At 41.8% G+C, this 288358-nt stretch overlaps 1 protein-coding gene, 1 non-coding gene and 1 pseudogene across 2 annotated transcripts; 1 reads left to right on the forward strand and 2 right to left on the reverse strand.

The window, feature by feature from the left end:
• Window positions 1–32898: 32898 nt before the first annotated feature.
• Window positions 32899–216369, reverse strand: EFHC2 (EF-hand domain containing 2). Its single transcript, XM_008272519.4, has 15 exons — window positions 216128–216369; window positions 191673–191861; window positions 142667–142817; window positions 129793–130016; window positions 127098–127349; window positions 125489–125620; window positions 124640–124778; window positions 117808–117973; window positions 109495–109637; window positions 105716–105912; window positions 102590–102720; window positions 66882–67079; window positions 64808–64900; window positions 49931–50036; window positions 32899–33395 (listed from the first exon to the last, which is right to left on the reverse strand). Exons 1-15 carry the CDS (start codon window positions 216167–216169, stop codon window positions 33294–33296), a joined length of 2265 nt encoding a protein of 754 aa, XP_008270741.1. The 5' UTR covers window positions 216170–216369; the 3' UTR covers window positions 32899–33293.
• LOC127485007 (U6 spliceosomal RNA) lies at window positions 76414–76517 on the reverse strand. The gene has a single exon (XR_007912216.1). It is a non-coding gene; the product is annotated as a U6 spliceosomal RNA (small nuclear RNA).
• On the forward strand, window positions 160081–167140 carry LOC138847740 (putative deoxyribonuclease TATDN2 pseudogene; annotated as a pseudogene).
• Window positions 216370–288358: the final 71989 nt, after the last annotated feature.

A 288358-nucleotide genomic window follows, 5' to 3' on the forward strand; every position in this document is an offset into this window, starting at 1 on the left:
TCAGTTTTCACTGTTAAGAATGACCACTGTTAATTTGAAATAAATCCTCTTTATCTTGCTAAGAAACTGTTCATATGTTTCTAACCTTTGAAGTACTTTCATAAGAAATGAGTAGAGTTTATCTAATGTATTGTTGACTTCTAATGTGAAGATCACATACCTAAGGATGCAATATAAGGGTACGTCAAAAAAACTTCATGGAAAATGGATTTAAAAGGTGCATTCACGGGTCGGCGCCGTGGCTCAATAGGCTAATCCTCCGCCTTGTGGCGTCGGCACACCGGGTTCTAGTCCCGGTCGGGGTGCCGGATTTTGTCTCGGTTGCCCCTCTTCCAGGCCAGCTCTCTGCTGTGGCCCGGGAGTGCAGTGGAGGATGGCCCAAGTGTTTGGGCCCTGCACCCCATGGGAGACCAGGAGAAGCACCTGGCTCCTGCCTTTGGATCAGCGCGGTGCGCTGGCTGCACCAGCCGTGGCGGCCATTGGAGGGTGAAGCAATGGCAAAGGAAGACCTTTCTCTCTGTCTCTCTCTCTCTCACTGTCCACTCTGCCTGTCAAAAAAAAAAAAAAAAGGTGCGTTCATTTTGGTGTAAAAATTTTTGAAATCTATGCATATGAGGGGTCCTCAAAAAGTACATGAAATGCATATTATGAAAACACTGTGCTTGAACTTCAAAGTTTTTTGTACCAAAATAAACTTATCTTTTAATTCTATTTCCACAAACTTGTAAAAGTACCCTGGCATCTTAATTGATTCTAAATATTTAACTATTTTTATTGCTGTGATGTAACCTATTGGGTTACAGCAAGTTCTCTTTTAATAGACTGTTGAATTTAAATTAATTATATCTTAAGATATTTACATGCATATTTATAAGTGGTATTGAATATCATTCTACTTTTCACATAATTTCTATCAACTCTAAAATGAATGTTATGTGACTTTTACAAAAATAACTAAAGCAGCTTTCCATTTTTGGTGTGGTGGTTAGGGGGAAAGGCTATAGAGCCAGATTGCCTGTGTTTGAATCCAAGATTCACCACTTTATAAGCTGGGTGATGCCAGGCAAGTTATTCAATCTTCCCAGGCCTTAGTTGTCTCAACTGTAATACATTTCATACATGAAAAGGGTTTTTGAAGATTGAATGAGTGAATATATGCAAAAGTTTAGAATGATGCTTGTCTGATGCAGAGTACCTAGAAGATTATGTTTTTGCTTAGGTTTTTTTTTTTAAATCTATTGTGTTCTGAAACTTTAAAAAATGATATAAAATTATCTCTCTTGAAAGTTTGCATGGGGGCAGGCCTTATGAAACAATGGGTTAAGCTACCATTCAGGACACTCACATTCCATACTGGAATGCCAGTTTGAGTTCCAGCTGCTCTGCTTCTCATCTATCTCCCTGCTAATTCACCTGGGAAGGCAGTGGAAGATGGCCCCAGTGCTTATGCCCCTGTCACCCATGTGAGAGGCCTGATGGAGCCCCTGGCATCTGGCTTCAACCTGGCCCAGATTTGGCTGTTGCAGGTATTTGGGGAATAAACCAGTGGATGGAAGACTCTCTCTCTCTCTCTCTCTCTCTCTCTCTCTCTCTCTCTCTCTGCCTTTCAAAGAAACAAATCTTTAAAAAGGATTCTTGTCTGTAGATGCCTATATTATTTAATATTTTAATAACTTTTACATTTTCCTCCTTAAATATGACCCACTGAATTTCTTCATTAAAAAAAAGAAGATTTTTCTGACAGCAGGCATTTAGCCTAGTAGTTAAGATGCCCACACCCCACACTGGCGTACCCTGGGTTCAACTCTTGGCAGTGGCTCCTGACTCCAACTTCCTGTTAATACAGAGCCTGGGATGCGGTGGTGATGGCTCAAGTAGTTAGGTTCTTGCCACCCATGTGGGAGATTTGGATAGAGTTCCTAGCTCTTGGCTTCTCAAGGCTCTGCCTTGGCCCTTGTGGGCATTTGGTGATTGACCCAATGGATGGGAGATCTCTCTCTGTCTCTCTCTTACTCTCTTTTTGTCAAATAAGTAAAAATGTAAAGAAAAATTTGTCCAATGTTTTACCATACACTTGACCTAATATTCTCTAATAATTTAATAGAGTTCCTGCTTCTATCTTCTATTACAACAATGAGTCTCCATTTTATTATGTGTAATGATGCTCACATATAATAATATTTTTAGAATTGATTCATGAATTTTATTACAAAGTTCTACTGATTGCTATTTCTGATTTATTTTTTATTTTAGATCATGTTTTAATTTCTCCAGCTTTTGACAGGTTTTGGTCTCTCTTTTTTTAAAGATTTATTTATTTATTACTTGAAAGTCAGAGTTACACAGAGAGAGAAGGAGAGGCAGAGAGAGAGAGAGAGAGGTCTTCCATCCACTAGTTCACTCCCCAAATGGCCCCAATGGCAGAAGCTGGACTGATCTGAAGCCAAGAGCCAGGAGCTTCTTCTGGGTCTCCCATGCAGGTGCAGGGGCCCAAGGAATTGGGCCATCTTCCATTGCTTTCCCACACTGAAGCAGAGAGCTGGATCGGAAGTGGAGCAGCTGGGTCTCAAACCGGCGCCCATATGAGAAGCTGGCACTGCAGGCAGCAGCTTTACCCGCTACACCACAGCGCTGGCACCCTTTGGTCTGTTTCAAAACAAATGCTTTATACTCTTCTAAGAATATGAATTTATTTCTCAATACACCTTTATTCATATTCCATAAATTTTATAAGGATTTTTACAGCTTTATTGAAGTCTCATTGATACACAATAAACAACACTACTTATAATCTACTTTCTGCCAGTATAAAATGTTAGCATTCTTCGGAAATTTGTGGAAATGGAATCATGTGGTATATAGGCTTTTATTTCTGTTTTTTTTTTTATTCAGTATATCTATGTATTCATTTAATTTTTTTTTTATTTGAGAGGGAAAGAGAGCTCCCAATCACTGGCTCACTCTCCAAATATCTGCACAGTTGGGGTAGGGCCAGGGTGTCCCACATAGGCAGTAGGAATATAGTTACTTGAGCAATCACTGCTGCAACCCAGGGTTTGCATTAGCAGGTAGTTGGGGTCAGGAGCCAGAGCTGGGAATTGAACCTCGGTACTCAGTTATGGGAGGTGGGTATCTTTTTTTTTTTTTTTTATCTTTTATTTAATGAATATAAATTTCCAAAGTACGACTCATGTGTTACAATGGCTTCCCCCCCCATACCGTCCCTCCCACCCACAACCCCCCCTTCCCACTCCCTCTCCCCCTCCATTCACGTCAAGATTCATTTTCGATTATCTTAATATACAGAAGATCAGCCTAGCATACCTTAAGTAAGTATTTCAACAGTTTGCTCCCACACAGAAACATAAAGTGAAAAATAATAGATGATTTTTTTTAAATGATGATGAAATCAGATCAGACCTATTGTCATGTTTAATCCCAGTGAGAGTCAAGTTGGGAATTGATAATTTTTTTTTTTTTACAGAAGATCAGTTTAGTGTACATTAAGTAAAGATTTCAATCGTTTGCACCCCCATAGAAACACAAAGTGAAATATACTGTTTGAGTACTCGTTATAGCATTAAGCCTCAGTGTACAGCACGTTAAGGACAGAGATCCTACATGAGGAGTAAGTGCACAGTGACTCCTGCCGTTGACTTCACAAATTGACACTCCTGTTTATGGCATCAGTAATCTCCCTATGCACCAGTTATGAGTTTCCAAGGCTATGGAAGCCCCCTGAGTTCTCCGACTCTTATCTTGTTTAGACACGGTCATAGTCAAAGTGGAGGTTCTCTCCTCCCTTCAGAGAAAGGCACCTCCCTCTTTGAAGACCTGTTCTTTCCACTGGGATCTCACTCACAGAGATCTTTTTGCCAGAGTGTCTTGGCTTTCCATGCCTGAAATACTCTCATGGGCTTTTCAGCCAGATCCGAGTGCCTTCAGGGCTGATTCTGAGGCCAGAGTGCTATTTAGGACATCCGCCATTCTATGAGTCTGCTGAGCATCTCACTTCCCATGCTGGACCACTCTCCCCTTTATCCATTCTATCGGTTGGTGTCAGCAGATACTAGACTTGCCCATGTGCTCCCCTTGACTCTCAGTCCTTTCATTATGATCAATTGTGAACTGAAATTGATCAGGGAGGTGGGTATCTTAACCAACAGGCTAAACACCTGCTCTGAAGATCACACTTTTATGTCAAGTAAAATGCTGGTTCGTGTTCTAGCTTCTCCTCTTCCAGTTCAGCTCTCTGCTATGGCCCGGGAAAGCAGCAGAGGATGGCTCAAGTTCTTGGGCCCCTGCACCTACATGGGAGACCCGGAAGAAGCTCCCAGCTCCTGGCTTCAGATCAGCTCAGCTCTGGCCATTGTGACCATTTGGGAAGTGAACCAATGGATGGGAGACCTCTCTCTATGTCTGTCTCTCCCTCTCTCCGTCTGTACCTCTACCTCTCAAATAAATAAATGAAATCTTTCACAAAAACAAATCTTTTTTAAAAAGTCAAAGAATTTTTTACCTACCCTTTTTTTAAAAAAGATTTATTTGAAAGTCAGAGTTAGACACACACTCACACACACAGAGAGAAAAAGAGAGAGAGAGAGAGAGAGAGAGAGAGAGGAGAGAGGTCTTCCATCTGCTGGTTCACTCCCCAGAAGCCCACAACGGCCGGAGCTGCACCATTCCGAAGCCAGGAGCTTCTTCCTGGTCTCCCACGTGGGTGCAGGGGCCCAAGGACTTGGGCCATCTTCTACTGCTTTCCCAGGCCATAGCAGAGAGCTGAATCAGAAGTGGAGCAGCCGGGTCTTGAACTGGCGCCCATACGGGATGCCGGCGCTTCAGGCCAGGGCATTAACCTGCTGCGCCACAGCGCCGGCCTCTACCTACCCTTTATCCTGATATTTTCTAGAAGTTTTATGATCCATTTAGAGGTTATATTTGGACAAGTAGGAAGCTTAAGTCAAAGCTTCAGTGCCATATGTTGAAAGGCTATTCTTCCTCCACTGATTTGCTTTAGTGATTCATCAAGAGTCAGTTGGTCATATTTGTGTAGGTCTATTTCTGGGGTCTCTATGTGCTTCCACTTATCTGTTACTATTCTCCCACCATGCCATCTTGATGACTGGAGCTGAATAATAAATCTTTAAATCACATAGACTGACTCCTCTCACTTTCTGCTTTTTCAAGAAAAATTTTAGCTATTCCAGTTCCATTCCTTTTGCATAAAATTTTAGAATAATGTTGTCTATATCTACAAAAATCTTGCTGAAATTTTGGCAGAGATTGCCTTAAATCTGTTATCAATTTGGAGGAATTCACATCTTCATTATATTGAGTCTTCCAGTCCACAGACAATGATATAATGATATTTTTGAGGTGAAATTCACATCACATAAAACCAGTCATTTAGGGGCTGGCATTGTAGTGTAGCAGGTAAAACCACCTCCTGCAATGCCAGCATCCCATATGGGCACTGGTTCAAGTCCTGGCTGCTCCACTTCCTATCTGGCTCCCTGCTAATGCACCTGGGAAAGCGGGGGAGAATTGTTTAAGTGCTTGGACCCCTGCACCCGTGTGGGAGATCCAGATGAAGCTCCTGGCTCCTGGCTTTGGCCTGGCCCAGCCCTGGCCATTGTGGCCATCTGGAGAATGAACCAGCAAATGGACGATCTCTGTCTCTCCTCCTCTCTCTTTCAAATGAATAAATAAATCTTTAACAAAAAATCTGCGCTGGGGCCGGCGCTGTGGCATAGTGGGTTAACACCCTGGCCTGAAGTGCCGGCATCCCATATGGGCGCTGCTTCGAGTCACGGCTGCTCCACTTCCAATCCAGCTCTCTGCTACAGCCTGGGAAAGCAGAAGATGGCCCAAGTCCTTGGGCCCCTGCACCCATGTGGGAGACCCAGAGGAAGCTCCTGGCTCCTGGCTTCGGATCGGTGTGGCCATTGTGGCAAATTGGGCCATTGTGGCTAATCACATGAAGACATCTCTCCCCCCCCCCCCCCCCACTCTGTGTAACTCTGACTTGCAAATAAATAAATAAATCTTTACAAAAAAAATCAGGGCTGGTGCTGTGGTGTAGCGTGTTAAGCCGCCATCTGCAGCACTGTCATCCCATATGGGTGCCAGTTCATTACCCAGCTGCTCCACTTCCAATCCAGCTCCCCATTATCGGCCTGGGAAAGCAGTAGAAGATGGCCCAAGTCCTTGGGCCTCTGCACCCTCGTAAGAGACCCGGAGGAGGCTTCTGGCTCCTGGCTTCAGATTAGCTCAGCCCTGGCCTTTGTAGCCACTTCAAGAATGAACTAGCAGATAGATGGAAGACCTCTCTCTGTTTCTCCCTCTCTCTCTCTCTCTGTAACTCTGTCTTTCAAATACGTAAATGAATCTTTTAAAAGTCATTTTAAAGTGTAAAATTCAGAGGCATTTAGTACACTCACATTGAATTGTGGCTCATAGCCTTCATTCAGTTTCCAAACATTTTCTTTGTTCCCTGTCTCCATTAAGTAATTACACTCAATTCTTTCCTCCTTTTTCTTTCTTTCTTGATGAACTTCCCTATTTTAAAGATTTATTTGAAACTCAGAGTTACACAGAGATAGAAGGAGAGGTAGAGAAAGAGAGAGAGAGAGAGAGAGAGAGAGAGAGAGGTCTTCCATGCACTGGTTCACTCCCCAATTGGCCACAATGGCCAGAGCTGTGCCAATCTGAAGCCAGGAGCCAGGAGCTTCTTCCGGGTCTCCCACGCGGGTTCAGGGGCCCAAGGAGTTGGGCCATCTTCCACTGCTTTCCCAGGCCATAGCAGAGAGCTGGATTAGAAGTGGAGTAGCCGGGACTCAAATTGGCGCCCATATGGGATGTCGGCACTGCAGGCAGCGGCTTTACTCACCACGCCACAGTACCGGCCCAAATGTCCTATTTTAGATATTTCATAGACATATCTAAATCAAACAATAAGTGATCTTTTGAATCTAGCTTCTTTCACTTAGCATGTTTTCAGAATTCATGCACATTGTAGCAGCCATGTTAATGTCAGAATAATATTCCACTGACTATGTATACTATAATTTGGTTATCAACTCACCTGTTTATGGACATTAGGTTATTTTTGTTAGTTACTGTGAATAGTTCTGCTATGAGTATTTGTATATAAATATTTGTTTGGATGCCTGTTTTGCCCGCACTTTTGATAAATATTTTCACTGAATTCTACATTTCAGTTTTGCGTTTTCAGTATTTTAGAGATGGTGGTCCATTTACTTGCATTGTTTCTGAGTAAAAATCAGAAGCAATCCTTATTTTTGTTTCTCTATGCATAACATCATTTTTTCTGTGGCTGTTTTGAAGAGGTTCATTCAGTATCTAATTTTTTAATGTTTATTTATTTTCATGTACTTGAAAGGCAGAGTAACAGCAAGAGAGGAGAGAGAGAGAGAGAGAGAGAGAGAGAGAGAGAGAGAGAGACTCCCAGCCACTGAATTACTCCCCAAATGTCTATAACAGCCAGGGCTGGGCCAGGCTGAAGCCAAAAACCAGAGACTCTATCTGGGTTTTCCATGTGGGTGGCAGGGCCCTAAACACTTGAGCCATCATCTACTGCCTCCCAGGATGCATCAGTACAAAGCTGGATTGGAAGCAGAGGCACCAGAATTCCAACTGACATTCTGATACAGGATATGAGCAGCCCAAGTGGCAGCCTAACCACCGTGCCACGAAGCCCACCCCTAATCTGAGCATTTATGATGCTCCCTCTCTAATATTCTTCATGCTTCCTGTTCTTGAGGTTTTTCTTTTCTATATTCTCAGACTCATGTGTTACTAGCTTTAATGAAAACCAGACAATTTTAGGCCAGAATTTCCCTGTGTTTCTTTTCCCTTTGCTACTATAATTACACTATTAAAATGCTTTAATTTATGCCACAGTTCATTGGGAAGTCTTTATTTAATTTCCAATCTTTGAACTCTCTGTGCTTCATTTTGATTAATTTTCATTTCTATGTTTTTAAGTTCACCGATCTTTTCTTCTGCAAAGTCTAATCTTTCAATAATATTAGTTGTTCTATTTTTCATCTAACCTCATACATTGCAGTTTTTAACAATAGATGCTTGAGGCAAGGCTTTTTAAATCTTTCGTGTCTCAACTTTTTGATCATTGCAACAGTATTATAATTCCTATTTGCCCTTTTTATTTGTTTAATTATTTTTAAGGAATACAAATTTCATAAGTACAACTTTAGGAATATAGTTATTCTTCCACCATACCCCCCTCCCACCCACACTCCTATCCTTCCTCCTCTTCTCTCTCCCCTTCTCAGTCCCATTCTCCATTAAGATTCACTTTCAATTAACCTTGTACAAAATAGACCAACTCTATAGTAAGTAAAGATTTCAACAATTTGCACACATATGCACACACACACACAAAACTGTTTGAAAACTAGTTTTACAGTCAACTCTCATAATACAACTCACTGAGGACAGAGGTCCTGCATGGGGAGTTAGTGCATAGTGACTCCTGTTGTTAATTTAACAATTAACACTCTTATGTATGACGTCAGTGACCACCCAAGGCTCTTGACATGAGCTGCCTAGGCTATGGAAGCCTTTTGAATCCACAAACTCCGTCAGTACTTAGACAAGGCCATAAGCAAAGTGGAAGTCCTCTCCTCCCTTCAGAGAAAGGTACACCCTTCTTTGATGACTACTTCCTTCTGCTGGGGTCTCTCTCACAGAGATCTTTCATTTAGAGCATTTTTTTTTTTTTTTTTGCCACAAAGTCTTGGCTTTCCATGCCTGAAATGCTCTCATGGGCCCTATTTGTCCTTAAACACTAATTTTAACATCTATGTCAGTTCTTGGTCAGTTCCTATGGATTCCTTTTTTTTTTTTCTCATTGTGAGTTGAAGTTTTCTTTGCATGCCTGTTACATTTTTGCTGGATGCCAATTTTACCTTTTGGAGTGATGGATACTTAAATATTCCTATGAATACTTGGAACATTGAGAAATAATTTGATCGTTTTAGGTCTTGCTTTTCAAATTTGTTAGGTGAGATAATAATCATGTTTAATCTAGGGTTGATTACTGCTCATTCCTGAGTAAAAAACCTTCTGGGTACAATACTTCAGGTTGTTGAGAACAAGCATTCTTAGTTCCTTTGTGTGAGTACCAGGTCCAATCCTTCTAATCCTTTCAGGTGGCGCTTATCCCAGTCTTGGGTAGTTTCCACATATACATGCATTGCTAAATACTCAGCCATAGACTTAAATGGCCCTCTGTAGATCTTTGAAGTTCTATCTGTATTCAGTTCTCTCCTCTCAATGGATCTGACCTGGGCACTCCATTTCCCTTTGTATTCTTGGATTCTTGGCTCCATTTTCTCTGGTCAAATTGTTCTTCAACTTCTACTGGGTTTCCCTCTCTCTGAACCATAGGCCACAAACTTTGTCAAGGCAGTAACCTGGGGCAATAGTGAAGTTCACCACATTTGTTTCTGATCTTTCATGGGTCACTCTCCTTTACTGCCTGAAAGCCAATGTCTTGAAAATAATTGTTTCATGTATTTCTGTCCAGTTTTTTAGTTATTTCAGGTGTGGGGGGGATAAATTTGGACCTTGTTACTGCAGAACTCTAAAAGCAATACTTTTAAAAATCATTATTCCAAGAATATTATTGCTTATATGGGTGTCTTTGCCTTTACTGGCATCTTTTAATCACTTCCCAAGATTTCTTCATTTTCTACAGCTTGCAGCTACTCAAAATTGTGTGGACAGTAGGTCAAAAGACTGTTAGAAACTAGCAAGAGATGATATTGTTAAATAATTTGTAGAATTTTATGTATACTGAACAAGCCCTGTGCGTCATTGCAAACTGCTCTGGGCTTCTCCTCTTACTCCAGACATTGCTGTAGTGCTCGGTTCCATTCAGAACTTGGCTGGCTTCACACAGGCACAAGTGGACAGTGTCGTACCTTGGCATGTGCTGTACAATTCTCGCTTCCTTCCCTGGGGCTCCTCTGACTCAGTCAGTAGGAACCCTCTTTGTATTCACTCATAGACAACCAGAATTGCAAGGGGGTTTAACACACATATGGGGCCACTCTTGACCAACGGGGAAAAGAGGCCAATAGATAAATGATTTCCCCAGCTCTGAGATTCATTTCTTTAAACTTGACATAGGATCCCAGTGGGACTGTACACCAGTCTTCCACAGTGGCAGCCAACTCTGTTTGTGCTTAGAGTGGCTCTCTTTCTCCTGCCCTGTTCCACTTTGCTTCTTGTGTACACCTGCATACTGTGAGCACACCTCAAAATAAACTACCTGCCCACAAACCTTAATCTCAGGATCTGTTCGCAGGGGAAGTCAGGCTAAGACAGCAGAGCTTATATTTATATTTACAGTTATATATGCATATATTATAATAATTTAGTTTGGGTGTAGTTATGCAACAATTTGTTTTGAAAACTAATGTGCAATCAGGTAATATAGTATTTCTGAAATTTGGCTGCAAATAAACAGTGTGTTTAAAAATCACATAAAAATTCAAAGTCAAGCATTTATTGAGTGTTTGTTATGTGTAAGGCAGTGTACTAAATACTGTGGAAACCAATAAGTACAGAAATACTTCGAAAAGTTCATTGGAGGGGCCAATACTTTAACACAATGGATTAAGTCATGGCCACACTGGTTTGCGTCCTGGATGCTTCTCTTCCAGTCCAGCTCCCTGCTTAATAAAACTGGGAAAGCAGCAGAAGATGGCCCAAATACTTAGGCCCCTGCACTCAAGTGGGAGACCCCGATAAAGCTCCTGGCTCCTGGCTTCAGTCTAGCCCAGGCTCAGCCATTGCAGCCATTTGGGAAGTGAACCAGCAGATGAAAGATCTCTCTTTCTGCCTCTACCTCTCTCTCTAACTCTGCCTTTCAAATAAAATGATTAAATCTTCTTTTAAAAAAAAGTTAATAGGAAATGGAATGATAAGTTTATTTTGGTGCAAAAAGTAACGATACTCATTAGGAGCTCATAATTCTTTTTTGTAAAGATTTATTTATTTATTTGAAAGGCAGAGTTATAGAGAGGCAGAGGCAGAGGCAGAGAGAGAGAGAGAGAGAGAGAGAGAGAGAGGTCTTCCATCCACTGGTTCATTCCCCCAAATGGCTGCAACGGCCCGAACTGGGCAGATCCAAAGCCAGGAGCCAGGAGCTTCTTCTGGGTCTCCCACACTGGTGCAGGGGCCCAAGGACTTGGGTCATCTTCACACTGCATTTCCCAGGCCACAGCAGAGAGCTGGATCGGAAGTGGAGCAGCCAAGACTCGAACTGGTGCCCATATGGGATGCTGGCACTGCAGGCGGCGGCTTTACCCACTATACCACAGCGTCGGCCCCAGAGCCCACTTCTTTTAAAGGGCTCATCTGATTAGATCAGATCCTCCCAGAGTAACCAGCCTTTCTTAACATCAGTTGTGCCATATAACTTGATCATGGTTCCTAACCACACTCAAAGGGAGAGGAATTACATAAAGGTCATTGGGGAGTATTTTAGAATTTTGCCTAGCACAGGCTTGTTCTCATCAGTCAGAGTCAAACTTCATTAATGGTGAGGAATTGGACAGAATAAAATGAAAGGTTTGCCTCAGTGTTGAGGAAAAACTAGCCCCAAACCAAAGGCTGTTCTTGTCTTGCCTAACAGAGCTTAAAAGCATGACCTGAAAGAAGGAAGCTGTTTCTAAGCAACTTTAACCACACCCAGGACAAAGCTCAAAATTGTTTAGAAGAAAAGAAGTATATCCAGTCCCTCACAAACTACCAGTCCAAATGTCTGGCATCTAATAACAAATTAGCAAGCACGCAAAGAAACAGCAAGCTATTCCTAACTGGGATAGCAATAAATCAATCACAACAGACTCAGAAATTGCACAGGTGCTAGAATGAGCAGACCAGGACATTAAAGCCTTTTATTGTAACTTTATTACGCATATACAAGCAGCTAGAAGAAAAATTGAGCATGTTGAGTAGAGACAGGAAAGATATAAAAACATCCAAATCTAACATCATGGACAACAGAAGAGATGAAAAGCATGATAGGATTAATGTTCAATTAGATGCCACAGAAACAATTACTAGTTAACTTCAAGACCTAGCATAAAACAGTTTCCAAAATGAACCACACAGAACGAAAAGCAAGAAGATTGGAAACAGGATGAACACTTGTATACATAACAAGGGTCACTAAAAGGGAACATAGAAGAGTGGAAAGCAAAAATCATCTGAAGAAAACACGACCAACATTTTTTCCAAATTTTATGAAAACCATGCATTGAAAGATCCAAGCAGTTCAATGAACCTCAAGCAAAAGAAAACTAGCCCAAGGCTCATCATGTTTAAAAACAGTGATAAATAGAAAATGTTGAATTTAATAAAAGAAAAAGCACACATTACAGAGAGAGGAACAAAAACAAGGGTGACAGATTTTTCGCATGAAATAATGGAAGCCAGAGTGAGGGATATAATATTCTTAAAATATAGAAAGAAAAAACTTTCAACATAGGCAAAACTTGAAAGTTATGAAAATATCTTTCAAAACTGCAAGCAAAATAAAGACATTCTGAGACACTTAAAAAGAAAGCAAAATAATTCATCACCAGCTGACCCAAACTTTACGAAATGTTAAAGGAAGTCTTTAAGGCAGAAGAAAAATGATACCAGATGGAACTATGGATCTGTACAAAGGAATGAAAAGCAAAGAAAATGGAAATTATATGGGTAACTATATTGTGTTTTTTTTTGTTGTTGCTATTTATCTCATTATAAAGAAAATTGAATAGTGGCCTGCACTGTGGCATAGCTGGTAAAGCCACCACCTGCAGTGCCGGCATCACATATAGGCACCACTTTCGAGTCCTGGTTGCTCCACTTCGGATCCAGCTCTCTGCTTCAGTCTGGGAAAGCAGTAGAAGATGGGCCAAGTCCTTGGGCCCCTGCCCCTGCATGGGAGACCCGGAAGAAGCTCCTGGCTCCTGGCTTCAGATCAGCCCAGCTCCAGCCATTGCGGCCATTTGGGGAATGAATCAGCAGATGTAAGATCTCTCTCTCTCTCTCTCTCTCTCTCTCTCTCTCTCTCTCTGCCTCTCCTTCTCTCTGTGTGTAACTCTGCCTTTCAAATAAATAAATAAATATTTTAAAACAAGATAATTGCCTATAAAATAAAAATAGCAACATAGTGTGGTAGTTACAATATATGTAAAAGTAAGTACTATAACAATCACACAAAATTTAAAAGGGGAGAGATGGATAAATTCTGTTTTAAGATTACTTTACTAAAACATGCCACCTTATCACTGGGAAGTAGAGTGTTAAGTAGATTGTTAACGTATACACCAACATAATAACAATTTTTTAACTATTTATTTTAAAGACAGAGTGACAGGGAGGGAGAGAGAGAGAGAGAGAGAGAGAGAGATCTCTTCCATCTGTTGGTCACTCCCCAAATGGCTGCAACTGCTGGGGCTGGGCCAGGCTGAAGCCAGGAGCCAGGAGCTTCATCCAGGCCCCCAGATGAGTGCAGTGGTCCAAGCACTTGGGCCATCTTCTGTTGCTTTCCCAGACACATTAGCAGGGAGCTGGATTGGAAGTGGAGCAGCCAGGACACAAACCAACGCCCACCTGAGATGCCAGCATTATAGGCAGAGGCTTAACTCTTTTACAACTCATGCTACAGCGCCTGGCCCCCTAATAACAAGTTGAAGAGTTATAGTGAAGGGGTCCATAATCCACTGTGTGTGGCATAAAAACTATTTTTGAGTGGTGGGCATAGTGGCTCAGCGAGTTTAACAGCTGCTTGGAGCACTGCAGTCCCAGCTGTTCCACTTACAATCCAGCTCTCTGCTAATGCACCTTGGGAGGCAGTGGAAGATGGTCCAAGTGCTTGGGCCCCTACCATCCATGTGGGAGACCAAGTCTGGGTTCCTGGCTCCTGGCTTCAAACTGGTCAAGTCCCAGCTGTTGCAGCTATTTGGGAATTGAACCTGTCTCTCCTTCTTTGAGACTCTGCCGTTTAAATAAATAACAAATAAATACAAAATCTTAAAAAACAAAAGATAGCAACTGTCAAATTGTAATAAAAAGCAAGACCTAACTAAATGCTGCCTATAAGAAAGGTATTGCAATATAAAAATACATGTAGGGGGGTCGGCGCTGTGGCGCAGCAGATTAAAGCCCTGCCCTGAAGTGCCGGCATCCCATATGGGCGCTCGTTCTAGTCCTGGCTCCTCCTCTTCCGATTCGGCTCTCTGCTATGGCCTGGGATAACAGTGGAGGATGGCCCAAGTCTTTGGGCCCCTGTACCCGTGTGGGAGACCCAGAAGAAGCTCCTGGCTCCTGGCTTCAGATGAGCTCAGCTCCGGCCATTGCAGCCATCTGGGAAGTAAACCAGCAGATGGAAGACCTCTTTCTCTGTCTCTACCTCTTTCTGTAACTTTGTCGTTCAAATAAATAAAATCTTAAAAATTTAAATTAAGTTAAAATAAAAATACATGTAGGTTAAAAGAAAACATTATATACCATGGTAATATCAATGAAAAAAAAAGCCAGAGCAGCTTTATTATCAAACAATGTAGATTTCAGAGAAAAGACAATAGTCTTTACCAGGGATAAGGAAATTCATTACATAATAGTAAAGGTGTCAATTAATCAAGATGATATAACAGCCCTAAATGTTGATGCAGTTATTAACAGATTTTCAAAATACATGAAACAAAAACTGATAGTACTTCAAGGAGAAATCGACAAAATCACAATTGTAGCCAGAAATTTCAACACCCTCCTCTTAATAATTGTGGGAATGAGTAGATAGAAAATCAGTAAAGATATAGAATTTGACCTGACATTTACAGAACACTCCACAAAAGAAATGCAGAATTCGCATTCTTTTCAAGTGCCCTTGGTACATTTTCCAAGACAGATCATATTCTGGGTCATAAAAGTAGTCTCAATGAATTTAAAAGTGTATAAGTCATACAAATGTGTTCTCTTGCCATAGAGAATTAGATTAGAAATCATCAGAAAGATCTTTGGAAAATTCCCAAATATTTGAAACCAAATAACACATATCTAAATAACTTGTAGATCAAAGATGAAATCACAGAGAAATAAGAAAGTAACCAAATGAGTAATTGAGTGAAAATGAAAACACAACATATCAAAATTTGTGGGATGCCATTAAAGCAGCATTTAGGAGGATTTTACAGGACTAAAAGGCCTCAGATCAATGACCCCAGCTTCTACTGCTCTAACAAACTAGAAAAAGAAGAGCAAATTGAACCCAAAGTAAGTGGAAGAAAGGAAATAACAATCAGAACAGAAATCAATGAAAAGGGAAACAGAAAGCCATTACAGTACATTAATGAAAGCATGAACCATTGCTTTGAGAAGATCAATAACACTGATGAGTTTCTAGCCAGTCTGATCAGGGTACAAACAAGAATAGAGAAGTTATCGATATCAGGAAAGGGAGAGATGTTATCACTAAAGATTTTTCAGATAGTAAAAGGATACAAATTGAGTATCATGAAAAATGTTGAGCTATTAAATTCAACAACCAAGATGAAATGGACAACTTCCCTCCAAGACATAAACTACAAAGTTCATTGCAGAAAAAATGTATAAACTGAATAGCCCTATGTCTTCTAGAGACATTGAGGTTGTAGGTTAAAAAACCTTCCCACAAAGCAAACTGCAGGACCAGATGGATTCACTGTTAATACTACCAAACACTGAAGGAACCAACGATACCGATCCTACATCAACTCTTCCATAAAACTGAAAAGGAAGGAATATTTCCTAGCTCAGTGTATGAGGCCAACATTATGAAGCAACTATACCAGATAAAGATAGAACAAGAGATAAAGATAGAACTACAAAACAGTATCTTTCACTAACACAGGAGAAACATCTTAAAATTTTAGCAAATTGAATTTAACAATTTATAAGAAGGATAACACATTATGACCTAGTGGGGTTTAGGCCAGTAATGCACAGTTGATTTAACATTCAAAAATCAATGTTGGAGCAGGTGTTTTGCCTAGCAGTTCATATTCTAGTTAAAAGGCTAGGTATTCGACCTCAGAGTACTTAGGTTCAAGTTCTTGCTCTGCTCCTGATTCAATGGGTCCTGAGAAGTAGCGATGATGGTTCAAGTAGTTGGGTACTTGCCACCCAGTGGGAGACCTGGATTGAGTTCCTGGCCCCTGGCTTTGACTTGGTACAGCCTTGCCATTGAGGATATTTGGGAAATGAACCAGCAGATAGGAGTTCTTTCTGTCTGTCCCTTCCCTTACACCCATCTAACTGTCTTTTGAATAAATAGAAAATTGACGGGGACCACGCAGCATGTGACCTCTTAGTTGAGAGACAGGGCTGGACAAGCCAGACCTGATAGTACTGATAATGCAACCTTGTGTGACCTTGTGCCTTAAGGCCTTGTAACCTTTCCCCTACTTGCACTAGCATTGCAGCTACAAGATAAGCCCCCCCCCTCCTTCCCCCGCCCGATACCCTGCCTCGATGATATATAAGTGTGTGGTTGAAAAATAAAGTCGCAGCTTGATCGGCACCTGTCTTGCTGCCATCTTTGTGTCTCCTGTCCCTTTCATTTCTCCTTCTAGGTGCTCGGCCCCAGTTGCTGTCCCGCGGGACGGGACAACTGGCGCCCAACGTGGGGCTCGAGTGCGGCCCTTGGGGTTCGAGTGCCTGTAAGATTGGAGGAACGCCGCCTTCCAGGAGGAAAACTTGGATCCAAGTGATTGTGCGACCGGCTCGGAACTGCCCACCCGAGATCATCAGCATCGGTCGACGCTGTGGAGTGAAGACGGCGCAAGGTAAGTGACAGCCATGGGACAGGCATTATCGTCACGGGAAATGTTCATTTCAGGTCTCAGGGAGGCCCTCAAGACACGAGGAGTTCGGGTTAAAAATAAGGATCTAAAGGCATTTTTTGAGTATGTAGAAAGATTGTGTCCCTGGTTCCCCAAGGAAGGAACAATTGACGAGATCAAGTGGGAAAGAGTTGGAAGTTGTTTAAAGGATTTTCATGAGATCTTTGGCCCTGCAAAAGTGCCTATTACGATTTTTTCATATTGGAACCTGATTAATGACATTCTAAAAACCCGTCACCTAGATAAGACTATTGATGCCCTAGTAAGGGATGGTGAGGAGACGTTACAGCAATCCTCCCGACCTGCATCTAAATGCCCATCTGTCATTCTAGATATACCCTCCACTGATGATGACCCCAACAATAAAATTAAAGAGCCCACTTTAGCCCCTACCAATGAAGCGAGCCGACTATATCCTGCCATCCGAGACAAATTAGATTCAGATGAGGAAGCTGCCCCAGAGGAAGAGGTCGTGCACTATCATAATTCCAATTGGCCCCAAAATGTTAAAAATCCCCCGCCATACAATACTCACCCGCACCTTCCCATTTGTGCCCCCGCTCTCTATGACTTTAACCCTCCTGTGCCTGACTTGTCGGCCTTGCGACAGTCACTTCAACAGAGATGAGAGCACATCCAGCTCCTTAAGGAAATAAAATCCCTTGACGAGGAGCTCCGCCACCTTGCCTTAGAGCAGCCCCTTCCAAAACCTAAACAAGGTAAAGTCAGGTCCAAAACCCAACCCCTTCTAGCTTTCCCTGTAACCAGGAGGCAAGCCGGAGGTCATTCTGAGCCTGCCGCTGATGGGGAAAATGAGGCTGAGGAGAATTCGCCCCACCACTCTGAGGAAGATAGTGAGGAACCTGGGTCGGAGGAGGAAGATCAGGTCCCCAATCAAGGACCTGGTAATGGACAGCCGCCACCCTATAAAAAACTTAGTCTCAGATTTATTGAAAAACTTAAAACTGCTTGCACCCAGTATGGTCCCACTGCCCCGTATACTCAGGCCTTATTGGAAAGCCAGAGTGCCCGGTGGCTTACACCTAATGATTGGGACTTCCTCGCCAGAGCTGCTCTCAGCGGAGGTGACTATGTCCTGTGGAGGGCTGATTATGTTCAAATTTGTAAAGAAATAGCCCAACAAAATTTTGCTAAAGCTTCATCTAAAAATTGGACCCTCAAAAAACTTTTGGGAGATGCCCCGTATAATTCCAACAATTCACAAGCCCAGTTCCCTGATGGACTTCTGGCGCAAATTAAAACTGCCGGACTAGGGGCTTGGAGAAAGCTCCCTCAAAGGGGAGCAGTCACTACCTCTTTGGCTAAGATTCAGCAGGGGCCCGACGAGCCTTATAGTGATTTTGTCTCGCGCCTTAGTGTTGCAGCTGAGAGACTAGTTGGCCCAGGAGAAAATGGAAGTGCATTTGTTACGCACCTCGCCTTTGAAAATGCCAACCCAGCTTGTAAAGATATTCTTCGGCCTCATAAACATAAGGGTGATCTTTCAGACTATGTGAGGCTCTGCGCTGGTGTGGGATCGGCCCATGCCATGGGCTTGGCAATTGGGGCCGCACTCAAACTGACGCAAAATCCCTCCAAGGGGACCTCCACTTGCTACGCCTGTAAACAGCCTGGACATTTTGCCCGCGAATGTCCAACTGCCTTATCAAACAGGCCCATGGCCCAAGGCGCGGCTCCATCTCCTCCAGGTAGGCCGCTCCCCTCCACCCCATGCCCCCGATGTCATAGGGGTTATCACTGGGCAAATGAATGCAGGTCAAAGACTAATTCTTCAGGCCAACCCCTCCCTCCTAGTGTGCCGGGAAACTCCCAGAGGGGCCAGCCCCTGGCCCCAGTTTCTCAAAGGACAAACCCTGGGGCAGTACGGTTTGTCCCTTCCCAGCCTCAGGCTCAGCAAATACCTCAACAATTGCTTCTCTCCAACGAGCAACCCCAGGTAGCGCAGGACTGGACCTCTGTGCCGCCTCCGATACAATATTAGATTCCACCCAGGGCCCACAAATTATCCCTACAGGGGTGTGGGGCCCCTTGCCTTCGGGTACCTGTGCTTTTATTCTTGGCCGAGCATCAGCCACCCTTAAAGGCATTCAAGTTTTTCCCGGTATTATTGACGGTGACTTTACCGGGGAAATAAAAATCCTAGCAGCCGCTATCAATGGAGTAGCTGCCGTTCCACAGGGCACCCGTCTAGCACAAGTGGTTCTTCTGCCTTTAATTACTGGAAGTACATCCTCAATTTCTTCCAGGCCCCGAGGCATTACCCCTTTGGGCTCCTCGGATGCTTATTGGGTCCAGCCAATTACAAAAAATAGGCCTGTGTTAACCCTTACTATTGAAGGAAAGGATTTCAAGGGCATTTTGGATACAGGGGCAGATGCCACGGTCATATCTCAAGATCATTGGCCCGCCCATTGGCCGCTGACCGCATCTCTCACCGATTTGCGAGGTATAGGCCAGTCCAATAACCCCCAAGTCAGCTCAAGGGTATTACGCTGGAAAGATAAGGAAGGCAATCAGGGCACTGTGACTCCTTTTGTATTACCAGGCCTTCCTGTTAACCTGTGGGGACGTGACATTCTCTCCCAAATGGAAGTTATCCTGTGCAGCCCTAATGCTGTGGTCACACAACAAATGCTGCGCATGGATTATGTGCCTGGCACAGGACTTGGAAAAATGAGACAGGGCATAACTCAACCTATTACAGCCCCCTCTAAAACAGATAGACATGGGCTCGGATATTCGGATTTTTAGTAACGGCCACTGGCCTTCCTGTACCCCATGCAGATAAAATCACATGGAATACTCAAACTCCTGTTTGGGTGGATCAGTGGCCGCTTACTCAAGAAAAGCTAAATGCCGCTACAGCGCTTGTACAGGAGCAGCTCGCGGCTGGACACCTAGAGCCTTCCAATTCTCCCTGGAATATGCCCATTTTTGTCATAAAGAAAAAATCTGGTAAATGGCGCCTTTTACAGGATTTGCGCGCCGTTAATAAGGTCATGGCACCCATGGGTGCCCTCCAACCTGGCATCTCAACCCCCGTGGCCATCCCAAATGGTTATTACAAAATAATTATAGATCTCAAAGACTGTTTTTTCACTATTCCTCTACACCCTGATGATCGTCCTTATTTTGCCTTTAGCCTCCCCCGTGTTAATTTCCAGGGACCGATGCAAAGATTTCATTGGAAAGTCTTGCCCCAGGGAATGGCCAATAGCCCCACCCTTTGTCAAAAGTTTGTAGCACAGGCAGTGGACCCGGTTCGTTTACACTGGCCGCACATTTATATTCTACATTATATGGATGACATTTTACTGGCGGCTCAAAACAAGTCAGACCTACAAGATTGCTTTACAGCACTTTCTAAAGCCTTTCTTGCCCTTGGTTTACAAATTGCTCCTGATAAGGTCCAGTTACAAGACCCTTTTACCTATTTAGGTTTAAAATTACAACAGGATTTGGTTTTTGTGCCCCGCATCCAGTTCCGCTTGGATTGCCTCCATACCCTTAATGATTTTCAAAAACTTTTAGGAGATATTCAATGGCTCAGGCCCTATTTAAAAATATCTAATAATGTCCTTTTGCCCCTCAATGACATTCTGCGAGGAGACCCAGATCCCTCTTCCCCCCGCGAGCTCACCCCTGCTGCGGGAGACGCATTAAACCAAGTAGCGCAAGCCATCAGCCAACAGTTTGTTTCACAGATTTCTTATACTCTCCCCCTGCTTTTTGTAGTTTGAGCCACACCACATACGCCCACTGGAGTTTTTTGGCAAAAATCCCTCATGCCCAATAAAAAGGGTCAACCTCTTTTCTGGGTTCATCTTCCCATTTCCTCATCTAAGGTAATTGCAGTATATTTGTCTCAGGTTGCTTCAATAATCATCAAGGCTCGTTTCCTTTCCCGCCAATATTTTGGAAAAGACCCCGATGTTGTAGTAGTGCCATATACCCGAGAACAGACCCAGTTCCTTCTTCAAACTTCTGATGACTGGGGAATAGCCATGTCAGGATTTATGGGAGTCATTGACAATCACCTCCCTGATGACCCCGTGTTACAGTTTGCCCAATCCTATTCCTTTATTTTCCCAAAAAATACAAAAAGTAACCCCATTCCAAAGGCTGTTACGGTGTTTACAGATGGGTCCTCCAATGGAATGGCTGCCTTCGTGGCAGATAACCGTTCTCACGTATTTAAAACATCTTATCAGTCGGCTCAGTTGGTTGAGCTGTATGCCATACTTCAAGTCTTTACACAGTTTTCCAGTCAGGCTGTAAATATTTATACCGATAGTGCATATGTAGCTCACTCCATTCCGTTGCTTGAGACTTCTCCTTTTCTTAAAACAACTTCCAACGCTATGCCCTTGTTTATACAAATTCAAAAGCTAATACGAGAAAGACAACAGCCCTTCTATTTGGGACATATTAGGGCACACACAAGCCTACCAGGGTCACTCTCAGAAGGTAATGCCCAGGCAGATGCTGCTACAAGGCTTACCTTCCCCACAACTGTGGGATCAGTGCAGAAAGCTCAGAACTCAGAAGGTAATGCCCAGACAGATGCTGCTACAAGGCTTACCTTCCCCATAATTGTGGGATCAGTACAGGAAGCTCAAAACTTGCATAGGTTACATCACTTAAATGCTCAATCTCTCCGTTTGTTTTGTAAAATTTCACGAGAACAGGCTCGTGAAATAGTCAAAAAATGCCCCTCATGTGTTACAAGCCAACCTGTACCGCATTTGGGAGTCAATCCGCGTGGTCTTCTCCCTAATCAACTGTGGCAAATGGATGTCACACACTTCCCAAAATTTGGCAAACTAAAGTATCTCCATGTCTCTATAGACACCTATAGTGGCTTTGTCTTTGCCTCCCCCCACACAGGAGAAGCTGCTAAGGATGTTATCTCGCACCTTATCACAGCTCTTTCTGTACTGGGAAAACCTGTTAAGATTAAGACAGACAATGGTCCTGCTTATGTCAGCACTAAGTTTAAACAATTTTGTGAGGCGCTCCATATTAACCACATTACAGGAATTCCCTACAATCCACAGGGACAGGGAATTGTTGAAAGAGCCCATCAAACACTAAAAACTTGGCTCACTCGGCTTGAAGCCACTTCCTTGTCTTTTGCCTCTCCCCGCGACCGATTGAATCATGCGCTCTTTGTGCTAAACTTCCTGACCTTGGATAATAATAATCATTCAGCTGCGGACCGTCATTGGCACCCTTCCCCTGATACGGCTCCGCCTATGGTAATGTGGCGAGACCCCCTCACCAGTAGCTGGCACGGCCCAGATCCAGTACTCATTTGGGGACGTGGCTCAGCCTGCATCCTGGACCAAAAACAATCGGCACCAAGATGGCTACCTGAAAGATTAATTAAACAAGTTAATCCACCAATTCCTACAAATAATGATGTTGTTCCAGAGCCTGTACTTGGCCCTGAGAACGCCTTTTCTTTATACCCACAGGAATGAAACGACCCGGCTGGACGCTACTGGGACTCATTACAGGACTCCTTATTATTGCTGGAATTGTTGCCATTGTTGCTATTTGAGTATCTTATCTTCTCTCTATTCTCTCCTCCCCTGCTACATTTCCTGAGGGCTCACTGATTAACCCCTCCAAAGGGCCCTAATACAATGGCCCTCAGCCTTGCTCTCCTGATGATGGCAATCTACACCATCCATTGGGCTCCACCAGTCTTTGCAGGGCTTGACAACCCTCAGGGCATTCAAAAATACCTTCAACAGCATCACCCTTGTACCTGCTCAGGGGGCATAATAGTATCCTTCCCACGAACCCGTGGCCGTGGCCGTGCTCAAAAGCCGCATTTTACACAAGACTGCGGAGATAAAACTGCTTATCTGACCGTCCCGGGTTCCTGATGGTTCTGTGTTCCCAAACCTAAGCTAGACTCTTACCGCACTGGGGATCAGTGCCCATCAGAGTGCAATAAAACTATCCATTACTCCGTGCACTCCTCCTGTTATACACAGTATCAAACCTGTAATAAGGGAAATCAGCGTTTACTGTTTGCTGTTATATCAGGAGATTATGAGGGAACGTTCGGAGGAGAGTTGTCCTCTTCACGCTTCAGCTCCCCCTCCTGCCCCACTAAGGGACAAGTAGCCTGCTGGTACCCTATAGCCCCTGTGGGAGTGTCTGACGGTGGAGGCCCTCAGGATACCCTTACTAAATTAAAAACACAAAAGGTACTCGAAACTGTATTTGAAAGCCTTTACCCTTCCCTCCAATACCACCCCCTGGCTAAAGTTCATTCCAGAGGAAATAAAGACTTGGATGTCAATACCATCGATATCCTTACCAACACCCATAAACTGCTTAATCTCTCTGCCCCAAACCTTGCAAGAGACTGCTGGCTCTGCTTACGCCAGGGACCCCCCCTTCCTCTTGCCATTTTTCTACCGCTTAATAATACCCTTGAGTTCAATAGTTTCTTGGGCCACCCCCCTATGCAGCCCTTTCCTGTTCTTCCTGTCCCAACGGAAAATATCACTTGCCTTTATAAACCTCCCAACAACAATCCCTTCGATATCGATGTAGGCCTTGCTCCTTTCTGTACAAATAATGTAACAGTAAACTACCCTCTTTATGCCCCTAATTCCACCGTTTTTGTATGTAGGGATAATTTAGCTTATACCATTTTACCAACAAATTGGACTGGTAATTGCATGCATGCTATACTTTTTCCTGATATAGAGATTATCAATGGAGATACCCCTGTTCCTATCCCCTCCCTTGATTATATTGCAGGGAGACAAAAACGAGCTATTCAATTTATTCCTTTATTAGCCACATTGGGAATTTCCTCAGCTATGGTTACAGGATCCACAGGACTAGGAATCGCGGTCCACAAATATAGAGAGTTGTCCCAACAACTTATTAATGATGTGCAGACCCTATCCACCACCATTCAGGACCTTCAAGATCAAATTGATTCCCTAGCGGAAGTGGTTCTACAAAATCGTAGAGGCTTAGACTTGCTTACTGCTGAACGGGGAGGTATTTGCTTGGCTTTACAGGAAAAATGCTGTTTTTATGCTAACAAGTCCGGCATTGTTCGTGATAAAATCAAGACACTTCAAGAAGATCTGGAGCGTCGTCGACGTGCCATGGCTGAAAATCCCTTTTGGACTGGATGGAATGGACTGCTTCCCTATTTGCTACCGCTTTTAGGCCCCATTGTTGGGTTGCTTGTTGTGCTATCTATAGGTCCTTGTCTCCTCAATAGGCTGATGACCTTTATCAGACAACAAGTAGATAATTTAGCAGCCAGACCAATTCAAATACATTACCAAAGTCTGGCCATGGAAGATCCCATGGAAAACGTTATCTCTCTCTCCGGCCGGTGAAGTCTGGCCAGTGAGGTCACGGTCCCTCCAACAACTGACTCTCCCCTTCGGTCTGCCACTGCCCCAGTCGGGAGCCCAGGAAGGGCCCCAGGCCTATCAATAAAATGAGCAGTAAGCCAATGACGGGCACCTTCCCGGAACCTCACCCACCTAAGACAGGAGTCCTTGGGGACTGGCAAGGATATCCAATGACGGGTAAGAGGTGCTGGAGCTCCGGGTCGATTCCTAAGACAGGCACTGCTCGCTCATCATGCTTGGCCTAACCGGTAGCCATTTCTGTTTAATTGATAAGAAAGGGGGATATGACGGGGACCACGCAGCATGTGACCTCTTAGTTGAGAGACAGGGCTGGACAAGCCAGACCTGATAGTACTGATAATGCAACCTTGTGTGACCTTGTGCCTTAAGGCCTTGTAACCTTTCCCCTACTTGCACTAGCATTGCAGCTACAAGATAAGCCCCCCCTCCTTCCCCCGCCCGATACCCTGCCTCGATGATATATAAGTGTGTGGTTGAAAAATAAAGTCGCAGCTTGATCGGCACCTGTCTTGCTGCCATCTTTGTGTCTCCTGTCCCTTTCATTTCTCCTTCTAGGTGCTCGGCCCCAGTTGCTGTCCCGCGGGACGGGACAGAAAATAAATTTTTAAAAAGTGAGCAAAAGATTTGAATAGATATTTCTCCATAATGGCCAATAGGAAAATATGCCCAATATCAGTAATTATTAGGGAAATGCAAATGAAATTCACAATAAGCTACCAGTTCACACCTATCAGATTACCTTACCCATAACAACAACCAAATGGAAAAGAGAGTGTTGGCAACCCTTGTACATTAGAACGATCACACATTGGTAGTGAGAATGTGAAATGGTTCAGCAACAATGGACAACAGTTTGGCAGTGCCTTAAAAAGGTACATACAGAATAACCTTATGACTCCAGCTGTAGGGAGAGAAAAGGAAATGATCCCCCTCCTGCCTATCATAAAGGGTAATGGCTGACACCACTACACCAAAAGACAGGGTAACAAGGGAAAAGCATGACAAATTTATTTGATCACAGGTTTATGTGACACAGGAGCCTTTAGACTGAAGACTAAAGATACAGGGTGAATGATTTGTTTTTACAGTTAGGTTCAATGAAATGTGGACAGACACGTAGAACTGTGACCTATTAAAAGGAGGATAAGCTAATGGCAATGGATTGAGTGGGTAAACTCAGCAAAACCTATCTGTTCAGATTCTTCCTGGTCTCTCTGTGTAGGGTTCCTTCCTTGCCAATATGGGGCAGGACCCTTTCTGGATCTACAATCAAACAAGGTAGGCCAGAGAATTTCTTTATGCCAGCTTATACAGAAAGGCAGGGAGAAAGAGTAAAATTTTTAGGCTTTATGGCTTGCTTTAGCAAAAGGGGGTTCTAGTTTCTATGACCCATCGTGGGAGAAATTCTTGTTTCCATGACTTGCCTTGGAAGGGAGAGGGATAGAAAGGAGAGTAGGGGACGGGACAGAAGGTCAGAGAGGAACTTGGTTTCTGAGGCCTCCACTTTGGGGTATTCTTTTCTAGGCTCCCTCCCACACTTCTGGAGATATATGCAAAAGTAGTGAAAACTACTCAGCCAAATACATGTATATGTATGTTCACAGGAGCACTATTCACAAGAGCCAAAAGGTGGAAAGAGCCCAAATGTTCATCAATGGATGTAATGGTTAACTTTAGGTGTCGACTTGATTGGAAGAAGGAATACCAAGAAACCTGGATAAACATTATCTGGGGGTAGGTTTGGGAGGGCGTTTCCAAATGAAATCAGCATGCGAGTCTGAGTGGACTAGGTGGGAAGACCCAGACTTAGTGTGGGCAGCACCATTAGCTGGTTGGGCTTCTGGAGAGAACAAATGCAGAAGGTGAATTGGTCTGTCACTCTGAGACCCCAGACACACTTGACACACACACACACACACACACACACACACACACCCCAGCCAACATCAGAACTCCAGCCTTGCTGGCCTTTGGATTCCAGGACTTACAGCAATGGCCTCCTTGCCGGAACTCAGGCTTTTGGCCTCAAACTGAGAGTTATACCCTCGGTTTCACCTGGTTCTGATGACTTCAGACTTGGACTAAGCTATACTACTGGCATGCCAGGGGCTGCCATGGACTTCTCAGCTGCCACAAGTGTGTGATCGAATTTCCTTAATAAATTCTTATATCTTATATCTATATACATATGCTATCGACTCTCTCTAGAATCCTGGCTAATACAGAGGATGAATGGATAAATGAATTGTGGCATAGCCATAAAATGGAATATTATTCAGCCACAAAAAGAAACAAAGTACCAATACTTAGCTGTAGCCACAGAAAGCAGCTCAGTGCTTGCCTAGCTATGATGTGGTGTAGGGGAGGAGGAAATGTAGAAATGTAGAAAGGAAGGATTACAAAGGAGCAGGAGGAATTTGGGAATGAGGAATGTAAGTTTGTTCATTATCTTGACTGGGGTGACGTATCATGGATATACACACACACACATATATATGCATATATATTATGTATGTTAACTTATCAAATTGAACTCTCAATATGCTTATTTCATTGTGTGTCAATAAAAACAATACTGTTAGCAACCTCGCCAACATGTGATCTTTTCATTTTCCAAGTTAAAATCTTTTAGTAACTTCTCAGTCCCTTAGGATGAAGTTCAAACCCTTTAACATAAATTATACACACAAGTTGTTCCCCACTCTCACCCCAGTTCCCCTCTGCAATTGTCATCTCTTGCCACTTCCCTTCCTACTCTCCCCACTCTGGTCACAGTTAAAATTGGGGGATATTCGCAGCAGTCTGAAATGCCTTTTCAGCTCCCGTTCTGTATTCAATGGGTGGCCTCACAGCAATAATGAAGAGCAGTGGTAGCGAGGGAGAAAAAAGCAGACAAAAATAATTTTATTAAGTTCCTATTTCAGTCAGATGTTCTTATATCGGCAAACGAGGGAAAAGGAGACACAAAGATGACTTTGGAGGAACTATTTCTAAAGGAGAATGCATTTTTGTGTTTTCTCCAAGCCCTCAGCCCCTCTGGATTTGAATATTATAGTGGGGTCATAACAAGCATTTCCTCTTTTGTTGGCTTTACACAGATGCAAAGCGGTGCTCAGGAAGCTGGGAGATGGATGAATAGCTGGTTTGATGTATTTGAACCATTCAGCACTTTGAGTTAAATGTGCATATTCTGTTCAAAATAGACAATGGGGAGGGGTGGTCCCCCCTTCCCTCTCCAACTTGCTGAACATCAGGCCTCAGTGCTTTAACTAATGAGTATTTAGAAGTAAAGGCTCCCACTGATTGCAGCGAGGCATTAATTCTCTGCTTGCAGAGCCACTGCGGAGTTTTTCATCGGCCACATTTTTTAGCCATTACCAGTTGCTTCCGAGCAGCAGTGCTGTCCCCTGGATTCCTGTGTATGCCACACACCAGCCAGACAATGGGTCTCAAAGTCCCCTTGGAAGGAATTTTACCAGGGACCAGGAACGGATGCAAGGAAGATGCACATTCCGGCCACTCCGTAGTATCTCAGAGCTCTTGGTTTTAGGGAACTTAATTGACCTTGAACGAAAATGTATATTTAAATCCAATACATAAGCTGGTCAAAGATGACCACAGGAGGTGAGCTGCAAAAATCTCTTAAACTAATTGCACAGTCAGCACTACCTTTGATAATGATGTTTGCTCCATTATCGCTCAGGGTTTATTATTTGCTAAATAGCCTCCCTGATCTTGCCACAGTGGGCTTTCCAATTTCACACATTACAATCTCTCAAGAACTGAAAAGCACTGTGTTTTTGAAGATGCTCAGTCAGCTTGAAAAGACACATTTTCCAAAAGGTCTTAACCTGCTTTCAACTTGAAGCGATTCAGAGTTTGTCCAAGCAAACATTAGGGCAGAGGTACAACACTGGGATGTATATTTCCACCATCATTTGGAAGGTATTTCTCAGAAAGGTCATTTACAGACCAATTTTGAAGAGTATTCAAAATTCATGGATCTATATTCATATAAACAGAATATACATATGATTGGGAACACGATCATTATTTACTATCATATTGTGTGGAAAGCTCTGTTATTTTTTTTTTCTAAAGATTTGAAAGGCAGAATGAGAGAGAGAGAGAGAGAGAGAGAGAGAGAGAAAGGTCTTCCATCCATTGGTTCACTCTTCAATTGGCTGCAATGGTTGGAGCTGTGTCGATCTGAAGCCAAGGAGCCTCCTCCAGGTCTCCCATGTGGGTGCAGGGGCCCAAGGACTTGGGCCATCTTCTACTGCTTTCCCAGGCCATAGCAGAGAGCTGGATCGGAAGTGGAACAGCCAGGTCTTGAACCAGCGCCCATATGGGATGCAGGCAGTGGCTTTTACCCGCTACGCCACAGCACTGGTCCCTGAAGGAAGTTTCTTACACATTTGACCTGGGGAAATGGCTTCCCTGGAATTGTTCACTTTGTGATAATTCACTGCAATTAGAATTTGAGTTTCTCAAGTTTACTGTATTTACAGTATAATTAAAAAAAAAAACCCTGTGGATTTCAAAATTTTTTTGCACCAAAATGCATGTAACTTCTTAAAAGCTTATCTTTTAATTCCATTTTCTAAAAACTTTAAAAAATTGCTTATTATGTTATATACTTGACAGGCAGAGTGATAGAACAAGAAAATCTTCCATCCACTGGTTCACTCCTCAAATACTCACAACAGCTGAAGCTGGGCCAGGCTGAAACTAGGAGCCGGGAAAACCACCAAGGACTCTCACAGGGGTGGTAGGTACTCAAGAACTTGGGCCATCATCTTCTATTTCCCAAGCGGTATTAGCAGGAAGCTGGACTGGAAGCAGAAAAGCTGACTTGACTCTGCCCTCCAACATGGCATGAGGGCACCCTAAGCAATGCTTAACTTGCTGTACTACAACACCTGTCTTCAACTTATCTTTTGATTCCATATTCCCACAAACCACACCCCTGGAATGTAAAAGCAGGACCCAGCCTCTTGTCTGTCCTTTATCCTTCCCTGTCCTTTACCAAAAGGAATTCACTGACGATACAACTGGCCTTACAAGGTTCTAATCAGCGAACTCACAGAAGTCAATTTTTTTCTCCGACAGATAATAACACTGATGGCCAGTATTGTCCCGAAGGGTTTGTGTAGGGGAATGCCAGGTCTGGACAGAATGTAACTGCCACCTTCGTGTAAACCCCAGACCAACTGGCCATCATAAATTCCCTAAAGAGCACAGCATCAGGGCCAACGCTGTGGTGTAGCTGCCACCTGCGGTGCTGGCATCCCATATGGGCGCCGGTTTGAGTCCCGGCTGCTCCTCTTCTGATCCAGCTCTCTGCTGTGGCCTGGGAAAGCAGTAGAAGATGGCCCAAGTCCTTGGGCTCCTGCACCAGCGTGGGAAGACCTGGAGGAGGCTCCTGGCTCCTGGCTTCGGATTGGCGCAGCTCCAGCCATTGTGGCCAATTCGGGAGTGAACCAGCAGATGGAAGACCTCTCTTTCTCTCTCTCTGTGACTCTTTCAAATAAATAAATACATCTTTAAAAATAAAAGAGCGCAGCATCACTGACCAATCAAAGGAAGGTCATGAGCTCCACCGACCAACCAGGAACTTGGACAAGGACTGATCATGCACTTCCCAGCCCCAATTTCAATCTACAAGAACCTTCACCCCGAACGTCTCAGGGAGTCCAGGAATTAAGCAAAAACTGCCCAGTTCCTTGTTTTGCACTTTGCAATAAACACCTCCTTTCTTCCACTACCCCTGTGTCAGTGATTAGCATGCTGCACATCAGGCAAGCAGACACAGTTTAGGGGTTTCTACAGCAACACCTCCAGCTAGCTTGGGGTGTTGTTTGGCAACAGAGGGAGAGACAGAGGGATCTTCCATTCACTTGTTCACTCCCTAAATGGCCACAACAGGAGGCAAGAACTCCATCCAGGTCTTCCATGTGGGTGGCAGGGGCCCAAGCACTTGGGTCATCCTCCAATGCTTTCCCAGGTGCATTAGCAGGGAAGTGGATAGGAACCAGAGAATCAGAGACTCGAACCAATGTTCCGATATGGATAAGGGCTTTGTAGGCAGCGGCTTCACCACAACATCCTCCACCCCAAAACTTTTTGAAGTGCCCTCATGCATAGAATGCAGTAGGCAAAATGTTTGAACTATTATAATGCTTGAGAGCTGCAGTGCTGTGCATCTCCCTTCTGCTGTCTAAAATTTCAACCATTTTAGTAAGCTCTGAAGTCAACCAACAGACTGATCCACATGGCTTTTTAAATGGTTAGGTAAAAAAGAGAATAAAAAGGGAAATAAACACTGCCAATTAGTCTTCTGGTGACAACATCCATACTTCACAAAGATGACTCAGCAAACCACTTCCTGTGGATTTCTACACCTTTTAATCAGTTTTGTATGAAAAGACATGATTTGATTTGGGCTTTCAAATGACTATATCAATCATTCCCCTGGGTTCTAAGAATACTGAAAAACAATTAATTCTTACAACAAAAGAGTTGCCTATATTAACCTTCAACTCACCCAGACAGCCAAAGGCAGCACTTGCTTTTCCATCAGAATGAGAAAATGTTAGCAGCTAAAAATATAAGTATGTGCAAAGGTTGTGAAACTTCTTTCAAAATTACTACCCTGGAACAATGACAATAGTTGGGATTTTTTTTTTTTCTTCAGAGTGAAAAGAAGAGGCAGAAACTCTAGCCCTTCTCTTCCCTCAAACATTTGAGTCACAAGGTTTATTTGAGCTGAAAACCAGAGTTATCTGTTGCTTGAAACCTAAGCAGAATGCATCAGCATTTTGGGACCACCTGGGACCAAGGGGGGCTGGGAGACCCCCAGATGGATGCGAAGACAATTCATTGATATTTACATAACGAGAATAAATGTTTTCCCTAAGATAGCATTTCCCTCCAGTGTCTTGAGACCACCAGCAAAAGAGGGAGGCACAGAAATTCTATTACGTTAATAGTCTTTGTTTTTATGGCTTTGGCATTTATTAACTAGTGGGAGCTGTTTATTGGGTCATAAACTTTACTAATGGGGATATTATCTCTAAATTATAAATCTCCTGCAGTATATAGCTTCATTGCAAAAAGAATAATTATTTAAAGGGTCTGTATGGCTGCAATGTATCATGTTTATCGGCATGATTCCTATAATGGCCATTTCATTGCTAATTGTGGGCTTGAGTGAACAGTCAGGATAGCCACACACATCTACACAACAGAATGAGCAGTTGTCACCCCACAAACTTGGGAGCACTTTCACTGGGCTGCTTCCTGTCCTTCTCCCCTCCCACTTTGCAAATGAACTACATTACAAGCCTATACAAGGGCTGAATTATCTACATATTTAAGCTCTTGAGGGAAAGATGACTGAAGAGTTGAATAGGTAAGTGATGAATGTGTCAGCTTGAGAAGTTCCAGGAAAGTGTCATCCTTCTAAAAGCTTGCTCTCAGGGGAATGGAAAATCCAAAAGTGACAAAATGGCTTGGCACTGTCAGTTCTCTTAAAAGAAAGAAAGAAAAAAAAACCTAGGACAAAAATTGAGTAGTCAAAATTAGGTTTTATGAGAAGATTCTAGTATATAAATTAAGTATACTGGTTTATTGGAAAGCCCTATGGGGTCTATTTTAACAATGGCACATATGGAATTAGCCTAATTTACATATAGAAATAGTCTATAGATTAACTTCAATTTAAAAAGAAAAAAAGAAAGAGCTATTGTTGTGGAGCAAATTGCTACATCTGAGAGCCAAGAAGCCGGCTCATTTCTAGGCAAGACGCTGCTGTAAATGTGAGTGAAAGAATAATGAGGCCAAAGGGGCCCTTCAGATGTCATCAGCTCCTTTTCCTCTCCTTAGAGCAGTCCCTGAAATGCAACCCGGCTAAGTCCCTTTCTGATAGGTTTCCATTGTCTCTGAGAATGTCTGGCAAATGGACTTAGGATACACAGCCCTTACCACTGAAGAATAGGGTGAGAGGAGGGATTGGGATAGACTTTTTACAGTGAATGCCTGGAGGTCCGTGGCTATGCGTCTTAATCGAATGTACACTCCATGAAAAGAGTGCTGCTGAAAAAAAAAAATAGAACTGGAGAGATGCAGGGGGGAAATGTTATAGCTTTAGGATATTTCTACCTCTAGGGTGGTGCGTGGGGTGTGTATAAAATGGACCAGAAAAAAAATCTCTCAAATTCGTCAGCATTCATATCCCTAAATATTTTAGGCATAATACATTTTTGGTCATACTATAATTATATTCACATGCATATATTCCTAAGCTAAAAGGCTGACTTTGAACATAAAAAGAACATTAAAAATATAAACACTGCATATTTCATTTTCTTTTCCCAATTTGTGTGTGTGTGTGTCTGTGTGTGCATTAGGGGATTCCTTTTATTTCTATAAATTTAATTTCAGAAAATAAATACATTTACTCTAAAGAAATCTAACGATTACTTTGAGGTAGGTTGCTATAAATTATATAATAAACACATGTCAAAAAGATTTCAAAAATATTTAATAGAATCACAATTTACTGCTCTGATATAATTTGGTTTTACATTGTTGAGTATAGCCATTAAAAGTCATTTTCTTTTTGTACCATAATGAATCAAATTATGCTAGATGGAAAATTATCATAAGATTCATTGTTATTAATAAATCATACCTATAATAAAAATATTCGACATTGAATGGCATTTTTAATAGTGCTGGTACATCAGCAATAGAATAGGGTGTTCTGAAAAACTAAAGTGACAAAAGATTAATTGTGGTTTATGGATTTCCATTCAGTATGAACCTTGTTCCTTTTTTGTTTTTAATGAAATTATATCTACTAAAATAAACTCAGCGAAATTAGAGCAGTAAATCAGAGAGGTGGCCAAAACTGCCATGGTTATTCCTCCTCTAAGCCATACAAATCCTTCAAAAGGTTTAAGTACTGAATGCATTTTGCAGGAATAGGTGATGGCATCCCGAGCCAAACATCTTCACATACCTAGGAAAAAAAAAAGATGGATATAATTAGAAACACATTTCAAAGCACAGTTTAAAAAATTCAACAATAAATTGTTCCTTGACTTTATATAAGCTTTTGGCAAACACTATTTTCAAAGCAGAAATTTCTACTGTATGCTTCAGGATCGTAAAGACTTTGTGGTAGATTGGCTTCTTGTTCTCTATTCTTTGCTCATTCTCCATATTAGAATTATACGTCCATGCTCTCGCTGTAGACCTTGTAAAATCTCCCACGGAGTAGGACAGTGTTGTTTCCTGTCCTTTTGATCTGGGCTTGGCCACATGCCTCACTTGGGCCTATGCACTGTTAGCACATACATCACAGATGGAGGCTCTAATGTACCGGCATGATTTGGCCTGGCCGTCTGTGCCTCTGCCATCACTAGGGGAAGAACATGGCCCAGGATGCAGATGGTCCTAGAATGACAGAGATGGAACAGACCAGGCCCAACTTGCAGCCTGGAGCCCAATCTCGCTGCAGCCAGCCAAGCTCGGCAACCTACAGGCCCGTGAACAAGAAAAATAAATGTGTCTTATTGTGAAACCAGTGGCATTTTCAGAGTTGTCTGTTAGGTAGCATTACTGCAGTGATAGCTCCTCCTATACTTTATTAAAAGTTTATTATGAATTGTTTATTTTTATTTATGAGGCAAAGGGGGTAAAAGAGAAGAGAGAGCTCAAATTGAGTGGGCTGAGCTTACAACAGCTGGGGTTGGACTGAGCAGAAGCCGGGAGCTAGGAACTCAATCTCAATCTCTCACATTGAGGGCAGCAGGGACCCAACTATTTGAGTCATCACCTATTGCCTTCCAAGGTGCATATCAGTAGGAAGCTGGAAGGAGGAGTGGAGCCAGGACCTGAACCTATGCACTCCAATATGGGTTGTAGGGATCCTAACTGGTAGCTTAATCACCAGTCCCAAAGCCTGCTGCAAAAACTCAATTTTTAAAATTCAAACTGGTAGCTATACTGGCAGCTTGGCTACATTCTTCAATTAAACATGAACACAGAGCATGGGATGACTCACAGCATTCTCCTGGTGGTAAATTACTTTATATATATATATTCATATGTATATGTGTGTATGTATAAATATATATATATATGAGAAATACTTCAAGAAGTTTGCAGAAAAATGGAATTAAAACACGATGAACATTTCTTGTAAACATTTTGAAGTACCTTCACATGTGTGCATGAAGGAGTCTTCAAAAAGGCTATGGAAAATGCATATTATGAACATCTGTGCATGGATTTCAAAAATTTTGCTTCCAAACCTATTTTCCACAAATTTTTGGAATTACTTTCATATGTATATGTATGCACACTTTGTGTAGTATACTCATATGTATACATACACATTCATGCACACACAAACTCTTTGTATATATTGCCATGGTCAATTAATATCAACAGAATCCATAACCGTGATTGCTTATATGTCTACTCCCAAAGTTAATTCTTTTAGATAAGTGGTTCTATATCTTTATTAATGCTACATTAGTAGCCAGAGTCACAAGGTCACAGAAGTAGAGGAAAAGGCTCAATAATTCTCTGGTAGAATTTTTGAAGCAAGTTGAATAAGGGATGTTTTAGTTGGGCCTTATGGAATGAGGAGCAGCAGGGGATTTAAGTGGTGAAGACTGTCTCAGGTGTAGGGAATACCTGAAGCAAAGATCTGGAGACCTTAGAACCTACTAAAGGGGAGAGAAGGGGAGGATGAGTATTTGGCCTAGCAGTTAAGACACTTGTGTCATATTCTGGAGTATCTGGTTTCAAATCCTGGTTCTGGTTCCTGACTGCAGCTTCCTACTAATGCAGACCCTGGGAGGCAGTGGTATTGGCTCAAGTAGTTGGGTTCCTGTCACCCACACAGGATACTTGGATTGTGTTCTGGCTCTTGGCTTTGGCTCAGCCTGGCCATTGTGGGCATTTGAGTATTGAATCAGAAGATAGAGCTTTCTCTTTCTCTCTCTCTCTCTGTCTCTCAAATAGATTTTTTTTAAAAAAATCTATTAAAAGATAAGTAGTTTGGAGCATATGATCCAAAGTGGCAAGAAAGGCAATGGAAGAGAAGCTGGGGCTAAAATTTGGGCCTTCTGTGCTAGTTCATACTTCAGGTTGTGGTTAGAAGAAGTCACTTGTCCAGAAGAATGACAGAAATCTGATTGGAAATTGAGTAGGTAACTTATAGAATGTAGTATGGAGAAGGAAACAGAAGAGGTAAATCAATTCGGAAGTGACTGCAATAATCCTGGGGAGGGATGACTGGTGCCATCATCAAGACCACTGAAGGTGGGGCTGGAGAGCAAGAGATACATCTGAAAGTGTTTGCTGCAGGACAGCATAGAGTACCTAGACAGTGACTGATCTGAAACGGTGCTAAAAGACCGGGGCATAAGGTTACGGTTTGGATTGTGCCCTACCTTGAAAACAATATGTTGAAGTCTGAAGCCCCAGTACTTCAGGATATGATCTTATTTGGAAATAAGGTTGCTGCAGATGTAATTAGGAGAGTATAGGAGAGGGAGACGAGGGTACACTGGGGTAATGTGGCCCCTCATCCAACGTGACCAGTGTCCTTAGAAGAAGATGGCCATGTGAAGACAGATGCAGGGAGGACGCCACATGATGACAAAGGCAGAGATGGGAGGGATGGGGCTGCAAGCCGAGGAACAGCAAAGATTACTGGCAAAGACCCGAGGCCAGGAAGGGCAAGGAAGGGTTCCCACACAGGCTCTGCAGGGAGTGTGGCCCGACTGACACTGAGTTTGGACTGCTGGCTTCCAGAACTGTGGCACAATCAGCTTCTTCTATTTTCAGCCACCCAGTTTGTTGCACTTCATTAGGGCAACCTCAGTCAACTACTACAGGAAAGAGTATTCTAGTAATTCTAAATTCAGTAATAGTTGACAGCATCTGTATTTGTATCTTAGGGCTATCATGACAATTACCACAATCTGAGGTTGCTTAAAACAACAGAAATCTATTTTCCCCCCAAATTTAGGAGGCCAAAAGTCCAAAACCAAAGTACTGATGAAGTTGGTTCCTTCTAGAGGCCATAAGAGAATTTGTTCAATGCCTTTCTCCTAGCTTCTACTGGTTGTTGGCAACCTTTGGAATCCCTTTTCGTGATGTTCTCTGTGTTTCTGGGTCTTTCCATGGCCTTCTTATAAGGATACCAATCAATGGATTTAGAGTTCACCCTAATCTAGTATGACCTCATTTTAATTAATTAAATTTGCAAAGTCCTTATTTCCAAATAAGCTCCCATTCTGTGGTCCTGGACATCACAGAAAACCCATAAAAGGTAGTTCATGATACCTACACACAGAAAATAAAAATAAGGCATTGCAGTCCCAAAGGGAGAAATAGTATATGTTCTCCCTGATTTGTGAGAACTAATAGCACACCTAAAATGAAAGCTGTAAAAGTGAAATTGATACTATGAGAAATAATGACTTGAACAGCCCTCCTCTTGACTGTTGAGGTACAGTTTTTTGTTTTTATTTATTTTTTTATTTTCTCTTCATACTATATGTTGAACTCTTTGCTTAACACAGAGAGTTAATAATATGTATATAAAGTTAATTGAAAATAGATCTCAGTAAAAAATAAGAGGGGAATCAGAGAAGGGAGGAGGAAGTTTGTAACTTCAAAGCTGTATAGTTCTGCACACAGTCCTCAGACTTACTTCTAAGGGTACCCATTAAAATTGGTGGTAAAAATGCCATCTTATTTGTTAAAGTGATCATGTCAAGTGTTAAAGTGAGCATATAAATAGGATTAAGTGTTAAAGAGATCATGTAAATAGTATCAAGTCCTGGTAATAATAATAGAATTAAAAAGGAGGGAATGTCCAACATGGAAAGCAGTCCACACAGAAGATTCATAGAATGACAATTGCTTTAAGTAACACTCTGACTTCAGAATCAGCCCTTAAGGCATTCAGATGTGGCTGAAAAGCCTATGAGAGCATTTCAGGCACAGGAAGCCAAGACACAAAAATATCCTACATGAAGGATCTCCGTGAGATCCCAGTGGAAAGAAGGGGCCATCAAAGAAGGATGTAGTTTTCTCTGAAGACAGGAGAGAATTTCCACTTTGCTAATGGGCTTGTCTAAATACTGACGAAGTTTGTGGTCAAAGACTTCCATAGCCTTGAAAGCTAATGGCAAAAGCCTTGGGTGATCACTGACATCATAAATAAGAGTGCTAATTGTTAAATTAACAACAGAAGTCAATGTGCACTTATTCTCCATGTAGGACCTCTGTCCTTAATGAATTGTACTATGAGAATTAACTGCAAAACTTGTTCCCAAACAGTACTTTATATGTTGTGTGTGTGTGTGGGTGCAAACTGTTGAAATCTTTACTTAATATAGAGTTGGTCTTCTGTATATAAAGTTAATTAAAAATGAATCTTAGTGAAGAATGAGATGGGAGAGGGAGTAGGAGGTGGGATGAGAGTGGGGGTGGGAGGGTGGAAATGGGGGGGAAGAATAACTATATTCCTAAAGCTTTATCTATAGAATTTGCATCCATTAAATAAAAGCTTTAAAAATTAAAAAAAGACATAGAAGGGCTATGGGTTAAGCAGCTTGTCTAAAGTCAAACCGCCAGCCAGTGGAGGAGCCTGGATGGTAACTCTAGCAGTGTGGCTCCAGAGCTGAGCTTCCCTGCTGTTCCACTCTCTAAGACCAAGCAAGGGGGTAGGTCTATTCCAAAGTAGATGGCTCTCATCTTACATAGCTACATTTAGTCCTATCATTTTCAACAAGTAGAAAAAAATGTGCTTCTTGAATGACATCCTCTCAACGCTACCTGGGGCCAGCATTGTGGTGCAGCAGGTTAAGCTGCTAGTAGTGCTGCTGTATCAAGTCCCAACTGTTCTGCTTCTGATCCAGCTTCCTGTTAATGCACTGGGAAGGCAGTGGATCATGGTCCAGGTGTACTTAGTGCCCTGCCATCCATGTGAGAGACCCAGACAGTGCTCCTTGCTCTTGGCTTTGGCCTGGCCCAACCTGGTTGTTGCAGCTACTTGAGGAGTGAATCAGCTGATGGAAGAGCTCTTTCTCTGTCTTTCCCTGTCTCTCTGCCATTGCCTTTTAATTAATTAATTAATTAATTAATTAAATCTTTAAAAAAAGAATGTTGTCTGTGAGAGGTTGAACAAAAACCACTAATCACCATTGTGAATAAGAAAATGAATATTCAGATGGCTGACAGCTGAACTGACTCTAGAAGGGTGTTCTGTGCCACTCATATCACATGGAATTACTGACGTGTCTTTCTGCACACCAACATGCAGTAAACCATTATTTATAAATCAAATAACACATCTTAATCAATGGAGGTTAAGATTGATGGTCATTGAACTCCACTTTTTAACACATCCTCAAAAATCTCACTATAAGAGCAGGTTGTTGTGGTACAGTGGGTTAAGCCGCCACTGAGATGCTTGCACCCCATACTGGAGTATCAGTTCAACTCTTGGCTACTCTACTTCTTATCCAGCTTCCTGCTAATGTGCACCCTGGTAATGTGCAGTCTAAGAGCTTGGGCCCCTGCCACCCATGTGGGAGATCTACATGGAGTTCTGGGCTCCTGGCTTCAGCCTAGCCCAGCCACAGCTGTTGCAGGCATTTGGGGAGTGAACTAGTAGATAGAAGATCAATCTCTCTCTCTCTGTCATTTTATGCCTTTCAAGTAGATGAAAAATACATTGAAAAATAAACATTCAAAAAATCTCATTCTAAGACATTAAGCAACTTTTGCTCTTAAATGGAATTTTAAATTCAATCTTGTTATAGAGGAATAGTACAAATATATGCATTCAAAACCACTGTTCCCTGGTAAGTATTTTTAAATAAAAGTTTCCAATACAAAAAGAATAAAACATCATGCAACTCATCTAATTATGATGGAATTATTTGAACAATACATTTTCTTATGAAACTGGTCGATACTAGTTTAAGATTCAGCCTCTTAGCTTATTAGATGGCAAAAGTAGTTTTGATTTTGTTTGTGGGTTTGTATGTGTGCAGGCAAGGAATTATGATTTAATTACAAATGACAAAAGAGAAAAAAAAACAGAAGAACTTACACTGGAATAATGACAACTCGAGAATTTGGAGATGAGAATAAAATTTATCAGCAAGAAACCAGATTTGGGCAAAATGAAACTCAAATAAATATGCATATGATTTGAAAACAAGGTTAACTTAAGATGAAAAGATAATTGCCCATTTCCTTAAATCCTGACCGCTCTAAACCCCAGGACTCTACAAAGCTTTTCTGACTATGACAGCCTCATTTGTGTTTTTCTTCCAAATCAGTGCCACCTCCCTTTGTCACTGTGCTCTAGGTTCCAGGTGGAAGTGACTTTTCTGCCCAAATTTTTGAGAAATGCCACAGACACATTTACAGAACCCAGGAACCATCCATTGCCAATGCTGTCTTAGGGAGATTTTTGTGGGCACTAGATGAAAATACACTAAGGAATACAAGTAGGGACCCAAAGGAGGGTAGGATACAGGGAAGGTTTCAGAGGCTCAGGTAACAGGGTTGGGGGGAGGGCATCGATAAAGTAGAGGGAAAGGCACCTTCTTCATAATATTGCCTATAATTGGATGTACCTAAAGAAATCACATAGCTAGACCCTTTGAAAAATGATGAGGGTTTTGGTAATGTACGAAATCCCCATACCACCACTGCCTAATTATTTTTTCTACTAAGTCTGTAAGTGTTCCGTACGTGATAGAATGAAAATCTGGGAAGTGAGTGAAAACATTCTGTCTTCATTGACTTTTTTTTTTTTAATCCTACACTATCAAATGCCAAGCAAACTCCAGATCATATGGTTTTCCAATAGTGCATGTGAGAGTTTTGAGTGAGAATAACTGTATGGTAATTCTGAAACAGGACAGCTCATCCACAGAAGTCAATCCCTTCTATTCCAGACGAAGACAAGCCTGCTTGTATCTCTGTAAAACAGGCTCCTGGAAGTGCATGTTTAGAATCTTAACTATCTATGTGTTGTGGGCTCTGCCAGCAACTTTCTATCTTCTCACCTTTTCCACTTCGGTACACACCAGCCTGACTTTCAGCTGCCAGTCCCTGAACTCCTTTGCCCTCCAGCTTCTTTCTTGTTAGCCTCTGAGGCCACTTTGGCTGCCCCTGTGGCAAAGCCACAAGCAACAGGGAATTATTTTCTTTCCTCTACGACAAGAGCAGTCCTCAAATAATGATTAATGGGAGTGCATATGAAATATTGCAACTCCCTTGTACCTTGGGTGGGCTAATTCTGACGTACACTTTGACCACTGGGCCCCAGAGCTTCCCAGCTGCATTAAGCTCCAGCCATCCACATTTGCAACCAGCTTGATAATAACATGCTTCAGTAGCTCCTTCCCTTCCCTTCCGTTCTTCACTCTCTATTCTTTTACTAGTACTCCTTTTACTCTCTACCCATCCTCCAAACGATTTACACGCAAATATTGGCTCAAACTCTGCTTCTAGAGGAAGTCAGAGAAAGCATGCAATCTTGCATTTATCAAAATTAAGAACGTACCTAAGAAAGTCACAGTATAGCTTGGAATCAAGCAATTTCCTGGCAAATCATGGATGGATCTGGAATCTCCAATGTGAATTCCAGATAACTCAAGAGACATCATCCAAATCTCAGAACAAAATTCAACATAACCTGAAGTACAAACACTATGTGCCTCACAGCATTTTCTGGAAGAAGGAAGGACTAGCAAGTGTGCAGTGAAATTTAATACTACAAAATCATGATTCTAAAATGCTGGGAATCATTGTCTCCATGAGGGTCCGGCCCTATGACATCTCCAAGCTGGCTGTCACTAGAGGCACTTAAGATGTCAAAGAAGTTGGCAATAATTTACTCGTTCATCAATGGTGGAAAAAAAAATATAGCTGCCAATCTGTAAAATCACACACCCTTGAAATGGAAAGCAAAGATGGCACTGGATAAAACTCCAGTAAACAGCAGCTGCCCAGTGAGAATAGCAAAGCTGCGTGTGAGCTAATGCACCCTGGATTTATTTGCTTTGACATTTTTAAAAGGAAATTTAATTGGATTATGTCTCCTTCTAGTTTAAAATTTTCTACTGTAGTACTGGCCACCAGATGCATGAGGGGAAAAGATTGGGAGCCAATTAAATTCCATGCTTCACTGAAACAAGGTTATTTTTATTCCTCCCAAATGCAAGGCTGATAGAGTCATGTTAGTGATTTCATCGTGGTACTCCCCTTCACTTGTTCTGTAAAGGATGTTTCTATGGGAAATATCTACAAGCTTGTAGAAAAGTTCAGTAGTGCATACAGAATTGAAATTGTGGTTTTCTTGGATTTTCTTCCTTTTAATAAGGCTGACATGACCTTAGAAATAATCAAATTAGGCTGACAAAATCATAAAAGCAATTAAATTTTAGCAAATCAAATTGAAATTATTTTTTGGAAAGAGGATTTTATAAATGCTTTTTGAGATAATCAGAGCATTCTGATAACATATGGAAAAGCTCATGTATAAAAGCAAGAGAATTGCATATATTCCTATCCATTTCTATCTTGATGGACTTGCCAATATTACACAATTGCTTCCCTTTGCCCTAGATGACGTTTCAACAGAATTGTCATCTGTGTGTGAGAACAGCTAAAAAGATGGGTACTGCTTCAAAACCTTTTCTTGGAACTGCATATAGGGCAAGCAATGTTTTCAAAGAGACATGGATTTTTTTTGAGCTTTAGTGATAGCTTATGTGTACAATCCAAGCAGATCCCACCTAATGTTGTGGGTCAAAATGGATTCAGGAAGTATCATTTCCTGCTAGTTTATCGCTCTGTGTTAGACAACTGGCATGCATTTACCAGTTATAGTTTAGATCTAATGAGAATGGTTAATCATCTTTTATTTCAACTGTTAAGTTCAACCACAAATATTAGAAATAACTTGCTTATTTGAAAAGTTGGCACTAGCCTTTGAGTACATAATCTTCATGTTTAGGAAGGCTTCTATCTCAGCTGCCCATCTTCAAATTGGCAATGATACTTATTCTTGTAAGACTGTCGGGACAATAAAATGTCACAGGATGATCCAGATGCTAACTACCCAAAGGAGATCTTCAGCAAGTGGGGTGTACCAAGATGCATCCCAAGGTGTACCCAACTGCCCGCTCCTTCCCACTGCCAAAGTTTATATCATTCTGTTGTGAAAGAGAACTTTAGTGCCAATTGCTAATGCTTCTGCAGTTATAGTGCTCATAAAACAAAGCCACATCCAATTTTTCTCAGAAACGTCAAAAGATAAGACGCCAGTCACACAGTTCAAGTTATAAAGTTTATATGAGAACCGATTTAATGTTATTTTTAAAAACGTGACTTGTGAGATTAACCAGACAGGCTCTAAACAGTGGGCCCTACTCTGCCAGTTTTACAGCTGCCATCTGTGAGCAAGCATAACAGAATGGAAATGGAGTCTCCAGGCCATGACAGTGCCAGGGTGACATGCTGAGACCGTAGATAGTCAGATAATGGAGTGAGAGTTACATTGCAGCCCCAAGGGCTTGCCAAAGGGCCAGTGAGAGGGATGACCAAGGGAGCCCTCTGGAGAATGAAGGCCATGAGATACAGGCCACAGCCAACAGTCATGACGGGTGACAGTCAGCTCATATCCATCCATGTCGAAAGGGAAGCAGGATTAATCAAAGCTAGACTAGTTATCCCATAGTCCTCTTTAAAATTTTTCTTGTTTGTTGTTGGACTCTACTCTTATTAGCTGTGACCACTATAGTTTCACCCATGGAGGGGCCATATCTGAGTCTGAGGGATGGAACCTGACATCTAGCAATCCAGCAGAGTGAGTCCCAGGAGCTGTCAGTTTGGACCCAAGCCTTAAAAAAAAGATATATTTATTTATTTGAAAGGCAGAGTTACAGAGAGAGATAGAGACAGAGATCTTCCATTCACCAGTTCACACCCCAAATGGTCACAAGAGTTGGGGCTGGGCAAGGCCATACTAGAACTCCATCTGGGTATCCCACATGGGTGGCAGGAACACAAGCACCTGGGCCATTTTCCATTGCTCTCCCAGGTGCATTAACAGGGAGATACATCAGAAGTAGAATAACTGGGACTCAAAGCAGCACTCATGTGGGATATTAGTGTCACAGGCAGTGTTTTAATCCACCCTGGTTATAGGGCTTGTTCCCCTGAGTTCAAACCTTTGTTCTTGTCACAGGCTGGGCTGGGTCAGTCTCCATTTGCCCCACAAGACCCATTCTCTGCCCTTTTCACCCTGCTCTCTCTATCCTGGGAGGCTGGCCTCTTTGGTTGGCATCACTCCCTGAACTTCCTTGCTCTCTGGCCTTTGGGCAGGTTCAGCCAATGGAAACAGTGTTAGGAGATGGGAAAATAGGAACAAGAGGTCAGAGTTGTACTTTCACTCCCCCTTGCCCTGGGGCTCCTTCCCTGCTGGGCCATGGTTTGGGGACAGGGATACCTCAGCTCCTCTGCTGGCTCCAATAACACCAGTGCCTCCCTACTTCTCCAGTCTCTGCATGGTAAAGGCTCCCCACCCTTGCTAGTCTGTGAGTGCTCGGTTCTCCTGCTAGGTTCCCAAGACCCTACCCAGACCTCTGTCAACAGGCCCTTCTTCAACTCCATCTTTCTGACCCCTTTAAGCATGCTGTGTACAAGTGTACTTCAAAAAGCCTGTGGAAAAATGGAATTAAAAGTTAAGTTTATTTTGGTGAAAAATTTTGAGATCCATGCATGTTTTCATGATACACATTCCAAGGAGCTGTTTGAAGACCCCTTGTATTTCCTTCTGTGATCTCACTGGGACAGGAATTCAGCCTACTCTGTCTCTTTAGCCAAGACTAAAAGCTTGGGACTCTGGTGAGCGGCTCCCTCTGCTGAATGATAACTTCTAGATTCCCCATCACTGTGTTCCCATCTTACAGAGATGCCTTGCTAAGGAACTCCCTGATACAAATTCCATGTCCTGTGTATCAAACCATCCTCCTACTCAGCCAATGGTTGGCTGAAGTCTGTGGTACTGTTCTTTTTTTTTTTTAAGATTTATTTTTATTTATTTGAAAGACAGAGTTACAGAGAGGTAGAGACAGAGAGAGAGGTCTTCCATCCACTGGTTCACTCCACAGATGGCCGCAATGGCCAGAGCTGTGCCAATCCAAAGCCAGGAGCCAGGAGCTTCTTCTGGGTCTCCCATGCAGGTGCAGGGGCCCAAGGACTTGGGTCATCTTCTACTGCCTTTCCAGGCCACAGCGCTGGCCCCCATGGAACTGTTCTTGATTTTGGGTCCCTCCCTGCCCATCCCATGCACTGCAGCTAATCAGGCTAGATTGGGAAGGTATCCCAGATCTCCACTCAAAACATTCATCCTACTCATTAACAATGATAATTATAGTTGAATGTAATAATGAGGACTTCAGATTTCCTCAGCCAAGAGGCCCTTCAAGAAGGAGACCCTGCTGAGGATGACATTCAGCCAAGAAGCAAAGATATGTGGGTTCTGAGTGGTCACAGGTGCCAGTAACTTTTAAAGAGCTCTCTATGGCATCTATGTAGCTTTAGCCACAGCCTGTCTGTCCAGCTCACATCCTGGAGGAAGTGTGGAGCTTCCTAATCCTGTGTATCCGACTGGCCCATGCTTCTACATAGGAGCTCAGCCTGCCATTCCTGTTCTCAAAAGACTTTAATTTTACTACTTCACGCTCAGTGGTAAGGCACTTTCACAATCTGGTAGATCTTGCCCTGAAGTCCAAGATGTGGCTTTTGGCTATGGCAGATACCTCAGATGTTGGCTATCCCCCCCAAACTATAAGTGAGAAGTTTTCTCTGCCCAATTGGGCTCCAGGGACCTACACATCTTGTGTGATTCCTTCACAGCCTTTTCTGACATAACACCTCTTATCAGTTCCCATCATGGGTAGAAGATCAGACAATAATGGAGAAGCAAGGGTGAGGAGGAGGCTATTCCACATTGCCAGGCTCCCAGTTGACACTTAGAACAATCAACAGGGGCTTCTAGAGTGACTGCTTGCTCGGCTGTGATGTGCCATCCACAATCCCCTCGAAGAAGGACTTGGTGGCCCAGCTACTAGGAGTCCCCCTTCATGGATTGCCTTAGCTACAGAGATGTATGAACTTGCAACACTGTGTTCAACTCATTCATACTCAGTGTTTTCACATGAGATTATAGGCTCACCGCTAACATTCCCAAGCCATCTTACATCCTCTTTATGAACCAGTGACAAGCTTAGCCACACCAGAGTGCTGTGGACTCTAGAATCTGGTTATGTTTTCATTATTGATCAGGCACCATTTTATACCAATTTTTAAAAATTGCTTAAAAACGAATGGCCCCTCAGGCATTTGGTACACCATTACAGAATACCTGGGATTTGTTCTGGCTTCATTTCCTATTCTAGCAAACTGTTAATGTGCACCCTGGGAGGCAGTAGGAGGTGATTCAGGTACTAGGATATCTGCTACCCATGTGAGAGACCTGGCTCGGATTCTTGGCTCATGGTTGCAGTCTGACTCGGTCCCGGTTATTGAGAGTGTCTGGGGAGTAACCACTGGGTGGAAGATCTCTGTATCTGTTTCTCTCTCTCTGTTGAATGAATGAATGAATGAATAAATAAATAAATATGTTCTTATAAGTAAAAAAAAAAAAAAAAGGAATGGCCCCTGACAAATGTCTCCTGCAGATTGAAACCGTTCTAGACTTGGTCAGAACTGATGACACCCTATGAGTGAAGTTCTTCTCACCAGAAATCAGTCACAACTGGAAGAGTCTATACTGCTGAAGTACAGGTTCTTTCTGATGTGACCTTCCTGATCCAAAACTTGCCTAATGCTTACCACTAAGGAAAGCATCACCCATCTCAGCCTTAGCAGGGACTGCTCAGGGCCCAGCCTCCTGACTCGAGGGAGGGAGGGAAGGCACCTCTATGTTAGAAACAATAAGAGTAGCTAACATGTAAGCCCTTCCTACAGGACAGGTACTGTAATGCACATATATAGACTCATTCAATACTTAGAAAACCCCGATGGGAGGGAGAACTGTTCTTACCTCCATTTTTAAAACGAGGAAACCTGAAAGATTGAGTAACTCCTACAAAGCCACCCTGCTAAGAGCCAAGGGTTTGAGCATAAGTCCTGCTCGAAGTTGCCCCTCTAACGTCCCAGGGTTCAGTAACTATCCCAGGTGACAAGGCTGGAGTTGAGGAAATGCACAGGGGTGACTACAGTGGATCTTTGGCCCTTCCTTTTAGGAACTTCTCTTCCAATGGGTGCTGACCATTTTGTAGGTCATGAAATCTTACAATCTGACAGCTTACAAACAACATTCAGAAAGAGGTAGGGTTGGGGGAGGAACACAAAAGGAAGAGAAAGGGAAAATAATTGATCATACTGTACCACATAGTGTTAGAAGTGCTATTTCAGGAAGCCTTTGTTTCATTATATGAGGGAGCTTCAAGATGTTCACAAAAATAGAATTAAAAGATAATGTGCATTTCCACAAACTTTTAAAAATCCCCTCATATGTTCATGCTGGGTTGTCAGGAGAAAAATGTCTTTTTAACTAAGAATTATAGGGAACAAATGATTAAATGTCAGTCAAACTCAATAGTCATCAGGAAAATAAAAAAGCAGTAAGATAACACATGTTTTCAGAGGCAAAAAATGTTGCAACAACTTGAATGCCCAGCAAAATGGATGAATAAATTACTGTATATCCACATTACAGCTAATAGAGAATAGTTTAGCTGTACACATATTAAACTGGAAAATTTCCCATGAATAAGTTAGAAAAGCAGACTGCAGATAAATCTATATGATGCGACTTTTTTTTTTTGTAATAAATGATGAAACCTCCAACACGAAGCTAAACATTTGAGTTGTGGATTGGATGGAATAAAAGAGGACAGAGAGGAATAAAAAGTATAGAAGATAACAAAAGAGGCTGTTGCTAAATAGTAAAAACAAGTATGTGTATCATTCAGAGTCTGGTAGGGAATACAGGACATATGCAAACTATCAGATTAAATGAAAAGGTAGGCTATAAACCAAATCTATAATTTTTCTTTTCATATATAAAAATCCATATGGACAAGAAATTAAAAGACTACTGGGTGGGAATTTGGCACAGTGATTAAAATACTTGTGACGGCCACGTCTCATCCTGGCAGAGTGCCTAGGTTTGAGCCCCAGCTCTACTCCCAGTTCCAGCTTCTGGGAGGCAGTGGTGGTGTCTCAGGTAGCTAGGTCCCTGCCACCAGCGTGGAAGACCCAAACTGAGTTCTTGGATCCCGGCCTTGGCCTGGCCCAGTCCCAGCTGTTGCACATATTTGGGGAGTGAACCAGCAGATGAAATATCTCTGTCTCTCTGCATTTCAAATAAATGAGATAAATTTTAAAACATAAATTGAAAAAAAGTTACCAGGGTGAATGATAACACTGAATGGTTTTTGTGATGGAATTTTAGAATTTAGTTAACTGAATCTAGTATCTTTAATGATAATCAACATAAAAAGATGCCTTTCATTTTTATTCTTTCCAATAAAACAGACATGAGTTAAAATTCTGACTTCCTCATCTCTAAAGTGGGAGCACTAAAAGAATCAACCTCACAGGGTTGCTGTGAAGATTCAAAGAGCTAAGAGATTCTGGGGTCTCAGAAGGGTAGTTGGCATGCTTGCTGTTCTCATTGTGACGATGGGACACCAAGAGCCTCCTAGTGGGCCTCCTTATCCTGATTCCCTCTCTCCATGTCACTCGCCATTCAGCCAGGCAAACTCCAATATCGTCAGTGACCTTTGGATCTTCCAGGCCAATATTGAAATCTCACCCTTGCAGGTATCTCCAGCTGCCATCCTCCTCCACACCTTCACTTCAGCCACATCCATCCCTCTTTGTTCTATACGAGCGCCATGCCTGTCCCACATTCCAGACAGCTCTGTTGGGAATGCTTTTTCCATACCTTGTCACTTTCCTACCTTGCTAAGTCTTACTACTCATCTTTGAAATGTCAAGTGTCACCTCCCCTGACAATATTTCCTATCCCCTAAGCTTCCTCCTTATCCCATAGCAAGCCATGCAGGCTGTACCATGTCCATACTCCAAATCATGAGTGTACTGATTCTGCATCTGCACAAACCCTGATTTGTTGGAGGATTAAATTTATAAATGAATGAGGTAAGTGACTGACCCAAAGTCACCCAGCTAAATAAGGGGCAGAGGCAGAATTCAACCCCAGTTCTGTTTGACTGCAAAGGCCACCACTGTTCCCCACCCATCTGGAAGTTCCAAGGCTGCCCTTGACACTCCAGAGTATATGCATGCCTAGAGGAACTCTCAAGGGCACTAGACCAGCTCAGGCCAGAATGAGCTGGTTAGCAGAGACCGGGAGGAATAAATGCCTCTTTTTTTGAGACTATCAACCAGATGACATTTGCTTTATCAAGGGACTTTCCCAAGAAAATCAATTTCTGGAGCATATTAAAATACAAACAAACCGCCACCCACCCACTCACTCCTTGAAGACAATTGGTCCAAAGAGATCGTAGAGAATGCAGACAATTCCACAATGTTGAGAGCATCATCTGATCACATGAACTTTGTTTTCCATAACCAAGCATTTTTCTACTGACTTTTTATTTTAAATTTGGCTCCACTGTGAAATGTGCATCCCCATACTCTCTTGTTTCACCCACGACAAACCTGTGTGCAAAGCCACAGATACGCTGGGGATTCCTGACACAGAACCATTTGAGAATTGCTTTTGTGGCTTATGATGATATTACCAGAATCCCTTGATAATAGTGTTTATGTCTATTTATAACTATAACCTATTATCCTATTTTCCATATAATTGGATGCGACTGAGATTAAAAAAAAATTCAGCTGCATAAGAAAAGTCATGCTCTTACAGAGCAGATGTTTGCACAGCATGGAAAGTGAATTAGCCTCTAACACAAACACCCAGAAACACATAAGTGCTCTTTCAAAAAGAACTGAGGTTAGTATTTTATACTGAAGAATAATTTAAAGATAAAGGATGGTAAAAAAATGCAACAGAGAAGCTAGCGCTGTGGCAGGGCAGGTAAAGCCGCTGCCTGTGATGCTGGAATTTCATATGCGCGCGGGTTTGTTCGTGTCCCAGCTGCTTCACTTCTGATCCAGCTCCCTGCTATGGCCTGGGAAAAGCAGCAGAAGATGGCCCAAGTGCTTGGGTCCCTGCACCCACGTGGGAGACCTGGAAGAAGATCCTGGCTCCTGGCTTTAGCCTGGCCCAGCCCCAGCCATTGGAGCCATCTAGGGGAGTAAATTAGCAGATGGAAGATTTCTCTCCTCTCTCTCTCTCTCTCTCTCTGTAGCTCTTTCAAATAAATAAATAAATCTTTTTTAAAACCTGTAAGAGAGGTAGCCACAGCTAGTTTTAAGAATAGATAAAAACTTTACCTCTTTAAGATATGGCTGTGCTCCCAATACAGGCATCGGATTCAATCTCCAGTTCAGGGCAGAGAAAAATGACTCATAATCTATTTGTTTGTCACTGTTTTCAAACCTGAAAATAAAATTATAATATATGAAATTACTCAACGTTCAGAATTCCAGACCAAAAAGTCATTTAAATTTGACTGTAAAATATACTATTACAGCTGGTTTAATATATGATAGTTTTTAAATTTCTTAGTAGTTTATTATTTGCTTCTGATTCTTCAGAATGTAAATTCGTTGAGAGCAGGGATACTACCTATATAACTCACCAAAATATCCCCAGGGGGTACATCAGTGCTGGCACTTAGTAGGTATTCAATAAATTATTTGTTTGAATTCTCAAAAAACCCATTTGCATTTTTGTTTCATTACTTTTTTGATAAGAATGCTTGGCGTCCTTTTAGTTTAATGGTTGATGTTATATGTCAGCAAAATAAAATATCTCGTATTTCTTAAATCGCAGGCCTTTCAAATTTTTAAGGCAAATCTAGATTCATTTTGTCTACTAGTATATTTTTAGAAAGAATAAAAGACATCTTTATCATTTATAATATAGCCATTAAAAGGGGTTATTTAGATCCACATCTGCTGTCATGGAAATACGTTCTTGATATACTGTTGAGTGGAAAGAGGGTTGTAAAATAGTACAAAGAGTTATGATCCCACTTAAGGTTTGTGTTTTTATAAAAAGGCATAGAAAAAAAATCTGGTAACAATACACTTATATATTAAGAAGAGCTACCCCTGGAGAAAGAGATTACAATTTTTTTCATTTTATTGAGACTTTTATCATCTGAATTATTTTAAACTTATAACCAGAAAATAAAACTCATTTTCATGTTTAAAAAAAAAACAAATATTATCTTGCACCATAAAGATGTAGGTCAAAAATAATGAATCTTTGACTGCAATTCCTTAATTATGGACATTGCCTTAAACTAATTCTTAACCATAACAGAGTTTTGGACATTATGAAACAATAACTTCAATATGATTGCTATAATGACTAAACACAAAGTACTTCCTAGTGGAATGCCTCTATCCTAAATTGACCACATTCTGCCAATTTTTAAGGCTAATTATCTATGGTGATGTCACACCATTTTTTTTTAAAGGAAATTACAAAGGTAGCTAACTAAGGTGTTGTTTCAAGCACAATGCTCCAGGATCTGACCTTTAAAACAATATATTCATAATCAATCAAAATATTTTCCCCTTTTCTTCTTCAAGTATTAAGAAAATAATAGTAGTAGTGAATTAAATGTTACAAGTTGAAGTCACACAGAGTTATCCATCTAAACAAAGTGGAATACACTGAATGACCAGAAGAGGGGAAGAATTATTCTATAATTCTTTTGTGTACATTTCCTTTGGCCAAGGATTCTGGGATTCAACTCCAGTATGGTGCCCCTTTCCACTATTTATCATTGGAATTTTGGCTCACTTGCCAATTCAACTCCTTTAAAGGACATACTCTGTTTATGGAAATATTTGTAGCCAAAATGCAGGCCATTATTTCTTTTATTTGTATATGTGTTAGGGGAAAAGTTAAAACACAATCAATTAAAGAAGTCTGGTAAGAAACTTTCCTTTAGCATGGAGACTTGAAGAAACTATTTCCTAATACTCTGAGTAAGAGCTAAAGTCAGAGAATGAGATCATGCAGGGCCTTTGACTTTTATTCTGAGCCACTGAAGCGCACTGTATAGAAAAGTTTCCACTGTATAGAAAAGTTATAAGGCTTTCAATGTTCTGAATGGTTGCATGTCCCCAAAATTCTATTCACATGTTGAAACCTAATCACCAACAGGATGAAATTCCGAAGTGGGGGGCTTTGGGTGATTAGAGCATGAAGGCTGTGCCCTGGTGAACAGATTACTGTCCTTATAAAAGAGACCCCAGAGATCTCCCTTGCCCCTTCTGTTATGTGAGGATACAGCAAGAAGGTGCTATCTATGAACCGGGAAGCAGAGAGGCCTCGTCAGACACTGAATCTGTTGGCATCTTGATACTGGACTTACCAACTTCCAGAACAGCGAGAAATTTCTGTTGCTTATGAGCTACCAGTTTATGGTATTCCACTGCAGCAGAAAGGACCTTATGTATTTTTTTAAAGATGACCCTAATAGGGGCCGGTGCTGTGGTGAAGCAGGTAAAGCCGCAGCCTGAAGTGCCAGCATTCCATAAGGGCTCCAGTTCGAGTCCCGATTGCTCCACTTCTAATCCAGCTCTCTGCTATGGCCTGGGAAAGCAGTGGAAGACAACGCAACTCCATGGGCCCCGGCACTTGCATGTGAGAGCCGTTGTGGCCATTTGGGGAGTGAGCCAGCAGATGGAAGACTTCTTTCTCTCTGCTTCCACCTCTGTAACTCCACCTTTCAAATAAATAAATAAATCTTTTTTAAACAAAAGATCACCCTAATAGATTGAGAGTAGAACATACAGGCAAGGCAGAAGAAGAAAGGGGAATTAGCAGTCTCTTGTAGTAATCCAGCAGATGGACAGTGGTGGCTTAGATGAGTATGGTGGCAGCAGAGAGCAGTGAAGAGTGGCAAATTTTGAATATACAGATTTTTAAAATTTTTATTATTTTTATTTTATCTGAAAGGTAGAGAGATAAAAAGAAAGGGTACGGGGAGGGAGAGAGACAAAGACAAAGAGGAGACACACAGAGAGGGAGACCTTCCATTTGCTGGTTCATTCCTCAAATGCTTCCAACAGCCAGGGCTGGGCTAGGCTAAAGCCAGGAACCCAGAACTCAATCCAGTTCTGCACGTGGGCAGCAGAGACCCAAGTACCTGAGCCACCATCTACTGCTTCTCAGGGTGTACAACAGCAGGAAGTTAGAGTAAGAAGTGGAGTTGGGACCTGAACCCAGGCATTCTGACATGGGATGCAGATGTCCTGAGTGGCATCCCAATTGCTGTATCAAGCATCTGCTCCAATTTTGAATATATTTTGAATGTAGTATCCCTGAAGGATTGCACACAGTGTGTTATCAGAAAGAGAAAGGGGGATGGGGAAAGGAGGGAGGGAGGGAGAGATTTCAGGATAACTCCAAGGCTTTACTTGAGCCACTTGAAAGACGGAGCTGCCCTGAGACAAGAAAGGTCTCAAGGGCTCCAAGTCAGGAGGCAAGATTCCAAGCTCAAGGTTATAGATGCTACATTTTGATGAGAAGTAAGCAATTGGAACTAGGAATCTGTGGTTCAGGGAAGAAGTCCATTTGAAGATACAAATGTAGGAGTCATTATCTATATAGATTGTATTTAAAATCATAAGACTGGGAGGCTTGATGATATTACCAATGAAATAAATTGCTCTATTCTTACAGTACAGAATTTGTCAGTAAATTCCCACACAGATCTAGGAACACATCAGACTTTGCGTTTCATATTCAATCCACTAAGCAATTTTGTGGGTTCTACCACCACACCATATTATATATTCATCTATTTCTCTCCATCTCTTTTTACTATTTATACTCTGATTCCAAGCCACTATCATCTGTCATCTGGATTATAGCAATAGCATCTTAATCTCGGGCTTGCTACTTCTATATACTTTTGCTTTTTTTAAAAAAAAAGTTTATTTATTTGAAGTCATGGTTACAGAGAGAGAGGGAGAAACAGAGACAGAGATCTCCATTTGCTGGTTCACTCCCCAAATGCTCTCAATGACTAGGGCTGGGCCAGGCCAAAGCCAGAAGCCTGGAACTCCACCTGGGTCTCCCACGTGGGTGCCAGGGGCAGGGACTCAAGTACCTGGGCCATCTTATACTGCTTTCCCAGGCACATTATCAGGGAGTTAGATCAGAACTGGAGCAGCTGGGACTCAAATTGGAGCACGTATGGGATGCTGGCATCCTAGGCAGTGGCTTAACCTGCTGGGCCACAATACTGGCCCCTGTCTACTCTTTCTTACCTTGTTGCAGACCGTCCTCTACTCAAGTGATCTTTCTAAAACATAGGTCAGATTAATCACTTCCTTGCTTGTAATACTCCAATGGTTTCCCAATCTACTTAGAACAGAATGTAAATTCCTTATCAGAGTATATAAAACTCAGTTTACTCTGGCCCCTACTGATCTCTGTATCTTCTGAAAACTTTCTCCTTGCTCACAATGTTTCAGGTATCCTGGCCTTCTTTTGGTGCCATGATGACACCAAGACAGTTCCCAGAAATGCAAGGCCCTTACATCTTCTGGTCTGCTATGGTTTGGAGGTAGTTTGACCCCAAAAGGTCCAAGTGTTGAGAACTTGGTCCCCAGTGTGGTGATGGTGGGACCTTTTAGAGTTGGCTCACTGGGGGTACTACTCTTAGAAGGGATCAATGTAGTTCTCATGGGACCCTGAATTCTCACAAGAGTGAGTTATTGTAAGAGTGAGCCTAGAGGCCAGCACTGTGGTGTAGTGGGTGAGGCCACAGCTTATGATGCCAGCATCCCATATGGATGCCGGTTTGTGTCCCAGCTGCTCTGCTTCTGATCCAGCTCCCTGCTAATGGCCTGAGAAAAGCAGTGGAAGATGACCCAAATGTTTGAGTCTCTGCCACCCATGTGGGAGACCTGGATAAAGCTCTTGGCCCCTAGCTTTGGTATGGCCCACTCCTGGCCATTGCGGCCATGTGGGGGATTTGAACCAGTGCATAGAAGCGCTCGCTCTCTCTCTCTCTCTTTCAAATAAATAAATAAATCCTAAAAAAGGGGTGGCCTCTTTTTGACCTCTGACTTGCTTTCTAGCTTCCTGTCATGCAATATGACCTCTGCCTCCACGTGTGCTCCTGACACTGTAGTGCCATCTGTCACAAGAGCCCCAGAGGGTCTCAGAGAGCTGACTGATGCCAGTCCATGCCTGTGAAACTCCAAAACTATGAGCTACATAAACTTCCTTTCCTTATAAAGTTACCCAGCCTCAGGCACTGTGTTATGATAAGGAAAAACAGACCAACACATAGTCCCTTTGTCTACAAAGTCTCAATTCAAATGTCATTTCTATACAAAGACCTTCCTGAAGTTCCTCTCATGTGAGGCCTTATGCCTGAATTGCCATTTGTCCCAGATGATGGCACTGAGGACTTACAGGAAAATTTCTCAATGTCACACAGGAAGTTCCATTACTGAACTTTGTTACCACCAGCTCTGATACTTACTCATGCTTACCTGTTACCTCCTAACGCCCAGCCTTATTCCCTGCCCAGCTCACAATGTGTCAGACTCAACACATCTAACCATTTACCTGTGTAAAAGGATATTTGGGAAGGATATTTCTGAATCAAATGATGTCAGGAAGGATCAAAAGCTATAAATGAAAGAATGAAAGTGTACAGAGCTCAGAAATGATAACAAATTTTTGTGGGAAAAATGCAAGATTTATCTTCCACAAATTCTAGAGCCAGGCTTAAAGGAAGAGTTGAGCTAATGTGGTACAGTTTTTCTTTCTAGCTTTCTCTTAGAGGATCTCAGTAGGAATCCCTCCTGCCTCACCACCAAAGTGGTGTGCAAGGAGGAAAAGAATAAAGAGTCTTTTAATTAAAAGTTATAAAACTAGCTGATGCTTCTAGGAAGATATTCTTTGCTTTTGAGATGTGAACAGAGTTGCAGTAAATCATGATGGATCGATCACAAATATTTCTCTCCCTTTCTCCTCAAATCCTATCAAAATGACTACAAAGAAATAAAAATAGGTTATAACCCACAATGAGAAAGCTGAAAAAAAAAAAGACAACAGTGGAAAAGAGATTTCAAAATTTTCTTCAAGATGAAAAGAAGACTGAGGATTGGTAGGTGATTCATCAGAACTGTAGAAGGGAAGCTGTGCCCTAAGTGTCCATGTTGGGGTCGGGGGTACACTTAGAGACCAGTCGATGTGGCCCACAAAACTCCAAAGACTTAGTGACTACAGGACTCCAAGAGCCAATAAAGGCATGGATAACGGATGGCACCAAAAACAAGCACTGCTCAAAAACCTGGATAACACAAGAGCAACTGGATCCACAGGTATCTCTTCACACTGCGCTCCTCTCTCGTTCTCCAGACACATTCAACTAAAGAAGCTCTAGTCTCGGGGAAATGAAGTACAATGGGGTGCAGAGGAGAATGTCACACCCTGATTCTGAGTGCTGTATGCTCCCTTCCTTCTCCTTTCTTGTTTCATGTTTAAACTCTCCTCCCTTCTCCCATTTCACCCTTCCTTGTACCCTAGCAGGAGAATGTAGGATTCTTCTCTAAATACTCTGAATGGTTTTAGAGAATCTACACATTTCCAGCGAAAAGTGAAGCCTCAGAAACTAAAACCCACCAATCAGTAAGATATGACTCCCACTCCACCCCAAAGAGTAGAACATTAAAGACAGAAGCAAAGGGGCTGGTGCTGTGGCTTAGTGGATAAAGCCACTGCAGTGCTGCCATCCCATATGGACGCTGGTTTGGGACTTGGCTGCTCCACTTCCGATCCAGCTCTCTGCTGTGGCCTGGGAAAGCAGTACAAGATGGCCCAAGTCCTTGGGCCCCTGCACTCGCGTGGGAGACCCAGAGGAAGTTCCTGGCTCCTGTCTTTGGCCTGGCCCAGCCCCAGCCATTGCCATTACTGCCATTTGGGGAGTGAAGCAGTGGATGGAAGACCTCTCTCTCTCTCTCTGCCTCTCTGTACCTCTGCCTTTCAAAAAAATAAATAAATCTTAAAAAAATACAGAAGCAAAACAGCAACAATTTTTTAAAAAAGGAACCAGAGAAACAAAGGCAATTCAAGGAGCAGAGTTTTGGAAAGACATGAGACAAGAGGATATATTATGCCCTTGAAAAGAGAACAGAAGACTGGCCGGCGCTGCAGCTTACTTGGCTAATCCTCTGCCTGCGGCGCCAGCACCCCGGATTCTAGTCCTGGTTGGGGCGCCAGGTATTAGTCCCAGTTGCTCCTCTTTCAGTCCAGCTCTCTACTGTGGCCCAGGAGGGCAAAGGAGGATGGCCCAAGTGCTTGGGTCCCTGCACCCACATGGGAGACCAGGAGGAAGCACCTGGCTCCTGGCTTCGGATCAGCGCAGTGCACTGGCGGTAGTGCGCTGGCCTGGCCACAGCGACCATTGGAGGGTGAACCAATGGAAGAGGAAGACCTTTCTCTCTGTCTCTCTCTCTTTGTCTAACTCTGCTGTCAAAAAAAAAAAAAAAAAAGAGAGAGAGAGAGAACAGAAGACAACAAAAACAACCATCTGGACTAAAAACATGCAAACCGATAATAAAAAAAATGATAGTAGGAAAAAGATACAGTAGATGGGGTACAATGCAAAGCTGAAAAAATCCATTTGTAAATATATCATAATGAAAATGGGAAATTTGATGAGAGGAAATATTCAAGTTTTAGATACCTAAAATATTTTTTAAATCTTTTTAAGATTAATTTTTTTTATTTGAAAGACAGAGGTACACAGAGGCAAAGGCAGAGAGAGAGAGAGGTCTTCCATCCACTGATTCACTACCCAGATGGCTGCAATGGCTGGAGCTGAGCTGATCTGAAGCCAGGAGCCAGGAGCTTCTTCTGGGTCTCCCACACATGTGCAGGGGCCCAAGGACTTGGATCATCTTCTACTGCTTTCCCAGGCCATAGCAGAGAGCTGGATCAGAAGTGGAGCAGCTGGGACTTGAACCGGCACCCATATAGAATGCTAGCACTGCAGGAGGCAGCTTTAACTGCTACGCCACAGTGCTGGCCCCATAAACATCTAAAATTTTAGTGATAGGGGTTCTCAAAAGAGAAAAGCAAAAAATGGAAGGGAGTTATTACACAATTAATAGAAGACTCAGAACCAAAAAACAGAGGCTCCAAACTAAAAGAGTCCATAAAATGTTAGGCACAATGAATCTAAAGATAGCCCCCCACAACACACACCACACACATACACACACACACACACACACACACACGGCCCCATCATGAACTTCTAGAACATCAGGGATAAAGAGTAGATCCTAAGAACATCCAGAATGAACAAGTAATAATGGGAAGCAGCATCGTGTAAAATTCTCAATCATTTTAACACAAAGCACCGTATCTAAAAATATGATAAATCAAAAAAGAGCCGTATATGTGTAATTTAAATGCCTATAGAAGCTGGCAGAAGAATTCAAAGTAGCTGTTTCTTGTGAAAGGGTATGAAAAGTGAGGAGGGGATGTGGCCAGAGACTGCAGTGCTTAGAAGAAGCTTTTTAGAAGGATTTGATCATTTTTGATGACAAACACGGATCAGCCTGATACAAATAAAAATTTAAAGGGTCTCACAAGCAGATGAGGAACCCTGAAACATGCTTTTCCAGGCGGTAGAAAAGGAGTGTCACACATAAGGAGCACATTCATGAGTTGGTCTCCCAGCCTTCCTTCCTGCTCCAAAATTCTACACATAGCCTCCTCCTCGGGGCCGGCTAGAGTGACGTTTTTCATGGCATCATTTGCTATTGTATATATTCTATGTAGTATCCACTATGCTTGCTAGATGAGGTTGTAAGATAGAGGACTGGAATACAAAGGAGAACTCCAGTTCTAAAAACAGTTCAGGTTGGAGGATAAGGAGGGAGGGGGAAGCACTTGAGAGCTGGAGAAAGGTTTGGATACTGGGGGGGCGAGGACAAGAAAACAAATCAGTGCCTCAGTTACCCCTGAGGGTCATCTCCCCAGTCATCCAACACCAAGGTAACCCTCTGTCTTGTATGGGCATCATACAAGACATGGGCATCATTTCCCAAATCTAGCCATGCTTTCCAAATATTTTTTAAAAGCCTCTGAATCAGATGGCCCAAGTCCTTGGGCCTGTGCACCTATGTGGGAGACCTAGAAGAACCTCCTGGCTCCTGGTTTCAGATCGGTTCAGCTTTGGCTGTTGCGACCATCTGGGGAGTGAACCAGCAGATGGAGGACCTTTTTCTCTCTGTCTCTACCTCTCTCTGTAACTCTGGCTTTCAAATAAATAAAAATAAATCTTTTTAAAAAATGTCCCTGAATCATATGGAAGACAGATACCCTTATTTCATAGTCACGCTGTGTTCTTGATCAAAAAGTGTGATCGTGATTTGCCACCTGAGTCCCCTAGCGCACTCCTCTCCAAATGACATTTGGTCCTCCCTAAAGCTCTGATCCATGGTCAAAGGATGAAAATTTGCCAGTCTGGAGGAAATTTTTTAAAAAGGCTTTGAAGGCAATTCCAAAGAAGAACTTTCTATGGCAACATTGTTGGAGTCAGTGCACAGTCTTCCAGGGTGACTGCCCTAAAGGGCAACACTAATTCTGGCTTTTAAGCGTTTCTATGCTTGTTAAAAAGTCAGCCTCCTTGCTTTCAAGTCCCAGCTCGCAGTGCTAAAGTGTTTCCCTAAAGCCCCCATAAATTCTTCTTTCCCTTTGATACTTGGGCAATCCACCATTTCCTTCACTACACAAACTTAAGAGACATGTTTATGGAAGAAGGGGGAGGGAAGGTGATTTCTCTGGTTCCTCTTGAGATAATACTGACCCCCAAACATGCCTCCCAATGCCTCGCTAGGTGGGAGTTCTTAGAAGTGAGTCTAATGTGACATTTGACTGATGTCCGTGCTCCCCCTCCCGAATATGATGAATGGTTTGAAAACTGCAGAAGCCATCCATCTCCTTGCCACGGGGAATAATGCCGAGCTGCTTTATTGCCACCCTCTGCAGATGGAAAAGGCTTAGTGGCAGCTGTGTTTTGCTGAAGAGGAACCTGCTTGCCCTCTGTTGCACAGGCCACCACATTACTTAGGAGAATGGGCTGGAAGGGAGGGAGGGAAGCAAAGAGCCACTTGGGACTCACGTAGTCGTGTTTGCTGTTAGTTCATTACCCAGCCAACCTAGAGGTGTATCCTGAAAGACCTGGTGAAAGTCTTCAAGGCCAGATGCTTGGGGGGAAAAGTAGAGCTCTGGGTCACGATGTCAGTTGGTCACAAAAACTTAGGGTTGGTGAGATGGCACTGCCTTAGTTGCCCATGGACAACCTTGGTTATCTCAAAATAGCCAGACCTGGTAATGCACACCGTGATTTCAGCACGGATGTCCCTTGATGAGGTGGCTCATGGCTGCAGAGCACAGACCGTACAGACGATCAGTGCTGTATTGGCCCACGTGGTTTGGGACTGGCTTAAAAATTTATTCAGCTACAAATCACCTTCTTCTGCCTGAGAAGGAAGAAAGTATATAGATGGGTGGCTATGTGTATGCCATGCAGGGAGGAGGAACAGGGGAAGGGAGAGGGAAACACAGACAGAGAGACACAGACACAGAGAAAGAGCATCTGAAAACTTCACCAGGGAACCAAGTTCTCTGTAACAGTAGCAGCCACACGGCTCAAGCCCTGCCTTTGAGCCTTACTGCCAGGTATTGTCGGGTGAACTCCCATGAGCCTCAGTCCTGCCTCGGGGAGTGGGACAAGGAGCACGGCTGGGTAAAGCATAATGAGATGATTTTAAAGCCCTATTAATTTTTTCCATTTTAACCAATCTTTCTGGATGAGGTACCAGCTCTCTTGGGAGGCCAGTTCTAAGGAATTCCATGGAACCCAAAACCAACTATAAAAGCCTAGCTTTGAGGTATGGCTGCTGGGGAAAAGAGCTGCAGTTGAGTTTCCAGTTATGCCAAGTCTATGTTCAGAAGGCCACACGCTTAGGGGAGGAGGCTACCTCTTTATTCCCCAGATGCCCAAGGGACATTTCAGAATGGATTGAGCCTAGAATTCTCTCCATCTCTCACGGTTTGAGAATCAGGATTTTTTGGCTTATCAGTACTGAGGAACATTCATATCCACATGAAGGCTCAGAGGGAACGAATAAATGTACAAGGATCACACAGCCAGGAAGCTGCAGAGCTAGACGCCAGGGCTGAGTCTGGTGGATACCAAGTACAGTGTGCTAGCTCAACACAAGTCTCTGAGGCTGCAGAGACGAATGACACACAGTCTCTACCCCTAGGAGTTCAGATGGAAGCCAAGGCTTAAGGTATCTTAGAGACTTGTAGCTGTAATTCCATTAGAGACTCACCTTGGCCTGGAGCATGCCCTTTTCAGTGAGAGACTCTCCTTACACCTCGACGTTTGCACTTAACAAGATGAGGAATGATGTCTACCATCAATTAAAATGTACCTTTTAATATGCTCAAGAATTTACCAAATATTCCAACACCCTTAGCACTATGTCAATACAAAGTGTCATTCCTATTATTAATGGGTAATAGCTACTACTACATAGAACATGTAAGTCTGGTGCTCTGTGCATTAGTGAAATGAATTTGTTTGGTAAGTAAGATGACCTCATACCAGCTCCCACAGCACAAACAGACAGAGGCTAGGGTAATGGGAAGTGAAAAGATTTTGAAGTCCTGATTCTAGCTTTGGTCTAGCTACTTAAAGACCTAGTTGAACTTCAAGAACAATGGGAAGGGAGAAGGGAAATGTCAAGAACAAAACATGAGGCCAGGAGGAATGCATGGGTGACAATCACTAGGTGAGAGAAAGCACCCAATCCTCTAGCCATCTTGTTTTTCATTTCCCGATCTGAATTCACACAGCTCAACAGCTGCCCAGTTCTAGCCCAAGGCAGGTAAAGCTACTCCTGGGCAGAGCGTGCAGTGAACAAAATCAACAAACGCCATGCCTGCCTCCCATGGGAGACTGCAGACGTCAGAGGGGGCTCTGGCTTGGCATGCCATGAAGAGGACTGTGCAGAGAGCGACTCTGGTCGAGGCTCTGTAAAGCCCCGTGGAGTCTGTGGGGAACAATAAGAATGCAGCATATAAATGTGAGCTGCAGGCTGATGGGCCCATTAGGAATTAGGGCAGTCTTTGAAAGGAATCTGCGGAGATGATGCAAAACACCAAGCATGTGACCCAAATCGTGGCAGGGCATATTGGAGGGAGAGGGGAATGGGAATGAGACATTTTCTAATCTGATTAGTCTGAAGTTTCCCCTGAGTGTGGAGAAGGGTCACTGCACAATTAGAGGCAAAGTTAGGCTGAACATGGTCTGCGGAGCAGTGGGGAGGGATGACCTCCTCAAAGCTAAAACTGGGCTTGGAGGCGGATGTGTCCAGAGATTGAGACAACTTCGAAGCCAGTTGCAGAATGATCCTTTTGCATTTAATGTCAAATCGTAAAGGCGAAAACAAAACAGTCTGCTGAGAGAATGAGAGGCTGATGACTTGGTGGCCTCAGAACTGGATCAGAAACATCTCGGTCCTCCGGAGGCCAGGCTCCCACATTACTGGACTTTCCAGGACAACTTGTCCTCGAGCCCATCGAGAGATAATCTAATAAACATCTACAGCTTCCTGACTCGAAGACAGCTTAATGTGTGAAAGACATTCTGCTCCAGCTGTCGAAAAACAAGGCTTCTGCTAATATAGACAGACCCAGGTTTCCTCCAGGCCTTTTCTAAGACAGAATATGTGGTCTATGGTCCCTGACTTCAACTTTTCTCCTAGTCTCCAATCAATACTTAGCAGCCTAAGTGTCCATTAAAGAAAAAATATAACAAAAAATGCTATTTAATAAAAACTAGAAAAATAAACCAAAGGGTGAATGTTGGAATAAAAAAAAAAAGACTTGGGGCCAGCACTGTGGTGTAGCGGGTAAAGCCACTGCCTGCAGTGCCAGCATCCCATATGGGCACCGGTTCGAGTCCCAGCTGCTCCACTTCCAATCCAGCTCTCTGCTAATGCACCTGGGAAAGCAGTAGACGATGGCCCAAGTCGTTCAGCCCCTGCACCCACGTGGGAGACCCGGAAGAAGCTCCTGGCTTTGGATTGGCTTCGGACTGTTGCAGCCAACTGGGGAGTGAACCATCTGGTGGAAGACCTCTCTCTCTCTCTCTCTCTCTCTCTGTACCTCTCCTTCTCTCTCTGTGTAACTTTGACATTCAAATAAATCTTTAAAAAAAAAAGAGAGAGAGAGAGAGACTTAGCATCAGGTACTGTGCTGCATACTTTATATACATTATCTCAGTTAATCCTCACAAACACTAGGAAGTAAGCCCCGTTACCTCATTCCAGAGGTAAGGAACTAAACGTTTAGGTAAGTCCAACTAATGCACAAGATCACACAGCTAGTAAGAGGATCAAAGAATATAAGAGACTAAGTGGGGGTGTGTGGTAAACCATCAAGTTGTGACAGTACATTGTTACAGGTGGTAAATCAAACAGAAGCATGTGTCTGCATCTGAATAGACCACAGGTTGAGGCACAGCTCCTCCTTACAAGGTAAAGGACAAAGGGAGAAACATAATGCAATGAGAAGCCTTAGGACGTGATGATCACTCCAATTATCAGGCAAGCAAATGAAAGAGGGCTCCCTGGATGTGGTACCAATTGAAATGGGTCTTGAAAGAAGAGCAAGCTTTAAGCAGGGAAAGAAAATTGGAAGCTATTACTGGCTGAACAGCAAGAGAAAATGCAAGAACATGGGAAGGTAGGAGCTGCTTGTGGGAAATGCTGAAATGGCCCCTGTGGTTGGACTAGGAGCAACAGGAAGGAGAGTTTTGGGGATGTGATCCCTGTGGAGAAATCTGACACCTGGACCTGCCTACTTCACCTCAGGTTCTCTATACCAGGATAACCTGCTTCTCTCTCACACAGCTGCTGCTAAACAGAAGCAAATCTAGCTAAGACAAAATCTAAATCAAAACGAAACCAACAGAACTGACAGTCTAGAAGATCACTCTAGGACAATCTAATGCACCCACACATCCAGCTGCATTTGCCCTCTTCTGGACTGCCCTCCTCACCACCTTGGCCCCTTGTTCTCCCACATGGGATTTGGTTTCACCTTTTCCTTTGGTTTCTTCTGTCTCTGAAGAGAACTCCTCATTACAGTCCCTACTTGAGAACAATGCTCCAAGTGACAACCCTAAGCACCATGATGGAGAAGCAGTTTCAAAGTCAAGGGGTTCTGTGCTTCCTCAGGTTGTAAACTGACACCATAGAAGCTCTGTCACAATTACGTGGTGATTTTTTTCTTAGAATGTACTTAGTTGCTGTATAGAAAAATAGATTTAAAATGTAGAGATTGGTGGGGAGAAAGACGAACACAGAGGCCCTGCAGCAGTCAAGAAGAAATATGGATCAGATGACGATAGTGGGACTGGAATGGGGAGAGTAGATGCAAGCAGGTGGAAGGAGGGAGGATTGTCAAGACATCCTAGTCTACTGGCTATTTGCAGACAACAATTCAAAATTATTAGAAGCAAACGATGTACATATGAAAGGTTCAGGGATCGAGTCACAGCTCTTCTTCTATGCTATCTGATTTGAGGAAAGCTACCTCCTCTCTCTAAACCTCAGCACTCTCCTGTGTATGATAGGAATGATGATAGTCTGAACTCTTCAATTTGTCTCCAGAAAGTAAATGGGATAACATATCCAATGCAAAGATTGCAATGTCTAGCACATGGCCAAACATGTCAGAATGACCAAGATATGGAAGCCAGGGAAGGAGCTGGAGTAAAGCCACAGAAATCATAGAAGGTGACTAAAGTCTCGGTTGCTGGGAGCGTGGTGCCAGGAAGTCAAAACTCAGGTTCAGCAGAAGTGATGTTTTAGAAAGAATTCACTGTAGTCTCCTTTTATGACACCATCATTTCTAATAATAATTATTATCTAATAATAATTCCTAATAAGCTCTCTAACATTCAAAATCATGACTAATTTTTCCTTTGTAACACTTATAAATGGAGGTTGATCAGCAATGTTATAATGAAATGGGAACATCAAGGATAATTAAAGGTAAATGTAAAACCAGTAATAGTCCTCAAAACAAAAATACACAAGACAATCCCCATCAAGGATGGAGCGCTCACTTACTCGGACAGTAAGGATTCTAGAAGGTCTTCATTCAACGGTAGCCTGGAAGACTTGCACAGCCTCTTGATGTCTTTGGTAGGCAATACATGCTTTCTACATTAAAACAAAATACAAAATAAATGGCCCTTTATATACCTTGTGCCCTTTAGTAACAATTACATGCTAGCTACTGCAAAGAAAAATACACATATGATGGGCCCTAAAAATGTGCTATTGGAATTCATAGTAAAGAAAAACAGTCATATTGCATTTCACCAACATTTTCCATTTCAGAGGTCACCAGATTCTGTCTTCACAAAGGGCTTTCCATCAAGATTCAGATTCTTGGTTGGTGATAATACAGCCCGTTAAGGCTGCAGCCACGAGCGTTGCTCTAAGTAATTGATCTGCATTCTTGACCACTGGTCAAAAATGGTTTTGATATTTAAAAACATCTCTTAATTTGACAGGCATCTAGAGCTTCCACCACAAGTATGATATGACTTGAGGGTGTTTTTCTGGTCTTTTCCTTGGACCTAAACCTTATAACTTGGAAGCTCCAGCCTTAAGATTCACTTTGATTTTGTCGGATGCAAGTGGTTTTCTCTAAAGCAGTCCAACAGTCATTTTTCTCCAGCCTGCTGGGGGTACAGAAACAATTGTCTAGTGTTGTTGCTCAGCCAATGTTCTTCCAGGCACCCCACAAGATTAGTATTAATAAAAAAGGAAGTAAGTAGGATCTTTGCTTTGCAATGAGAACATCTGTATCTAGAATCAAAGCTTGTTGGATCTGGATGAACCCCAGGCTGTCTGATTAAGCTGTTCCATTGATCCCAGGAAGTGTTCCTTTAGTGAAATAGTGTCATTCCCTAGGGAAGGGCACCACCAGGGAGGAGGGCAGGTCCAGGGTCATGCGAAGCTCAGGTCATATATCTTTTAGGAGGCTCAAGAAAGCTTAAAGTTTGAAGTTGGGGCAGGCATTTGGTAGGTGCAGTAATTAATGTGTCATTTGGGATACTTGCATCCCATATCAGAATTCTTGGGTTCCAGTCCTGGCTAATCTGCTTCTGTATTTGCTCCCTACCAGTGCACATCCTGGGAGGCAGTAGATGATGGCTCAAGTAATTGGGTCACTTCCACCCATGTGAGAGACCAGGGTTGAGTTCTAGGCTCCTGGCTTTAGTCTGGCCTTATCCCAGCTTTTGCAAGCATTTGAGGAGTAAACTGGTGGATGGAAGAACTCTGTCTCTGTCACTGTCTTTCCAAAAACAAAAACAAAAAAAGACTAAAGGGAAATACCTTTATAAAAACACAATGAAGTTGCATTATGGATTAGGAAAACAATCACATTCATTTTTAAGATAAATTAAATGACTTTCAAAGATATGTAGGGTATGTTGCTGGCCACTTGGGTATAGGCTTCATGTCTGGGGATGAAGAAAGGGATCACCAAGAAGAGAGATGGCTAGCGGTGGTGTGTAATAACAAGGATAAAAGCTAGAGGGAGAACTACAGTTTTCTAACTCTCCATTATATCAGATCTGTAAGATGAATTCCAAGACATTAAAATGGTTGTATGCAGCAGTTTTAACAATGACTTAATGAAGTTCAACACACACAGGCTCAATGAGTTAGAAACAGATTATCCTGGCTTCATTACTTTCAAGAATGTCAAAGAAATTTTATAGCAAATTTACTTAAAAATCCCCTGTTCTATTATAAAGGTCACATTGATAAATCTCAGATAACACTAAAATAATGTAAGATGACATCTCAGAGTTAAACCTTCTAATACCTTGATTTACTGTATTTCAATCAAAGGCTTCTAGAAACAAGTGAAAAAAATGCAATGGGGTAGCCTATTCTTTTGAGGATACTGGGCCTCCTCTAGCCAATTAACAAAGCTCACCATCATTATGAAACATTGGTAATCAGATACTCTGCAAAATGCTTCAAAGAGACTTTGCTAAATAGTGGAGCACTATGGGACAGGACAATTTTCTTTTTGTCCTTTTTGATAAAATTTAAATTCCTTCATTACTTACGGTCCTAGATACTTAATTGATTCATTAGAATCAGAAAAACAAAAGCTTACTGTTCTCGATCGTCGTACACACAGCGTAAAACGAGTATGTCGAAATTCTCATAGTTGTTTTTCTTAAGTTGCTCATGGGCGTTTGCCATTAAGACACTCACATCTGGACATGGGTCGTCAGGTACACGGTAGTGACGTGAAATGGTTATAATCTCTTGTTCTGAGATTTTTTTGACAGTCATATCCAACAGCAATTCTCTATAAAGAAAATGGAAAACCACAATAAAATATGTAAGAATATTTTACTACTTCTATTTAAAAAGACCCAAATCACATTTTCTAAACATTTACCAACTGTGTAGAGGACAAGTGATTACTGTTCTTTAATTTAATTTCTGTACTTAATTTAGGAGCAGCAGGAAGATACCAATGCTAGAGTGGAAAATCATTAGTATTATAGCTTATAAATAAAGTGGCATTTTGCCTGGAGTTAAACTTCTACCACCTAAAATCTGCAATCAGGAAGTAAAATTTTAAATTCCTTGAATGGTCAATGTATCTGTCATTAAGCACATGCCTTTATTCAATGTCTGTTAATCTTCCTTATACAACATAGTAATAGACTTGTGTTTCTGGTTTCCCAAGGTACAAAATTTATAAATTAATAAATTAGAAAGGTGTTCTGAGGCTGGGGAAAACAATCATGCACATGTCTGTAGGAAAAAGTAAACACTGATGTACACTGGCAGTGGGAGAAAAAAATGAAAATTAAAAGAGCTATGTCAGGGAATAGTGTCTGAGTCCTTACAAAGCAAATGGCACTGAGATTATTTGGCAGAGCTGAAAAACCAAACAACGTTTTAACAGTGAGGTCCCAAAGCCTACCACATTAGCTGTACTGCTTTCAATATATCCTCTATGCAGCATGCACTAGAAAGAATTACACCAAAATGGTTAAAACACAAAATGTTACGGTGGTTACATGAGTAAGCTTCTATTGTTTGGAAAATCTACTTACTGGAAATAATTCAGTTCCCAAGAATCCTGAATAAATAAGGGAACACGAGATTTTATTTGCTCTTTTCCTATAGATTGGTTTTTCACAAAAATGGTTTTTAGGTTTTTTTTTTTTTTAAGATAATTCTGGTCATTATTATTATCGCTTTAAAATTCTAGGTTGTTCTGTTCCAGAATTTCCTTAGAGTTTAGATGTTGATCCACCTAAAGTAACTGCATTTCCCCTATCTCCACTTCTCAGGTTTCCCGGGGGTCTTTTTTAAGGGGGGAGGGGGTTGAGTTTTCTTTTGTATTTTCAATGGAAAGTGAAGGCCAAATTCAATCGAGAGGACCCCACCATTTCAGCAAGTCAGGTCAGACATCAATCAGTAACACTGGCAGGGGACTTAGTGGGTGAAGAACACAGTAAAAAGCACTCTGAGGCCGGCGCCGCGGCTCACTAGGCTAATCCTCTGCCTTGCGGCGCTGGCACACCAGGTTCTAGTCCCTGTCGGGGCGCTGGATTCTGTCCCGGTTGCCCCTCTTCCAGGCCAGCTCTCTGCTGTGGCCCAGGAGTGCAGTGGAGGATGGCCCAAGTACTTGAGCCCTGCACCCCATGGGAGACCAGGAGAAGCACCTGGCTCCTGCCACTGGATCAGCGGGGTGTGCTGGCTGTGGCGGCCTTTGGAGGGTGAACCAACGGCAAAGGAAGACCTTTCTCTCTGTCTCTCTCTCTCACTGTCCACTCTGCCTGTCAAAAAAATAAAATAAAAAATAAAAAAAAGAGAGCATTCTGGCATCTGAACTTTTCAGAGTCCATGATCTACTGGGACTGCCCACACATGCAGACTAGCTCTCAAAGCCACAGGCGGGAGTGCTACCTGAATGAACTGATTAATAGCAATGACAAGCTCTGCCATTTGCCAGGTCAGGTGCAGCCAGGTACTTTCGGCATGAATCATCTCATCTGGCCTAGGAGTTAGGTACTATTATTATTCCCATTTACAGATAACAACATTGACACATAGAAATGTTAAATAATCTGTCCAGTATTGCAAACACCAGAATGCAAACCCATACAGTTTGGCTCCAAAGTCCATGCTCCTGCATCTTATTCTAACTCTCTCTTGTTGGGATGGAAAGTGGAGTGTTCCAGATAGAGTGGGGCTCAATCAGGAAACTGTCGTAAAGGCAGTGGGTTTTGGGCACCAGCACTTTAGCACAGCAAGTTAAGTCACTACTTGAGATGCTGGCTAGTCTTGGCTGCTCCACTTTCTGATTCAGCTCCTAATTAATGAGCTTCAGAAAGCAGTGAAAGACGTGCAAGTACTTGGGCCCCTGTAACCATTAGGGAGACCTGGATGGAGTTCCAAGCTACTGGTTCTGGCCTGGCTCAACTGTGACCACTGTGGTCATCTGGGAATGAACCAGCAGATGGCCGATCTCTTTCTCTCTTCCCCTTCCCTTCTCCCTCCCATATAGGCACTGTTTGAGTCCTGGTGGCTACACTTCCAATCCAGCTCCCTGTTAATGCACCTGGGAAAGCAGTGGAAGATGGCCCAAGAACTTCCACATCTTCCACTGCTTTCCCATGCATATTAGCAGGGAGCGGATTAGAAGTGGAGCTTTTGGGACACGAACCAGTGTCCATATGGGATGCTGGCATTGCAGCCAGCAGCTTAACCCACAAGGCCACAGTGCCTGCCCCTTGAGCTGAATTTTTAAGGCTTTATTCTCCCTTTATTGCCAATGCTATGGTTTGAATATGTTCCCCCAAAAGTTCATGTGTTAGAAATTTAATTCCCAACGTCACTGTTGATCATAGCAGAGGGTAGGGCCTTTGAGAGGTCATTAGGATTACATGAGGTCATGAGAGTGAGGCCCTCATTAGAGCATTAGTGACTAAGAAGAGGAAGACAGATCCAAGATGGTACACACTGTGTCTCACCATGCAATGGCCTCTACCATGTGATGATGCAGCAAGAAAGCCCACATCAACACTGCTGCCACACTCTCGGACTTCCTCGTCTCCAGAATCATGAGCCAAAAAAAACCTCAATTCAAAAATCACCCAGTCTCAGGGGTTTTGTTACAGCAACAGAAAACAGACTAGGACAGCCCATTACCTCTGCTTTGAGGGCTATCACTACCAGCGTAAAAGTCAGAGCGAAGGATTTCAGAAATCATGAGTCACCATCTCTGACAGATGGCTAAGTGACCACAGAGGAGTCACTGTAAGGAAAGCCCCTGGCTCACTTACAGCACTGATCATGGAATAGTCAGTCATAACAATGCACAAAATGGAACACTATGCCGCCATTGCCAGTATGATGGGAAGTGGTATTTACTGGTATGAAAGATGTCCAGGCTATGTTGAAATCTAACACAATCCTAGTAAAACTCAAGACTGGAACAAGCTGTGCCAAAACATCAACGGCATTACCCTGATTGCTGACATTTCTGTCTTTTGTTTTGAATGCACTTTTCTGAATTTTTGTGCTAATCAAATATTACCTTCACTATCAGAAACACACACACACACACACACACAAACACACGAAAGCTTTTTCCATCTGAGAGCAGACCACGTTGTGAAGAGGAACAAGCGGCACATTCCCGAGGACAAGGAAAAAGAACGTGTGCAGCCGTAACCAGAAACTTTCCACGTACGTTTAAGTTATTATAGCACCACCAGATCATAAAAGTTTATTTTCCTTTTCATTGGATAAACTGACATCATCCTGGTCTCACTGCAGTTCAAATTTCTATCTGCTGGGTATCTTTATGCTTGAGTTTTAGACAGCCCAGTATTCCACAGCTTTACCTGGCTTTATGTGTGAGTTTCAAACAAGCTGTTTCACACCTACAACTGCCATCTGTCCTTCAGGGCACCAGGGACCCCCGGGGAATGGGTGTGCTGTGGTTGCTGCACCCACTCGAGGGCAGGTCTCTGCACCGGGAATCTCAACCACAGGGGCTGAGCATCACCTTGCAGACATCAAACAGCTACCACTATTTTGTCCTGCCTTTGCCACATGTGCCTCCTCTAGGACCCAATCATTCTGTCAAAGTTTAATGGGCTTCATCAAAAATTAGGAATATTTTGAAAAGTAGCACAATTTATTTTTTTTAAAAATGTGATAAAATACACATAGCGTAAATTTTACTACTCATGACACTGAATACTCAGAAGGTTGTGCAGCCACTACCTCCATCTAGTTTCAAAACATTTTCATCACCCCAAAGAAACCTCGTATCTATTAAGTAGTTACTTCCCTTTCCTGCCTTGCCCCCAGCCCTCTCTTCTGCCTGACAACCACTAAACTGTTTTTCACTTCCATGAATCTGCCCATTCCAGGTATCTGACATAAATGGAATCATTCTGGATATGGTATATTTGTGACTCAGCAATATATTTTTAAGATTAGCCCATGTTGTATCATGTTATCAGTACTTCATTTGTTTTTGTGACTGAATAATATTCCACCGTATGGACATACCACGTTTTGCTTACCCATTTGTGCACTGACAGACATTCAGGTCGTTTCCACCTTTTGACTACTGTGAATAGTGCCACTATGAACAGTCAAGTACAAGCTATTGTTTGAGCACTTGTTTTCAATTCTTTTGAGTATATATGAAGGGTCTTCAAAAACTTCACAGAAAAATTAGCATTATGAAAAACTACTATCTATGATATGAACATTTTTTTGCACCAAAATTAACTTTCTCTTTTAAAGATTTTATTTATTTATTTGAGAGGTAGAGTTACAGACAATGAGAGGGAGAGACAGACACAAAGGTTCACTCCCCAAATGGCAACAACAGCCTGCAGCTGTGCCGATCCGAAGCCAGGAGCCAGGTACTTCTTCCTGGTCTCCCACGTGGGGGCAGGGGCCCAAGGACTTGAGCCATCTTCCTGCTTCCCCAGGCCATAGCAGAGAGCTGGACTGGAAGAGGAGCAGCTGGGACTAGAACCGGCGCCCATACGGGATGCTAGCACTGCAGGCAGAGGATTAACCTACTGTGCCACAGTGCCAGCCCCCAAAGTTAACTTTCAATTCCATTGCTGCACGAATTTTTGGAAGTCCCCTCATCTATGTACAAGTGGAAGGGCTGAGGCATACGGCAATTCTACATTTGCACTACTGAGGAACCACTAAACTGTTTTCTGCATACTCTATGTTTGCTCCACAGCAGCCACAAGAACAAACGTCCAGCCACCATCAAGCACAGCGCTTCCTCAGCCAAATCCTCACCTAAAACTTCCGAGTGGGCCTGACGTAAGATCTCATACCAAAATCTGATCTCAGTACTCTGACTCAATCAATTTAAGGGAAATAAAAACTTCAGATGTGGCTATAAGTGTATTGATTTTGTGTTTGATGATTACCATCACTAACCTTAAAGACTCAAATGGCAAGTTAAACTTTGTATTCACCCAACCTCGCATTACATTCCTAGCACTAATATTTTATTCAGTAAAATACTGTATTATCACAGTATTAGCTCATTTAAAAAAAAGATTTATTTATTTGAAAGGCAGAGTTACAGAGAGGCAGAGGCAGAGAGAGATCGATCCTCCACCTGCTGGTTCACTCCCTAGATGGCTGCATTGGCTGGAGCTGAGCCAACCCAAAGCCAGGAGCCAGAAGCCTCCTCCGGGTCCCCATGCAAGTGCAGGGGCCCAAGCACTTGGGCCATCTTCCACTGCTTTCCTAGGCCGTAACAGAGAGCTGGATCGGAAGTAGAGCAGCCAGGCATTGAACTGGCCCTCATATGGCATGCCAGCACCTCAGGCAGCGGCTTCATGCACTATGCCACATAGACGGATCCTGTATTACCTAATCTTAAAAGGGATGCTGTCATGATTTTTCATTGCTTTTGTAACTAAAGTCATAAAATTGAAAAAAAGAAAAAAAAAAGATGCCAAACTGCTCTATGGTATTGGGTTAACTATGCAGAATTCTGAAACATGAAATGCTAAAGAGCTTTGCAGACACACCTCCATTAAAGTCATCCAATCAAGTAATGGCGAATCAAAACTTCCCTTTTAAAGCTGAATCTCAGAGTACTTTCCTATGTATCAAGTCTTGAAAGTCTAAACAACGTCTTTCAAATGAACCACCAAATTTAGTTTCGGCATAAACAAGGGTTCAAGGGCCTAAAACTTAGGCCTTAAGGCACACAAGAAAATCGAGTTGAGCTTAAATTAAACCTAGCAGCAATTTTGATGACAATTACATGGCACCTTTTCTCATTCCTTCAATTTGATATTCATCAAGTAAAACGTACTTTCCTTCCTCTAATTAGAAGGCATGCACACCTGCTCACATCCTACAGTCCCTCAGGCTTTCTCTTACAATTGTGGGCCTATGTTGCCCATAGAGAAACCCCTGCCTACTGTCCCTTACATCCCAGCATGCCACATTGCTGGACTAGCATGTTGCTAGATAGTGGAAAGAGATGGCTGGCAAAAGACATTATCAGAGGAAGAAAAGACAGGAAGATACACTGAAGTGGGGCCAATACAAATTCTGACCAAACAGATGTTGCTACAGGCTTAAGCAGAGTTCAAAGCCAGTTCAATCTCACTGGAGACCAAGGCCATCACATGTGGCTACTTGGGCTGTACACTTGCCACTTTAGAGAGTGCATTTATAGGCTTATGGTATAAGTAGTTGCTTCTGGAATTGTGCAACATAGTGGTCTTGCCAGAGATGTCAAGAACTCCAGAAAAGAGGGGAAAAGATGGGTCACTGCAGACCACAAGAAAGCCATCTACTCCAGCCAAGGTCGCAAGCTTGTCAACTGGGAGGCAGTGTGTTTTAGTGGGCAAAGTGTGAGCTTCTGAATTACACAGTCCTGGACTAAAATTCCAGTCCCACTAATTCACTAGTAAATGGGAACTGTGGTAAATTACTTAACTTCTCTGGGCCTCAGCTCCTTATCTGTGAAACCGGACAAGACCACTTGCGTCATAGCATTTTATTTTGCTGCAGGAGCCAGGATGATCCTGTTACACCATTAGTCAGACTATGTCATTTCTCTGTTCAAAATCCTCTGAGGGCTTGCCATCTCTCAAAATAGACCTCAAATGCCTTGTGATGGCTGACAAGGCCCAACAAGGCCTTTCTTCTGCTATGTCTCGGAACTCGTCCCCTATGATTCTCCGCATCTTTCCCTCTGTCCTCACCTACTGTACTCCTTGCTTTCCTCAAACAAGTCTGGCATGTTCCCAATTTCAGGGTCCCCACTCTTGCTAATCCCCTAGCTGGGATGGTCAGCTGTGGGAGCCAGCTACTCTGTGAAGCCTTCCATGACCATTAATTTTTGTTTTTTTGTTTTTTAAAGATTTTATTTATTTATTTCAGAGGCAGAATTATAGACAGAGAGAGGGAGAGACAGAGAGGTCTTCTATCCACTGGTTCACTCCCCAAATGGCCACAATGGCTGGAGCTGGGCCAATCTGAAGGCGGGAGCCAGGAGCTTCTTCGGGGTCTCCCACACAGGTGCAGAGGCCCAAGGACTTGGGCCATCCTCCACTGCTTATAGCAGAGAGCTGGATCGGAAGAGGAGCAGACGGGACTAGAACCAGTACCCATGTGCGATGCTGGTGCCACAGGTGGAGGCTTAGCCCACTATGCCACAACAACGGCCCCTGACCATTCTTTTATAAAGTGAGACTCTTCCCTCTCCCAACTCTGGCTTTCCTCACTCCTATTCCTCAGTGTCATTCATCACATTCCAACTAGTATATTATTTATTTATTTTGTATTTTTTGTCTTTCTTGCCCTTCCACCCACACTAGCATGAAAGTTCCACAGAGGGCAGGATTATTTGCCTGTATTCTTCACTGATGAACCTGCAACACCTTAAATGGTCCTTAGCACAACATTAAGCGCCCTCTACAGTAAATGGTTCACTAAATAAATGAAAAGTGAGGATTCAGTTAGCATGATATGAAAAGCATTTAGCATAGTGCTGGGAATTCTCAATGCTCAGTAAGTGACAGCAATTTTTCTTACAGTCATCATTTCACAAAGGAGATAATTGCAAGTTGTAATAGGATGGAAGAGTGACTTCTCTTAAGCAAGTTTACCTTGGAGAACTGTGAAATGTTTTTGATAACTCTGAAATCTTTGAATTCATCTGCAGAATGTGAAAGGAAAACTGTATGCTTGTTCCAAATAGTCATATTCAGAAAGACACTGGAAATGATAAAGTAATAAGCTCCAGGTGTGCCTCCCTTCATCTACTAGGTAGATCTGAAAAGCTCTACAACTACTTAATTTTTTAGAAATCAAATTAGATGCCCTTTTTCAATTTTACATATAAAGATATGTTACCTTCATTTTGGTCATATTTAATTGCTAGTGGCATCAAACATCCAAGCATTAAATTCTCTCATTTCTGTCAAGTTCATAATGACAAGCACACTGACCCCTGAAATAGACCCTTCTGAAACTAAAGAATCTTTCGACAATATAAATAATTACTAGCAAATTCATCTGCTTTGCAAATTCAATTTTTAATATATTCTCCTAAAGAGAAGTGCATCTGCACTGAAAATCATTGACCCGGTTTTCTTACTCCAAACAAATGTAAGCAGCTTCTTGTTTTCCTTTTATTATTGCTCTAATCTTCATTTCACATCAAATACTATGGCTTTTCCTGTTTTGACATGTAGTGGAATGTACATGGTAATTTTAAGTTATTTAGTCTGAAATTCAGTATGTCTTGGTGTACTCCACTTTGGGACTTTTTAATTATAGCCAAACAAAATGAGATATTCTTACCCAGTTAAGGGCAATTGTTAAGGGACAGTGCTATGGTGCAGTAGGCTAAGCCTCCACCTGTGGCACCAGCATCCCATATGGGCACCAGTTCATGTCCTGGCTGCTCCTCTTCCAATCCAGATCTCTGCTATGGCCTGGGAAAGCAGCAGATGGCCCAAGTGCCTAGGTCCCTGCGCCTGCATGGGAGACCCAGAAGAAGCTCCTGGCTTCAGATCAGCCCAGTTCCAGCCACTGTGGCCAACTGGGGAGTGAACCAATGGATAGAAGACCTCTCTCTCCGTCTCTTCCTCTCTGTGCCTACAACTCTACCTCTCAAATAAATAATTAAAATCTTAAAAAAGAGCAATTGTTGTACACTATATTAACAGTCTATCTGTCATAGAAGCTTAACGTTAGAAATCCTTTAAAAAGTTCATCTTTAATTCTTCCATGATTTGGTACATTATGCCTTTAAATAAAATAAAGCAACAGTGATTTAAAAAATTTGTTTTATTTATTTGAAAGGCAGAGTTACAGAGAAAACGGGAAAGACAGAGGTCTTCCATCAGCTGATTTATTATCCAAATGGCCACATGGCTGGGGGTGGACCAGGCCAAAGCCACGAGCTTGGAACTCCATCTAGGTCTCCCTTGTGGGTGCAGGGTCCAAGACTTGGGCCATTTTCTGCTGCTTTCCCAGGTATATTAGCAGAGAGCTGGATTGGAAGTGGAGCAGCTGGGTCTCGAACCAGCACCCATATAGGATGCCAGTGTCACAGGTGGCAGCTTAACCTGTTGCATCACAATGCCAGCCCTGTGATTTGTGTTTTTAAAATCACATCATTTGCGTGTCATCCTTGCGCAGGGGCCATGCTAATCTTCTCTGTATCATTCCAATTTTAGTATATGTGCTGCCGAAGTGAGTGGGTGAGGGGAGGGCCACGGGAGGGAGGGAGGGAGGTCGGGGGGGGGAGGAAGCCACAACAATACAAAAGATGCATTTTATATTCTACTTAAAACTATTGGTTGAACTCTGTAATTAATACACAATTACTCTTAGGTGTTTAATTAATGCTATAACTAGTACTCAAATAGTATTTTACACTTTGTGTTTCTGTGTGGGAGCAAAATGTGGAAATCTTTACTTAACATACGCTAAATTGATCTTCTGTATATAAAGATAATTGAAAATTAATCATGATGTGAAGGGGAAGGGGAGAGGGAGTGGGAGAGAGGAGCGTTGTGGGTGGGAGGGAAGATACGGGGGGGGGGGGGGAGGCTATTGTGGTCCATAAGCTGTACTTTGGAAATTTATGCTCATTAAATAAAAAAAAATTTTTAAAAATCACATCAACATTTTTTGCAATAGCAAATAGAAGTCTGGATGACGGTGGTTAACTTGCAATGTAGGCAGAAAAGGGTGAATAGTCATTTAATTTACAAGCAAAATTCTTCATTTTCTAGAACCTTCCTTTTCATTAACACCTACTCTCTATCAGGGATCTTCTGCCTCCAAACAATCCCCCCAAGGCCCACTTGTTTCCTGTTTCACTTTTTGTTTTCAATGGATTCTGAGTGAGCTGCCAGATGTTTCAGAGGCCTACAAGGCCATGCTGAGTTCTCTGACAACCAAGGGGCCTTATGTGGAAGACGACACCATGTAAATCCACAGGTACTTACTGATCACACAACAGCCGAATACAGGATAGAGGGCAGCAGTCTGTGCCCTCCAGGTGCTTACAATCAATTTAGTAATTTGAGATGTGCTCATATCAAATAATTGTGAATACTATAAACAGATGCTTCATTTTGTTTGAGCCTATACTTTAAAATATAAATTATAATTATTTTAAAATATAATTATTGGCTTCACTCCATTGTAAAATAACTATATAGAGAATTGGGATGCTATATAAAAGAAAAAAGAAAAATCATGCACACTCTCACCACCCAAATATAACCAAGTAAACATCCAAGTACACTTCTTCACAGTGCCCTTCCTGTAAATGGGTTCTTGGGGTATTTTTTTCCTTAATAATTGTGAACATATTTCACAGTCTGCTTTTTTCACTTACTTCAACATTTCCATATTGCCACATATGCTGAAACCAAATGCGAAACCATTCTTGTGTTATTGACTATTTCATGGATTTTTCAAATTTTTATATGAATAATGCATAATGAATATTTACATACATAAACTTGTCTATATTTATGATGACTCCCTTCAGTAGTGTACCAGAGGTACAATTAGTGAAGTAAAAGAAAAGACAGCTTTTTTTTTTTATTTTTAAAGATTTATTTACCTGAAAGGCAGGGTGACAGAGGGAAAGAGCAAAGGAACCAAATCACTTGGGCCATTATTTGCTGCCTCCTAGGCACGTTAGCAGGAAGCTGGATCCAAAGCACTTGAACCAGGCACTCCAATATGGGATGTGGTTATCTAAAGTGGTGGCTTAGGCTGCTACACCACAAGTGTCCCAGAAAAAGGCTTTTTAAAGGATTTTGATATGTGGTGCTAAGCTGCTTTTACCCTCCCACCAGCAACAAGAGAGAGTCTACAAAATCGGATATTATTCTTTTGTAAAGCTTCCTGGGGCAGGTGTGTAGCTTAGCAGTTAAAATGCCCATGGTCCCTTGTCAAATTACCTGGGTTTGGTACTGGGCTCCAACTCCTGATTCCGGCTCTCTGCTAATGCAGACCCTGGGAGGTAGCAGTGATGGCTCAAATAACTGGGTTCCTCTTACCCTTGTGGGAGACCTGGACTGAGTTCCCAGCTCCTGGCTTCAGTCAGGCTGCTGCAGGTATTTGAGGAGTGGATCAGCTAGTGGGAGCTGGCTCTCTCTCCTTATCTACCTCAGTCTCAGTCCTTCTCAAATAAACAGTTTCCCAATTCAATGAGTAAAAATGATGTCTCATTTTAATCAATAGTGATTTGATAGGCAGGCATTGTGTCATACCAGGTTAAGCTGCCACTTGCAATACCCTCATCCCATCCCATATCAGAGTGCCAGTTTAAGTTCCGGCTACTCTGCTTCCCATCCAGCTTCCTGTTAATGTATCCTGTGAGATACATTAATGTATACTGTGAGCACTTAAGTTCCTGCCACCCATGTGGAAGACCCAGATGGAGTTCAAGCTCTTGGCTTTGGCCTGGCCCAGCCATGACTGTTGCAAGCATTCCATCCATTGGTTCACTCCCCAGATGGCTGCAATGGCCAGGCCTTGGCCAAGTGGAAGCCATGAGCCAGGAACTTCATTCGCGTCTTCCATGTGGGTGGCAGAGGCCTAAGTAACTAGACCATCTTCTGCTTTCCCAGGCGCATTATCGGGGAGCTGGAGCTCTTCTCCTTATTTGTTAAAAAATTATATTTCTTCTGTTTTCTGTCTGTACATGTTCATTCACTCATTTGTTCAACAAACACTAATTACTAACTCTAGCCAACTGATATATAATAAGAGAAGAAAAGACTAGATTTGACCTTTAGTCTTTGATATCTGCACCTTAGAGTTAATTACAGACCAAAAGGAAAGCCAAGTCAACAAAATAGAAAAATGGCTTCAATAAAGATATGTCTAGAGACATACTCAGATAAAGTACTCCTCACCTACTCTAGCATGTAGATGCACGTAGGGGGGAATTCAGGAAGGCTTCACAGTGAAGGCAGTAGCTGAGCAAAGATGAGAAGCAATTTGCCACCCAGAGAAATGGTGGTGGTGGGGAAAGGTTCGAAGGAATGGGAGAAAGGACTATATTCTTCTTCTTCTTCTTCTTTTTTTTTTTTTTTTTTTTTTTTGACAGGCAGAGTGGACAGTGAGAGAGAGACAGAGAAAGGTCTTCCTTTTTCCATTGGTTCACCCCGCAATGGCTGCTGTGGCCGGCGCGCTGCGCTGATCCATAGCCAGGAGCCAGGTGTTTCTCCTGGTCTCCCATGGGGTGCAGGGCCCAAGCACTTGGGCCATCCTCCACTGCACTCCCTGGCCACAGCAGAGAGCTGGCCTGGAAGAGGGGCAACCGGGACAGAATCCGGCGCCCCAACCGGGACCAGAACACGGGGTGCCGGCGCCGCAGGCGGAGGATTAGCCTATTGAGCCACGGTGCCAGCCCAACTATATTCTTTAAAGACTAAAAGAGAACAAGAAGATGGTGTATGTGGGGAGCTATACAAGTATGAATAACAGGAGTAATATCACATGCTCAGTGTATGCCAGACATTGATCTCACCGCTCCACATTCATGAACTCATTTAATCCTCATAACAAATCTTTCAGCAGGAACTTCAATTATACTCATTTTATTGATGAAAAATTAAAGCCCAGAGAGCTTTAGTAAATTGCCCAAAGCCACATGACTATTAAGCAGCGCAGCCAAGATTTCAACCGAGATAATCAGAGCTCTTAGGATGAACTGAACATAACAGAAACAAAGCCAAGAGATAAGAGAGCTGGCAAGTGGGGCCCAATCACAAAAGGCACACACGCGGGCCATTCTAGGATACCCAGGTTTTCTTCCGCTGCTGAAGGGACTCCAGAGGAAGGGTACTGGGCAAGAGAGCAGTATGAACAGAGTCCTGTCAGAGTATTCAGGAAACACAGAGGTAGGCCTGCCAGTGAGGGTTCTGGGGTGAAGGGGAACATGGTAAGAGATTGGAGCTGAGAAGCATCAATTAGGATTGAACGTTTTTGGCTTAGAATGGACCTCAGGACTCTTGTTGAGTGTCTAGAAGACAGGACCATCATGGAAGTTAGCTTTGGCCAACAGGAGGGATTATCTTTTCTACTGAGATGGAAAAGGAGGACTGCAAAGCTGTGGGTGTAGGGGTTATGGGGGAAGTTTGTATCTGAGAATTTCTGTATTATCTGTTAACCTGGAGATGAGATTTTTCTGCTATGAATGGGAGGAAAATGTTAAGGTTAGAAGCTTAATAATGAGAAAGAGGGAAACATCCATTATGGAGGATGGAAAAAAAGGATAACTAGGTCTCAACTCTATTCTAAACTGCTTCTTCATGCTTAACTACTCACTGATACTTAAATTGTCCAGCCTATTACCCGTGCCTTTGACCTCTTGGTCCCTACAGGTACTTTCCTCTCAGCATACAGACATGCCCATGCCTCTCCAATTTAAAAACACCAGCAAAACCCAACCCTTGACCATCTGCCCAGCAGAGTCAACCCAGCACTGTCCATCAGCCTGAGAGGATCTGTCTCCCACAGCAGCCTCGTGGCAGCAAGGAGCCACGACAGCGACATTTAGCAGCAGTCTGACCCTTTCTACTCAAATAAGTATCTCTGGGATTCCTGAACAATTAAGGGGGAAGAGGAAGATAAATCAAGAATAAATGAATGATCCCCCAAGAGGAATGCCTGGTAATATGGTAAACAGGTGCTCAAGGAATTAAATGGGAAAAGTAAAAGAGGAGTGATCACAACCCAATGCAGAGCAAGTAGAATGTGTCATAATGGTTCCAAGTGCAGTCAGAGACTTCGCATTTATGGTCACAACTTCTCCTGCGACCTTCTTCCCCCTCCTGTCATCTTATTTCACATTTTCAGTTGTTCACATGTTGTCATTGCTTATCTACTTTTGCTATTTGTCTTTTGCAACAAAGACTACCTGGTTTGATCTCAGATTCTGCAAAAAAAAAAAAAATCTATTTGGAGTTTTATATTAACTTGAAATTGTCCTAAAACATTTTAAGCCTGTATTTACCTAAGTACCAAAGACAAGATTAAAACATTTAAAACATTATTTTCCTCTCAGATGGAACACGAGGAACTCAGCCTTTGCTTTCCCCACTCTCTCCTTCTGAATCTGCAGTCAAATGCTCTACCCCTGAGCTATACCCTCTTTCTGAATCTTTGTTACTTTATCTGTGGTATAAACCATGTCACTGGCTTTTAAAATTTTCTCAATGATAGCATTCAGCTCTTTGAAATAATGCTTGAGCTCTGAATTCACATGTGTAAGAGCGTGTGTGTGTGTGTGTGTGTGTGTGTAAAAGAGAGAGAGAGAGAGAGAGAGAGAGAGAGAGAGAGAGAGAGAGAGAGAGAATGAATATCTTCCTTCTAGTTCACTCCCAAATGGCTGCAACTGCTGGGACTAGGCTGGGCCAAGCCAAAGCCAGGAACCACAAACTCCATTTGGGTCTCCCATGTGGGTGGCAGGGATTCAAGTACTTGAGCCATCATCTTCTGCTTCCCAGGCATAATGGCAGGAACCTGGATTGAAGGAATAGTTGGGACTCGAACAGGCGCTCACGCTGATATGGGATGAAGGCATCCTAGTGACAGCTTAACCCGTTGTTCCATAACACCCACTCCAACTGCTCTAATTTTTTAGGACGCCCCCTATTTTTTAAAAAATATTTATTTATTTGGAAGGCAGAGTTACAGAGAGGCAGAGGCAGAGGCAGAGGCAGAGAGATATCTTCCATCTGCTGGTTCACACCCCAAATGGCTGCAATGGCCAGAGCTGGGCCAATCTGAAGCCAGGAGCCAGGAGCCAGGGGCATCTTCCAGGTCTCCTACACAGGTGGAGGGGCCCAAGGACTTCAGCCATCTTCTACTGCTTTTTTAGGCCATAGCAGAGAGCGGGATCGGAAGTGGAGCAGCCAGGTCTTGAACCGCGGCCCACATGGGATGCCGGCACTGTGGGCAGTGGCTTTACCCGCTATGTCACCATGCTGGCCTCATCATGCCCTCCCTCAACTCTTTTTTTCTTAAAGATTTAATTATTTATTTATTTGAAAGTCAGAGTTACACAGAGAGAGAGGAAGAAGCAGAGAGAGAGAAAGAGAGAGAGAGGGAGGGAGAGAGAGAGAGGTATCTTCCATCTGCTGGTTCACTCCCCAACTGGCTGCAATGGCCAGAGCTGTACCGATCTGAAGCCAGGAGCCAGGAGCTTCTTCTGGGTCCTCCCACGCAGGTGCAGGGGCCCAAACACCTGGGCCATCTTCTATTGCTTTCCCAGGCCATAGCAGAGAGCTAGATTGGAAGTGGAGCAGCTGGGGCTTGAACTGGTGCCTATATGGGATGCTGGCACTACAGGAGGTGGGTTTACCCAATATGCCACAGTGCTGGCCTCTTTCAATTCTTAATTTAAATTTTTCTTCATGTTCTGGATTAATTTATTAAAGTAATACATTACTTTGAACAATTTACTAAATTATATTGTCAGTTTTCTTAAAAGATTTAAAAACATTTCTTTTGTCCAATGTACAAAAACAATTTGTCCTCAATTTGTGTACCCTTGAAGCACTGAACATATAATCTATGGCCTCCCTATACTACTTGAGGTCATAGTTTTTGGCTTTTATGTCACTGGTTCTACCATTGGTGATGGTATTTTTAAGCTTTGTTTTGTGTAAGTTTTGCTTTGATACTTACTAGAGTCTTTTATATGACAATTTAAATTTTTACTAAGGTCTATTTAGTGCTCTCTTTTCCATATTTTGGTTGGAAAAGAATGAATTCTTTTGATTTTCAGATTTTTTAAGCTAAGAAAATAAATTTAAAAAATTGTCTTTAATGATTACTTTAGTTCAATTTGTTTAGTTCCCTCTCTACCTGTTTCTGCTCTCTTCTTTCTCACTGTTTCAATATCTCTGTTTTTATATTAAAAAAAGATTACTTACTTGAAAAGCAAAGTGAGAGACAGACAGGCAGGCAGAGAGGGGAGAGAGGAGGTTTTTCCATTCACTGGTTCACTTCTGAAATGCCCACAACTGCTGGGGCTGGGCCAAGCTGAAGCCAGGAGCCAGGAACTCTCCTACATGGGTGCCAGGGACCTAAGTTTTGGGCTATCTCCTGCTGCCTTGTTAGATGTGTTTCAGAAGCAGAGGAGGTGGCACTTGAACTGGCACTCCCATACGGGATGTCAGCATCACATGGCAGCTGAATCCGCTGCACTACTCTGCCAGCCCCCATTCCCTTTTTTATTTTGCTCTATTTGGGGATGTTGCTAAAGATAGTTCTCCAGTTTACTACCAAGTTTTCTGCAGTATCCAGTGTCTGTTAGTGCCTCTTGTTTAATTCTTAATTCAGAAAATATGTGTTTTCTACGTTTCCATGTAAGTCCTTCCCTATTTTGGTCTGTTTACTTCCCAAAATGGCCTGCAACTGCTGAGACTATGGTACATCTTTTTGACCATAACATAGTTTCTAAGGATAAACAAACAGAAACCAATTTTTCATCCAATAAATCACTTCGAGAGTCTACATGGATTCTCCTGTTCTACATAGTTTAGTTTTTCTCTTTTCATGCAACTTTACAAAGAGGTCTTTAGAGCAGTCTGGACGTTGGTGTCTGGCTGTGGTTCACAAATTCCACAGGTTCTGTCACAGATGGGGTATGTGTGTGTGCACATGTGCACATGCACCCGCATGCATGTATGTGTGTGGGGAGAGTGGTTAAGGAAAGGAGATATAATCATATCCACCACAAATAAATGTTCCAAGTCAATATGAAAAGAGGCCACAACTATTTAAGGGTAGAGCAGGGAAGACAAGTTTTTTATTCAAAGAGCAAGAAGCCACATTTGGGGTGTGGTTTTTGTAGGGAAAAAAGAGGAGAAGTAGCAGAGTAAACCCTGGGAGGCTTATCCCAACACCTCGCCACTGAGAAGAGGGATTCCAAAAGAGGCTTTCCATGCATGGTGGTCCCAGAGTTACATAGTTCACAATTGGCACAACCTTTGGCAGTGGCCCTTTTTAGGGACCGCTTAATCACACAGAAGTCCCAGGGTAGATTCTTGGTCTTATGTTCAAATTGACAAATTGTCATTAAGGTAACTGAGTCTCCTGTCAATAAATCAAAAAATGAAGAAATAGAACTTCCTTTCCATAACGTGAAGTAGGAAGACTGCTTCCACTTTCACCGTGGCCTACTTTTGGATTGGTTTGAGGTCTTCTAGGAAGAATTCTGAGCTTGCAAGAAGGCAGCACTGGGCTGAGGATTAAATTACTTATCTGAATCAGAAGTTGCAGATACAACCTAGGCAAATTACCTAAGTACATTTGGACAGTGGCTGAAACTTTTAAACTTTGCAATGTCAGTAAGAAATCATTTTCAGGCCAGATAACATAATGAGAACTTGGTCCTGGCTCCCAGTTTTAAACACTGTGCTTAAATTCTAGGTAATGAATCCTAGTGTGTAACCACAAAGCGTCAGTCCTAAAATAGAAGTTTTAAAAGTAATAGAAGAAATCCATATGCTGATAGCTTCATCTGTAAAGCCTACATGGCTCTAAATCAAAAAGTAAATATGCTCATCTATTACGTGTTTCACATTTCTCCTAGTAAAATATAAATGAGAAATGAATGTAAATCAATTAAGACAAATACAAATGGAAAAGCTGGTTGTCAGTCACAGCCCTGACTTCCCCAACATTTCAACGGCCAGCAGTATTCCTCGTCCAGGAGAAGACACTGGTACAAAGTTCCTTCTAGGCCACAGAATGGACACTCATAGGGCACAGTTTGCCCAGAGCTGATTTGCTGGAATGACAACTAGCCACAGCCACCTGACGTCTAAGCCTGCATGGTGGCAGCAGGCACCCACCAGGGCAGCAGCCTCTGTGCTGTAGGGGCTGTGAGCTTTGGCCACAGTCATTTCCATCCCTACCATAGGATATCACATACCGCCCTCGACACCTCACTCTCCCCATATCTGTGCCCTTTCATGGGTGAATCTGCTATTCTATACTCTAAAGGAGCACAACTTCCTTCTTGCTTACTGACAATGGGCTCAGCCATAGGACTTGATTGGCCGAAGAATAGCATGAAAGTCAAAGTGTGCCAGTTCTGAGCCTACACATCAAGAGGTCTTCAGAAGGGCTGATGTGGTGGTATGGTTTGATAAGGTGTGGCTTGCGATCCCAGTATCTCCTATCAGAGTACTGCTTCAAGTCCCAGCTGCCCCGCTTCTCATACAGCTCCCTGCTAATGCATGCTGGGGGCAGATGATGCCCAAGTTACTTAGGTTCTTTTTCACCCATGTAGGAGACCAGAATGGAATTCTTGGTTCCATGGCTTCAGCCAGGCCCAGCCTAACCTATTGTGGCCATTTGGGAAGTGAACCACCTCTCTTTCTGTTGCTTTGCCTTTCAACTAAATATTTTTTTTTTTCAAAAAGAGGTATTCCATGTTTCTCATTCTCTGATTACACCTTTGCTATCACCACGAGAATGCGCTCAGGAAAGCCCACAGTTCCTTGGAGAATGATAGACATGTGCAACAGAGCTGCCTCAGGTAGGTTCAGGCCAGATCAACTAACCCATGGCCAACCCACAGACCTGTGAACTAAATACTTATTCTGCATGACACTAAGATTTTTGAAGTCATTTGTTATATATCAAAATTGTAACAATCAATGACGGATTCACCCTCCCAAGTCAGGCCTTCTTGCACTCCCCTCTCTTTCATTCAGAGGTCAGAAAGAGGCACCTTTGCATCCCAGCTAAAGCTAGACCTCAGGAAGTTGTGTACTTGGCTCATGGTGCAGCCTCTAGGAGAAATGTTTTGACTGAACCATATTCCAGTGGAATGCTCTTGTTTTCTTCTAAGGAATACTGCGAGAAATAGCCACCAGGAGCTCACTGCGGGGTATCTTTGGGGCACGCTACTGAGACCATCACCCACCTGCCAGAGCATCGTCTCTGTAAGTGGCCAGATGATAATGTCTTTCTTGGGTTCTGCATCGGATTCCTTCTCTCAAGCAATGAGCTTATTACTGCTTTATGAACACCGTGCATCCTATTAACTGATCACAGCCTCCTGTTTTGCGTTGACCTCTAAGAGACTCACAGGTAGGTCTGTGGCTGATGCCAGTAAATGCCCATGACTATACAGTCTATAAATACACTGTGTGTCAGCCCCACTGCAGGCCCACTGCTCTTTTCTACGTTTTCTTTCATCTTTATTATTTGTATATCCATTTAATGTTGTAGAATAGTCTGCATTTTTGTAACTCACTTTAAATTCATTTCTGAGACAAGGCAAAATTGAAACAAATATAAAAATACACACAATAGTGAGAAGAAAAATTGAATGGGTATATACACAGGAAGTTTTCTTTTAACCCTATCCTAACTTCCCCCAATTCCAGAAAAAAGCAGAATCAAGAAGAGCAAAGATCTCAAGGTTGGTGTAGCTGGCTCTAGTGTGCCGTTCAGGAATGCACACATGCTTTCTAGACTGAGGGGTGTAAATTTCATGTGGTCAGTGGTGAAGGCAAGTGAAAGAACTAATGTCATGAGTGTTTAATGGCTTAGTATTTAACACATGTTAATCTTACCAATCATTCTCTTTTCACAGATGAAAAGCATGAGACATTAGAGAAACAGAATGAACTGTCAACCGTAACTAGTTTGATTCTAAAACTTCACTCATGGTGAAACTGCTAGACTGCCAGATGTCCATTACAGCGCTGAAACTTCCTATGTGATCCTGAGTAGGTTCCTTAACCTCTCTATTCCTCAGTTTCCTCATGTGCAAAATAGGAGTAACACTAGTACCTACTTTGTAGGACTGCTGTGAGGAGTAAATTAGTTAACATGTAGAAAGCACATGGTGTAGCATGATCACACGGTACACAGCATGTGTCAGCTATATATTATTAATAAATGATCAAATGAATTGCCCTTTAAGAAAGAACAAAATACTCATAAGTCTAGGAATACCCTATCAATAGGATTTTAACCATTAAGTTGAATCCAAACAAAAGGTACCACATTTGTTCATTCATTCATTCATTCATTCTTCAACTAACATGCATATTGGAATAAAAAAGATATACTGGGCAGTACAGCCAAAAATGCAATGCGTTCAAAGAAGCAAGGATTACTGCGAGCTGGGGTGGTCAATAACATGTTAAGGGAAGAAATGCAATCTGGACCACAACATAGAGGCAGATAGGAGAAAACTAGACAACATAGAGAGATTCCCTCCTAAACGGTGTGGGAAGAGAATGATCTAGACTAGGCAGTCCAGAACCAGCAGTGCAAGGCCAATGAGGCTAGCATCCCCGAGGGCTGCTCCTTCATCTTTGAACCTCTATCTCCCACTATATGGGGCCTGACACACAGTAGGTGCCCAATATACAAATATGCTTACTGAACAAACACATGCATGATAAACTTACATGGTTCAACATTGCTCTGAGAGGCAAGCCTTCCACACTCAATACCTTGGGCTGCAAAATTTGTTTGAATGAAAAGCAGCCAGGGAGGGCCTGCCCTATGGTGGCTCAAGTGTCTATCTTCATGCCCTCCAGTATCCTCTCATTTTATATCCTAACTTTTACATGCTAATTCTCCTTATGAGGAACTACAAATTAGCATTTACTTACTGTTTGCACTTTAAAAAACAAAATTTGGAATCTAATTAAAGAAGAAAGCATGGGTGGCATGCACCAGGTCATTTGTTAGCAACTAGTCTGCCACATAGCTGCCTTGCTTTTATTCATAGAAATTTCAATTAGAAAACAGATCATTAAAACCCAGTATTTTAGATGAAATAGTTTCACTGTTAATAATTTATCCACTCCCACAAGAATATAATCATGGAAAAAGAAATAAAATAAACACAATATAAATATAAATGTATATTAAAAACTCAAAAAGACACGGTCTTTTTTCCACTCTTTAGAAACATAAGAAATACTCTATCTGTTTTGGCACAATGTTATATGGTTTATTTACTCCACAATGCCAAGAATTTTTTCTAGCATCCCATAAAACTCAAGGTTATAAGAATGGATATGCTTCAAAAATAGAAAGAGAAAGCCTGAGAGTGATTAAGGTTTTTAAATAGTGGAGCTGAATTTAACTAGGCCTATATGATCACAGCCAAATCCATTTCAGCGTATGTGTTAATAATAATGTGACATTCGCTAATAATAATGTGTCTAGTCAGTATTTCCCTCAATGTAATTTTAGAGACTCTTATGGCATGGTAGAGGGACTGTGTGTGGCAAAATGGTAGACTGGGTAGCAATTAAGACTCAAATTCCTGGCTGAGCTTCCAAAAAATCAGAGTCGTCTCCCCAGGTACCAAGCAAAAAGGTAGCTGATAGCCATAGAGGAAGTTATACAAACTAATAGGAAGCAGCTGGGGAATGTGGAGATCAAAGAGGTAAAAGCTTAGATTTCAATGCTCACTTAGGCACATGAGAGAAGGCCTCTGGCCAAGGAGGAAAGCAATGTAGGAACTCCTACATATGAAATATGGGCATAAACCTAGAACTTTAAAAGGTTGCAATTGAATTGAAAGAAGGATTAATAAATTCTATCCATTGGCCAAGATAAATAGCAATTAAACTCCTGCATCAAAAAAAAAGCTATCTGATAGAACTCAGTCAATATTTTGCCCAATAATTGACAGTACAAATTTATTTTAGCTACCTGTTATGTAAAGCCCCAAGACAATAAATTAACATCAAAATTAAAATGAAATTACAGCAGTTTAGAGGGCAAATCTACTCTGAAAGTTCTAGGCTGGATGATTAAACTAGTGGGTGAAAGTTTGATGAGAAGCATTCTGGATAGGATGCTGGAACAGAAAAAGACATTAGTAGAAAAATTGGTGAAATTCAAACAAAGTTTTTAGTTTGCAGTATTGCCCTAAGTTTAATTTCCTGGTTTTGATGATTACACTACGATAAGATGATACGATAAGATGATTATACTATGAAAAGCTGAGTGAAGGGTATATGGGAACTTTTTTGTACTATTTTGGAAATTTTTCTGTAAGTGTATAATTAGTTCAAAATAAACTTTTTTTTTTTTAAACACTACTTGAGGGGCTGGCATTGTAGTAAAGTGAATTAAGCCACCATCTGTAATGCTGGCATCTCATATGAGCACTGGTTGCAGTCTTGGCTGCTCCACTTCCAATCCAGCTCCCTACTAATACACCTGGGAAAGCAGCGGATGATTGCCAAAGTGCTTGGGCCCCTGAATCCACATGGGAGACCTGGATGGAGTTCCAGGTTCCTGTCTTTGGCCTGGTCCAACTCCAGCTGTTGCAGCTACTTGGGGAGTGAACCAGTGGAGGGAAGATCCATCTGTGTGTGTGTGTGTGTGTGTGTGTGTGTGTCCCCTTCTCTGTGACTCTGCCTTTTAAATAAATAAATCTTTAACAAAAACAACTCAGGAAAGCCAATAACGGAATTAGTGAAGTGGGAGAAGAGAGTCTAATTTTAGATGCACTCATAAAAGAAAAGGAAAACAATTCACTATGAGCGGATTGATAGACAAATGGATTTACATTCCACGAACGTGGGACAACAGAACAAAAATCAATAATGGACCAACAAATTATTATGTTTACAATTATTAAAGAGGTAAAACATAGAGAAGCCAGTATAGAAATGTAAAAAGCCACAACAACTAAATAGCACTTAGGAAATTAGAAGATACTGTCATTCAATCGATGAATGAGATGAGTTTTAAGGAAAAACTTAAGAAAGCATTACAGAATGCAAAGTAAATTAAAAAAAAAGAACGAGAAATTAAAAGACATGGAAAGGAAGTTAAGACACATAAAGAATAGATTGAGAGTTTCATAAGGAAAACAGAAAAAAAAAGGATAAGAAAAGCTATTTGAAGAGATAAGGACTCATTTTCAAGTTGAAGAATTGCAAATAATCCCAAAATATACAATAATGAAATGACAGAAAACCATAAACAGAGATAGGCAACCAGAGAAAAATAGGCATATGATTACAAAGGAATACTTACACTAACAATAGATTTTCCAACAACCACAACGGAGGGCAGAAGTCAATAATCTTTTCAAAAAGTCAAAGAAAAACAACTGTAACTCTAAAATCCTTTACCCGTTTAAACTTCAAATGGAAGCGGAAAATAAATGCATTTCAGAAAGTAAGAGTTTTATTTCCTAGAGTTACAAAGTAAATCTAAATAAATATTAAAGAATCAGTGTCTTGCAAAACCATGTTCTCTAAATATAAAAAGAGAAATCAAGAACTAAAGGAAAGCTAGCACCACACACGTGGAAAGCTTAAAACACACTTTTTATTTATTTACTTTATTTATTTGAGAGGCAAAGAGAAAGAGGGAGAAAAAAACAGAGAGAAGCTTCCATTTGCTCATTCACTCCCCAAATACCTACAATAAATGGAGCCGGGCAAGGTCAAAGCTGTGAGCTAGGAACTCCAGGTCTCCCATGTAGGTTGTAGGGACCCAACTACTTGAGCCATCGTAAGTTGCACATAAGCAGGAAGCTGGGATCAGGGGATGTGGGTGTCCAAAGGGGTGGCTTAACCACTAGGATAAACAGCTACCCCTTTTAATTAATTAGCAAAAACAAACTTTTAAATAATGAAATAGTAAAAAAAATAAGTATTAGAAAATATTTACATATGAAAGATAATAAACACTTTACTCATTAAAATTAAGGTAGTACTCGGAGAGCAAATTCAAACTGCAAGTGCATTTTTAAGAAAAGACAGACCAAAACCAAGTGAAACAAATGTCCAACTCCAGAAATTAAAAAGTAAATAGCCAGGGCTGGTACTGTGGTGCAGTGGGCTAAGCCACCACAGGCAACGCTGGCATCCCGAATGGGCACTGGCTGAGTCCCTGTTGCTCCACTTCTGCTCCAGCTCCCTGCTGATATATCTGGGAAAGCAGAGATGGCCCAGGTGCTTGGCCCCCAGCACCCATGTGGGAGACCCAGATGAAACTCCTGGCTCCCGCCTGCTGCCTGGCCCAGCCTCAGCTGTCGCAGCCATTTGGGGAGTGAACTAGCAGATGGAGAGTCCTCTCTCTGTATTTCCCTCTCTCTCGCTGTAACTCTGCCTTTCAAATAAATTTTTAAAAATTAAAAAAAGTAAACAGGGAAGTATAAAGGAGTATATAATAAAAATAAGAATAGGAATTAATGAAATGGAAAATGAAGTTTAAGAAGTTTAACAAATTGAAATCTGGTTCCTTTAAAAAACTAGTAGAATAAACTGATTTTTATAAAAGGCCAAATCAACATTAATAAGGCTAAAAGGTGATAAAATTGTAAAATCAGATGAAATGGGAACATTTCTAGAAACTATATAATCTTCAAAGCCAACTCAGAACAGAAAGCTGAAATAAGATGTAATACCGTTAGAGAAAGTAAGTCATTAAGGCAAAAATCTATCTACTGAAAAAAGAAAGGCCATATGGTTGCTATAGGCAACTCATATAAAATTGTCAAAGACCTGATAATACCTACCTTTAACAAATTAAGAAACAGAGAGTGAATATTCTAAAACTCATTTTAAGAGGCTATCATAAAACACTGATAATTGAAGTGGCCAAAGAAAGAAAAAGTATAGGGTTAGCTCCTTTATGAACAAAGATGTGAAAATCCTAAGTAAAATATCTGCATCTACCAAAAACCTACAGCATGCAAAGTTGTAAACATGTAAAAGTGAAATATTAGAAATATCCCTTTTGGCCGGCAGCGCGGCTCACTTGGCTAAGCCTCCGCCTGCGGCGCCGGGTTCTAGTCCCGGTTGGGGCGCCGGATTCTGTCCCGGTTGCCCCTCTTCCAGGCCAGCTCTCTGCTGTGGCCCAAGTACTTGGGCCCTGCACCCCATGGGAGACCAGGAGAAGCACCTGGCTCCTGGCTTCGGATCAGCGCAGCGCGCCGGCCGTGGCAGCCATTTGGGGGGTGAACCAACGGAGGGAAGACCTTTCTCTCTCTCTCTCACTGTCTAACTCTGCCTGTCAAAAAAAAAAGTATCCCTTTTTTTTTAAAAATTTATTTTTTATTTACTTATTTGACAGAGTTACAGACAGTGAGAGAGAGAGACAGAGCACTGGGTGGAAGATTCTGTTGCAGCCATCTTTGGAAAGTATAATCCAACATATGTGTAGAGCATAATACTGTTTCCTTCAACTAACAAGATCACTGGTCTCTAGCTTTCCTCAGTTAACTAGGATGATACTTCAATTCTCAAGAATGGGAGTATATTATAAAAGAAATTATTGAAACTACAAGATATGAGAAAATAGGAAAGATCAGCAAATCAAATTCCCTTGAAAAGGAGAATTAGTCAAAATTATACCACAGAATAAGAAAAATGGAATGGGTAAGATATTATGTCTAACTTAATATGAATTTGAAAATTATATAAACTAAATTTTTTTTCAAAACTTTAACAAAAGTTCATTTCAAAATTAAATTTTAAAACTCTTGAGTTAGTTTTCCTTTAATATAAAATTCCTAGCCTATAAGAATTTCAAATAAGTATCTTAAGAATGTAAGGTAGGCCGGCGCCGTGGCTCACTAGGCTAATCCTCCACTTAGCGGCGCCGGCACACCGGGTTCTAGTCCCGGTTGGGGCGCCGGGTTCTGTTCCGGTTGCCCCTCTTCCAGGCCAGCTCTCTGCTGTGGCCAGGGAGTGCAGTGGAGGATGGCTCAAGTGCTTGGGCCCTGCACCCCATGGGAGACCAGGAGAAGCACCTGGCTCCTGCCTTCGGATCAGTGCGGTGCGCCGGCCGAAGAGTGCCAGCCGTGGCGGCCATTCGAGGGTGAACCAACGGCAAAAGGAAGACCTTTCTGTCTGTCTCTCTCTCACTATCCACTCTGCCTGTCAAAAAAAAAAAAAAAAAAAAAAAAAAAAAAAAAAAGAATGTAAGGTAAACCTTGATCCTTACCTCACACTATACACAAAACTAAATTTGAGATAACCCATAGACTTAAAAGCTAAAATCATAAAGGTATTAGAGGAAGGCATAGAAGAATATCTTGGTGACTCTGAGGTAGCCAAAGGCTTTGTAAACAAATTACAGAAAGCAATAACCATATAACCATAGAAGAAAAGCTTGATAGTTTGGACTTGGGAATACAAACTAGTACAACCATTTTGGTAAAAGATCAGGCAGTTTATTAAAAAACTAAACATATACCTACTCTATGATCCAGCAATTCCATGCCTAGGTATGTAACTAGGAGAAAGGAAAATATTTGTACAAGAATGTTCAAAGCACGTTTATTCATTATTAGCTAAAAACTGGAAACAACCCAAGTATCCATCCGTAGAGGAATGAATTAATAAATGGTGGTATATTCATACAATGGAATGCTACTTGGTAATATAAAGGAATGAATTACTGATACATTCAGTGACATAAATGAATCTCAAAATCTCAGTGAAAGAAGCCACAAAAGAATAAATACTGTATTGTTCTAGTTATATGAAATTCTAAAGTAGGAAAAAAATAGCTACAATGAAAATAATCAGAATAGTATAGTAGTTATCTCCTGAATGCAGGATATGGGCGGGGGCCTGACAGGGATGATGGTAATGCTCAATGGCTTCACAGGGCTATGGGTTGCACAGGTGTCAAAATTCAGCAAATGTATACTTAAGGTTTGTGCATTTCATTGAACATAAATTTTAAATGAAAAGAAAAATCTAGGTAAATGATAAGCATGCTGAAAAATTCTGAGGAAAGTAACTGATACATATAATTTTCTTTGAAATGCACCCAAATTAAAAGATGAATACAGGGATGTATAAATGGAGAGATATATGATAAAACAAATAAATGTTAATGGTACAATGGTGGATATATGGATGTCACATAGCCTCTCAAATTTTCTGGATATTTTAAAATTTTCATAAAGTGTTGGGGGAAAATGAGTAAGATTTCACTGTTAATTTGGTAAGAATTTGAAAATTAGAGAAACTATTCTATCTCAAAATTCACTTTAAAAGCACCAAAATTTTGCAATTACATAGCCTGGCCTATAATGAAACTATTTTCAATAAAATTACCTGACTCTAATCAACAGAGTAGAGCATCAAATATAAGAACTCATGCCCTGTTTTATGATTTTGATCCTCTTGATTTTGCTCAAAACATCTGTCAACATCTGTCATTAGCCCTTCCTGGAAACCAAACTGAAAGATAAGAAATGTCGTTTATGAAAAAATATTCAAGAAGCCCTTTTTCCGGGCTTTCTGGTTTTATCTGTCTGGGTTTAATTTTATTTATATATTCATATATTTATGAATGTATGTATGTATTTATTTTTACAATTGCTTATTTAAAAAAGAATCAGGGGCCAGCGATGAGGAACAGTGGGTTAAGCCACTATCTGCTGTGCTGGCATCCCATATGGCCACAGGTTCAAGTCCCAGCTGCTCCACTTCCAATCCAGTTTCCTGGTAATGTGCCTAGGAAAGCAACAGAAAATGACCCAAGAGCTTAGGCTCCTGCACCCACATGGGAGACCTGGAAGAAGCTCCTGCCTCCTGGCTTTAGTCTGGCCCAGCCCTGACTGTTTCGGCCATTTGGGGAGTGAACCAGTGGATGGAATATCTGTCTCCTCTCCTCTTTCTCTTTGTTTAACTCTGCCTTTCAAATAACGAAATAAATCTTAAAAAAAAAAAAAAGTAATGAGGCATACTCTATTATCAGCTTTATGTGTAACCTGCTAGGATTTCTTCAAAGGATTTAAATTCCTTGAAATATTTATATAAATAGGGGCTGGTGCCGTGGCGCAGTAGGTTAATCCTCTACCTGCAGCTCCGGCATCCCATATGGGCACCGGTTCTAGTCCCAGCTGCTCCTCTTATGATCTAGCTCTCTGCTATGGCCTGGGAGAGCAGTAGAAGATGGCCCAAGCCCTTGGCTCCTGGCTCCTGGCTTCAGATGGGCACAGCTCCGGCCATTGCAGCCATCTGGGGAGTGAACCAGAGGACGGAAGACCTTTCTCTCTGTCTCTTCCTCTCACTGTCTGTAACTCTACCTCTCAAATAAATAAATAAAATATTTTTTAAAAAAGGGAAATATTTATATAAATATACACATACACGCAACATTTAAGTTTTTGACATAAATAAGATCATATTATACATACTTCTGAATTTTGCTTTATCCTCAAAACAGCATGACATACATATGGTAGCCATCAGTCCTACTCAACAAAATTCCCTTTCTTCTGAGCACAGGCATGGGTGTTGTGATTGGTACTAGCAAGAGTTTAAATGATACATATTTCTTCCACGTTGAGAATTTGTTGTGTCTGATCCCAACCCCCATCCTCACTCCCACCCCAAAGTTCTCTTTCTCTCTGGCAAAGTAACTGACAACATTGAACTCCCTGAACAACCACAATAGATACATACAGTGAGCAATAGATAAATAACTTTTATTTATTTTTTTCCCTGAGAATTTGGGGTAGCTTATTACTACAGCATTATCTAGCCAATCCTGATACACTGACCATTTCTTAAGGTATGCATATCTGGTCTGCTTTATTCTTTCTAATGGATAAAGAGTACTGTCTCAAATTAATGCAACAGAATGTTACATTACATTCCTCTATTCTTGTGCATCTGATTTTTCCAACTGCTTTCTATTACAAAGTTTGTTGCAATATTGTGCAGGTACACGGATGTATGTACATGTACTTCCTATACCAGTCCATTTGTCAAAATTTTCCTGAGTAAAAAAATTTACAGAAGCGTAATTGCTAGGTAAAAGGAAACAAATATTAGACAAATACAACCAATTGCCTTCTAAAGTGCTGAACAAATTTAAACTCCTATCAATGGAAAAAATCAGAGGACTTGTTGACCCCACAGGCTCATCTGGAGTCAGTTATTCTTTTTAGATGCTGCCAATATAATGGTTAGAAATAATATTCCACTGCACCTTATTGGGTATCTTTTTGTAGGTTTAAAGACTACTTGTGTTTCTTCTTTGAAATGCCTATTCTTGCTTTTGAACCATTTTTATCTGTTGATTTTATGAGTTCTTATGTCCTAATGTTAATCCCCTCGTTATTATACTGGTTGCAAATATTTTCTCTCAGTTTGTTCCATGTCTTTTGTTGATGATACATTTTGTGACAGAGAAATAAAACTGTCTTGTAGTCAATACAGTAAATTTTCCTTTTACAGTTTTTGGAAACTATGTCCTACTACAAAATAAAATAAAATAAATATAAATGTATATAAAATAAATATAAATTTGTATAAATTTATGCAAAATAAAAATGTATAGAAATGTTTCTAATAAATTGAAATAAAAACTTATTAATAACCCACTGTCTCTCCCCTAACTTGAAATGTCCACACTACATACTAAAATCCACATTAATAGATCTTTTATGGACTCTGTACTCTATTTCACTGATGGTTTGGGTTTACTCCTCTGCTAGAAAATGTTTTCAAATATCTGTAAATTAATTAAATTTCTAGAATCTAGACTTTATTATTCTCTTTTCAACATTTTCTTGGCTGTTCTCAATCCCTTATTTTTCTTGATAAATCTTAATAATCAATGAGCCAATTTATCTCCCCTAGCCTTGGAAAACAAAACCAAATCTGACAATAGCAACAACAAAAACCTACTTTGTAACTGTGATTGGAATTCAAGTCTATAACTTTGGACAGATGAGAATTTTTATCATATTGTCTTCCCATTTTGAGATATCATAAAGTTTTAAAATTGTATTCATCTTAGTCTTACACATTTCTTGTCCAATTTATTCCCAAGTATTTAATAATTTCTTGCTACAGTGAGCAGTATCCCCCTTTGCAGAATATCTTCTAGCTGGTTGTTGCTGATATAAAATAAAGCTATTATTTTGTACATGGTTCTCTTTTATTTAGCCACTTTCCTGAATACCCCTAATGGTTCTAATCATTTTAAAACAGATTCTTCTGGATTTTCTAGGTACACAAACATAATTGGTTTCTAATTTAAAAATAGGTCTTCAGTTCTATGTCTCATGTTATTTATACAGTGATTTATAAATGGTTACTACCACAACAACTAAGATAACAAAATAAAGGAATTTCACGGCTGGAAGGAACATTTTAATGATGTAACCCAAGGGTTACCTAGAGAAGAACTTATTGGAATAGGCAGGTAAGATAAATGGTGTAAGACAATAAGGAACAGTGAAGACTGGAAAGAAATACAGAGAACAGGCTGGATCTAAAGAAGACAGGTGCCACTCACCCCCAAATGAGTATTGCCATGGGGGAAATATAGGCTTAGTTTCTATTTTCTAAGAGGTACAAAGTAAACAATTCAATTGTCAGCTTTCAATCTGTAAATTTGCATCTAACCCAATACTTCACTGAAGGGAATTAAAACTTGGAAAGGTTTGTCAAAGATTGCAAAAGTAGCCAAGTATATAGTAAAGGGCTTTGTACCAAATTGTTTAGCTGCTTGGTGGGTCAAAACAGTACTTAAAACTAGGTAGGTGTTTTGCTTGGGTTGGTTACAAACAAGGAATTTAGTGCCTCATGTCCCTCATTTGTGCTCTCTGGCTCATAATGGTCTGGGTTTGCTAGCTCTGCAATATTCATTGCAAATGAAAATGGTTCCTTTTATTTAGTTTATTCCCCCCATAGTGTTACTAAAATGTAACTGACAAAAATTATACATATTTATGGTATACAACACGATGTTTTGATATATGTATGATTAAATTCAGCTAATTAAGATATTCATCATCTTGCATGCTTATCATTCTTTATATTCAGATCATTTAACATCTGTCTTAGCAATTTTCAAGTATATAACACATTATCATTAACTAAGTTAGCATGCTGCACAAAAGATCTCCAGAATGTATTCATCCTAACTGAAACTTTGTCAAAAGGGTACCTTTTAAATCATCCTTTTGTATTTGGGGAAACGCCTACATTATATTCTCTGCAACTACAACATGGAAGTCAGAACTCAATTTCCCAGCCTTCCTTGCAGTTAGAAACATACAGATGACTCAGGCTCCAGCAATCATGGCAGCTCATATCGGACCTCGATTGAGAAGGGACTGACAAGAGAAAACCAGGTTGCTGTGGGTCATGCTTGGTGTCAGAGGCATCCATCTTTCATGAGGCAAAGGATACAAAATCGCCCAAATCGATGGTAGTGATGGCTAGGGTAAAACTGAGTTCTTGGCAGCAATGCATGTGTAGCAATGGGTCGTGGGTGACAGTAGTTGTAACAGAGGTTATTTTCTCATCAGATAAGTTCTACAGCCCAGTTCTGGGCACTGTTCCTAAAGTTCAGCCTCAAGCTTGTTTCTCCAGTCCTACCAAAGATCCTGTGAACCACTCAGGATCCTTCTAATAAATTCCTTTTCTGTTTAACTAGCAAGGAAGGATTTTGCTTTTTAAAACCAAGCCCAACCAATACAAACACCACCACCAGGCAGTGACAGAATCAAATCAAAGATCTCTATCTTTTGAATTCCCAGACCAGCATTCTTTCTACAATACCACATTATTTATATTTAATGCTTTTAGGGAGATTCACATGCTGTTTTCCAAAGTACATGGTGAGATTTCCATCTTGAAGATACACTATACAATGAACACTGTCAAAGTATCTAGTTAATTGATAATAAGGGCTTATGTTTGAAAACTTTTGTAATCTGTTTGCTTGTTTGTTTTTGCTTGTACTCCTAGTCAGAGACTGGTGGCTTCCTTAAAAGATGTTAGGTGGCTTATAATAAAACACCAATTACAACATACACAGAGTAATCCAAATAAAGATAGAGCAAAATCATATGAAGGGAGAGATAAGTGCCCTAGATAAACCAGGATGAGGCTGCTCCATTAGTAATCACTAAGTTTACAATCTGCTTTCTTAAATAAGAGGACAGTAACAGGGTAGATGACATTGTTTCCTAACTTAGATCCTCCAACAAACATGTTTGTTTTCCATCTTCATGATCTACCAAGTTTTTAAAGAGTTTCTCTTTCAATCTCATTTATTAAAGAATATTTTGAATGGCCACATCACAGATAAATATATACCTTACTGAAATACCACAAACAAGGTACAGATTCCTACTACTATGGTCAGTTACTTCAGGTTGTAACTACTGGGAGAAGTGTTCCATTTTCTAGGTATCCACCATGTTCTAGTCAGGATACTAAAAGAAGCACTTTCAATATGGTAGAAATGTATTCATCATAACATCCTATGCAGCAGGTACCATATTATCCCTGTTTAACAGAGGAAAAAACTGTTTAGCAACTTACCCAAGGCCACCAAAGTTGGTAAGTGAGAGGGCTAAGATTTGGAACTGGGTCTGCCAACTCCAAAACAAGTGATCTGATATATTTATATTACACTGCTTCCCTCAGGGGGAATTATGGTTTTCAAGTGAGAACAGTTTCTCTAGGTTCTAAATCTTAGAAGGAATTTATCACATGATGTTCACAGGAAAGCTACTGACCCTGCAGTTGGTGATGGGAGGTCTAAGAAAAAAACATGCAGTAGTAATTCACTATGTTCGTTGAAGATTGATCTACTGGGTTCTGGAGGGATCTGGGAAAGACACAAAGGTGAGCCAGGCTTGGGCCCTCTGAGAGCTTTGCCTAGGTAGGGAGAAAAGATAAGTCCAGGTGTCATCTCTGATGGTAGCACTATGCCCTCAGGCTTCCAAAACTCTAAGCTACATAAACCTCTTTTCTTTACACATTCCCCAGGCTCAGGTATTTCATTAGAGCAATGGACAACACACTAATACAGAGACTACACCACCACCTCCAAACTAGCACCTCGAAGAATAACTCCAGTGGCTCATTATTTCATTCAGTAGCTAGGTGCCAGGGATACAGCAGTGAGCAAGATTGTCAAGGTCTTTGCCCTCAGAAAGCTCATATTCTCATCAGATAAGACACAGAAGCACACATGCGTTTACACAGACACACACACACACACACACACACAAAGTAAACAGGTATCTAAATCAAATGTGTACAAATTGTGCTAGGTACTGTGAAAAATATCAATGAGGGACTGAAAGAATAACAGTGGGTGATCTGCTTTAGACAGGATAGTCAGAGAAAGTAAGACCCTCTGAGAGGACATTTGAGATGAGTTCCAGAGTGTGCCCTCAACAGAAATAGCAATGAGGGCATTCCAGGTAGAGGCAACTTCATGCACATAGGCTTGGCGGTAGGTGAGAGCTTGATATGTTTGAGAAACAAGAACAGCCAGTGATGCCAAAGAACAGGCTGAAGTGACACCACTGGAAATATAAACAGAGTTGTATCACTGTAGTCAGATGTTTAGATCTTATTGTAAGGACCATGGCAAGCCAACTGAAGGATTTTCATCTTTTTTGTTTTTTAAAGATTTTATTTATTTATTTGAGAGGCAGAGTTACAGAGAGAGGGCAAGACAGAGAGAAAGGTCTTGCATCCACTGGTTCACTCCCAAATGGCTGCAATGGCCAGAGCTGGGCCGATCCAAAGCCAGGAGCTTCTTCCAGGTCCCCCACATGGGTACAGGGGCCCAAGGACTTGGGTCATCTTCTACTGCTTTCCCACACCATAGACAGAGAACTGGATCAGAAGAGGAGCAGCCGGGATACAAACCAGCACCCATATGGGATGCCGGCGCCACATGCAGAGGCTTAGCCTACTACGCCACAGCGCCAGCCTGATTTTCATCCTAAGGAATTCCTGGAATAGGGAATTTTGCTCTAGTGTGGTTGCCCTTTATCCCAACCATACAAGAAGGGTCTTAGATCTCCCACCTGGCCTAAGTGCTTCCCAAAAAGTCCCATAAACTCACTGAGGTATTTCCAGTAGACTTTGCAAGAGTGTTGGGAGAACAGATGCTTTTATAAGAGGACAGAAGATAACAAAACAAAACCACTCCCACACTTCTGATGGAAATTTCTTGTTTTTCCCTCCACTGTTTTCCATTGGCCCACATCTAATATTTCTTTGCTCTTTACTCTGTCTCCATTTATTTTCTAAAACACCATGAATATGTGAATATGACTATGAACAATAACCAAGAACTATAAATCCTTACTGATCCCAGAAGGTTGGGGATTCTAAACAATAAAAATATGTCCTCTGCCTGCTTTTCTGAAAAGAATATTTTAGAGACACAAAAGGGCGTTGTTAACAACAAACAAGCTCTGAGGACATTCCTGGCTTGATGGTGGGCCCTAAGCCATCAGGTAGTGATGCAACAAAACTGTAGACACCAAGCAAAAAAGAGCTCCCTGCAGCCCTTGCCTGGGCTCCCTTCCTCATTTCTCAGCCCACATCCTGACTGCATCAACCCGTTTGCTATACAGCTTCTAGCCACTATTGTTTTCAGCAGCCAGAATTCTCAGTCTAAAGAGAAAGTCCCCTTTGTCCTCCCCATCCATGATTTAATTTACATTCTCCTGAACGCCCCATTCACTACGTTTTTAGGCTAAGAAGTCTCACAATTGTACTAGATCCTGAATTTGAATTTCCCTGTGTTTCCACTTTTTGGAAATTTGCCCAGGTCAGCCACTGGATAGTCCCAGAATTCAGCTTTACCTTAGAGAAAATCCTTACTGTTGATGATTTCTTATAGCATTTCTAACTACTGTGATATATTTTCCCTTGGATTCCTGTATTTTTTCTTGCTGAGAATACACACGTGTCCATAAATATGTAGGGGCATATTATGAAAAAATTATTCATGTACTTAAAAAATTTTTGTACCAAATGAAACATCTTTTAATTCCATTTCCCATGAACTTTCTGAACTCCCTTTGTACATGCGCACAGATGCACACATATGCCCTTTGCTCTGAGTCAGTAAAGTTTCTACTATTTTTTTCCAACTTGACAGCATTCCTAGAGAGATGTCTCTCAAGTTTTCAGAGGGTTGCTCTAAGTTGCATTTTCTTCTTTCTCACTTAGATGTACCATTGCTGGCATTCCCCGATCCTTCAACACCACGATTCACAAAACAAAGTCACTAACTGACTTTCTACATTTCTGTCTCCCTGTTCCCACATATAAACATTCTTACATGTGAATGCATAAAACTTATTAGGATATTAATGGCCAAAATTTGACCACAAAGTAATATGAATGCAAAGAAATGCCAATTGCTAATAGAAAGCATGTAGTTCATTAATTAGGAAGCACTAGAAAAGAAACTTCCTTGTGCTCATTAGACAATCTTGATGGGAAGACAGAATATTGCTAGCAGACTATGGCTTACCTAAATGTACTAAAATCCAGTATCTTCGTGTGTTCAGAGTCAGCAGCTGCAAATATCTGCTTGATCTCTTTGGATCTCGGTTCTAGTTCTTTCAGCTTTTGTAGGGCAAATTCAAGGTTGCTAAATGGAAACTAGAAGAGAGAAATGAAAGACAATTTTAAATATGCCTGAGATTTCAGGGGGCCAAATCTTTCTCGTGGCCAGCAAGGAGACATCGCCCTGTGAACCTGAAGTTAGCTGGACATGTCTTTCCATACAGCCCAACAGCGAGAAGACATGATGAGCTTTGTATCACCTCAGTTAAGGCTTTAGGACAATGGATGACATTAGCATAGGTCTCAGATCGGAGAGAAATGAGCTTGAGGGACAGCAAGTCATAGAGATCAGAAATCAAGCCCTGCTTCCACTTCAGCGTCCTCCTTGTAACCCTTGGCCATCGGCCTAGTATGTTCAGAGACCCTAATGGAGAGAACGGGGATTCAAAGTCGGATCTATGAATCTCTCTTTTCTATAGACCTTCACAATGGGCCTCCCTGGAATTGCTGGCCACCAGGTGACGCACTGATCGGAGCAAGGCTAGGTGTCAAAGATCTACACAGGCACTGTAATCCCTGTTCAGCTGTCTCCTACCTTGTGATTAGCTTTTTGACTAAGAATACTCCTTATTAAATCCAGGAAAGCATAAGGTTGTAAATAATTATAGCTAAGAGACCAAAAATGGGGAGATGAAATTTTAAACTAAAAACATTGGTGGTGATTTAGTATAAAGCTGCCTCTCTTCCACAGAAAATGATCCAGGTGGTTTGGCGCCTAGTGCAGCCCCCACTCCCTCTGCTTTTTTCGCATTTCCTTTCATCTATTTCCATGATAGGATCTATTAGCTCTTTTGAAAAGACTCTTCAAACTGATATTAAAGGGTATATTAATCTTTCTCTGCTTAGAATAACCTTGTTAAAAGTAGTTTTAAAATAATACAATTTTCACTTGGGGTGCTGATAACAGATAATGTCCTACCATGCTTTTATCATTCTGAAAGGAGAAAAGTCCTTAATATCTTAAAAGATATATATGTGTGTGTGTGTGCATATACACACACACACACACACAAAACTACATACAGATGCTACACAACTTCTAATGGGAACTTGGAAATGCATTTAATATACCCAATCTAGCAAACATCTTAGATTAGCAACCACGAGGCTGACTGGGAGCTGTGCTCGCTGCCACTGCCCAGCATAACAAGCAAAGATCTAATCACAGCGCACTAGCCCAGGACAAGATCCAAATTCAATACTCAAAGTCCAGCTTCTACTGAATGCATACTGCTTTAGCACTATGACAAGTCAACACATTTAAGCCCAGGCATCCCGAGGGTCCTCAGGATGTATTAAAGTATAGGTTCACCTTCTGTTTGAAAACAGAACCCAAATTTATAATGGCTACACTGACTGAGCTTGCTGTGGGCCACATAATCATATCTAATCTTCACAGCAGCTCTATGAAATAGGCATTCTTGTCATTCCTATTTCAAGGATGAGGAAATTGAAGCCCAAAGAAGATACTGCCTAACGTCCCAGCTATTAAGTGTGGTATCAGGCAGGGTTCCAAGCCAGGCCTGCTGGTCTCCAGACTCTAACAGCTGGAGCACTAAACTTCTTGCCTCATTTCAGTGTTTTCAAACAGCCACTGGTTCATGGCTTTATGATAACCTGAATCCCTAACACCACACGTGGAGAGATGGTGTGGCAGCCACGAAGGGTACTGCTCAGGCCTCCTGTCAAGAGCCCCTGCAATGAAGAGCATTGTTAGTTGGCAGCCTCCAGCTGCCTTACCTTCCAGACGGACACACACAGGATTCACACACAGTGCCGGGTTGTTCTTACTCACTGACTGAGCACAAGGGCCAGGGTGATGTGGGGGAGGGGTGCCAACACTAGAGCTGGCCCTCTCCTGCTTGATGTGGGACCTCTCTGATGGGCACTCTTTGCTCTGGGGCTCCCTATTGACCTAGCTGGGACTTTCTCAGAGCTAGGTTGCCAGCTGAGGTTTTCCCTACCCCCGCTCCTTCCCTCCCCTCTCTTTTCACAGGGGTCAGATCTGCACCCCAGTCTAAAGGCTCTTCAGCCTCCACATCTGTGGGCCTCCTCCTCTATTCTTCTGAGGCATTTCACCCAATACATCTCTTACACACCTAGTTCTATCTTGGCATCTGCTTCTCAGGGGATCCAAACTAACAGAGGTGATGGGATCTACAGCAAGAGACTAATCCTAGCAACTTAGCAATCTTAGCAACCTGAGAATTTTTTATACATAAATGAGGCAATATTGGTATCATGTGTATATATAAAAATGTACCTAAGTATCATGACTTACAGGTAGAGTTTTAAGATAAATTTTTTTCCAGGTAGATTTTTCAATATTAGACAATGATTGCCAAATACATGTTTGCACACTGAATGAGTCTACACTTAACATAAAGATTTTTATCAATATGTTTTTTCCTGATCAGCATTGACATAATAGCATATTTAGTAATAGTGCCCATCTGCTCTCTTATTTCCTTTTTTAACTTTTTTCATCTTATTTCAAATAAAAAAATCTTTGAGTTCACTATTGGCAATCTCTCCTTAACCTCTGACTTAGGCCTTTAGATGGTCACTGTTAGAGGAAGTTGCAACGCCAGCAACTATCAGATTCCCTTGGGGTTTCTGTTTGTTTAGGTCTCAGCCTTTTCTGTTGGCCTTTGCCAATTAACTGGATGGCACAGTGTGTGGCATCAGCTTTTCTTGCTTTCCTATAGTTATTTAACTTCATTCTGAAAACACTGTTAGTGTCAGCAGAAAACCCAGGAAACTTGATTCAGCCCGGGCCTGCCTCCTGCCTGTGCCTGGAATCCGTGATGCTGAGCAGTAGAGAGCCCAGCATATAAACAGAGTACACAAGGACCTGGCCTCTGTGATGAGACCTGTGGCCAAGTTGCATGGATCCATTATTCATGCCCACATGTGTGAATGCACAATGTAAAACTAGTGGCAAGACCAACAAAAAAAGACCATAGAGAAAGAAAAACACACATTGAAGAAGGCTGGGAGGCAAGTCAAGAATTATACAAAGTAAATTCACCCTATCTGAATGCTTCTCCATGTATGTTAAGGTGTACTCATCAGCACTGAGCAACATGAACAGGTAGCCATTCACGTTCACTGTGGTTCCAATGTATAACTCCTCGGACTTGATATATTTTGATGGTTCACTTTTAAAGACTTCCTGTCCAGGCTTCTTTACACGACTTCTTTTCAAGAACAGCCCGCCAGTAAACCCTATAGAAAATAAGAAAAGTTCTCTATTCTTAAAAGAACCTATATGCCTTACCTTTGCAGTTATTTTATCCTCAAATACAGATTAGACAACTTGTCTGTGAACTTACCACACTTAAGGGAAGAATGAGATGGTGGATGAAGACATTACATTTCCTAGGTAAGTATGTTAAAGCAAAGAGTGTTATGGCATTCCATCCTTTTATTTCCTTTCTCCTCCCTTCCCAATCCACTTGGCAAGAATCTGTTACATATGCCCAGCAGCATCCTGGGCATGTGGGACATCAAGAGGACACTCACAGGGCATGTTTGAACAGTCCCAGTTACAAAATCCCTCGCTTGTGCTCATTTCCATTGATTTGTCCAAGATGATCTGTTATGCCTAATCTGACATACAGATTCTGTGCAAGATGTTCCCTTATATAAAGGAGATTACTTAAGTGTTTGAAGATAACTGAGTTCCCTCGACTCTTTTTTTTTAATAGATAAAGTATCTGCTTCTTTTAGTAATCCCTCGTATTTCCTACTTTCCAGAATTCTCACCATCTTAGCTGCTCTCTACTAGACATTCTTTTTTTGGCCTCTTGGGAAACAATGAGCAAAGCTGGATAAGGGAGTCTAGTACCTTCTGATACTGGACTGAAATCTACAGACCTGTGAATACGAACTGAGACCAGGATGGGCTTCTGTTGTCAGTTTTGTCACTCTCCTTCTACCACAGGGAGAAACCACAGGTGGTGCAAAGACATAAGCTTTGAAGCCAAATAGAGCTGCACTCTATCATGGCTCTGTCACTTACTTGCTGCTTAATCCTGAGGAGTTCTTTGATTTCTCAGAATCTTTGTAAATTCTCAATGGTGAAATGTGAATAAATTGGGGAGTGCGGCAGGTGTCCAAGTGGTTAGGATGCTGCTTGGGATGCCCACATCCTGTATCAGAGTGCCAGGTTCAAATCCTGGGTCAAATTTCCTGCTGTTGTTTACTCTGAGAAACGGCAGATGATGGCTTTAGTAGTTGGCTCCCTTGCCACCCATGTGGGACACCCAGATTGAGTTCCCAGCTCCTAACTTTTGCCTGGTACAATCCCAGCCATTGTGGGCATTTAGGGAGTGAACCAGTGGATAAGAGCTCTCCATCTCTCTTTCTCTTACTCTCTCTCTCTCTCCCTCCCCCGTCCCCCCTCTCTCTCTGTGTCTCTCCCTGTGTCTCTCTGCCTCTTAAATAAAAAAAAAAAACTGTATGGGTGACATGCAAATGTACCACTCAGATCGCTTACTGTGAGGAATATAACTGATGGAAGGCCCCAGCTGCTATGTGCCGAAATCCATCCCTGGGCGTGTGCCGAGGTCACGCTTCCCACAGGCTGCTGCCAACAAATGACTGAGCAAGGCAGAAATACTAAGGCCCATTCCCATAAGACAAGGGCTCCTCCAACAAGCAACTTTAGCTCAAAGACTCGCCATTGGCCTTGTCAAAATTTTTGTATAATTCCCTTGCAGTCTAAGACCTCTTCCTTTCGTCCTTCCCTCTGTCCTGCCCAGGAATCAGACACACTCTGCAGTCTGATGGCTCTCCTGCCTTCCTCTGGCTCCTTCCACATTTCTTCTTTCTAGCATTTATCCTAATGAATCTCTTGTACATTTAATTATTTCTTGGATTTGCTTCATGGAGGACCTGTACTAACAGAAATCTGACCTCGTCACATTCTTAGAAGGATAATATTAGGTACTCAACCATGGCTGCTATTATTACTTGTAAATTTGTAATTGTTCGCCATCACACCTTTCTGTTTTACACATGCTGCAATTTGCCTGGCCATGTCTTCCTCATTCAGGATGGTACAGAGTTGATTTTTTTGACCATTACAAGCATGGCTTATATTCATTCATATTCAATTTTATATTTTAAGATTTGATCTATTATTCAAAACACTGCAGAATCTGACTTAGTTGTACAAATTATTCATTACTTATTGGCATGCTAAGTGGCTCATAGTAGCTCACAGGAGTTGACTGTTACATTTTCAGAGATTCTGCAAACCAGTTTTTAAACTGTTGGCTTCTGGAAATTGGTCATGATTGGCGTATTCACACCATGGAAACTGGCAAACAGTATTTATACAGGACCTTTAAATTTTTTTCAAAGAGCCAGTTAACCAGCACATGATTGATAATTCTTCCCAAATGTGCGTCTTCCACACATATACAAGTTTTAAATATGTTGAGACAAAGAATAGAAACTGACAGTTCCATAATTTGATTAGTCAATTGCTTTCCTTAGCAATGGCCATAGTATCAGCACACTGCAGAGAGGCATTCCATAGACCTGAGTGCTGGAACCTTAATAAAAAACCTTGACAGAAGGGCCAGAGAAAGATACATCCTAAAGATTAAATCTGTATAACTGGAATTCTTGTCTTACAGTCAAAGATTTTGTAAGCAGGACTATCAAGAATATAGACTTCCTCTGGGCTTCCTGGGTATGAGTGGGAGTGGTGGTAGCCAAACCGTGATTTTGATATCCTTGGATTCCACAGAGGTGCCTCAGAGGGCAGATAACAAGAGGGAGTAATGGCAAAAAGGAATGGGCATTGTGTTGTAGCAGATTAAGCTGCCATTTGGGACATTTGTATCCCATACTAGAGTGCTGGTTTGAGTACCAGTACCTCTACTTTCTTTTATTTATTTATTTATTTTTTATTTTTTATTTTTTGACAGGCAGAGTTAGACAGTGAGAGAGAGAGAGAGAGAGAGAGAGAGAGAGAGAGAGAGAGAGAGAGAGAAAGGTCTTCCTTTTTCCACTGGTTCACCCCCAAAGTGGCCGCCATGGCTGGCGCGTTGCAGCCGGTGTGCTGCGCTGATCCAAAGCCAGGAGCCAGGTGCTTCCTCCTTGTCTCCCATGTGGGTGCAGGACCCAAGCACCTGGGCCATCCTCCACTGCCTTCCTGGGCCACAGCAGAGAGCTGGACTGGAAGAGGAGCAACTGGGACAGAATCCAGCGCTCCAACCAGGATTAGAACCCGGGGTGCTGGCGCCGCAGGCAGAGGATTAGCCTAGAGAGCTGTGGTGCCAGCCATTACCTCTACTTTCAATCCAGCTTCCTGCTACTGCATCCTGGGAGACAGCACAAGATGGCCGTGGTGCTCAGGCTCCCATTACCCACCGGGGAGACCTGGATGGAGTTACAAGCTTCTGGATTCAACTTGGCCCAGCCCTGGCTGTTGTGGGCATTTGAGGAGTGAACCGGTGGATGGAAATAAACCATTTCTCTCTCTCTCTTTTTCTGGCTCTTTCAAGTAGATGAAAATAAATAATAAAACTAAATAAGAACATAGAGATTTTTCTGGGTCCCCATCCATGAACCAACCACAGCTGTTCTTCCTTTATCATTTTATATTTTGAGGTTCTCATTTAAGAAACCAATGTAAAAAGATCTCTATGGGTTTAAAACAGAACAAAAACAAACAAAAAGAAAGTCACTATTGTACATCATTGAGGCTACAAAATCAGATCATATTCCCAATTTTAAAAATGAAGAGACAGTTCAATGTTCTGAGGAAAATGCTATGAGAGATATGTCTCTTACCTGAATTTCTCCCTACAGGTTCAAACACTGAAATGGTGTCATCATCGAGAAAATATGTAATAACAAATGTCCTGTCCTTTTCAAGACTTTTTTCTGTGACTAGTTTTGCAAAAAAACGGAGTTTATTGCTTATGTTGCCATAGCTAAATGGAAGGAAAATGAAGGTTACAGAATTAGACAAGTAGACTTCCACATAATATGTAAGTAAAAAAAAAAAGCTTGTAAAAGCTTTTCTAGCATTTTAATATCGTAGCATAAACTTTCCAAAGTGAAAGAGCTCTACCATCTTCTTTTCAACTTTCTAAATCTACATGTAGAGAGATTTTCTCAATATATGAAAATAACCCTTATTCTTTGTAGGTCCTGGATAACACATTGGGAAATTTTACCCAAAACAAATGTCCTTAGCACACTGCTCAAAGCAGCAGCATTAACTGGTTGGTGTCTAATCATGTGGCTGGTCAACAGGCATCATAATCCTGTCAGAGAGAAACACAAGCACCTAGTCCTGTGGTTGAAGCAATCCAGAGGCCATGCTCTGCCTATGCCTGGGGGCACCTCCCTGTTTCACCACCTGCTGTCTCCTGCCCATCTGATTCCCTACTCCAGATTCCCAGCATCCCCTTCAGGGCAAAAATTAACTTTTCTCTTTTAAATGCTATAATAAGTATTACAGACCTGTCTTTTTTTTTTTTTTTTTTTTGACAGGCAGAGTGGACAGTGAGGGAGAGAGACAGAGAGAAAGGTCTTCCTTTGCCGTTGGTTCACCCTCCAATGGCCGCCGCGGCTGGCACGCTGTGGCCAGCGCACCGTGCTGATCCGATGGCAGGAGCCAGGCACTTCTCCTGGTATCCCATGGGGTACAGGGCCCAAGTACTTGGGCCATCCTCCACTGCACTCCCTGGCCACAGCAGAGAGCTGGCCTGGAAGAGGGGCAACCAGGACAGAATCCGGCTCCCTGACCGGGACTAGAACCCGGTGTGCCGGTGCCGCAAGGCGGAGGATTAGCCTATTGAGCCGCGGCGCCGGCCTGACCTCTTTTTTATATAGCACTTATTATCTATTATCTAATATAACACGTTTTATGTTGTAAGTACTCAATAAATGTTTGTAGAAAGTTGTTACCAGATCCATATAAACTGGAATTTATACTTAGCATTCTATGCATGAATAGTCCAGAGGGTTGAAATGCATCAAATTTTAGAATGAAATGTTCCCAAAGTTGATTGCCTAGTCTCTGAAGAAATTAACTTCTGATCTGTCAGCAGAGGCATGTCTGCAGACATCAGCTAGTGAAAGGTAGACCTCCTAACATAACAAACAGTAAATCCTCGTGTCTGTCTATGATGATCAAAACCATTACCCCAGGAACCGGCTTTGCGGCACAGCAGGTTAAGCCATGGCTTGCGACTTCAGCATCCTATCTGAGCTCTGCTTGGAGTCCCAGCCGCTCCACTTCTGATCCAGTTCCCTACTAATGCACCTGGGAAGTAGCTGAATATGGACCAAGTACTTGGGACCCCGTCAACCACATGGGAGACCCAGAGGAAGCTCCTGGCTTTGGTCTGGCCCTGCCTCAGTCATTGCAGCCATTTGGAGAATGAACCAATGGATGGAAGATCACTCTGCCTTTCCCTCTCTCTCTGTAACTCAGCCTTTCAAATAAATAAATTAATCTTTAAAAATTTAAAACCATTACCCCAATAAACCATGCCCTGTCATAACTCTAAGCAGAGAAGTCCTCACTTGTAGACTCTCTTATCTGAAATTCATCCTTTCCTTGTGTTCAGACAATAAAAAACAAAGTATTTCTGACTTGCAGAGACATAAAGTACCTTTCTCTGTGCCCATTTCTCTGACTGCATGGCACCAAGATTCCCAGCTTGTGGGTGCATATGAGATGGAGCACAAAGGTTTGGAAGGCTAGTCTCAGGGCAATTTGGGCAAAAGAGCCAGATGGCCACAGGTTTAGTTTAGTTTCTTAGTACCTAGGTTTTTAGTATGTAGCTTCAGGCTTCAAGTGAACCTCATGTAGCATGCCAACTTACTTCTCTGGTGCATGACTGGATTTAGAAGTAACAAATAGATTCAGTAACCCCTCTCATGAAAGAACTATTCTGATTTCTGAAATATCACTTAAACAATAAATGAGGTCTAACTTCAGGGCAAATGAATACTATAGTAAGGGTAACTGCCTAGAATTTACATATATTTATAAGTGGGCTAGTGTTATGGCACAGCTGGTTAAGCGGCCCCTTAGAATGTCTGCAACCCATACTGGAGTGCCAGTTCAAGTTCTGGCTACTCTACTTCTGATTCAGCTTCCCACTAACACATTCTGGGAGGCAGAAGATGATGGCGCGAGTACTCGGGTGCCCCAGAGTACTTGATATAGCCCAATCCTGGCTATTGTGGATACTTGAGAAATGAACCAGTGGGTGGGAAGATCTCGTTCTCTCTCCCTGTCACTCTGCCTTTCAAACAAATAAATCTTTAAAAGTAAATAAATAAATAAATTCATAGGGCTGACACCATGGCACAGCAGGTTACGCCACTGTTTGGAATGCCTGCATCCCATATTGGAGTGCCAGTTTGAGCCCTGGCTTCTCTGCTTCTGATACAGTTTCCTGCTTAGGAGCTTATAAAGGCAGCAGAAGATGTCCCAAGTACTGGGGCCCCTTTCACCCATGTGGGAGGTTACAATGGAGTTCTTGGTTTCAGCCTAGCTCAGCCCTGGCTGTTGCAGCATTTGGGGAATGAACCAGCCATTCTTTCAAATAAATAAATTTTTCAAAATTCATAATCATGTACACTGTGTTGATTTTTCACATGTCCAATATGCTATTTTTTCCCACCTAATTCTACTCAATAAAATCTTAGGGGCCAGCATTGTGCCTGCAATGCAGGCATCCCATATGGATGCTGGTTCATGTCCTGGCTGCTCCACTTCTGATCTAGCTCCCTGCTAATGGCCTGGTAAAAGATGCAGAAGATGGGCCAGCGCCACGGCTCACTTGGCTAATCCTCTGCCTGTGGCGCTGGCACTCCGGGTTCTAGTCCCGGTTGGGGTGCCAGGTACTAGTCCTGGTTGCTCCTCTTCCAGTTCAGCTCTCTGCTGTGGCCCTGGAGGGCAGCAGGGGATGGTCCAACATAGTGGCCATTAGGGGAGTGAACCAATGGAAGGAAGACCTTTCTCTCTGTCTCTATCTATAACTCTACCTGTCAAAAAAAAAAAAAGATGCAGAAGATGACCCAAGTACTTGGACCCCTGCCACACAAGTAGGAGACTTGGATGAAGATCCTGGCTCATGGCTACAATCAGGCCCAGAGCTGGCTGTTGTAGTTATCTGGGGAGTAAATCAGCAGATGGAAGATCCCTCTGTTTGTGTCTCTCCCTCTCTCTAACTCCGAATTTTAAGAAAAATGAATCTTAAAGTCTTTAGATCAGAAGTTCACAAATTTTACTATGTATAAAAGTCCCCTGGGGAGCTTGTTAACTATATAGAATCCAGAGTCCTACTCCCATCCAGACATACACACTCAGTAGTTAGCTTGCATTCCCAGAAACCTGCATTGTTAATAAGCACCCCCAGGAGATTCTGATGAGGTTATCCCCAGGGCACACCTTGAGAAATATTGAGTCTTCATCTATTTCCCTGACTACTAAGCTAATTATTAGACTTCTCTGAACACTCTTTGTATCCCAACCCTCTGCCCTGCCAGCTGGCCACCTACACATACCTTCTGAACCAGCCATAATGTTGCACCTATGTTAGCACTACATAGATTTATTCTTTTAGCTATTCTCTTGAACTATCACAGTAGCCTCTTAACTGGTCTCTACTTTCATTATTGCCCTTCTACAGCTTATTCTCAACACCACATTGGAGTGATTCTTTTAACATGTAAATGGGATCAAGTCACTTCTGTACTTAAATCTCCCACTGGCTCCCCTTATCAGTCTTAAGAGTCTTCATAATGATCTACAAGGTCCCCTGTGATTGCCTCCATTACCTCTTGCTATGGTTTGGAGGTGGTGTGTCCCTCAAAGGCTTATGTGTTAGAAGCTTGGGCCTAAGTGTGGCAATGGAAAAGGTGCTAGAACCTTTAAGAGGCTGGGCCTAGTGGCAGGTAATTAGATCACTGTAGGAACTGTCCCTTGGAAAGCATTAATATAGCACCCAGCTAGTGCTTACGAGAGTGGTTGCAAAGGTGAGACTGACCTTTCCTGACTCTCTGGCTTCTGAGCTCACCATGATGCCCTCCACTGTGACGTGATACAGTCAGAGGGCCCTCGACAGAGGCCAAAAGAATGAAGCTACCGAATTTTAGACTTGGCAGACTTCAAAACTGTGAGCTAAATAAACCACTTTTCTTTATACGTTATCCAGCCTCAGGTACTTTGTTAAAACAACAGAAAATGGACCAACACACCTCTCTTACCTCGCCTCTGTGTACTCCGCCCTTTACTCATCTACTCTATTCAGTGTTGGCCTCCTGGATCATTCTGGCACATCCTGAGCATGCTTCTTGCTAGGGCCTTTACACCAACTGTTCCTTCTGCCTAGAATGCAGTTCTTCTCCTCAGTAAGGTATACCCAAACCACACTATTTAAAACCACAACCACGAATATTTCTTGGCCCTATACTCCCTTTATTCTTGTCACAGCAACTTAATACCTTCTTTATTTTCCCCACGGTGCTTTACACCTTCTATATACTACACAATACACAGGCATTATCTTTCTCATTTATTGTCTCCCTCCTGCAACTAGAACCTAAGTTATATTAGGGAGGACTTTGGTCTGTCTTATTCACTGATGTATCCCAAGCACACAGCAGGTAATCAGGAAATATTTGTCGACTAAGAAAATGAATGGCTAACTCAGGGCTACACACCTACTAAAAAAAACTCTCAAAAATAGCTAGAGCTGTAGAGTCTTGTGGTTAGAAGACACGTGAAGGCTTATGTTTATTGACGGGAAGAAGTTTAAAAGAGGGAACAAATGGCTGAGAGAGAGCAGATGGACAATACCTGAAACAAGCAGTACATTAAGATAAAATCATGAATATATGACTGCTATATGGTTCTGAATAGCATGTGTCTGGGATAACTTTCCTAGTGGGAAGTCATCTGTCTCTTCTATCCATCAGTATGAACTGGATGAGTGAATTCTTATTCTATTTATTGTACTCATTTATTCAGCCATTGTTTCTCTTATTAAACAAAAATTTTGTTGGGTCACAAGTATGTAGACAGTACTGAACAAACTTTAAGGGAAGCAATAAATTCCTCAGGGAGCGCTTGGTCTAGGGGAGCCCACAAATCACATAAATAAGTAATCACCATGAACTGTGATAAGGACAGAATCTGTAGCAAGAAAGGTGAATTCCAGGAGTCAGATTTACCTGGATTCAACTCCTATTTTCATAGAAACTAGTTATGTGAACTTGGGCAAGTTGTACAGTCTGACTCTCAGTTTCCTCATATAAAGAATAGATGCAATAATATTATTTTCTTTCCAAGGTTGCTTTGAGAATTAAATGATATCAAGTGTTACAAAGCAGTTAACACACTGTAACCGATAATTACTTATTATTCATAGTAATATTATTGTTAGAGGTATGGTCAGCAGAATATCATGAGTATACAGAGAATGAAGTAATTAATTCAGCCTGATAAAGTGAGGTTCTTGTAAGTCAGACTACACAATCTGCCTACCAGATCACCACAGTGATGTTTACCCAGACAATAAAGATCTGCAGGTCCACTGGGAAAAAAACCAAAATAAAACAAAACAACAGGGGCTGGTGCTGTGGTGCAGTAAGTTAATCCTCCACCTGAGGTGCCTGGCATCCCATATGGGCTCCGATTCTAGTCCTGGGTGCTCCTCTTCCAATCCAGCTTCCTGCTATGGCCTGGGAAAGCAGTGGAAGATGGCCCAAATGCTTGGGCTCCTGTGCCCACGTGGGAGACGTGGAGGAGGCTCCTGGCTCCTGGCTTCGGATCAGTCCAGCTCTGGCTGTTGCAGCCATTTGGGGAGTGAACCAGTGGATGGAAGACCTCTCTCTCTCTCCTTTTCACTGTCTGTAACACTACCTCTCAAATAAATAAATAAAAATCTTAAAAAAAAAAAACCTCACGTGCTTTAATTTGAAACTATTATCTACAACAGCTCATAGCAGATCAGTATTAACTTCATAAGAACAGTAGCACCTGGTAAATTTTTGAAAAGCAATATACAGAATCAACTGTCATGGACAATTTTATGTCTCAATTCACCTTTTTCTTGTTTGTATTAGCAAACTATTCTTTGTGTGCTTTGTGAGGTCATCTTCCTTAGACTCACACAGTTTTAAAACCTTGGGTTAGTCAAACTTGTGTATAAGTCTCCAGCGGAATGCACCAGTTACTATGGAAACAAGGTCACTATGTAGGAGGAGCTTGAGAGAAGTGTATTCCTGGCACAGAATGATCAGTGGACAGAAAGAAATGTATTGAGACATTTGTGCCTATACCACTATCCTTCAGCCATGATAGCATAACAAGAATATAGAACACTATGTACAATATAGAACACTATCTACAGTCAAGGTTCTTTGGGCAAGTTTACATAGTGTAGACAGGGAGATTAAGTCAACTGTCCACAAAGAACTGCTCTCCCCTGGGTTCCAGAAGCAACACCCTGGATAATATTTCATCTTGTTTACTTGTAAGAAAACTTTCCTTTCCTTTTACAATAGGGGCATTCTTTCTGCACACCTCCTTCTGGTGGCTGCCCTTAAAAACAGCAGTAAGTGAAAAGTGTCTATCCAAAGCCCTACCCTGGGAACTGCACGGTAAACACTGTTAACGATAAGAGAGGATGGAGTATAAGTTGGTGTACCTCTTACATGATCAAAATCAGTGCTTCTCAAACACCAATACACCTCAGAATCCCCTGCAGGGGCTGTGAGAAAACAGAATTCTGGGCCCTACCCCTTGAGCTTCTGTCTCAGTGGGTCTGGGAGGGGAGGCACAAGAATTAGCATTTATACTAAGTCTGGGTACCACATGTAGAGTAGCATCAGTCCTAAAACTTAAAAACTCTAAAGTCTTTAAAAACAAAAGATATTTCTCGAAGGAGAGAGGACATCATGTCATGGCAAAGACAGACCATGAGATATCCCGTAAAATTCTTAAGAGATTTTCATCATTTTTTCATAGGCAGCACAAATATTATTCTTTTTCCTTCAAATGTTCTACAACAGCTTCTGACTTCATTCAATTTGATATTCAGGATGCTGTCTTTTTCGTCTCCTACTTCTAGTTTTACTATACATTCACTTTATGCTGTTTCTCCCCAGGATCTCCTAACCTGTTATTTCCTTCTTATAGGATTGCAATTTTTAGCCCACATCCTATTCAAGCATCTGTGACAATTCTCTACTACTTTTCCCTCAACTTCTTTCTCCAGGGCCTGTTCTCCCTGCAAAGGTAAAAAAAAATCTATGGGCAGTCCCCACATCCTAGAATCAGGAGCAGATTCTTTTCCTCACATATATTGGAATATTTTTGAAAGTCCATCTTCTAAGATCATACTCACCCGTGTAGGCAATCTATGGATAATGAACTCAACTGAACCACTCAAATGAAAAATACAACATTAAATGCCAAATAACATTTTGAAAAAACACTTATAAATCATTGAAATTTCTATGGTAGAGGTTGGTAAACCACAGCCCATGGGGTCAAATCCAGCTAGCCACCTGTATTTGTATAGTCTTTGAGCTAAGAGTGGTTTTTACATTTTTAAGTGAAAAAAATAAAAAGGATAATATCTTGTGATATGTTAAAAGTATATGAAATTCAAATGTCAGTATCCCTAAAAAAGGTTTTATTGGGACACAGTCACACATGTGTTTACATTCCATCTATGGCTGCTTTCACGCTACAACAGCAGATCTGGGTGATGGTGACAGGGCCCGTATGGCCCACAAAGCCAAAAATATTTACAATCTGACCCTTTAAGGGAAGTCTGCTGACCCCTACTCTACATCATTTCTGGGGACCACCTTCAGGAGACAAATAGATACAGAGAGGCAACATTGACTGAGGATAATATGGATCCTTCAGGTAACACATGAAAAGAAGCACTCAAGTAAGAACCTGTTAGAAGATTTGCATGCTAATCAACTCTAATAAAAACTCTAACATGTTCCTGGACTGGAAATTAGATGAGCTGTGTGACATCTGTTTCATCACAAGAACTACGTTAGAAACCCCACAACATCAGTGAAAGATCAGACTAGAATCATGGTTCCCTCAAGCACCTGTCTTGTTCCAATGACTTCTTCAAGTTTTTCTGATGAGGTGTGGACATGAGGCCTATGCAAGAACGGAGAGAATCCTCTTCAGAACCAAAGCCAGTATAAGGTGGATATTTCCTTTCTATTTTTGGAACAGGAGGAGGCTCACAGGAAATAGAGGTAATGTTCTCTATAACAAAACAAATGCAAACAAAACATCAATATTTTTTTGCTCTGATTAGGGCTGTTTTGAAAGGTTTGTTATGATTTTGAGATGAACATGGAGATCTTTGTAGACTATTTTAAACTCTTTCAAACAAAACACAGCAAGATCCTGTGAGAATAGGTTTCAATCATGTTTACAAAAACCACAAAAATCATTTAATAATCACCATTGGTTCAAAAGAAAAAAAAGAATCTATGTCAAATAAGTAAACATCTATCTTTTGTCATCACATCCTTATTTCTGAATATTTTTTGTTCTCTGATTTTTCCAATGATATGAAAATTCAAACTTGAAACTTTATGCCACCCATTCCATATTTTAACCTGTAATTTAGCCCTCTCCTATCTTCAGTCAACACTCACTAATAAAATTCTTTTCCAAACAAGACTGGCTCCTGACTATTTCACCTTTCCCCTTCTCCATATGCCACCTCCTCTTCCTTACCCATATTTTTAGCCCCCTCCTTTGCCTCTCTTTTTAGTCTAGGCCATGGCACTTCACCACCTAATTCAAAAATAAACACAAAACCAAAACTTCTTTCTTCTCACCAGCCACTGTTACAGTTCACTCTTGTTACTACCACCCAAGAAAAGATAGCAATTGTATGCAAATGTGATAAAGCATAAAACAAACTAAACAAAAAACCCAAGAAAACAAAATAAACTTTCAAAACAGCCAACTGCCCACTCTCTCAAAGAGAATGCTAAATGGTCAATACTGATTTACTTACTTGCTTCTTACCAGTGAGGAAGGAGAAGTGGAGAGAAAGCCGTGGACATATTTATAATACTCAGGAGCTTTCACATACTCATTTGTGAGGCTGTGCGATCTCTGGGAAGCAGCTATGCATTCCAGAGCAGATAACATATTCACCTGATCTATCAAAGTCCCTGTATCTGCCCCTTCCAAAATAAGAAGGTGCCAAGATCTTTCCTAAAAGAAACAAAACCAATCCCAAAGAATTCACTGTCTACTTCTTCTCCAAGTTTAAGTTTGTCTTGGGTGTTTGCATTTGTGAATGAAAGGAGTTCCACATAAATAAAGATTTCCTTTCCTACTGTCAATGTAGAAGGAAGAGTACAAACTGTAGAGCATACCTTTGTAGGAGAAGATATGTACCAGTTTGCTATCTAAGATAACCTCTTAAAATGGAAAGGTTTGTTTGCTTTTTTATTGACTGATCAAAAGGCTAAGGGTTTGAGTCCACTCCCAATTCTGATTTGAAAGCATTTTCAGCTTTCCTTAGACTCCCTAGCACCCTTTATGTGAATTTTTCTCAAGCATAATTCCCCAAAGAGTTTTATTCCATCTTCACTAACACTGCTCATGACAGACATGTTGAAAAAGAAAATATCACCAAATATTTCTCATTGAGAGTGGGTGTTTAACTAGCAGCTAAGATGTTGATTAGGGCCACATGTCCCACACCAGGGTATCTGAGTTTGATACCTAGCTCTGGTTCCTGACTCCAGCTTTCTGTAAATGTGGATTCTGGAAGGCATCAACGATGGCTCCAGTAATTGGGTTCCTGTGACCCAAATGGTTGACCTGCATTGAGTTCCTAGCTCCTGGCTTCGGACTTGGCTGTCGCAGGAATATGGGGAGTGAACCAGCAAATGAGAACTCTGTGTGTGTGTGTGTGTGTGTGTGTGTGTGTATGCACGTGCATGTGCACTTTTCACATAAATAAATAAAATGTTTTTAAAAAGCATTTCTCATTGGCTCAGTGAAAGGAGCAGACAGTCTGTTAGTACAGAAGTAACTTATGAGTCTCTCCTACTGCTATTTTTGTAGTGATTAAAGAGGAGTCTTGGTGATAAAGAGGAAAGTTCAAATTTTGGAATTAGGAAGAATTGCAGTAGACTCCATCACAGTTAACTACTACATCAAACGTACCACTGTTTGGTACCTTCTTTTCAAATGGAATACCATAGAGATGGCTGAGCCATGGAGAGCTATTTGATTATTAGAAAATTGGAGCATGAGCAGTTTCCTACACCAGGGAACATATACATACAACTCAACATACTAATCTAAGCAGTCTAACCCACAGAGGGCACATATTGAATCCCAAAGTAATTAAGAATGCATTCTATACCTCCTCCCCAAATTACAGGTTTTGTTACACAGTGTTTACAACAGATTTAAGTAACAAAAGAACTAATTTAGAGCTTTCCTCTGCACCCACAGTGCCATCTAGTGTATAAAAGCTAAGAACTGTTCCACTCCATCACAACTGACTTTCATAACACCACAAATATTTTTTTTGGAAACCCTGGATCAAGATCCAACTTTAAATCACATTTTTTCTGAATAATTCCCATGCATTCACAAAGCTTTGGACTCATACCTGAATGACAAGTTTCCTATCATCCCATCATCCTGCATGTTTCAGGTGTTCAGAATATTTGGTGAATACGTGAAAAATCAGACATTATTGTACAAAGCATTTTCTAAATGTCTTCTTAAACTGGTGCTATGCTAGATCTTGAGACTTATCTTTCAAAAGGTCTGATTCCTCTAATTCCAAGTGACTTGTAAAAATATATACTGAATGCCTATTCATGATTGACTAGATTCCGAAAAACTTGCAGTGAGATGATTAATCTTAAAAAGGAGACTTAATGCTCCTTCATGGTGATTTTCTATTCACCGTCTCAGCTGGAAGCATTACTGAGAAAAGCCTTCAATTACTTCAAAGTTCATCTCTTATGTGCTAGTAATCCAGAAATGCATCCAGATAGGTTTTAGAAAGCCCAAAACTTATGTAATTTGGAAGAAGCTCTTCAAGACAAATAATGCCAAATTATTAAGACAAAATTGGGCCAGGATCTTGGATTGGGATTCCTGCAAAGGAAGAACCCCAAAGGTTAAGAGATTCATTAGCTTCAAGGTAAATCTACCTCTGCTTGTACTCAAGGCCCATTTGGTGAAATGCTCATTTTAGGGTCAAATAATTAGTGAATCATATATTAGAACTATAAAATCCTTAGGAATCCTCCGCATCAAATAATGAGGGAGTCACATGCCATGGTCCAGTAGACAAGCCAGGGCCATAGCTGCCTCATGGAAGAACGGTCACACTGGACTATAATGTAGAAAAATCTATGGGATTGCTTTCTCCTTAGAATCTTTTTTTTTTTTTTTTTTTTTTTTTTTTTTTTTTTTTTTGACAGGCAGAGTGGACAGTGAGAGAGAGAGACAGAGAGAAAGGTCTTCCTTTTTGCCGTTGGTTCACCCTCCAATGGCCGCCGCTGCAGCCGGCGCACCGCGCTGATCCTGGCAGGAGCCAGGATCCAGGTGCTTTTCCTGGTCTCCCATGGGGTGCAGGGCCCAAGCACCTGGGCCATCCTCCACTGCACTCCCTGGCCATAGCAGAGAGCTGGCCTGGAAGAGGGGCAACCGGGACAGAATCCGGCTCCCCAACCGGGACTAGAACCCGGTGTGCCGGCGCCGCAAGGTGGAGGATTAGCCTATTGAGCCACGGCGCCGGCTGTCCTTAGAATCTTTAAATGCACAAAAGAATCTCATTCTTTTAAACAGTCAGGCCAAGTTTTGTACAGGAACTCAAATGTCTCATGGAATTCTATCAAACCCTCTTCATCCATATAAAGGAAAGGTAACCCATGCACCTTCCTTGGGACTATGGCTTACTCCTTCTCTGTCTGCCATTTTTCCCCACTACAAATGTGTTGAGGTATCATTTGGTAGGAGAAGGCATTAAAGCACCAGAGATGCATTCTGCATTAGAAATCTTCCTGCTATGGAAGGCTCTACTGTGTTGCTGGCACTTTGCTCCATCCTGGAAGCTGCACAATGGAGATACCCAGGTATTCTACTGACCACAAATACTGACAAGGGAGGAAATGTGACCACAATTACTGACAAGACCGCAGTCACTGATGAGACCTTGTCCTGGTGTGGGCTACAAGGATACCAAAACATAATGCATAAAATTTGGTCACTCTTACAAATTTCTAGGATCAGATGAATTATAAACAAAATAAAAATGCCCAAGATAACTGTAGCTAACAAATATTAACTTAACCTTATCTAGAAACAGAAAAAGTAAATGTAAAGATTACCTGAGAATACTGATTCATTCCCCTCACCCCATCACAAGTTCTACTCATTAATTACATTAAGAACACTGTTGTAACTCAAGAAATGTTGTGTAATAATAGTGTCTGCTAAATGAGATATTTTAACACATGTTATGGGAAATATAAAAAGTCAATGTGACTATGAAATGCATCATAATTTTGCATTTGCCTAATTTTCTGTTTAAATGCATAATGTTCATGTTATATTAGCTATAAAGGCACAAAACTACATTTTTATGTAATACAATAAATCTGCAGCATGAATAAAAGAAGAAAATAGAAAAAACAGCACTAGAACTAAGTAGAAATGAACCACAGGGCATTTGAAGTGGACACATTTACCCAGGACAGCTAGATTTGGAGTGAGCTAAGGGAATTATTCCACTGCCTCAGAAAATTCCCTACAGAAGCCCTAAGACACTAACAATGACAGTCGTTTTCTCAAATGCTAACTTTAGATTCTCAAAATCAAGTTGAGAAAGATCAACCAAATGTTGAACTTATATGTTTTGGAACCTCAACCATATTCTTCATATTAAGGTAATCTGTCAATCTTTCACCACATCCTTTATTATTAAGGTAATCTTCAGATCCAAGATGTGGTTTTCAATCTACACTGAAGCCTTACTGATTCTAAATAGGCATCTGCATTTATTAAAGGCAAATTCTTCTGCCCAACGATCTAAGGGCCACTAGCAGCTTCTTTACAGCAGCTGCCACCTGCACATTCCTGGCTTCTCTAGTCCACAGTCTCCAAAGCAAATATACCCAACTGTCCACTATAGGGGACCAAGTTGGCCCCTGTAGGACCCACACATTGTGACTAATCTGGCATGCAAATCGAGGGGAACAAATTTCCCTAATGAATCTAAGAGTGAAAATCAAAGTCTTTTTCATTCCAATTCTTTTGTATGCCTTCTCTCACAATCCGGATTCCCAGAAGGCCAGGAAGGCTACACAATGGTGACACCAAGATATATGAGGTAGGCTTCCTTTCATTCTACAGACACAGCACTTCGTCTTTCACGAAGGCATTTTCTAGCTTCCATCTCACCCCTCCAGGAAATGTGTTCTGAATATTCTAAGGTTCCCAGAGAAGAACAACTGTCCCCCTGCATACATGGGATCCACATCCATGAATGAAAATATTTCAACAAAAAAGAGGCCTATGATGGTTGTCTCTGTACTAAACACGTACAGACATTTTTTTTCTTGTAATTATTCTTTAAACAATACAGTATAATAACTATTTCTATATCATTCAAATTATATTAGGTACTATAAGTAATATAAAGATGATTTAAAGTATAGTGGAAGAGGCTGGCACTGAGGTGTAGTGGGTAAAACTGCTGCCTGCGACACTGGGTTCGAGTTGCAGCTGCTCCACTTCCAATCCAGCTCCCTGCTAATGTGCCTGGAAAAGCAGCTGAAGATGGTCCATGTCCTTGGGTCTCTGTACCCACATGGAAAACCTGGAAAAAGCTCCTAGCTCCTGGCTTTGGATTGGCCCAGCTCTGGCTGTTGCGGTCATTTGGGAAGTGGACCAGTGGGTAGAAGATCTTTCTACATCTCCTCTCTTTCTGTAACTCTGTCTTTCAAATAAATAAATAAATCTTTTTTAAAAATAAAGTATAGGGGAAGAATCACTTCCCCAATGGCCACAACGACCTGGCTGGGCCAGGCCAAAGCCAGGAGCTTCTTCTGGGTCTGCCATGTGGGTCCAGAGGCCATCTTATGATGCTTTCTCAGGTGCATCAGCAAGGAGCTGGAATGGAAGTGGAGCGGCAGGAATGGAACTGGTGCTTATACAGCACGCAGGTGCTGTAGGCTGTGGCTTTACCCACTATGCCACAGCGTCAATCCCACTTCTAAGACTCCTACATAATAGTACAGCAGGTCTCAGCTCACCTTCCAGCCTAGAAACCTCTCATGCAACATTATCTCCTAAATCTACTTACAGTGACCTATTTATTATATTAAGTGCTTAATAAACAGCTGGTTTTTATGCTGACCTTAAGTAACCTGATTAGAATGGAACTAACACCTAAGAAATGAGAAGCTGGAAACCTGGCTGAACCTCACCAGGAAAAGTAGAGCAAACTGGTACAAAATAATTTCCTAGAGAAAATGAGTAAGTATGTTCATCATGGTAAGCAAGAATTAAGCAAAGAGCAGAGCATTTGGATTTCCATTTCAATTGTTTAACCAATGCATCTATCATAGCGAGGCAGTGGGCACAAAGGGAAAACAGAAGTCCCTGGCGTCAAAGCACACAAATTCAAATCTTAACTTATCCTTTGCTCACCATATGATTGGACAAATGAGCCCTAAAATGGGTATAATGAGCCTACCTATAAAGGCTTGTTGTTAGGAATATATAAGACAACAAATGCCTGGAAGATAGCAAATATACAATAAACGGTAACTATCATCAGCTTGGAAACTGAAAATCAAAAGTAAAATCTTAACTAGGGAACAAAAATTGTGGATTTTAAAGTGTTTTCCAACAGCCATACGCATCACTTACCAATTCCATATTTAGTTTTATAATAAAGCTTCGTAAATTCATCACAGTCACAAAGCAGCACTTTCCTTCCCCACACATTGATGGAAGCTCCTACAGACAGGTCAGAATCTTTGTAAAACTCTTGGTCTGATTTTCCCATCTAATAAAAACAAAGGAATACAGCATTGGCACCATGGATCTCCAAAGAACTATATACAAAGAAAACTTCGTAAAAATTCAATGATGTCATTTATAACTAAATTTTTGAAATCGAGTGAATATTAATATTTTAAAGCATTATTTTAGCACCACAGTGCCTGCAAAAACCAACACAATGCACATATTTACATATAAACTAAAGCCTGGCTATTGTTGATAAATGGCAGTGCAATGCATCTTTTTTTTTTTTTTTTTTTTTTTTTTTGGACAGGCAGAGTGGACAGTGAGAGAGAGAGACAGAGAGAAAGGTCTTCCTTTGCTGTTGGTTCACCCTCCAATGGCCACTGCGGTTGGCGCACCGCGCTGATCCGATGGCAGGAGCCAGGTACTTATCCTGGTCTCCCATGGGGTGCAGGGCCCAAGCACTTGGGCCATCCTCCACTGCACTCCCTGGCCACAGCAGAGAGCTGGCCTGGAAGAGGGGCAACCGGGACAGAATCTGGTGCCCCGCCCAGGACTAGAACCTGGTGTGCCGGCGCCGCAAGGTGGAGGATTAGCCTAGTGAGACGCGGCGCCGGCCGCAATGCATCTATTGGTACAGCCATTCATTTCATTTACAATATCACAAGGGAAGAATATGTAACTTGCCCCCATGGTTCAGGGTCCAGGGAAGTCCCATGGGAAACACTAATCAAACATAAGGTTCCTCACCTGGTACTTATCCAACATGTAGCTAGCACCTCGGTTGTCCAACACGCTACCTATCTCTGACAATCTATCATACACGTTGAGAACTGTTCGATCTGTGATCTGGCCTGGTTGATAGACTCCAGGTGGGCCATACTGGAAGACAAAATCGAAACAAAGTATGGGCCACAGCCTCGAAATACAAAGCTGATACCATCCAGGGGCACATGCAGGAGACATGCAATGTGTGGTTCTTCTCTCCCATCCAGGGGAAGACACACAGTCCTCTTCCCACAGCATCACAACCCTCGTGGGCTGGCCTACACTCCAAGCATCCTTCAAGTCCTTAATGAGGCCCCATCTTCCCCATCTTCCCCACCTCCCCAACCCCTCCCATACTACAGGTAGCCAGCCACTCAGTTCTCTGCCAAGTCACCACACATATTGAAAACTGTTCAATTTGTCCCCAGTCCCAACCTCAGAAGCATCTACTGAAGGGTTCAATCGCTTTCTGTGGTCCTCAGCAGTCATCTTTTCTTATCATTAAACTACAGATTTTGCTGAGAAGGAAGTCATACCCCCTGACATCTTTTCTTTATTCTGCTCAGCACCCGGTCTGATCCTGAGCACAGTAAATACTTGCTGGCTGACAGAGACAATGTGGTAAGGTGAAAAGGGCAACAGACTAGGGTCAGCGTCTAACAGAAATTGTAGTTGGGGGCAAGCCAGGGCCCTGCTCAGCCCTGTGAAAGTGGTCCAAGAAGTTGTGTGAACTATAGGAAATACTTTAACAAATCTATATAAACTGACAATGATCCATTTGTCACATGCAGATGAGAAATCTAAACATCCCTGATATGTGTGATATACAGAGGAAGTTTAAATATATAAGTTTATGATGTGTGTGCTGTAGGTAAGCCATAGAACATAGAACAGTACATTTGGACTCAAATGTTCTCTTTACAACTTAGCTACAGGACTCGGGGCCAACTATCTTCCCAGCACTTTGATTTCTTTATCTGCTTAAATGCAGCAGTCCTTACTCTTCACTTCTTCCAAGGATGTCGTGTGAAGGGAACACCTACCTCCATTATATTTCTCCCTAAAAGAATCGAAGCTCCATGCAGTAGGGCTTAGTCCATTTTCCTTCTCACTGTAACCTCAGAGCTGGCACACAGTTGGCATTCAACAATTATTTGTTGAATGAATAAAAATGAAACAATTGATGTCAAGGTACACAGCAAATGCCAGGTGTGTCATTATTATTTTATATTTAGCCTATTATCAAAGTCATTCTGAAAACAGGTTTCCCTGGCACCTTCTGGCCTCCTGCTGTGCATATCCCAGAAGTCTCAGACAAATTCTGCTTCCCCTGCCTCCAAGAGATACAGCAGGGCTTCTGGTACTGGCCTCAGAGAACTTGAGCTTCCATGAGGATCCAAAGGTCAGCTGTTATTTACATCAGAAGTTAATGTTTCCACAATCTTTTCAGGAATACTAAGAATTAAATTAAAAATATGTATCCAAACGAGGAATAAAGTATAGCAACAGAATCATACAACATTCCAAAGAGTGACTTGAGTCTCTCGGTCCATATGTGAACTCAGAAAGCAGTTCCGGGTCCAGTGCTCACCTTGGGTAGCTTACCCCTTCGGAGGAACAAGGACATGGCATCCCGGCCTGAATTGTGGGGCAGCACCTCTTTGATTTCAATAGTATCATCAGACAAGAAGTAATGCAGGACAAGTTCTCTGCGGTCCCCAAACAACGATCCTGAGTCATCCCACAGGCAGAAGAAACGCAGAACTTTCTTATCATTCAGGAGGAACTGTCTCAGAGTGTCAAAGGACTCATAGGGACGCAAGGGCTCCATGCACTCTACCGTCTGCAAATGGAAAACACGTCAATAATAGTTGCAGGTTTTTCATCTTCACCTGTGGGATGCAAGCAATCAACTGACATAAAGATATATTCTCTATAAACTATTCTGTGACTTTTAAAAATTTTCAAGTATGAAATATATACACTTATAATCAGTTTTAATCTTAAAAATACAGACAAGGAAATATTAGGAAGCTTTTCATATTACATATTAGGTTAATATACTGAATCGTATTTCTATAATATTTTGAAAATAGACTTTTCTCAAAATTCATGTTTCAGAACAGACAAAATTAATCTATGGAGACATAAGTTAGGACAGTAATTGCTTCTGGGTAGAAAATCTGAACACAGGGACAAAAGAGCTTTCTAGAGTGATGGAAATATTTTATACTTCAATTGTACACATTTGCCAAAACTTGATCTTCATATTTAAGATTTGTGTACTTGACTACATTAATTATATCTCAACCAAAAAACTCACGTCTATCTATTAGAAATGCATCTGTATATGCTGCTTATTCAAAGATTTTTGCAAAAGTAAAAAAGAAGAAATAGGGGGGCTGGCACATTGGCACAGTGGGTAAAGCTGCAGCCTACAGTGCTGGCATCCCATATGGAAGCCGGTTCGAGTCCCGGCTGCTCCACTTTTGATCCAGCTTTCTGCTATGGCCTGGGAAAGCAGTAAAAGATGGCCCAAATTCTTGGACCCCTGCACCTATGTGAGACACCCAGAAAGAAGCTCCTGGCTCCTGGCTTTGGATTAGTGCAGCCTCCAGTCATTGCAGCCATCTGGGGAGTGAACCAGCAGATGGAAGACCTCTTTCTCTCTCCATGTTTCTACCTGTCTCTGTAACTCTGTCTTTCAAATAAATAAAATAAATCTTTTATAAAAAAAGTCAATATGAAAGTCTCTTAAACTCCTAATTTCCCAAAGATTTCTATATTTATTGAAGAGTTTTCTCCCTGAGGGAATAAATGCTAAAATGATTCTCCCAATCTGAAAAGAAATTATTTAAAACATTTCTTGGCTATGCTTGGTATTTATTCTTGATTCCTGGCACAAAAGATTTTTTTTATAAACCTAAGAAATCTTACAGTGCTCTATGCAATTTCATATAATGCATCATCATTCACAAAGACTATCACATAACACCAACTGTTAGTGAATGACTTCAGCCATATGCAAAGGGTGGTAATTCATATGCACTCATTTCCTTCAGGTTTTCTCTGCTGGTTCTAAAGACTGTATTTATCCAGACTCTTTTACCCAGGGCATTCAGAAAAAATTAAAATCAAGCTAACAAAAAAAATCTCTTTGTATACTGATTTACAAGCATTTCACCTTAGATACTCCAGAATCAACAATACATATGTTTCTCAGGAGGGTTGTAGACCTACAACATTAAAGAATAATTCTGAGGCTAGGAGGCAGGTGTAGATGAGTGATCCTACATGCAGCTTTTAACAAGAGATCAAAGCAGAAATCAAAGAAGAATTTTATTCTAAATGGTATGCTATCTTTCTACCAGAAAATGAATTACAACTTTTAAAAATGACAAAAGTACTCTATGGGCATCCAAATAAGAATAGTGACTTACCCCTCAGTACATGAGAGGACTTCTGGAAGAATGGAAATGGACTACAGTCTTGATTTGGGTGTAGTTTATAAGGGTATATGTATTTGTGAAGACTCATCCAACTGTATACTTATTGAAGTATAAGGAAACAAACGAAAATAACAAAAATCAGGCTAAGAATCAAGAGATCTGCATTCCCATCCCAGCAAAGAGATTGGCTGGGTCTCTGATTCTTCTGGAAAACAAAGTTTTGGTCAAAGGATAGTTTTTAAAAAACTTCAGAAAGACAATAATAATAATAATAATAATAATGTCTATTCCCTACACTAACTGGGGTCAGACTTTGAAGATAAGCATTCTTAGAATCATGGCCCTCCTCAATCTTCCAGAATATCTCAGCATCCAATGGCACCAAAAGAAGAGTTGGGAATCCTGGGGAGGAAGGAAGAAGATGTACCCAAGGTTCGGTTCACAAAATCATTAGCACAGAAACAAAGGTCTTCCCAGAGTTAGGCAACTAAAACAGGACAAGATAAGTCAAGGAAGAATGGGCCTAACTCATATGTCAGTGACCACAAAGCCAACTGTAGTCTCATAAAAATTATCCCACCTGAACTGCTCACCAAAGACTCCTACTACCTAGAAGGAAGACTCTATGGAAAGAACTGGAAAGCAGGAGCAGGGAGGGCAGCAACAAAGTCTTTCCTGCTGTGAGGCCAACACCACTGGGCCTTCCCTCCCGTCCAAGAGACAGGACAACCTGAATAATTGTGGTACCAACAGCATCAGGAGTAACAAAACGCTTTACTGATTCTCCAGAGATTCTCATTATGAAAACAAGAACTCACAAACCCATTAACTTCTTACCTTTTTCCGTGTCTGTATATAAGGATCTTCTGGACACTGTCCTGGAGGATTTAATTTGATTCCTATTTTCTTCAAAAAGTTTCCAGTGAATGCATCACAGTCATAAATCTTGAATTTCCAGCCATAGAAGACAATATCTATGTTTATATTGAAATGGTACACAGTATAAAACTGTTCATCATCAGGAGGTGGGAGAGGAATCCGATGACGCCGGATGAAGACCCCTGTGGCATGAAACAAAATAAAAACTGTTTCATTGTTCTGCTAACAAGTGGGAAGCTAAGCACACCTAACAACCCTGAATGCTCTCCTGCAATAGGAAGGTGGGCAAAGGGCTTGCTCTTGGAGGCAGCATTAGCACATTCAAACTCTCTGAGGGAGCGAAGAGAGCTCTGAGATCCCGAGTTCTGTGACCTATCTGGTAATGCTGTTATTAGCATTACATAAGTGGTGTTAGGAAAGTATTATTCCCTAACAATTATTAACTATTATACTTTCTTAATAATTATTACTAAACTTTATTACTTCTTATTCACATTCTCAACATAATTATAATTACCACTAATTATTAATTATTTTACTAATAATTTAATAAATATCAATTATTTTATGCCCTAATCATTATTAGTAAAGCTTAAAGACTGGGAGAGCTGAGGGATGAAGGAGGTGGGACATAAGCAGAATGACGACAAATGCTAGACATTGCCATCAAGTCTTTTCCTAGAACAAGTATGTTCACTTTTAGCCACTAGTACCCAATGTGTGCACAGTAAACAAAGGCCCCCAAAACAGAGTTCTCACAAAAATGCATCCTTTGGGTTCAAAACAAAAAGGCTAATGAGCTTTATCACGGTGGGTGCTAATACTGTGATTCACAGCTTTGAGAAGCATGATTCATTTTAGGCTGCTTTGAAATTGCAGGGAATCTCGTTTTCTCTACTAACCTATTTTCCTTCCTTCTTCCTCTATAGCCTCTGTCCACCTCCAGTCAAACAACTTCATCAAGTCACAGTTATCAGAGCCTTCTTAGTTCTAGCCAGTGCTCTGGGTCAAAGGTTCTAGATCTCATTCCATCTTCTACTTCAACCCTATGATATACATTTGTTACTTCTCTTGGGAATATGGCCTCAGGTCCCCACGTAAACCCAAAGGGGTAGGGTAGTCAGCCATTGAAGGCAAAGGATTTCCTTGCCTAAATGATTATATCAAATATATCACACCATATCACCCAAGTTACCCAAATGTCGCTGAAACCTACTGTCAAGAACTGTTTAGGGTTTATGGTTTTATTTGCAAGCTAATAAGGTATCTTCTCACAGTTTCATGGATGCTGGTATAAGACATGGGAAGCTTTGGTTAGGGAGAAAAGGCTGGTTATTATGCAAGAGCAGTAACATCAGTATTTTTTGCACCAGTTTCCTTAGTCCCAATTCCCATAAGGTGATACAACAAAGTTCAGGTAACACCTGCAGGGCACATGTAGTAGGTGACATTACAGGAGAAGTACCCTGAGCATAAGGAACTGAAATTTTCTGTAATGAGTAATTAGCACTCCTGCCTTTCATCACAGAGGGAGATATTATCTTTATTGGACTGGACACTAAGCATTTCTGCTGTTGTTCTGGTGAAAGAAACAATCTGCATCTTTCAGGGCCATAAGCAAACCCACACTTTGTTCCATAGGGACAGGCTATCTTTACCTTCCAAAGCTGTTTGCTATATAAACATCCTTAAAGAGACAGTCTAGAACAAAGAACAGTCAGTGCTTCTGCTTACAAGTTGTACAGACGTGCAAGATACCCATGGAGAATTGTCTCTCAACATCTGTGAAAGATTTAGGCCTGAGAATCTATTCTAAGAGCAAAGAGAAAAGGGTAGCAGAGCAAACAGGATCTAATGATTCAATAAAAATTGGCTTATGTGAATTCTGTCTGGAGGTATTTTAATATAAAGATGTCAATTTATCTTCTTCGTATTTTATAAAGCACTAAAGAAGAGTAACTTTTCCCAAAGCCTAAAAATGCTTAGAAATTATTCATTCCTTATTCATTAAGGAGCATTTAATGAATATCTTTATGTGCCAGGAATTGTGTTGGGCTCTTTTCCATTATTCTACTTAACATCTTTTCACTCTGTTGAGAAGAACTTAACTTAAATCATTTTCATCTTCTTTTCTTTGCAGCAATTTTAATTGGTACATTAAATTAAAATAATAAAACTATAAAATTAGAATTGGCCTAGAATATTTTTAAATGTACTACATAAAAGATGATATAATTTTACTGCAAAAATTATACTTCAATTAGCCTTTAATTCATGCCACTGAAAACAGTATGCAAATTATTTAATCATTTAAGATTAGACATTTAGAACAAATTGCATACTTAAACATCTACAAAAGGATGGGCATTTCAGGTGTTTTCAAGAGCCATTATATACCTGTTTAAAAATACTTACATTGTGACAGCTTTTGAAATCTATAAGATTCCTTCAACAGTCAGGAGCTTCTTTGAAAATCCCATCTATTTTGTATTTGTACTTCATTATAAAATTCAAATAAGCAAGTGAGAGCTGATTTTGGTTCAGTCAGGCTTTGAATAGGCTTCCTATATTTTTCTAGGTGTGAGAACTGGCCCACCCACTGGGTTTTTCAATAATAATAATCATAATCATCATCATAGCCCTAGGATAGACTTTCATTTACATTTTCTCATTTAATCTTCAACAATCCCAAGACACAGATAATGCATGAAATATGAATATTCCATTTATGGATGAGGAAAACAAAGCTCAGAGTGGTTAAGTGCCATGCTCAAGGTCATGCCCTAAGAAATGACAGGAAAAAGATCATGAACTTGGGTTTTCAGTTTCTAACTAAATACCGTTACTTTCTATAGTTTGCACTGAACCAAGTGAAAGAGGAAAAGAATCGACACAGACAAAACATGATAGAAATGGGTAGAAGAGCTGCCAGCCACCCAGAAAATGGGAAAGAGAGAGAGAGAAACAGAAAGAAAAGAGATGCTCTTCCAAAACAAAAGCTTTTCTTGGCTCTAAAGGCACATTTTTTCAGGGAGGGCCCACCTGCAGCAGCACAGCATTACCAGATTCTCCCAGGAGCCTGTGTCTCTCAGGCCCTCACACTCCTTATCTGAGCCCCTGTACTTCTCCCACTAGATGCTTCTCAGAAAGGTCCAGTGAACTTCTTTGTGAAAACAGAAAAAAAAAAAAAAAGCCCTGACCATTCATAGATTAGAAAGAAAGGAAAAGTTTAACCCTAAACAAGAAAATGTTGCTAACAAAAACTCCAATGTTAATCAGAAAACCAATATAGGCCATTTAAATGCACAGTTGCACATGGCAGCTTTCAATAATATATTTGTGGGATCTCTCAAGTGTGTCCTTTAGGGATTAAAATTTGTATTTATTTGGGATTTGTATGTTATAGTCTTCCTTGATAAATGGCAGAAATTCTCCCAGCAGGAGTTTATTTTGAAATATCAAAGACATGGGCAGGATGCCATGTCTTTGGCACACACTGGAGAGCAACTGAGGTCATCAAGGTAGATAAATAAAAATAATGTTACAAAATGGAAAAACAACACAAGCACCGTATCTGTCCTTTAAACTGCCAGATGTTACCTTCTTTACTGTCCCAGAAAGACAACTAGGACACATGTCCAGGCATCAGGTTCCTATTTTCAAGGTCTTCTTCATCTTCACATTCCCCAGCTCTCTTCTTTTTCAAAAGCCCTGCTAGCTGAAACACTCTGCAAGCTTTAACTTTCTAACAGTTCCCTGTGGTTTAGATCTAAGTGACCACATATCCATTTATGTTTAATGTTTTTTCATGTTATTCAGTTGGGATTTGCCTTGGCTCTTTGTTTATACCATTAAATTTAGTTTTGGGGGGAATTCACCTTCCAGAATTAAGACTCTAACCTCTTAACCACATCTAATTATACATATACTGATTTCAGTGTAGCAATGCTACAGATCTAGGGTACAAATCAAAGTCCAGAGGCAGGTATTTCTGAGGTGAGTTAATATACTAGAATTACCCCTTGTCATTGTGTCTACTAGATTTGTATCATAAAAATACTAAGAGCTTTAATCATGGTTAGACATGATAGAGCCATCTTTTTCTTCTGTTCACTGTATTTCTCCATGGAAATGACTACTCTAGTTTCACTTTTATTTTTATGAAATGTCACCTGTGGTACTTTGGTTTCACAAGAATATTTTTATATCGATAACCTGACATCTCCCTTGTGGGAAAAAAAATTAAAAATCTGAAACTCTGCATCTTAGTCCCTAACAATAATGATAACCCTATACATCTCCCCCTTGGTCATTAAATAAGCACCAAAATCAGAGCCAGGTAGATACTCTAATTTCCTCTTTTTTTAAAAAAAAAAAGATTTATTTATTTATTTGAAAGGCAAAAATACAAAGAAAGAGATCTTCCATCCACTGGTTCACTTCCAAATGGCTACAACGACCAGGGCCAGGCCAGGCCAAAGCAAAGAGCTTCTTCTGGGTCTCCCATGTGGGTGGCAGGGGCCCAAGCACTGGGCTATCTTCTGGTGCTTTCCCAGGTGCATTAGCATGGAGCTGGATTGGAAGTGGAGCAGCGGGAACTTGAACTGGCACCCATACGGGATGCTGGTGCTGCAGGCTGTGGCTTTAACCTGCTGTGTCACAGCACCGGCCCCTCGAATTTCCTCTTGCACTGCAACCTTCTTGCCTAGTTTCCCTTATACACTCTATAACCTGCTCCCAAATACCTGCTATGATTTGGATACAGTTCGAGAATCCCCCAAAGCTTCACATGTAGATATTTAACCCCTACTGTTGGGCATTAATAGGGTGCAAACTTAATCCAACTCTGATGCTTAGGGGTGAAACATACAGGAAGTGATTAGGATTAAGTAAGGTCATTGGAGTAGAACCCCATGACTGAATCCTGGTGGCTTTATAAGAGGCAGAGGTCAGACCAACACACAAGGTCCCTTCTCTTGTCATGTAATGTTCTACAGTGTCTGGGAATTCTGCAAGCAATAAGGCCATCACCAGATGAGACCCTCAGACTTGTACCTCTAGAACCATGAGTTAAAATAAACCTCTTTTTTAGTTAAAAAAATTTATCTGACAGAAAGACAAACATAGCTCTCATCTGCTGCTTCACTTCCTAAATGCCCAGAAGCTAGGGTATCAATCCATGTGGCTGGCAGGGACCTGACTACTTAAACCACCACCTGCTACATCCCAGGTTACATTAGCAGGAAGTTGGAATCAGGAATAAAGTCAGGACTCAGACTCATGCATTCCAATATGGTATGCAAGCATCCCAGCTGACATCTTGACCACCATACCAAATGCCTACCCCCAAGTCTCTTTTCTTTATAAAGTAGCCTGCCTCCGGTATTTTATTACAGTAATGAAAAACTGACTGATCCACCTCCTGACTCCTTGCCCAACCACCTTCCCACATTTTTATCTTACGATGTTCCTTTTGACTGTCTACCTTTCCCTTCCATCTTCACTGGGGGAATCCTGAGCTACAACTCAAATGCCGTCTTCTCTGATGGATACTGACTTTTCTTCCTCTGGTCCCTTAAGTTCCTGGCACCATTTAGGATGCATGCACTGTCTCACAGGCACTATCTAGCACTTTCCCTTTTCTTTTTCTTTTTTAAGATTTATTTATTTATTTGAAAGGCAGAGTTACAGAGCGAGAGGGAGAGATCTTTCATCTGCTGGTTCATGCCTCAAATGGCTGCAACAAGGCTGAAGCCAGGAGTCTGGAATTCTATCCAGGTCTCCCATGTGGGTGGCAGGAACCCAAACACTTGGGCCATCTTCAGCTGTTTTCCCAGGCACATTAGCAGGGAGCTGGATGGGAAGTGCAGCAGCTGGGACTATTAAGCTGGGACCTTACTTAATCCTAATCACTTCCCATAGGTTTCACCCCTAAGCATCAGAGTTGGATTAAGTTTCCACCCTATTAATGCCCAACAGTAGGGTTTAAATTTCTACATGTGATGCTTTGGGGGATTCTCAAACTGTATCCAAACCATAGCAGGTATTTGGGAGCAGGTTATAGAGTGTATTAATAGCTGGGACTATAAAATGTGCAGCAGCATTTCAATATTAGATGCCAGTGTTGCAGGCAGCAGCTTAAACTACTCCACCAATGCTGGTCCCTCTTTCCTTTTTTTCATTCTTTCTACCCCTCCCTCCCTTCCTTCCTTCCTTCTTTTTATACTCCTTTCCTCTGTCTCTTCCACAAATATTTATTCAGTAGCTACCATGTACCAAGTATCTACCTTCACAGACTAGTGAGTCATCTTCACTCTTAAATTTTACACTGTTCCAATCAGTGATAGTTCTCTCCCAAATGTTCACCCCCTAGGGGTGCCAGATTTAACAAACTGAAATACGGAATGCCCAGTTAAAATTGAAATTCAGATAAATGACAAATTTGTTCTAGTATAAGTATTTCCTATGCAATATTTGGGGCATAGTTATACTAAAAACTTCTTTGTTGCTTATCTGAAATTAAAAATCTAACTGGACATCTTGTATTTTATCTGGCAATCATACCACTCCTTTACTTTATGGGATATAGTAGTCAAATATAGTATATGCCCGATATGTATGAATAGCATATGAACAAGTGACTTCTACATTGTGATTAATTTGCTTGATTCAGGTAGATTTATCTTAGAGTATAGAAAAAAAGCACAAGAGATACTATCCTATTGAGGGGCCAAAACGAGTCATTAGAGGAGACCAGTGTGTTTAATCAGGGATGTGCTAAGAACTATGGGAAAGCCAGTTCTTGACCCCAGGCCTACAGAGTAAAAAAAAAAAAAGAAAAAAAAAATCCAAGCTAGGCTTAGAGATTCTGATAATCACTCCCAACTGAGAACAAATGGTACAGACCATACTAGAACATTAAAGCACATTTCTAATCATTATCCTTTTTTAGCATAGATTAGTTTGGACTTAGTAGTTGGACTTGATTAACACTTACTCTGTTAGAAAATTAGTAGTAAATGTAATGGGTTAACCTCTGACGTTCTTGGCTTGATGTGATGTTTTTTTAACTACATTCCACCAGAAAAGCAACAAATTCTATAAATATGACATATCTAACCCAAAAGAGAATGATATCCTGGCAAGAAATGAAAGCAAGCCTTGAATTGCAACAGACACTCACTTGACTCACAACACAAGATTTCTTTGCCAACAAGAACTTGTGAATATTAAAAATATGTTATTCTGATTAGAAGCTACATGTAACTGAATGCCTGTTTTGGCACCATGCTAATGGATGCCTCTTTTGTTTCTGGCTTATTCCAAACTCCTCCACCCTAAAAAAAACTTACATGATAGTGCAGGCAACTAAAAAGGGGAGAGGCTATAATTCATTGAGTTGCACTAATTTCTTAATGGTCAGCTCCACAAAAAACAAAGGCAACTGACCTCCCAGTTCATTGTGAAAATATCAAAGCTGTGTGGAAGTGTCAGCAATACCATTAGTGCACAGCATCTAAATTTGACCCCTACTCTCTTCCAGGGCCTCTAACATATGGAAATCAGGCTCAGGCCACTCAAGACACAACTGAAAGAAATACAACCTACCCTGTCCCACTGAAGGCTGAGGCACTGGCTCATTACACTAGTTTTCTTTTTCCCAGTCACTTAATTTAGGAAGGCTTGAAGATGGTGTTTAAATGAGTCTTCAAACTATCTGCTATCCAAACAGACATTGCTTAACAATAATTGTCATATTAAATATTTCAAGAGACAGTGGTTTCTCTCTAAATAAAGCCTGATGACAGAGTGGTTATTCTTGTTTGCTCTTTACAGTATTTGCTACAGCCCTCCAGGTTTCTCCATTCTGCAACTCAATGTTATACAATTACCGCAGATTTTGGACACAACCCTTAAGCTGCGTGTTCACACAGGGAAATATCCTGACGGGGGTGAGCCAACTAGAAATTCTGCTATTTTCCTAACACTTTAAAACTTTTACTCTAGACTTTTCCTCTGAGTCCTTATAAATAATATTCCTTCTTCCTTAACATAAAAATGATTTGCAGATATATCATTTATGACTATCTTCAATTTGCCTTTGGTGTCTGCCTTTGTGAGACTTGAAATCAAGAAACAGAGAGAATTGAAGCTTTAATAAAAGCCTTTCCAAGATCTTGATAGAGCTTGCATTTCAGATTTCTTCTTAGATAGTTAAATAAAACTATGATACACTAGAAAGTGTCCAGAGAACTACAGCAATATCAGCTTTCACTTAAAAAGTAGTAATAATAAAAACATAATCCTAGTCATTTATATAGGTTCTGGATGTCTTGTGACCTCCAGTTCATCATTTGGGCAAATTTGGTGTCATGGTAGGGAAAGTAATCAGAAAATAAGCAAAGCCTGAGGCAGGTGTTTGGCACAGCAGTTAAAGGCACTGCCTGGGATGCCTGCATCCCATATTGCAGTGCCTGGGTTCAAGTCCCAGCTCCACTTCCCATTCCATTTTCCTGCTAATGTGCACCATTGGAGACAGTAGGTGATGGCCCAAGCAGATGAGTCTGCCACCCATGTGGAAGATGCAGACTGAGTTCCAGGCTCCTGGCTTTGCACTGGCCCAGTTTTGGCTGTTCTGGGCAGTTAGGGAGTGAACCAGTACATAAAATCTTTGTGTGTGTGTGTATGTGTCTAGTTTTCAAGTTAAATGAGAACTGAAGAAAAAAATAAGCAAAAATTCGTTACGGAATATCAGAAAAAAAGCATTTAAGTGGAAATCCTGTTAAGAAGATATTTTTTGCTTAAGCAATATTGTCACTTACCTAATCAAACATACTGAAATAAAACAGATGTTCATAAAAATTGAAACTTCTAAGTTTTCTCTTTCTGCTCTCAAATAACTTTTCATTTGCTAACATCTTCTTGCCAATCTTTAAAAATGACCTTGTATATGACCCTGATGAATCTTGTCCCCTTATAAAATAAAATGCCATGAAGTCTGTGAAAACCTTCTTTGAAATGTATACCCAGGGAGGCAGCAGATGATGGGTCAAGGCATTTCCATATTTCCCCAAAGATTTCCCATTAGTCCTTAAATTCTCCAAATAAAATGGGCAGTGGAGAGTCTGAAAACAAAGAACAATGGGGCCAGCTCATGTTACCTCCTCATATCAATCCACACCTTATCCCTCTACTAGGAAAGCTAAGCAGAGACACTGAGTCAAATCCTCTTCCTCTTTCCACCACCTCAATAGCCACTTTCCTCCAACACAGTCTGATTCTGGTCATGATCTACATTACCACAATTCCCATTGCATACTCTTAGCCTTGAATTTTTCCCTGAAAAGACATTCCAGGATGCCACCTGCCTAGTGAACATCCCATACAGATGTTCCCACACCCCTGCAAAGGCCTCATGCCTGCAACAAACATACCACAGTTCCAAATCCCCTTTCCACTTCTTGTTCCATGCCCCTGGGCTTTGTAAAGGCATCAATATTCCCTCAATCACAGACTTCTGAGGCAATAAACTAGGATACAGATGGAGCAGCAAATTACTTCTCTAAGCCTATTTCCTTTTCCGTAGAAGCTGACAATGACAGAACCTACTTTAGATGGTTGCTGGAGAATTAAATGAGATATAATTAGATACTCCTCTTCCTCATTATGTTTAATCTCTGGCCAAAGCCTATTAATTCTGCCAACCAAGTATCTCTCAAGTGTTTCCTCTGTTTGCTATTACCATCATCATTGTTGTGGTTTGGACACGGAGCATTTCTAGAAGTGACAACTGCAAAATTCTTGGACTAGTCACTTGTTCCCCTTTCTTCTCCAACCTGCTGGCACATAAGCTCCATGAGACAGGGGTACCATAGATCTTACTTCTTTTGTTCAGTTTCCCAAAACCCAGCAATAGTGCCTGGCACAGAACAGGCATTCAACAAACACTTCTTGGCAATGACGATTGGCTCCCATTTCATGATCCTAAGCACTAGACTCAATGAAGCCATGCTAAAAGAAAAACCTCAATTTCATGAGCACTGCAGGAAGTCCTTTGCACATTGAATAAGGTTGCAAGATAACCTCATTCTCAGAGGCCCCTGGTCCTCAAATTCCTGTTTCTTCCTCTTGAACTCATTGTTATATATCAATATAGAGGCATCTGGCCTAGATAAGTAGTAAGAAAAAGTTTATTTAACAAAAGCAGAAATCCAAAGATGTGTTAATTAATGGTAAGAAGGTGGTAAGCAGGGTATATGTATGTTAAACAGAAAGAAATGGATGGAAGAACCAACAGATAACTAATTTTCAGTAGGCATTAAATATACATGAAGCACCTGGGCTCTAAATATTCATGATACACTAAATATACAACAGGCACTAAATATTCATGAGTAGTCAATATTCATGAGGCCTTAACTTGGCCACTCATTCATTGGTGACACCCATTCTGGCCCCATGTGTCCTCTGTCCAAGAAACAAAAACAAAACCCATGACTATTCAGCAGGCTTACTGGCAAGCTACAGCTGTGGCCAGGGGCACTTATCCCTGCATCTCTCTGACAGACAAGTGTATGCCCTCAGCCGGAGGCCCCTTCTGTCTCTGGTTCTCCTTGTTTGAACCTCCTTTCTGGTCTCAAAACTATTAGCCAGTAAGGCTGGTAAATCAAAAAGAGATAGGATCATTGCCTACCCTAGGATTTAGGCAGTATGGTCTTTCCACCCATCTATAACTGGTCCAAAGAGTGTAGACCCACCACATACATCTTTCCCCTTGCTTCTTTCCTTGTATTTTAAATTATTTTAATTTATCATCTGATTTATGCATTTTAATTTGGTTCATGAGCCTTCTGTTCTGTAGTCCCTGGGAAAGCCTGCAGATATGCTTCTTGGAAGCTAGAACTCCTTCAAGGTAACATCCCATATAACACAGAGAACAGTCTGTAGGAAGAGCAGGAATGGAAGCAGAAGACAATGTTAGGTAGCTATTCCATTCCTCTACTCAGCATATGAGGGTAGCTTGGGTTGAGATGGTAATAAAGGAGACAGAAAGACATGGACAGGTTAAGGTTATGTTTTGCTGGGAGAATGAAGAACAGTGATGGTAGGTATGAGAAAATGGAGAAAGTAAAGAGAATGGAGACTCTAGTCAGAGAAAGAATTTCGTAGCCTAAATACTGGAGATTAAATACGCCAAAAGATAGAAAACAATGTACCCAAGAATGATGGCTGCTCAGGGAACAAAGGACCCTGAAGGGTTATTTACAACAACCACCCCACTCCCCTCTTATACCTCTACCAAACTTTCAGTGAACAATGCTTGATTACCCTCAAGGCCATCCATCTGCACTAATGAACACATAACTGACTCTCCTTTCTTCTACCCATAAACCAGATCAATCCCCACCTGCAACCCCACCCAGGACCATCTGCAGCTCCTCACAGCTCTCTGCCAGAAAGTTCATCCTTCCACTGACCTGAATCCTTACTCTTAAAAATCCTATCCTTGAGGATATAGAGAAGAAAGTCACCCTCCTGCACTATGTAGCCCCTTAGACCCCTGACAATATTTATCAGGCACACTTGCTTCTTCTGTTCAAAATATCCCATTACACTATTCTGTATTGGACATGACAAAATTTCAGTCCTTTCCCATCATGGTTGTTGTCTCTTGAAGGCATCTAGAACTCAGCATGGTCCCAAGGGAAGGAATCACAGCACAAACAGAAGAAATATGCCAGTTCCCTTGATCTCTTTCATACTCTACTAATGCAGCCTAGGATTCACTTCTCTGTGGTCACTTAACTTCTATCTGGGGCTGAAACGGAATATGGATGAAGGAGTCTCGGTTGAGGCACCATCAAGGCCTATTGTTAGCAGGTCTGAGGAAGAATATAGGGAGGCTGAAAAAATCTCAGTAAACAAAGAAAGAAGAGGGAACACCAGTCTTGGAGCAGTGGTAGAAAACAGCTTTCTCTTCTCCCCTGACAGTGTTGTGAAAGAAGTTATGTGATCATAGCAGAGACCAAAGGATTTAAGGAAACACACACACAGAGAGAGAGAGAGAGAGAGAGAGAGAGAGAGAGAGAGAGAATTGACTCATATGAGCATTCTTCAAAAACTTTAACCTTTATGGAAAATGAGGTTAAAAGATGTCTAATTTGGTACCAAAAATATTTAAATAGATACATAGGAGAGGGCCTTCAAAAAGTCCATGGAAAATGTGTATTATGGAAAAACAATGCATGGCTTCCAAAAATTTTTGGTACCTAAATAAACTTAACTTTTAATTCTATTTTTCAATAATTTTTAAAAATTTGACAGGCAGAGAAACAGATGGATAGACAAACAGAAAGAGCTCCTATCTATTCCCTGAACGTACACAATGGCTGGGGCAGGGAACTCTATCCTTGTCTCCCACATGGGTGGCAGGAACCCAACTATCAGAGCCATCACCACTGCCTCACAGGGTCTGTATTAGCAGACAGCTAGAATCAGGAGTCAGAATCAGGAACCAAACTCAGGCACTTCGATGTGGGTGTCTTAACCACTAGGCTAAATGCCCACACCTGCCACAAACCTTTTGAAGTACACTCATACCAGAGCAGCACCTGAAAGGACACCGTACACCACAGAGGATTGAGAGAAATTGCCAAGGTTGAGATGTGCGGAGTAGCAAGCTGATCAGTCACCATCAGTAACTATATGCTAACAGCCTATTGTCAACAAATCTGATACCTGAGCAGCAGCATGGGTCTTTCATGAAGCTAAAGAAGGTATATAGAGGCAAGAGTTCAAAGGAAAAGAACAGTAATTCTGCTTTAATAGATACCTTGAAGCAGTCCACTATTTTTCACCGCTGGTTCATTGACTTGGACTGTGTCATCTTCAAGGTAGAAATAGATTTTATAGTATCTTATTCTGTAGTTTTCGCAGCAATAACCAGGCACTTCATTTTCCCAATAGGCATCAAAACGTAATACCTGTTAGAATCATAATCAGAAACTAAGAAATGAAAAAGGAATTCAGCAAACTTAAAATCAATATAGCTCTTGTGTGCATATTTACTTGTTAATGCAAAAAACGTTGAGGGAAAATTTTCAAGAAAATATTATACACATCGGCTAGGAGAATGAATTTATAATCAAGGTTACAGTACATAAAGATTATTTTACACTTTCATCACCATCTGGTTAGAACAAGGAAATGATATTCAAGCAATAAATCCATCATTCAGCTCTACCATAAACGGAACTAGACTCTGTCTTAGGATTTCCATAGTGGGATTCTTTTTTTTTTTTTTTTTTTTTTTTTTGACAGGCAGAGTAGACAGTGTGAGAGAGACAGACAGAGAGAAAGGTCTTCCTTTGCCGTTGGTTCACCCTCCAATGGCCGCCGCAGCCGGCGCACTGCGGCTGGTGCACCGCGCTGATCCAAAGCCAGGAGCCAGGTGCTTTTCCTGGTCTCCCATGGGGTGCAGGGCCCAAGCACTTGGGCCATCCTCCACTGCACTCCCAGGCCACAGCAGAGAGCTGGCCTGGAAGAGGGGCAACCGGGACAGAATCCGGCGCCCCGACCAGGCATAGTGGGATTCTAAATGTATGTGTTACAAAGAAAATATCCTTTCTCATAAAAAGAATGTAAATTTTGTCATTTTTTTCCCATTAAAAATAACACAAGCTACTTTGGTTCTGGGATAAAATTATCCTCTTGGTCCTGCTGATTGCTTGCATTGAGGCAATTTAAACAGGCAGATCTGAAATTCTTCTAATGTATGGAGCCCCTGCCTCATTCGTCCACAAGGACTTCAAAGAGCGTAGCTCAATGCTAGACTCTGTCAGGCTACACCACATGTGTGTGGAAGGGGGCTTCAGAGGTGAGGTATGATAGGTGGGTTCTAAAGCAGTTATGGTAAAAAAAAAATCAGAGTAAAAAATGTCATTGAAAATTCCTTAACATTTTGGAAAACTATGCCTTTCAAAGTAAGACACAGTGCATTTTTTCCTCCCACACTGAAGCAGATGACTACCTGCCTCCTCAGCTGAAAAACAGTTACAATTTCTTTATGCTTAGGTACCATCTCATAGAAGCTTTATCTTTAACCACTGCAATTACCTTGACTCTGCTTATGAACTGAGGAAGGCACGGTAATTGAAGACAATTGTGGGAAGGGGCGATTCAGGCTACCATTTCAAGTTTGACCTGGAGCCACAGTATCCTGGAGAGATCTATTTAAATATTCCCTTTGCCTCTCAATTCTGCTGAGGTTTTTATTTTATTGCATTGTATTTAAAGATTTATTTATGTGTTTGAAAGGCAGAGTAACTGGGCGGGGGGGCGCAGATCTTCCATCTGCTGGTCCATTCCCCAAATAGCCACAACAGCCGTCTCTGAGCCAGGCTGAAGCCAGGAGCTTCATCCAGATCTCCAACACAGGTGATGGGAGCCAAAGCACTTGGGCCATCTTCTGCTGCTTTCCCAGGTGCATTAGCAAGGAGCTGGATCAGAATCAGTGCTCCTGTGGGTTGCCAGCATCACAGGTGGCAGCTTAACCCACTGCACTACCACACTGGTTCCCCAAGTTTTTTAAATTAGTTTATTTATTTTTTAAGATTTTACTTATCTATGTGAAAGGCAGAGAGGAGAGAGCTCTTCCATCCCCTGGTTAACCCACCAAATACCCACAAAAGTCAGGGTTGGACCAAGCCAAAGCCAGGAGCAAGGAACTCTATCCAGGTCTCCCGCACACAGATGGCAGGACACCAAGCACTTGCCCATCAGTTAAAGCCTTCCCAAGCACATAAGCAGAAGGCTGGATCAGAAAACGGAGAAGCTGGGATTTGAATGGGCTCTCTGCTATGGGATGCTGATTACCACAAATGATGTTAGAAGTTAAGTTTTAGTTGGTGAAAGGATCATATTCAAAATACAGGGATCAATCACAAACACTGATGAGGCACTGCCTTACAGGAACCGCTTCTAAGAATCTGTTGAGCCCAGGGATCCATACCTTTCACAGTGGTCCTAAGTTTACCTGTTTTCCTGGGTAATTCATCTGCCCTGATTCCAGTTAGGTTAGCTAGACCCCACAGCTAGAATCTTGTCATTTGTGTCATATTTGTATTGAGCAAGCATTTCAGGTAAGATGCTATGCAATGGGACACAGTTTCTAGAATGATAAAAATGTTTTGGAAGTAGACAGAGGTGATGGCTACACAAAGTTGTTATGGTATTAAACTTCATTGAATTGTACACTTTAAAATGTCTAATGGTTAATTTTGTTATGTGAATTTTACCTCAATTTAAAAAGAATGATGTGAGGCCCAGTGCTGTGACACAGCAGGTTAAGCCTACACTTTCGATGGCAGCTTCCCATATGAGCCCCAGTTCAAGTCCCAGCTGCTCCACTTCCGTTCCATCTCCCTGTTAATACACCTGGGAAAGCAGCAGCAGATGGCCCAAGTATTTGGGGCCCCTGTCACCAATGTGGGATGTCCAGAAGACATTCTGAGCTCCTGGCTTTGGCCTGTCCCAGCCCCAGCCAATGTAGCCATTTGGGGAGTGATTCATTCTCTCTGTCTCTCTCTCACTCAGCTTTTCAAATAAAAAATTTAAAAATAAATTTAAAAAAATGCTAGACACTGAATTGCATTAGACCCTTTAAAATGATAAGTTTAATGTCAATTACATATCAATTTTTAAAAAGTAGAGGTGAAAAAGATGTTAGAACCCTTAGAAGGACTGAGAGCTGGGGCTTCACTGAGCTTTCACTGTAAGTAACATACAATCTGAGATGTTATTTCTCTTTGTAATCAGGTAAGACACTATGGGGGGATATTCTTAGCTCTCATTCACTTCTAATATGTTGAATGCTATAGGTATAAATTTATCAATGGCTAATCTGGCATAGGTCAGTTGACGGCAACTGTCATGTACAATGAGACATCAAAAAATTCATGGAAGAATAGGCATTTAGCCTGGGGACTAAGACACAAGTTAAGATACCCAGTTCCCATATCAGAGTATCTGAGTTCCATGTCCAGCTCTGGCTCCTGATTATGCAAACCCTGGGAGGCCAAAGTGATGGCTCAAGTACTTGGGTTCCTGTCATACGTAAGAGAGACCTAGAGTGAGTTCCCAGCTCCTGGATTTGGCCTGGGCCAATCCAGGCCATTGGGGACATTGCAGAGTAAACCCATGGGATAGGAGTTCCCTCCCTTTCTGCCTCTCAATTTTTTTTAAGTTTGTGAAAATGCCTATTATGAAAAAACTAGGGCTAGGTTTCACAAAATGTTGCACCAAAATAAACTTTTTACTTTCATTTTGCACAAGCTTCCTAAGGTATCCTTGTATGTAAGCATTAAGTGTTTATCAATCAAATGATCCACTAAAAAAGAAGAAAACATACTAAGGAGAAAAGGAGAAAAGGAAGACAACATTTTAGGCTGGGCTTTCATATGTCTAAAAGAACGACAGACTATTTCATGTTCTGGTCCCATGAGAACACACGGCTGCTGAACTCCAGCATGAAAGATATATAGCATGTCAAAAAGTGTACAGATGGAAAGATAGAAAAGGAAGAGGGAGAGGAAATTGTGTAGCAAAACAGAATGTGAGGGCAGAGACATCAAATAGATTAGAAGTGATCTCACAAAGATAAATGATATCTATGCAATGGAACTTGATGTATCAGAAAATCCAGAAAAAGAACCTGAAGTAAAAACTGTTAGAAATGAAAATTTAGAGAAATTTAATTATGATACAAGGTTTTATGATCATCATGATAAGTCAAGCGGAGACTAAATAATGTCCTAGAGGATTTAATTGGCTGCAGTTTTCTTGAAAACAGAATATAAATGTCATTTGGCAGGGGCGTGTGATCTTCAGTTCCCCACAGGTCTCCCCAGGCTCTACGGTATTTATTACACAAGCTTACCTACCTGATCTCAGAAGCATTTCATTTTTGATCCTAGCCTAAAGGATATAAAATCTGAAACCAATTAGCTTTGAATAATAGGTATAGGATTTTTCTCACTATAACCGAAAATCTTAAATGTTAATATTTCCAAATTGAGGATCTTCTTACATTTAAAGCCAAAAGAAGCCCAAAGCAGTCAGCAGTGCATTTTGATGGGCAAGCAGTTATAACATGCTATATGGTGCAAAATTAGCTTTGAAGGGAAGGAGTTAATCCTGTTTTCACATCAATTGAGTTATTTGCTTTGAATTGCATATCCCCAAACAGCTGGATTTTAACATTAATTTGGATTCCTAATTTTCTCTTAAAATGTTTTCAAAATGATTGCCTGATGCACCACTGACACAAAAAATAATTGTGTGAAGAAGGCTGGCTGTCACAGGCTAGGGAATGCAATCATAAAGCAAAAGCCTAATTTCTCAGAATAAATCACGCAATTTTTAAAGATGGGAGGCTGGTGAGACCAATGTATGAGTCATAAAGACTATTACTCAGAAACCAAACATCTAAGTGTCAAAAACTCACAGCTGAATTTCTGGAGAAGCTGTTCAGAAAGAAAGATGAAACACCAGTGTGTTCAATAAGCCTCAACATTTTATAAAGAGGTCAATATCACAAACCTAAGTTTGAAATGTTTAGGCTGTATTTTATTAAAAAAGACTCAGACTTAAATTGTGAACTACTAAAGAAGGTATATAATGGTAGGGATAAATGCATGCTCTTATGGATTAGTTACTAGATAATAAAAACTTATGAATGTGTAAAGCAGTATTGTTTATTCTTCCTGAAAAAGATGCTATTAAATCACTGGTGTCTCTCTTCATTATGGAGCTTTACAATCAAGAAAATAAAACTATAATAAATGTGGTACATATTAGTAGTAGCTCCTGTATACATCATAAAGGCATATTTACAAAGATTTATCATGTTAATTCACAAAATTATGTCACAAACAGATATTATAACAAGCTATAGTCACTGACTGCAAAGTAATACTAAAAATGTTAATGTGGTTATAAACAAAGTGTCATTCCTAATAAACAGACAAAAGTAAATTTAAAAATACAAAAAATAAGTATAGAATAAAATTTAAAACCACACAAACCTATAGGATAAAGGCAAACCCAGGGTAAATTCAGGGATTTAAACTATTATCTAGGAGAATTTCGAGTTTGGGAGAGAGGATAAATTGCTAATAGTGATTATCAGCCTTAGTTGTATATTAAGAACTTTTAAAAAATTGACCAGGCCTAAGCCTAAATAAATTAAATCAGGATCTTGGTGGGGGGGTTAGTATTTTTCAAAAGCTACTGATGGGGTTTAGGACACGATGCCCCAAAATGTGGCATGTTGATGTTTGAGAAAACAGCAGAAAGAGTAAAGTCTTTCTTTACTTTCTTTATCACTAAAGCAGGACAAAAAAACCCTAGGCAAGTCTTTCTTTCTGACATTCTCGTTTCTCCTTTCCTGAAGACCCTCATGTGACAGTGGTCCCGCCTTACACCCAGAAAGAAAGAACGTCACACAGAGACACAGAATCTGAACAAACAGGCTTTGTTAAATTCACCCTAGTTTTTTATCATTAGATCATATCCTTTTGTCCTCCAATCATACCTCTGTATGACTGTCCTTAAAAATACAGTTTTCTCCTGTTTCTTTGAGTTTTCATGTCCTGTGTACTTAAACATTCATTTGTACACTTTTGTTAATCTGTCTTCTCTTATTGAGTTCTCAGCCATGAACCCTGAGATGGATAAGGAAATGTTTTCGTCTACTGTCCCCAGGTAATTCTGAAAAGTAGCCAGCATTTAGAACCAACGAGAAATGATTCAAAAAGAACATTTGAGGGGCCAACGTGACATAGCACATAAAGCTGAGACCTGCAATTCTGGCATCCCATACGGGTGCTGATTTGTGCCCAGGCTGCTCCACTTCTGATTCAGCAGTGGAAGATGGCACAAGTACCTGGGCCCCTGCTACCCACATAGGAGACTCTGATGAAGCTCTTGGCTCCTGGTTTTGGCCTGGCCCAGTCCCAGCCATTGTGGCCACCTGGGGAGTGAACCAGAGAATACAAGATCTCTCTCCCTCTCTCTCTCTCTCCTTCTCTCTCTGTAACTGACTTTCAAGTAAATAAACGAATCTTTAAAAAACATAAATAACCATTTGAAGAGATACACAAGATGGTTCAATAGGGAAAAGACACACTGATTTTGACCACAGAAAGATACTAGAACAAGCGAGGAACTGTGTTCCCAGGGCACAGTTAGAGAGAAGTTTGCAGTGGAGGGTCTACAGAAGGGAGAGAGACTCCGTGGAACAGCAGGGACTTTACAACCACAAAGCAACTAGTGGGATACTGCTAGCGACTTTGCTGATGGGGAATCCATCTTCTCAGAGCCAGGTGAAAGAACCTGCAGCCCACACATCAGTGGTGACATTCCCTGAGGGAGAAACCTGTGCTCCCCACTGACTTGACTCAGGCCTGAAGCACTGGCAGGGGGCAGGTGCCCACCTAATCCCTGAAGAGAGAGCAAATTGCTTTCCTCCCCTCCCCCAACCAAGGATTCTGGCGACCACCTAGGAGGAAGCACCATCTTAATAAGGCAAGTGGAGGCTTCAGAGGCCCGTGCATCACAGATGGATTTTGTTGGAGGGATAAATCTGTGGTCCTTACTTTTTTTCTGACAGGCAGAGTGGACAGTGAGAGAGAGAGAGACAGAGAGAAAGGTCTTCCTTTGCCGTTGGTTCACCCCCCAATGGCCACTACGGCCAGCGCACCGCTGTAATTAAAAGATACAGAATGACTGAATGGCTTACAAAAGAAGACCCATACTTATGCTGTCTACAAGAAACACATCTCACCAACAAAGATACAAACAGACAAAGTGAAAGAATGGAAAACATTATTCCATGCAAATGGAAATAAAAAACCAGTAGGAGTAGCCATTCCAATTATCAGACAAAACAGACTTTAAGACAAAAGCAGTTAAGAGAGACAAAGAAGGGCATTATGTAATAATCTAGGGATCAATTCAACAGGAATTTACCATAGTAAATACATATACATTTACAATGTATAGGGCACTCAGATATTTAAAACAAATATTAATGGATCTAAAGGGAGACATAGGCCCCAATAGTAACGGGGTACTTCAATTTCACCAATGGACATATCAACTAGACAGAAAACCAACAAAGAAACAACAGAGCTAATCTACACTATTGACCAAATTGATCTAATTGATATCTACAGAACATTTTATCCCACAGCTGCAGATTACACATTCTTTTCATCAATGTGCGGAACTTTCTCTAGGATAGACCATATGCTAGGCCATTACACAAGTCTAAACAAATTTTTCAAAAACTGAAATTATACCATGTATTTTTTTTTTTTTTTTTTTAGCGTTAGAGGTCTTCCTTCCACTGGTTCATTCCCCAAATGGCCACAAAGGCCGGCGCTTAGCCAATCTGAAGCCAGGAGCCTCTTCTGGGTCTCCCACACGGGTTCAGGGGCCCAAGCATTTGGACCATCTTCCACTGCTTTCCCAGGCCATAAGCAGAGACTTGGATCGGAAGAAGAACAGCCAGGACATGAACTGGTGTCCATATGGAATGCTGGCACCACAGGTGGGAGCTTACCCTACTACCCCATAGCACTGGCTCCATCATGTATCTTTTCTGACCACAATGGAATGAAGCTGGAAATTAACAACTTAAGAAACTCTAGAAAATATATGAATACATGGAGACCAACAATATTCTACTGAATGAACAGTAGGTTACAGAAGAAATCAAAAGGGAAATAAAGTTCCTGGAAACAAATGAAGATAATGATATAGCATATAAAAACCCATGGGATACAGCAAAAGCAGTGCTAAGAGCAAAGTTTGTAGCAATTAGTGCCTACACATCAAGAAATTGGAAAGGCATCAAATAACTGATATAATGATGCATCTCAAGGATCTAGAAAAATAAGAACAAGCTAAACCCCAAATTAGGAGGAAGAAATAATAAAAATTAGCAAAAAGATAACATTAAAATAAAAAAGATACAAAAGCTCAGTGAAATTAAGAGCTGCCTTTTTGAAAATAAGAAACAAAATAAATAAAATTGATAAACCATTGGTCCAACTAACCAAAAAATGGGGGAGAAGATCCAAATTAACAAAATCAGAGATGGAAAAGGAGATGTTACAATGGATACCACAGAAATAAAAGGAATTACCAGGAATTATCACAAACAGCTATACGCCAACAAATGGGAAAATCTAGAATAAAGGGATAGATTCCTGGACACATACAGTTCACCAAACTTGGGGCACAAAGACATAGAAAACCTAAATAGACCAATAACCAAGTCAGTAATAAAGACACTCCCAAAAAAGAAAAACCCAAGACCAGATGGTTTCACTGCTGAATTCTACTAAATGTTTAAATAATTAATCCCAATTCTTCTTAAACTATTTAAAACAATTGAAAGTGAGGGAATCCACCCAAACTCCTTCTATGAAGCCAGAATCACCTTAATTTCAAAACCAGAAAAAGATACAAGAGGGTCCAGTGCTGTGGCGTAGCAGGTAAAAAGCCACTGACTGCAGTGCTGGCATTCCATATGGGTGCCGGTTCGAGTCCCAGCAGCTCCATTTCTGATCTAGCTCTCTGCTATGGCCTGGGAAAGCAGTAGAAGATAGCCTAAGTCCTTGGGTCCTGCACCCACATGGGAGACTTGGAAGAAGCTCCTGGCTCCTGGCTTTGGATCGGCTTAGCTCCAGCCGTTGCAGCCAATTGGGGAGTGAACTAGCAGGTGGAAGATCTCTCTCTTTCTCGCTGCCTCTCATTCTCTCTCTGTTTATCTCTGACTTCCAAATAAATAAATAAATCTTTTTTTTTTAAGAAAGAAAGAATGAAAGACAGACAGACAGACAAGAAATACATCTATAGACCAATATCTTTGAACAACATAGATGCAAAAATCCTCAATAAAATACTACTAGCTAATCAAATCCAGCAACACATCAAAAAGATCATCCACCTGGACCAAGTGGGATTTACATCTGGGATGTATAGATGGTTCAACACAGAAATCAATAAGCATAATACATCACATTAATAAGCAGAAGAATAAACACCATATGATTATCTCAATAGATTCAGAGAAGCACTTAATAAAATGCAATATCTTTTCATGAAAAAAAAAAAACCTTAAGCAAATTGGGTATAGACAGATCCTACCTTAACATAATCAAGGCAATATACAACAAACCCACAACCAACATCATATTGAATGGGGAAAAGTTTGAAGCATTTCCACATTTCCACTAAGACTCAGAACCAGACAATGATGCCCATTCTCACCCTAACTATTCAATATAGTTTTGGAAGTTTTAGCCAGAGTCATTAGATAAGAAAAAAAATCAAAGGGATACAAATTAGAAAGGAGGAATTCAAATTATTCCTGTTTGCAGATGACATGATTCTACACTATGGGAACCAAAACTCCACTAAGACATTATTGGAACTCATGACAGTTTGTCAAAGTTACAGGATACAGAATCAACACACAAAAATCAACATCATTTATATATATAAATAATGCCATGGCTGAGAAAGAACTATTCAGTTTTATTCAGAACTATTCAGTTCTATTCACAATAGCTACAAAAATAAATCATACACCTTGGGATAAATTTAACCAAGGAGGTGAAAGATTTCTACAATGAAAATTTCAAAAGAAATAGAAGAAGACAAACAAAACTGGAAAATCTTCCATGTTCATGAACTGGAAGAATTAATGTCATTAAAATGTCCATACCACTCAAAGCTATTTACAGATCCAAAGTTATCCCAATCAAAATATCAAGGACATTCTTCTCAGATCTAGAGAAAACCAATGCTAAAATTTATATGGAAATACAAGAGAACCCTAATAGCAAATGTACTCTTCAACAATAAAAACAAAGCTGGAGGCACCACAATACCAAATTTCAAGACATATTACAGGGCAGTTGTAATCATTACAGACTGGGAATGACATAACAGACACGTAGACAATGGAACAGATTAGAGACCTCAGAAATTAATTCATGCATCTACAATCAACTAATCTTTGACAAAGAGTTAAAACCACTCCCTGGAAAACGGACAGTCTCTTCAACAAATGGTGTTGATAAAACTGGATCTCCAAATGTAGAAGTATGAAACAAGACCTCTCTACTTTACATCCTATACAAAAATCAACTCACAATGGATCAAGAATATAAACCTAAGACCTGAAACCATCAAATTACTAGAGGAAAACATAGGGGAAACACTGCAAGACATTGGCATGGACAAGGATCTTTTGGGTCAGACCCCAGAACCACAGGCAGTAAAAGCAAAACCACACAGATGTGATTATATCAAGCTAAGAAGCTTCTGAACAGCAAAGGAAACATCCAACAAAGTGAAGAGGCAACTGACAGAACAAGAAAAAAATTTGCAAACTGTACATTTGATAAAGGATTAATATTCAGAATACATAAAGAGCTCAAGAAATTCAACAACAATACAAACAATCCAGTTAAGAAATTGGCTAAGGATACACACAGGCATTTTTCAAAGGGTAAAATACAAACAGCCAACAGACATATGAAAAAATGCTCAGGATTGCCAGCCATTAGGGAAATGCAAATAAAGACCACAATGAGGTTTCACCTCACCCCTGTTAGAATGGCTATCACCCAAAAATCAAAAAACAATAAATGGCTGGCGCCACGGCTTACTTGGCTAATCCTCCACCTGCAGTGCCTGCACCCTGGGTTCTAGTCCTGGTTGGGGCACCAGATTCTGTCCCAGTTGCTCCTCTTCCAGTCCAGTTCTCTGCTGTGGCCCAGGAAGGCAGTGCAGGATGGCCCAAGCTTGGGCCCTGCACCCACATGGGAGACCAGGAGGAAGCACCTGGCTCCTGGCTTCAGATCGGTGCAGTGCGCCAGCCGCAGGGCGCCAGTTGCAGCACGCCAGCCGTAGTGGCCATTTGGGGGGTGAACCAACAGAAAAGGAAGACCTTTCTCTCTGTCTCTCTGTCTCTCTCACTGTCTAACTCTGCCTGTCAAAAAAATAAAAATAAAAATAAATAAATGCTGGCAAGGATGTAGAGAAAAGGTACCCTAACACACCACTGATGGGAATGTAAACCAATACATCCATTTCCATCATGGAAGACAGTACGGAGATTCCTAAAAATCTACTATATGATTCAGCCATTGCAAATTTACCCAACGAAATGAAATCAAGGAAAGTTATCTGTACCCCCATGTTTATAGCACCTCAATTCACAATAGCTAAAATAAGGAATCAACTCACATGTCCATTAATTGATTAATAGATAAAGAAACTGTGGTTATATATACACTATGGAATACTACTCAGCCATAAATAATGAAATCCTGTTTTTCACAACAAAATGGATTTAACTGGAGACCATTATGCTTAGTGAAATAAGCCAGTCCCAAAAAGGTAAATATCATGTTTTTTCTGATTTGTGGTAACTAATATATAGAACACAAAAGATGTAATGTATATGAGTGAAATTGACATTTCCTTATTTAGTGGATGATTACACTTGTGATTGTAAAGCAAATCGAAAGTATATCATTTTAAAAATTAAAAGAAAAATAATAAAGGAAAAAAGAAGGAGAGAGAGAGAGTGAAGGAGGGAGGGAGGGAGGGTAGGATGGAAAGTATCATTATGTTCATAAAACTGTATATACAAAGTACATGAGATTTGTTCCCTTCATACAAATAAATTTAAAATGAGAAAAATATTAAAAGCACAAATTCTTTATATAAATAAATTTAAAAGGAGAAAAAATTGTTGAAAGTACAAATTCCTCATTTTCTTATTTGTCATAAGGAAAATAAGTACAAAAAAGAATAAAAGTACAGATAGATGAACCTGAAAGGAAAAAAAAACTATAATAAATAAATCTAAGAGCTTTCTCTTAGAAAAGAGAAGAATATAAATGAATAAAATCAGAAATGAGCATTCATGACAGATAGAATAAAATAAATTACCTTATAATAAATTATATAAACATGAAAAGAAAATTTAAAATCTCAAATAAATGATTTTCTGTAATAATTGTGACATATCAAAAACACAAAGACCAAGCTAATACCCAAGTAAGAAGTGAAAAGTTACCAAAGAATTACCCCAATAAAGGTTCCAATCAGGATGATTTACTAATGGATTCTTTCAAACTTTCAAGGAAAAGGAAATTACTATATTATTTAAGTCCCTCAGGATATCAAAAAAAGATTGAAAGCTACTGCCTAAGAAAATACACCACAGAAAAAGTAAACTATGGGGCAACAGTTCACACCCCAGCTGCATAGTTATAATCAGCAGTAGTTTCTCAAAATCCTGATGTTTGAACCACACCCACACTCACATACACATACAATAAAATCATAATCTCAGGGTAGGCCCAGCCATCACTGATTTTTAAAGCTCCCCAGGTGATTACAGAGTACAAGCCAAGGTCAAGAACTACTGCTACAGAGCATTTTCACTGCTTATGATTTATAAGAGAAGTTCTTAAAACAAAGAATTCAATAGTCCATAATAGTTATTTTATAAGCCCCTACACAAAAAGCAGCATTTCTTCACAGAAGCAAACATGTGTCCAAATTTAGAAATAGAACAAATATAAAAGTATCTCATGCTTTCCTACCACACACTCATTTTGAAATTGAAGAGTAGGATTGAGGAACACTGTTTTTTCTTCATGTTATATGTTGAACTCCCAGTACAGGGTTAATCTTACAGGTATAAAGTAAACTCAAAATAGATCTGTGTAAATTAAGAGTGGGAATAGGAAAAGGAGGAGGAAGAAGGGTGGGAGAGTGGTTGGGAGGGAGGGTAGGGTGGGAAATATCACTATGTTCCTAAATTTGTATGTATATGAAATATATGAAATTGGGGCCAGCTCTGTGGTGTCATGGGTTAAGCCTTTGCCTGCAGTGCCGACATCCCATATGGGCGTCAGTCCAAGTCCTGGCTGCTCCACTTCTGATCCAGCTCTCTGTTATGGCCTGGGAAAGCAATAGAAGATGGCCCAAGTCCTTGGGCCCTTGCACCCATGTTGGAGACCTGGAAGAAGCTCCCGGCTCCTGGCTTCGGATCAGCCCAGCTCCGGCCTTCACAGCCATTTGGGGAATGAACCAGCAGATGGAAGACCTTTCTCTCTCCCTTTCTCTCTTTCTCTCTGCCTCTGTAACTCTCCCTTTCAAATAAGAAAATAAATCTTTTTAAAAAAGTAAACAACATTAAAAAAAGAAATACATGAACTTTGTATACCTTAAATAAAATTTATAAAAAAGAAATTGAAGAGTAAGAATGAGTATTTGGTCTAGTGGTTAAGACATCGCATAGGATCCACTCCCAACTAACGCTTCCTGGTAATGCATACCCTGGGAGGCAGTAGGTGATGGTTCAAGTAGTTGCATCCCTGCCACCCACATGAGAGACCCAGAATGAGTTCCTGGACCCTTGCTTCAGCCTGTCCTAGCCCCTGCAGTTGTGCATATTTACGGACTGAACTAGGGCTGAGAGCTCTCTATCTTTGTCTCTGTTTCCTTCTCTGCCTCTGCCTCTCAAATAAATACAAATTTAAATTTAAAAAAAATCCAAGGATAATTCCTTAAGTTACAAAGCATATGCTTTAAAACCAGAGCCTAAATCCCATTATTATGTTTAATTAAACCATGTAGCTATCATGATCAGAAACAGAACAATAACACTGCTACCAACATCATCATTTAATATTTTTTAGAAGTTTTAAACAAATATAAAAAGATAAGAAGTAAAAATATGAGTAAGAAACAAAAGATTATCATGGGAAGATAATGGCACAGGCAAAGGCTGAAAAGCTAATAATAAATAAAAAATTTCAGTATAGCCACAACTGAATAAAAAATATTCTTATGTATTAGCAGTGAACAGCTAGAAGATATAGTGTGGTGAGGCTAAGGTCAAGGTGCACTAGGTTAAGCCACTGCTTGTGATGCTGGCATCCCATATAAGCACCAAGTTTGCATCCCAGCTCCTCCACTTCCATTCCAGCTCCCTGCTAATATATCTGCAAAAACTGCAGAGGATGGTCCAAGTGCTTTGGCTTCTGCATCCATGTGGGTGACCCTGATGGAGTGCCTGGCTCCTGGCTTTGGCCTGGCCCATCCCTGGCTATTGAGGTCATCTGGGAAGTGAACCAGCAATAGAATCAATCAGTCTCTCCTCTCTCTCTCTCTCTCTCTCCCCTCCTCTCCCTCTGTGTGTGTGTGTGTGTGTGTGTGTGTGTGTCTTTCTGTCTGTCTTCTCTTTCTGTCTCTCTTCTCTTCTACTCCCTGTCTCCCTAACTCTGTCTTTCAAATAAATAATCTTGAAAAAAGAAAATACAGTGTGGAGAAAAGTATATTCACAATAGAATAAAAAAATTTAATAGTTAAAAGTCTTAAAACTCTACAGCCCAGATAAAACTCTAAAAATATTTACTAGAAGACACAGAAGAATTTGACTAAAATGTAAAATATATTCTGAATAAGCAGACCAAAATAACATATTTCATATGGGTTTTTTAAAAGATTTATTTGGAAGGCAGAGCAACAGAGAGGGCAAGACAGAGAGACAAATCTTCCATCCACTGGTTCATTCCCCAAATGGTCGCAACAACTAGGTCTGAGGCAAGTTGAAGCCAGGAGCTCTATCCTGGTCTACCACATAGGTAGCACCATCCTCTGCTGCCTTCTCAAGCGTATTAGCCAGAAGCTGGATCAGAAGTGGAGCAACCAGGACTCAAATCGGCACTCTGATGTGGATGACAGTGTTGTGGCCAGCATGATAGCAGCTTAACCCACTGCACCACAGTGCTGGCTCCACAGAAACATATTTTGTTAGTGTTTTGGAGGTAATTAAAAAAAAATTCTAAATTCACCTGATAAACAAGTCAACCTATTAAAGGTAATTGTAAAAATTAATGGTAACAGCTTTTCCCGAATTTATACCTTAATATCATGCTTCACACTGGCCTCAGAATCAGCCCTTAAGGCATTCAGATCTGGCTGAAGAGCCCATGAGAGTATTTTAGGCATGAAAAGCCAAGACACTCTGGCAAAAAAAAAAAAAAAAAAAAAAAAAAACAAACAAACAAACAAACAAAAAAAACACCTAAATGAAAGATCTCTGTGGGTGAGATCCCAGTGGAAAGAACAGGCCATCAAAGAAGGAGGTACCTTTATCTGAAGAGAGGAGAGAACTTCCACTTTGACTATGACCTTGTCTAAATAAGATCGGAGTTGTTGAACTCAAAAGGCTTCCATAGCCTTGGTTACTCATGACAAGAGCATCGGGTGATTACTGATGCCATAGACAAGAGTGTCAATTGTTAAGTCAACAACAAGAGTCACTGTGCACTTACTCCCCATGTAGGATCTCTGTCCTTAATGTGTTGTACAATGCGAATTAATGCTATAACTAGTACTCAAACAGTACTTTACACTTTGTGTTTCTGTATGGGTGCAAACTGTTGAAATCTTTACTTAATATATACTAAATTGATCTTCTGTATATAAAAAGAATTGAAAATTAATCTTGATGTGAATGGAATGGGAGAGGGAGCAGGAGATGGGAGGGTTGCAGGTGGGAGGGAAGTTATGGTGGGGGGAAGCCACTGTAATCAAAAAGCTGTACTTTGGAAATTTTTATTTATTAAATAAAAGTTAAAAATAAAAATATAATGCTTCAATCATTAAAATAATGCAACACTAGAGTAACAAGACATAATTGTAGGTAGAAAAGAATAGATGAGAGGGCAGTGCTGTGACGTAGTAGGCTAAGCCTCCACCTGTGGTACTGGCAGCCCATATCAGGGCTGGTTTGAGTGTCAGCTCCTCCTCTTCTGATCCAGCTCTCTGCTTAGGGCTTGGGGAAGCAGTGGAAGGTTACCCAAGTACTTGGGTTCCTGTACCCATATGGGAAACATAGAAGAAGCTACTGGCTTCAGATCGGCTCAGCTCCAGCTGTTGCAGCCATTTGGGGAGTGTACCAGCAGGTGGAAGACCACTCTCTCTGTCTCTCCCTTTGCCTATAACTCTGCCTCTCAAATCTTTTTTTAGAAAAAGAAAAGAATAGATGGTCTGGAAATAACCTTTATTAAATATAATAATTTAACTTATAATGAAAAGACAAACCTGGAAAAGCATCAGTGTATATGTTCACCTATTATAAACCATAACACAAAATAAATACCAGATAGGTTATCAGTTTAACTATACCACTACTCCCACCCCCTAAAAAAATGTGTATCAAAACCTCAAAAGTGGGCGATGACATTCTAGGCTTAGAAGAAAAACATGAAAAAAAAGTATTTGACTGCGAGCCATAACTTCTATATACTAGAAGATAAACAAGCAACATACTATTAACAATTTTAATAAATGACAAAAATTTATTTCATACATTCTTTAACTTTTAAAAGATCTTAGAAATGAGAAAAATACACACAAAATTCACGGGGTCAACAAATACAATATTCACTCCAAGAAATTATCAAATAAAATTGCAATGAGGCATCAGGTTTGTGTGTGTGTCTTTCTCCTATGAAATGGACCATTCATTATCGATGGGATTTTAAATCAATATAATTATTCTCGGGCAATGTGGTACTATGCTCTGAGGAACTATATAATGAGGTATTACTACAGAAAAAAAAAACTATAGGGAACCATGTTGTTGATGAAATGGAAGGGTCTGGGGAATTATGCTACATCTATGTACTCTAAGGAACATAATAAAGGTGCTAGAATGTTTTTGAAACCTATGGAACAGTAAGAAAAATATTTCCCATATGTAGCGACTTTTGAGGCAGTAAGAAAAAAACACTAAGGATACCCAATAATGTGATGTGAAAATAGCACAGGACTGAAAAGGGTTAAAGACCACAAGTGTAACTATTTTTAAAAGATATAAATTATGCTTTAAAAACCCTGACTGTGCGTTTTGAAAGAAGGACTGTGCGTTTTGAAAGAAGGGTGATGGTTTGGGGGGGGGGGGGTAAGAACAAAACACACTCAACATGGCGCAGCGATGGCAGCAGCTCAGGTGGAGACAGGCCAGCAGACCAAGGCAGCAGCGGCATAGATAGACAAAGTGACGTCAGTGGATGTGGTTGGGGAGGGACGGCGAGAGGAGGGGGCATTTGCTCTTCCTGGGGGATGAGGCTTCTGGCTTGGCACGGCCTGGGAGGTGGGGCAATGGGGTCTGAGCGGGCTGCCTCAATCTACCTCCGGGTTGGCTTTCTCCCTTGCCATGCTTGACCTTGAGGATCGGGCCCTCTAGGCCAGTAGCTCAGCCCAGGGGCATCGTAATTCATCCTCCAGGGGCACCTGAAGGGCTTTCACCTCTCCGAACAGACTTATGTTCTGAAACAAACATTAGACTTTTGATGTCCCGGAAGCATTTGGAAACGTCAGAAGTGCCTCGATGCACAGGAAGTAACCACCCCTCCACGTACATGGCGTGTGAGGCGCGTGCGGCGATCTTGCAGGCACGTTGTGCTCTCGGGCGGCAAGCCGGGCTTTTAGCTTGTCCTGGGTCGTTGCGGCTTTTCTACAGCATTTTACAATCGCAGTGGGAGGGCTCTGACGTCTGTGAAACACTGAGAAAAGTGAGAGTGGAAAAAAAGAAGACAGGACTGGCGGTGTGAGAGGCGTTGGCGACTGGCGCTTGGCGCGAGCTGCGGAGCGCCTCCGTGGCACGAGGCTGCGGCACAGTCGCGAGACCCAGCACGACCGGAGCGGCGGTTAGGTAGGCTCCCCGGTAAACGGCCAGCCCAGGGGGCTAGCTCAGCGGCGGGATTCGGGCGGGCCTGCCCCCCGGCTTTTCCTGGCGTTCCTTCCACAACAGAGATTCTAACGCAGGCCCACGTGTGGGCTAGGGCCGTCTCCAAACCGCCCGATTGGGAGCACTGAGGGTTCCTCTGTCCGCGTGATGCCCTGTGCGCCCTGCCAGCCTGCTTATTTCCTTCCTTCTTTCTTTCTTTCAGCCTATTTCTAAAAGAAATGGCTTCTCTAGAGGACTCCTACAGCCTTAAAGCTAATTTCTCACAGAGTTCCTGTAACCTCATGAACTCTGAATTTGCATCTGAGGAACGAAATAAGTCTGAGGGCCCAAACGTGTCTCAGAAAAGCAGGGATAAACGCAAAGACAAAGGTCATTCAGGGCTTCACCGGAAGTCGCTCGGGGGCATCCGGGGCAAACAGGTGCCACAAGGAACGGGTGCAGCTGCCCCTGGTGTAAAACCCAGCAGGGAATACCCAGACTTTGAAGAAAGATCAGCCAGGCATGTCGCCTCTGCTGCTCAGAAAGGGAGAAGGTCAGCCCCACCGCTGATCGGCTTCAGTGACAGAAAATCAGCGGTGACCAAGTCGCGTGAGGCACTCCGGGAGGAGCCACTTGGTAACCCCAAGGAAGTGTTTTTTGAAAAAAGCTCTGCACCCCTGGGAGTTCCGGATGGCTGCAACTCGCACTCACTAAACCAGATGGGTCAAAAAGAGGCGCTGGCCGAGCTCCCCTCTCCGGGAGGTGGCTGGTCTGATAAGGAAGGGCTCTTCTCCAAGAAATTCTCTGAGCACAAGCCATTCTCACTGGGTCTCCCAGTCGTTTCAGAGTCTTCCTTGACCAATGATCCTGATGGGAACCAGCCTTATTTGTACTGTAGTCCTTGGAAAGACCACCTGGGCCCTTGGAGTGGCAATTCCAAGTTTTCTCGCTCTCCTGTCAGTGGCAGCTCCAAGAGCAGGAACACATCCCAGGGTATGTGGAGCAGGGAGAGTGGGAGTACTTACTGCTATGACTACACAGTGAGCTCCCAAAACATGATCAGAGATCTGAAGTTGACAGAGGAAGATGCACCCCAGAATTCGTGTTCATTTGACTTTTCTGGAAATGCAGAAGTAGAGGAGAAAAGAGCTTATCAAGAGGAGGTGCTGGCACATCCTAACGGGAGACAGGCACTTGACTTCCTGCCAAACAGCCACAGGCAGCCATACCTAGAGAAGGATGTGGGTTTCATTGATACCCACTGTCACTTGGACATGCTCTATTCCAAACTGTCTTTCAAAGGGACCTTTGCCAAGTTCAGAAAAACTTATAGCTGCTCCTTCCCTAAAGAATTTCAGGGCTGCATCACTGATTTCTGTGATCCTCGCACCCTCAAGAATGGCCTTTGGGAGGAGCTACTGAAAGAGGATCTGGTTTGGGGGGCGTTTGGCTGTCACCCTCATTTTGCACGTTACTACAATAACAATCTTGAAAGAAATATTTTGCAAGCCTTAAAGCACCCCAAGACTGTAGCATTTGGGGAGATGGGCTTGGATTACTCCTTCAAGTGCACCACATCTGTCTCACAGCAGAAGAGGATCTTTGAGAGGCAGCTTCAGCTGGCTGTGTCTCTAAAGAAGCCACTGGTGATTCACTGCCGAGATGCTGATGAAGATCTGCTGTGCATCATGAAAAAATTTGTGCCTCCCGATTACAAGATCCACAGGCATTGTTTCACTGGCCGTTACACAGTCATTGAGCCCCATCTGAAATACTTTACCAACATGTATGTGGGCTTCACAGCAGTCCTGACCTACTACACTGCCTGGGAGGCCCAAGAAGCTGTGAAAAGAATCTCGATGGAGAGAATTATTGTGGAAACCGACGCTCCCTATTTTCTCCCTCAGCAGGTTCCCAGAAGCCTTTGCCAGTTTGCCCACCCCGGCATGGCCCTGTATACGGTGCAAGAGATTGCCAGAATCAAAGAACAGCCACTCTCCCAAGTCTTGGCCACCTTGCATGAAAACACCAGTCACCTTTATGATCTTTAAACCAGAGAAGACATGGTCAGGGCTCTTCCGAAAAAGGGAGGCCAGCAGCCTGACACAATACAGACTGGACTGAAACTTTGCTTGTGACCCAGGTCAAGGATTTGTTTGCTGAGTCCATTGGGGATGAGTTAAAACAGGACAAAATGTGTTCCTTAAAACGTCTTCATGGGATTTCTACTATTGGCTGGTAGGGTGGAATGTGTTGGGATGGGAGGAGGGGTAAGGGGAACTGCTGTTGGTGTTTATTGAGGGTTTCTCTTCCCAGCCACAAAGTGACAGGCTAGTCAGTAAAGAAGAATGTGCAGTAGAGTATAATGAGTTTGCCAGTGCAAATCCCTGTTCTCTGCAGCCTGGTTTTAAGTAGTTGGTGAATGAAGTTATCCTGCTAACTGTCTTTAAGGAAAAAAGGAAAAAAACACATATTTTTGGAAAAAGTATTGTTGAGTTTAAAAATGACCTAGGTGATTTGTTCTGTTTATTCACAAAATGTATTATAGGATATATAATCCACAGTTTGCTGTTAAATTCATAAATTCAGTGACTTTTCAATTTGCAATTTCTTATTTCTAAAGATAAACTATCACTTCATCAAATAGGAAACTAATTTAGACAAATAAAATTTAGATAATTAATAGTCATGACACACTAAGGGGGCTGCAGAGGAGTTTAGAGTGATGAGAGCCAAATTTGTTGATTCTTAAATCTGAACTAGTGTTAATCCTAAAGCTCTTCAGATAACAAGTATATAATAATAGCAATTGTTCACTCAGATTGTTCTGGTTCTTGAAAGGCCCAAATGTATGCCATTTAGAAATACTGCTCAAAATTGAACTTCGTGACCTAAATCAAAGAGTCCCAATATTGGATGAGGTATGTCATTTTAAAAACTGAAAATCTGTTTTCAGCCTCCAAAACTGAACCAATGAAAATAGACCTAGAATACTCCATCTTCTCTGGTTTCATTGTGCCCATTTATCTGGATTAGAACAGACCAGGCAGTAAACGAAGAGTTCTTGAATTAATGCAAGTATATAATGAATAACTGATTTCATTAACACCTATGAGTTACTGACAATATTTAGGATAGACAGTGACATTAGGACAAGAATAGAGAAATAAACCATCATATTTCCAGCACCCTTGTCTAATTGAAAAGCCAGGGCAAGAACCAAAAGTCCTTATATTCTGCTGTTAGATGTCATATTTAATAAAAATAAATAAGCCTTACTAGGAACTTGAAAGGTCATATTCCCTATAAAACAGTATATCAGATTTCTTCTTTACTGGGAGTCCAGTTCTTTGAGAAGAAAGTTTTAAGGGTAAGAAAGCTGTAGTGTTTACTTAACAAAGTCAGTCAGTTCAATGTGAAATGCTTGATTTGATTGTCTTTTTCAAAATAAAACCTTTAAAATCTAAGCCAAGGATTTGAGCTAAGAAGCTTCTCTGGTTAATGTACGCTTCAAACAGACATTGCTCAAAGTTTGTCACTCAATCCGAGGGGCCCTGAGCTTGTTATAAAGAGTGGTAGAAAATGGTGTTATAGATACGCATTTTGTGAAAACACTGTTGTACAAAATTGCGAAGTTTCACAGGTTTTTTTTTCCTTAATTTCAGGATCTCACATGTCCTTTGATGTGCTAATATGTACTGAAAATATCCGAGAAAGTATTTCTCAGTTACTTATAGATTAATATGAGATACAATTCAACAAGCTCTAATTCTCTGGCAATAGCAGCTCAGGAAAGTGTACCTCAGTCACATTCTCTGACTTGCAGTGCCCTTACCAACATTTAATACATGTCTCCACTCACCAAAATTCTTACTACATACGTTCCACAAGAAAGCACAACACCATATATCTGTGTCTAGCAAAGTGACATTACGAAATGGGATTTCACAGATGGATGTGAATGAACTATTGCATTTAGACGGACACATCCAACAAGATAAACAGGATATACAACATATTACAGAAAGTAATTTTCCTTTCCAAAAAAGTGTGTTTTTATATGGGAAAAATACTTTTCTAACCTGCTCCTCTCTCTCTACATTTTTATGGCAAATACATAGCCTTACCATAATTCAACTTTATTTCTTTAAGAATGGGAGTGAGCAATGTAGTCCTTTCTGAGTGCTGTATACCCAGGGTGACCTAAATCAAAACCCAGAATCCTCATTTACTTAGTTCATGAATGAAGTAAGGAACAACACTTCATCTATTCATGTTACTGGTAAAACAAATCTTGCAATCCATATGTGCAAGATTTGGAGCATTTTATAAATAGTTTACTACTTAAGTGATAGTTCATTAAAAGTTAAAGAATTGTTAAAAAAAATAACACTTAACTGTTTGTATGGCACTCATGTCTCACTTAACAATTCTGGAAGCTTCAGAAAGCCATGAAGGCAGCTGGTGATCTCGAAATTCAATTTGCCATTATTGGTCCCTAGGCCATCAGTCAGTCCAGAGTCACAGGGTCTCCCAGGCACATTAACGGGCTCCCTGAACCTTGGCAAGTTCTTTCAGGGCACATCAATATTTTCCTTCACTTAAATTTTAGAAAGGCAGCTAGTTCTATCTTTAAAGCCTAAAAGGAATAAACTCTGCCTGCTTTGTCTTGGGAGACAGGAGGGATTTTGTTTTTTTTTTTTTTTCCAATTAGTCTGTATTCATGTCTAACTTGAAAAATCTTACAGGCTTATTAAGAAATTTTTGAGACTAATAAAGAGCACAAAGAGGGGGAAAATAGTCAATAATCCTACCACTTAGAGACAATCCTTTTGACATTTGTATTAGCTCTTTTGTCAATTTTCTCTAATATTTCTATAGTTATTGCCCAATTCCAGCATGTACTCCTTGAGTCAGTTTCATTAATTTCTATAGAGTAGTCACGTCACTTAATCTATAGCATAAATCTGTACATTTTTTTTACCTCCCTTGAATTTGTGATTAAATGACATTGTCTGCATTTTTTGTTTTTCTGAGCAAAGCTAAAAGCTTGTTAATTTTATTGATTGCTTGAAATAATCAACCCTTAGATTGCTTGTGCTTGTTCAAAACTGTTGCTTACTGCTTTTAAAATACTGTGCCTTTAAATTTATTCTTTTTTTGCTTGCTTGCTTTTTTAGGAAATTATCTGACTCTATTTATATGGGGAAATATTTGAACATCTTAATATAGCCATACCATGGAATAAAATAATTATAAAGAAATAATTCTTCAAAGTTTCTTCTAATTTCCCCTCATGTTACTTTTTAAAAATTTTTTATCTTTAATTAGTTGTTTTTTTTTTGTTTTTTTTTTTTTGTTTTTTTTTTTTTTGACAGGCAGAGTAGACAGTGAGAGAGACAGAGAGAAAGGTCTTCCTTTGCCGTTGGTTCACCCCCCAAGTGGCCGCTACGGCCAGCACACCGTGCAGATCTGAAGCCAGGAGCCAGGTGCTTCTCCTGGTCTCCCATGCGGGTGCAGGGCCCAAGCACTTGGGCCATCCTCCACTGCCTTCCCGGGCCACAGCAGAGAGCTGGACAGGAAAAGGAGTGACCGGGACAGAATCCGGCACCCCGACCGGGACTAGAACCCGGGGTGCCGGCGCCACAAGCGGAGGATTAGCCTAGTGAGCCACGGCGCTGTCCCTTTAATTAGTTTTTAACAGCTTCAATATAATTTGCAGATAAAATTCTAAGAATATAATGATATTTCCTTACTCCCTTCTTTTTTGCTTTCTAATGTATCTTTTATTGTGCTTTTTATAATATTTTAAGTTAAATGCTTATTTTTAATTTGGGGGGAAGAACAAAGCATTCAATGTCTTAAATCTGTTATTATAACTCTGCTGTATATATAGGACTTCTTATATCCATGAAGTTTACTTTTCATATTCTAAAAATATACATGCATTACAAAAATGCAAGTAGAAAGTGTGTGGTATTTCTATTACCTGGAGCCCACTGTTGTTATCTTTTCTTAACATAATTGTAATCACACAGCTATATTTAATTGTATATTCTTTTAAGTAATTCAAGTTTTTCTGATTATGAAAGTAATTCATATCTGTACTTAAGATTTATATGCCATAAAATCCCATCACTAACTGTTAAGTTAATGTTATGGTAAATTTTTACTTATACTCTTTTAAAAAAATAGCTAAAATCACTAAGTATGTATGTTTATTAAGCAGAGTAAATAACATTTACAGGTCCTAGTGAAAGATGATATAAAGACAAACTTGATTTTTTTCTCTACTGATTAAGAGAGATCTTAAGTCTATTCATTTAAATTTCTTAAAAATGTCAACTCAGTTATTAATTCCAAATATTAATATCTACTGAAACTGAAGGAAAGTAACATTTTTCCCTTTTTATTCCCATCTTGTATTTTACTATTGTATTTTTATTCCCATCTTTATATTTTACTATTGTTTCTTATTTTATCTTTCAATAAATCCTTAAAATTTTTACATCGTTTTGTGCCTTATTTATAAATGTAATTATTAATTACCTATAAGTTTCTTTCCACTGCTCACAAGTATTCCTTTTATTTCATGATTTCCCCAATGGCTGAATGTTTAATGTGCTTTCATCTCTTAATTGAATGGAGTATACATCTTTAAGCAACATTCTCAGGCAAAGTATATGAATGACTATTTAGAATTTTATTTATAATGAATTTCATTTTATTTATAATGAATTATGTAACTAAGATCATCTTTCTGTTGCTTTCATTAATTAATGATACCTTTGCTACGTCTAGAATTTCTGGATGAACATTTTCCCCCTAAAATTTAGATTCTGCTTTATCATCTGGCATTCAATATTATGGAGAATTGTGAGGCCAATTTTGTCTTTGGGAGTTAAACTACTTTTTCTAATCAAAATGCGTGTTAATTTCTTTGCTCTGTCCTTGAAATTATTTTTTTTATTTATTTGACAGATAGAGGTAGACAGTGAGAAAGAGAGAGACAGAGAGAAAGGTCTTCCTTCCATTGGTTCACCCCCCAAATGGCCGCTATGGCCGGAACTACGCCAATCCGAAGTCAGGAGCCAGGTGCTTCCTCCTGGTCTCCCATGTGGGTACAGGGCCCAAGCACTTGGGCCATCCTCCACTGCCTTCCCGGGCCACAGCAGAGAGCTGGACTGGAAGAGGAGCAACTGCGACTAGAACCCGGCACCCATATGGGATGCCAGTACCCCAGGCAGAGGATTAACCAAGTGAGCCACGGTGCTGGCCCCTGTCCTTGAAATTATTATAAAATTTTCCAGGATGTTCCTGGTTGACTCTTTTTTTGTTATGTTCTCTAGTAATAGAAGTATTTAATTTGTACATTTGCCATTCTGTAGTCCAGAAACTTGGTTTGGCTTTTATCGTTCTCTTAGGGAATGTATAGTCAATTCAACTTGCTTTTAGTCTATATTTTCAAAGGCAGAGTGACAGGGCAAGCATGGAGAGGAGAGCTTCCATCTGCTAGATCACTCTCCAAATGGGTACAACATCTGGGAATGGGCCAGGCCCAAGCCAGGAGCCCAGAACTCCATCCAGGTCTCCCACATGGATGAAAGGGACCCAAATACTTGGGCCATCTTCCACTGCTTTCCCAAGGGCATTACAGGGAGCTGGATCAGAAGCAGAGAAGCCAGGATTCAAACTGGCATTCATACGGGATTTTCAGTGACACAAGTGGTGGCTTAACCTGCTGCGCCACAATACCAGCCATTAGCTACTAATTCTTCAGTGACAACTGTCTCCATGTTAAAGCTTCATCCTCTGTCCAACATTTCATTATCTCATTGCTCTTAAATCTGATTTCTTAATCCTCTGTTTGGAAGATTTTTTTCAAGTTTGCCTTTTTGATCTCATATCCCATATGCCCCAGGTTAATTTTTTTTCTTCATATATTTCAGATTTCTTCCTTCTTCAGCAAGTTCCCTTTGCCTTTCTGCCTACAGTCTCCTTCAGCAGCACTTTAAATTTATTCTTTGTACCAATTTCTCTTTCCAGTTCTTCAGTTTGCTCTCACTGCTTACTTTGTTTTATATACTCCTTGCAATCAACAGAAATCAGAGCACATTGTTATCAAAAATATTCATTTTCCTATAGAAAATACTTTTGAAAGAAATATTTTTCTTCCTTTGCCTCTTCAATATTATGTTCTCCATTTATACCATATAATCTGTTCAGAAACCTTATGTCAAGTTTCTTTGCTTTTTTTTTTTTCTTGACAGAGTGGACAGTGAGAGAGAGAGAGAGAGAGAGAAAGGTCTTCCTTTTCTGTTGGTTCACCCCCCAAGTGGCCGCTATGGCCGGCACGCTGTGGCCGGTGCGCTGCGTCAATCCGAAGCCAGGAGCCAGGTGCTTCCTCCTGGTCTCCCATGTGGGTGCAGGGCCCAAGCACTTGGGCCATCCTCCACTGCCTTCCCGGGCCACAGCAGAGAGCTGGACTGGAAGAGGAGCAACCGGGACAGAATCCGGCGCCCCAACCGGGACTAGAACCCGGGGTGCCAGCACTGCAGGCAGAGGATTAGCCTATTGAGCCGTGGCGCCGGCTTTGCTAATTCTTAAACAGCAGTCTGGACTGCTGTCTAGACTGCTGTTTCCCCCAAAATAGGGTGGGTGGGTTTTCTTTCACTCCCCCCTTACCATCCATCCTAATGTTCTCAGAGTCCTCCTCTGAGACTGGTTGATAAAAATTCATACATAGCATACTAAGAGAAGTAGGAAAGAAGCTGGGGCCATGGTTAGTCCCCAGGAGGAAAAACTTTTTCCACATAAATATTTTTTAAATTTCCACTTTTTTAAAGATTTAGTTATTTGAAAGGCAGAGTAACAAACAGACACAGATAAAGATCTTCCTTCCATCTGTTGGTTCATTCCCCAAATGGCTGCAATTGTCAGGCTTGGCCAGGCTGAAGCTAGGAGCCAGGTCTCCCATGTGAATGGCAGGGGCCCAAACACTTGGGCCATCTGCTGCTGCTTTCCCAGGTGCATTAGTAGGGAGCTGGATTGGAAGTGGAGCAGCCAGGACTTGAATGGGTGCTCTGATATAAGATGCTGGCATCACAAGCAGAGGCTTAACCAGCTATACCACAATACTAGCACCCCGCCCCCACATAAACATTTTATCAGTTGACCTGACCTCCATGTCAAGAATAGAGTGGCCAGTCCTTTGTGTGATGTTGGCTGCTGCATCAGAGAAAGTCTGAATGCAGGGTCCGCTTTGCCATCAATGTGACTTTTTCTGGGCCTCCTAGTGATATTTTAGTTTTTCTGAAAGGCAGAGAGAAACAGATCTAACATCTCATTCACTCCCCAAATGTCTGCAGTAGCCAGAGACGGGTCAGGCTGTAGCCAGGAGCTCAGAAGTCAATTTGGGTCTCCCACATAGGTGGTAGGGACTCAACTACTTGAGCCATTACCTGCTGCCTCCCAGGGTGCATATTAGCAGGAAGCTGGGATTAGAAGCAGAGCCAGGACTCGAACGCAGGCACTCTGAGATGAAATGCAAGTGTCCCAACCAGTATCTTAACTGTTGTGCCAAATGCTGACCTCCCCAAATCTATTAAGCCATCAATGGTTGTGAAAGTAAACCAAGTTGAAGCCCCTAGAGGTTGTCCTAACCCCCACTCAATTCTTGTCACTTTTTCAGGAAGTAAAGTTAAAGTCTGCTTTGGTATATTCCTTTATTATACTCTCATCTGCACTGTATCAAGTGGAAATCCTTCCAAGTTTGTGCAAGAAGATGGAACCCCTCCCTAGCCTCCAACACACAGTTTTTTCCATATTTTAAAATTTTGCAGTCATTTCAACTGGGATTGTGGAGGTGGGAGCACATCTAAATACCAATGTTCAAGTTATAATCTCATCCCAAATTCTCATTTTTTTCCTCTCACTTCATTTTTTAATAAATTTGTGTTCCTATGGATACTATGTTTAAATAAGCATACTTATTTTAAGAAAACTCAAGCTATGTAAATCTGCATCTCATTTAGGTTGTTGAACTAAGAGATGGTCAATACAGGTAAACTGAGTAAGTGAATGACAAAGAAGACAAATTATAGAAGGTTGATTTCCAAAATATTCTTCAGATTACAAAGATACTATATATCTATATAACTTATAGTCAAGGTTTAATGACTGATTTGATGGTTTAAAATGAAATGTACCTGTCAGCAGCATAAGCATTCATGAAATGTATTTTTACTTGTCTGCTTCTTCTTAAGACATGATTTTATGACACATAAAAGGGAAAGAAAGGAAAGTGACTAGAATGTTAGAATATCCTTCTTGCAGCTTTATCACTAATTAACTATGTAACTGGTACACACTGCTTAAACTCCTTGTTCACTGGTTAACCTTTCAGCAAAAGTTAGAAAATCGACACTTGCTAACCAGAGGATACTGCAGCAATATTTAAAAGATTAAGAAAATTATATATACATATACACACACACACACACATAACAGCTTTGGAGAAAAAAGTGAATGTATAAAAATACTGAATAATATATAAATCAGTGTAGGATGCAAAGCTGGAAACTTAAAAATACTGTCAAAACCATATCTAAAATAGTCTTTTCACATTCCTATGGAGTCTATTGAGCAAGGCAATTAAAAAACACTTGACATTACTAAGAGATGAGGTTCAGATCTACTGTTTAAAATCAGATTTTCTGGAAAAACAAACCAGGACTATAAGAAGAGGGTCACACTATCCAACAGAAATCACACTGTTAATCATGGAGTTTCATAAACTGAATAAAGAAAACTGACATATTCAATACACAAGATTAAAAAAAGCAACTACAGTACAAAAGACAGATTTTATGTTTATAAATGTTCATCTTTCATACTTTATCTTCTATATGTATATATTTAAACAATTATATATGAGGCTACATCAAAAACTTCAGGGAGAGGCAGGTGTTTTGGTACAGGGGAATTAAGCCACCTCTTGGGATTCCTGCATCTGATCTCAGAATCCCGAGATCCAGTCCTGCCTCTGCTTCCAATCTACCTTCCTACTAATCCACCTGGGAGGCAACAGATGATAATCCAAGTTCTTGGAGCCCTGTCACCCATATGGGAGACCCAGATGAGTTCCTGGGTCCTGGCTTCAACCTGGCCCAGCTTTAGCTGTTACAGGCATTTGAAGATTTGAGGACTGAACCAGTAGATAAAAGATCTCTCTCCCTCTCTCTGTCATTCTTTCAAATAAATAAATAAAAATTTAAGTACACAGAAAATCTATATTATGAAAAAAAGATTTTAAGGAGATTTTTGTACCAAAATTATCTTTTGAGTATTTCTATGAGTTTCTGAAATATTTTTATATACTTAAATATATATACATATATATATAAAATCAGAGGGAATATGAGAATCAAAGCAAAACTACTCCATGCCATAATTTTGAGATATTTTTAAAATATGAAAATATTTACATAATTTTAAAAGGCTGGATTCCACCCAAAAGTATTAGAACAAAGATGCTTGGAGACAACTGTCCTTTACATTCTTCTCCAATCCAAAGAATCTATTTTATAATTCTTGAAATTGCCCAATAAACTGGATTCCCCAATATATTGTATTATCCTACTGGTTCCAAAGTATGTTATTAATTTCCCACAAGTACATCAACAGATGAGATCACAAAATGCATACTTCATAATGAAAGGCTCTTTTACTAAAGCAAAGCCCTATACTACAAACCAACCCAATTACAGGATACCTGCTAAACTCAAAGCTCTGTGTTCTCTAAATTCAGTACTCAATATGATACTCTGTCCAGGTACAAGTATTCTATAGCCAAGCAGGGAAGAAAGTTCTATGCAAATAACTGTAGGCTATGGTACATCCAAATAATTATAACACACTGGAAATAAAGCATTAGGAAAGACTCAATAGTATTTTTTAAAAACCTACTTGGGTATTTATATTGCAGATTTCCTGCCCTGTGTCAGGCACTGTGCTAGGCTCCATGAATAAAGCTAATTAAAAATAGCCAGCACTGGTTAAGTACTTACAATGGGTCAGGCAATGTATTACGTGCTTTTACATGCCATCTCATTTACTCCTCACAACACAGCTATAAAGTGGGTAATACTGGGATCCCCCTTCTATAAACATCAAGGTTTGGGAGGCTAATTTTCCCAAGGACGTGAGGTAAGAGAATGGGATACTGGGATTTGAACTCACCTTGCCTAATGATGGCCTGAGTACTTGGTCCCCCTGCCACTGTGTGAGAGGCCCAGGTGGAGTTACAGGCTCCTGGCTTCATCCCGGTCATCCTGGCCCAGCCCCAGGCATTGAACCAGCAGATGGAAGATCTCTCTCTCTCTCTCTCTCTCTCTCTCTCTCCTCTCTCTCTCCTCTCTCTCTCTCTCTCATATGTGTGCGGGGGAGGGGGGGAGGTGCTGCCTTTCGAACAAAGAAATCTTTTTAAAAAAATAGAACTCATGGGCCGGCGCTGTGGCGCGGTTGGGTTAACGCCCTGGTCTGAAGCACCAGCATCCCATGTGGGCAGCGGTTCAAGTCCTGGCCATTCCACTTCCAATCCAGCTCTCTTCTTCGGTCTGGGATAGCAGTAGAAGATGGCCCAAGTCCTTGGGCCCCTGCACCCACATGGGAGACCCGGAAGAAGCTCTTGGCTCCTGGCGTCGGATCAGCGCAGCTCCAGTCGTTGCGGCCAATTGGGGGATGAAACATTGGATGGAAGACCTCTCTCTCTCTCTTTCTGCCTCTCCTCTCTCTGTGTAACTCTGACTTTCTAATAAATAAATAAATCTTTTTAAAAAAATAGAACACATTCTATCTAGCCTCAGGGATTGCAAGCTTAATCACTATCCCCTGAATTGCCACGAAATCCTCACCTCACTACTGCTCAGTGCATGACAGAAAAGTGACAGAGTTTATGAAAAGGGGAGGAAGTGCTGAAGTAAAGCAGGAAGAAGGGTGCATCACAGTGAAGGTAACATGTGAAATGGACCAAAGGATAGAAGAAATAGACAAGTAGAGGAGGGCATTCTCTGTACAGCAAACAGCATGCTCCAAGTTGCAGGAACATGGAAATGTTCAGTATATCATGTATTGCAAGTAGTTCCGTATGGCTAAGAGACAAATGTAGAGGGCAGCACAGAGAAGATAAGACTAGAAAAGTGCAAGAACCAAAAGACAAATGATCCCTAGGCTATGCAAAGGAAGTCAAAGGACTGCAAACATCTTAGAAAGTTTCCTCTAGGGGCCGGCATCATGGCGTACAGGTTAAGCCGCAGCCTCCAGTGTCAGCATCCCATATGAGTACTAGTTCCAGTCCCGGCTGCTCCACTTCCATCCAGCTCCCTACTAAGGCCTCTGGGAAAGCAGCAGCAGAGGGCCCAAGTGCTTGGGCCCCTGCACCCACATGGGAGACCTAGATGAAGCTCCTGGCTCTGGCTTCCGTCTGGCTCAGCCCCAGCTGATGTGACCATTTGGTGAGTGAACCAGCAGATGGAAGATCTCAATCTCTCTTTCTCTCTCTCTCTCTCTCTCTCTGTCTCTACCTCTCTGTCTCTACCTCTCTAACTCTGCCTTTCAAATAAATAAAATAAATCTTTAATAAAAAAAAAAAAAGAAAGTCAACTCTGTAGCAGAGTGGGCGACTGAGAAAGGGAATCAGAGCGAAGGCATGGATGTCACTGAAGAGCCTACTCTCAGATTAAAGATCATGAACTAGGATGGCAGCCGTAGAGGTGACTTAACTAGAGATTTCAGAGGGAGATGAGAGATGATTTAGGTCAACTGACTGGTGACCAAGAGGGGGTAATGGTGATTCTCTTATGTGTTTAAACACAAAAATATATAATTTAGTGAGTTAAAACTTAAATGTGACTCAAATAATAAGTCAGAGTGGCCCAGTCTCTTTGTGTATTCAAGAAAAGGCCCAACAACTAATAGCAACTGAAAACCCTGTCTCGTCCTTACTTAGATCTCTGGAGATAATCTAAAGGTGATCCAATTTATGTTCCAGATCTACATGTCCTCTTCCCCCCCAAAAAAAGTCTTTTCCTCTTTTTCAATTCTCACAAGCTTCAGATTTCATCACCATCAGCTCTATGATATCTGTCTCTCTCCATCTCTCCACTGCCTGTTTCTCCCTTCTTTACATCTCCCTCTCTTTACATTCCCCAAAGCCTAAAAATCCATCTGAAAAATTCAGAAGAATCCCTAAAGTGTGTGGCAGGGGAGGAGTAAACTAATTTTTGTTCAGCAGGCAAGGTGTGGCAAAAAGGAGAAATCTGGAAACAGACATTAATAGCATTCGTCCTATACACTAACAAGAAAAACTTCAGTTAATAAAGCTGACTGTAAAAGCCAACTAGACTAGAATTGAAAACACAGTTCTGATTTATTTTTGGTACTCAAACATAAACGCAAAAATAAATGTTCTGAAACACTAGATGAAAAAGATCAACAAGTAGAACCTTGGAGAAATAGAATAAAATACCCTTGCTAAGGTTGGAATGTGATGTGTCCTCCCAAATTCATGCGTGAGTTTTACCCCTCAGTCATGGGATGGCATTTAGACGTAGGGCCTTTGGGAAGTGATTAGGATTAGGTCATTAGGGTGGTGCTCCATGATTGAATCCTGATGAAGGAGGGAGAAAAGACCAGAGAGACAGACATGGGTGTTCCCTGTGTTTTCCATGTAATGCCATGGGCCACTCTGGGACCCTGCCAAGAAGGCCATCACCAGATAAGGCTCCTCCCCCTTACACCTCCAGAACTATGAACCAAAATAAACCTCCTTTCTTTATAAAGTAGCTTGGGTCAGGTATGTTATTATAGCAACATAAAGTTGACTAATACAACCCTCAAAACGGATTTTTTTTTTAATATTTATTTGAAAGGCAGAAAGGCACACAGAGATCTCCTATACACTGGTTTACTTCCTAAATGCCTATAACAGTCAGGACTGGGCCAGGTAAAGCGAGGAGCCTGGAACTCAATCTAGGTCTCCCACAAGACTGACAGGGACTCAACTACTTGAGAAATCACCTACTGCCTCCCAGGTTGGGCATTAGCAGGAAGCTGGAATCAGGAGTAGAGCTGTGACTTGAACCCAGGCACTCCTACATCGGATGCAGGTGTTCCAAGTAGTAGCTTACCTGCTACACCACATGCCCACTCCAGATTTCTTATTTTAAGCCAGACAAGGAGGAAAGAACAAGGTAGACTGCAAAGGAAGTAGAATTTTGATTAAACATGAGTGAATCCACTGAAATGTCTGGAACCTAGGTGATCATGGGGTAAAATCTATGAGTACTTGTACAAGTTCTGAATAATTAGAATGTAAATACAATTGTAGTAGCCTATAAATGACTGCTAATAGTTCAGAATAATGAAAAACAGTAATTTAAAAAGTTGCTATTTATCTCCTTTCCTCCTAAAGGACCATTAAATGTATTTGCTAAAACAGAAGAGACATCACAAAATTTCTTGTTTCACTAATATAAAACTTCTAAATGTGGGGAGCAATCCGGACTGGACTGGGTTACTCGAATTAAGACTTATTCTATGCATCTACTCTCCCACAATATGGCGCTGGGAGAGAAGTAAACAGCTTCCGCACAGCTGCCTCCAGTTCAACTAATAAACTGTAGGACTTGCTCCTGATTGGAGGAGAGCAGCGTACTTGGCGTGTGGGCAGCCGAGTTGGGATTGGTGGAGGAGGACTATAAAGGAGGAGAGAGACGGCATGCACCGGGAACATCTATGGGGAACATCTAGCTGAGGGAACACCCGTGCAGCCCCCGAGAGAACCGGCCGGCGGTGTGCCGCTCCCCTGCGGAAGTGGGGAATGTGGCCAGGGGGAACTGCCCTTCCACGGAGGTGGAAGGGATAGTAGCCAACCCGGGAAGAACCAGCAGCAAACCCGGGGAGGGCCGAGCAGACAGAAAGAACAGCGCAGGGTCCTGTGTCGTTCCCCCACGAAGACGGGGAGCGACATAATGGTGCCGTGACTCGGATATGAAGCCTAGGCAGGGTTTAGTGTCGTTCCTCCACGAAGAGGGGGAGCGACATAATGGTGCCGTGACTCGGATAGGAAACCTAGGACGGATAGAAAACTTAGGAGGGAAGAAATGACTCGGATTAGGAAACCTAGGTCGGATAGCAAACTTAAGAGGGAAGAAACGGGAAGAACTGGGAAAATACCGGAGAGAGAGACTAGCAAACAGCCTAGGGAAAAGCCGGACGAAAAGGGTGCCGGAAGAAGCTATTGAAAGCCTAGGCATAGATTCGGATACGGACTACGGGGGGGAAGCTGGGAGAAATCTTTAAGGTCGAAAGCGAAAGTGAAAGCTAGAACAAACAGACTCAGATGCGGACTGTGGGGAGAGGCCAGGAGAAATGAGGGAGGAGTATTGTTGGAGGAAAGCTTGGGGAAACATACCGGGTAGAGAAAAATGTTAGGGAAATTGAAGCCGTGGGGGGCAGGCCAAGGCGGACACGAAAGCCACTTTGGGATTCTCAAGTTAGCCCGGGAATAGGGGGCGAAAAGTTGAAACCAGAAGCTGAAACGTGAGCCAGGTTGGGATCCGTCTGATTAGCCCGGGGAGCAAAGGACGGGAAGCCAAACCGTGGGGCGGAGACGTACGCTGGGTTGAATTCGCCAGGCTAGCCCGGGGAACTTAGATTGAATGCTAGTGGCGGACACGTAAGCTACGCTGTGTTACTCGCGGAAGCCGCCGCGTGCAGAGAGAGCACGGGGCGTGAATAGATAGGGAACGGGGCTGGCGTAGGCCGTGGTTCAGACGCGAAAGGGTTAAGCGTGGAGACCGCGGAGCGCGCGAAGCCGAGCCGCGCAAAGCCGGGAAGCTGCGCAGATGAGAGAGGCGCGCGGGCTGAAGCGGCGCAGAGCCGGGAACCCGCCGGCGGGGCGAGGTGCCAGGAAGCTGCGGGGATAAGAGAAACAGAAGTTTAGAAGTAAGATGAGAAAAATAGGAATGCTGGAAGATAGAAGTAAAATGGGAGAAATAGGAATGCCCGGAGATAGAGAAATAGAGAAAAATAAGGCCTCCCCTCAACATGGCAATTAGAAGGCTTGGATTCGGTCTGCCCGATTAGTGAGGCGATGAGCACCTGGGCGGCTAGCAGCTTATGCGCCGCAGGTCACCGAAGACAGGCACGAATTAACATCAGTAAGGCTTCCCCACAATACCGCAATTAGAAGGCTTGGATTCGGTCTGCCTGATTAAGGCGGTAAGCGCCAGCAAGCAGCTCGACCAGAGTATGAGCTGCAGGTCACCGAAGATAGGCACGAACCAACACTAATAAGTCTCCCCCACAATAAGGCAATGAGAAGGCTTGGATTCGGTTTGCCTGATAGGTCTTGTAAGTCCCCTGCAGGCAGAGCAGAGCATGCGCTGCAGGGCACCGAACACAGGCACGCATCAGCGCCTAAAAACCTCCTCACAACATGGCGAAGAGAGGACCCGGATTCGGTTTTCCTGATTGATAGGACTTGTAAGAGCCTGTGGCAACTCTAGCAAGTAGAGCAGAGTGTGTGCCGCGGGACACCGAAGACAGGCGCGTATCAACGCCAAAAATAAAAAGAAAGGGGGATCTGTGGGGAGCAATCCGGACTGGACTGGGTTACTCGAATTAAGACTTATTCTATGCATCTACTCTCCCACAATATGGCGCTGGGAGAGAAGTAAACAGCTTCCGCACAGCTGCCTCCAGTTCAACTAATAAACTGTAGGACTTGCTCCTGATTGGAGGAGAGCAGCGTACTTGGCGTGTGGGCAGCCGAGTTGGGATTGGCGGAGGAGGACTATAAAGGAGGAGAGAGACGGCATGCACCGGGAACATCTATGGGGAACATCTAGCTGAGGGAACACCCGTGCAGCCCCCGAGAGAACCGGCCGGCGGTGTGCCGCTCCCCTGCGGAAGTGGGGAATGTGGCCAGGGGGAACTGCCCTTCCACGGAGGTGGAAGGGATAGTAGCCAACCCGGGGAGGGCCGAGCAGACAGAAAGAACAGCGCAGGGTCCTGTGTCGTTCCCCCACGAAGACGGGGAGCGACACTAAAAGCTACGTTAATACCCTCAGCATAAATGATACTCAGGGGATCAATTGGGAAGAGCAATGTATTGATATCCTAGTGGTTGCGTTTTAGAACTCACTGGTCTCAGTGGCAGCCATCTCCAAAGTTATTCTTCTGGAATATGCCAGAATTTATGCCAAAGAAAAATGCAAAAATCATGCAGTATAAGTGATGACTGGGATGATCCTAGCTTACTTCCCCTAGAAATGTTGTTACAACTTCCTGCCATAAAGAAATAAGCCAAATAGTAGATAAAGGATGAGAATTAATGTTTCGTGACTATCTACTCGGAGCTAGACAACAGACATGTATTGTCTATTTGATGCTCACAGCAACTCTAAGGTAGGCTTATTTTCACTTGACGGATGAGAGAACTGAGACCAAGAGAGGTTAAAAACATAGTCGAGGGGGCTGACACTGTGGTGCAGCAGGTAAGGCCAATGCCTGCAGTGCCGGCATCCCATATGGGTGCCGGATCAAGTCCCAGCTGCTCCACTTCTGATCCAGCTCTCTGCTACAGCCTAGGAAAGCAGAAGATGGCCCAAGTCCTTGAGCCCCTGAACCCACGTGGGAGACCCGGAAGAAGCTCCTGGCTCCTGGCTCCTGGCTTTGGATTGGCCCAGCTCCAGCCATTGCGGCCACTGGAGAGTGAACTAGCAGATAGAAGACTTCTTTCTCTCTCTCTCTCCCTGCCTCTGCCTCTCTCTAACTCTGACTTTCAAGTAAAATAAATAAATCTTTAAAAATGAAAAAACATAGTCAAGATGGCACCAGCATTTGGCCTAGTGGTTGGCACACTTGTTGGGGTGCCCATGTTCTGTATCAGAGTGCCTCGGTTGAGTGCCCACTCCCCAGCTCTTGATTCCAGCTTCCTGCCAAAGCAGATCCTGGGAGGCAGTGGTGATGGTTCAAGTACTTCAGTTCCTGCCACCCACGTGGGAGACCTGTAATGCATTCCTAGCTGCTGGCTTCATCCTTGGCCTGGCCTTGGCCTGGCACTGGCCATCATGGACATTTGGGAGGTGAGTCAATGTGTGTGTGTCCATCCGTCTGTCTGTCTCTCTTTCTTTGCCTCTTAAATAAAATGTTTTTTAATCAAGGAGGCATGTACCAATTGCCATCTCACTTGTTAAAGTGATAAGTACATAATTGATCAAAAAGATAGGTTAAGTATCGAAGAGATTTCACAAATAAGACCAGTGTCTGCATATAATGAAGGATAGAATTAAAAGGGAGAGAATGATCCTGCGGGGGAAGCAGGATACACAGCAGACTCATAGAATGGCAAATGCCCTAAACAGCACTCCAGCTTCAGAATCAACCCTTGGGGCATTCGGATCTGGCTAAGAGGCCCATGAGAGTCTCACAGACATGGAAAGCCAAGACACTGTGGCAAAAACAACCTAAATGAAAGATCTTAGTGAACAAGACCCTGGCAGAAAGAACGGGCCATCAAAGAAGGAGGTACCTTTCTCAGAAGGGAGGAGAGAACTTCCACTTTGACTATGACCTTGTCTAAATAAGATCGGAGTGACAAGAGCCTTGGATGATCACTGACGTCATAAATAAGAGTGTCAATTGTTAAATCAACAACGGGAGCCACTGTGCACCTGCTCCCCACGTAGGATCTCTGCCCTTAATGCGCTGTACTAAGAGAATTAACGGTAAAACTATTAGTCGAACAGTACTCTATATCTTGTGCGGTTGTGTGGGTGCAGTCTGTTGAAATCTTTGCTTAGTATATACTAAGTTGATCTTCTGTATATAAAGATAATTGAAAATGAAACTTGATGAAGAGCGGGATAGGAGAGGGAGTGGGAGATGGGATGGCTGCGGGTGGGAGGGAGGTTGGGTGGGAAAAAGCCACAACAATGTAGAAGTTGTGCTTTGTAAATTTACATTTATTAAATAAAAAATGAGCGTATTTAATAGCATGTAAATTATACCTCAATAAAGTTGATTTTAAAAATTAAAGCTTACTTAAATAAAGTTAATAAAAATGAAGACTCAAAACAGTAAAGTCCTAAGGAATATAGTTATTCTGAATCCTGATTGTGGCAGTCATTATGTGAATCTACACATTGATAAAATTACACAAAACTATAAACTAAGGGGGGAAAATGAGTGCAGTAAAAACTGGTGAAATACAAATAAGGCTTGCACTTTAGTTAGCAGCATTCTACCAATGTTAATATCCTGGTTTTGATAATGTACTATAGTTATATAAAATAATATTGGGGAAAGCTGGGGAAAAAGTACACAGTGACTCTATTATTTCTGTGACATCTTTTAAGTCCAAAATTACTTCAAGAGTATTTTTTTAAGAATACAAATTCAATGGTCAGTATTTGTACTATCGCCCACCACCAGTATTACAAATGATTGAGCTTGCCATAGGGCAGAATCCTGCAAATGTAAAGTCAAGGAAGGTAAATAATTTTTGTATGTTTCAAATAAACCTGCAGTTGGTTTGAATTCACACAGGGCAAGTACATAAACAACCATGAGTTCTTTAGATTACAATTTCAGAGTAAAATAGAAATCAGTCTAAAATTTAAGTCAATAAATCAAATAGTAGCTATCAACTTCTAACTTATGAACTAAAATGTCACAAATGACAAAGATTTTATGTTACAAAAAAATCCGTGTGCAACAGAAGGCAGTCATCTGTAAGCCAAGAAGAGGAGGCGGCATTGTGGTATAACGGGGCTAGGCTGTCACCTGCAGTGCTGGCATCCCATATGGGCGCTGGTTCAAGTTCTGGCTGTTCCACTTTTGATCCAGCTCTCTGCTAATGTACCTGAGAAAGCAGTGGAATATGGCCCAACTCCTTGGGCCCCTGCACCTGCGTGGGAGACCCAGACAAAGCTCCTGGCTCCTGGCTCCTGGTTTCAGCCTGGCCCAGCCCTGAACCAGCAGATGGAAGCCCTTTCTCTCTCTCTCTCTCTCTCTCTCTGCCCCCACTCTGTAGTTCTGCCTTTCAAATAAATAAAATGAAAAATAAAAGCCAAGGAAAGAGGCCTCAAGGGAAAACAATCCTGCCAGGCACCTAAACCTTTAACTTCAGCCTCCAAAACAGTGAGAAAATAAATTTCCGTTGTTTAAGCCACCCATTCTGTAGTATTTTGCAATACTATACAAACTAATAAAGCAAACTAATATGCTAAACTATAATGGATATGCCATAAAATTTACCTCTAATAAATATACAGTCCAATGGCTTTCTGTTTTTAAGATTTCTTTAAATATATGATGGGAACAGAGGCAGAAAGAGACAGAGAGACACATCAATATTCCATCCTCTGTTTCACTCCCCAAATGCCTACAGTAGCTGGGGCTGGGGTAGGGCAAAGTCAGGAGCCTGAAATTCCATCTAGGTCAGAAGCAGAGCAGCCAGGATTCGATGTGGGACATAGTATGCTGGTGTCCCAAACAGTGGCTTATCCTGCTGCACTACAACACCAGCTTCCAGTTTAGAACATTTCAATCATCCCCTTGTTCCCTCCCGTACCAGCAGCCCCAGGTCACTACTGATCTACTTTCTCTTATTTCTTTGCCTTTTCTAGGATTTCCCGTGGATGGACTCATACAATATGAAATCTCATGTGTCTGGGTTCTGTTATTTACTGTAATGTTTTTGAGGCTCATCGATGTTATAATGTATATTAGCAGTTTCTTTTTATTGCTGAATACTTTCCATTGTGTAAATATATTCTGTTTTTTGGTGTTTTGTTTTTTTTTTTTCTCCATGATCAGTAAATGAGCACTTGGACTGTTCCCTGGTTCTGGCTATTATAAACAATGACGCTATAAACATTCACACACACTTTTTTTTTTTTTTTTGAGATTTCATTATTTATTTGAAAGAGCTACAGAAAAACAAAGAATGGGGAGAGGGAGAGAGAGAGAAAAAGAGGGAGAAAGAGGGAGGGGGAATATCTTCCATCCACTGGTTCACTCCCCAGATGGCTGCAATGGCCAGGGCTGAGCCAGGTAGAAACCAGGAGCCAGGAGCTTCCTCTGAATCTCCCACATGGGTGCAGGGGCCAAAGCACTTGGGTCATCCTCTGCTGCTCTCCCAGGTGTGCATTAGCAGGGAGATGCATCGCAAGTGGTGCAGCTGGGACTTGAAGTGGTGCCCATGTGGGGGATGCCGGCATCACAGGCAGAGACTTTACCCACTGTGCCACAATGCCAGCCCGTACTCACAAAAGTTTTTGTATAAGTAGATGTACGTTTTCATTTCTCTTAGATATACAGATGTGGAATCACTGAGTCATGTGGTAAATATATGTTTAACTATTTAGGGACCTGCCAAAATATCTTTCAAAATAGCAGTCCTCGGGCCAGCATTATGGCACAACAGGTTAAGCCACCACTTTGAACACCCACATCCCATATCAGAGACAGTTCAAGTCCTGGCTGCTCCATTTCCAATCCTGCTAATGTTCCTGGAAAAGTAGCAGAAGATGGCCCAAGTCCTTGGCTCCTGCACCCATGTGGGAGACCCAGATTAAATTCCTGGCTCCTGATTTCGGCCTGGCCCAGCCCTGACAATTGCAGCCATCTGGGGAGTGAACCAGCAGATGAAAGATATTCTCTCTCTCTCTCTCTTTCTCTCTCCCTGTTACTCTGTCTTTCAAATAAATAAATCTTCTTTTAAATGGCAGTACTCTTTTTCATTCCTACTAGGAATGTACGAAAGTTGCACTCACTTCGTATCCTCAGCAACACTCCATATTGTCAATCTTTTTAAATTACAGTCATTCTAATGGAAGTGTAGTGGTATTGACTAAAGTGTAACCTCAAAAAAGGCAATTTTAACTTTAGACTACTGGGAATAAGCCTGTTTACTGATAAAAAAAAAACTTAGGGCCTGAGATTAGGGCTTTAAATTTTTGCTTAATAGCTGACTTTTAGGTTTTAGAGAGGAGGGGAGGAAGAGCTCTCTCTTCTTTAGTAAAAGACTAATTCATAAATCACATTCTTATTTAAAACATTTATCCAGATTTTGAAATTTTTAAAAAATTAAATACCTTTTGAATTTCAAAAGAAGATTAAAGAAACTTATACTGTATGATGAAATTAGAAACATAGCATTTTAACATAAATCTAAAGACTAATTTTGTGTTTTAGTGATAAAAGCAGAATGCATAATTAAAAATTTGGGGGCACGACATGTTTGATTTCAGGCAAGTCTTCTGATTTCTTTTCTACAACTAAATAGCTGAAGATTATATAATTGTGCTATAAAACATGGGATTAAAGAGCCAATGTAGTACAATTGCATTCTTTAATAATTACACATATTGGTGTCTTATGAAATGGTTCTACCAAAAGTCAGATGATCTGAAAATTATATAAGCCTATGGGGAAGTTTCCATTTCAAATTTGGGGAATAGTTTAAAGGCATAATATCTAACACATTTTCTGAGTATTTTAAAAAGTTTAATTGCATTTTATTTTCATCTACTCTGATTATATGTTATAACATTCCTAATTGGCTTTAGGCAAAACTTCAAGAATCTGTTTTTGTGTATTGTTCTTTGCTAATCATGTGAAACCCTAATGTATCTGATTGCTCCTTAATCCCCCTGCAGGAAATTTTAAAATTTTTTGGCAGGTTCTGTCTGAGAAAAAGAAAAACTGCCCCTGGTAACCAACCAAGAGTCAGCCTGATGGCCACTAGTAGCTGCCCTTGGTACTGCTATACCCTGGCCTGGCACTCACAGCTAGGCCTTGGTGCTCTCCTGTTGAATAAGAACAACTGCAGAGATTTCCAACATTCAGACAAGGCCACTCTGTGACATGATGGCTAACCAAGACCATTCCATAAGCACATCTGAACACACACATGAAATGATTATAGTCCAAGTAACACAATGCCAAACACCTTCCTCTCTTGGCTTATAGGGGAGATGGCTACTCCTTTCTCAATTACAGTTGTAGCCTGCTCTCTATAAATGAAGTTTAAAACAACCAGTCATAGAGGTAACCCCTGCTTCCTGATAGTACCCAATCCAGAGTAAAGCCCCACCTCCTTAAGCCCTCCCCAAATTATCAAACACAGCCCAAATCCTTTAATAAGTCTTTTCTAACAACACCTGCTTCCTTAGGCATCCCCCAGTGGCTCAGGGTATGTTTTCCCTCACTGCCACGAGTAATAAACTAACTTGTTAAATTAGAAAAAAAGGTGACCCAAGAGATCAAATTATTTTTTTTGCTGTTCAAAGCACAGAGATTTACACAGTACTATATAATCAACTCACTACAAACTCAATGTCAATTAATGCAAAGTTATTAAAATTCTAATTCTGTGGTCAGTAGTTCTGATTATAATTATTATGTTTACAATAGTTGGAAAAAATGAAATAATATTTTAAATGTATGCATACTCCCATAAGATCAACCTTTATCGTGGCACTTGTAATAATAGAGTCATTTGTGAAATAGCAAACAAATTAGGCTAACTAGCAGCCATTGACAAACGAAAAGAAATGAGAACATAATTGTAGAGTCTATGTAAATGTGCTTAACATTCAGATAAAAGTCACATAAAAACATTCAATCATTTGACTATTTCTGAATATTGCAACTTTTTATAAAGGTTGCTAATGATAGATTGTATGTGATAGCAACTGCAGCATATCATAAACTGCTAAATGACAATTTTCAGTTAATAATAAAGCAGTGGGCACCTGGTATAATTATAAATAGCTCCAGGCCAGGAGATACAGGGTTTGGGCTCACTTCTCAGATGAACAAGTTGTATGTGACTTTAGTCAATTTTTACACACATGCACTGTGACAGGCAAAAGGGCCTCAGAGATCATCTTGCCAAGTCCCACATTCCATACAGTCAGGGAAACTGACTCAGAGAAGTGAAGTGATTAGGCCACAATCAGACAGCCAGTTAATGGCACACCATGACCAGAACTGGTGCCTCCAGCACTCCATCCCAGAACCTGGCCCCTGTTCCACTTTTCTTTGCCAGTGAATGATTTCTTATTTTCATTCCTACAGTAAAGATAATCACCTATGCTTGCTTCTTCCTAATGGAGGCACAGGAAGCAACTGGTGTGAGTGATGCATTTTGTGGCTTGGATGGCTGTTGGTGTTCTGTGTTCAGAGGTGGTTACAGAGTGGCCTTGTTTTTGTCTTGGTCCTTCACAGCCTGCTTTCATTTAAATGATGCAATGAAATCACTCATCTTTGAGGGATAGATGCAAGTATCAAGCAAAAAAAAAATGCACTTGGCTGTCTGTATCTTCTCTCCAGTGCCATGGGTTTTAAGCAAGTGGGACTTGGGTTTCTCAATGGGAACATTATTGGCATTTTAGGTAGAATAATCCCTCCTGGCATGGGGTTGCCTTCCCTGTGTTGTAGGATATGCAATACAGATTTGGCCTCCAGGAACTCAGTGGCAGCACCACCCCCCAGTCAGGGCTGATCTTAGGGTGAGGCTATTTACAACATCAAAATTAAGGCAAAAAAAAAAATCCACGCCAAATAAAATATCAAAACACAAAAGTGTTCAATAAAGATGGGATTGGTATCACCAATTTTTTTTTTTTGCTTTAGGCTCCAATATGGCTCACACAATACCAGTATTGATCCCACCGTTATTTAAAATGTTGACACTATGTTTATCATGATTTTGCATTAATTTTGATTTTTAGGACACTATACTAGGGGATGGTGCTGTGGCTTAGTGGGTAAAGCCACCACCTGCAGCGCCAGCATCCCATATGGGTGCTGGTTCGAGTCCCAGCTGCTCCACTTCTGATCCAGCTCTCTGCTATGGCCTGGGAAAACATAAGAAGATGGCCCAAGTCCTTGGGCCCCAGCACCCGTGTGGGAGACCCAGAGGAAGCTTGTGGCTCCAGCCATTGTGGCCACTTGGAGAGTGAACCAGTGGATGGAAGACCTCTCTCTCTCTGCCTCTCTATAACTGCCTATCAAATAAATAAATAAATCTTTTTTTTTTAAAAAAAGACACTATACTAAAATGTTATCTAATTTAATGACCGAGTTTGTGGGCACTCCTTAGATTTTGTACCCAAAGCAAGCAAACACCTCCTTCACCTGACCTAAGTCTGGCCCTGCTCCTACTCCTTGTGACAACCCAAAACAGCTTCACATATTTCCAAATGCTCCCTGCCCCCAAATTAAAAACCTCTGAAATAGAGGTTGATGTTTCTTGTCTAACAAGGCCGGAAACAGACAGCCTTGCCTTGAAATGGTGACTCCAAGAGGTCAACAGGGACCTAGGTTCCCTTTATGTCTGCTGCTATACCTAAGAAATTATCTCCTAGTTCCAGACAGGAAACAATGCGAATGCAAAGGGCAGGCAAACTCTACCCAGCTGAGCCTTATTCTTTCCCTTGGAAAAAAAGTAACTTTCCTAGGAGTCCCACCCAACTTACCCTTAACCTAACCGTCATTGGCCGGAAGTGTCACTTGGCCAGTGTAGCTACAAGGAGCCTTGGGAGGCAAACACTTTTAAGCAAACACATTTCCAGTCTGAATAAAACTACTGTTCTGCCTGTAAGACCAAAGGGGAGACTGAAGAAAAGAGAAACATTTACAAGTGTCTGCTCCGGGGTCTATGCAGGACAACAACTGCTGGCTCTCTCTGCTGCTTCCAAACAGCATTTTCTCTTTTGCTAATGTCTGCCGGAGCAGGAATTATGGATAAAAACTGGAATATTGTCTTAGTTGGGTTCCACAGAGGCAGAGCCTGAGACAGGGATTTAGGCACATGTGATTTCTTAAGGGCACACTTTTGGGGGATACCTATAACAGGGTAAGGGGAGCAGCAAAGGAAAAGGACATGAGCCAAGTAAGGATATGTTCTCAGGTCAAATTTAGCCTTGGCTTGATACAGGAGGGGCTATGGAGCCTGAATCACAGGATCGAGTTGTCTGGCTGTAAGGCAAAGAAACCTTTTTTTATCTTTAATAAATCAGTCATTGGCAGCCTGCTCTCAGGGGGAAGGTACACAGTAACCTCCCAGGTGTCTCTGGAAAAGGCACCTCCCATGAGCCAAGAGCAAGTCTACAGAGAGGGTTACAGGTGTGTGCTGTTTGTAAAAGCATTTGCCACAGCTGGAAGATGAGAGCAACATATCCAGTGCAGATCTCAGAGGGCACCAAGAGCATCTACCGATTTTAATACACTGTCTAAAGAATTGCCTTTATTTTTACTTTGTATTATTGGATTAAAAACTATTGAAAAGGGCCGGCATTGTGCCATAGTAGCCTAAACCTCCGCCTGCGGCACCAGTATCCCATAAGGGCACTGTTCGGGTCCCGGCTGCTCCTCTTCTGATCCAGCTCTCTGCTGAGGCCTGGGAAAGCAGTGGAAGATGGCCCAAGTTCTTGGGCCCCTGCACTTGGGTGGAAAACCCAGCGGAAGCTCCTGGTTTTGAATCAGCTCAGCTCCAGCTGTTGCAGCCATTTGGGGAATGAACCAGCGCATGGAAGACCTTGAAGACCTTTCTCTCTGTATCTCCCTCTGAAACTCTACCTCTCAAATAAATAAAGATAAAATCTTTTTTAAAAAACTACTGGGAAAATTAGCAATGAGTTCTGTTCATTTTTAAGAAAAATTATTAACAGATGTTGATTCATTTTGTTGAATCACTAATGCAGAAAACACTTTATAATTTGTTCTGGGTATTAACCAGGATCTAGTCTGTAGTTCACAATCTTATCAGAGCATGTAAATATTTCATAGTGTTAGTGTCTCATTTAAAACTCAATGAATATTTAATTGAATTTGACCAACAAAATAACCAAATGAATTATGTTGCATTTAGCTAGACCTGCAATGAATAAGCTCTTCATTTTCTCAAGTAGCCAGATACTAAAATTATTCCAACTTTGTGAAATATTCTACACAATTTTATAAATAATTATAAAGGGCTGCAAAATAGTTTTAAAGGCACATATTAAATATGAAGAAAACATGAAATAAAATGAATCTGCAACTTTAAGGGCAAGAGAAAAGATGAACACATTGTGGCCTACATCACTTATTCAGCAGTAGACCAGCTTAAAGTATTGTCAACATTCTCTTTTTGACATAAGAGGCAAACACAGAATCTTTCCTTTGGCCCACACAAATTAAATATCCTCTAAGATTGACAGTAAGAGAAAATACACATGATCTATCCAAGTCAGTGAGCTCAGAAATTGTTTTTGAGCTCTGGATCCAGCACTGAGCCAAATACTGAAAATAATCAGAAAAAGAGAAATACTAACCCTTGTTGAAAGTAGACATAGTTTCCTGGGAAAGAAGCCTCCCTGTGGTTTGTTAGATCTCTGTACATGTCAGAACTGGACTTCAAAAAAATTACGTGCTCTAATTGATCTAGCCCATCATGGGTAACATGAGGATTTATCACTTCTACTATATCTGAGGACATTTTAATTAGAATCAAAATATTGCCAACAAATCCCTGTTAAAGATTTTTCAAACCACCTGGTAACCTTAGTATAGTGTGGTTTGGATTCTTTGTCTAGTCATAAATTCTTTTTAAATTATAGGATCTACCAGCTCTCTGCTATGGCCTGGGAAAGCAGTAGGGGATTGCCCAAGTCCTTGGGCCCCTGCACCCACGTGGGAGACCCAGCAGAAGCTCCTGGCTCCTGGCTTCGGATCAACACAGCTCCAGTCATTGCGGCCAAATGGGGAGTGAACCAGCAGATGAAAGACCTCTCTCTCTCTCTCTCTCTCTCTCTCTTTCTCTGCCTCTCCTCTCTCTGTGTAACTGACTTTCAAATAAAAATGAATAAATCTTTTAAAAAATGGGAAAAAATTCTAGGCTCTAAAATAATCTAATAATTTCTTTTTGGAGAACAAAACATGGGCTGTGATACAGGGTACCTGAAAAACACAGTGTATCCATATAGCTTCCCTTTGGGAAATAACTGGTCACCTTTTTTTTTGCTTTTAATGTCAGTCTTTTTTTTAAGACACTCAAATACATTACCTTTTCCAACTATCAGTATGTCAGTTTCTGTGCAGCTATGTGTACAGACATACAATAAAAAATTCAGACACTTGCTTAATGATGGCACTTCTTCCTTCCACTTACATAGTTCTTGCCACATCACCCTTTAGTCCTTAGGGATGGGGAACTATAATTAGTACCAAGAAAAGAAGATACGGGGCTGGCACTGTGGTGCAACCATATGGACACTAGTTCAAGTCCCAGCTGCTCCACTTCTGATCCAGCTCCCTGCTAATGTGCCTGGGAAAGCACTGGAAGATGGCCCAAGTGCTTGGGCCCCTGTCCACATGGGAAACCCAGATGAAGCTCTGGGCTTCTGGCTTTGGCGTGGCTCAGCCCTGGCCATTGCAGCCATTTGGGGAGTGAATCAGTGAATGGAAGATGTCTGTCTCTCCCCTCGCCTATGTAATTCTTTCAAATAAATAAATAAATCTTAAAATAAAAGATAACACACTTCTCCATTCCTATCTAATGCCACATTCAGAACCAAACTAAATTATCGAGTGAGTGGCAAGTCACTAAACAAAAGTGACCGTCTGAACAGACCCTTAATGTCTGTACAAGAACAATGATCCTGTCCAGAGAAGAAGGAGAGAGAAAGGCTGACAAGCATTTGCCAAGAAAGATGAACATTTGATGTCCTGCAACTAATATGCCTGGTCAGAAACAGCACAGCGAGGATAATCTTTATGTTGCTTGTTTAGGGTATTTCTGTTATTGAATTTGTCTTTTCACCTAGGCTAGCCAAGTACTAGCCTTGGTCAAAAGATTCAAAATTTCAGTTACAGGGTAGGCTGTTGGCCCAGCAATCAAGATGGCACTTGGGACACCTGTATCCCATCAGCTCATATTGGAGTACCTAGGTCTGAGTCCCGGAGCTCGATTAACATGAGCCCTGGGAAAGAGTAGGTGACAGCTCAAGTAGTTGGATCCCTGCCATTCATGTGGCAGATCCAGATTGAGTTCCAGGCTCCCAGCTTCAGGTCTGCCCAGCCTTGGTAGGTGTGGGCATTTGGAGAGTGAACCAGAGGATGAAAGCTTGCTGTCTGCCTGCCTCCCCCTCCCTCCCTCCATCTGTCTGTGTGTCTGTCTCTCTCAATTAAATACATTTTTTTAAAACAATTCAGTTAGGAGGAATAACTTCAAGAGATCTACTATACAACAATGATGAGTATAGCTAATAACAATGTATAGTATTTTTGCAAATTGCTAAAAGAGTAGATTTTAAGTATTCTTACTACAAAAAAAAATGTGAGATAATGCATGTTAACTAGCTTCATTTTGCCATTCCACAATGTATACATATTCCAAAACAGCACGTTGTATACCATAAATATACACGGTCCCTCAGATTCCGATGGGAATTAGCTCCAAGACCCCCCATGGACATAAAAATCCACAGATGCTCCAGTCCTTTATATAAATTAGTGTGGCATTTGCATAGAACCTATGCATGTCCTCCAATATACTTTAAATCATCTCTAGGTTACTTATAATACCTAATGCAATGTAAATGCTATGTAAATGGCTGTAACACTGTATTGTTTAAGGAATAATGTCAAGAAAAAAATGTCTGTACATATTCAAGACAGATGCAACTTTTTTCCCCAAGTATTTTCAATCCAAGGTTGGTTGAATCCATGGTTACAGAAACCATGGACATGGAGGACCAACTATATACAATTTTTGTCAATTAAAAAATTTAAAAGGGAAGAAATACTAAAAATAAAAGCAATAAGTATAAAAGGCAAAAAGAACTTGCCTTAACATTTATATTGAAGGCTCCCACTGTCTCAAATCTATTTAGTATATGTAAAAATCTAAGATTCCACTTCTTCCAATGTCACGACTTACCTGTTTATCGAAAGCTACCCATGATGGTGCATCGCTTCCTTCTCCTTTAGGATAAGCACTGTATTTAGATTTCACCTTTTGCCCAAGAAGCGGTTCTCCACCGATTCCAGGTTTATCATCACTCACCAGCATCCTAACATTGTTGCAAAAGCCCCAATGTTGGGATTTGTGGAATTTCTCCTTTCCCACCTACAAGAAACAACATAAAACAGTCAGAGTTACCTTTATGACTTTTGTCATTTCTTCTTCCCATCCCCAAATGCATATAGAGTGGCAAATAATTATCAATCTTCATCCATAAAGTTAACACATTTTAAATTCAATTTATCTTAACAAACTCAAATCTTTGAAAAGCAGTGAGAATAAACTTAATGCTCCATGCTATTTAAAACATTTAAAAATAGCCATCACTGCAACTGAACATTTAGGACATTAGCTTGCTAATTGGTCTTTCCTACTTATTTGCCAAGAATGCAAACAGACACACACATACATACACACACCTTTCACCTAGAGTAAAAAAGTAACTGTTTCCCACTAAAGTCTAAATATTATTTTCACCAAAACAGAGAATAAAATCTTTTACTCATTAAAATAAATGTTAACAAGAAATTCCTCAGAGCTGATGTTCTCCTATTAACTGTAGAACCTTGCCTCACATCTTTTCTGGAGATCTTGACAGAGGAGAACGCACAGGTGCTCCTACCACAGGTAGGCAAATCTCATGCACTGCTGGTAGGAGAGAAAAGTGGGAAAGTGGGAAAACCACTCCAAGGAGAGAGGTGAGAACACCTAGCAAAGTAAAAGGCGTACATGAGCAGAGTTCAAAAAGTTCATGGAAAAATGGAATCCAAAGATAAGTTTATTTCAGTGCAAAAAAATTTTGAAATCCATCCATAGTTTTCTCATAAGACACATTTGCATGAACTTTTTGAAGTCCCTTCATAAATCTAATGGCCTAGCAAGTCCAACCCCTAAGTCTCTTGCCTCTTGGGCACGAGGAGATAACAGATTCTTTGTTACAGCAGCATTTGCAAGAGTGAACAATGGAAAACAATCTAGATGTCTGCCAACAGCAGAAAAAGTTCATCGATTCACTTGTCTTTATGCTATGACTATTATTACAGAAGTGGGAAATTATATATATCAATATAGGTAAATTTCTAAAAAAACTCAAGCAAAAGAAATAGGCAGCAGCAGGGCACATAAAATTTGGTAACTCTAAATACTAAAAAATATAGGATTATTTATGCACAATATAGGCATGGAAATTTTTGTGATAAGTAGCAAATTCAAGATTGTTAGATAATATATGATATATATTATAATATAAAATCCACATAATACTATATGATAATAATAGAATCATATTCTATGTATATTCATATCATGCTCCCCATAGCCCTGCATAAACAAAAAAACTAAACACTTCAGATGCAACTGAGCCCTCCCCTCCAAGTTCATGGCCTGCCTCCTCCTCTGCAGGTAAATCCTGAGTTTGCTGCTTTGAAGTTAACACCTCACTAGGACTGAATAGAGCCAGAGCAACAGCCTCTTGCAAAGCATCATGACTTGGCAGAGAAGAATGATAGAAGGGTCCAAAAGACCTTGTTTCCTTTTGTGGCGAAGGCAGACTGAGGAATGGGGAACAGCTTCAGCAGCCTTGCCTAGGGAAGCAGGGCCACAACAGCCGCCCTGGGCCTGTAACAGCCCAGCTATAAAGGGGGAGGGGGGCTCAAAGGGCATGGGATTTTGTTTTGAGCAGGTAGTATAAGGGCTCACTAGGGCCACAATAAAAAGAACTGAGCAGATTGCAATAGTCCAGACAAGATGATGGTGGCGTAGACAAGGGTAATAGAAGTGGGAGATAGAGATGATAAAATTGTGTATATATTTTGAAGGAAAAAGGCATTTACTCATAGATTAGATGTACAGTGCAGAAAAAGAAACAAGTTGTTAATGATTCCAAATATTTTGGCCTGAGCAACTGGAAGAATGGAGTTCTTTGTACCAGGATATGCAATAGCGGGAAGAGAACCCAGATGAAGATTTGGAGGTAGGAGGCAGACACAGGAGTCCAGAATTCCATCTTGAACATGTTAAGTTCAAGATACCACTCAGACAAGCAAGTAGAAAGGTTGACTAGCAGGTGGATGTGTGAGTCTGAAGTTCAGGAGAAAGGTCAGGCTGGATATAAAAACTGCACAAACATCATTGATGGATGGTATTTTAAGGCTACAGTACTAGTTGAAGTGATGACATTGCTGACAAGAAGTCCAAGATTGAGCCTTAAAATAACCCAATGTTAAGAGATCACGAATATGGGGTAAAATTAGCAAAGGAGACTTAAAAGGAATAGCTGGTGAGATAGCAAGAAAACAAGGAAGGGTTAGTATCATGGAACTAAGCAAAGCAAGCATTTGAAGAAGGGGGGCATGATTCACTGTGCCAAATACTACTGGAAAGTCAAATGATGTTCATGAAGCTTAAGACTTGAATCCTGAGCAACACGGAGATGGCTGGTGACCTTGACAAGAATGGTTTTGGCAGAGTCATGCGGACAGAAATATCTTGTGAACCATATGGCTCTTCGAATAGCTCTGGGTAGCTACTGCAAATCAAACTCTTGAGTTTCTCATATTTATAATTTCCTTAAAATAACCCAAGCTCAGAAAACTGTAATAAATAAATAAAAGATTGTCTAAATGCCGTTTTCTCTTGAAGTCTTTCCTGACTGCTAGAGGCAGAACATTCTGTTCCTGCATAGATCTTCAAATAAAGTCTTGATGATGACCCTGTGTAACAATTGACTTACTTGCCGGTTGCCCCCCTCACCCTCACCCCAGTTGTATTATACATATAAAACAACACATGAGATCTTTGAGAAGTCAGCAGTGGTGCTAAAAGAAACAAAGAATCTCACGAGATTCATTCCTGATTCATTCATTCAACAAATGAGCTCCATCTGTTTGCCATAATTCCTACAGAGTCACCACTGTGCTTGGTATATTATATTATAGTTCTCTGTTCATATGCTTATGTTTGATACTAGATGCTGTACTTCCTGAGAAAAAGTACTCACGGGGCCTGACACATGGTAAGTGCCCAGGGAGTATCTGGTGAATGACTAGAACATAAACTGGGTCAGTTCCAAGCAATGAGATAAAGTCACCTAACCTTTTCTTGTCCACACTGCCTGGCTTAGACCCTCTTAAGACAAATGTACACATTTGGAGTTCTGGGAAATTGAGAACAGAACCAGGGAGCAGTAGTATAAACTTGGCATTTTAAATGAGAGAGGAAGAGATATGGTAGAGGAAGTCTGGTATTCACATTCCAGCTTTGCCATTTATGGGCCGTGTGATCCTGAAGCAGTTATTTTACTTTTCCAGAAGCCTCTGGCTCTGCCATCTCTATACTAAGAATAATAATATGTATTTCATACGACAGTGGTTAGCACTGAGAGAATACGTGACTGTGCCTGCCTGATGGGGTTCCTTATTTTCTCAAGAATAAGGACATGGCATTGGCTTTTAAAAGGAACTGAGCTAGAGCTCCACTACAAAATGACCAAGTATTATCCCCTTAGTAACCAAGCTGGGAGCTAATATCTTCTCTCTCACCAATAGATTTTACAGAACATTTTTATAATATAAAATGACCATTTTATATAACTTAATTTCCCATATTTCATTAAGCAGTTTTAGAAAATTTTCTCCACTTTCATGACATTATTGCTCATAATAATATTTGTTCCATGAACACATATGCATTATTCCATTTTTGTTCCTTGGTCAACAGTCATTTTTAACAATGTTTTTCTTAGTTTCATGAAAGCAGGATCACAGACCATCTTATTTTTCAATCAATATCTAACAACACGACCTGACAGGTACATAGTCAATAATTCTTAAACTTACCATCATCCATTTTTAAGATTTGTTCTTTGGCAACCCACTGTAGCAAAAAGCAGATCCTATGCATATAGATTAGGGCTACAGGAATTCAAAGGATTACCCTATGGAGTAGCAGAAGTCAGAGACAAATTCGTACAGAATTGGGGTCTTAAAGTGAGCCTTGAAGCATGCACTGAATTTGGACCAAGGAAAATAAAGAAGCTGGAGCATGCTGAAGGACTGCAACTAGACCCAGGTAGATCCAGGAGCATTTCCTACCACAGTAGGAAATAAAGGCCCTTTGGGGAGTAAACCAGCAGATGGGAGATGGGAATCATTCTTTTTCTCTGCCTTTCAAAATATAAATAAACATGTAAAACAAAATGTGAATTGGCTGGTCTCTGTTTTAAAACAAGGAGTTTTCAAAATGTTATGGAAAATGTGCATTATCTTTTCATTCCATTTTTCCACGAACTTTTGGAAGTAACCTTGTATTTCCAAATTTTCTTGCTAAATAAAATCAGCCAGATAGCCAGATTTAATCTTTGAAAAGACTACTTTGCGCATGAAAGAAATCATTACTAAAACCTCTCTAAAATTCTTGGCCTCTAAGTCATGAATTCACACATTCAAACTCAAAACAACAAAAACACAGACTTGTTTAAAGGTGAGTAATGCCAATCTGTATTGTTATTCTAATCAGCATAGTACACAAAATTCCATTTTTGTGCTATGAAAGTATTCACTTGAAATCTCAATTCAGAGTGCTGTTATGTTAGAAATGAATTGCTTGGGGCTTCAAATGGTATGATGTAACAGTTCATAGGGCACTAGAAATATCCATTATACATATCCTCCCCCCAATACATGCACACACACACACACACACACACACATAATATACAAACTTAACACTTCCCATTATAACCTTGTAGGATTGCATGGAAACCTGCCCCATTGTTCTAGAGACTGAGAAATGGGGTTCAGTCTCTGCCCAAGGAAACTAGGCAAAAGTCTTAGCAAATGATAAAGTCAGGCATACACTATCCCCAGATCAATGCTCCTTGGTATCTCGACTCCCTGGTTCCCATCGCACTTCTGACACCACTGTTAAAAACACAGCAGACTCTCGTTGATTCATATCAAATTAATAGCTGATACCACGGCCCTTCCCTTACTACTAAAGATCAGAGGAGCAGTGTTATCACGTGTTTGGGTTGATTCATGAACAATCAACAAGTTGCCAGGGCCACTGCGGAAACCATAAAACTAAACCCAGCTGAGAAGCAGGCTACGTGCATCAGCATCAGGAGTTGTTGAGCCATTTGCAATCTCCCTATCCAAGCACCAGCCCCTCAGAGTCTCTTGTCGCTTGCTCTCTAGGCTGCACTGCAAAGCTTGACAACCGTGTGGCAGACAGGAAGAGCAAGGAGCTTGGGAAGGACCTGACGGCTCAGTGGGACCACTACGAGCTAGAAACCTCTCTTGGCAGAAAGGAATATCATTCCTGTTACCATAATAGCGATATTCTTGTTACCATAATAGCTAACAACTTTAGCTCTATTCTAAGCGTTTTAGAAGCATTAAACTCTCTTAATCCTCAGAGAAAATCTTTGCGTATGCTCTATCATTATCCTCATTTTATTCGGAGGGGATTCTGAGACACCGAGAGTTTAAGTAATTTTCCCGAGGTCACTCAATCAGTTTTAAGTGGTGAATCCTGTGTGCAAACTCCATGCCTTCAATGTTAGGCCTAGGAGACCTCCCCTGGGTTAAGTCATCAGGGTTGAACTGCTTCTTTTGCCTTTGCCAAATCCTATAGCAAAAATGACACTCAGGACTTGAAAGGGAGGAATCTAGACTCAACGCCTTAAAACAGGGCAGGTATCAGCAAAGAGTAAATGCAGAAACCCCTCTATAGCCACCAGCTATTACTGGAACTTTGGAGACCAAAGACAGCTAGTTATTACCATTTGGTACTTTAATAAACATTAACAACATTTATTTTTCTAACTACTTTTTGAGGTTAGTGGAAAATTTGATATAGAATTATTCTGAGATAGTGCTGCCCAAAGAGGCTGGGGACTACTCCGCTTCTGTTTCATGAAGAATGAGGTGGGTTTTTTTTTTCACTCCCTCCCTATCATACTTATTTTATAAATTCGTTTTCTCATTTCTGCCCTTAGATGAAGAAGTTGTCACTCAACAGATGCTGTGAACCTCCCAGAGAAAACAGCACCACGAGTGACTGAGGTACAGTGGGATCTTAGAACTCCGGACCCTAAGAGTGTGAAAGCTGTCATTACTTGCTAATAAAGCCAAATCACTCAGAAAGCAATTCCAAAAGTACAAGAAAAAAAAGGCATGTCAGAGAAAACCTCAAACATTTTTCAAGCTAATTTTCTTGTCTTTCCAAACCTAACTTAGAAAAGTGTTGTGCTTGTGATTCCTAGCCATCAATGTAATATAAGATTGATTTTATATATTTAATAATGTATTCAAATCAGTAGAGTAGAAAATAAAATGGAAATCAATAAGATCTAGAGAGATGTGCTGTACCTTCCTCACAACACTGATTTTTTTTTCCCTTTAAATAATTCAACTCAAGGCACCAATCAATAAAGAGAATTCTACAGCCTTCCTCCAAAGTCAGTTAAAATCACTGGCTCATTGTCACAGAGCACAGCACAGCCATTCCCAAATTCCTTCTCCTTTGCTGGCCTCTATTAAAAAATTCCAGGAAGGGCCAGCACTGTGGTGCAGCAGGTTAAAGCCCCAGCCTGAAGCGCTGGCATCCCATATGGGCATGTTCCAGTCCCGGCTGCTCCACTTCCAATCCAGCTCTCTGCTGTGGCCTGGGAAAGCAGTGGAAGATGGCCCAAGTCCCTGGGCCTGTGCACCCATGTGGGAGACCCAGAAGAAGCTCCTGGCTTCAGATTGGCTCAGCTCCAGCTATTGGGGAGTGAACTAGTGGATGGAAGACCTCTCTTTCTATCTCTCTTTGTAACTCAGTCTTTGAAATAAATAAAAGAAAAATTCCAGGAAAATCTCAATGCCACATTCGTTTCAGAAACATTTGTTTAGGATTCCCAGTGAAAGTTTTTGGCAACCTTAAGGCCAGAGATAGACATAGGTGATGCTGCCCCTACTTTAGCTCTTCTGGTCTGAAGATGTACAACTGATGCCTGGAGCTGCAGCAGCCACAATAGGATCATGGGCAGGAAGGTAGGGAGGATTGCAGAGCTGCTTGCTAGAAAGAGTTGAGCTTCTAAACACAGGCCAGCAGCCACCAAGCCCTAGGCTTCCTGCTTGGTGGGAAAAAAATAAATCCCTACCTAAGCTTCTGTTGGTCAGGTATTCCATTATTTGTAGTAGAAAACGTAACAAACTAATGCATGCAGTCCTTAAAAGCTGTGCTTCAGTGGATTTTTTTTAACAGAGTGAGATAACTAAATGATCTAAAGGGTAATTTTCTTTATTCATTGGAACAAAGACAAAGAAGAATCCTGGCAACGAAAAATCTGGTGGAAGAAATCACTGGCCCTGATATTAAGATTTACTATAAAGCTACAGAAATAAAAGAGCAGCGACACAGATCCATGGAACAGAATAGTGAACCCAAAGGAGACACACATAAATATATTCAAGGGATCTTTTACAGAGATACAAAAGCAATTCAGTAGAAGTCCAGACCTTCCTGTGGCTGGTGCTGGAGCAACTGAGCACCCACAGATCTGAAGAAGTAATCATGGCCTAAACTCACACCTTACACAAAAGTTAACACAAAATGGATCACAGACTTAAAAATAAAGTATAAAACTTTAAAGTTTTTATGAAAAAGCCACAGGAGACAATCTTCAGGATCTGGGACTAGGCATAGAGTTCTTAAACTTTCCAAACACATTATTAGGAAAGCAACAAATTTGTTTAGCCCTCAACCAGTCAAGCTGGCCACTGTAGCAATTGGTACTGCCAGGCTGAACTTGTGTATCCTGGGGCCTGGATACAAAAAAAAAAATCACCTTTGCTTTGGGGGAATCCCCTTTCTCCAAGAAGTGAGCCCTGCACCTGTAGCAACAGAATAAACATCCCAGGAAGTGGCCCAAGAAGCCCCTTTAATTTTGTGCTATTAGCATGTCTGGAATTCTATTATCCTCCCTGATGAATGTACATAGAAAAATCTGTTGCTTCCAGAAAAAGCCAAACTGGATCCAAGGAAGACAGACATGCCCCTTAGCACAGCACAATACGCCACAGGAAGGCTTTGAGTCACAACTGCACAGGGACATCTTCGCGCTGCTTTGTATAAGCTACACATCCTGAGAGCCTTATAGCTTATTTAAGCCTCAAAAGCAAATGACTTTCTTCTTTATATTCACTGTTGCTAAAATAAGAATTATTTTGTTCCACAGCAGCAGTGGAAGACATAAGCGAGGAGCTGATTCCAGAAATGAATCTCCCTGGCTAGCTTTTAACCACTGTTGCTTGTTGCAGTTGGAGAAGAGTAATGGACAGTAATCTAGGAATGGCTTGCCTTGTATAAAGAAGCCACTTCAAACATGGGGGGCAACCCAAAGAGCTACCAGTTTTGCAGTCGGCTGAGGACTGTCATTCTCACACATAAAGAATGCAAAAACACAACCAGGGAAATAAAGTAGCAAGTGAACGGGGTGGACAATATGAGCATTCAGGGTTAGGCAGAGATGGTCCTATCGTTTCAATGTGTTCTTCTAAAGTTTATGTGTTAGAAACTTAATCCCCAAAGTCATCAGGCCCATCTCCTAGCATCCCTCCAAAGCTGTACCTCCAAATACCATTAAGCATATGACTCCCTTAGCTTCAAGTGTCCTTGCCCTACCTTTTGATGACACTAAAACTAACTCACTGAATTGAGGGGGTGGTACAGCTGACCCTAAAGGTTCTATCACCAGACTTATGAGGTTATTTGCTTCTCCATTAGATACTATCCTGATTACCTGGATAGTCTCAAGGGGTTTTGTTTCTGGGACTTCGATGCCTGGGCAAGGGAATTACAGGCCCAGGGCAGAAAAGTACTAAAGCCCACTTGGCCTTCACAAAAATTCCCTGAAGAATACAGCATTGCCAACCAACCAGGAACTTGCACATGTGCTGAACATGTAACCAGACCAAATAACCACTGTGACTCCAACCAGCCCTTTATCAGCTGGTCACAGGCCAACATGCAATTGTCCCTATCCTTTGCTCCCCTTATTCCTCACTCCCCTTCCTTGTAGTCTCCTTAAGAAGCCCACAACAGCCACATTCAGCAGGATGGTAGTTCTGGAGGTGTGAGTCTGCTGCCTCTTCATCTGTCCACAGACTAAACCTTCTCTTTCCTTTATCTTCAAACCTTGTCCATACTATTTTGATTGAGCACCAGTGACAAGCACCAAGCTTTCAGTAACAAGATGACCACGGAAAGTTTTAATGAGGAAGGGGAATTACGGCCAAATTTTGAGGAAAGGCTAGAATCTAAATGGGAAGAGAAAGATGCATGAGAATGCTGTCAAGGAAGGGACAAATAAAAGAACTGAATGGAAAAGTTCAAAATATATTCAAAGGACAGGAAGTAAGCATGCTGGTTTAACTAGAGTATTAGGCTTGTTTTCCAGGATGGCAAAGACGATTTGGGGCAGGCATTTGGCTTAGATGTTAAGATGCTGTTTAGGGGACCTGCATCCCATGTTGGAGTTACCTGGGTTTGATTCCCAGCTCCAGATCCTAATTACAATTTCCTGCTAATGCAGACCCTGGGAAGCAGCAGTGATAGCTCAAGTATTTGGGTTCCTGCCGCCCATGTGGGAGACCTGCATTGAGTTATTAGCTCCTGGTTTCGGCATACCCTATAGTCATTGCAGGCTTTTGGGGGAGTGAACCAGTGGATGGGGAGTGTTTCTCTCTTTCTCTTTCTCTTTCTCTCTCTCTCTCCCCCTCTATAATACACACACACACACACACACACATATAATCTCAAATAAATATATATCTTTGTCTATGCCTCTAAAATAAATTTTTTAAAGTTTAAAAAGTTCGTTTAGAAAGAACAATATTGTTGGAATCTAGGAAGCTATTTTTAAAGCATCTACTTTAATTGAAATGTAGAGTGAAGGAGATGGAAAGGGAGATGGGGAAAGAAGGAGAGAGAGAGAGGGAGGTCTTCCATCTGCTAATTTATTCTCCAAATGGCTGCAATGGCCAGGACGGTGCCAGGCTGAAGCCAGGAGCCTGGAACTCCCTCCAGGTCTCTTTTGTGGGTGACAGAGATCCAAGCTCTTGAGCCACCTTCTGCTGGCTTCCCAGGCATATTAACAGGGAGCTGGACTGCGAGCAGAACAGCCAGGACTCGAAGCAGGCACACCAATAGAGGATGCCAGAGTCACAAGTGGCCGCTTAACCCTCTGCATCACAATGTCAGCCCTGTTGTCAGAATCCTGATGATGATACACTCCTGTTACTTGTATAACACAAAGATTTAATTTACCTGAAAGGAAGACTTACAGAGAGGGAGGGAGGGAGGGAGGGGGACAGGAAGAGAGAGAGAGCGACAGAGAGAAATCAATCTTCCATCAGCCTTTTCACTCTCCAGATGGCCACAATGGCCAGGGCTGAGTCAGGGCCAAGCCAGCAGCCTGGAACTCCATCGAAGTCTCCCATGTGGGTGCAGGGGCCCAAGCACTTGAACCATCTTCTGTTGCTTTTCCAGGCACATGAGCAGGGAGCTACATTAGAAGTGGAGCAGCCAGGACTTGAACAGGCGCTCATATAGGATGTCATCATTGCAGGCGGCAGTTTAACCCACAGTGCCACAATGCCAGCCCCAACAAAAAATTTTAAAGAAAGGAATGCTAAGGTTAAGGAAAGCATGGTATTGATTCTGTGACTAGGGTGGCAGACAAAGTTTGTTGATTCCTTTTTTTTTAAGATTTATTTTATTTATTTGAAAGACAGAGTTACAGAGAGAGGTAGAGACAGAGAGAGGTCTTCCATCTGCTGGTTCACTCCCTAGATGACTGCAACAGCTGGAGCTGCACTGATCCGAAGCCAGGAGCCAGGAGTTTCTTCCGGGTCTCCCACGTGGGTGCAGGGGCCCAAGGACTTGGTCCATCTTCCACTGCTATCCCAGGTCACAGCAGAGAGCTGGATCGGAAAAGGAACAGCAGGGACTAGAACAGATGCCCATATGGGATGCCAACGCTTCAGGCCAGGGCTTTAACCTGCTGCACCATAGCACCGGCCCCTGTTAATTCTCAATAGTCATTAGTAACCCTCGTTTCCTTTTCCCATTTCCAAAAATAGAGCAAAATCAAGGTCTAGCACCCTTGTAGCAAAAGATAGCCATGTGACTCAATTCTAACAAATAGCTAGAAGGAGGGCAGCTACTGGAGGGTTCCTTCATCTCCCTCCTACTTATTTTGAATATGCTTGAGTAGTGACGATGACTGAAACAGATGCAACCATTTTGTAGTCATGAGGTCAGAAGCCTCATAAAGAAAAGCCAATATCCTAAAGGTGGTGGAATGAAAGGTAAGAAGAGTCCCCAGTCCCTTACAACATTGACCAGCCACTGTCTAAACCTGAAATCTCTGTATCTCGAAGCCTCTGGTGACCTAAAGCCATTAATGTTGCTTAAACTGCTGTTAGTCAGCTGCTCTGTTACTTATAATCAATTATCTCCTAGGTGACAGAAGTGGAATACAGAATACAAAGCACTCAAAGTTAGGTGCTTGATTCCTAAATAGGCAAAGGGACTCTAATTTCTGAACCCCAAATTGACATTTAGGAACGGCAACGGAATATTATGTCATTTCCCAGGTATGCTTAGCAGTTTCAGAAAGTGGTCTAATCTGAAAATAGATACTTTCGACAGTATTCCAATAGATACTGGAAACAGAGGGACAGAATTTCTTTCATTTTTTCAAGAGGCAGAGAGACAAGAGTTCTGATCTGCTGGTTCCCTCACCAAACAGAAAATGACTCGGTGCCAGGTGAAGGACCAAAGCCAGGACTTGGGACCCCGGCACACTGATATGGACATGGGCAGCCTAACTGGCATCTTAACTGCTACATGAAATGTACACCCTGACAGAATTCTTTAAATTAAAATATCCTGTCAATTGGTACAATGGATACATATTGTTTTTTTCTGCCCAGAATCCCCCGATGTGATTCCTTTCTTTGACCAGATATTTATTTATTTATTTATTTAATATGTTTATTGGGATATAACATACATTGTAAAGTATTGAGATATAACATATATTGTAAAATTCACCCATTTAAAATTCACAGTCCAGCGGCTGGTATTGCGGTGCAGTGTGTTAAACCACCATTTTTTTTGGTTTTTGTTTGTTTGTTTGTTTTTAAGAATACTTTTATTTAATAAATATAAATTTCAAAAGTACAACTTTTGGATTATAGCGGTTTTTCTCCCCATAACCACCCTCCCACCTGCAAACCATCCTATCTCTCACTCCCTCTCCCATACCATTCTTCATTAAGATTCATTTTTAATTAGCTTTATATACAGAAGATCAACTTTGTATATACTAAGTAAATATTTCAACAGTTTGCACCCACAGAGACACACCAAATATAAAGTACTGTTTGAAGACTAGTTTTACCGTTAATTCTCATAGTACAACACATTAAGGACAGAGATCCTACATGGGGAGTAAGTGCACAGTGACTCCTGTTGTTGATTTAACAATTGACACTCTTATTTATGACGTCAGTAATCACCCAAGGCTCTAGTCATGAGCTGCCAAGGCTATGGAAGCCTCTTGAGTTCACAAACTCTGACCTTATTTAGACAAGGCCATAATCAAAGTGGAAGTTCTTTCCTCCCTTCAGAGAAAGGTACCTTCTTCTTTGATGGCCCATTCTTTCCACTGTTAAACCACCATTTATAACACCAGCATCTCATATCAGAGTTCTGGTTCAAGTCCTGGCTGGTCTACTTATGATCCAGCTTCCTGCTAATGTGCCTGGGAAGCCAGTAGATGCCACAGATGGAAGACTGATCAATCAATCTCTCAGTCTCCTCCCCACCCCACCCTCATGTATGTGTCTGTCTCTCCCTCTCTGTTGCGCTGCCTTTTAAATACATACATACATACATGCAAACCTAAAAAAAAAGAAGCCCATACTTCCTAGCAGTCAGTCCTCACTTCCCTTCCCCTACATAGCTCTAGGCCAGCCATTAATCACTATAGATTTGCCTAGTGTACATATTTCCCATAAATGGGATCATATAATATGTGGTCTTTTGCATATTGTTTTTAACAATGTTTTTGAGCTTCATCCATGTTGCATGCACTCTATTATATCCATGTATCAGTATTCTATTTCTTTTTATGGCTGAATAATATTTGATCGTATAAGCATACCACATGTGGTTTCTCCAGCAGCTGAAAGATATTTGGCTTGCTTCTGTTTCTTTGGCTATTATGAACATTCACAGACATTCATATACACATTTTCTGTGTGTGAACATGCTTTCTTTTCCCTTGAGTATGCACCAAGGAGTGCTGTGTCATACGGAAACTCTATGCTTAATCATGTGAGACACTGTCAAACTGTTGTCCATAGTAGTAGAACCGATTTACATTCCTACCAGCAGTGCACAAGGGTTCTAATTCCTCTACAACCTTGATAATACTTACCATTATCTGTCCTTTTTGCTGTGGCCATCCCAGGGGATGTAAAGTGATATCTCATGGTGGGTTTAATCTGCATTTCTCTAGTGATTAATGATGTTGGGCCCCTTTTAATGTGTTTATTGACTATATATTTTCACTGGGGAAATGTCTATTCAGATCCTTTGCCCATTTTTAATTGGATTATTTGTCTTTATTGTTGAGTTTTCAGAGTTCTTTATATATGCTGGATTTAAGTCCTTTATGAGATAGGCACTTTGCAAATATTTTCTATCCCACTGTGGGATGCCTTTTCACTTTTAAAATTTAATTGAAAGGCAGAGTAACAGAGGGAAGCATACATACATAGACACACACACACACATACACACAGAGAAAGAGACAGAAAGAGAGACAGACAGACAGAGAGAAATCTTCCATTCATTGGTTCACTCCCTCCGCCCCTGCCCCAATGCCAACAACAGCCAGGTGTGGGCCAGGCTGAACTCAGGAGCCAGGAACTTCACGGGGTCTCCCACGTGGGTAGCAGAGACCCAAGACCTTGCACCATCTTCTGTTGCCTTCCCACATGCATCAGCAGGGAACTGGATCACAAGCAGAGCAGCCAGGGCTTAAACCAGTGCTCTGATATGGGATACTGCCATTATAAGCACCAATTTAACCCACTTTGCCACAGTGCTGGTCCCTTAATTTTTTTTCTTTTCTTTTTTTTTTTTTTTTTTTTTTTTTTTGAAAGGCAGAGGGATAGGGAGAGAGAAAGAGAGAGCGAGAGAGTGCTCCCATCTGCACACTCCTAAAATGCCCTCAAGAGTAGGGCTGGTCCAGGCCAGCCGGAAGGCAGAACTCAAACCAGGTCTCTCACGTGGGTGGCAGGAACCCAACCACTTAAAGCCACAACCACCGCCTCCCAGGCTCTGCATTAGTAGGAAGGCAGAAGCAGAAGCCAGAGTACCAAGCCATACACTCTGATGTGAGACACAGGTGACTTAACTGTTAGGCTAAACTCCAAACCCCTTTTCACTTTTTTGATGGTATCTTCTGGAACTTAACTTTGGCTATCTATTGTAGCGTTTTTATAATAGCAAAACTCTAGAAATAATGCAACTATACATCAAAAGGAGATGGTCTGAATAAACTATTCTAAGTCTACACAATGTATATATAGGAATACCTCTATATACTACTAGGAAGTGATCTCTAAGATACACTATTAAAATGAAGAAAGGGAGTAAGAGAATCTGTAGAGTATGCTAAAATTTATTTAGTGAAGGAAAACCAAGTGAATATAGTTAAGAATATGCTGTTTTATGGGGACGGCATCATGGCACAGTGGGTTAAGCCACTGCCTGCAATGCCAGCATCCCTTATGAGAGCCAGCTCCAGTTCCAGCTGTTCTACTTCTGATCCAGCTCCCTGCTTAAGGTGCCCAAGAAAGCAGCAGAACATGGGCCCTTGCCACCCACGTGGGAGATCCAGTTGGAGTTCCAGCTCCTGGCTTTAGCTGACCCAGCCCTAGCCATTGCAGGTATTTGGGGAGTGATCCAGCAGATGGAAGAGCTCTCTCTGTGTAGGTCTCTGTCTCTCCTCCTCTCTCTGTAACTCTACCTTTGAAATGAATAAAATAAATCTTTTTTTAAAAAAATGATGGCTGGCACCGTGGCTCACTAGGCTAATCCTCTGCCTGCAGTGCCAGCACCCCAGGTTCTAGTCCCAGTTGAGGCGCCAGGTTCTAGTCCCAGTTGTTCCTCTTCCAGTCCAGCTCTCTGCTGTGGCCCAGGAAGGCAGTGGAGGATGGCCCAGGTGCTTGGGTCCTGCACCCGCATGGGAGACCAGGAGGAAGCACCTGGCTCCTGCCTTCGAATTGGCACAGTGCCGGCCGTAGCAGCCATTTGGGGGGTGAACCAACGGAAGGAAGACTTTTCTCTCTGTCTCTCTGTCTAATTCTGCCTGTCAAAAAAAATGATGGTTTACAAATCAAAAGAAGGAAGAGGACAAGAGGGAAGAAGGAAGGATAACCCAAAACTAAGTGTTTTCTTTAAGTCACTTATGGCAGGAGGGAGGGAACAAGATTAAAAGGAAAGGGGCCAGATGTTCATAAATCCCATATGAGCATCTGTTTGAGTCTTGGCTACTGCACTTTCAACACTTTCAATGCAACTCCCTGATAATGCGCCTGGGAAAGCGGCAGCAGATGGCCCAAGTGCTTGGGTCCCTGCTGCCCATGTGGGAGATCCAGAAGGAGTTCCTGGCTCCTGTCTTCAGCCTGGCCTAGCCTTGGCCATTGCAGCCAGTTGGGGAGTGAACCAGCAAATGGAAGATACCTCTCTGAGTCTCTCCCTATCACTCTGCTTTTCAAATAAATAAATAAATCTTTTTTAAGAAGATTAAAAGGACAGAGATAGTAGAGCCCTCTGGAAATACCTTAGTCTCTACATGTGACTTTGAAACCACAATAATGTTTTACATTATAATAAAACAAAAAAATTTAAGTTGAGAATAAAAAGTACAATGAAGCAAATGAACTTAACAGCACATTGAGCTGGTAACTTAACTATACTGCCAGCCGTCACTGAAATGAAATTAAAACCCAGCAATTTGACAGTACATTCCTAATGGAATATACCCATGAAAGAGAAATAACAACAAAGAAATCTTAAACTATTTTCAAAACGACAATTGTTACTAAAATCATAATTATTAATCAAAAACTATTACATGGAAATGCAGTACATTTTTATTTATGGTAGGATAAAGCAAGTAAGAAATTATGCAAATGTCCTCATGAGTCAAAATGTTCAATATAAGTAACAGATAAATATAAAATCAAAGAAGTTAAATGAAATCCCTATAATCCTTAACTTGTATAGGAAATATCAATGTGAACTCGTGTTGTGTTTTACCTTTAAAAATATACACATATTTTCTAGCCTTATTTTAAGAGAAGTCAGGTCACAGACTGGGAGAAAATACTGTCAGCCCACAAATCCAACAAAGGACTTTCATCCAGAATATTTGAAAACATCTCTCAAAACTCAGCAATAAACACCCAATGAATGACAGGACCTGACAGTGCACCAAAGGGGATATGTGATGGCAGATAAGCATATGAAAAGATGTTTAACACCACAGCCATTAGGGAAATAATCAAAATCGAGATGAGATACTATTACACACCTATTAAAACGCCTAAAACCCCAAAACACTGACAATACCAACTACTCACAAGGATTCGGGAATAATAAGAATTCTCATTCATTACTGGTAGAAATGTAAAATGGCACAGCCCCTTTGAAAGACAGTCGGGCAATTTCTTAATAAATTAAATACACATCTACCACAAGGCCACTTCCAAACATATGTGAAAGTCAATTATCCTGCCTTTCACAGGAAAACAACTTGCAGTTTGCAACTTTGTGTGTAAGCAAAGCTTTCTTCTTTAACAGATACTCAGCTGAGAATGAAATCCATGTGTGCTTATCTCAAGTTTGACCCAGAATTGAGCATGTATGTGACAAAAGGCAAGGATGGGTTTTAATTTGGAGAGGGGTAAACTTTATTCTTCACTTTTAATTTTCAAAAAAATAACGCAAGGGCAGGCATTGGGACACAGCATCCCATGTCAGGGTGCTGGTTTAAGTCCTGGCTACCCTGCTTCCAATCCAGCTCCCTGCTAATGCACCTGAGAAGGCTGCAGAAGATGGCCTAAGTGCTTGGGTCCCTGCACCCATGTAGGAGACCAGGGTGGAGTTCCTGCTCCTGGCTTCATCCCAGCCTCAACCATTAAGGCCATCTCTCTCTCTGTCAGCCTGCCTCTCTCTCTCCCCCCACCTGCCCCTGCCCCTGTCACTCTACCTTTTTTTTTTTTTTTTAAGATTTATTTACTTACTTGAAAGAAGGAGTTAGAGAGGCAGAGGCAGAGAAAGAGGAAGATCTTTGATCTGCTGGTTCACTCCCCAAGTGACCGGGATGGCCAGAGCTGGGCCAGTCCGAAACCAGGAGCCAGGAGCTTCTTCCAGGTTTCCCACACAGGCACAGGGGCCCAAGGACTTGGCCCATCTTCTCCTGCTTTCCCAGGCCACAAAACAGAGGTGGATCAGAAGTGGAGTAGCTGGGACTCAAACCGGCATCCATACGGGATGCCGGCACTGCAGGCGGCAGCTCTACCTGCTATGCCACAGCACTGGCCCCCACTCTGCCTTTCAAATAAATAAATCATTTTTTTTAAATCTAAGAAAAGGAAACACAACCTGAGGTTTCCTTTACAATACTTCCAGTTGCCTTAGAGTTCTTACTTTGTATGGTAAAGGGAGAGAGTAAGTGAATGACTTGGCAAAAATCAACAGATCCACAGAAAACTAACCTTCCTCACTCAGACAGACTATTAGGGGTGGACATTTGGCATTATGGTTAAGACACTACTTTGGGATGCCTGGGTTTGAGTTTCAACTCTGCTCCAGATGCCAGCTTTCTGCTAACGTGGACCCAGGGAGGCAACAGGTTCAAGTTCTTGGGTCCTTGCCACCCACGTGAGAGACCCAGATGGAGGAGTCCCAATAGGAGATCTCTCACTCTTGCTCTGCCTTTCAAGTAAATAAACAAAACTTTAAAAAAAAAAAAAAAAGGTGCTGTGGTGTAGTGAGTGGTTAAGTGGCTGCTTGTAATGCCAGCATCCTGTATCTGAGTGCTGATTCAAGTTCTGGCTGCTGCACTTCTAATCCTGCTGATGAGCCTGGGAGGCGGTAGATCACAGCCAAATATTTGGGCCCCTGCCACCCACATTAGAAGCCCTGATGGAGCTCCTGGCTCCTGCTTCAGCCTGGCCCAGACCTCGCAGCTGAGGCCAGTTGGGGAGTGAACCAATGGATGGAAGATCTCTTTCTTCCTCTCTTCCCCTTTCTGTCACTCAACCTTTCAAATAAATACATCTTTTTAAAGAAACTTTAATAGGGGCTAGTGCTGTAGCATAGCAGGTAAAGCCTACAGTGCCGGCATCCCATATGGGTGTTGATTTGAGTCCCAGCTGCTCCACTTCTGATCCAGCTCTCTGCTATGGCCTGGGAAAGCAGTAGAAGATGGCCCAAGTCCTTGGGCCCCTGCACCCACATGGGAGACCCGGAAGGAGCTCCGGGCTCCTGGCTTCGGATCAGCTCAGCTGTGGCTGCCAGGTGGGGAGTGAACAAGTGGATGGAAGACCAATCTCTCTCTCTCTCTCTCTCTCTCTCTCTGCCCCTCCTTCTCTCTGTGTGTAACTCTGACTTTCAAATAAATAAATAAATCTTTTTAAAAAATAAAGAAACTGTAATAAAAAAATTTGATTCTACCAAGGTAAAAAGATTGAGATCTGAGGTGATGAAAATCTCTTGGAACTAGTTAGAGGTTACAGTTGTAAAACAATGGGAATGAACTAAATGCCACCTCATGGTATACATTTAAATGGTTAATGGTTTATTTTATATGTTAACTTTACCTCAAAATTTTAAAAAAAAGTTGGAGGGGATGGGTGGTTAAGACTCCTGTGTTCCATATCAGAGTTCCTGGGTCCTGAGCTCCTGACTCTGGCTTCCTGCTAATACTGACCTTGGCAGCTGCAGCGCTGGCTCAAGTGAACGGGTTCCTGCCTCCCACACTCCCACATGGCAGACCTGCATTGAGTCCCTGGCTCCTGGTTTCAGCCCCTACCCAGTCCAGGTCCTCATGGAAATGTGGAGAGCAAACTGGCAGATGGGAGCTTTGTCTCTGCCTCTCCAAGCAAAGAAAACACACACACACACACACACACACACACAAAGATGGAGAAAGGCTGACTAGACTCTGGGAAGGCTCCCTTAGGGGTGGGAGAGCAGCTCTGACCTTGGAAGAAGCTGATTTGGTTTTACGAGAGGCAAGAAGCCACAGAGGTGGCTCCACATGTGTGATTTTCAAACACTGACTGCAACCACAGTACAGCAGTATTTCAGCGCAGCCCAGGGCACAGACACACACAGGCAACGGTCTAACAAAAGTTCATGAGACAAAATCTACTCTCACTTTTTGTCTTATTCTATTCTTTTTCTATCTTTTTTTCTTCTTCATGTATTTGGAAAGCAGAGTGACAGAGAGACACAGAGAGAGAGAGAGAGAGACAGAGATCTTCTATCCACTGCTTCACTCCCCAAACTGCTGCCACAGCCAGGTCTGGGCCAAGCTAAAATCAGGAGCCAGGCACTCCATTATCTTTTTTTTTCCTTTTAAAAATTGTGGTAATGATTCATTAATTGCCTATTTTATTTGACTGCTGTGAATTCAAATTTGTCTTTCTTCTTAAAGAAGCATTTGCTTCATCATAAATTAAGTGGACTGGCTATTTACAACACAGACCCCTAAAATGGTGGCAAGGTAACATTATACAAAGCAGAAAGAGAGTGAGCTCCTTGCTATTCATAAGAGGCATTCGGGATCAGCTCCACAATTCTGTCCAGAATTCTGAAGAAAGGATTTTTAGGTTTGGCTAGAAATGTTCCTTTTAACTTTCATATCCTGGCATTTTGACAGTATGCTTAAGATTCTCTTAGCTCAATACAAATCCAGCATATAAATTGTTGGGAAAAGATACTGTGTGTCTGGAATTCAGTTGTGATCTTTCCCTAAGGTTTTCAATTAATTCATATCAAAATAATGTTAATGTCATCAGTGCTACAAAGGTTTATATTTTAGAAAGCACATGCTTCTTTTATCTCAGACCCAGAAATGTAGGTTACACATCACCTGGCTGTGCCCAGAAACCAATCTATTGTTCCTGACTGATAGCAGTTAAGTAAGGGGGGAATCAAGCTCCTTTTTAACTTCCATGAAAAAGCAGTGAAAGTTAGCTCCTGCTACAATTGTAAACCCAAATAGCTGAGTAATTATGCTAGCTACAGGAGGCCATGTTTTTTCACTTGATAATTTAATTCAGCAAGGGTGGGTTGAGGTGATTAAAAGGCCAGATTTGGCTTTATTGACTTTCTCGTCATTTATTCTACGCCAGAGAACATCTTAACTAAGTACAAGCTGTAAAAACAACAGATAAATATCTTGCAACACATAGCACATTTAACACCAAGACTAGCGCAGCAATTTTTAAACTGTAGCCACCCGATTTGGGTACATACTGGAACACTTAATATAAATATCCATATGTTAAATGACAGTCCAAGGTATCTAGTAAGTATATTGTCATTCTCTAGTTCCCTCTTTCTTCTAGTTCTCTCTCTCTCCCCCTCTCCCTGCCCAGGCACAAAATAAATGCTAAATAATAAATAAATAAATACTGCTTCAAATATGTTCATGAGTCTAGAAACAGAGGCATCCATAGATAGATGCTTCATTTATGACAAAGATGGCTCTTCAGAAAAACGGACAAAGAGTAGCATTTTCCATAAATGGCCCTCTGTCTACTGAATATCCACATGGGAGAAACATAACTTGACCCCTCCCTCTTTTCAAACACACACAAATGCACCCGCACAATGTACTCTACTTGGATTTAAATGTGAAAAGAAAAACAGCAAAGTTTCTAGAAGATAACATGGGGAGTTATCTTTCTGACCTTAGAGGAAGCAATTATTTCTAAAACAGGAAAGGGTTTCAAAAAATGGAATTAAAAGGTAAGTTTATTTTGGTACAAAAGATTTTTGAAATCCATGCATAGCTTTTTCATTATATACATTTTTTATAAACTTTTGAAGACCTGTAGTAGGAAAGAAAAGGCAGTAACATAAAAGAAAAACTATTCATTAAACATAGTTAAGAGAGTGAAAAGGCCAACCACAGAATAGACGATATTCAAAATACATGTAGAAATCACTAAGAAACCTAGTAGAAAATGAGACAAGACAGAAGCAAACACTACACAAAAGAGAATATCCAAAACCCAATGAACACATAAAACATGCCCAACTTCATCAGGAATCGGAGAAGTGCAGGTTAAAAACTCAAAAACTATGGTGGGCATTTAGTGCAGCAGCTAAAATGCCACTTGGTACACCTGCATCACACATCAGAGTGGGATCCCACATCAAATCTCAGCTGTGCTCCTGATTCCAGCTTCCTGCTGCTGCACACCCTGGGAGGCAGGCAGTGATGGCTCAAATGGTTGGGCCCCTGACACTCACATGGGAGAAGGGAGTGAGTGCCTGCTCCTGCCTTGGGCTTGGCCCAGTCCCTGCTATTGTGGACATTGTCTGTCCTTCCTGCTCTCTGCCTTTTAAGTAAAAATAAAGAAATAAAAACATTTTTAGAAACCTACAGAGTTGCACTACATCCACTGATGAAAATATCTAAAATCTAAAAGACTAACAATATTGTTTTAGAAAATTAAATAAATGCTTCAAATAAAATGCCAGTGAGAAATTAAATTAGTATAATTACTTTGACAGCATCCACTAAAGCTGAACAAATGAATACCATATGATCTAGCAACTAGAGCAAAAGGCATGAACAAGAACAATCATAACTAAATAATTCTTAACAACCCCAGACAAGCCAAATATGTATCAAGAATAAAATGTCATATTCATACAAAGGAATACTATGAGTACAAGGCAATGAGAATGTACAGACTACCTCTACAGACTAACACATGGACAAATCTCGCCAATACAATTTTAAACTAAAAAATAGCCAGGCACAAAAGAATAAACACCTGATATTTCCATTGACAGTAAAGCTCACACGGGAGCAAAACCTCATTATAGTGACAAAAGCCAGGATAGCAGTTACACTGGGAGAATAAGGAAGGGATATTGAACAGAAAGGACCACCAGGAAATTTGCTATATAAAATACAAGAGGCTCCATTAAATTTACATTTCAGACAAAACAACAAATAATCCTTCAATGTTACAAACACTGTCCCGTGCAATATTTGGAATATGTATTTCTATTTGCTTTATCTGGCAACCCTCATCCAGGGGGATGCCTTTGGAGTACTGGTAAGATTCTATCGCTGGGGCTGGCACTGTGGCCCAGTGGGTTAAAGCCCCGGCCTGTAGCATCAGCATCCCATATGGGCACCAGTTTGTGTCCTGGCTGCTCCACTTCCGGTCCAGCTCTCTGCTGTGGCCTGGAAAAGCAGTGGAAGATGGCCCAGGTGTTTGGGCCCCTGCACCCTCGTGGAACACCCGGAAGAAGCTCCTGGCTCCTGGCTTCAGATCAGCTCAGCTCTGGCCATTGCAGTTATTTGGGGAGTGAAGCAGCAGATGGAAGATCTCTCCCCTCACCCCCTCTCTCTGTCTTTCAAACAAATAAAATAAATCTTAAAAAAAAAAATTCTATCTCTGAGGTTCATTTTGTGATCATCCAGTGTGCATTTTCCTGTACATGTGTTGTACTTTACAATTTGTTACAAAGTCTTTGAAAAAGCCATCGGTCATCAGAAGTGTCCTGAGCCTAAAGCTGGGTGCTCTGCTCTCACGTTTTCGAAGGTTACTTTCACACAGTACGCTCCTCCTAGAATTGTTGTTGATGCCCTTGCCTCTCAAGGGCCTTTCTTATTTGTGTGGCTGGCTTCATCTTATCAAAGGGCGATGCTATGCTGGAAGGTGTCTGCCCGCCAGCCAAGAAATGCAGAAACCAGCGGTAAAAGTTAAGCCTGACAAGCCAGAGTCCACGGGCAGTGGAGGCTGAGGGTGTCAGAGTCCAGGGGCCTGAAGCTGCAAAGGAAGCTGGGATTCTGGGACAGAGACCCTGCTTAGCATCCATAAAGACAAATCCTTCAGCTGTGGCCTGCTTTCCAAACTATCAGAGGCACTTCCAAATACCTCGAGTGACTTCATTTAATTGTATAACTTACCTTCTCCTACAGGCATAACTGGAAAACCCAAGCAAAAAGGCAGTAAACCCATACTAACGAAAGCCTGAATCACTTTCCAGCTCTTGTTTAAATAACAGGCTGGCTACTGCCACAAGTCCTTTAAGACTCAGGGGGTTTTGTGTTGTGGTGTCTGTACCTAACCCTTCCTAGTTCTAAATAAAGAAAAAAAAAAAAAAGAGTCCTTCCAAATGTGGATATCCCACCATCTCACTTTATAAAGTCTGGGACTACACTTTCCAGGGTGATGGAACGCTTCCTATGTGCTAGCTACCTCCCTTGAGAGTGCCAGATATCTAGGATTTAATCACAGAAACTACAGTTTATCTGTTTCACACAGGAAATCGAGGCTAACAATTAGGGCTTGTGCGTTGTGCATGCCGTGCCTGAAATCCAGCTTCCCTACCGAAATTGTGTAGCTCTGCGCCTCAGTTTCCTCAGCTGTAAAAGGGGAATAAAAACCCTGCGGGCAAGCGTTGTGGTGCAGGGGGTTAAGCCCCGGAGTCTCATATGGCTCCACTTGGGATTCACCCGCCAGCGATGCGCTCCAGCCCCTGCACCCACGTGGAAGACAGGATGGACTTCCGGACTCCTGGCTTCAGCTTGGCCCAGCCCTGGCCATTGGGGCCAACTGGGGAATGAACTAGCAAGCGGAAGCGCTCTCTCTCTCTCTCCCTTTCAAATAAATCAATCTTTTTTAAAAGTGCCTAATTCAAAGGGCGGCTGGGAGCGGGCTAATGTGTGGAAGGGGCTGAAAGCCCAGTGCTTGGCACACATAGGACGTTGAGCTCAACGGTTATTATCATCACAGCATCAGCTAACCCTTGAGGCTCCTGCCACCTTATAAGAACTCTATGTATTTAATGTACACAACAGCACCCAGACGCGGTCAGAGAGGTAGGGGAGAGGGCCTGTAAAGTTTGGTCCAAGCACCAGGCAATCCACAGGGCGGGAACCAGCTGCGGGAAGGTCCGGGGAGGTGGCCTCGCGCCACCGCCGCCTGGAACCCCAAATTAGGCCTGGACCTCTGACCTCGGACGCCCTGACTACTCACATTGCGGTTGAAGTTGTGTCCTGGTAGCACCGGCAAGGCCATGGCTCCTCCGCGTCTGAGGCTCAGAGGGTCCGAGCGCCGACGGGACCGCGGCCCTCACGCCGCTGCGTTGTTTAACCCCCGCCCCCACGTTACCTGGAAACGGGAGGTGGGGTCACGGGGGGGAGGGGCTGCGGCGGGCCGGGGGGCTTCGGGCGGGGCCGGGACAGAACCTTCGCGTCCGCACCTCCGCCCCCGCCCCCGCCCCCATCCCCGCCCTCTACGCACACTCAGTTGGGAAGCACAGGCACAGGGCTGCCGACCCCGCTACAGTCTGCTTCAGCCGCTTTAGGGAGCTCAGCTGTGGACTTCAGCTCCTCGAATTCTTGCCGCAAAGTCTGCTTGCTTTGTTTGTTCATTTGATGATTACGTTGAGTTCCAGCTCACGGCGAGGTGGAGAAAATAATACGATGCCCCTGTGCTCACTGAAATGTAACAGGGTTTTCTGTTGCATTTTACATCCGCTTTTGTTTGGCAAGGAAATGAAGCTAAAAGCACAAGTACCCTCCGCAAAAGCCCATTCTAGGGATAGCCCCCACTTTCCTCTATATTTTTATATTTAAATGTAAGGAGCGATCAGGAATAGCCAAGAACGGGCTCAGGCGACACAAAACGTGACCACTGTCTCCCCGTAATACACCCACAATGGCCAGACAGGAGCCCCCTCAGTTCCTTTCTGCACACTTAACAGCTAATCCCTCCCTGAGCCTCACTGGTTGGACAACAGCTGGTTCTCTCTCAGTCACCACTTCCTATTTGGGTTGAGGTCCCATTTTTCCTTACCAGATTTTCTTCTTTAAACAGAAAAAAAAAAAAAAAAAGTCTAATTGACCTTGCCTCGGCGCCATGCTTTTTGTAATTCATGATACAACTGTTACTCTTGTGCTGCAATAATCTACCCTTCCACAGCCTTCAGGGGCAAACTCCTTAGCCTGGTCTGAATACACCCTCCATGCCTTCCTTTGCCCCCTCCTCCAGCTCCAAGAAACCATAGGCAGCTTCCAAACTAGGTTCTGCGGTGTCTCCCCATTGGGCTTTTATTAATGACACTATCTGCTAGAAACACCCTTCCTTCTAATTGTTTTAAATCTTTTATTTATTTGGAAGGCAGAGCTACAGAGAGAAAAGGAGAGACAGAAACAGAAACCTTCCACCCTCTGGTTCGCTCCCTAAATGGCCACAACGGTGGGAGCTGATCCAGGCCAAAGCCAGGAGCCCAGAACGCCATCTGGGTCTCCCATGTGGATGCAGGGCCCCAGGCAGCAAACTCCTTCCTTAACCAGATAAGCCATCTTCTGCTGCTTTCCCAGGCCTGTTCCGTGGGCCGCCAGTGGCTTAGCCCACTGCTCCACAAGGCCAGCCCCACCCCCTTCTTTGTCTTTTGCTGGGGTAACCCTTTCTTGTCTTTCAGGATGGGGTTCAGTGTTAGGGAGGAGCCTGAAAGGTTTGGCCATTTCTGGGAAATATTCCTTCACCTTCCTCCTGCTCTCTCCTCCATCTGAGTTGGGTGCCTCATTCTAATTGAGGCTTTCATTGTACTACATTGTAATCACCTGCTTACCTGCTGCTTCTCTTTAAATGTCCCACAAATTCTGCCCCCAGCAAGGACTGCAACTGCTTTTTTAAAAATTCATCAACAATATCCATTATTGTTCTCTGTGTTTACAGATTTTACACTACAAATTTCTACCACCTGTTTATCTAAGATTGTGTTTTTGAGATTTCCACATGTTGCTACATGTAGCTGGAATTCATTCAGTTTCAATGCATTGTACAATTATACCACCAATTGTTTATCCACTTGCTGTCATGGTGATGACAATTAGGTTGTTTCCAATTTTCCAGTAATTATTAGCAATGCTCCCATGAAAGACCCTCAGTCTACATGTTCCTTTGGAGACTAATTAGGGACATACTTAAAGGTGAACCGCTCACATTTAGGGGTGCACGCCTTCAACTTAATTAGATCTTGCTAAATGATCCCCAGAAAGATGAATCAGTTAAGAAAGTTCCCCTCTTCCATTTTATCCTTTCAACAGTGGGTGTTATCAAATTGTATAATTTTGGGTGATCCTATGAAAAAGTGTGAAATGATATGCCGTTGTTGTTACGTTTAGAATAGCTCCAGGCTTCTGGCCTTTTATACCCCCAGAGATGAGACAGAAAGGAGACAGAATCGACCTCAACAGACAGGTTACTTTATTAAAGCAAAGAGGGGCAGCAGTCCATTCTTAAGAAAAGACTGTCCCACAGCACACTTACGGCTGGGGTTTGATCTGGTTAAGGAAGGAGTTCACCCCTGTTGAGGGAGAGAAAGGACTTTGCAGCTGGCAGAAAGTGGGGAGCAGGGGGCTCTTTGAAGCCTCTGGGAACTTTTCCTCTTATCCGTTTCACAAGCTCCCCCCGGGCAGCTCATCTGTTTTGCTAGTTGTTTTGCAAGGAGCCTGGGGGAGGTTGAGCCTGGTTGCAGCACCAAGGGTCTCAGTCAGAGGGGAGGACACAGGGCGGGGAGGGGGAAACAGGAAGGGGCAACCAGCCCTTTAGTTGTATTGATTTCTCCCTAATTCCTAGTGCAGCTGATCATCTTTCCTATGCTTCTTATCTTTTTCTGTGATTCATCTATTTATATCCCTTGCTAATTTTTCTTTTTGTTAGTAAGGTATTCTGATTTTTAAAAAAAATTTTATTTGGGGCTGGTATTGTGGCATAGCAGGTAAAGCTGCCAGCATCACATTTGGGTGCTGGTTCATGTCCCAGCTGCTCCACTTCCAATCCAGCTCCCTGCTAATGGCCTGGGAAAGCAGCAGAAGATGGCCCAAGTGCTTGGGCCCCTGCCATCCATGTGGGAGACCTGGAAGAAGCTTCTGGCTCCTGGCATTGGCCTGGCCCAACCCTTGCCGTTGCAGCCATTTGGGGAGTGAACCAGTGAATGGAAGATCTTTCTATATATGTATTTCTTCTTCTCTGTCTATAATGGTGCCTTGTATTTTCCCTTTCACTCAAGAGTTGTTCAACAGAATATTTTAAAGTTTCTAGTCAGAAGGGATTTTTGGATTTTTTAAAATTTGTTTTTAATTCTAGTTTTGTTGCACTATGATAGGAAAGAATTGTTTATAATCTGTTGCGTACAGCTTACTGATACTTCCCTTGTGATGTAATATTTGATCAATATTTTTAAAGATTCATTTATTTGAAAGGCTGAGTTACAGACAGAGAGGGAGAGACAGAGAGAGGAAGAAATATGTTCCTTCTGCTTATTCACTCCCTAAATGGCCACAAAGGCCAGAGCTGGGACAGGCCGAAGCCTGGGGCCTGGAATTCCATCTGGGTCTCCCATGTGGGTTCAGGGGCCCAAGCACTTGTGCCTTTTTCCACTACCTTCCTAGGTGCATTAGCAGGGAGCTGAGTTGGAAGTGGAGCAGCTGAGACTCAGACAGACACTCCTATATGGGATGCCAGCATCTCATCTTAACCCACTGTGCCACAACACTGGCTCCTGATCAATTTTTATAACTGTTGCATGTGCAGTTGGAAAGGAAGATGTATTCACTATAATTACGTTCTGATGTTCAACATGGATCAATGAGATCTGTTTTATTGATTATGTCATTTACTTTTCTTATATCCTTACTTACATTTCCACTACCTGATTTGTTTTGCACTAGAAATTGTGTGTTAAAGTCTCCTACTAGCTGGGTGTTTCTATTTCTATCATCTTGCATCTGTAGTTTCTGCTTATTTTTTTTTTAAAGGAACCAGGATTTGTTTAAAGATTTATTTATTTATTTATTTATTTATTTGAAAGGCAGAATTACAGAGAGGCAGAGAGAGAGAGAGAGAGCCTTCCATTCACTGCTTCACTCCCCAAATGGCCGCAACAGCTGGAGCTGGGCCTATCCTAAGCCAGGAGCCAGGAGCTTCTTCTGGGTCTCCCACGTGGGCGCAGGGGCCCAAGGACTTGGGCCATCTTCTACTGCTTTCCCAGGCCATAGCAGAGAGCTGGATTGGAAGTGGAGCAGCCGGAATTCGAACTGGTATCCATATGGGATGCCGGTACTGCAGGCGGCAGCTTTACCCGCTGTGCCACAGCGCCTGCCCCAGTTTCTACTTTTTAAACATGCATATTTACTGCATAAGTTTTGTAACTCTTATACCTACATTGTGAAATTGGCTTTAAGATTATAAAATATCCTTTTTGTCACATTTAATTATTTGTTGACCTGAAGTCTACTTAGTGTGATATCAGGATCACAGGGCCCACTTACTTATTTCCATTTGCCTGGTACATCTTTCCTCAAGGCTTTATTTTTAGCCTCTCTGAATTACTTTGATTTAGACATGTCTCCCACACACCACATATAGTTGACTCTTGCTTTCTGAGCATTGAAGATATTTTTCTTTTAGTACGTGAGCTAAACACATTCACATTTATTGATAAGACTGGTATTTCTGGTCTTAACTCCAATATATAATTTTATGCTGTAATCATCATGTGTATTGTGTATATTTACTGTTTCTTTTTCCTTAAGATGTGTTTTCTTTTCTATAATTTTCTCTGGGTGCTTAGGAAGGCTTGCATTTTTGTTCTACTGTTTATCTTTGTACTTTAAAAGCTTTTAAAACATAGATTTGAAAAAAAAAAAACCTCAGTTTTACCAAGTACAGTTGGCCTTCTGTATCCATGAGATCCACATTTGTGGATTCAACCAACTGTAATAGAAAATATTGGGGGAGGCATGCACTGTGGCATAGTGGATAAAGCTTCCACCTGCAGTGCCGGTATCCCATATGGGCACCAGTTCGAGTCCCGGCTGCTCCACTTCCAGTCCAGCTCTCTGCTATGGCCTGGGAAAGCAGTAGAAGATGGCCCAAGTGCTTGGGCCCCTGCATCCACGTGGGAGACCCAGAGGAAGCTCCTGGCTCCTGGCTTCGGATCAGCGCAGCTCCAACCATTGTGACCATTTGAGGAGTGAACCATCGGATGGAAGACCTCTCTCTCTCTCTCTGCCTCTACCTCTCTATAACTCTGACTTTCAAGTAAAAAAATAAATAAATCTTTTTTAAAAATTTGGAAAAAATGCACCTATACTGAACATGTACAAAAATTTTCTTTTCCTTTGTCATTATTCCCCAAACAATATGTATGGTATAACAACTATTGGCATAGCGTTTCCATGTATTAGTTTATGAGTAAGCTAGAAATGATTTAAAGTATACAAGAGGATGTATGCAAGTTTTATACAAACACTATCCCATTTTATACAACAGACTCGAGCTTCTGTTATTTTGATATCTACAGGGCATCCTGGAAGCAACCCCCACAGATACCAAGGGGCAGCCAGAACATTTAATTCCTTTTAAAGTGATTATAGCTGATACATTAAAATTTTTAATTTCAAATAAATATAATTTTAATTTTTAGAAATATTTATTCTTTTTCAATCTATTCTTTATTTTAATTATAATCTTGCTCTTTACTTAAAGTTTCCCTTGTTACTTTTTAAAAATTTTTATTTATTTACTTGAAAGGCAGAGGGATAGAGAGAGAAGGAAGAGTCAGAGAGATTTTCTACCCCCAAATGGCCTCAAGAGCCAGGTCTGGGCCAGACTGAAGCCAGGAGCCAGAAACTCCATCCAAGTCTCCCACATGAGTGACAGGAACCAAAATACTTGGTCCGTCATTTGCTGTTTCCCGGAAGCATTAGCAGGAAACTGGGCCAGAAGCGGAAATGGGAGTAGATCCCAGGCTCTCCAATATGGGATGGGGAGTCCCAAGGAGCAACTGAACCTGCTGCGCTACAACACCTGGCCCTCCTTTACTTTATCTTTTCAATCGTTTTAAACATACTCAGCCCAGAGTCCTTCACCAGGAATTCTAATGTCATGTTCTTGTACTGTCCCTTTCGGATGTGGCTGACTCCCCTTCATGGCAGGCTGTCTCCTCGCAGTTTACAGTGACCTTGCCTAAGTGGGCACTTAGAGCTGGGACTGGCACCTTCGGATTCCACATTGACGTTCTTTCTACTATGCCATAGCTCACACGCACTGTCCACCACACAGTCCCAGCTCCGCTCCACACACAGAAGCCTCTGCCTTCCACAGTGAGAATATTTTCCAGACAACAAAGCAGTTCTAATCGCAGTGACATTCCTAAGGAAGTAATGGAAGAAAATATCTTAAATTCAGGTCCTCTAAAAAATTGAGGACCTGAAGCTGCCACACAGTCACACCTGCCACCTACTTTGAGCATGTTGATCTCTCTCTACCTTTGCATTTCTTTGGATACTTCCCCCATTCTGCCCGCTCTCCCCTTTGTAGAGATTTCTAGATTCATTGAGTCAATAATTTTTCATTTCACAAATGTGCATTGAGCGTCTACTCTGATGTGCTAGGACCTCTTCCAAACACTGGAATAAATCAGTGACATGGACACAGGGGACAATTCTAACCACTCCAGATCAGATCGGAGACTTGTGACTTCTTGCTTCATTCTCCTTCCACGACACATATCTTCCCACTTCACTTCCCCTGACACATCTACTGCAAAGAACATCCGAAATGGCATATAGCCCTTTTAAAAATAAATTTAAAGTAAACCAGTTCCAAGAATTGCAAGACACCCCCGAAATAACTGAAGACACCTGCGGGCATGCGGAGACCAGTCCTGGGAAGCACTGTCATTGATGTTCAAAAAGTCTGTGATACACGCCCATGGATGAAGAAAGCAGAGGGGAGGCTGACACAGCTAACACTTCTGAGCAAGCTCAAACTGGTCGAGAAGCAAGGAAATATTTGCCCAGTTGGAGAATTTCTTTTGAGGAATGAGGTCATCTTGCAACCAGAGCCTTTCTACAGCATACAAGAGCCCTGTGCAGCAGGAGGGAGTACCTTTGACCGTGATTTTGCACAGACTTCCTTTTCTCCTCCCGGGAAGCCTTACCTGTCAATTCTCCCTTATCTTGATGTCCTCATAAACATCCCTGCCCCATTCCTCTGGGCTCCTGAAAGATGCCACTCTTCTTCATTATTTTGAGCTTGCTTGGGTTACATCACATTTCAAGTTCTCATCCAGAGCGTTTAAAGAAGAATTAGCATCAGTCTTTCAGAAACTCTCCCGAAGAATAGAAAAGAAGGAAATACTTCTTAACCCATTCTATGAGGCCAGTATTACCCTGACACTGAAACTAAAGACATCACAAAGAAAGGTAACTACAGACCTGTTTCTCTTATCAATGGAGACAGAGAGATCCTCAATAAAATATTAGCAAACCAAATCTACTAACAAAGGATTATATACCATGTCCCAGTGGAATTTGTTCCAAGAATTCAAGTTTGTTTAGCATCTGAAACGCAATCAGTGTAACACACCACTAATACAATAAAGGACAAAAACCACATGGCCATTTCAATAGATACAGGTAAAGCATTTGTTTTTCTTAATGGAAAACTTTTATTTAATAAATATAAATTTCAAAAATATAACTTCTGGATTATAGTAGCTTTTTCCCCCCATAACCACCCTCCCACCTGCAAACCATCCCATCTCCTACTCCCTCTCCCATACCATTCTTCATTAAGATTCATTTTTACTTAGCTTTATATACAGAAGATCAACTCTATACTGAGTTAAGATTTCAACAATTTGCACCCACACAGACACACAAAGTATAAAGTACTGTTTGAAGATTAGTTTTACCTTTAATTTGCATAGTGCAACACATTAAGGACAGAGATCCTACATGGGGAGTAAGTGCACAGTGACTCCCGTTGTTGATTTAACAATTGACACTCTTATTTATGACGTCAGTAATCACCCGAGGCTCTAGTCATGAGCTGCCAAGGCTGTGGAAGCCTCTTGAGTTCACAGACTCTGACTTTATTTAGACAAGGCCATAGTCAAAGTGGAAGTTCTCTCCTCCCTTCAGAGAAAGGTACCTCCTTCTGTGATGGCAGGGAAAGCATCTGAGGAGGCAGACATTTGGCACAGTGGTTAAGTCTCCACATGGGACACCTGGATCTCATATTGTTGTATCTGGGTTTGAATCTTGGCTCTTCCACTTCTGATCAAGCTTCTTGCCAATACACCTGGGGAGGCATTGGATGATGGCTCAAGTACTTGGGTCCCTGTTACCCACATGGGAGACCTGGATTGAGTTCCAAGCTCCTGGCTCTCAGATGGGTTGAAATGGACCAGAGAGCTAAATGTAGCAGCTAAAACTACCAAACACATAAAAGAAAATACAGGAGTAAGTCTTCTTGAACTTAGTGTAGGCAATGATTTGTTAGATATGACACCAAAAGTACAAGTGAAAAAAGAAAAACAAATCAATTAGACTTCGTCAAAATTAAAAACTTTTGTGCTTCAAAAAGAACTTTTGGTTATCATCAAGAAAGTGAAAGGACATCTCAAAGCATAAGAGAAAGTATTTACAAACCATATATCTAATAAACAACAGAATTGTAACTAGAATTCACATGTAAAAATTCATAATTCAAGAGCAACAGCTATAAAAAATAAACAACCCAATTTTTAAATGGGCAAAGGATTTGAGTAGATATTTTTCCAAAGAAGATAAACAAATGTCCAATAAGCAAAGATTCTTAACATCATAAGTAACTAGAGAAACGTAAACCAAAACCAAAAAGAGATACCACTTTATACCAACTAGGATGAGAGAGAGAGAGAGAGAGAGAGAGAGGAAAATCACAAATGTTGTCATGGATGTAAAGAAATTGGAACCCTCATTCATTGCTAGTTGGAATGTAAAATATTGCATCTACTTCAGAAAACCATTTGGTAGTTCCTCAAAAATGTAAACACTGGATTATCCTGTGACCTAGCAATTGCAAATCTAGGTACACACTCAATAGAATTGAAAACATACGGCTGAGGACAGACTTTTGGCCTAGCAGTTAAGACCTCTGTGCTCTCTGTGCCCAAGTTTGATATCCACCTCTGGCTCCTGACTCCAGCTTCCTGCAGATCCTGGGAGGCAGCAGTGCTGCTCAGGTAACTGAATCCTTGCCACCCACATGAGAGACCTGGGTAGCATCCCAGGCTTCCAGCATCTGCAGGGCCTAGCCCCAGGTATTGTGCAAATTTAGGTAGTAAAACAAACCAGCAAATCCAAGATATCTCTCTCTCTCTTTCTCTCTAATAAAGAAAAAAATTAGACCTATATTTGTACAAAAGCTTGTACAGAAAAATGTATAGCAGCATTATTTATAACAATCAAAAAGTGAAAATATCCCAAATGTCTATCAGTTGATGGATGGATGAGAAAACTGAAATATGTATACAGTAGCATTTATTCAGCTATGAAATGAAATGAGTTGCCACATGCTACAAAACCTTGAAAACATTAGTGAAAGAAGCCAGACACAAAAAGCCACATATTGTACGATTCTGTTTATACAAAATGTCCAGAATCAACAAATGTATAGAAACCAAAGTATATTAGTGAGTGCTTGACAGGGACTGCTGACAGGAGACAATGGGAAGTGGCTGCTAATGAACATCTTTTAAGGGTGATGCTAATGTTCTGGAATAGCTGGCAGTCCATGTACAACTTTGTGAACACAATAAAAGCCACGGAATTGTACACTTTTAGATGAACTCTGGGGCCTGGGTCATGGCACAGCAGGCTAAGCCACTATCTGTCATGTAAGTATCCCATATGAGTTCTGATCTGAGTTCCAGCTGCTCTACTTCCAACCCAGCTCCCTGGTAATGTTCCTGGGAAACAGGGGAAGATGGCCCAAGTATTTGTGCCCCTGCCACACACATGGGAGTCCCAGTTGGAGTCTGTGGCTCATGGCTTCCATCTAGTCCAGCTCTGGTTATTGTTGCCATTTGGGGAGTGAACCAGCAGATGAAGATCTCTCTCTCTCTCTCTCTCTGTGTGTGTGTGTGTGTGTGTCTGTGTGTGTCAGTCACTCAAACAGTCTTTCAAATAGATGAAAATAAATCATGGTTTTTTTTTAAGGGAGCTATATCTAGCACCTACAATGTAAGGGCCTATTGAATTCTTATTGGAACAAACTGTAAAATAAAGTTTAGAAAATGGAGAAAATTTAAATACTGACTGGATATTTCATTTCATTAAGGAATCATTGTTAAATGTTTTATCCCCTTTTTTATAATTTGAGAGGCAGAGACAGTTCCCATCTACTGGTTCACTATGCACATGCCCACAACAGCTGGAGTTGGTCTTACACTTGTGGGGAGCAACTCGGACTATACTGTTACTGGAATTAAGACTTATTCTATACATCTGCTCTCCCACAATATGGCGCTGGGAGAGGAGCAAACAGCTTCTACCCAGCTGCCTCTCACCAACTTGACAAGCTGCAGGAGCTGCTCCTGATTGGAGGAGAGCAGCGTGCTCAGCGTGTGGGTAGCAGAGCACGGATTGGTGGAGAGGACTGTATAGGAGGAGAGAGACGGCATGGTGGTGTGGGTTGGTTGGAGAGTGCGTTGGAGAGTTCGCGGGGAAGTTCGTTGCTTCGTTCTTTCTCATTTCTCTCTACTCATTCTTGCTTTGGGAGTTCGCTGTTTACTTATTCTTACTTTACTATAGAAAAGACTTGTAAAAAAGGGTAACAACAAGCGTCCGGTCTGGTGCGGCTCCTCCGCGTGCGGAGGAGCAGCAAATGGTGCCGTGACTCGGATATGAAGCCTAGGCAGGGTTTAGTGTCGTTCCTCCACGAAGAGGGGGAGCGACAACACTGGGCTGGGGCTGGAGCAGGAAGCCAGGAGCTTGGAAGCCAGGGGCCAGGAATGCATGTGAGAAGACAAGAACCCGATTACTTGATTCATTATGCCTGCTCCCATGGACTGCGTTAGCAGGAAGCTGGAGTCAGGAGCTGGAAGTGGGTTTTGCTTCCAGCCACTCTGATGTGGGATGTGAGCGTTTTATTCAGACTCAACCAGTAACCCAAACACACATCCTCATTAAATACCTGAGTTATGACAACAATATTGCAATTATTTTCTAAAAGCACTTCTCTTTTAGAGATAAATACCACAGTTCTGTTGATGAAATGATACAGTGTCTGGGATTTGTGTCAAAATAATCCAGAGGTCAGGAGAGGAGAGAAAATAGATACATCAAAATGAGTCTTCTGCAGAGTAACGGAAACAATAAATAGAGTGAGGAGACAACCCATGAAATGAGAGAAAATATTTGCAAGCAATAGACCCAATAAATTCCAATAAAGGGTCATTGTGTAAAATATATAAGGAACTGAAACAATTCAATAGTAAGAAAACAAATCAAAAACTAAGTGAAAGACCTAAATAGGTATTTCTCAGAAGAAAACACACAAATGGCCAATGGGTAAATGAAAAAATGCTCAATATCACCAATCTAGGAAATGCAAATTAAAACCGTGAAGAGTTATCACCTCACTCCTGTTACAATGGTTATCATCAGTAAGACAAATAAGCGATGGGCATTTGGGCTACTGGTTTAAACGTCAGTTAAGATGCCCACATCCTATATCAGAGTGCCTGGGTTCATACCCAGCTCAAGAACCTGAATCTGCTTCCTACTACTGCAGCTTCTGAGAGCAGTGATGATGGCTCAAGTACTTGGGTTCCAGCTACCAACACAGGAGACGGGGATTGAGTTTCCAGCTTTTAGCATTGGCCCCAGCCAAGTGGAGGGGAGGATGGGAGCTCTCTCTCTTTCCCTCTCTCTCTCTCTCTCTCTGCCTGTCTGCATCTGTCTTCTCCATCCCTGTGCCCCTCAAATAAATAAATAAAAATTAAAACATGCTGTATTTCAAAAAAAGTACAAAGAACAAAATGTACCTGCTATGTTGCCAAAACAAATCTTGCTATTTTTCCATATTTGCTTGAATAAGAAATAAAATATTACAGATACTGTTAATGCCCTCTCTTGTGCCTCTTTAATACCATTCCATCTGACTCTCCAAACAGTTCTGTTCTGAAGTTTGTGTTCATCTTTCCCAAGCGTATTTATAGACTTTCTGTACAGCTATTATATATTTAAAAAGCAATAAGTGTGTTGTTTTCTTTTATCTAGACTTTAAATAAATTATTTCATTCAGCAAAAAGAAAAACCAACAAACAGTTGGAAAACCAACCTTTAAGAAGACCACATAGAATAATATTTTATAAATATGTATCTGGGAATAAGTGTAACAAAGGATGGGAAAGGAATTAAGGGAGAAAATTATAAACTGTATTGAAAGACATTAAGAGTACCTAAATAGATGGAGATATACATTATATTCATGGGTTGCAAGACTCAAAATCATGAAGATATCAATCCCCCTCAATGTCATTCTAGCATAATCCCAAAGGAGACATAAAATAGGAAAAATCGAGTTACAGAAGACAACATATGGAATGATCCACTTATATAAATTTCAAAAACATGCAAAAGCAGACCATCTATTGTTAGTTATGCAAACATGTATGCATACTATAAAACAAAGCAAGAAAATGATAAATGGAAAAAGATGATAAAGGTTATATTTGGGGAGGAAGGGAACAAGAATTCAAAGGTGAAATGAACACAGGTATGTAAATTCTTTATATTTTATGTATGCTTCATAAATAGTCTGTTGTATTCAATCATTTTTTAAAAAAGAATTTAAAAATAATGAAATGGGACAAGAATTTACCCTAGCTGATGAGATGCCCACATTCCATATTGGAGTATCTGAGTTCAAATCCCAGCTCTGGATGCTGGCTCCAGGTTCCTGCCAATGCAAAATCTGGGAGGCAGTGGTATGGTTCAAGTAATGGAGTTCCTGTCACCCATGTGGGGGACCTGAATCACATTCCAGACTCCTGGCTTAGGTCTTTGCCCAACCCCAATGTTTGGGGAATGAATCAGTGGATGGGAAAACCCTCTCTGTTGGTATCTCTCTCTCTCTCTCTTTCTCTCTCTTTTTGTCACTTGAATAAATAAATAAAAATTTTAATAAAATTAAATAGCTCTATATCACTACCATGGAAATATGTCTACAACATATATGGCTAAATGATGATGTGTAAAGTCCTACCTATGTATAATATTAAATAAAATGTACACAAAAATATTAAAAGTTGATATATAATTGTTACATAGCATATGCACAAAGTATTAATAGTGGAAATATACACCAAAATGTTAATGGTGGTTATGTATAATGTTAAATAAAATATGCAACAAATTTAAACAATTGCTGTGTATAATATTAAAATGTGCACCAAATTGTCAGCAGTGGTTATGTCTTAGGACAAATTTTGCAGATTTTCATCTTTTCTGTTCCATAACTGTTGGATTGTTTTTACAACTCATTATCAGAAAGAGAAAAAAAAATGTAGGACAAAGAATCATTGGCATATAGTGAATATTCAAAGTTTATTATATGGTAAAGAGGCTGGATCGATTAAAAGAGAGGAATCCTGGAAAACAGAGAAAAAGAAAAAACAGAGAACAAAAGTTCTCCAAGTAATCCATACAAGGATAAAATGTGGTGGCCAAAGAATTGAAAAGAAAGGAATGCATTCCAAACCGTGCATTGAGGATCTCTAGGGGCTGATCAGCTAGCTGAGTCCCAGTCTAATCCGTGGAGGATAGAAAAATGGAAGGTGTGCTTTTAAGGGAAAGTTGAAAGGGTAAGTTTTAGAAAGTATATGTTTAAGGGGCTGGTGCTATGGCGTAGCGGGTAGAACCGCTGCTTTCAACGCCTGCATCTGATTGGGGGCTCAGATCCAGGTCATTTATGCATGGCAAGGCAGGGCGAGCTGGATTTTCACATCAGATCTTCCTGGTCAGCTTCTGATGAGGTTCTGGTGGTCAAGTCCACCTCGTGCTCTGGCCTTCTTGTTTCTGAGGGGAGAAAACTTTGCTTAGGTTGTCCTCCTCTGCACATGCAGGTTGCGTGACTTGCAGTTTTGGCTCTGTGCCTCTTCTGCGTATCTACAAAACAACTCAACATCCTGTTATTGACAGAGCAGAACCAGTTTGGGTTGGTCTTACGGTTACAGTATCAGTGTTTCCAGGGAGCTAAAAGGTGTGATATTGTGAAATACATATTTGATCTTCATCCAGTTTGCTGGCATACAACGCCTAAATCCCTTGGAATCTTCAAAGTGATGGTGTTGTTCATATTCGAATGAGTTTGCCTGAAGCTTGGCAGCTCCCTAGTAGCTTCCAGACGAGGGCCGTTCACAGGAAAGACCACAGCAGTGTTCGAAGATTGAGCTATTCAATTCCACCCTTCAACCTCTGGGGAATAGGGGAGAAGCTGAAGGTTGTATTGATCGCCAGTGGCAATGATCTCATCAATCATTCCTACCTAATGAAGCTTCTATAAAAACCCAAAAGGACTAGGTTTGGAAAGCCGCCAGATGGCTGAATACATGGAAGTTCCTGGTGCACCTGCAGAGGGCATGGAAGCTCCAAACCCCTTTCCACATCCCATGCCTCACATCGCTTCATCTGGTGTTCATCAGTAGCCTTTGTAACATCCTTTGTAACACCCTGGCAAGCATACGGAAGTGCTCCCTTATTTCTGTGAGCCTCTCTAGCAAACAAATCAAACCCAGGGAGGGGGTTGTGGGAGTGCTGATTATTCTTGAATTGTCAGAAGTGCATTTGAAACTACCAGGGGCTTGCAACTGGCCTCTGAAGTGGGAGGCAGGGGACACAGTCTTGGGGACTGAGCCTTCAACCTATGGGACCTAACGCTATCTCCCGTTACTGCCAGGATTGAATTGGATTAGAGGACACCCAGCTGGTATCTGCTGCCCACCCCCGACATGGCCCCAAGAGTCTTCTGTATTGATTGTTGAGTGAGAGTATAGGAGACACTGAATTTGATTTTCCGATATTCTCAGAAAAGGAAGTGTTAGGACTGAAAACAACAGTCAGGAGTAAAGTACATATAGATAATGTTTAAAACTGAAAATGCATTCTCTAAGAGAACATTAGAAAAGATGCAAAACAACAAACTGGAGAGTAAACCTTGGAAAACAGCTCCCTTTACTACCCCTATTTCTTACCAAAGTCAAATGGCATGCTAGGACAAGATTTAGAGAGGCAAGAAACGGCGTGTCTTCAAATCCCAGCTCTGCTACTTGACTGGCTGGGTCACCCTGGGGAAACTCCTTCATCTCTCCATGCTCTGGTTTTTCATCTATAAAATAGATGGTCATGAAGATCATTTGAGAAATATGTGTAAAGCACTTGGCATTGTAAAAGGTACATAATAGGCACTTCAACAAATGCCACTTTATTTTTAAATTCTGCATTAAGTACAGAAGGATCAGAGGCTGAGAGAATGGCGCTAAAGCATATCCTTCAAAAAGTTCATGGAAATGAAATTTAAAAGAGATACCTATTTTGATGTAAAAATTTTGAAATCCACCGCAGCTTTTCACAATACACACTTCCATGTACTTTTCTGAAGGTCCCTCGTATGCGTTAAAACTTCAAAGAGATGCTTTTTCCTGAAAGTTTTATAAAAGTTCTCCATGCAGAAAGTATCCAAAGTATATTACATGAAACATAATTTTTATAGTTTTTTATTTCTTTGCTGTACAAACTTTGGCATAATCTGAAAAGCAAAAATAAAAATAACAGGGTTTGGTATATACAATTTAAAAAATTATTTCATCTGCATTTCTGGGCAGACTCCATCAGAGAAAATAGTAGGGAATAGGCTGGCTGATGCCTACCTTGCCTCCCAGTTACCAAATTAAAGACCATGTTGCTCATCACTTTCTACTTCCTTTTTCTTCTCAGCAGAAATAGAGATCCAAGAACTACATCAGAAATAAAGACTAGAACAGATATGCAAAAGCTATCTTTTAAAGTAAAGAAATAAAAATTTGAGAAAAGGACAAAAAATGAGGAACAATTGAAAGGTGACTTCTAGAAATGACAAACGGCATCATTAAAATTAAAACCCCAAAGGGCCGGTGCCATGGCTCACTTGGCTAGTCCTCCACCTGCAGCGCCGGCACCGCGGGTTCTGGTCCTGGTTGGGGCACCAGATTCTATCCCAGTTGCTCCTCTTCCAGTCCAGCTCTCTGCTGTGGCCCGGGAAGGCAGTGGAGGATGGCCCAAGTGCCTGGGTCCCTGCACCCGCCTGGGAGACCGGGAGGAAGCACCTGGCTCCTGGCTTCGGATCAGCGGATCGCCGGCTGTGGCAGCCATTGGGGGAGTGAACCAATGGAAGAAAGACCTTTCTCTCTGTCTCCCTCTCACTGTCTAAAACTCTCGCTCTCACTCTCTCACTGTCTAACTCTGCCTGGCAAAAAAAGAAAAAAAAGAAAAAAGAAGAAAAAAAAAGAAAAAGAAAACACACACACACACACACACAAAATTAAAACCCCAAAGGACAATTTAAAGAATTACATAAATTTGAAAGGAAATGGTGACTTGGAAGATATACTCGTATCTCAGAAAATTTCCTAAGATGCAACACAATGAGGTTAAGAGCTAGAAAATAAGGTGGCGACAACTGCATCATACAATCAGAGTGCCTGGATTTAAGTCCCAGCTGTGCTTCCCACTCTAGCTGCTTGCTAATACACACCTTGGAAGGCACCAGGTGATGGCTAAATTTAGGTTCCTGCCACACACATGAGAGACCTGGATTCTGGACTCGGCTTCAGCTTCATCGAGCACCGGTTTTTGCAAGCATTTGGGGAGTGAACCAGTGGATGAAGATCAGTCCATCTCTCTCCCTGTCTGCCTTTCAAATAAATAAAAATAAAATAAAATAAATTTACTTAAAGAGCTGGAAAAGATGAATAAGAAATAAAGAAGAATGTACAAAAGCACAAAAGAATCCAAAATACAATTAATGGAATTCCAGAAATGAAGATTAGATAGAATATAGAAAAAGCAAGCTTCAAAGTTGTAATGACCATGGCCGGCGTCGCGGCTCACTAGGCTAATCCTCCGCCTTGCGGAGCCCGCACACCGGGTTCTAGTCCTGGTCAGGGCACCAGATTCTGTCCCAGTTGCCCCTCTTCCAGGCCAGCTCTCTGCTGTGGCCAGGGAGTGCAGTGGAGGATGGCCCAAGTGTTTGGGCCCTGCACCCCATGGGAGACCAGGGGAAGCACCTGGCTCCTGCCATCAGATCAGCGCGGTGCGCCTGCCGCACGGCGGCCATTGGAGGGTGAACCAATGGCAAAGGAAGACCTTTCTCTGTCTCTCTCTCACTGTCCACTCTGCCTGTCAAAAAAAAAAAAAAAAAAAAAAAGTTGTAATGACCAAGAGTTTGCAGAATGGTTGAAAGACATGACTCCTCAATTACAGGAAAAACAAGAGAACAAAATCCAAATAAATAAAAGTAAGTTTCAGCCCTAAAAGCTCACAAGGAAAACTTATCAAACATTTGTAGCAGCAAGCCACCACCAACATCATGGAAAAACATAGTTAAAGGTAAGTCAAGTGAACAAAAGACATACGCTGTTGGTGGAAATGTGAAATGGTATAGCTGCTGGTGTGCTTCATTACTTGTGATAAATATACTAATATGAGGTGTTAATAACAGGGGAAACGAGGCTGGTGTATATGGGAACTCTTTGTACTAATTTACAATTTTTGTTTTGTAAATTTAAAGCTATCCTGAAATAAAAAGCTAAAAAGATGGTATAGCTGCTCTAGAAAACATTTTATCAGTTTCCTTCAAAAGTTACATGTACCCTCATTATACAACCCAGATATCCTATTCTTGGGTATTTAGCTTAGAAAATTAAAAACTTAATGTGCTCAGAAACCTGTGTGCACATATTCACAACAGCTTTATCAGTAATTGCCCCAAACTGTAAACAACACAAATGTCCTCTAGTGAATGAATGGATCAACAAACTGTGGTACATCCATAAAATTGGATACTATTCAGCTATAAAAATGAACTACTTATGCATACAACATCATGGATTACCTCAAACGCATTTTGCTAAATGAAGGAACCCTGATTTAAGGTTCTATACTGCATAGTTGCGTTTATAAGATAGTCTTCGAAAGACAAAAGTATAGTCATGGTGAAAACATCAGTGAGTGCCAGGAGGTAGAAGGTAGTGTGTGACCATAAAATTTGGGGGGGGGGGTGTTACAACTGTTCTGCATGCTGATGTGGCAGGGGTACCACAAATCTACATATGTTAAAATCCATAGAACTGTACATGAAAAAAAACCAGTTTTACTATATGATAACTTTCTATAACAACTTTATTAAGAGATATAATTTATATATTAAACAATTTACCCATCTAAAATGTACAATTCAATGAGTTTTCCTTATTATATTTTTAAAATACGTTTATTTATTTGAAGAGAGAGAGAGAGAGAGAGACAGCTCCCATCCCCTTGTTTACTCTCCAAATGCCCACAATGTCCAGAGTACCAAAGACAGGAACCAGGAGCTCAATCCAGGTCTCCCACTTGGGTGACAGAGACCCAACTACTTGGACCATCACTGCTGCCTCTCAATGTCTCTATTAGCAGGAAGCTGGAATCAGGAGCTGGAGTCAGGAATCGAACCCAGGTAACTCTGATGTGGAATGTGAGTGTCTTGACAGGTAGGCCTTCTCTTATTTTTTAATTAACAAAAATTATGTATAGTTATGATGTTCAACATGTTGTTTTGAAATATGTATACATTGTGGTATGTCTAACCAAACTAACACATGCATTACCTCACATGCTTATCTGTGGTGAGAGCATTTAAAAATCTACTTAGTCTCTTAGTAATTTTCAATTATACAACATTATTGTTAACTGTAGTCACCATGCTGTACAATGGATCTCTTGAACTTATTTCTCCTAATTGAAATTTTGTATCCTCTGACTATATGATAATTTTATAAATAAAAACTGGAAAAATATTAATAAATCAATAACCATTAAAGAAATGTAACAGGTAATCCAAGATCTATTGCTAAAATGTCACCAGGCCCAGGAGGGTTTAAGCAAGATGTCTCTTGGCTCCTTAAAAAACAGATGGTCTCTCTTATTTTTCTGTTTTATTATTATATTATTATTATTCTATTTGAAAGGCAGAGAGACAGAGAGAGTTCCCATCCACTGGTTCACTTCCCAAATGCCTCCAACAGCTGTGCCTGGGCCAAAGTCAAAGCTGGAATCCTGGAACTCAATTAGTCTCTCATGTAGGTGACAGGAACACAACTACTTAAGCCATCATCAGTGACTTCCAAGGCCCACATTGGTGGGAAGCTAGAGTTAGGAGCTGGAGGGGGGAATTGAACCCAAGTACTCTGATGTAGGGCATGGGTGACTTAACCACTAGACTAAACACTCACTCTGGTGTCTCATGTTATACTGTTAATAAATTCACAAATATGTTGTTTCCAGCTCTTTCTATGATGCCAACCAGTATAACACCAATATTGATACCAGACAAAAAGAGTGCCAAGGAAGACAGGGGAAGGAAGCAGGAAAGGAAGAAGAGCAAAAGTAAAAAAACTATGAGTCATTTTCCTTTCAGAAAAGAGATGCTAAAAGCCTAGATAAAATATTAGAAAATTGAACCTGGAAATATACTGAATGAATGAATCCATCATGACAAAGAATAGGAAAAAATTTGCAAAGAGGATTTTTTGGACTTCAGAATTTTAAAAGTTCAAGGCAAGGTGATAAAACAGCACAATAAGACAGATATGGGTTTAGGAAAAATGCTAGGTAAATAAGACATGTTTGAATGTACAGAACATAGGGCAGGCATTGTGGCACAGTAAGTAAAGCTGCCACTTGGGAACGCCTCCATCCCATATTGGAGTGCTGATTTGAGTCCAAGCTCCTCCACTTCTGATCCAGCTTCTTATTATGTGTATCTGGGATACAGCAGAGATGGCCCAAGTAGTTGAGTCCCTTCCAACCATGTAGGAGAACCCAGTGGAGTTCTTGGTTCCTGGGTTTGGCCTGGTCCATCCCTGGCTATTGCAGGCATTTGGGGAGTCAACCAGTGAATGGAAGACTCTCTCTCTCTCTCTCTCTCTCTCCCTCTCTCTCTCTCTCTCTGTCACTCTTTCATTCAAGTTGATCAAAACATATAAACATTAAAAATGTACAAAACAAGATCTGAGTTTTCATTTCTGGCAATATTACACAGTACGTATCCTTTAAACCTTGCCCACTGCCCTGCCCCACACTGGGTGGCATATATAAAACCTGACTGAAAAAAAAAAAACAGTGCAAATTCCTTTTCCCTGTATAGCTGACTTCCAAGGAAGTAAGGAAACTCTCAGGATCCAAAAATATAGAGATGAAGCAAACTAGGTGATGATGGTATTGCCTGCCTTATCTCTAGTTCTATTGTTTCTCAAGCTCCATAACTTTACTACTAAAGTCTAGCATCTGCAGAACCAGAAGAGAGACCTGGGACCCAAACAAGGCTAGGATCCTGCTGGGGTTACACTTCAGTGAAATGGCAGACTAGAAAACAATCCTCCTACTGGCAATGGAGATACAAAGAACCTTGATTGACTTGGGCTGGCTTAAGATTGGAAAAAGATCTCCCCCTACCCTTAGATGTGCAAGTCTGGGTTAGCATATCAACTTCACTGTTGCACTAAACTGCTCTGGCAGAGGTTACAAATGACCTTCTGGCCAGCGCCATGGTGCAGTAGGTTAATCCTCTGCCTGCGGCACCGGCATCCCATATAGGCATCCCAGTTCTAGTCCTGGCTGCTCCTCTTCCAATCCAGCTCTCTGCTGTGGCCTGGGAAAGCAGTAGAAGATGGCCCAAGTTCTTGGGCCCCTGCACCCATGGTGGGAGACCTGGAAGAAGCACCTGCCTCCTGGCTTTGGATCGGCACAGCTCCAGCCATTGTGGCCATTTGGGGAGTGAACCAACGGAAGGAAGACCTTTCTCTCTGTCTCTCTCTGTCCCTCTGTCTGTAACTCTACCTCTCAAATAAATAAATAAAATCTTTTTTTAAAAAAATGACCTTCTAATGGCCAAGCTGAATGGACATTTTTCAACTTTACCTTCTGGATTATTCTGAGATGGTTGATACTGTGGTCTGCTAGTTTATCCAGTGCCTCAGCTTTGGTAGCAGCCAATACCTAAGGTCCTCTTTTCATGTCCCTAGTACAGTTTCTCTGTGTCCTTCATGTTCTCTCTACCTTATTCTCACCCTCAGTCCATAACTGTTCACATACTGTCTCTGATTAATTTTGACTGACCTCATGGATTTAAGCATAAGTGCTTCCAAATCTATGCCCTATCCCAGAGCAGTCCCATGAGCTTTATTTTTTTAAAAAAAGGGTTTATTTATTTATTTACTTATTTGAGAATCAGAGTTACGGGGGGGGGGGATGGAGGAGAAAGAGAGAGAGAAATATCTTTCATCCACTGGTTTACTCCCCAGATGGCCACAATGGCTGGGGCTAGGCCAGGCCAAAGCCAGGAGCCAGGAGCTTCATCTGGGTCTCCCATATAGGCGGTAGGGGCCCAAGTACTTGGGCCATCTTCTGCTGCTTTTCCCAGACCATTAGCAGGGAGCTGAATCAGAATTAGAGCAGCCAGAACACGAACCAATGCCCAAATGGGATGTCGGCATTACAGGCTGTGGCTTTACCCACTATGCCACAATGCTCATGAGCTTGAGAACTGATCAGGCTTAGAACACTCTACTCCAAAAATATGGCACCTTAGACTATTGAATATAATTTTTAAATGTTTAATTTACTTATTTAAGAGAAGAGAGGGAGAAATCACATCTTATCTGTTGGTTTCCTCTCCCAGTGTCTGCAACAGCTAGGGTAGGGCCATGGAACTTAATCCAGGTCTCCCACGTGGGTAGCAGGAACCAAACTACAGGACCCATCATCACTGCCTCCTTGAGTGTTTATTAACAGGAAGTTGAAGTCAAGAACTGCAGGTGCGTATATCAAACCCAGATACTCCAATATGGGATGTCGGCTTCCCAACCAGCACTTTCACCACTATGCCAATGCCAACCCTTTGAATATTTTAAGCTGAAGGAGTTTAAGAACGGCAAGTGCAAGAAAGACTCTCTGACCTCCCCTTTCTCCTCTGCAGCAGGTGTAAGAAGAGCCCTCCCAAGACCCACAGGAAAGGAGCAGCCTTATCTCCAAAGACAGACGCCAAGGGGATCCAGATTCAGATCCAGATCCCCCCATGTCATCCAGTTGACTACCCTTGCCTCATGCCCCTTTGTCCTACCCCATTGCCCCATGATTTTCTGCTCTTCATCAAGTCTACTATAAAAATGCTCTGGCTAAATCATTTCTTCAGGTCTTCAGTTCCTCATAAAGGCTGATACCGGATTCCTGCTGGGTCATCGGGGACACTGAGGCACACGGGGCCAGGAGCTGAAAGAACACAGGCAGAGCTGTAGGTAGATGGATCATTCTTTATTCAGGCAGCAGCAGCCTCTGCAGTATAGGTGACCAGAACACAGAGGCAGCAGCCCACAGGGGCCGGCTCCTTTTACACAGGATTACACAATAGTGGCCATTAGCCAAGGAGTTACCCAGCAGAAAATGTATCAGCCTTACTGGGCCCGCTGATCAGCAGAAAACATCTCTGTCACGGGGACCTGCCCGGTTGCCATGGAGCCACAGATAAGGAGGCATAGCAGCGTGCAATCTTAGCACTATTAGTCAACCTGTTTACCTGGATTTTCTTACATTTCCAACACCTGCATCATGTAAAACTCGTATTAAATTAATGTGTTTGCTTTTGTCTTTGTTAATCTGTCTTTTGTCGGCTGAATTTATAGGGCCTCAGCCAGAGAGACTTGTAGGGTAGAGGGGAGAAAAGTATATTTTTCCTTCTCTACAGAAGACTATATCCAAATTCCTGCTACAAGGCCCTCTTGGGTGTTCCACAGGCACTTGTAACTCAAAAAGAAAGTAGCTATTCTCTCCCTTGAAATTTGTCTCCTTTCCAGCTCACCAAAGGACAAACAACCTGAAACCTGAGCATTATTCTGGAATTCCACAGGACTCATACACCAAGCACCCGTCTCTCTTTCGCTGCCATAGTTTAGGCCCTCATTATCTTTTCTGTAAGTTTTTTAAAAGAGATATTTATTTATCTATTTGAAAGGCAGAGTTAGAGAGAGAGAGAATCTTCCACCCGCTGGTTCACTCCCCAGATGACCGGAACAGACAGGGCTGGGCCAAGCTGAAGCCAGGAGCTTGCTTCCATGCCTCCCACGTGGATGGCAGGGGCCATCTTCCACTACTTTCCCCAGGCCACCAGCACAGAGCTGGATTGGAAACAGAGCAGCCAGGGCACGAAGTGGTGCCCATAACAGATGCCATGTCACAGACGGCAGCTTTACCTGCTACACCACAATGCCAGCCCCTTTTCTGTAGATCTTTATGAAACCTCCTAACTGGTCTCAGCGTCTGGTTTTGCCAACCTTACATACACGCCCGGCCATGTCACCTGAATGATTTCACTTAACTGCAAATCTGACCTTGTCACTTCCCTTTTCACAACCCTTCCAAGATACCTCATTCCGTACTAAACTTCCTAGCATGGCTTAGCTGTCTTGGAGCGTCAAGGCAGACATTTTGAGCTGGTCTTTGGACTCCTCTTCAGTATCTTCCCATCCTTCCGGTGCTCATCCGTTATTGGCCAGCAATCCCAATGAGGCCTGCAGGGAGCCACAAAACAGTTTCTTGTCTCCACGTCTTAAATTTTTTTTTTTCCAAAAAGGCAAAGAAACAGAGATTTTACATCCACTGGTTCACTCCCTAGATGCCTGTAATAGCCGGAGTCGGGCCAGGCCAGAAGCCAGGAGCCCTGATCTCAATCTTGGTCTCACATTTGGTGGCAGGGACCCACTGCCTGAGCCACAATCTGTGGCCTCTCTGGGTCTGCTTTAGCAAGAAGCTGAAATTGGAAGTGAAGTGGAGACTCGGACCCAGGCACCGTGATATGAGATGCAAGCGTCCCACGTGACATCATAACCGATGAACCTAATGTCCACGTCATCTCTAAGTCTTTGCTCCTGCCATCCGCTCTGTCCTTCCTGCCTCAGCCTGCCCAGTTACTTATTTGTGGTCTTCATCGTGTGCAGCTCTTTTTTCCAAAAGGACTCTTTTCTGTTCCCATAGTTCCCTGTGTATCCTGCCAGCATACACATTGTGTTTTTCTGCCCCCTGCTGAGCTGAAAGTTCCTTAAGAAACTCCATCTTCTTTGGTGTTGTGTTTTAGCATATGGTAGAAGCTCAATAGGTGTGTATACCTGAACTGGATTTAAAATACACTAAAATTTTTAAAGGAAAATAATGACATATTGATTTTATAAATATGAAAAATGCTCTTTTTTAAAAAAAAGTGAGGAATACATAAAAAAAAACCTACAAATCCCCCAGAGTCTCACCATGTGAAACCAGCCAGCACCAATAGATCCAATGACATAAAGAACCTACAATCCAGACGCCCTGAAATGATTTCCTAAGAATAGAATTCGACTGGACATGCTATATCTAATAAAACATATTAAATTTAATAATACTTTAACTTGAGAAAAAAAACTGAAGTGAATCTGCAGGAATTTTCTGAGCCATCTATGAATGTCTTCTCACCACAAGCAGTATTAGTGAGCTCTTAAAAGTAATTCAAACTCCCAGGCAAATAAATGATCTGCATTTGGCTGAGTAGTTAGTGACTTCAATTATGAAACAACTTTGGGATTGGCTAGGGTGTTCCCAAGAGGACAGAAAAGTTTTAACTCAGAAACAAAATGTATTGAGTTAAGCAATAGGGAGTTCAAAAACAATTATTATTAAGAGTCTCACTGTTTTTTCAACTTTGCAAAATTGGTTTTCATTACTTTCACTCTTGGTTCAATAAAAGGGCTTTTAAATTGGATCTTTTTTAGAATTTAATAAGCTTCTTAAAAGTGATGCAAATATTTCTTAAATCCTGAAATAAGCTTTCCCTTGCTTTCAGAGGAGCCCATCCCAAAAGTTTGCTTCCAATCAATGGAATTTAACAGATGCACCTAATTGAAGCATTACTTAGTGGACATCTACGGAATACCACTGCTCCTGCTTCCAAGGAACTCAACAATATGTTGACTCGTTCCTTAAACGTTTCTCACAGAAGGTGACAATGTGCCTGGCGCTGTGCAATGCACGCTCATTGTGAGTTTATGTTGCAGAAGGATAAACAGAGAGTTAAGAGGTCACTTTGGACAGATATAGTCGTGTCATCTGTGTCAGACATTTCGAACCCGTCATCTGTGAAGCCTCTGTCATTATCCCTCCCTCTGCTGCCCCCTTTGGAAGAGTTAGCTGTTCTGTCTTCCTTCTTCCCTTAGCACATGTACATGTATGGACTGGCACTATGGGAATCTGGAGGGCAAGGCTAAGCCTTGGACATCTTTGTACTGATAACATAGAGCAGTGTCTGGCCTTAACTATTTAATGAATGAAAGAAGGAATGAATGGATAGATAGATGATAGATAGGTAGATGCATGAATGAATAGAGTTGACATTGGAGAATGGCCTTTAAGGATGAATGGACTTCCTATAGATATAGATGGCGGAAAGAACATTCCAGACAAAAGGAAAAGCTCCAAACTCATTCAGGAATTTACAAGTAGAAGAGTCAGGGATCAACATGGGATAAAACTGAGGTTATGAGCTGGCACAAGACTTAAGAGAGACTTAGAAGTGAGACTAAGAAGTGAGAATATTATTTATCAGCCAGGAGAGAACTAATCTACAGAATAATAGAAGAAGGGAAGGTGGAGCAGGTAGACAGGTTGGGAGATCATTACACTGAAATAATAAGGGCTATTTGAAATAAATATGAAAGACACAAAAAATATGAAAAAGAATCTTCCTGGCTAGGAAATGGATTGGATTTTGAAAGTGAAAAAGAAAGACACCAAGATAACTTAGAGTTGGTGTCTAATGACAGCACCAGTGGTAACATCAATAACAGAGCCAGGCAAGTTATAGGGGGGGAATACATCTGGGATGTATTTTTTTTTTCAGCTGCCTGAGCTCACAACTTCAGAGGGAATGTGAGGTTTCAAGTAAATGATTTTGAGATGCCATCAAGGAATTCACAAGAAACTAGCCAATTCTCATTTCTCTTAGACCTTGAACCCAAGGGTCCTGTTTTGTAGATGTTCTCAAGAAAGTGATGGAGCAGGGGCAGTTAAGAGCCTGGATTTTGGAGCCAGGCTGTCTGAGTTTCTATCCTAGCCTCTGTCTTTATGAACTGTGTGATCCTGGACTGTTTCTGTAATCTTTTATGCCTCAGTTTCCTCATCTGTGAAATGGGAATAATAAGACCTATATAATAATTTGAGGACTAAATTACTTTTTTTTTTTTTGACAGGCAGAGTGGACAGTGAGAGAGAGAGACAGAGAGAAAGGTCTTCCTTTGCCGTTGGTTCACCCTGCAATGGCTGCCGCGGCCAGCGCGCTGCAGCCGGCGCGCCGCGCTGATCCGATGGCAGGAGCCAGGAGCCAGGTGCTTCTCCTGGTCTCCCATGGGGTGCAGGGCCCAAGCACTCGGGCCATCCTCCACTGCACTCCCTGGCCACAGCAGAGAGCTGGCCTGGAAGAGGGGCAACCGGGACAGAATCCGGTGCCCCAACCGGGACTAGAACCCAGTGTGCCGGCGCCGCTAGGCGGAGGATTAGCCTAGTGAGCCGCGGCGCCGGCCAAGAGGACTAAATTAAATAGTAAATAGTTGGTGCCAGCGTTGGAATGTGTCCCTCAAAGTTCATGTGTTAGAAACACATTCCACCCGGCGCTGCGGCTCACTAGGCTAATCCTCTGCCTGTGACGCCGGCACACCAGGTTCTAGTCCCGGTTGGGGCTCTGAATTCTGTCCTGTTGCCCCTCTTCCAGTCCAGCTCTCTGCTGTGGCCCAGGAGTGCAGTGGAGGATGGCCCAAGTGCTTGGGCCCTGCACCCGCATGGGAGACCAGGAGAAGCACCTGGCTCTGGCTCTGGCTCCTGGCTTCGGATCAGCGTGGTGTGCCGGCCGCAGCGCGCTGGCTGTAGTGGCTACTGGAGGGTGAACCAAGGGCAAAGGAAGACCTTTCTCTCTGTCTCTCTCTCACTGTCCACTCTGCCTGTCCAAAAAAAAAAAAAATTCCCCAATACAATGATGTCAAAAGATAGGACTTTTAAGTGGTGATTAAGTCATGAGGGTTCTGTAATGCTGTTGTAGGAGTGAGTTCATTATTGTGAGAGTTAGGTGTGTTACAAAAGCAAGCTTGGCCCTCTCCTGCTCTCTCTCTCTCTCTCTCTTTCTCTTTTTCTCTTAATACTCTCTCACCATGTGATGCCTTTCTGCTGTGGGATAACAACAATAAGGAGGCCTTTACCAGATGCCAGCCCCTTGATCTTGAACTTCTCAGCTCCCAGAACTGTAAGTCATAAATCTCTGTTCTTTCAAAATTACTCAGTCTGTGGTATTCTGTCACAGTAGCACAAAACATACTAAAACACTTGGGAATTGGTACTGATATGATTTTCCAAGAAAGGGACTAGGGAGAAAGGATGCCCGTGGATAGATTGAGTGAATGAGTACATTTAAGGGGTGGAAGGTGGCGGGAAAGCCACAGAAGAAAGTAGAGAAGGGGCAGAAGAATCAGGAAGTGGTTAACAAATTGGAGTGTCCTAGAAAGCCAGGAGAGAGAAAGTCTTAAGAAACAGGGAGACAACAGCTGCAGGCCCTACAGAGAATGGGAGGAGGAAGTCCTTGTTGACCTGTAAGAGATCAGAACCACTGGCCAGTACTGCTTTCTGGTGATCTGGTTTGCTCTGGAGTGGCCCAACTGTGAGCCCTTGGTCATTTCCTTTGTGGTTGGCTGTATTTGGTCAGTTTCTAGAAAGATGAAATATTGTGTCGTGAGATAATGGCTGGCTTCTCAGCAAGACGAAGGACCGTGATTCTCAACTTTCAATGTTCGAATGCCAGCACTTACATTTTTATATAATAACAATAACACAGGCCCTCAATGATGATGATGATTGATAATAATAATAACAATCAAAAGTAACATGGTGCTTTATGCTTTTTGGAAATTTTTCAATCTCATTCAATTATATCCTGGAGTACAGCAATTAATAAAAGATCCCTCCAACACAAACAGATTTACTTATGAACGAAACTGATGACTAGTGATTCATTGACTATTATGTGATGATGGAGTTCAGAACATGCTATCCTAATATATGACACCTTGGCGTAGTGAATATTTTGAGCTGAAGAAATTTGAGGAATGACAGGTGTAGGAAGGGCTCTCTCATCTCCCCTTTCTCCTCTGAAGCAGGTCTCAGACACTCACATGAGTGGAACCCTGCCTGGAGCCAGAGGAAATGAGCAGCCTTAGCGCCAAAGACAGAAGGATGCTGAGAAGACACAGGTGAGCAGGCTGTGCTGTTGGCCTCAGTCTACAGCCCTTGCCTCATCCGCCGTGGGCCTGTCACATCCCCCAGGGCTTTCCACTCTCCATCAGGCCTGGTATAGAAGCGCCCCAGCTGAAGCATGTCTTCAGGGCTTCAGTTCCTTCTAAAGCCTTTTGTGTCACATACAACTTATAGGAAATGAATTTGTGTGACCATCTAATAGTCTGTCTTGGTCAGTTTAATTTTCAGATCAAGCCAGGAATTTCTTTTTTAAATTTATATTTATTTTCTGTTTACTTGAAAAGCACACAGACACTCAGAGACAGAGACAGAGAGATCTTCCACCCTCTGGTTCATTCCCCATTTGCTCACAATAGCAGCAGCTTGACTGGGCCATAGTTGGGAACCAGGAACTCAATCAGGGTCTTTTATGTGGTTACCAGGGACCCAGGTACTTCAATCAACACATGCTGCCTCCTGCAGTCTGTAGTAACAGGAAGCTGGATCATAACAGAGCAGGGACTCAAACCCAGACATTCTGATGTGAGATGCAGGTGGTCCAAGTGGGGTGTTAATTGCTGATCCAAATTCCCACCCTCCCCTCTCCTCCTCCCAACCTAAGGGATTCTAAGAGAATCAAGGAAAATTTTACCTCCCCTACAGCAAGCAACTATTTCTGGGTACCTGCTTTGTATCACATGCTAGGGTATGATCTGGGAATTGGTAGATGGTTACACATAGTCTTGAACTTCAAGGTTCAGGAAAGAGGGAGAGAAAGACAATGTGGTTTTTTTTTTTTTTTTTAGATTTATTTTAGTTATTTGAAAGGCAGCGTTAAGGAGAGAGAGACGATACAGAGAGAGAGAGGTCTTTCATCTGCTGGTTCACTCCGCAAATGGCCTCAAATGCTGGGGCTGGGCAAGGCCAAAGCCAGGAGCCAGAAGCTTCATCCGGGTCTCTCACATGGGTGCAGAGGCCCAAGCACTTGGGCCATCTTTCAGTGCTTTCCCAAATGTGTTATCAGGGAGCTGGATCAGCAGCGGAGCAGACACAACACCAACAGTTGCCCATACGGGAGGCCGGCTTAACCCGCTGTGCCACAGTGCCGGCCCCAAGAGAGAAACAGCCTTAATGTAACACGATCAGTCTACAGAAGATGTGGCACAAAAGGCAACGTGTAAACTGTCAGAGAAAGGATCCTCTTAGCCTGGGGATGTTTAAAAGCCGGCACCGGGGTGGTGACATTTGAACTGAACCTTGCAGGCTGAATATGAATTTGCCAGGTGGAAACGAGAGAAAAGGAAATCTCAGGCATTCCTCTTTTAGAAAGTGAGTCAGGTGTCTTGACATTGAAACAGAATCTTCCCAAAGGGCTGCACATGCCTACAGACTTTGTCATTAAATCAGTTACAATATTCAGATACCTGAAGTTTAGACTGAACTGGCTGGCTTATTTGGTGAGAAACTCCAACTGGTTTCTTGCGTGGAACTAGGTATGCAACAATGAGATTCTTCAATTTTGATTTATTTTTTATGATGAGCAGGCTCTGCTTTGACTGGATATTTGCTGCACATCAAAAGAGAAAGATTTGCTGGAAGAGGATGTGAGAGTATTAAGTAAGAATAATTCTCAAGTAAGGTCATGAAAACATCCAGCTCTGGCATTTGAGGTTTTTCTGAGGTCCCGAACACCACCCCCAAGTTCGATGGTTTGCCAGGAGGACTCACAGGTCTCAGAATACGGTTGTACTCATGGCTGAGATTTATTCCAGTAAAAGGACACAAGACAAAATCAGTGAAAGGGGCGGGCACGTAGGGTGGAGTGTGGCAAAGATTAGGAGCAAGCTTCCAAGAGTCTTGGCCGTTGGAGTCACATGGAATGTGCTTCTGTCCCCTAGCAGTGAGTCATGACACGCGTATGCAATGGTTTCTGCCAGGGACACTCAATGCAGACTCAGCACCTGGAGTTTTTACTGGGTGCTGCTCGCGTGGGCACTCCCTGCCTGGCATGTGCCCACATTCCGAACCCCAGAAGAAAAGCAAGAAGTTAGCCTAAGCCATGTTGTTTGCATGAACAGTTCAGGCCCAGTGAGCCACTCTTAACAGTTCCAGAACTGGTGTGAAGCCTCCTGAAAGCCAAGGGCCGACCTTGTAAGCAGGCCTTTCTAAGGGTACGCAGTTAGGCACCCTAAGTGGCACAGAGGGTAATATTTTTCTCACAAGTACTTACTGTTCTCTCCTCATGGACTGTGTCATTATTCCTGTCTCCTAAGATCTAAAGCAGAGGTGACAGGCACTGTGGTGCAGTGGGTTAAGCTACCACTTTGAGGGCTGCATTGTATACCAGAGTGCTGGTTCAAGTCCCGGTTACTTCTTTCAGTCCAGCTTCCTGTTAATGTATCCTGAGAGTCAACAGATGATGGCTTACATGCTTGAGCCCCTGCCACCCACAGGGGAGACTCGGATGGAGATTTGGGCTCCTGGCTTCAGCTAGGCTTGGTTTTGGCTGTTGCAGGCATTTGGGGAGCAGACCAGCAGATGGAAGATTTCTCTCTGTCTCTGTCTGTCACTCTGCCTTTCAAGTAGATATAAAACAGATAGAAAAAATTTTTTAAGATCTGGAGCAAAAGCTTATTAGTAAAATGAATCAACACATATTTGGGCTTGGGGGTATGTGTGTGTGTGCATGTGTGTGTGTGCGTGTGAGCTTAAAATAGTCATCATAACTGAAACAGCCTAAACATATTGAGTTGCAAGTGTCTGTCTGGAGTCTTTCCTTTATGGCTAATGCATTTTGAAGCCCTTACCCAGATGAGTAGTTACAAGAAAGTGTTGTGGCCTACTGTCGATGTTCTATTTTAGAATCACTCCCCAGCCATTAGAATCTTCTTCAGCTGCTCTTAACATCAGTTCTCTATATGCAGGTACTCACTGCAAGAAGAAAAAAATAGACCTCTGAGCAACATTTCTCCTTCATTTCAGTAGCGTTTTTTTTTTCCTTGAAAGTCCACACCTCATCTGTTGTGGGTGGAACAGCAACAACATTTTAAGGTCTGAGTTGGCTTGTGGGTCTGATTGCTACCTCTTCTTTGTTTGCTGTGTAGAGGATGTGTCTGTAACATAGAATCTTATATAAAGCAAGTTCAAAGCTTCCAAGGCAAGGAAATAGTTGAAAATAGTGATAGTCACATTTTATTCCAATGAAGTCACGTTTGATTCTTATTTCCTGAGAATTCTTCATTACCATCTGCTACCCAAACTTTACAGATCAATTACCTTTAACTTTTAGTCCTAGGAGATTATTTCAAATAATAACCTTCTTCAAATCATTATCTTCCTCACATTTATTTCAATTGACTATGTATTTGTTTTTAATTTTTTTCATGAACTAAATATTTAATGTTTATCATATGCCTTCTAGGTGTTATGGATACAAATAATAAAGAAAACAAGGTCACCACTAACAGGAAAAATCAAGCAGGTTACAAAAGAATACAAATGTCTATGAAACACCAGGTACAGTAGAGGAAATACAGTTTAGGTGGGTCAGAGGAGAATTCAGATGTATGAATTCAGTTTAAAATACATATTGTTTATGCAATGGGAAACCATTGTACTTAGTGAGATAAGCCACTCCCCAAAAGACAGATACCCAGAAAGATACCATATGTTTCCCCTGATTTGAAGTAACTAATAGAGTACCTAAAATGTATTGTATTGGAGGGAAATGGACATTTTGAGATTTGATGATTTGTTTACAGCCCTTCTCTCTTCTGTTGAGGAACAGTGTTTTTTTTTTTTTCCTTCATACTATTTGTTGAACTCTTTTACTTAGTGTAGGGCTAATTTTACCATCATTAAGTAAACTGAAAGCAGATCTCTGCAAAAATTAAGAAAAGGAATGGGAGAGGGAGGAGGAAGAAGGGTTGGAACATGGGCAGGAGGGAGGGTAGGGTGGGAAGTGTCACTATGTTCCTAAACTTATTTATATGAAATACATGAAACTTGCATACCTTAAATAAAATTTTTAAATATGAATACATATTGTTTGGGAACTTGCATTTTCCACTCAACTGTATGCCATGGAGTTTATTCCATGTTATTTTGTAAAGACTGACCTCATTCTTTCTATCCAAAGAACAGAATCCATAGTTCATCTAAAGTACACAGTTAACCAGTTCCCTTATGGACTTTTAGTTTATTACTATCATTGCTATTACAAAGTGCTATAAGTCCCATCCTATGTGCATTTATTTTTGATTGAATGCACAAGTATTTCCGCATAATAGATTCCTACAAGTAAAATCAAGTGCTTGTATTTTAAACTTTCATCAGTAACAGTAGGTATTTCTTTTGTCCAGTGATTCCCAACTGGGTGAGGGAGAGCTGTCACTTTGCATTGCCTGGAAAACTTATGGAAACCAACTGTGCCCACAGCCCCTGAGCCATTCTGACATGCCCATTCCCACAAGACCCTGGGGCATAAGGAGAGGGAGAGAAGTGATGTGTGAAGTTCCCTGGGTGATTCTTGTTCCGTGCCTTCCTCTCTTGAGGCCCATTGCTTTAGCTCTTCTAATTAGGAGATTGATGCTCTGCGTTAATTCATTTCCCACTGGAGAGAGTCAGGTTGGCCATGATCCCTGAGAGAGAAAACATTCCTTTAATATTTATAGGTCCTGCTTTCTTCAAGAAGCAACTCTTATTTCCCCAGAGTCAACATTGTTTATTGAACACCTCCCAGCTCAAACGAATAGTGGGGCCATGGGTCATCCATGGTCCACAGAGAGGAAGGACCCAAGGGACTTTTCTAATTCGTATCTAGGCCTCCAGACAAAACCCAATTTAAACCATCCTAGCAAGGTCAGGTGGAGAGTCTCCCACCCCACCCTCATCCTGGTCCCATGATCCAAACAGCTTGCCTAAGAACTCATCAGTAAGAATGTGAATGTTTTTAAAAAAGCCAACAGAAAAAGTAATAGACACAACAGAATGGTTGTTCTCAACAAGATAGAAACCGGGAATCTGGGCATAAAACAAGTTTCAAGTGAACAATGTAATCTTTCTGTAATGTCCCTGAAAAAGAAACTGTAACCTCAAGGGCTTATGCATTTTATTAGAATTCAAAGGCTCAAAATTTAAAAGAAAGGGCTAAACTTTAGAAACAGATTAGTTGTCTAAGAAGAGGCGAAAATGGGAAGTTGGAAATATATTTTTAAATAGCTTCCAAGCACAGGAACCACAAGGGTATGGGAAAGGATCAATGGCTGCTCTCTGTTTTCACCTTCAGTGAGTCCCTTAGACATAGATTGGAACTACACATGAAGACAGATTTACCAATTTCTTAAGGTAGGACTCCATTATAGTGAGAGCATTTAAGTACCTTTGAAGGAGGGAGGGAACAGTTTCTCCTGTCCTTTGAAAATGAGAATCTGTATTAAAGTTATACTGAATTGTTTCTAACCCCTATTAGCCAGCCCCCTTACTTCCAAGGATGATATTCACCTGGTAGATGTCAAGAAAGGGTTGGTGTTACAGGATACCTCTCCCTTCCGGATGATTGGTTCTAAAAGGACTCCAAACCCTACACAGCTGCTCAAGTCAGGTGTGGCCACCCCTAGACTGGTATAAAAGGGCACCCTACAGGCTGGCGCCACAGCTCAATAGGCTAATCCTCCACCTAGTGGCGCCGGCACACCGGGTTCTAGTCCCGGTCCGGGCGCTGGTTCTGTCCCGGTTGCCCCTCTTCCAGGCCAGCTCTCTGCTGTGGCCAGAGAGTGCAGTGGAGGATGGCCCGAGTGCTTGGGCCCTGCACCCCATGGGAGACCAGGAGAAGCACCTGGCTCCTGCCATCGGATCAGCGCGGTGTGCGGGTCGCAGTGCGCCGGCCGCGGCGGCCATTGGAGGGTGAACCAACAGCAAAGGAAGACCTTTCTCTCTGTCTCTCTGTCTCTCTCTCTCACTATCCACTCTGCCCGTCAAAAAAAAAGGGGGGGGCACCCTACAATGTCATCTCACTCTCGCAATTATCTAACAGGGAACTGTTAAACTGATCCCTCTCTCTCTTTCTCCCCTCCACATTATGTATTACTTTTAAAAAAAGCTTTATTTATTTTATTTGAAAGGCAGAATTACAGAGGGGGCGGGAGAATCTTCCATCTGCAGGTTCTCTCCCCAAATGGCTGCAATGGCCAGAGCTGAGCCAATCCAAAGCCAGGAGCCAGGAGCTTCTTTGAACTCTCCCACGTGGGCGCAGGGGCCCAAATACCTGGGTCATCCTCTGCTGCTTTCCCAGGTTCATTAGCAGGGAGCTGGGTCAGAAGTGGAGCAGCCGGGACTCAAACCGGCGCCAGCACTGCAGGCGGCAGCTTTACCCACTATGCCACAGCGCTGGCCTCTAGGTATTACTTTTAAGATGGAGCATTTTCCATATCTACAAGGAATGTCTTTCTCCTTAATTCTTGATTGTATTGATTTGCAAACCTCTTACTTCCACAAAGGGATTAATGCGTTCTACTATTATGCAAAATGCTAACAACACTTACTTCCCTTAGACCTCAACTTCCTCACCCATTCATATGTTGCTCCTGGTGGGCTTGGGGGTGAGGGAAGAGATCCAAAGAAATTGGTATCCCCCTTTCTTGTTGCTGAGAACTTGGTGGCTCTTCTTCCCGGCTGCTCCCCTGATTGCACAATGCTCTGGGTAAAGTTCCCATAAGCAATTGGAAAGATTCATTTACCTCCTTAGTCTGACTTCCTTTATCAATTCAGTGGGACAGAAAGGGGTAATTTTATTTTTCCAGTTGCATTTGTGATTTATGCAAGCCTTACTTTTCCTACACATCATAGGATTCATTCAAGAAAAAATGTATTAGTTTTGACCTTAAATCAGGCACTATTCTAGGCACCAGGGAAACAACAGTGAGCAAAATCGAATATCCTTGCCTTCATGGTGCTTACATTCTGGTAGGAAGACAAGGACGATTAACCAGGGGAATCAGACATACTAAAGGTGTTTGCAATAATTTTATTTCAGTTTTTAAATAGGATAGTTGGTATCATTTAGGCTCCAGATAGGAGACAGAAACCTTGCTAGTCAATTGAATAGATAGAATTGAATATGGATACATGTCTAGAACTGGGCTTACTCCACAACACGGTAATTGTCATTTTAAGTTTTTGAGGCACCATCATATTGGTTTCCATGGTCACTACACCATTTTCCATTCCCAACCACGGTGTACAAGCTTTCCGATTTCTCCACATCCTCACCAGTTCTTGCTGTTTTCTGCTCTTGTTTCTGTTTTTATAATAGTGATATCCAACGGCTCCTTTTATCAGATTTCTCTCTCTATTTTTCCCCTCAAGATTTTTATTTCATTTATTTGAAATGCAGAATGACAGAGAGGGAGAGAGTAAACACACCCTAAATGACCACAACAGCTGGGGCTTGGCTAGGCTGAAGCTGGATCTCCCATGTGGGTGGCAGGGACTCAAGCACTTGGGCCAGCATCTGTTACTTCTCCAAGTGCATCAGCAGGAAGCTAGATGGGAAGTGGAGAAGCAAGACTGAAACCAGCACTTGGATATGAGGTGCCTGTGGGGGGAGCCAGGGACTGATAACAGGCCAGACCGGCTCCATCCTACAGCTCTTTGTCAGCACACACACACTAAACAAACCGGGATGGAGGCCCCTTGTAACAACTATTTGCCAACAGACAACAAGATTTAGGCTTCGGCACACACAAGTTAGGAAAGGCTCCATTAAGACTGGCCCTGCCCTCATAGTAGCTAATGTATAACCCGATGCATTGGCTCTTAGATAACATGCGAAGACATACAAATATCTCTAGACTACAAGAGCTCAGCTGCTTGGTCTCTCTTTCTACCAGCCCCTCCGATCATACTGTTCAGGGCTTCTCTTCTTCTTACTTAAATAAACCTTCACTGCTACTCTCACCATTGTGTCTGGTCATCGACACCAGGACACAAACTTGGACTCCTCTCACCAGTTTTCCCACAACACCTGTGCCCCAATGCTGGCCCTTCTCTCTTATTTTTTAAAGATTTGTTTGCTTATTTATTTATTTGACCAAGTGACAGAGAGAGCAGAAGAGGCAGAGAGAGAGTGAGATCTTCTATCTGCTGTTTTACACCCCAAATGCCCACAACAGTAAGGGCTGGGCCGGGCTAAAGTCAGGAGCCAGGAACTCCTTTCAGGTCTCTCACATGAATGCCAGGGACCCAGGCACTTGGGCCATCTTCTGCTGCCTTCCCATGTGCATTAGCAGGAAACTGGATCAGAAGCAGAGTAGCTGGGACTTGAACCAGAACTCTGATATGGGATGCCAGCCTCCCAAGCAGAAGCTTAACCCGCTGCACCAAAACACCTGCCTCAGGGTTTTTGTTGATGCCCCAAACTCAAAAGCCTGTTGTTACATTCCCTTGTCCCTTTCCTAAAATGGCCCCACCTTGTCCTTTAATAACAGGTCTCATCATAATTTTCAAGTCCCTGTTTGCTTAGGAGAGCTGCTGAAGACTCAGTTGTGCAGGTTGCACAGAGAACACAGAGCCGAAAACTGCAAGTCATGCAACCTGGGCTTGCACAGAAGAGAAAGAAAAAACCTACTCTGCAGAGCTAAAGAGCCGGGACATGACCAACACTTAAACAGCAGAGCCCATTCTGAAGCCAAGGATTCATTGATCAAGGAGATCTGGTGTCAGAGCCCATCTTACTAAAGTTTATGGTAAATGGTTTGGTTCCAAACATTTCCAATGAGAACGTTCCTCACTAGTGCTTCTGGGTAGCAACTTTTCCGATAGACCCCATAAAACTTGCCCCAGACTCCCAAGGCAGCAAACCTACCTTGTTTCATACCAGTAGTCATCCTAACTGGTGTGGAGCTCCCGCTTCTCTTTGGATATATTTCAAAGGAAACTGCAGACTTCCCCCTTAAGTACTTCTGCTTGAATATCATCCATTAGAGATTAATGATTATTTACAGATTTTGCTTTAGATATAAAATTTGCATAGAATAAAATGCACAAAACTTCAGAGTAGAGGCTGGAGTTGTTGCAGAGTGGGTTAGGTTGCCGCTGGGGTGCTGGCACCCCATATCAGGGTGCCAATTTGAGTCCTGGCTGCTCTGCTCCTGATCCAGGTTCCTGCTAATGTGCCTCTAGGAAGGCAGTAGAAGATGACCCAAGTGCTTGGGTTTCTGCCACCCATGTGGGAGACCCAGATGGAGTTCTGGGCTCCTGGCCTCAGCCTGGCCATTGCGGCTGTTTGGGGATTGAACCAGTGGATGTAAGATCTCTCTCTCTCTTTCTCTCTCAACTCTACCTTTCAAATAAATAAATCTTTTTTTAAAACAACTTCGGCGTATATTCACTGAACTTTGTCAAATACATACATTTGTGTAACTCCAATCTCTAGCAAAAAATACAACAAAAAGTTCCCTTTTTTCTTCTTTTTTTTTAATTTGAGAGAAAGAGGCAAGGAGAAAGAGACAAAGGCAGAGACAAAAAAAAAAAAAAATTGGGAGAACTCCCATCCCACTGCTTCACTCCCCAGATGCCCATCAGAGCCCAGGCAGGACTGAGCCAGGCTGAAGCTCCGAGCCAGGAACTCTAGGTCTCTCATATGGGTGGCAGAGTCCCAGTCATTTGAGCCATCATCTGATGTCTCCTAGAACCTGCATTGAGAAGGAATCTGGCATTGGGAGCTGGAGCCAGGACATGAACCCAGGTTCTCTGACATGGGACACGGGTATCTTAACTGCTAAGTGAAACACCAGCCCCGGATAGTTTACAGCCTTCCCCAGTTAGTTGTTGCTCCTAGCCCTACTTCTAGAACAAACTACGACTCTGGTTTTCTTCCAGCATATATTAGTCCTACCCATTACAGCACCCCGTGTAAATGTAACCTCGCATCATGTACTTAATAGCAGCTGTGAAGGAGAATGTACCTTTTCAGACGTCCAACTCCAGGGAGCCTAATCCACAAAGGGCCCCAACTATCGGGTTCCCTAATTCTTCAAGGCATTTGCACCAATGCCACACCTCTCAGCCAATGACTGAGCAAGCCACAGAGCTAAGGCAGACCAGTTCCTAAGGGAAACAGAACTCCTCTGACAGCTGGCTTTTGTTTGAAGACAGCCTGTGACAAGGCAGGGCATTCTGGGATGCTACCACCCCCTCCCTGCTCTCTTGAGGTCACACTGCTACCACCACTTTTCAGCTCTCCAAGCCTTTCCCAGCTTCCTCTCTAATTCTCTCTGGGTCATGTCCTTTGATAAAATTCTTACCCAATTACTGTTACTTTGGTGTCTGTCTTTTCAGAGGGCTTGCACTAGGCCAGTAGTCTTCTGTGTAAGGTTTCTTGCACTCAGCATATTGTCATCAAAATATGTCTTCTTTTGTGTTGTCAGAATCCAGTCCTGCACTTCTACAGCGACATCGCACTTCTCTAAATAGATAGACCTCGAGTCAGGTCAGCATTGTCAGCATCCTGCATCCCGTATACTAAATGACTTCAATCTTTCTCATGCAAGCTGCTTCTGACCCTTATTTCCTCTACACCTTGTTTATCTGTACCTTTGGGTTTCAGACAAACATAGATCTGGCAGGTAAGCCTGGCAACTTTGTTCCTTAACAAAATAGTAGATGTTTTCCCAGCCTGTTTAGGTACACAAATGCATACAATAGTGCCAAGATTAAGTACGTGGACTTGGGATCTTGACTGCCTGTCCCAAGTCCCTGTTCTGCTCCTACAATATACCACATAGGAATGCTTTAGGTTGCAAGTCATGGAAAAGCAGACCAACAGTGGCTTAAAGAAATAAGAGTTCATTTCCTTCACATCATAGGAACTCTAAAAATGGGCATTTCCAGGCATTGGTTTGCAAGCTTACCAATGTCTGGCCTGGCATCTCTGCAGTTCCCTTGGTCCTTCCCTTGTGCTTGCAGAACTGTGAGACGGAGGCATCATCATAAATCATTTTTTTTTTAAATTCTAGGGTACAAGGAATTCAAAGTCTTTGTTAGAAATTCCCAGGAGTCTTCTAATGTCTCATTGACCTCTCTTAGCTGTAACAAATTTGCCTTTTCTACCCTAATGGTAGAGGTGAACAATTATGAAAGGGTTGGGAAAGGGTTGAGTTTGATTGTCCAACTTACTCCCTGGACAATCTTGGGAAGTTGCTCATCTTTTTACCTCAATTTTCTCATCAATAATGGCATAATAATAATATTTACTTCATAAATCTTATTGTGAGAATTAAATCAGTTACGTATGAAGTGTTTCAAACAGAGTTTGGAATCCTTAATTATGATGCGTATTCTTTACTATAGAGGAAAATTGACCATAACCTAAAGGTTTATTGAAAACAGAATTGCTTATGTAAATATATCCAACTGGAATACTATGCAGTTATTAAAATTTCGCTTGATCATGACTGGCATGGAAAGATCTACCACATTTTGTTCAGTAAATATTATAACAAAGTATGGGACAATATAGAAAAGATAATGCCTGTTATATAAAATTGTACACATGGAAGTGAACATGGTGTAAAACCAACCATCATTTTCCATCTCTTAGGGTCTCATCTGCTACCTGCTTATGCAAACCTTATGCACTTTACAGAAAGTTAACTTTGTTCCCTGAGGAAATGACTTACTGAATATTTTTCCTAAGTGTCCTAGAAAAACTAAAATCATCAAGATGCCCACTTTACAATTGAACAATTTAATCCCAGAGAGTGACTAGATGAGTATGCTTTGAGGAAGTGCCCAGGGTTTTTAAGGCATTACTATCTGTTCATTGGGTCATTCTATTGGAGGAACCCATTGGACGGGGGATTTCACATATGTATGTCCATTGGCTTGGGGCTCATGGAGATAGTGGGAGGGGGGCTCTTGGAGACAGCCCTATTCTCCTTAGGGGTTCAACCCCTTCCTCTGCTAGCTCTGGGCGCAAGATAGTAACTAACTTGAAGATGTGATTAAAACCCCAAGGTTACACATGCAGCACAGGAAGCTATAGTGGGGGAGATGCAGGCAGGTATGGATACAAGCTTTCCAGCCCCAGCTGACAGCCTGTTTGCACAAACTTGCAACCTGCTTGTGCAGGACATTCTACCTATGTCTAAGGGGTCCACAGACTCCTAGCCCCACCGGGCAGCCTCAGATAGTTCTAAAAGTTCATGGAAAATGCAATTAAAATTATGAATTCATTTTGGTACAAAAATTGTTTACATAATATGAGGAAAATAGGTACTGTGAAAAAACTATGCATGGATTTCATTTTTTTTTGCATCAAAATAAACTCATTCCATACTTCCATGAATTTGTTGAAGTACCCGCATACATTTGGATTTGCATATTCAAATACTAGACTCCTTAGAGTCTCATCCTGTTTTGTTTTTTTGTTTTTTGTTTTTTTGACAGGCAGAGTGGACAGTGAGAGAGAGAGAGACAGAGAGACAGAGAGAAAGGTCTTCCTTTGCTGTTGGTTCACCCTCCAATGGCCGCCGCGGCCGGCGCACTGCGGCCGGCGCACCGCGCTGATCCGATGGCAGGAGCCAGGAGCCAGGTGCTTTTCCTGGTCTCCCATGGGGTGCAGGGCCCAAGCACCTGGGCCATCCTCCACTGCACTCCCTGGCCACAGCAGAGAGCTGGCCTGGAAGAGGGGCAACCGGGACAGAATCCGGCGCCCCGACCGGGACTAGAACCCAGTGTGCCGGCGCCGCAAGGTGGAGGATTAGCCTAGTGAGCCGCGGCGCCGGCCAACCATCCTGTTTTTTCAAACAGTCTATGACATAGAAGATCAATTTGTTTTTCCTGAAAGTGTTCTAATGGCTACATTTCAAAAGTAGCTCTGATGGTTTTAGGTAGACCCTCTCATCCTGTCCCTGAGCCCCGTTACTTCTTGGCTTCTTTCAGGGAAAATTTTCTGTTAAAATGGAAGTGTTGACCAAACTAACAGTAACAGCTTATCAACTTGTAAGCTTGAGGTTCAATGTAAAGGAGTGCTACCTTTCAATAATTCATTTTAGAATTTCACCCTCTTGGTAAAATATTCAGTGTGATTTGGGATACAAATTCCCTCTGGAGTTTGCCTATTTTACAGGCCTCTGAATTGCTTATGTGCTCAGGAATGGAAAGACCAGGAAAAACTTGAAACTGGAATTTAGATTGGATAGTACAATTGCAGATAGGATTTTAATGACACATGATAATTGCTAAGAGACCTGGGAGAGCCTTGTAGAATGCTATTCAACATACAGACTAAATGGTTGGAACACAGCATCTACAAGAATCAGCACTACACTCTCTACCATATACCCTCCTACTCCATTAACATTCACATACAAAGGTAATTCAAATTGTTGATTGGAAAAGTGGGATTGAAAAATAAGTTATTTTTATGCAAAAAATTTTTTGAAGTCCATGCATAGTTTTTTTCATAATACAATTTTCCATGAATTTTCTGAAGATCCTTTATATGCATGGATTTTGAAATTTTTTGCACCAAAATAAGCTTGTCTTTTAATTCCATTTTCCATGAACTTTTTGAAATCCCCTCGTACTTTGTTTTTGTATCTCCCTACAGATGGTGGGCACAGGACTGGGCTTCTGGGCAATATGAGTCTCAGAGCAACTCATCTGGTAAGAAAAATGACACCACTGTTCCCACTCTGAACAACACAGAGGCCCCCTCCCTGGGTAAGGGGATGTTGGTCCTATATTAATTGTATTAAGAAGGTGGAAACTTAAGCTGAGCCAGGAGATCAGTACCAGGTAAGGCACTGTGCTGAATGCCGAATTAGCTAGACCATGGACAAGGTCATGGGAGAGGTTCATAGTCCTCAAGCATCTGTACCTCACCTGCCCTCCTCTTTCTACTTCAGTGCACACCAGCCTGATCTCTACTTCCAGCACCTTCGTTTCTTAGGCTGAGGGTGGCCTCTGGCCACCAGAACCAGCTTTGTTAGATCAGGGAGTTAATGTTCCCACAACCCAGTAGTCTCCATCCAATGATAGACATGCCCCAGCTTCTGGATCTCTTGCTTTGGTTTGAAGATGATTTCTCCCCTGAATTCAGGGATTTAAGTCCCAACGTCCTATATCAATGGTATTAACAGGGTGGAAACTTAATCCAACTATGGTATTTAGAAGTGGGGCCTTTGGGAAGTGCTGAGAATCAGATAAGATCATGAGAGCAGAGGCCATGTGACTGAATCCTCATGGTGGTGTGAACAGAGGAAGAGACACACATAGACAAGCCTGCTCCTTGGCTCTTGATGTGCGACATTCTGCAAAATCTAGGGACCCTGCCCCCCAAGAAGACCATCACCAGATGAGGCCCCTAGACTTGGCACCTGTAGAACCATGAGCCAAACCAAATTCCTTTGCTTTCCTTACAGTGATGAAAAACAGACTACCACACCCCTCACGCAACACAAATAATTTCCAAGGCTCCCTTGCAAGACTGAGCCTCGGTTACCTGCCAGGGCCACTTACTCATTAATGGGCCATGTCTTGGCTGCCTTCCCTTCCCTGTCTCACTTTCCCACTTCCCTACCAGTGTTTCCTGGCATCACTTCCCAAATAAACGATTAGGAGGCTTCAAAGAATTCATGGAAATTCCGCATTCCATTTGCACCATGAGCTTTTTGAAGTGCCCTCATATCTGTTTCCAAATCTGTCTCAGAACGGCTTCTAGAAGAACTCATATGAAAAGCCAGACACGGAAGGAGAGGGAGAGGAGGATTGCAGTCAGTATTCTCCCCTGACCAGGCTTACGGTGGGGGTGGCAAACACAGCCCTTGCAGAGTCAGATGGGGCTGGCTTCTAATCTCTGATGGTCTCTCTCCTACCTCTGTGACCTTAGCAGAGTGAAACATAATCTGTGAGTTTCGGTTTATTCATGCGTGAAGTCCTAATTTATACTGTTGAAGTTGATTTCTTCTGAGAGGATTCGTTCTGAGAGGAGGAGCATGGTGGGGGCAAGAGGCGCGGAGTCACCACACAGATCCCGGGAGTCGAGTGAAAGCGGGCCAGAGGCGAGCAGCCCGCAGACTCCTTTATTTCAGTTGCTACAGCTGCTTATGTAGCCAAGGCAGCCAATCCGGTCAAGGAGTAGTCTATGCCCTAACCAATCACAGCCTATTGCCAGGCCATTTCCAAAGCCATCCAATCACAGCCTGTTGCCAGTCAGGCTCTTGTTACCAGGCAGTTTCTGAAACCATCCAATCATGACCTGTTGCCAGGCAGTTTCTGTTGTCAGCGGCCATCTTGTCATGACCTTTTCACCTCAGCAGCCATTTTTTTTTTTGACAGGCAGAGTGGACAGTGAGAGAGAGAGAGACAGAGAGAAAGGTCTTCCTTTGCCGTTGGTTCACCCTCCAATGGCCGCCACGGCCGGCGCACCACGCTGATCCGATGGCAGGAGCCAGGTACTTCTCCTGGTCTCCCATGGGGTGCAGGGCCCAAGCACTTGGGCCATCCTCCACTGCACTCCCGGGCCACAGCAGGGAGCTGGACTGGAAGAGGGGCAACCGGGACAGAATCCGGCGCCCCGACCGGGACTAGAACCCAGTGTGCCGGCGCCGCAAGGTGGAGGATTAGCCTAGTGAGCCGCGGCGCCGGCCCTCAGCAGCCATTTAGGCATGACCTTTTCACCTCCTCATTCCACCACATTATACAATTGTTGTGTTAAACAATATGACATATTAAAAAAAAAAGGTTCAGAAGATACAATTAAGTGAAAAAAGGAAGGAGGTTATTATTACTGCACGGTCTCCCAACCCCCATCCCCAGGTTATGGAATGGAACAGAAAATTGTATTTTGTGTGCAAAAGTGGATTCCCAGAGAGAACCTTCTTTCACCCTCACCTGGCCAGTTCCAATTTCTCCCAAACATCTAAAGTGGAAATGCTTCCCACTCTGGCCCAATTCCTGCAAGGAATATTCTGTAACATTTAATAGCTGAAAATTCATCAAGTGTCTTGAAGGGTTAATGTCTGCCCTAACTCATCACCTAGAACCAAGCAGATGGTTCTTGAGATATTTCCATAGAAGCAGCCGCTTCTGTCAAGGGAGCAGCAAAGCTCATCTCATAGAAGCGATAACCTTCCCGAAATTGGGGGAAGCAGGCAGGGTATTTCACTTTCCCAAGGAGCCTTGGCAAGCACGGCGATCTCATTTGATCCCCAGGGTACTCAGGCCCTGTATTTAATGATCTGCAGTCACTGTATAGTCAGTTATCCACATTACTGCTCTTGTATTGTTATTATTGTTCTTTTCAAATATTTTCTTTTCTTAAAAATTGTATTTATTTATTTGAGAGGCAGAAGAGAGAGAGAGAGAATCTTCCATCCACTGGTTCACTCCCCAAATACCCACCACAAAGAGGACTGGGCCAGGCTGAAGCCAGGAGCCAGGAATTCCATTGGGTCTTGCATGTGGGTGCTGGGGGTCCAAGTACTTGGGCCATCCTCTGCTGCCTCCCAGGTGCATTAATAGGAAGCTGGATCAGAAGTGAAGAAGTCATGGGGTTGGCTCTGTGGCATAGTGTGGTTAGGCCTCCGTCTGCAGTGCCGGCATCCCAAATGGGTGCCGGTTCGAGTCCTGGTTGCTCCACTCCCGATCCAGCTCTCTGCTATGGCCTGGGAAAGCAGCAGAAGATGGCCCGAGTCCTTGGGCCCCTGCATCCACTGGAAGACCTGGAGGAAGCTACTGGCTCCTGGTTTCAGACTGTCCCAGCTCCAGCCGTTTCGTCCATTTGAGGAGTGAACCAGCAGATGGAAGATCTCTCTCTCACTTGCTTGCTCTCTCCCTCTCTCTGTCTCCCTCTTAAATGAATGAATAGATAAATCTAAAAAAAGGTGAAGCAGTCAGGTCTGAATGCCCAAGCGCTCTAACTCGGGATGCAGGCATCGTTAGTGCTATTTTAACCAGCTGTGCCACATGCCTGCCCGTCCATTGTGTTTTGATGATGGCGTTACCATCATCTTCCTTATGGAATGAACAATAACGATGTTTTGAATCTGCATAGCACTTTTTCTCCTCCGAGTGTGTCAAGGCATATTATTTTATGTTGCATTCCAATGGTTCTCGTTTCAAGAAATCACCCCTTTTTCAATCAAAATTTTTATAAACTGCATCCACTTTCTCCTGGTTATGTTGCCTGGAATTTATAGATCAAATAAATCCTCCTCCACGTTAACACTTTCAATAGCTGTAGACTGCGGTCCTTGGCTGTTCTTCTCCCTCCTTTCCCACTTTCAACCATCAAATTCACTTCAAACCCACTACGTGGGAGGGTATGCCATCAAACCCCTGAAAACTCCACCAGTGACATCGTCACACATACCTTAGATATATTTCCTTATCCTTTGCTCCCATTTCTTGTAATTCTCTCTGTGCCTCTCCTCTGGCTTCCAGAGAAAAATGAATATTCTAGGTTAGCAGCAACACTGTCAAAAAGAATTTTACAGCAATACTGTAAAAAATGAAATTTTCAAGTCCCAGGCTTGCAGAGTCTGTTTAAGACAAAAACAAGCTCAGGCACCTTGGACCTTCTTGCCTTTCTTGGCTTCCTTCCATATGTGGTTGGAGGCATTTAAATCCTTCTGCAAAATTTCCAAAAAAAATCAAAGACTGCCTTTAATGTAGATTCGGTTCTTTCTTTCCCTTACAGCCTATTCAGACATCTTAATCTGACAGGCCTGACAGTTGAGAAACCTTTCTCCCTTTCTCTCTCTCTCTCTCTCTCTCTCTCTCTCTCACACACACACACACACACACACACACATGTGCGTGTGTACTCACAGGTAGCCCCATTCTCCCTTTCTCCTACACACCATCCCATGCTCCTTGGGAAGCCAATCTCCCACCAAGCTGCATCATATAGTCCACAATTAAGGAAACATGAGAGACAAAACCGCACTTATTTTTAAATTAAAAGCTTCCTGGCTTCCTTTGAACATTCTCCTGTGCTGCCAGGGGTGGGGAGAAAATGTCACCCCTTGAAAACATTCATGGGACCAGCGCCGCGGCTCACTAGGCTAATCCTCCGCCTGCGGCGCCGGCACACCGGGTTCTAGTCCTGGTCAGGGTGCCAGATTCTGTCCCGGTTGCCCCTCTTCCAGTCCAGCTCCCTGCTGTGGCCCGGGAGTGCAGTGGAGGATGGACCAAGTGCTTGGGCCCTGCACCCCATGGGAGACCAGGAGAAGCACCTGACTCCTGGCTTCGGATCAGCGCAGTGCGCCGGCCGCAGCGGCCACTGTGGGGTGAACCAACGCAAAAAGGAAGACCTTTCTCTCTGTCTCTCTCTCACTGCCTGTCAAAAAAAAAAAAAAAAAAAAAAAAAAAAAAAAAAAAAAGAAAGAAAGAAAGAAAAGAAAAGAAAAGAAAAGAAAAGAAAAGAAAACATTCACGGAAAATGGTACATCCGCAACGTGTGCATGAGTGGCTGAGGTTCCCGTAGAAAACACTCTGAAATTTGTCTACTTTCCAACAGTGTTTGAAGAACATGACTCAAAACAGACGTTTCTTTTTTCTTTTGTTAAGATTCATTGATTTATTTGAAAGTCAGAGTTACGGGGGGCGGGGGAGAGAGAGAGAAAGAGAGAGAGAGAGAATGTTCCATCACTTGGTTCATCCTCCAAATGGCCACAACAGCCAGGACTGGGTCAGGCCAAAGCCAAGAGTCAGGAGCTTCATTCAGGTCTCCCACGTGAATGACAGCAGCTCAAGCACTTGGGCCATCTTCCACTGCTTTCCCAGGCCATTAGCAGGGAGCTGGATCAGAAGTGAAGCAGCAGGAATTTGAACCAGTTACTTCGAATGGTATGCCGGTGTCACAAGCTGCAGCGGCTTAACCCACTGTGCCACACAGCACCAGCACCCCCACACATTGTTTTGTTGCAGGCTACACCAACAAAAAATTGTCCGGGCAATGTACCCACATCTTGCCTTTTCTTGTCTGACCTCATCAAACCTCCTCCAGGTCGTAGACTGGCAAGACAGATTCAGATTTTTATCCCCTGCCTCCTTGCTAGCATGTTATACAAATAAAGCCTTTTTTCCCCCAAAAGACCAATGCCACAGGTTGATCTTTGTGCACATGAGGAAGCAAATTCAACTCATTGAGGCACGAGACTATTTCACAACATAGACAAATGTGGAAAGGGAAGGACACAAAATTGGACTGAAGAATGGCCCCATTTCTCAGAGGAAATGTCTACAAAATAACAGCAATAAAAAGTCAAATTCTAGTAAAAATACATCAAGAAAATAATAGTCCCTTTTTTATAGGAAACAAATTTCATGGCACAGCAAGGAAAAAGTTGGAGGAGTTAAAAATAAATAAAAAGGCAATATCATTTCTCTTCTTTCCACGTAAGAAATTTTGCTTTCCCAAATGTTTGTTCCAGAAATTACTGTAAAGCAAGGTGTTTAAGAAAGGCAGTAGAGGCTGGTGCTGTGTTGTAGCAGATAAAGCTGCCACCTGCAGTGCCAGCATCCCATATGTGTGCTGGTTTGTGTCCCAGCTGCTCCACTTCAGATCCACCTCCCTGCTAATGCACCTGGGAAAGCAGCAGAAGATGGACCAATTGTCGGGCCTCTGCACCTATGTAGGAGACCTGGATGAAGCTCCTGGCTCCTGGCTTCTGCTTGTCACAGCTCCGGCTGTTGTGGCCATCTGGGGAGTAAACCAGCTGATGGAAGATCTCTCTCTCTCTTTGTATCTTCCTCCCTCTCTGTCTCTGTAACTCTGCCTTTCAAATTAATGAAAATATATTTTTTTAATTTTAAAAAGAAAGGCAGTAATTCTTTTAGAAAACCATAAAACTGTACCTCTTTGTCTATGATAGTCACCCAAAAGTGTTTGCCAGGTTACACAGAAAGTGAATGGATCCCGGGCATCTGCTTTGTTTTCTTCCCAGGAGTCCCTTTGTTCGGTAGACCAGATGTTTCTTTGTTTGATTGGCCAGAGCCCTAGGACCCTGTCCTTCAATGGACCCATCCACTATTTCTTCACCTCTTAAGTCAGGTGTGGTTAATTGTGATATCCAGGCTCTCATTGCGGGGTTTTGTATCCATGTCATGAATCAATGTCATTTCAGAAAATGGTTAATAACTGGGGGAAAGATGGGACTTACAGAATGTAACTGGTAAAGCCATGTCATCTTCAATAAGCATTCATGGGGTGGTGGGATTTATTCCCTACCCATCAAGTTTAGCTGAAGAAGGTACAAAACTCATAGGATATGATAAAAAAATTGTTTTGGTGATTCTTAGACTTTTTTTTTTTTAAGAGATAATACTTGAGAAGATGACGATCATTCTTGAGAGAGAGAGTAAAAGAGGGAGGAAGAGAGAGAAAGTATCTGGTAAAAAAAGCTAAAACATAATGGGATTTTGATAAATACTAATCAAGGGGACAGAGAATTTAAAAAAAATTATTTTATTTGAAAGGCAGAGTGAGAGAGAGAGAGATGGAGAGAGAGAGACAGAGACAGAGAGAGGTCAATCTTCCATCTGCTGGTACACTTCCCAAATGGCCACAACAGCTGGGGCAGGGCCAGGCCAAAGCCAGGAGTCTGGAACTCCATCTGGGTCTCCACATGGATGGCAGGGACCTAAGTACACCTGGGCCACCTTCAACTGCTTTCCCTGGTGCATCAGCAGGGAGCTGGATTGGAAGTGGAGCAGCAGGGACTCAAACAGGCACTCTTATATGAGACGCAGATATTGCAAGCGGTTGCTTAACCTGCTTTGCCACAACGCCAGCCTCAGGAAATTGAATTTTAAAAAAAGAATAAAAACTTATGAAGGATTGATTTCAAGAGAGTCCTTCAACGAGTTCTTGGAAAATGGAATTAAAAGACATTTATTTTGGGGCAAAAAATTCAAATCTATGAATAGCTTTTTTCATGATACACATTCCCCATGAACTTTTCGAAGCCCCCGTCTTATACATGAATTTCAAAATTTTTTTTGCCCCCAAATAACCTTTTAGTTCCATTTTCCACAAACTTTTTGAAGTTCCCCTGAATTTTCCCATTCTGTCTTCTGTTCCTTAATTTACAATGAATGTATCTTTGGGAAACAATTTTGTCCCATTCTTATGGAGATACAGGAATACCTGCTTGCCTGGTTCAATTCTTCTTGTGTTGTGTTGGTGTGTATGCCTATTTGTGTTCACAGTGCCTAGACCTCACATTACCTTTGGGTTTAGTAATGGGCTTCTGCATTTTTAAGCCCATTTGAGCCTTGTTTCTGCTACCTGCCATTGAAATCACTTGACTGATACATGCATTCCCTACTATATAGTCCCTACTATATATATATACATATATATATGCATATAATCAGTGTGTATACCATCCTTTACTCACATATTTCCATAATTATTTTTACTGCCTTTTTTGGCAACCAAGTGTTTCCAAAACACATCACATACAGTAAATTATGTTAGTGAGATAATAATAAGGTTCCAATTAAGACTAACCACACACCTAAATTCATAGGATTTGGTAAAATCTGTCAAACTAGTCAGTAATTTATGTATTCAGTCAGTAAGCAGTTACTGAGAGCCTACTATGCGTCAAGCGTTCAATAATGTTGAGTCCATTGCACCCTAATTCTGTCCCTTTAAATTACATTTTAGTACAAAGGAAAATAGGACAATCTGTGATTATGCATATATTCATTACAAACTACTGCACAAATATTTGGCTCATAACTATGAGTTAAATGGTATGACATTTCCATGAGAAAATTAATTACTTGAACATGTGTTGTATAAAATATGTCAAATCATTTATTTGGATGTTGTAGATTGCATATTAGTTTTTAACCAGAGGAAATACATGGGAAATAAACATGAAATGCACACTCTATACATTGTAAATGTCATGCTTTGCCCAGGGGCTTTTCGCAAGTGCACAATTTTTTTCTGGATGAGAAGAGTGGCATCTGAAAGATCACAAGATCACAGATCCAAAGAAAGGAGTCATTTTGCAATGAGTTCTTCATGCATTTGGAGGGTGCACCTATTGATAACATGTCTATTTAAAGACTCTGTTTCTTCCAAACAGCTCTGTGTAAAGAATGGGTAGATTAATCATTTCAGATACAAACTGTCATCTAAAATAGTTTGGAATTCTGACTGCACGAGAACACAAAATAAAGATTGATGGCGAGATATGAGTACTTACATTCTGATGCTTTTATGGTTTCAACAATTTCGAGGGAGAAGGATCTATATAAAGATCTATAAGTTTGAGATTGTAATAAATGCCACCCGCAATAGACCTATTAATACTATGATAAACTGTGGGGCAAGATAACTAAATTTTTAAAAAGAAATGAATAAGGTCAGATACATACAGAAACACAATGAAGTCTGTATTGTTTATCAAGAGCCAAGAAACAGCTCAGAAGTTAAAGGAACTTTCCCGGGGGAGCATATGGGCTTCACGCTGTATGCTCCCGAGGGAATATGCCTACACAGTCAGGCAGACGGCAGAACCTTCTCCATATTAATATAGGTGCAGGACAACAGTGACACCCATCACGTACATTACCCACGTTGGGGCAGGTTTCCTTTATCTAATCTTTGGTTGTAGGCCCAAATAGTCACCCTGTGAAATACCTAAGCTCATTTAATTAGAAAGTCTAAGGTCAAACTTCCCATACACAAAATTGCATTTGTCCTTCAAGCCACAAAATTTACAAATGGTTTCATTTATTCCTAATCTTCCTAGATTTAGTATAATCATTCTCTTGGTGGAAATTATTTCCTTCAATGCATTTGCATTGGGATTGTACTTTTTCCTGGGGCACTGAGTGCGTTCCTTTGCTTGGATTAAGCCTTCTTCATGTGTGAGTAAGCCTTGTTACAGTTGCAGGGCACCAGGTGAGTCAAACAACAGTAATAGTCTCAAAACCTGTGGGGGTCCTGCTTTAGGAGGGGAAAACAAGAATTTACTATGCCAACTTGGACACAACCCTTGATTTGAATGACTTTAAACTGAGTGGGTGGAGTCCACAGTATTGATAATAACACTTTTTTAAAAGTGTATAGATGAGGGGCCCATGCTGTGGTATAGTAGGTAAAGCTGCCACCTGCAGTGCTGGCATCCCACATGGGCCCCGGTTTGAGTCCCGGCTACTCCACTTCTGATACAGCTCTCTGCTATGGCCTGGGAAAGCAGTAGAAGATGGCCCAAGTCCCTGGGCGACTACACCAAGATGGGAGACCCAGAAGAGGTTCTCCTGCCAAGAGGAAGCTCCTGGCTTTGGATCAGTGCAGCTCCGGCCATTGTGGCCAATTGGGGAGCAAACCAGCAGACAGAAGACCTCTTTCTCTCTGCCTCTCTTTCTCTCTGTGTAACTCTGACTTTCAAGTAAAATAAATAAATCTGTAAAACACACACACATACACACACACACACACACACACACATTACGGGGCCAGGGTTGTGCAGGGTTGTGGTGCAGTGGGTTAAGCTGCTGCTGTGACACTGGATCGCACATAAGAGTACCAGTTCATACAGAAACAGATGGATAGGCCAATGGAACAGAATTGAAACACCAGAAATCAACCCAAACATCTACAGCCAACTTATATTTGATCAAGGATCTAAAACCAATTCCTGGAGCAAGGACAGTCTATTCAATAAACGGTGCTGGGAAAACTGGATTTCCATGTGCAGAAGCATGAAGCTAGACCCCTACCTTACACCTTACACAAAAATCCACTCAACATAGATTAAAGACCTAAATCTACGACCCGACACCATCAAATTATTAGAGAACATTGGAGAAACCCTGCAAGATATTGGCACAGGCAAAGACTTCTTGGAAAATACCCCAGAGGCACAGGCAATCAAAGCCAAAATTAACTATTGGGATTGCATCAAATTGAGAAGTTTTTGTACTGCAAAACAAACAAACAAACAAACAAACAAAAAAACAGTCCGGAAAGTGAAGACGCAACCGGCAGAATGGGAACAAATATTTGCAAACTACGCAACAGATAAAGAATTAATAACCAGAATCTACAAAGAGATCAAGAAACTCCACAACAACAAAACAAACAACCCACTTAAGAGATGGGCAAAGTACTTAAACAGATACTTTTCAAAAGAGGAAATCCAAATGGCCAACAGGCACATGAAAAAATGTTCAAGATCACTAGCAATCAGGGAAATGCAAATCAAAACCACAATGAGGTTTCACCTCACCCCGGTTACAATGGCTCACATTCAGAAATCTACCAACAATAGATGCTGGAGAGGATGTGGGGAAAAAGGGACACTAACCCACTGTTGGTGGGAATGCAAACTGGTTAAGCCACTGTGGAAGTCAGTCTGGAGATTCCTCAGAAACCTGAATATAACCCTACCATACAACCCAGCCATCCCACTCTTTGGAATTTACCCAAAGGAAATTAAATTGGCAAACAAAAAAGCTGTGTGCACCTTAATGCTTATTGCAGCTCAATTCACAATAGCTAAGACCTGGAACCAACCCAAATGCCCATCAACAGTAGACTGAATAAAGAAATTATGGGATATATACTCTATAGAATACTATACAGCAGTAAAAAACAATGAAATCTGGTCATTTGCAATAAAATGGAGGAATCTGGAAAACATGCTGAGTGAAATAAGCCAGTCCCAAAGGGACAAATGTCATATGTTCTCCCTGATTGATGACAACTAACGGAGCACCAAAAAGGAAACCTGTTGAAGTGAAATGGACACTATGAGAAACAGTGACTTGATCAGCCCTTGCCCTGACTATTGATGAACAACTTAATACTTTATCCCTTTTAGTATTTTTTTGGTTGTTCTACTTAATACTATTGGTTGAACTCTGTAATTAATATATAATTATCCTTAAGTGTTGAAACTTAACTGAAAAGTGATCCCTGTTAAATATAAGCGTGGGAATAAGAGAGGGAAGAGATGAACAATTTGGGACATGCTCAATCGGACTTGCCCCAAACAGTAGAGTTAGAAACATACCAGGGGATTCCAATTCAATCCCATCAAGGTGACATGTACCAATGCCATCTCACTAGTCCCAGTGATCAATTTCTGTTCACAATTGATCATAATGATAGGACTAAGAGTCAAAGGGATCACATAAACAAGACTAGTGTCTGAAAATACTAACCGATAGAATAAAAAAAAGGGAGAGAACGATCCAACATGGGAAGCGGGATACTCAGCAGACTCATAGAATGGCAGATGTCCTAAACAGCACTCTGGCCTCAGAATCAGCCCTTAAGGCATTTGGATCCGGCTGAAAAGCCCATGAGAATATTTCAGGCATGGAAAGCCAAGACACTCTGGCAAAAAAAAAAAAAAAAAATGACCTAAATGAAAGATCTCTGTGGGTGAGATCCCAGTGGAAAGAACAGGTCATCAAAGAAGGAGGTACCTTTCTCTGAAGGGAGGAGAGAACTTCCACTTTGACTATGACCTTGTCTAAATATGATCAGAGTTGGTGAACTCAAAAGGCTTCCATAGCCTTGGCAACTCACAACAAGAGCCTAGGTTGATTACTGATGCCATAAACAAGAGTGTCAATTGTTAAATCAACAACAGGAGTCACTGTGCACTTACTCCTCATGTAGGATCTCTGTCCTTAATGTGCTGTACATTGTGATTTAATGCTATAACTAGTACTCAAACAGTACTTTATACTTTGTGTTTCTATGTGGGTGCAAACTGTTGAAATCTTTACTTAATATATACTAAACTGATCTTCTGTATATAAAGAGAATTGAAAATGAATCTTGATGTGAATGGAAGGGGAGAGGGAGTGGGAGAGGGGAGGGTTGCGGGTGGGAGGGAAGTTATGGGGGGGAAAAAGCCATTGTAATCCAAAAGCTGTACTTTGGAAATTTATATTCATTAAATAAAAGTTAAAAAAAAAAAAACTAAAAAAAAAAAAAAGAGTACCAGTTCAAGTCCCGGCAGCTCCACTTCCAATCCAGCTCCCTGCTAATGCACCTGAGAAAGCAGCAGAGGATGGCCCAACTGCTAAGGCCCCTTCACCCACATGGGAGACCTGAATGCTGAATGCAGTGTCAGGCTCCTGGCTTTGGCCTGGCCCAGCCCCAGCCGTTGTGGACCATTTTGTGGGTGAAGCAGCAGATGGAAGATATTCTCTCTCTCTCTCTCTGTCTTTCAAATAAATAAAAGAAATATTTAAAAAAACACACATTACCCAACTATGAAAATCACTTCAAATGCAACATAAGCTAAAAGTAAAATATTAAAAAAATGCAAACATTAAACCAAAAAAATGTAGGATTGATTGTATTAAAATTAGATAAAGTAGCTTTCACAGCAAAGACAATTGCTGTGGGCAGAGAGGAATTTTACATAATGATGAACAGATCAATCAATAGGCACAAACCAATAGAGCTGCAAACCATGTGAAGCTAAAACTAATATAACTGCAAAGAGAAACAGGGGAATCTATAACAGTTATAGTTGGGACTTTAATACTCCTCTATAAACAACTGACGAAATGTTCATGCAGACAACCGACGATGGTATAGAAGAGCTTCACACACCATCAACCAGCAGGATCTAAGCAAGATTCATAGAACGTTCCAGCCAATAACAGCAGAATACAGTTTATTTTAAAGTGGACATAAAATAAGGTAATTCATATCTTGGGCCATAAAACAAATGTGAAACATTTAAAAGAACTGAAGTCACAGAGTATATATTCTCTGACCACAAAAAATCAAACTGGAAACCAATAACAGATAGATAAAGTGAATATATCAAAACTCTTAAAAACAAAAGAGCCTACTTCTAAATATTGGGTCAAAGTAAAAAAAAATAAATTGAATGAAAATAAAAATATAGCATACCAAAAATTATGAGATGCCACTAAATCTGTATCGAGAAGGAGGTTTGTTGCATTATAATGAAATCTTTATGTTAAAAAAGAGGAATGGTCTCAAATGAATCACCTAATCTCCCTAAGAAACTCCATGAAGAAGAGAAAAATAAATTCAAAAAAGGCAGAAGAAACAATGACATCAGAGCAGAAAATAGTAAAATTGAAAGTGGTAAAACTAGAGAAAAATCAATGAGCAGGGAGCTTGTTCTTTGAAAAGAGCAATAAAATTAATAAGTCTCTAGCAAGACTGACAAGGAACACAAAAGAGAAGGCATAAATAACTAGTAATAGAAATGAAGCAAGATAACACTTACGGACTCTGCAAACATTGAAAGGCTAATAAGAGAACACCATGAACAACTGTACACACAAAAAGCACAAGTTATCATAACCTGCCCAGTATAAAATAGATCATTTGAGTAGCCCTATAATTATTACAGAAATTGAACATGTAACTTTAAATCTCCGAAAAAAGTAATGCTCAGGTGCCTATGGATTCCAGGTGAAGTCTCTCAAACATTTTATAAAGAATTACAGGGGCAGGCCTCCGGCGAGCAGTGAAGATGCCCATGTCCCACATAGGAGAACTTGGGTTTGATGCCCACCTCTGGCTCCTGACTCTAGCTTCCTGTTGAAGCAGACCCTGGGAGGCAGCTGTGATTGCTCAAGTTATCGCGTTCCTACCACCCAAATTGAGAGACCTGGGTTGAGTTCCTGGGTCCCAGCTTCGGCCTTAGCCCAGGCCTGGGCATTGTGGAGTGAACCAGCAGATGAGAGTGCTCTCTCTCTCTCTCTGCCTCTCCCTCTCCCTCTCTCTCTCTGCCTGTCTCTCAATATCTCTCTGACTCTCAAATAAATATTTAAAAAGGGGCAAGCATTTTGGCATAGCAATGAAGATATTGTCTGGGACATTCACGTCACATATTGGAACTCCTGGGTTTGAATCCAGGCTTTGGTCTTAATTCTAGCTTAATTCTGCTAGTCTGTACCCTTGGTGGTAGCAGGTGATGGCTCAAGTCATTGGGTTCCTGCCATTCACATTGCAAGACCTGGATTGAGTTCCTAGTTCCTGGCTTCAGCCTGCCTTAGTCTTAGCCGTTGCAGTCTTCTGGGGAGTGAACTGGAAGATGGGAGATCCCTCTGTGTCTGTCTGTCTCTGTCTGTCTGTACCTCTCTGCCTTTCAAATAAATAACATAAATCAACAAAAATTTTTAAACTTTTATTTCAGAATAGTTTTAAATTTACAAAACAAAAATTGTGATAATACAAAAAGTACTCATATACTGACTCCACACCCAGCTTCCCCTGTTATTAATGTCTTATATTAATGTATTTGTCACAAGTTATTAACCTCTCATATTAATCCGCTATACCTGTCAGTTAGTGAACCACACCAGTTTCCCCTATTTTCTTTTACCCAAACTTCCCTATCCCTCCTCTACCTTTCCAGCCTCTAGTAATCAGCATTCTGTGTTCAGACTGAGAATTTCTTTTTTCAACTCCCACATGTCAGGGAGAACATATGATATTTGTTTTTCTGTGTCTGGCTTATTTCATTCAATGTGATATCCTCTAGTTTCATCCATTTTGTTGCAAATGACAATATTTCATTATTTATGACTAATAGTCCATTGGGTGTATACATATATATGTATGTGTGTGTGTATATATATATATACACACACACACACACCACAATTTCTTTACCCATTCATCTGATGATGGACACCTTGGTTGAATCCATATCTTGGTTATTGGAAACAGTGTGGCTATAAATATAATGGAGCAGGAATCTTTTTGATATAATGATTTAATTCCTTTGCAGTATATATTCAGCAGTGAGATGGTAGGCTCATGCAGCAGTTTCATTTCTAGCTTTTTAAGGACTCTCCATACTGTTTCCCACAGTGACTGCTCTAATTTACATTCCCACCAGCAACGTTTCTAAGTTCCCCTCGTTCCTCATCCTTACCAGCACTTGTTACTTTCCATTTTGAGAATAACCATTCTGACAAGGGTGAGGTGATACCTCATTGTGTTTTGATTCATCTTTCCCAGATGGCTAGAGTTAGTGAGCATTTTTTCATATATTTGTTGAGCATTTTTATGTCTTCTTTTGAGAACTGTCTTGAAAGAACAAAACATTTTTTAAATAATAAAATTAGAAACCAATTAGGGGCAGGCATTTTGCTTAGGGATTATGATGCTTGCGTCCCATATCAGAGTATCTGGGTTTGATTCCTGGCTTTGGCTCCTGTTTCTAGCTTCCTGCTAATGCAAGCACTGGGAGACTCAAGTAATTGGGTTCCTGCCACCCACGTAGGAGACCTTGATTGAATTCCAAGTTCCTGGCTTCAGGTTCAGCCCAGCCCAGGTCATTGTGGGTATTTAGGGAATGAACTAGCATATGGTAGCTCTCTCTTTGCCTTTCAAATTAAATGTTTTTTAAAAATTAAATTATAAAAAAGAATTAAAACCAAATTTACATCTTTTCCAAAAAATAGAAGAGGGAATATTCCCCAAGTGATTTCATGAGACCAATGTTACCCTGATAGCAAGACCTGCAGACTAATAACCATCGTGACTATACGTATAGAAGTACTTAATAAAATATAAGCAAATCTAACTGAGCAATGTATAAAAAGAACTACTCATTGTGATTTATTTCAAAGATAACAAGGCTGGTGCCATATTTGAAAGTCAATTCATGTAAACCACCATAGTAACAGGCTACGGAAGTACAGTAATGCCATCATAGCAACTGATACAGAAAAAATACTTGGCAAAATTTGGAAGTGGAATAAGGAACTTTGAAAGTCTGTCCTTCCATCAAAGCAATTAAAAAACTGAAAAAATCAACTTTTTCAGAATTCTTGAAACTAACTGAAAGTTTCCAGTACAGAGCTTAATCAAGAAAAATAAACTAAGTAGCAGGCAGAACATGAACTTTGTGGAGGGAGTTTGGGCATACTCTGGTCCGGTCCCTTCCTCCTTGTATCTCTGGAATAAGTCACAATTCTGATGAATGGCTGAGCTGTATACAATGGAATGTTATTCAGCCATGAAAAGAAAGGAAGTACTTAACACATACTGCAATGTGGATAAAGTTGAAAATATGTTAAACGAAGGAAGCTAGTTTTTTTTAAAATGGTACATATTATATGATATAAATTCTATGGCTTATAAATCCCATGGGGATAGAAAGGTCATTATGGTCACCAGGAGTTGAGAAGAAGGGAAAATGGCAAGTGATTACCTAATAGGTATGGGATCTTTTTTAAAAAAATATTTATTTACATTTTATTTGAAAAGCAGATAGAGATGTTCCATAAGCTGGTTCACTCCTCAAATGTCCACAACAGCCAGGGCTGGGCCAGGCCAAATCCACAAGGCTGGAACTCTATTTCAATCTCCCACATGGGTGGCAGGGCCTCAAGAACTTGAGCCATCATCTGCTGCCTCTCAGGGTATGGAATTGCAAGTGGAGCTGGGACATGAAGCCAGGCTTCCATAGGAGATGAAGGTGCCCCAAGTGGTGTTTTAACCATTGGACCAAATGACCACTCCCTAGAAACAGTCTTAAGGGGCAGGCAATCCTACCTCATCCCATTTCGTAAGTGTACATGATTTTTCTTATTTAGGAAGTAAAATCATTTGCTGGCTGTTTATTTTTTTGGTACAACCAGAAAATAGTGGGAGGTTTTCACTGTCTTGAGGGCCAGTTTATCATGACATAGTTGGGGAGGCAGTTTTTATATCCTGCAATACGAAGCATACTAAATAACAGTTTGTAGTCACAGTTATACATTTAATACTCCTTGAATATTTTCAATTCTCTCTACCCCCATGTTGATGTTTAGAATTGTTTCCTACAAAAAAACTACTTGATTTTTACCTTTCAGAACTATATGCACTCTGTAACATCTTTGGTTATGGTAGTCCAGTTTTCCTAATAATTTGGCTTTTTCTAAAGATTTATTTATTTGAAAGGCAGTTACAGAGAGGGAGAGATGGGGGGAGGGAGGGAGGGAGGGAGAGATAGAGAGAGAGAGAGAGAGAGAGAATCTTTCATCTACTGGTTACTGGTTCACTCCCCAAATGGCAACAACGGCCAGGGCTGAGTCAGACCGAAGCCAGGAGACTGGAACTCCATCTGGGTCTCCCACGTGGTTGCAGGGGCCCAAGAACTTGAGCAATCTTTGCTGCTCTTCCAGGAGCATTAGCAGTGAACTGGATCAAAAGTGGAGCAGCTGGGACTTGAATCGGGACCCATATGGGATGCCAGCATTGCAGGCGGTGGTTTAACTCACTGTGCCACCATCCCTCTTAATAATTTGTTAAGGTGCTGTGAAAGATTGAAAGTTTGAGTAAGGGCCGGTGCCGCTGCTCACTAGGCTAATCCTCCGCCTTGCAGCGCCGGCACACTGGGTTCTAGTCCCGGTCGGGGCGCCGGATTCTGTCCCAGTTGCCCCTCTTCCAGGCCAGCTCTCTGCTGTGGCCAGGGAGTGCAGTGGAGGATGGCCCAAGTGCTTGGGCCCTGCACCCCATGGGAGACCAGGATAAGTACCCGGCTCCTGGCTTCGGATCAGCGCTGTGCGCCGGCCACAGAGTGCCGTGGCGGCCATTGGAGGGTGAACCAACGGCAAAAGGAAGACCTTTCTCTCTGTCTCTCTCTCACTGTCCACTCTGCCTGTCAAAAAAAAAAAAAAAAAAAAGAAGAAGAAGAAGAAGAAAGTTTGAGTAGGTATTTAATATCAATGTATATGATATTACATCTAATTGGTGGGATCTATGTAACAGCTTATCCACATTTAAAAATATTGGTACTTGATACCCTCTTAAAGAAAAATTTCTCCAAATTTGGAGCTGCAAAGTCACTGGAATAAGTTTAAAAAAGAATTCCAATACATGGCTTTTTTGATTTTCAATATTACATTAAGAATTGTGTACAAATTGAGGATTAAGGCAGATAACAGAGAGAAGATAATCAAGTCAAAATTATTTAATATAAAATATAATCTACAAGCCCCTGATGTTAATAAATTCAGAACTTGGATAAAGTGGTTAAAAGTCCTAGGAAATATGACTAACAAAAGCTGACTCAGAGAAAAAGATAACTCTTTGGTGGGCCTATGAAGCATGAGGGAAATAAAATCAATATTTAAAAAAAAAAATCAGACCCAAGTGGTTTTGTAGTGAGATTTTACAAAGTATTCAAGGAAGAAATCTTTTTCAATATTATAAAAATTCTTCCAGGGAATAAAAAAAAAGGAAACTCTCGAGCGCTTCAATTGTCATGAGGCCAGTGCAACCTTGACAGCAAAAACAGACAAGGATAACAAAGACAGCACAATCTTTCTCACCAGCACAGAAATAAAAACCCTAAACAAAATGTATGCAAACTGAATCCAGCAATGAACAGGACAGATAAACATCACAATGAAGGTATGCTTATTCTAGGAAGGCAAAGTTAAGTTAATTTTAGAAAGTCCATTATTTTTATTCATCAATAAAGACAGGAAAATAAAACCAAATTATTTTAACAATTGCGGTAAAAGCATTCAGTGTAATTCAATGCCTATTTGGAATAAAATTACCTAACAATCTAGAAATAGATGATGACCTAAAAACATCCCATATTCTCACTCATACGTGGATGCTAAAAAAGTTGACCTCTAAGAAGTAGAGAGTAGAACAGCGGTTAGCAGAGGGTAGGGAGAGGAATGGAGGATAGAGAAAGGTTGGTCATGGGTACAGAAATACAAATACATAGGAGGAGTAAGTTCTGGTATAGCACAGTAGAGTGACCATGGTTAACAATAATTTACTGCATTTCAAAGTAGCTAGAAAAAAGGATTTTGAATATTCCCAGCACAAAGAAATGTTAAATGTTTGAGGTGATGGATATTCTAATTACCTGATTTAATCACTACACATTGTACAAATGTATCCAAAAAATTGCTCTCTGTCCCATAAATACACACAACTACTATGTATCAATTAACAATGGGGAGGGGGCTGGCATTGCGGTGCCTTAAGCTGCTGCCTGCAATGCCTGCATTCCGTATTGAAATCAAGCCTTTATTGCTCTGCTTCCCATTCAGTTCCCTGCTAATGCACTTGGGAACACAGAAGATGGCCCAAGGACCTGAGCCCCTAACACCTAGCTGGGAGACCCGGATGGTATTCCCAGCTCCTTCCTGGCTCTAGCCTGGCCCAACTCTGATCATTACAGCTACTTGGGGGAGTGAACCGTTCTCTCTCTGTGTGTCACTCATTTATAAATAAATAGATAAATCTTTAAAAAAAAAGTTTAACTACCTCAGGAAAAATAGGATTAAAGGAAAGGAGGTTATTTTGTATTTTATATTTACTGAGTGCATTTTATGGTAAGAGTTTAAGATATATGTGTGTCTCATGCACAGTTTTCATAATATGCGTATCTCATGAACTTTTTGAAGACCCCGTGTATATACTAGGCACTGTTCATGAATAGAATAGGAAACAATCCCTGCCCCATGAGGTTTATAGTCTTTTTCCTTTTTTTAAGATTTTATTTATTTATTTGAAAGTCAGAAAGAGACAGAGAGAGAGAAATCTCTACCATCTGCTGGTTTACTCCCTAGATGGCCGCAACGGCCAGAGCTGGGCCAGACTGAAGCCAGGAGCCAGGAGCCAGGAGCCAGGAGCCAGGAGCTTCTACCAGGTCTCCCCATGTGGGTGCAGGGGCCCAAGCACTTGGGCCATCTTCCACTGCTTTCCCAGGCCACAGCAGAGAGCTGGATCGGAAGAGGAGCAGCTGGAAATTGAACCTGTGCCCATATGGGATGCCAGCATCCCTGGTGGCAGCTTTATCTGCTATGCCACAGTGCCTGTTTCCCCTTTTGTTAATCAGAAAATGACAAACAAAAGTGGAAACAGTAAGATCAGCCAGTCCTGAGTAGAGGCAAGGAAAGGTGGCATTGTCTTTAGAGAGTTTGAAAGCAACAGCTGGGACTGAGTCTTCTCACAGTAGTTAATGTACACTCCAGGAGGCAATGGTAATGGCTCTACTAGTTGGGTCCCTGTCACTCACTTGGGAGACCTGGATTGAGTTCCTGGCTGCTATCTTGGACCTGGCCCAGGCTGTTGCAGCATTTAAGGAGTGAGCCAGGGGATGGGAGATTCTGTGTGTGTGTGTGTGTATGCATATGTGTGTCTTGTGTGTGTGTGTGTGTGTGTGTGACTCTGCCTTTCAAATAAATAAATAAATAAATAAGGCAGAGGGGCAGAGAGATCTTCCATCCACTGATTCACTCCCCAAATGACTGAACCAGGTGGGGTTGGGCCAAGCTAAAATCAGAAGCCAGAAAGTCTGTCCCAGTCTCCCCAAGTGGGTGGCAGGGGCCCAAGCCATTGGGCCATCTTCCACTGCTTTCCCAGGCACCGTCAGCTGGGAGCTGGATGAAAAGCTGTGCAGTTGGGACTGGAACTGGCATTCCATAGTGGGATACTGGTGTCACAGCAGTGACTCAATATACTGTGCCACAACACTGGCCCTATAAAAATTTTTTTAAGTGAAAATAGTAACATGACTGAAAGTTAGTCTGCCTTTTACCATCACTATGTGCCAGCCATTCTAAACAGTATCAGTGCCAAAGTATTCCTCTCCGTGAGGACACAACTCTGCTATCAGCCTCTCATACATCCATTATGGCTTCTTTTATATTCAATTCTGTGTGTTAGTGACCTAATACACTATATACGGTTTTCAAAATGTAATGTAGAGTTAGTGTTTCAAAATGGGTGTTTGTATTGTCATTTAAATTTTTATGCTAAAGCAGCGCTTGATGAGGTGAAGGAGAGAAAAAGTGAGATGGAGGGTGATCAGAGAGGCAGACCAAAGTGGCAGGTGCAACATAGCTGGTCACTGAGAGATTCTGGCTGTCAGAAGGTATAGATTATACTAGGATACTTCAAAAACTTTGTGAAAAATTGGATTGAAAGATACATTTGTTTTGCTGCCAAAAGAAAGGAAAAAAAAATGAGGGGCCAGCATTGTGGCACAGTGGGTTGGGCTACCTCCTTTGACACCGGCATCCCATGTGAGCGCCGGTTCAAGTCCCAGCTGCTCCACTTCTGATTCGGCTCACACCTAATGCACCTGGGAAACCAGCAGAAGATGGCTGGAGTGCTTGTGCTCCTGCACGCACCTGGGAGACCCTAATGGAGTTCTAGGCCCCTGTATTTGACCTGGCCCAGCCTCAGCTGTTGTAGCCATTTGGAGAGTGAATCAGCAGATGGAAGATTTCTTTCTATCTCTGTCTCTCCCTTTCTTTCTGTAACTCTGCCTTTCAAATTAATAAATGAATGAATTTTTTTGAAAAAATTTAAACCCATGCATAGTTTTTTAGAATATGCATCTCCTATGAACTTTTTGAAGACCCTTCATTTGCATGGGTTTCAAAATGTTTTGCACCAAAATAAGCTTATCTTTTCATTCCATTTCCCATGAACTTTTTGAAGAACTCTCATATAAGGAGCAGTCAAAAGAATGGTGCCTTAACAAGATTCTGTGGTGTGGACATAGTTTGAGTGTCCCCCAGAGGTTTATGTGCTGGAAGCTTGGTCCCCAGTGTGGCCATGTTAAGAGGTAGGGCCTCTTAACACCTTTTAGAGGTAGGGCCTAGTGGAGGTATTTAGATCATTGGGATGTTGCCCTCAGAGAGGATTGATACTGGTCTCTTGCAGTGAGTTAATTCTCACAAAAGGCTGTTATAAAAAGAGCCAGGCTGGCCACTCCCAAATGCTCTCCTGTCTCAACATGTGACTTGTGCCTCTCAAAGGTGCTCCTGCCATGATGACGTCTGCCACAGTGTGACCCAGTCACAGGAGCCCTCACCAGAGACTACAAGGATGGGCTTGCTCGATCTTGACCTTCTAGCCTCCAAAATTGTGAGCTAAATAAACCTCTTTATTTTTTATAAAGTATTCAGCTTCAGATATTTTTATTATTGTAACAGATAATGAACCAATACACAAGAATTATCCCCGATGGAAAATAATTATTCCATCTGGGTGTACCTCATAGTACTCAGCATGCAATAGAGACAAAATCTAAACATCTCATTCTAGAAACGCCACAGGGAAGCTTGCAAAGAAAGAAAAAGCAGTGAGCTTCTCCTTCCAGTGTTAACACTCAAGCTCAATCAGGAGTGTTAAATATAACAAAAGGTGAGATGGGAGAAGGCATTGTGATTGCGAGAGAGATCTATTATTTCAGTACTGGATGTAGTCTGAAACGGTTGCAGATGTCATCATATCGTGCCTTTATGACAAAAAAGAAAAAGGAAGACTGCATTGCTGAAGAACACGCTCATTGAGTTTGTATCATGTTAAATAGAAAAGGCAACCTAGGTGAGGAAAAAGAATCTGTCATCGAAATTGTAACAGCAATGCAGGAAGATCCTATTTTACCCTTAGAACTCCTAAATTTCTGTCCAGCATTTTCAAGAGTCACTCCGAAGCTAAGGTGACATAAATAAATATTGCAATGTTCACCACACATTCTCTTTCTTGAGAATCAGGATGATATTCTAAAGAGGTAGTTTTTGAGACCAGTACGCACATATGGAACCATTTAAGTTATTTTTTGTGACCATAAATAAGAAATTGAGTAAGCTGTATTTCAACAAAGAAAACTTCTCGATGAGGGAAGACAAGGACTCTAAAAGGCATTGTATCAGGATGAAATCCACTCATGGCTCCATTCTTCATGAAAACCAGAGCTCGTATTCTGGCACTCTAATTCATGGATGGAGTGGAATGTATTATGTGAGTTATGGGCAGAGTTTTTCCAGATCTATTCATACATATAGTCAAAGGCAAAGGAATGCTTGCAAAGTTTTAAGATGTTTTGCATAAACAATGACTGAGGTAAACAGCTATTGTGCACTGCCTCCAGCTATTCCTTTCTTCTAGAAACAACTGTGCACACTTAGGACAAACTGCTCCCTCTCCCAGTTCATGCAAAGGCACCCAGTGGGACAAACAGTCATAGTTGTGACCCTGTAACCCATATGACCTCATAGTCTTCAACCTCCTTTTAATTGGAACTTGACAGAGGCTGACCCTGAGCTAGTAAACAGGTGTATCAACCTGGGCTAAGCATCCATTCTATCTCATTTGGATTATTGCAATAGGTGCCAAATGGGTGTCCCTACTTCCACACTTGCCTCTATACAGTTCATTCTCAACACAGAAGTCAGAGGCATATTACTCCTCCATGCAAAACTCTCTAGTAGTTGACCATCTCATAGTCCAAGTCCAAGTCCAAGTCTTTACTATGACCTACAAAGCCCTATGTAATCTGCCTCACATCCCCTTAGGTCCATGGCCTCATCTTCTATTATCCTCCTATGCCATCTCAGACCTACTGATATTCCTGATACATGCCAAGCACAGGCCTACCTTATGTGCTTTGCATTTGCTGTTCTCTCCAACTTCAGTGCTCCTCCCCAGTTATCTGCATGGCTCATTGTTTCTCTTCCCTCTAGATTTTGCTCGAATGTCATCTTCCTAGTAAGGCCTTCCCTGACTACTCTATTTAAATTACAACAGTACTTCCTATCCCCTACTATGCTTATTTTTTTTTCTATAGTAAACCAACATAGCACCTTCTAATATGCTGTAAAATATTTCTCTTGACTTTCATTCATGTATAAATTTCTTCTCCTAGAATATAAACAGACTTTATGTTCTTATTTTCTTTCCCCTACTATCTCAACATCTAGAATCATGTCTGGCATATAATAGGTTCCCAGAGATATTTGTTTTATGAATTGGGTGAATGAAATCTGTGAAGACTTGCCAGCTGATGTCATCTTGGTCTAGTCTTGTGCAAAAGTCTGTCTGAAAGAAAAACACAGTGCACAGAGAAGCCAGGACACTCCAGACTGGTGGAGTCTACCCTCTGCCCCTGTCTTCCCAGAAATCAGCTGTACCTCTGTCTTTACACAGTCTTCTGTATGAGCCAATAAATCCCAACCCCCTTTTTGTCTAAGGCTTCGGTCATTTTCTACAACAAGAGTTCTAATACATGGATTTCTTTGCATGGACATATGCAAGACAAATTTTTCTTTTTGACCAAGCAAAACCCTCTCTGGTCCACATCCTCAGCTCCAGTTCTGTTTCCTTTTCCATCCTCAGCTTGTTCTGATTTGGCGATGGTAGTTGATTCCATATTAGGAGGCCTCTCTTGTGATCTCATTTTCAGTTATTTGAAATCTCTGTGCTCACCAACTTGGGGCAAAGAGTGATATGGAGACAAGGCAGGGTATGCTGCCTCCCGCCTTCTGTTCCATCTCATCCAATGGCTATAACCACCCACACCCCAAACACCTGATCTCTAAACACTCACATATTTGTCTGTGTTGTTCCAGCTCCTCTCTCTACCACAGTTACTGCTAGCCTTACCCTGACAGTCAGAAATCTGTAACAATGAATGAAGGAACCAATGGTCTTATGACATATCAATAATATGGTCATGACTCATCAGGATGCTCCAATCTACCAGTTGGGAAACAGAGGCTCAGAAACATACCATATACAACATCCATTTTCCAAAACATTCAGCCGGTCAAATGAAGAAAGTTAAGAAAATTTAAGAAATCTATTTATTATAAGTTTAAAAGTTGAATAAATACACATGATCTTTTCCATCACTTCATTCCTTTGAAAATATGAATTGCATCTCCAGGTTTCAGTCAAACACTGTCAGGTGTTAGGCCCTGAAGGAGCTCCATGTGTGGAAGGAGAGACAGACACACAAGTATACACATAATTATAGAGTAGCAAAGGAGCAGCTGATGCAGAATATTTTGCAGGTACTATGGAGAAGAATCTTGTTCTGAGGAGTACCAGAACAACATCCTGGAAGAAATGATGACTAGAGATTCATCTTAAGGGATAAATGAAAGGTAACAAAGTAGGGGAAGGACATTGAAAGAAAAGAGGCAGTGTGTGCAAAGTCAAGGAGACTACACACACTTTAGTGCTTCTGGGTATAAAGGGAAGGCAAGGAGGACAGAAGGCCAAGTGAGGTGGGTACAGAGATAGGACATAACAGGATGTGTCGACCCTGGAGACACACCTTCTATAAGGGAGGACCTGGTTCCCCTTCCACAGGAGTGCTGTGAGCAGTCCTCAATTGTTAGCCCCTTCAGGGTATGCTTCAAAACCACCTACCCTAAATCCCATCATCCTGGTAAGGCCCATATCCAACGACTGGAGCAGGGGTGTAAATGAGTGGTCACCTTGGCCCAACTGGGAGCAATCTTGAAGGGAAATTAACTCTAGAGTTCCCTGTAGTGTAAACCGAAGCTGTCTTTGGACCTGCATCATAGCAACTCAACCTTTCTCCCCACCCCCCGCCCCCTGGCTAATTCTGCTTCCTTCTCCTGTCTCCCACAGGTATCTATCCCCAGGGCTCTCTTTAATAAACATCCTGCACATTGACTCGGCCTGAATCCACTTCCCAGAGAACCCAAACTGTGATATGAGCTATTGATATATATTTTAAAACTTGGGCTTAAAGCATTACTGGGGTTTTAAATAATTTCCTTTTCAACACCACGGCATTAGCACAATGTGTTCTCCCTTGAGATGATGCTGCCAGACACAAGTGGCACCCTTTCACTTACCCCAGCAGTCATTCCTAAGAGGAGCTTCTGAAGAGAGAAGTCCAAACCACCTTTCGGTCCTCTCCTAAAGATGACCAGAGTGTGTCTAAGGAAATGGCAGTTTCCTTTCTTTTGAGTTTTTAAAGGATTTATTTATTTATTTGAAAGTCAGAGTTACAGAGAGAGAGGGAGACACACACACACACACACACACACACAGATTTTTCCACTTGGGTTCAGTCCCCAAGTGGCCACAACAGCTAGGGATGATCCAGACCAAAGCCAGGAGCCAGGAGCTTTACCCAGGTCTCCCATGTGGATAGCAAGGACCCAAGCCCTTAGCCATCTTCCACTGCTCTTTCTAGGCCATTAGCAGGGAGCTGGAACAGAAGTGAAGCAGCTGGGACAGGAACTGGCACCCATATGGGATGCCAGTGTCACAAACATATCAGCTACATCACAACACTGGTCCTGGAAATTTCCTTTCTATAGAGCTTGACCCACAGCTCTGCCACACTCATTCATCTTTTCCATTCAAGAAACATGTCTTGATGGGAATGGGGCTTTAGCTTGGTGGTTGAGATACCTGCATCCCATATAATAGTACCTAGATTCAATCCCTGGTTCTGGCTACTACTCCAGTTTCCTACTAATGCAGACTTTGGAAGGCAGCAATTATGGCTCAAGTAATTGGGATCCTGCCACCCAAATGGGAAACCTGAATTGAGTTCCCAATTCCTAGCTTCAGTATTAGCCAGGCAGATGTTGTGGAGGTTTGGGAAGTGAACCAGTGGATGGGACCTCTGTCTATCTGCTTGTCTTCCCCTCTGTCTCGAAAGAAAGGAAGAGAGAGAGAGAGAGAGAGAGAGAGAGTGGAGGGAAGAGGGGAAGGAAGGCAGGGAGGGAGAGAGCGAGCGAGGTCTTGAACACGGACTTAGACACTGTATTAACTTGGTCACTTCTTGCCCCAGTGCCAACCTTTACAATGGTTTTAGAATTCTCAGCCATGGTAATAAAGAATTAGATTAGGAGAAACTTCAGTCATAGGAACACCAGTGTGTACAGTTCGCCTTGGAATTCCTTAGCCATTATCTGAATCCAAACACCCAAAGCGCACCTTTGTTTGCAGTTTGCTTTCCCCATATGGTGCTTGCAGGGAGAGACGAGGCCAGCCGGAGGGCTGCCAGAACTCTCTGCAGTTGCTGTTGCTACTGAGAATCTATAAATAGACATTCTGGACTCCATTCTTTGTGTGATGCATTTATGAATTATGGGGAAAAAACGTGGAAATTCTTGGTTCCAAAAACAACCTAGGAGATTTTGCCTCAAAATGGTATTCAGTTCAACACATTTATTAAGTTCTTTATGCCAAACACTATGTGACTACAAAGATAAGCAAGGCATTTTCCAGCTCTTACAAAGCCCACAGACAGATGAGACAAACCAACAAAAGACTGATAGGCTCAATAAAGATATAAGATATGACAAAGAGAAGGAGAAAGTGTAGGAGGATCTTGAATTTGGAAAACTCCTAGGTGCCAGGTACTTTCTCTGTATTCTCATTCTTTATAATGCATAACAATTCTGTTCTTGCCCTTTTTTAAAAGATTTGTTTACTTATTTGAAAGGCAGAGTTGGGAGGGGGAGAGAGAGAGAGAGAGAGAGAGAGATTTTTCCATCTGCTAGCTTACTCCCCAAATGGCTCCCAGGGCTGGGCCAGGCAGAAGCCAGGAGCCTGGAACTCCACAGGGGAGCAGAGACCCAAGCACTTGGGCCATGATCCACTGCTTTCCCAGGTACATTAGCAGAGAGCTGGGTTGGAAGTGGAGTTGCTGGGACTCGAACCAACACTCAGATAGGTTGTTAATATTGTAAACAACAGCTTAACCCACTGTGCCACAACATTGGCCCCTATTGTTGCCATTTCTAAAAACCTTATTTTATTGAGGAGAGAAACTGGGGAGTCTTTGTCACACATCTAGAAAGTGGAGGGGCCCTAGCCTCCTGGATTCCAAAATACAAGTTCTTTCCCTGTCAAGCTGTCGGCTTCCACAGCGCCATATTGGAAAGATGAGAAGAGCACTGCTCACGGGCATTTGAAGGGAGAGCAAGGCTTCTGAGAAGAGGAGTCAGGGCAAACTCCGTGGGATAAGTGACGTCTGCAGGAGGCCATTAATCAGGGGTAGTTTAACCAGCAAAGGATCATAGGGAGGGTGTTCTGGGTGGAGGGAATAGCATAATCCAAGGTCCTGTGGTATGAGAAAGGCCCAAGACCTTATGTCACATGCCCCAGGAAGCAGAATCTGAGATGGAGTTTGGCATTCAGAAAAATACGTGATGGAATATTCTTGGGATCCACCCTGGTAAAGAGTAAAGGAACTAGGATTTTGTAGAGAAAGGTATTGGGCTTCAACACAATCAATCTCTCTTTCTCATGGCCTTAGCTGCCGTGAGCGTCTCGGGGAGTCTGGCCAGCAGACTCAACCCAGGGCCCGCGACGACGACGGTTTCTCGGGTGAGAAAAGAACGAACGGCTCTTATTGGTCTTCAGTAGACTTTTTATTAGAGAAAGTAGACGTGACAGAGGTAGAAAGGAAAGAGGAGAGGGGAGAGGGGAGAGGGGAGAGGGGAGAGGGGAGAGGGGGGAGGGGGGAGGGGGGAGGGGGGAGGGGAGGGGAGGGGAGGGGAGGGGAGGGGAGGGGAGGGGAGGGGAGGGGAGAGGAGAGGAGAGGAGAGGAGAGGAGAGGAGAGGAGAGGAGAGAGCTTCCTCCTCACACCCGCGGCTTATATACAAAATGTGACCAATCAGAAGCAAGCTAGAGTCCATGCATCGGGCACACCAATCCGGTCTCTGTTCACGTGAAGGGCACGCGTCCTTCGGCCAATCAGGTGAGGTGTCACGCAGCAGGCAGGCAGGCAGACTCACTGTGGGGGTCCTGGCGCCATCTTGTTGTTTACCGTGACCTCGATCCCTCCGCCTCCGGAGAGCCCTGCCCGTTGGAAAGCCCCCGGTCAAAACTGAAACTAAAAACCTCCGCCTAGCGATGCCGCCGCGGACTATTCCCCAACACTTAGCCAAACCCATGAGTTATGAAGTTGGGATGGTTTTTCAGAGAAAAGAGGGACCACGTGAATCTTGGTTGAGGTGATTCTCTCCAGCCAGAGAAATCCAGAGAGAGGAATTCATAGGAAAGGCATCATCCACCAATACCACCAGCAGCTGGGGGCATGAGTATCTCATCCCCAAAGAGGAAATTCTGGGTGGCTCACCACAAAGTCCACTGTAGTTTCCTGGGCAGTGAGCAGACTGATCTCATCGAACATGAGAGTGCAGGAGTAGGGAAAGGATGAGGTTGCATGAGGAGATGCTCATTGAAAGCCATATGTCACTGTGTTTTGCATATAAGGAGCAAGGGTCACCATGTTGTGTGAATCAAGGTCATGGCTAGAAGTTGCACCATCATAATGCATGGGGCATATGAGGATGAGAAGAATCTAGAAGAATAGCTCATTGGTTTTGGCTCATGGTCAAGGTGAAAAGTGAAAGGAGAAGTAAACTGGTGGCAGCAGTGGGAATGGGAAGAAAGGGAAGCAGAAGCATTGAGGACACATGCACGCTAAGAACTTCCTACAAAAGACCTATGAGACAGAAAATCCTTCCACAGAATACTATTCAGCTTTTCAGTGTAAATTCCATCTGGGCAGGGATTTTTGCTGTTTTCCCAACATCTAGAACAATGCCTGGCAAATAGCAGGTGTTTGCACCAGTCAGCTTTTGCTGTGATCATGTTGAGTCACAAAAATTCCAAAATGTCAACGGCTTACAGCTACAAATATTTATTTCTTATGCATGGCTCTGCAGCCAACTGTAACAACTCTGTTCCAGGCTGTGGGTTGGGTTCAGGTCTGCTCCATGTGTCTTCCTGTGCCAGGGACCCTCCTGAAGAACATGGAAAACAGATTCTTCTTTTAGTGGAGGGAAGGGCCCCAAGAAGCCTAGCAGAAGGTGCAGTGTTTCTAAAAGCCTCTGCTAGAATCTGGCATATGATCACTTCCACCAGCCCCATTCCATTGGCCTAAACAAGTCCTACAAGGAAGCTCCACATCAATGAGGCAAGGGAATATACTCCTCCCTGGGAAGCTGGGGAAAGGAGAGTGGGTATTTGCTGAACAGTGACAAAACCCACAATGGCGCTCACTAAATATTTGCTGAATGGTT

Source organism: Oryctolagus cuniculus, chromosome X (assembly GCF_964237555.1).
Source record: "Oryctolagus cuniculus chromosome X, mOryCun1.1, whole genome shotgun sequence".
Lineage (NCBI taxonomy): Eukaryota > Metazoa > Chordata > Mammalia > Lagomorpha > Leporidae > Oryctolagus > Oryctolagus cuniculus.

Excerpts from the sequence above, each read along its gene's own strand:
- EFHC2 (XM_008272519.4), bottom strand. The coding sequence starts at position 216,169 with ATGGCCTTGCCGGTGCTACCAGGACACAACTTCAACCGCAAT. Across the intron at positions 142,818-191,672 it reads GGGTAGCTTTCGATAAACAG|GTATTACGTTTTGATGCCTA; the intron begins GTAAGTCGTGAC and ends TGATTCTAACAG. Across the intron at positions 105,913-109,494 it reads ACCTGTAGGGAGAAATTCAG|GGTTTACTGGCGGGCTGTTC; the intron begins GTAAGAGACATA and ends TATTTTCTATAG.